We start from the raw sequence: 213,131 nt of genomic DNA, 5'->3' as shown, positions 1-213,131 counted from the left end.
AAATTTACGCAAATCAATCTTTCAGGGCCCATAAAGATAATCTTAGGAAGAACATAAAACAAAAACTGGAGGTGATAATAATAATGTAGAATTAGAGGATTTTTCATGTATTTTAATGTGCCAGACAAAAAAAAAAAAATCCATGTTTTTAACCAGATAAAGGATTGCTTCAAACAGTAAAAGCCAAGGTGGGTGAAGTTATCATTTGTGTATTACCCCAGACATTTATCAGCATTTCAGTAAGGAACTGTGCACCATGTGCAAAGTTAAACATGTACACAACTTTTATTAGATCAGGGTCTCAGGTTCCGACATCTTTTACACAGATGGAAAAGCGGGGACAAACAGTGATTCAATAAGTAGCCTACAGAACACAGACTCAGAGAAGAAAAGCTACCAGCTGTGGCTAATACGACATGTTTTAAGAGCTAGCATGAGTTCCTCCTTTTTATGTACTAAAGGTGGGTATTGTAAAGCAATACATAAATGTATATTATAAAGAAATATATAAATGGATTTATCTGTTTATTTTTGTACCAAAAGGAAACCATACTGACGTTAGAATAGTGCTGTCCATATGGGAGAGAAGGTCTATTTCACTGTGCAACATTGCATGTTATTCATTTTTTAATTTCCAAGCCGAGGAAATAAAGAAAAATGTTCTATGCCATTATGCTGCTATTATGGCAGAGAATTTAATTGAATTCAAATCAAGACAAAGTTATGATTCCCTTAGAAATTGTAACTTGGTCCAAAACACTGAGCTATTTTGGAATTATTGTTACTATGCACCTTTACAGAAAATATTAAGCTGATGGGAACTATTGATAGTTCCCTGATAAGGGAACTATTACTTTGAATTTCACAACTTATAAGGATATATGATTAATCACAGTTGTGTTTTGATTGTAATTTTTACATATTAGTTACGATACAGAGCTATAGTGTAGTATTTGTCTCCCTCATCTTAGGCATCTCAAAGTTAAATGTCCATGTTACAGCTAGTCATCCATGGCTCCTTTTATAGCCAGCGGAGAGAAATAGTAAGGGACAGAAATAAAGACCTCCAAAGGCTTGTTTGTCTGACTTTCTTGGGGGAGTATTCTAAGATGAAGTGCATGACCTTATGGAGGCTTGCATTGTGTTCAGGTACCTAGCTTGAGCACGGGCAACTAACTTGTGGTGTCTTACCTGAATGACGTGAATCCCATCCTCAGGGAGCAACTCTTATTAAGGCAATCATTCCATTGTCATTTTAGGCAGCTTTCTCTAAATAAACATGTAAACTGTTTTGCCGTTTTTGCTTGTCTGCTTTATTAGAGTTTGTTTTTCCTCCTCCAGAGGAGGAATATGTTCAACTCAGAAATACATGGAAATGCTACCCCCTCAGCAGTAATTACTAGAAAAAGTGCTTTCAGTTCCTTATCAAAACACACTTGTTTGCTCCCTAGGCTGCTCAAAAGTTTCTCTCCTGGAGAAAGAAGAAAAGCAGTCAGTAGTAAGAAGGATGTTCTTTCCAAAAAAAGACGGGGAGAGTGTTGCCAGCAGTCTTTTCTTAGTGATCTTTGTAGCTTCGAGGCAGGGAGAGGAATTGGAGCAGTGGGTTATTGCCAACTTTACATGGTATCTGTTGTGGAACAGAGAGGTATTAGCGTACTTCCTAACAGAACCAATTAATCATATAGCTTAGTAGAAATAACGCTTTGTGTATGTCATGTTTGCAGGGTTGTAAGAAGTGACATAAAGGACTTGGTTTATTCGTGGAGTCCCATTAATCAGCATGTTCTGTACCTAGTTCTGCTCTAATTGATTATGGTAGGAAAAGGAGGAATTAAAAAGCAGGTATCTGAGACTACACTTCAAAAAAATCTGCAACAAAGTCATAATAGAACATTGTGGTGATTAAAAATAGAAAATTGCTACAGAGTTCACTCCAGATAAGTTGAGTTTGGTTTGAGGCCAAATCAGAATTAGTGGTTCCATTGAACTGTGTTAAGATGTGACACACAGTTTGGCTGTTATTTACTCATGTTTAACCATAACAAAAAACTGGTCTCTCCATCATTTTGAGCTAATGTCCAAACAATGGGGACTGGATTGGATATAGAAATTCGGATTCAATGTTCAGCTAAAAAAATTGTACATCCCAGTGTAAGGCCACAAGAATGTCTGTCACTGATGGCCTTGGGGCTGGAAGGCAATCTGACCTGAGGGGGAAAAAAAAAGAGAGACATTTCTTCTACAAACAGACATTGGTGGATGTTGTTACAGTTTTGCAAAACTAGCTGAAGTTCACTAGCAGCTTCTGTAGATTGTGAAGCCACAGCAGAGGTAGAAGACAGGCACATTACTGTGTGAAATATGTGGTATTAATACCCACCCAGTTGATCAAGCTAATTATAGGTAGAGATAATGCAGCCTTTTCTGAGCAGGAGGCAAGAGATGAAGGTCTTACCCCCGTGATACAGGAAAAGAAGGGAAAGCTGCAGCCTTTCTACAACAGCTACCATCTCTGTAGCCTGCTGTTTGTAGGATGGGGTGATCCAGGCTTCCAAAAACATTTAGCAATCTCCCCTAAGGTGGGTTCTGCTCCCTGAAGAAACTATAAGCCAAACTAATTATTAACCTGCCTCCAAGCATCATAGCAGTGTAATTTTTTTTTTATGACATACTGTGCCTGACATGTTGCAAACGTCTGTTACTTGGTTTGCTTTTTGTTTTGTGTACGTGTCTGTGTGTATATGTGCTCTTCTGAGAAGGGTGAGGAGAGATAGAAGGGAATACCTGCCAGTCTCTGAAGTTCAATGCGACTCAGAGTTCCAGGTGCAAAGCTAAAGGAAAGTTTGATTTAGACAGATTTAAAGATAGATAGCTCTTTAAAGATACTTAAAGATAAGCAAGTGTCTGTTAGTATTCAGAAGTAGACCTCTCTTCACTTTGCACTGCAACCATAAAGAAATAGAAAGTGTTATTTCCTCCTCAGTTACAGTGGGATGTGTTCTCCTTCCCATGAGCTGCTATTGGTAGCTAAAAGGTATGGAGCAAACCCAAACCTCTGTGTTACCTGTGACTTCTACCATTGACCAAAAAGGGGGCTGTAGTTTTCATTATCAGATCAGCCAGGAAGTTTTACCCTGCTGAACTCAAGTGGATTAGCTGTAGATGTGATTTCCTCCTAATTGTCTACTGCTTGAAACTTGAAAGTGAGTGGTCTGATGTTTTAAAGGAATTTGTGTCTTGAAGAGAAGTGACTCTTTGTCTGCCTAGCAAAACATTTCAAAAATAAACAAAAATTGTGGCATCAGTTTTGTTCAGTACTTTTCATCTTGTCCCTGTACATCTCCGTAACTCTTTTCCCTAGATAATCTTTGAAAGGTCAGATTTAATCAGATTTTTCAGAAGCTTGACCATTGACTGAAAGCAATGTGTCTGAAGGTATACTTTAGTAGCAGGCCTTGTTCACCTCTCATTTGTGTTGCCGTGTGATCTGTATGGATGTCATCCCAGTTCCTTCTTTTTGTTGCTCTGTCTTCAAATATACATAATTACGTTGACCTGCTCCACAGCAGGCTTTGAGGAATCTGGATGAGCAGGACTAGATATTTTATTAGCTCATTTAATGTGACGAAGGTGGAGGAAAAAGACTGACCAATTTGTACTCTTCAGCGGACACCTCTATCTGGAGGTGGAACAATTAAGTGAACAAAAAACAGTAAACAAGAAACTGAGCAAATCCTAGTTATCAAGGAGAGGATCGTACTATAAAATGAATGTTTCTTCTGTTTCAGTGAGGACCAAGTCAGGCTCCTAAGTGTCTCAATGTACATCACAATATCTGGGGAACAGGAATATTCATCTTAGTTTCATAGCCACCACCTGTGTTCCTTCCAGAAAACAGCTACCTCCATTCATCTTACCCATTTTACTATATTAAGCGTTATCTATTCTTGTTATCTTGTGACCAGAAGGGAGACTGAATGCTGTACATAAGCCTGTTAGGTATTTGCCTGTACAGTTGAAGAAGTGCTGGAGGAGGTTCCCTCTCGGCCAAACTCCGTGGTGTTGGATGAAGAGCAATCTAGCCTGGTAACTGCGAGACTGAGTGGGAATACCCCCTCCCCTGCCAAGCACCAAGGTCCTAAGGCTCAAAAGAGGTTTCAGGCTTCTTTGATTGTGACTATTTGCAAAGAACAAGGAGCCTTCTCTTCGCTTGGCATGATCAGGACAGTTAGATGAGAATCAGCTTTGGGTGGAGAGCTGGGAACCCAGCCTGAGCTCTGCGCTGGGCTTGGTTGTGCATGGCATCAACTTCAGTGCCTCCGTTTCTCAGTTGTCATTGAAAGAGAAAGAATACTTCTTGGTTCCTCACCTGAGCAGTGCAAAGTTTTATTATGCTGTGTTTGAACAATACTTGAAGGTACAAATCCCTAGCATTACAATTTGTTTCAACATGCAGGTCCTGCTAGTAAATTGCAGTATAAAAGCCAAACTCTCATCTCAGTCACGATGGTATTAAGAATAATGCAAATGATTCAGAAATGTGAGTGGTCCAAAGCCCATAAAAGGTACCAGATGTAAGTGAAGTGAACAAAACCAAACAAACCAAACAAAAAAAACCCACTGTGTACTACAAAGCAGTATTACAAAGGACTCTCTTAACAATATATGCAGAATATTATTTCTGTTGTAGGAGAAGTGCTCTATATCCTCTCCAGCAGCAGGTAAATTACAAAATCTTTTCCAGGATGCTCTATAAATGTATAAACCTTCTGGGCTAAGAGATGAGTCGGAGACTGTTACCCAATCTGCCCTGGAGCAAGCCAGGAAAGTAGATCTGATGCTGAAAGAGACAGCTATTTCCCAAGATTTATAGACTACGAGTATTTTATTTACTATCCGAGGAAGGAGTCCACACTTGTTGCAAAGAATGAACATAAAATGGGCAGGGTTGGATTCTCCTTGGTTTTGTGTGACTGTGAAAATAAATTAAAGCATCCCTGGAAGCTGAGCGTTCAGGTGTCTTTTGGTCCTGTGAGGTTTCTCAGAAAAGGCTGTCCTGAGAGCTCTGCAGTATGCTCACATGCTTGTGATGTGTGGGGAGCTTGTTAGACCTTAACTCTGAGCTGAAAAAATACAGATGAAGCATGAATACAGAACATTTAGGTATCATTTTGAACTCACAAGCCAGTGTCCAGCATAGACTGCAAGCTGTTTCTGCTTTTAGCTTTCTTATCATTGAGTCTAATCTGTCTGAGCTGTAGTAGTACATCATCCCCAAACGCTTTGTACGATCTAAGCAGTATGTAGGGGTAATGAACGTTTTTATTTTGGTATGTGCATTCTCAAAGTCTCATTAGAGGTAGCACTAGTATTTACTTGTTTGCATTTCAAATGAAAGGGAGTCTATTTAACAACATCAGCAATTTGGTCAGTATTGGCACAGTTCCAGCGCCGAGTGGAAAGTTGGCTGATGTTTTCATTAGCCTCAGCACTGTATATACTGCTGCAGTTTTTCTTGGGAGAGTGTGTTTTCTGTCACTGTAGTGAGACCAGGGCTGCAGAGGAAAAGCACTCAGTAGGTCTGCCTGCTAAAACCTCAGGTTAATTCCTGAATTAGGTGCTGGAAGTGCCTCCAAGCTTTATGCTTCATCATGGTTGTCTCTGCCCCAGAAACCAGCTTGCCTGTCCTTTGTCCATTAAGTGTCTTCTCTTCCTCCTTCTTCTCCACCTTTAAATCTGCAGCTCCATGTGGGAAACCCCAGTTTTTGCCCCTTACCTTCCATACCAGCCCTGTCTATAGCACAGCTCCTATTTGGCAGCATCTGCTTGCTGTGACTACTATTTTCTGTTCCAAAGATGTGGTTAGCTGAAAAAAGAAGCACGTTTATTCATTCACTGATACTCCTGTGAAAGCACACCACGGGTCATACTGCTTACATAGTTTCTGTGGTAGTTATCACAGTATCTTGCTGATAGAAGAGGATTTTTTCTTAAAAGAGCTTTGAGGAAGGGAAGTGTACTGATTGCTGTGTTAGAGGTGGAAAAACTAAGGCAGGGAAGCAAGATGACTTGCTCAAAGAATTTGTGGAAGAAGAGTGGGAGGGGAAATCCCATATGCCAAAGAAGGAATTAATCCAGACTGCGGAAGACATGGAGGATGACTCAGTTGCAGATGATAAAAAAAAATAAAAAATAAATAAATCAGAAGGCAAGTGAAAGCTTCCCAGAACTCTGGATGAATGCAAGAGAGAGGAACTGTATTTGCTGAAATGACTCACAGGAAGTTATCAGCCCATATGCAGCCAGGAGGCTAACCAGTACCTGAGCTGGGCTGGGACATATCTGTGAGAAAAGAGACTGTGTTACAGGGTCATCTCTACTTGGCTTGAGTGCACTGCTGGGCAGCACACTTGGAGGAGAGCTGCATGCTTACAGGAATCTGAATTCAAACCTCGGAGCAAAACAACCTCTCCTGGATCAATAGTTCTGTTCACAGCAGGGGTTGCAAGACAGGGTCACTGGAAAGTGGTAGATGCTTTGCTACTGAAAAATCTCAATTTCTAGCTAGTAACCATTGCTATTTTCCACCATTGCTGTACTCGAAGTTACTACTCTGCTTAAACTATAGCTATTTCTTGTATTACTGTGCATTATTTAATATTTTTTATCTTTAAAAGTGATGGCAAAATAGTCCTCCCAGCATGCTCCTAAGAGTTCTTATTCAGTGTTCTGCATAGTGATGTTATAGCAGAGGTTTAGGTGCTCAGAACTACAAAGGAATTCGACTATTCCTATGAATTTAGTAAAGTTAATCTGTACTGGGTCAAGTCCATAATTCATCTAAGATAGTTTTTCACGTGTTGAGAGTAGCAAGTAAGTCCCAAGATGATGATTTAACTCCAAACCTTGTATTCAGTCACCAAAACACACATGTGCCTCTGCATCAGTTGATGCTTACTCTCAGTTTTTCAGGGGATACACGTGTTGGTGTTGCTAGTGGGAAAACTATGTGTAAAACCAAGAACATAGTGTGTCTTAGTGAAAGGAAGAAAATTCCCTGTTAGCAGCAATTTAACTGAGCAACTCTTATCTCACTGGGACTGGGGTTTCATGGTATACTTGGTAAAGAAATATTGCACCGTATGAGTAAAGCTCCAGGCATTTATCTTCCAGTATCCAAGGAAGTTACCCATGTCTTCCTTTCTGCCACTGGTTGAGCTACAGTACATTGGTGCAGATAAGTACCCAAAAGCACAATGGCTCAATAGCAATGAGTAAAGCCAAGTGAAATTTGAACCAGTATGTTTTTCCTTGGGACGTTTCAGATAGCTCCTATTTCTGTATGGGCTCCAGATTGTGAGAAGAGATATAGTTTCACAGCATCTTTTCTGCTCTTTGCCTGAGTCCCAGAGCAAAGACAAAGGGAAGTGTAATAATCATATGGAAAGGGAACTCAGTGATTCTGTTTGGAAAGTATTTCTTACTCATTTTCAGGTTGTGTTGTGCAGGGAAGGTTGCTTGACTTAAAGAACTTCCTTGTCAACCTTGCATTAAATCTAAACCAGGTTATTTTTGTGCATAAGGTAGGCATGTGTGGTTTTGGAACTTGTGCTTCTATGTGTTTTAGTCCATAGTACAGGTCTTGGTGCAGCAGTTTGCTGCTGTTCTTCCTTATCTTCTGCTAAAAGCGAAGAGGAGAGTTGCTTGCTTCCCTCATCTTCATGAAGCTGTACCTCTTCTGTGCAAGCCAGACCATTTCCTGAGCACTCTCAGTGCCCTTCTTGTGCCCTGGCATCTCTGATGACCACTGCCCAGAATGTGGATTGAAATGTGCTATCTAAATAAATACGTGTAACACACTATTTCTACTTGATGTGAAGCAACTGTCCTTTCTGGTATTCATAACTTTCTGACAGAGACATTTACTGATTTTATTAACAAAAATAACCCTCCTCTTTAAGAGTCAGTTAATTTACCTCAGCTCTGCCACAAAATTTCCTCTTGATGCCACTGGGAGGTGAAATAAACTTTTAGAAATAAAGACCCTTAATGTAGCTAGTCCAATAAAATGTAGGTTAAATGTAGTGTTAAAGGACATAACATTTTAAATGAAAGGCATCCTTCAAAGCAGTCTGATATACAGCAAACTTGATGCCTTTCAAGCTGGCAAATACCCAAGCTAGCTTCAGCTAGTTTCACGGAGAAACTGATGATCTGCATAGATTTTTTTAAAAAAAAAAAAAGCAAAGGAAGGAAGGACTGGCAGTCATAAATATTTTGAGAGCTGAAGAAAGAATCTCTTCAGAAAAATGCATGATGAATTAGCTTTATTGCTTCAGCATGCAAAAAGGTCTTGAATAATATTGTAAATGTCAGTGTATATTTGTTGCAGTTCCTCACTAAACTACATATTGGGTTAATTACAGGTCTGTCACCAAAATTAAATGTTTTAATACAGTTTAGATCCTCAGACAACATAAAGTAAAAGTCCATAATGTCATTTTTGTCCTAAGAAGTTGTTAGCAGTACTGTGATATTGGTTTTCAACAACCCAGCAGTTGTGTTCGTCTCGAGCATGATGAAGTTCTGTACTTTCCTACGTGGGGACGAGCTGTAATTCCCACATCATCACACTGAGGTTTGTATCAAAGCCAAATGGCAAACTTGGAATGAGTGCTGAACAGGTGATGGAAATTCATTAGAGTGACGGTGCAAACGGTCACTTCCCAATTTAAATGTGCAATTAGAAAGCTGACTTACCTTGGCTTTACTTACAGTCACTGGAGACTCGCTGAAGCCTGGTTCAGGCCATCTGAGTTGTGCTCTCCAGTGAAGACTCCTCCCTCTCCCTTTTTAATGTCTCCTTAGGCACCAAAGTTGGATGCGTGAAACCAGACAGCGTGACAAACCTCCCCAAGAAAGACAGGTGCTTTGCATCAAGAACAAAGCCATGACACCAGGCTCTCCTGAAAGGGATATCGGACTGGAGTTCTGCTTTTCAGGTGAGTACAGACTTGGGACAGTCCCACAGGAGTCAGACATGAGAATGGAGAAGTCAGTGAGCTCAGAGGAGGAGGAGGAGGTTTTAGAAGAAAGCAGTTATCCAGGAATGGGGTAAGGGCTGAAGGCAGCTGAAAAGGAGCTTGCTAACTGGGAATTAACTAGGTTTTAAAATAAAAAGTCCCGTGGATTTGATACTCAGCCCTTACTATGGGTACACTGTGCTTCTATGTGAGACCAAGAGTTTCTCTCACAACAGCCTGGAGTAGTCGTTGCAAATGTGGCGAGGCGGGTTGAAAACATACCTGTCAGCTATAGCTTTTTAACCAAATGCTGCGGCAATTTGCAAGAGTAAGTAGGTGAGTAAAAATGGCCCTTTTCTGTAATTTTACTTTCTGAAGCATGTTATAAATAGAAGAATCATCTGGGACTGGAAGAGAAAATGCAACTAGTAGCTTGACCTTTTATTGGATATAATGGAGAGGTGATACGGGAAGTGATATTTTAGAAGAGCAAAACAACACACTAGACATCAAAGGAGATAACACTGAAAGTACCTCTAATGCAGCTGAAAGGGTGAGTTCAGGCAGTGTACAAATAAGGACGAAGGGGTTGCAGTCTGCTCTGGGGACATGCAGCAAATACATAACAGGGACAGTTTGTATGAGGTTTCATAGATAACTGAAAACTGATCATGGAGAGAGCAGTACGATGACTAAATTTCCCACCATTTTGTAGGCAATCTGAGAAGTGATTGTGCTTTGGGCTCTCTCTGTGCCCAGGGGAAGTAAGGCTGGCTGGCTGGCTGGCTGAGAAGTGTGCAGTGGTGCCTGCACCTCCCGGTAACCACAGGTGGGATTTTTTGCTTTCTGAGAGCAAAAATACACATAAAGTTATGACCTAGTAGGAAGTCAAGTGAAAATAGATTAAACCATAAACAAGAAAATCAGTTCTGGGAAGAAAGTGTGGTGAAGGTCAAAGCAGAAGGATGTTAAATAAATTCATAATGCACATATTCAGTTCTTTCTGTTCTAAAGCTGTAAAAGAGTAAATTGCTTTGGGGCAAATGAAGTGACATTTATAAATCTTCTCTTGATACCCAGAAAAGAATTCTGGCTTGTGTGTATTCCATTGTTTCATTTTCAAACTTCCTATCTGACAATGTGTAAAGGAATAGATACTCTAGACAAATACCTTGTTAGAACACAAATTTGGTTCGTAGAAAGCCGGATGTTTTCAATGACATGTAAGAATGCAGTAGCTAAAAACCATTAAAATAGTTGCAGTTTGTGGTGCATGTTAACACAGAGGGAGCCTAAATGAATACACTGTGCAAATAGCTGCACTTCCTTCCAATGGGCTGAAAATGATTTCTTTATTTTCACTGTTAAATTAAAAATGTGCTATGTTAAAGGTAGGTCTTTGCATTTTTCCTAATTTTTGTTTTCTTGATTGGAAAACTGAAGACTAAACTCCACCATTTTCAATAACATTTCCACATTCTTTCTGAAATCTGAATCCTCCTTATTGCCATCCCACCATAGCTTTTTGGAGCATGGCTGGTGGGGTTTGGTGTGGGGAAGGGATTAATCAAAACTCCCTCACAATGTCATGAGTAATTGAAAAAAAATATTTTTTAATCTCATAAAATAATAGTGTTTTGGTTTTTTTTCTGATTTAATTCTAAAATTTTTAATATGTATTAATTTACAAACTTCTAGATGTCTCCTGCTGCAGGGCTACAGGTTCTCATGAGATGATAAGCAACAACTCTTTGACATCATAGAGCAACATTTCAGAAGTGTTTGGTTTTGTTAGTGGAGAAATCTTTCCAATTATGGATATCAATTTTCTGGTTAGTACTCTGTGGTTAGGTATGTATCAGTAAATGATGAAGAGAGAGAAAAGCTGAGGCATCCCCAGTATAAGGCAAACATACAAGTACCTTGCATTATATTGTATCATCCAAGGATATAAAAAAAAAACAATATTGTGGCAAAGAGCAGCTAGTCAAACGTATGTGACAGTCAGGAGCTTGTCAAAAGCCTCACAGAGACATGTTTAGTATTGTTAATTCTTATGATCACATCAAGTTGTTCATCTTTTATCAGTTCGAATGGCTCTCCTGGGGACAGCCCATCTCTCAGCTGACATTTCATGTGTAATGTATTAGCATTGCTGTATCTCAGACAGCGAAGGAAAGGTGCAGTAGATCAGATGAAGCATCAGAAAGATGTTGCTGCAGTGCTGCGTGTCAGCAGTGAGGGATAGCCTGGTGAATGCAACCGAAAAAATCAAAGAGATTTTTGCCAGGAGCATCAGGCTGAGCTGAGTCTCCCTTTCACATGCGGTTCTGCAGCACAGTGCTAGCTGTTGGCATGTTGCAGCAGCCAGAGTCCCAGTCCCATTAATAATGAGACATGCATCTCCAAATTAAAGATATGCAAAATATGAAATATGCCATCACATAAGGAGTATGCTCTGTTGTTCCTAGTTAGCAGGGGCATTAGCTGAACTCATTTCCTCCCTGCTTTCACAGGAGATCAGCAAAAGAGAAATAGCAGTGACTTCTTGGGGCCAGGAGGCAATGCATCTCTGGGAGGGCAGTGATCTTTGCAGTGTGCTGTGTTGTAGACCCTTAAAAAGACAACTCGGCTGATTGCAGCTGCTATTGCTGCAGCCATTTAAATCTTTAGTAATGAAACCAAAGAAGCTGTCTGGAAGTCTTCAGTAACTGTGTAATTTTCTGTAATTAATTTTTTAAGTATACTGGACTTCCATACAGTGACAGCAGGCCTTTGAGCAAGGCCATCAGGGAATTAAAATGAGATGTGGCCTTGGCAGCTTCTAGAACACAAATGCAGTATATAGACAATTGAGTAGATTGGTGAGAAATGTAATTTTATTTGCAGCTCAAAAATGCTAAGGAGGAAGGAAAAATTTTGAAAGCTGAAAAAACCATGCTGGAAACGTGTGTGCCTTCTTGAACCAGCTGGGACTGAATTTCTTTTCCTTTTGATTGTGTAAGACTTTCCGATAATTGCAATTCAATAGAAGAAAATAAATTTCTGCCATGATGGTGGAGAAACACTGTCATAGATTGCCCTAAGAGATGGACCAGCCTTCAGCAGGAGGTTGGAGTAGAGGACCTCTGGAGTTCCCTTCCAACCTGTGTGATTCTGTACCAGCAATCATGTTTGGGGTTTGTTTTTTTCATTTCTATATCAAATACTAGTAGAGGTTGTTCTGTACAATGTTTAGTGATGTTACCTATTAATATAATCATAGAAACATAGAATGGATCAGGTTGGAAAGGACCTTAAAGATCATCCAACTGCAAACCCCCTATTATAGATCCCACGCACCAGACCAGGTTGGCCAAGGCCCCATCCAGCATGGCCTTGAACACCTCCAGGGATGGGGCATCCACAACTTCTCTTGGCAACCTGTGCCAGTGCTTCACTACCCTTACAGTGAAGAATTTCCTCCTAATGTCTAGTCTAAATCTATCCTCTTTAAGACCATTCACCCTTGTTCTATCTGCCTTCTCTTTCACCCTTGTTCTATCTGCCTTCTCTTCTCCAGGCTGAACAGCCCCAGCTCTCTCAGCCTTTCTTCCCAAGAGAGCTGCTCCAGCCTCTGAGCATCGTTATGGCCTCCTCTCTACCCACTCTAACAGCCCCACGTCCTTCTGGTGCTGGGGGCCCCAGACCTGGATGCAGGACTCCAGGTGGGGCCTCACACAGGCAGAGCAGAGGGGCACAGTCACCTCCCTCGGCCTGCTGGTCACACCTCTGTTGGTGCAGCCCAGGATGCAGTTGCCCTTCTGGGCTGCAGGCACACACTGCTGGCTCATGTTGAGCTTTTCATCCACCAGAACCACCACATCCTTCCCTGTAGGGCTGCTCTCAGTGAGTTCTTCCCCCAGCCTGTGTTCATATCTGGGATTGCCTCGACCCAGGTGCAGCACCTCGCACTTGGACTTGTTGAACCTTATCAGGTTCACATGGGCCCACTTCTCAAGCTTGTCCAGGTCCTTTTGAATGGCATCTCTTCTTTCTTTGGTATCAACCGTACCACTTAGCTTGGTGTCATCTGCAAACTTGCTGAGGGTGCACCCAATCCCATTGTCCATGTCATTGATAAAGATATTGAGAAGCACTTGTTCCAAGACAGACCCCTGAGGGACACCACTCGTCACCAGCCTCCACCTGTACATAGAACCATTGACCACCACGCTCTGCGTGTGGCTGTCAAGTCCATTCCTTATTCACCGATAACACTTTAAAAGGTTTCAGCAAATCTCTTTCCATATTATTGTTATTATAGTCTTATAAAAAATTTAAAAAAAAAAAGAGAGAGAGAGAAAAAAAATACTGTTATACTGGCTCAATGTTAGCTAGGTAAGTGGTTACACAGACAGGTACATGCCCTAGCTGAAAACCTTGATCTTGGTAGTTGTGTGTACAACCATGGCACAGCACTAAAACAGTAACAGCAGCTCAGATTTCAGCCCCAAGTTAAATTCTGAAACATACTCCTGCCAGGAGATGACATTATTTTGTTAAATGAATGTCATTGTATCATGTACTTAGAGCAAACGTGAACTATGTTCATGAGAAAGCACTGTGTCAGAGGGACCCTGTAGGGCACCACAGATGTTGTGTACCTACAACACATGGATGGCTTCATGCTGAAGGAAGGGAAGGTGACAAGCTGCATTGCTACACAGCACAGAACAGGATGTTAAGAAGGATATGTTCCTCACTCAAAACAATGTGAGGCTCTTTTTTTTTATCTAGTCAAAATATAATTACAGATATTTGAGTTTGGCTGCGATGCTTGGGCTATCCTGCCTAAAAACATGAAGTGAGCCAAGCTGTTGAATCCTGGTCCTTGGAAATGTCTTTGGGTTTTTATGCCATAAGATTCTGAGGCTGGCTGGTCCTTGGTTTTTTGAAAGTTGACTTTACAATTTAGCTGAAAAGTTATGTGAATTTTTAAAAACTGTATCTACTTATGCTTACATTCTTGTTAAGCCCAAAGTCAAACTGCTTCTACAGAAGTGACAGCTCAGATGTGAGTGAAGGGCCAAATGAAAATTATGTGGAGATTTAATTTGACAAGGCCACTTCAGACAAAAGAAATGTTAAACAAATAGCCTTACACAATGGGAAATGGTGAACTTCTGCTGAACCTTGCCGTTGGCTCTCTGCCAAAGGAAAGTTTGAAGCTACTCCTATGTTCTGATTTGGAAATCTCTCTGGTTTTAATGTCCAGCTTTTGTATACCATTTTTAATGGAAAATGAAAAGTGCTTAATTATCTTTCCCAGGGTATGACAGCTGATAGAAATTAAAATGTCTGCCCAGAACAGAGTGATAATCCTGCATGCTGATAATAACTCAAACAATGTAAACCTGTGCCATATTAAACTGTAAATGGAAAAGTGGGTGAGAATAAATGATTTCACGAGGTAAGAATAGTATCAAAGAAAATGGAAACATTCAGATATATCACCCTGGGTGAGTGTTTCTTTCAGGCCACAAACTCCTGTCATGAACAGTAAAAGCAGTCATGGTCTGGATGGCTTTTCAGAATTATCTACTTGGCTACAGAATGGAAGACAAGGGCTCTGGGTAGAAGCAATGTCTTTATTAGGGTAGGTAGAGGGAGAAGAAGCTTTCATGCTTTCAGGCCTACAAGTTCTTCAAAGAAAACAGAATTTCAATTTCTCTACCTAATATAAATGAAGACCTGGCTAGGAATATGAATTCTGCCTGTCAGGAAAAGCCTCTAACACCCAGCCACCTTGACATAATCTTCTGATACTCCCTATATATATATATATATAATATTTTTTATTTTTTTGTTGCTGTTACAGAAAAGCTGCAGTCAAATATTTTAATATTAGATGACTTCTCTTCTGTGATGCCTACAAAATTATTGGCCATAACTAGAGCTAAAGAGCCCACGGCCATGGCTTAGTGCAGACAGATGACTATGCCTGCATGCTCCTGACTCCTCCCAGGCTTTAAGATGGTCACGTCTTCAAAGCAGGTTTTCTGGTTAGTTTCTGCTGCAAGCCCAGCTACAGGTAAATGTTTCTCTGGTGAACTTCTTGGGCTTGACCTCTTTTATTCAGAAAACTACTTCTGCACTCCTCACCTGACACAATTCCTGAAGCAAAGAACTCTTAACTGCTGTCTTGGTTGTACCAGTGGCTTTAGGGGATGCCATTATGGGACAATGCTTGCTCGTCAGGGTATTCAAGTGCCAGTCCTCCAGTTCTTTTGAAATCCCAAGTGGTTTTAATGTAAACCTAAAAGAAATATTGATTATACTAAATTGGCCTGACCAGTGAGTTTGTCTGCTGTGGAGATGCTGGTTCATCGTAAAATAGCTGGAGGAGCAAGACAGGTCTCTGTCAGTACTTGTCATTAAATCTTCCTTTACAGAGATGATTTGCCCCCAGCCATATGTAAAAATAAATTACAAAGCAGCTCAGCCTGTCACATGGGCCAGACTGAACCAAGTGGCGGGTATTTTAATACAAAATGTACCTGAATCTGCAGACTCCTTACAAGAGAGTTGCACACCTCCCATACTTCAGCTGGCACTGGCTGAACTCTTTCCTGTGCAATGACATGCTCAGGGCTGTTTTCAGGAGCAAATTGTAAACAGTTCTAGCTAAAGGCTAAATATGACTTGGTTTGCCAAGTGCAGCTGAATGTGAGAACATATTTATGCTGAAACAGGAAGACCAATGAACAGCTTGCTCAGCTCTCTGTCCCTTTTCTCTGCAAAAAACACTAATCTGTGGCACAAAAATTACTGCAGAAGCTGTTAAACACTATTTTTTCTGTGTGAGAGGCCATTATTTAAGTGCTGTCCTTCTCTGATTAATGAACATGGGCTCTTCCATTCTCTGGCCTCTATGCTGTACTAAACATGCTCAGCTAAAAGTAAAAAGCTTTGATACTGTTCTCTGGCCGCTAGCGTACAAAGTCAACTTACTGCTTCTCAGTCACCCTCTCCATTACAGAGATTGCATCTGCAAGATCAACTCTACCTGCTCCAGCCCATTAGCTTCAGTACCATTGAGAAAGTTCAGAGTAGGAGAAAATCCATTTTGAGGTCTGTTAGTAGCCAACCCTTGGTACTAAATGTGCTGGGACAACAAGAGAAAGCAGAGAAAGTCTTTACTCTCTTCTCTTCAGGCAGAAAACAACCATAACTTCATGTGAATCACATCTGCTTACTGAGAAGGTAGCCTTCAGCAGTGAATCCACACTTGCCAACACTGACAGCCAGGGACAGAAAATGGCCCCTCCACATGCTGCGGTCATGGCAATGCCATAGATGTACTGGATCATTACTGAGGCCAACGCACCTAGATAATCAGTTGTAGCTGAACTTGTGACACAGGTATGGGAAGAACGGTACTGGCTCTAAAGCTTTGGTAAAGTTGTATTTGCTACCGTAATCCAAAGATTTCAAGACCTTCTCTGAATGAATAGGGAAGCTGTACTCACTATGCAGAAGTGTTTGATACAAAGCTGTGTCCTTCCACACCTGTCCTGAGATAAAGTTTCTCAAAGTATGTACTATACTAGGAAGCAAACCTTCCATGATACACAATCACAGGGCTCCCAGATACGAAGTTCTGTGCAAAATAGATTGAACTCTCCTCTTGTCATATGCTGAACCTTTCCTTGTGCAGTTACTCTTTCATGTCACCTGTGGCCCCCACTGTAATCACGTCTCTTTTCTTTTAGCGTCACCCAGGCAGAAGACAGCACACACTGTTCCCTGGAGCTTCATACCTGCAGATTAGTTGGCGAGTACATCCATTGCCAGTGGCATCTGCTGAAGACAATAGCTGGGAGGTAAGTTCTTCCTGCCTTTTCTTCCGCAGGAGCATTCATAGTGCTAATTTTCTCTACGTGCTGCTCTATTTTTATGAAAATTAGAGAAGCTTCATTTTTTGAAGATCTTTATGCCAGCTTGCTAGCTAGCTTTGGTTAAAGCTATTAGGGGTGCTGGTCTTGCAGGAGAACTGGCACACAATGTGATCATACCAGCCTTGTTTCCCCAGGAAAACAGGTTAAAAGATTTCTCCTTGCCTGTAATTGGATGCTGCCAGTTTGAAAAGCTGCCAGAGTCTGTCTGACAAAAGAAGACCTCTCTGTGTTTCCCCTTGCAATTGCTTTCCCATGGAGCCTAAAGGCAAACTGTTAAGGCCATTGATCTCCCTGCAAACAACATATTTGCAGCAGTGGCAGGAAATCTCTGCGGGGATGAAGTGTACAGGAATGACACACATGGACTGCTTATTACACTGATCTGGTACTAACTGGTCCCTAAGTGGAGTCACCAAAACTTAACTACAGGCCATTTGACTTATTCTAATTAGTCACTCTGAAAAAGTCAGCCACTCAGAAGTCAGAAAAGGCTATTAGGATGGCACATCACAACTTCGTTCCAGCTCCCTTGCAAGTTCATCCATTTTTTAAACAGAACCTTTTCTTTAATCTTTAGATGAGCACTTAATGCCAAGTCAATGTGACAGCCTGCTTCTTTCTAACTATTTGGTGACTGATCCCATTCTCTGTTTTCAGCCCAAGATTGAAAGGCTGATCTGAGACAGAGCTATTCATTCCTTCATGTTCTGATGAATGGCATTGCTCAGTCTGCTGCCTTGTGCTGCACCAGCATTAATCCTCACTACCCCCCACAAAGCTGGGGACTGGCATTGTGATTGCCTTATGGATAAGGAACTATAGCTCCTAAAATTAAAGTCACAACTCTCTGTTGGTTTTGAATGTCCATCTGCCCAGGTTAGGGTGCCAGTCTAGGGTGCCAGCCAGTCTAGGGTGAGATGAGACCACAGCATTCATTTCAGTTTAGTTTAGACTGAGACCAGATTAGGGGTATATTAATTTTCGATGTTGCATAGGCAATCATAGCTCCTTTGGTACATCAAGACCTTCAATTTCACCAGGTACTGGTGCCTTCTTGTCCAAAAAACCTTGGTAAAATATTTGTCAAAGGTCTCTTCACACCACAGTGTAGATACTACTAGTCACCAAAGTCTGTCTGCACATGAATACTTGACAACTCACATCCTATTCTTTCCCGCTTTGCTAGTTTTTGAGCCTTCAGATTTGGTTTTGGAAAGACACATTACATGGTCAGAAGTTACACTCAGTGAGTTTTATGGCTTAGCCATAAAAGACTGTGCTCAAAACATGGCAATTAGTCCATGCAGCTGTCCTGGTAAGCAATAATCATAAGTATAAATATTGGGAGAGGATGAAAAGTACATAGGAGAATTACAATGAGCTGCCAAGGAAGGGCTGCACTCTGGGGGAAGCAGATGGCTTGTTTTTTATCCTGGTTTTCTAAATTATGTGTCTCACTCCTGTTTCTAAGTTTACCGTCCATAGAGGATGGCTGAAGTTTAACTGGCTTTTCCCTCTCTAACTCCTTTTGCCACAGAACTTTCCATAGGTGGAAAAAAAAAAAAAAATCCTTCCAGATTCCACTGAGCAGCCTCAAACTCGGCAACCTCTTCTGCAGCCCCATGGGGAACCATGGCCACACCGCACCCCACAGCAGGAGCTTTGGCTTCTGCCACTGCCTTGGCCACAGAGGCTGCGTCCCATCTGGGCAGCACAGCTCTCTCTGCTTTGGGTGGGAAAAGCTTTAGAAATAGTCTTGTGGCTACTGTTTTTGCTGTTTTTTTACTGGTTTGCTGACACATGTTACTGCATGGATTTGATGTGGTGCGAACCCTGGTTGTGAGTGCAATTAGCTGGGGATTTTGGCTTTGTATGGGCATAGCACTGGGAGATCATCAGCTCTGGAAACAAAAGAGTTTGTGGGCAGCCCAGTTTTGTTTTAGCCTAGTGGTACTCAGGGGTATTTATTTCCTCCGTGCCTCTGGGAGCTTCAGAGCCATGGCTTCTCTTTACCAGCTGATGAAGCTCAGCACCGTGTGTACGTGCTTCCTGCGTTTTTCCGCTTGCCCCGAGTGCACAAGTCATCGCAGTTATGTTGTATATCTGACCAGCATGGCAAGTTTTTCTTCACAAGAAAGAAGAAAGAGGGGGAAAAAAAAAGTGTCCTCAAATTTCATAGGCCTTGGGACAAATCCAAGCAGTGCGTCTGCATGACTGACTTTTGCAATTAAAATTATTCTGTGGGAGTTAGTCTGAGGATGATCAAAGACTATAGTTGATGGTTCTTGTTTGTTGGTACAAATATGGTCCTTTTTGCTGGTTGAAGACTGGAGGCAAAGGTGTTGTTTAGCAGGGGCACTTGCTGGACTTGCTGGAGGAGAAAGTACACAGGGTGGCTTCAGCCTCCTCAGCTCCCGCCTTGCACTGCAGGTGCTGAGCACAGCCAGGCGAGAACTGAGCGCTTGCTTGATGGGGAATTTGCAGCCTGCTCAGCATGGCTGCAGACATGAGCAGGGCGCTGGTGGGCTCTCAGGATGAATTAGTGAGGATGAATTAAGCAGAATTCTGAAAATCCAACCACACAGCTTCTAGAAAGGGGTGAAAGGGTTGTATTAAGGGTCCCTGTTTCTTAAGGATGAGATTTATCTGGTTTTCATATTTCCTTTCACTTGTACTTGTAACTGGTGTCAGACTTCTCAGGCCACATCTTTTCTGTTTCCTTCGACTGTTGCCCAATCACTTTGGGTTTTCATCTGATACTGTATTCAGTCAAGGTTTACAGGTAGAGGAGGATTATAGCACCAAAAGCAGCTATACCAAATGCTGTTCTTGCTTCAGAGTAACTATGCTCTTTTGCCTTGGCATTTAAGTGTAGTAGGCCTTTTGACTTGTTTTACTTTTTGGGATTATCTGTGCCTTTGGGATTATATTATGCCGGCGGAACATAAATCTCATCTTCATTAACTGTTTCAGGTGTTCATATGAGAAAATCATACTCCCTGTATCTTTGAGCTACAGAAATAATTTAACTGGACATTCAGATTACAAGAAAAGCAAAATTTGCTTTCTAATAATTTCATTGTCGGTTGTTCTAGCATTGAGGATGCTTGAACTGCCTAAACAGAGACTCCAGTTAGGGAGACAAAAGTAGCCTTTTGTCAAGTGCTGGCTCGGGGTGCCACATCTGAGTTGCTATTCTCTCTCCAGCTAAGTCCACTTTGATGGTGTAGCTGGTGCATGATCCCAGCACAGAAAAACAGGCCATGGGAGCAGCGAAAAGACAAACCCCAAAGTCGTCTGCAGGCACCACCCGCAGCCCTCTGAGAGATTTCAAAGTGCTCACCGAAAAAAAAGGCTGCTTTGTGGATGTGGGCTCCCGTGATGATTTCTGGTTAGTTTGCCAGACCCTTTGGAGTCTTTGGCTACATGGAAAAACGGTGAATGAGCTCATTGTTGCCTTTTCCACAAGCACTGGCCCTCCAGCACCAACCCAACTGTTGTTACAGCACGATGCTGCTGCCATGCACAGGAGAGCACCTGAAGGGAGGCTCACACGGGAGGACGGAGCACAGGGGAGGTTTTGTTTCAGTGGACATCGTACCAGTTTTCCTAGAGAAGTGGGCTAGCACCAGCCCTGCTAGAGGAGAGCATGCATACCAAATTAGCACAAGCATCTATTTTCCTTTCAGCGCAACACAGCTCCCATCATGGCTATTAATAGTAGTTATGCCTGCAAAGAGAGGTCAGGCCAAATCCCTTGGTAGGTAAATGGCTTAAATGATAGTTCACCTGTTTACTGGTAGCTGCTTCTAAGACCAGTGAAATATTTGGAAGTGTGACAAGTGCCATTCTCTAGGAGAGCCACTGAGTCATTCCCAGATTTCATGTCCTGGCTCCTCAGGGTTTCTGGAAACAAATGGTGAGTATTTTTCTCCTGATGTTTTTGATTTTCACGTGCCAGGAAGTGACAGAAAAGACTGAGCACACTTTAATAACTTTTTTTGAATCTCATCGAGACTTTGTCTACAACAGGGAGATGGCTCAGGACATGAGAGGAGTACTGTTTTCCATCCCACTCAGTGCAGCGTATCGGAGCCAAGGGCAGTGCCAATATTTTGATGGAGATTACTTGAGCTCTGAGGAGCTGCGGACACGGCCAGATCCCCCCCAGCCCTGCCAACACCACTTGTGATCCTGACCTTATGTTCTGGTTTGAGGGTGAAAGGGCCTATTTTTTCCTTTCTGTTAATTTTAAGGAGATAAATATAGCCAGTGAAGTGACCTCTTGGTCCCATGGAAATCTTTGAGTTTAAAGCCGAGAATGTGAATTTTAGCAGTAGCTCTTATTTTATTTATAGACTGGTCATTGTATTGCTTAGCATGAGGTGATGTTGTGTGACACATGCATAGTTAATTAACACTAGGTCAGCTACCTTTGAAGAACAAGGACAGAAACCTTAATTTCCCTAAAAACACTCTGTTCTTATAAAAAAAAAAAAGTATGTTAAAACATGACTGAATATAGACTTTAATAAGGTTTCCCAAATATGTATCTTTGTTTAAATGGATGCTAACTAATTCTGGTCCTATTGACCTTGCTGGACTTCAGTGTCAGCTTTTACTGTGACACTGATATAACTCCCAGTGGGTCAGAATCAGGCCTGAAATGTACAGAAATGCTTGCTCACATGTGGTTTGTGAAACAAAACAGTGCTCAGGGTTATGAAGGCTGGCCCAGTAAAGGGAGCATGAGGAAGCTGGGACCACAGAATTGAACTTGGGGATGGTGGGGAAAGGGAAAGCTGGTCTCCAGGGCTGCAGATCCAGAAAGGGGTTATGGAAGGAGGGTCCACAAGATAGCAGAAGGATCTTAATCTTACACAGTTCCTCCAATGGTGCTACAGCAACCCTTGTGAAGGGAGCATCCATGCCAAGGACTGCTGTCAGCTGTGTGTTTATCAGAGAGGAGGCAAACTGTGGGCAGAGAGCGGCTTTGCAGTGAACCAGGTGACCTTATTGTTTCAATTTCAACTGACTGGACGGAGCAGTTTTTTGTGCTTTCATGAAATCTATGAAATATATCTTGTGGAGAGGCCATGCAGGCAGCCAGGCTGTAATGATGGTTTCACAGAACCTGCTCCTTCGTAAGCTTTGACATTGGTAGAGGGATGGAAACAGCTAGACTGTGCAGGTCCCTGGTACAATATTTAATATTTTTCCTTTATGAGCATAATGAGTTTAGATTGTATTTTTAAATAATTGCACAACAGATATGGGTTCCGTTTCTCAGAGACACTTTCTTTAGCAGGTGAAAAACAAATGTCTGCTCCTTATTGATGTGTACAGCACCCAGCCTGACAGGGCTCTGATCAGGCCGTGCGGGTGCTGTTGTAGAGCAAATCAAGTGAAGGAAGACAGAGGCATGAGGCATTTATAACCCAAGATGTGAGCCACGGGCAACAACGATAGATGGTCATCTCTAAGAATTATTTTTCCCGTAACAGCAGCTCTGAGAAGGACCTGAATGAGACCAAAAATAGTCTGTGATATGATATAAAATTGGCTCGAAATTGAAACCCTTCCTAGCACTGTCCAAAGCTTTTTATTTTCCCTGGGGTGACTGCAGAACTAATAGGACACGTGTTCGTTAGTCTGCAGGAGGTTATTGTAATGAGTAATAATGGATGTGACAGCAACCCGAGGTAACTCAATGACTCTGAAGCTGCTTCCCAGCTCTCCCATGCTTGGCTTTTGTCCTCTTCAATTTCTGCCTTCTGCCACCCGTGCCATCAGCCTTACACACGGAAGAATGAAAACAAATATACTGGGACATCAATTTATGAAAACACACACACACACAAAAATGGAAAAATAAACTGCAAACTAGACTGCTGTTTAGGGAGGACTTTGCCTAAGGGTCAGAGAGTGGTGGAGCACACTTACAGTGGCTTCTTGGAGGGTCAAGCTTTTTCCTTAACCTCAGTCAAAAAAGATCTGAAAGCCAGTCCATGTGCTACTGAAAAGTTTGGTAACTCCTTTCAAGAAAGTTACAATGATGTTTTCAGGAGCAGAAGGATGAAATGAAACCAATAAAGATCACCAGGTCACAGAGTAGTTGAGGTTGGAGATACCTCCAGGAGGTTCTGGAGATCCACCCCTGCTGTTCAAATCACGATCAGCTGGAGCAGGTTGCCCAGACCATGTTCGGACAGTGCTTGAATACCTCCACGGATGGAGACTCCACAACCTCTGCTTGCCATCAGGTATTTTTTGGTAGGATAGGATTGATGTGGTGAAGTATGCAATTGAGTTTTACCCATGGTGTACTCTTGGTTTGGCACTTGAAAACCACTCATAGCCTCTGACAGTCTTTCCCATGGGGGCAAGTCCAAATTAACCTGCATTCCTGCTAGGCTGTCTTGTCGAGGAGGAGAGAACAGTAACCATGTTCACTGTACATCATGTCAGGTGTACTCTTTGTCTCCTTTTTATCACGTTTGTCTCTTACAATAGTTTTAGTACTTTTGTTTTATAAAATTGGAACTGTAACCTTTAGTTGCACTGAGGTGCATGGCTTTTGCTTTTAGCACGCGATTACTGCTAGTTCATATAAGCAAAAGGCAGCTTTGCTACTGAACGGCTGCTTGCTGACCCTCTGGGTAACTCCTGCTGATCACATGGTGGGAGACTTGTCAGGCTGCCTTGCCTGTAGCAGTACCTCAAAGCCACTGTTGTCAGAGAGCACTGTGATATCCTGGAGCTTTAGATTTAATTTATGACTCCACAAGAGCCCCGGTCATAATCTTTTATACAGAGGGAAGCACAAAGTGTATTTGCCAGATCATCTGAAATAATTTTACTCACAAGGCAAAATCTGCTTCTGTTTCCCCTGGAAAAAGCAAGAGTAGTTTTACCTGGCTTTGGATTCACCCCAAAGCTGCAGCAAAGAACTTGGCCCAGATGTACATGATCCTGGGCTGTAGCCGGACACAGGAGGCCCCTGGTCCACCTCCAAGGGCCGGTGCATCCTGTTTTGCTTTTCAGCAGGAATAAGGAGGTTTGGGGGAGCTGGGGCTCTCAGCAGTGCGTGGAGCTGCCAGCACAGCCTCAGCAGGTCAGGAAGGTGCAGAGATGTATGGGAACAGACGGTGGAAACCAGAACTGTTCAGGGACTCTTGTCAGAGAAAGCAATAGGAAATACTGATTTTTTCCCAGGCTGAGCCCACGAGGGGACTTTGCAGCTTATTAAATGCCTGCTGAGACACCATCAAGTGTGGGCAGTGACGTGGGAGGGGAACAAGAGTCTTCTTGAGGGTACCAGAAGGAAGACTGGTGCTAGACTGCACATATCTGGTCATGCACAGCCTGGAGCAAATGCTGCATGCATACAGTGTCCTTTTACCTTCAGAGAGGGACAGTGTCGCCATCCATCACCTTTTGAGGTGGCTGTGCAAAATGAGGGGATGTTCCAGGTGAAGGAGGTTGGACCAGCTGTGTACTGCTTACTTTGCTTTAATGCTTTCACACAAGGAACCTGGGTGAGAAAGAATGATTTCCTCTGACTGGGTAGGCCCTAAATGGATATGAGTTAATGCAGAACTTGAACTCAGGTATTTGCTTTCAAGTGCCTTGCTTTGAATTCTGTTTTCTTGGGGTCATCAGGTGCTTTGAGTATGAGCAAACTGATTATGGAGCCTAGGAATTAAATAGACTCAGATCATCAGTTTGATTTCCATGCAGGGAAAAATTTAGGTGCTGAGCCCAGTTTTAAGAAGTTTTTGGTCCTTACACGGAAAAAAAAATCAGCCGTGGAATTGGGCCTGCTCAGTCTTTTCATTAGAGTCAAATTCTGAGTCAATGGTACTCTTGAAAGGTACCCTACATTAAAGGCTGAATATACAAATTTCTAGAAGTACCTGATAGTTTCAAATAAATAGCCAAATTCTGCATTAACAGTCAAAAACTATTGAGCAGTGACCTTGTCTGGTACAACCACCCGCCCCCTGCAATTTAAGTCTGTTGACTCTAGATGGATACCGCAGGTCCTTTTTAAAAACACAGCTTCCTGTGATTCCCTAAAAGTTTAAATGGGCTTGAGATTGCTGTTCTTGTCTTCTGGAGACAGAAACAGCACAAAATGTACCAGCTTAAGATGTACCAAAGTAAGTTTGTATCAAAAAAATATGCTATTTGCTTCTATGACAACATTGGAGATGTACAAGAAATAACACACTATGCATCCCACACATTAAAGAGATGAAAGTGCCTGCTATCCTGAAGTGACCATAAAAAATTCTCTGGGACTTAAAGGCTTAATATTCCTTCTTCGTGTGTTTGCATGACTAAGGTTTCTTGGTGCAAAGCATAGACTGTTCAGGAACTGGCACATTGAGCTTGCTGTAACTTCTGTGGCAGACTAATGTCACCCTCCGTAGGGAGGTGACTGTAGCTGTGGTGCCTCCAATCTACATTTTAAGAGCCCTCAAATATAGGGAGGCTGGGAGAAGTGACCTGTCAGCTGAGGAGGGCTGGAGGCAGCCCTGTCTCTTGCTGTTCTAGTTGCATGGGGAAGACAATCTTCCATTCTGACGCAAATATTACTTATCAGTAGTCTGCTGCAACAGTTTTAATACTGTCTCTGCCCATATGGTCCTACAACTAAGGTCCAACTGCTTGACTTTATCACCTGGAATATAGAGTCAGATATTTCATGCTTTTTCTTTTTTTTTTTTTTCCCTACAAGGTAGCCTTGAAGATAAATAGCTTGCTTGAACTTTGCATACTTCAAAAATAGTGTAAGGGTGAGAGAGTGTAAGGAAAACGTGACATAGGAGTTCTGTGCCCACCAAAAGTTATGGTTTAAGTCTGGCTTTTTGCAAAACCTGTCCGTATTTTTCTAACTTCTTCAGGTGATCTTGACATGAGGCAGTAGTCACTTGTCCCTCAACAGCACATGCCACAGACCCCCAACATCCACCAACCCTCTTGGGGCTTTCCCACCTTGTGTGCCTTGTAGGAGATGGAGCTGGCTGAGATGGAAGGTACAGAGATGAGGTTCCCAGGCTGCCCGGACCAGGAAATCCTGCAGGGGTTCCCAAGGCAAGGCAGACTCAAGGTGCTGCAGGGCAGCTCTAGGCCAGCTCCAGCTGGACTCCATGCTCCCCCTGCCTGCAGGCCTAGGGGCTCCTCTGAAGCTCAGACCAGTCACGGAGGGCCCAGGCTTCACAGTGCCTGAGATGGCCTCAACTGCTCATCAGAGGGCAGCGTGAAGGGGCCCAGGGCAGGAGGTGAGGGCACCTATGCTGACCCATTGCACCTAGGCGAGGTGACAGGGCTGGGTGGCCACAGCAGCAGGTGCCTGACAGCCCCACCATCAGCCTGCAGGTGCAGGCTGAGATCAATGCAAGAGGGACAGTGTGTCAGGAGTAGCAGGAACCAGACACAACCATGGCATAGCTCAACCATGGCTTGGGAGCTCAAGCCTGAGCCAAACCAGGGCTCTCAGCAGGTGGTACATGACCCAAGTGAGACTCATCAGGGCAATCAAGGTTCGTTAATGCCCTCTGTGCCCTGCTAATTGCTCCCTCCCACCTGTGGAGAAGCGGAGGACAACTCCCAGGTGTAACTGGACTCCTAAGCTACACACACACCCACTCACACACACAAAATTGTTGGTAGAAAGTAAGGATGGAGTCCCACAAGTAAGAAAAAGTGTGTTTCCCTGTTAAGGAGCTGCCTTATTGGTTCAAAGGATGTTACATAGCAGATGTTACATAGGTAACATCTGCTGCCCTGAAGGTGACTGCAAGCAAGTGGCTTCATCGGGCTGGCTTCTCATTGTGCTCTGCTACAGCCTTCCAGGAGCTCTCAAAGCGGGGAGGTTTGAAGGTAATGTGCTTAATCAGTTTTCTGCTCAGTCTGTGTAGTAACATAGAGTGTTTGTTTGTCATTGCTTCTGTATCTTCATCTTAGTTTTCCTCCTCTGACTTCACTTGAGCCAACAGGAGCAGTGGAAGAAGCTTCCTTATTAATTACAGCTCGTAATTGTGAGCTTGGCAGCTGGTGGATTGGCAAAGATGAAATCATTTGTGTTCCTGTCTGCACAAGACTAAAAGCAATGCAGAGGAGGTAGCTTTAATTAAAACCAACTGCAATAGATCATAAAGCAGTCTTATCAACTCGCAGGCACAGCATGCCGTGCTCCAGAGAGCGCTGGACTGTGGGAAATGGAGATGGCCCACAGCACAAATGGTAATAACTAAGCGTAGGCAAGGAGCTTGGCATTTACTGTAGAGCAAATCTATTAGCCCTGCTTCTTGCTTTCTCTCATGAGAGAGGTCTTTCAGCTTGGCCTACTCCATGATGTTACTGTCAGTACCGTGTGACACAAGGCCATGCTTTTGGGATCATGCTGTGAGGCTCTTCTGTTAGGGCAAACAGACTGGCAGTGTGGCACAGAAAGCTATGACCATTATATGTGGTTAATGGTTCGTGTGAGTCCTGGAGGCTCAGCCACTCCCAGCCTAGTGTGTTTGAGCACGTGGGGTAGGTCTGAAACTCTTTCAAACTCTTGCTGCTTGTGCATTGACCTTGGATATTTGAAGTGGTACACAAATGCTAGTTATAGAGCACAAAGTTTACAGGGGTGCTCTGATTGAACTGAAAGATAGTATCCAATAGTGTAAGGCAGTCCACTGAAATCACTTTTTAAAAAGGTGAGGTATCACATTTTATGCAAAGCTTTAGTCTTTTTATGTGCTTCAGGCTAAGCCAGGTTGAAGGCCTACAGTGCTTCCGGACATGGATTTACATCACTTAGCTCTGACTGGTGCTCAGTGGAGCTCAGACTGGAAGTATGCCTTTGGTTTTCATTAGAGAACTGAATTTGCTGAAAACAGCTAGATATATTATTCATTAATATCTCCTGTAAAAGTCACAGACCAGCTTTTCCTGGACCACATTAAATGAAACAGATTTAAGTGTAGTATGGCTAAGGGGTTGAAAAGCTTGTGTGAAGCTTATGTTAGCTATGCGCAAAGAAACCCATGAAAGTCCCAACCCACAAGAGACTACAGAATTACTAACTTTGCTACCCCCAAGAATTCAAAAATCATGAGTCAGGCCTCAGTCATAACTTTTTTTTTTTTTTTTTTAAATACAGAGAAACCTCAGGGTCTTTATTTGCTTACTGGCTTCTGAACATTGAGTTCTTGTTCTCAAACAGTCAGGCCCTCATAGTTGTGGAAAGAAATCTATTTCTAAATGAAAAGCCAGATTCTCTTGCAATAGCAGCATAATAGAAGCCAATTTTTAACTGCAAGTTTATAACTTTCTTTTTTTTTTTGTGAACTGAACGTGTCTGCAGCCTAATGCTACCACCTAAAATGTTGCTTCTCTGTTTGGACTTGTGCATAATACAGGTCATCAGCACTGACGTTAGGCACTGATAGCGGTTTTTAAAATCTTCCCAAACTGACCTTTCCAAACCAAGGCAAGCACGTCCAAGGGAGGAGCTGCATGGATGTCTCTGAATAATATAATAGAAAAGAAATAACCTCTGAAAAATGTTATTTCTTTCCAGATCTTGCACAAAGCTGTGCCTTCAATAGGAGCAGAACAGCTGCCTCTGCACAGAGTTGTCCTCTGCTTTTTCCATGGGATGACACTAAGTGGTTATTTTAATCCTAGGGCTGAACTGCTGCCAAGCTTTATTTAAAAATATATATAAAGGAAGACAAGCATGCGAGTCATGGGAAACTTCCGGGTACATTTTAGCCATGTTAATAATGCTCCATGTGTTTCCGTTTACAATTCACTCCTCCATTCCCCAAACCTGATACTTCTGACTTTTCCCTATGTTCTGTCACAAGTGTGGTGGCGAACAGCATCTGCAAGCACACTGAATGCAGGAACACAGGGACTGTGCTTTACTAGTGTGTTGAGTGAGGCCTTGGATTAGCTGTAGCAGGGGAAAGCAGGTGCTAGCACACACAGGTTTCAAGACTTCAAATGCAGTGAAAGCTGCTTAACAGAAACCATCCAGGCTTCTGTTCTTCCCTTCACTCTGCAAGGCAACATCAAGAAAAGAAGTGTTTCAAAATTCATCTGTTTCTGTGAGATGCTGCCCTTAAATGTCCTTAATTATGGAAAATTTTGTGTTGCAAAGAGCCTTCTGGAGAAGGTATATTGCACTCATCTAGATGTTGGACCATGTTCATCAGCTGTCGCAGTTGCATTTAGCCATCAAACACTGCTTCAAAGCTGATGTCTTGGAACTTTATGTTGAGGAAACTGCGTGTCTCTAAACTGGCATGAGCTGTGCTTCTTCCTGCTCTCACCAGGGTTTGGTGTTCAGTACTGAGGTGCTGTCAAATACCAGGAGCTGCATTTACCTTCATCCAGAATTACCGCACCTCAACATTCAGCTTTAATGTTCCTTGGTGAGGAGATAGCTTTTGGAGAGTAAAGGGTGAGAGGATCAGGACAGCTGCCATTTTCAGAGCTGGTCTTGGTACTACAGCTCAGGGCTCATGAGAACTCATCAGGGCAGCAGGTTCCCTGCTCTCAAATATTTGTGCAGCTTTTAGGAAGGATTAAGTGAATGTGAGGTGTGACAACAGCAGCATCATTAGACTGTATGGTTGAGAGTAGCTGGGCTGAGAGAAGCATTATTAATGTCTGGAGAAAGCTTTCATTTGGAAAACCAAGAGCTGACTCAAGCAGCTGCAATGACTTTGTGCACTGACCTCCTCTTGTTGCTGACTGTGGGTGTTTGCCATGGCTGAGGATGCTGCCTCAGCTGGGAGATGTTCTCTTCCAGCTCAGGGTGAATGGGAGAAGAGATGGGGAAAGGAGAAGGAGAGGAAAAAACAATCAAACAAAAATGCTCTGTTAGTCTTTCCTGAAGTGCTAAAAAAAAAAAAAAAAAAAAAATTGGATGAAGTTCATGAGGATTCAGGAGATTTGGGCCAAGATACACATCTGGGTGAAAGCTATCCTGGCCTTCATCTGTTGGACTCTTGGATATCCAGAGCTTTTACGCTGCTGCTGTCTGACAGCAGGTTGAGTCATTGACTGTTGAGTCCTAAAAGCACTCTGCCTTCCCTTTCTCACCTCTGTTCCTGTGCCTGGCTGCTTCACAGGTGTTGTCAGGTATTGCCTCTCAAGATGAGCAGGGACGTTTGTGCTGCTTGGGTTCTCTCCAGAGTGTAGTTACAGTTGGTTTGTGACTCAAAGGTAAGGTGTGTTTTTGACTTCTTTCATTTGTGGTTGTTTTTCCTTTTCACCAGCAAAGGAGCCACACTTCTCTCTCTCTCTCTTTTAAGGCAACTTCTCAAACACAGTAGTAATCATTAAGATGGCTTTTAAGGGCTTAAGAAGGCATTAAGTGCTGAGTTTCCTCATTCACCTGTAGTGGATCATCCAGTCAATGTTTGACCTGTGGTGTAACACTTGTAAAGTTCCAGATGCTCCAGAGCTATCTGAAATGGCAATGATCTGTGTATGTGTTTCTCAAGACAAGATCACTCTGATCTCACCTGGGGAGAAACAAAGCATGTGTATCTGTTAACTCTTACAGGAATGAACACTGAAGTTCTGTGGTTTCACATTTGGAAAGAAAATGAAGAGCCAGTGGAAAGAATCTGCCAGAGACATAACCAGGTGCGATGGTACTGGAAGAATTGAAGACTGAGAAGCAGTAAGTGTTTGTGTTCACAAAGACGTTTGCTAGTACATCTTAACCCATTTTTTACCCAGGTTTTGACAATCTGTTAAATATTTCAGCACTGAATACCTCAATACTAGGGGTTAAATGTATAAATACTCGGAAACGTCTGTGCAGACAACTCTTGAGATATCTTGGACAAACCTGTCAGTGTTAGTACACATAATGAACATCAGGTTAAGAGCAAGTTGGAATCCAAAATCACATTGCAGTGGTAACTTCTGTTTCCTTCTGTTTCTCTAAATGAAAAATGTTTTATTATCCAGTGAGAAGGCAGTCGTTTTCCATATGTGCATATCAGTGAGAAACAAAGTTATTTGTTCCCTTGTGATATTACCCTTCTGACATTAAGAAAATGAGATTTGTATTCTTACCCTCTGGTAAAGATTTTATTTCAAAGACCACCTCATTTCAGTGCTGAAAGGCCTTAAATTCTTCCAGCTTCGAATAATAAATTGTGACATCTCTTTATTGGGCTGATGTAGCAAAACATTTCCTATCTCACCTCAACTAGTGAGAAAAATAGCTAATAGTTTTGTGTAATGCAAGGTGCGATCCCAATAAAGCTCTAAAGTTCCTAACTCTCAAGTTGCAAGGCAGATGGTAGAGGTGCCACACTAGTAGAGATCACAGTTAGAGGAGCATTCTGTTGGGGGGATGGAAATCTTGCTGGGATCATGGTCTGCTCCTCTTCTCATCAGGCTTGGTCAATAGTTAGTGTGGGATTCAGAGACAAGGGGTTTGGTGCTACTTTTCTGAGTGGAGTAACGTTTCATTTCTCAGGTTCTGGTAGTCAGCAAGTGATATTGCTTTTATTCGACCTTTTAAAGATACATGTATCTCTGGGTTTGGTGTGTGAAGTGTTCTGTGTACATATATTTTTATTTTCTCTTTGCAAACTCTTTGCGTCTTTGACCTTTGAATGACTGTAAAATGAGTCTATATTTATAAGAGTGCTGGGCCGATGCAAAGACACCTGGGTTTTACTGCCTTTTGTAGGGATCTTCCACAACTTGCTTATTTTGACCTTCCTTTCTCCCTTGGCTTAAACACTTGGTGAACTTTAAAAAAAAAAAAAATGCTGTGGGAGACTCAATAGTACTATAAATTGTGAATGAAAAATGGGAATTACTTAGTGATAATAGATTATTAGCATTGTGCAAATGTCGCCTGCAAACTTTATGTAGGCTATCAAACATACAGAGTACTTGAATCATACACAACCGTTTTTTTATTCCTGAAGAAACTTTAAACGGCTCCTACGATTAATAAACACTCGCTGGCTGCATATGGAGGGGCCATGGAGATTTGCCTGTTTCTTTTTTTTTTTTTTTTAATTTCCTTGGAGGTTATCATATGTGAGGCATGAAGTCCTGAATCAAATATTTCCAGTGATAAACAGCACATTTGTCTAGATGCATTCATGACCCATGTAATAGTGCTATTCTTCTGCTAAAGATAAATGCAGAGTAGGGCAAAGCAATGATATCACATTCCAATTAAGGGCTTTGATAGCACACTGAGAAGGGCAGAGGACAGCATGTTCTGCTGAGCAGGACTTGCTGCGTCCCTGCTCTTGGACTGGGCTGGCATAGCACAGTACAGTGACATGTATTATAAATGTACATAACAGGTCTGCTGGGCTTACTAGTTGTAAACAAGTCTACAAATTAATGTGACGCAAGCTTGTATATCCCTTAAGCAGTTCTTTCATATTGGAAAATATTATATTCCATGTGTGACAGTGTCTTGTGAACCACAGTACCTGACCTCTGCTTGCAGGAGGATGCTGAGCTGTCCTGGGGGCAAAGGCAGCTAGTCCTGATGCTGGCTGGCAATTAACTTTTCAGAAAAATTAGCAAGAGCTTTCGGATCCAGTTGCAAAAATAGATGTTACTTGCATTTGCTCTGAGTAGAGCTAGGAAGATGCCGACACATGCTGAGTATTCACATTATTAGAGCTTCACTTCGCTGGCACAGAAATTTAGAGATGCCTAAAGACAGTCTCAGCTTTATTTCTACCAGCTGGGCACAAGTTATTTCAGAAAGAGCTTGTTTGTATAATGAAACACCTTGCTGCCCTTGTTTGGTGTGAAAACCACGCTGGATGTTCCAGATGCATGGCCCCAGCAACTGTGCCATCCTGGAGGGACTGCCAAACACGTACCACTTCCTATCTCAGCCTCCAAAATTCAGACTGAAGAATTGGTTACAAGTGTTAAAGACACTGATTAGCCCTCCAAAAAAAAAAAAAAAAGTAATGGAGATGCTGAGCAGCACCACTAATTACTAACAGTGGCCTGTTGCAGAAAACCTTACGGATGTCAATACAGACTTTGAAGAACCACTTGAGGTAAATGCTTTATTCTTGATCGCATTCTGTGTCCCTTGTGCGCATTATAGGTAAGGGCTGAGCTTGTTCAGAAGCTCCCAGTGAGTTTTATAGTGTCAGTGTTGTTTAGTAACTCAACAGAAGGTGTATTTGGTGTATGCATGAAGGAGATGCTCTACTTGTAGTATCCTCTTATGAGGCAAATAAATATTTCTCACCCATAAGAAATAAAACGTTAGAGTAACACAGTACTAAAATCTTGATGACCCTAGTGCCTGATTACATTTTCTTCAAATGAACCTTAGCTTACAAAGACTTAGATGGTGAAAGCTACAAAGATGGTGAAGGGCCTAGGGGAGAAGCGGCTAAGGTCACTTGGCCTGTTCAGCCTGGAGAAGAGGAGGCTGAGGGGAGACCCGTGGCCTACAGCTTCCTCACGAGGGAGAGTGGAGGGGCAGGCACCGATCTCTTCTCTTTAGTGACCAGCGATAGGACCTGAGGTGTCAAGCTGTGACAGGGAAGGTTCAGGCTGGATATCAGGAAAAGGCTTTTCACCGAGAGAGTGGTAGCACACTGGAACAGGCTACCCAGGGACACAGTCACACAGCCAGATTGATCTACCCATTTTCCCATCTATGTCCCATGTCTGTACTCATTTACATGACTTCCCCTTGAGAACATTTCCTATGAATATTGTTCATAAATATTTCCAAGAAACCAGCAAACAATTGTTTGGTGCTTTTTTTTTTTTTTTTTTTTTTTTTTTTTTTTTTTTACATTTTCTTGAGAGAGAGTTTCTTCAGCAGGGAACAGTGCTGCTTTTGGCCTTTTCAGCAGGTTTGCGGGAGGGGGTTACTGCATCTGGGTTTGGGCAGTTTGTTTGGATGGCTGTTGATTTTGTTGTTGTTGTTCCCCTCCATTTTTGGCAGTCTGGGCAAGTGGGTGGTTCTCTGTTGTTTTTTTGGTTTGGTTTGTTTTTTTGACCACTTGTGAATTATTTGAACAGGCAGGCTTTTGTGGGAGTGAGATTTATTTACTTATTTATAGTGTGTTTCTTTGTAGGATTTGCTGTATCTGAGGGTACTTTTGTTTTTATTCAGCTTTTGTTATTCTTAATGTCAGGTTGTTCTTGGTAGCTTCCAAGCGTCTTCTGTGGCTGCTATCTTTTGTAGCTCGCTCTTGTCAGACATACAACCTAAAAAAGCCTTGGCCTTTGGTCCTAGTCTGCCCCCTGGTCAGGGAGTGTGGGGCTTCTGTGCGGATGTGTGCTGATCTCAGCTGGGGAGCATGGTTACCACCGACTTCCCTTCTCAGCAGGGCTAGGGTGTGAAAGAGACCAGAAACTGCTTGCACCACATGGTACAATGCAGCAAGAGTGGTGACAAAGCCACATGGATCAGTCCCTGCCCAGCTGGTGCTGGAGGGTTCATCCTCGAGGCTGAGGCTTATTGACTTCTTGAATCGTTTGCCTTTGTTGCTTCTCCACGTGGGCACTGGTGTCACCGCTGAGGGAGGCCTGCAGTGAAACAGGTGACTGCAGAGCCCCATGGCCAACAGTGAAGGATGAGGTTGCTGAAGTAGTATTTATTCTCCTTGATTCTATAAAACTTACAAATACGTATTCTTGTATATAACCTTAATAAATCCAAATAGCAGTCCAGCATGACTTGGAAGAGTCCCTAGAACTTGGGCCAAAGCAGGGTTTTAAAACAAATTTATGAAGGATTGAAAGCAAGAGTGATCATGGGCTCATATGGGTCAGGACCTTGAACTCCATTCCTTCCTTGCAAGCTGGGCTCCTTCTCTTATCCACACTAAGATCTCCCAGCTGGGAACAGACACAGGCTTACCAGGTCTCTGGTATTTATCAAGTCTTTTTTTTTTTCCTGGCAGCCCTAAAATACATTTTTTAAAAACAGTAAAAAATAAGCAGGCAGCTACTTCAACACCTTCACAAAAGGATGTGGAGATATTACAAGCTGATTTCACTTCTGTCTGCTTAAAAAGAGAAAAATAGTTTGCGGTATAAATATGCAATTAAAAATAGCAGCTATTAGAGAGTCTAAAGAAACAAAATAAGAGTGCACTGTGAGGTAGAGCTGATTTCAGAGAAAACCCTCATCGCTTTTGTCTGTGTTTCTAATTTGAAACTCTATGACGTCAGGATCTATTCTCAATAGTTGATGCTTCACTTCCATTTCTGTCACATACGTTAAATGTCATGGGCCAGACTCTGGTGTAAACTGCCCAGTTTTTAATGATTATCAGAAACGTAAGTAGTCTCTAGCCTCAGATCTGTTTCAGACCTTTACTGTGTGTTGATGGTGCAATCCGTATCTGTAAACCTCCATGTGTATGCAGCAGTAAATGCTTTTGCATGAATTGTCTCAGTTGTTCACAAATGAAGGAGAAAAATGTCTGTTACGTGTATAGGTGCCCACGTGCATGTAAAGAGACATCAGCAGATTAGGAAGGTGCTTTCAAGCTGCCCATTCAAGTTAGGCATTTTAGTATTCTAAGAAGTGGTGGAGAGTCTGACAGTCTGACTGCCCAAATATATCTCTGTTGTGACTCAGTGCAAGTAAGCAGATTTATGCCGTGATCTTGCTGCAGTGTTAGAAGATAAAGGCTGGAGGGAAAAGAACAAAGTGATGGAAGAGACCGGTGTACAGAGGCCACATGATTGAGGCTTGTAGAGAACCTTGTAGCAGAGAAACCTCTCTGTAGGAGGGTCTGGAACTGCACCCAGCACAGCTCTCTGAAGAGCAAATCGAAGATGTTCATGGGGACTACATCTTAAACACTAAACTCTGCTCTGCCCATCTGTGTGTCAGTATGGGGCTGTCAGGCTTGTTCAGAGGCACATGGTGCTTGCACAGACACCCTTCCAGGAATCCGAGGTAGCCTTTTTCCTAGTGCCATAACATGAAGTTGGGAAAACTGGAAAAGTTTACACAAAAGTGTAAAAATGAGCACTGCTTTATATAGCTGTGATGGTTCTTTTTGAAAGTGGAGCCAAGCCCTGGAAAGCGGTGATTTTTCTCGCTTTATCCACAAGATTTGTATTGACTGGAGCTGTTCTGTTAAAAAACAGGTATTAAGCTGTGTCTTGGCCAAGCTTGATATATGCAGTTGTGTGTCTACAAAAACTCATTCTCTAGACTTTGGGGGGGATCTGCAGTTTCTCTGGCCACACGTATGCTGATCAATGAGACAGGCTGGGGCTTGCTGGACAATCCTGAAGACAAGTGGTTTTGTGTAGGCCATGTCTGCCACATCAAACTTTCCTTCCTTGTTCTGTTTCCAGCCTTTTTTGCCCCAAACATGGAGACTTTATTCATACTGCCTTCTGGGGTTAGTCCAGGGCTTGTGTGCTCCCAGCAACCAAGTGTTGCTTGGAAGAGTGTTTGCTGGTGCCTGATGAAACCTTACCAAGGAACTCACTAGGACTAAACAGCCCCTGCTGTGACCATATTTCATTAGAACTATGTGGTTTGGTACAGGCTCGGAGCTTCTGGAGCTGCAGCTCCAGTTCTGAAATGTCCTGAAAGCTGTTTTGTATTTTAAGGCACTTTGGTGCATACAGACACTTTTTAAATGGCCTCCCCAGTCTGGTTGCCTTCAGTTGTACTCCAGTTTTCAACACCAGGGCAGTAGAGGTTGCCCTCGTGTTTATCCACCACCTCTGTGTCATGCTTGTCTAGCTGATGTTTCAGAGCACACAAATGCAGAGGTCACCACAACATATTTATTTCCATCAATACTTCCAATGCCACACTTTTGGAGCCAGCCTCTACTTAAGCACCAGTCTGAGTCCTGAGATGTGGCCATTTGGAATGGGCAACAGCAAAGAAAGATTTCAAGCCTTTGCAATCATAAACTAGGTTGGCAGACATCTAATTCCTTGTGCCCACAATCAGCTGCAGTCACAAAACTGGAGTGCTTTGAAAACAGAGTTCATTTCCTCCCTGCTCTCCATTATTTTTGACACATTCAAGTTATATTTCTGGTCTTTTTTTGACGTGTTCATAGTACAAACCAGAGGTTTGACGGCTGGCTAGAAAAGCAGCAGCAGCAGCAGTAAAGCTTTGTCTTGAGGAGTGCTTACCTCTCAGGGATCAAAGCTCAGTGCAAAGCATGAAGGTGCCCAGACTTCTTAATTGCAGTAAGCAATTATACTGGGCACAGATCAGGATCTTGTGCTCCTGACATGTTGCTTCGTCTCTGTGGCAGTCTTGAATTGCTGTTGTCAGACTTATGTCTAGACACTTTTTATTTTTTTTTGGCATTATTAGATGTGCACTCAGATGCTTTCTAACAATAATGTTCAATGTGTGCTTCAGGTACTTGGCTGTATAGCAATGACCCTGGCCATGTGTATAAATAACTTCACACACAAGTGGTTGTGTGGGAGTGGAAACAGACAGTCTGGGTCCCTCTTTAGCTGGGAAAATCCTGCGTGAATTTTCCTTAGCTCCAAGTTGCACAACTCATTGCTCTGAGAGAGGAGGAAAGCAAGCAAAAAATTATGTAGAGTTTAAAAGGGATTAGGCTTTGGAGTGCAGTTGGCTTCTCAAAGAGCTATTTCAGTGTACCCATCCCCTGTGCTGTGGGCAAATGAGTGCTGACTCAACCCTCAGAGCAGCCCATGTGTCTATGTCTGTTATCATCATGTCATCTTAACTTCTTCTGCTTGTCCATCGGTGATACGGCAATCTCCTTGGGGCAGGGAGCGCGCTTTGTCTGGAGTGCCCTGGATCAAACAATCCGATTTGTTTTGCTGGCATAGCTGTAACATAAGTGGATAAAATAAGTAATTCACCCAGAAGAGTTTAATTACCCTGAACACCCTCTTCATTGCTCTTGGAGGATTTTTGGCTTCCACAGCTCATGGCGGATGAAGCTGTGGCTCAGGAGAACAGCTCTACCAACAGATCGTGTGTCTGGGCTGAAGTAAGCACCTGCAGCAGTGCTGAGTTCCACTGCTGCTCCTCACCATCAGGAGGACTGCAGGTACCTTCCTGCATGCTCCTGGAAGGGAAAAAGAGCATAAGAAATGCTATTGTGGACAGAAAGGACAAACAAGCATCAAACTGCTCACTGCGATATTCCTGTCTGCCAACAGAGCCAGTGTGAACTGCCAGTGCTCACTGGCCTGCAGCTGCAAATCTTTGTGGGTACTGACAATGCAATGCTGGAGCTTCTTCGGTACATGCAGAGCAGACATGGGAACGAAGTATCCTGACATGCTCCTGTTTCCCTTCTGATTGTCCTTGTTTCTCCCTGTAGGGTGGTCAGTCTTTAAAAACAAATGTAGGAGGAAGGCCCTCCAGGCTGGGTCGTGCCGTGTGACCCCATGCATGGGTGATGACCCTGCGATCCTGCTGGGGAGCTGGGAACCAGCTAGTTCCCAGGGCTGCAGTCTGGGTGGGGGTGATGGAAGACAGTACAAGCCCTGTGCCCTGAGTAAGCCCTAAGGCAGCGCTCTGACTAAGCTTACTAACATGCTGGGATGGACCCAGTTAAACCAGGAAATCTGGGCAAGTCAGTGATTCCTCCCATCACACTGCACTTGAGCCTTGTCCTTTGCTGTGAGCTCCCGGGGACTTCACTCCTAGCCTTGGGGGATTTATTATCCTTCTTAGAAGAAGTGTATGTATCTCCTGTTATCCTCTCCTCTAGAGGCTTATGCTTTAATTGGCCATGAGATGGCCTTGGGAGGCTTTTCTTAACATAGTTCAGGAAGCAGTTGAGAGGAACTGAATTTTTATTCAGAGCAGTGCCCTGCCTTCTGCATGGCATCGGATCAGCAAGCATGAAGAGACAGTGCAGTCTGAGGAATGTCAGATGTCTGGAAAGGAGGGTCCAGTTCTTGGCACTGCTGCCCATTTGCATTTTGGTAGAGGCCTCCTGGGTCTCTGCTTCACAGTAAAATGCAGAAATACCCCATCTACAGATGGAGGGTACTTTAATGATGATGAAGACAGCAGTAAATATTTTGGGGATTTTTTCTGTATGTTTGCCTTTTTTAAGCAATAGTTAGCTGTGTCCCGCAGCTCTTTGTGAACTGGGAACCAGGCCATGCAGTCCTTGCTCTTTTGAGAGATGATCAAGGTAACTGGAATTTACGTACTTGAGTCAGAGTGAGTTAGGAGGTTGGAAGATTTCCTGTTGGAGTAAGAGAGGAGGAAGAATTTGGTTTCTCTCCCACTTCCAAAAAACGACAGGGAAAATGTACCTATTTTAGCACTTAGGGTTAAATTTCAGACTGAATGCTGAAAGGGCTGAGCTCCAGATAATGCTGCCCTGTGGGGAGCAATTGGTTTGCGGTGGAGTCCTTCTTTGAAAGACTTCAGTGTTGTGAAGTTGGTCAAATCCTGCTTCCTTGCCATGCAGCTGAGAGCTGTGAGGAGGGTGTTGCTCAGGTTCCCATACTCACACACTCCCTGATGCTACTTGCTCCAAGATCACTCAGAATTTTCCACTAATTATTCACAATTCCCATGCTCTGCATCTCCCAGGCCTTTAGCTGAAAGCACAGCAACATCTCCTGGAACCGGGTGGCTATTGCAAGTTCAGTTGTCAAAGTGCCGTCCTTAAACACTGAGCAGAGATAATCGCTCAGTTCCAGAGACTCCAGATTTGCTCCCGTTGTGCAGGCACCAGGGATGGCATGTGGCACAGGGGTAGCATGTCCAGCACATCTCCTCACCTTCATGAGGATGAGGAGGGAACCAGCTATCACAAACTGTTTATTATTCAGATGTCACTCAGAAATTTTATCGCATCTAGTGATGCAGGTCACCATGTTATACCAGTGCTCATTATTTAGAGGGAAACTGAGGAGAGAGAACTGGAGAACAGGACTGTTGATGCCATAATGAAGGAGGTAGGAGGGATTCACCCCAGAAACAAGTACAGGAGCTGCCAAATGTTTGAATTTTACTGCTAAGAAGCTGGTCTCCTGTGAAGGAAAGCTACCAGGACCATCAGTATCCTTTAAAATCTGAACAAAAAAAACTCCTACAAGAGGTTCTCTGCTCAGAAGTAAAGCTAACTCCTGTCCTTGTTGACCTCAATTGTAAGATCAGGTAGAACTGGAGAAAGAGACATGCAAAAGGGGAACAATTGTCTCCTTCAAGGCCTCTCATAAGAGAGCATCAGCAGCGAGGTTGGGTGGGACTGGTCTTGTAACTACATCTTCACTGATTCCAGAGGCTGCGCTCCATGGGACACCACGTAGGTGCATACGCTATCTTGGAGCAGAGCTGAGATGGATTGCAGCCTAAGCCCACATGCAGGCTTCCTCCCTTTTCCTTACAGAAAAATGTGGGAAATGTTGCTCACATGGCAGAGAGGAAACTGGAAGTCCAGCTTTGCTGTATGAGACCCGCATACTGCAGGGAGGGCACTGGCTGAGAATGGTGGGGCACTTTGAGGTGGGCTCTGGCTTAGGAAGAAGGATTTTTCCCTTTGCATGGTGTGTCTGTTCTTTTGCAACATCTGTTGACATGGCAAGCATCTGTTTCCCAGCATGGCTAGTCAGTGCCTGACACAAGTTCAAGCCTTTGTTTATTCTTTACATGGTATGGCTTCACCCATCATATGCTGCCCACTGGTGATTTTAGGTGCAGAAAATGGTTCAACTAATCCATTGACAATGCTCACTTTTTCCTCTACCCTGACCTCATTAGAGAAGCTGCATTGGGTGTGACAGCTCTTTTTGAAGATGTATATATAAAAGAACAACGACAAGAAAAACAAACCCTTACACGAAACTGGAAACTTCCCCCCATTGAATCAGACCAGCACTCCCCCTGCTCTAAAATCCTTTTGGCTGCAGTGACTGAGATGAAGTATCTCCAGATTAGAGGCGCACAGGAGTTCCCACCAACCCCAAGCACAAATAGGGGATAAGTGAATTTCTGAATATCTTTATAGGACTTTTTGCCATTTAGGTGCAGTTTTGTAGGACAATGCGGCCAGCCCATAGGAGAGAGGAATGACAGCCTTTTGTGAGACCGCAGGCTGAGGTGGTTCAAGTGGCTGATCCAATCTGGGGTTTTTTGGTGAACTTGTGGCAAAGTTGTTCAGGCTGTGCTGTTTGCATGATGGGATTCATCATGCTGTGAGTGAGCAAAGACTATTCCAATGTTGCATTTGAAGGATTGGGGAAAAAAAGTCACTTCCTATTGTTTTGTTTCTACCCTTCTTTTCTTCCTTAAATAGAGAAAAAGACAATACAAACAAAATGTTATTAGCAGAAATTTTTATTTTTTCTTCTGAAATTCCAGGAAACACATCAGAAAGGCAATGATGAGGCACAGGTAAGGCAGCTCAAAGCTTCAGGATTTCATAGTGCAAGTTTCTTGCTGCTTCTGTGCCTGCTGTGCCCTGGTAAAGGAAAAAGAAGGGCTATGTATTATTTAAATAAAGCTGTGCTTTTTGGGAGAGGATATATTTCCCCTTGTTCTAACAATTAGCCAACAGGATCACGTTGCAGAAAAATATAAGAACTGGGATGGGGAGAGAGCATGGATGTGAATGTAGATTTCTCGTCTGGTGCAATACAAAGACTGCTTGTACTACAGCAAGCCCAGCAGCATTAGCAGCCAGATTATTTGTTTAATTTTAACTGCTGTCCTTGTTACATCTTGACTTGCTAATTAGTATTTTAAGTACATGTGGAATAGTTTGGACGCATTCCTTCAGCTTTCACACACATCTCTATTGCTGTTCCTTCTTCCTGCCCTGTGTGATCATCTAAGTAACATCATTTCTGCTTCCAGATGGGTTGAATTCTTTAAAAAGGGAGGAAAGCCCAAACATCTCTGCTTATCCATCCATGGAGCACTCTTATTTACATGAGAATAGATCAGGCTGTGCAGCAGCACTCCCTAAAGGCGGGGGAGAAGGGTACCTATGCTCACAAAGAAGAATAAAGGAGGCACAAATGTAGATGAGCTGCGTTTTTCTCCTGCATCTACTCTGAGTTTTCACATCCTATTTGCAACATGCAAACTGCTCTGCACAGATGAGGTGTGGAAGTAGTGGGTCAGTAACACCACTGGCAACTTCAGGCAGCCAGATTTCACCGAACAATTGCTTTGGTGACATACACCACAATTAGTAAAACATCTGTAGAGAAGGGTGTCCTAAATGACTGGATTTTAAGAATAGGCATGGATTTCTAAATGGACACAGCATCACTTCCAGTGATGATGATGACCAGTGTGTTATAATGTGACACACCGCTAATCAGATGCAGCAGTAATGTTAGCAGGCATGGGTACAGTGATAAGAGCACCTGATTGACCTGAACATTAGTTGAGGAATTTGTTGAAATGCTCCTGCAAGCAGAGGAACTCCGTGTTACACTGTCAGGGAACCTTAAATTACACTTTTTATAGAAGTAATATCAAGCAGTTATGCAAATGACCAAAATAAACCAACTTAGTTTACAGATCTCCTTTTAGTTTCTTGAAATGTACCTTCCTGTAAGGATGCAGGTAGTAACTACTAAAAGCCATTTTCAGTAGTGACAGTTTTCAGAGCATGGAGTCACCCTGGTTGCTATTTATTGATAATGTTTGGAAGGTTCTGCACACTTAAGAATAAATACATTTCTGTACATGCGCAATTCTGGAGGCACTTCCCAAACGTTTTGTGAGAACAAAAAGCCCTTTTCCTGACTGTTTACAGATGACTTGCAAAGAATAAGCAAGAGGTTTGAGCATGGCTGAACAGAACAGCTGCCGAGAATTCAGATCACAAACCCTGCTTTTTCCACAAGCTCTGCTTTGAAAGATACGGAAATGAGGCATGTTCCAAGCTAATGCTGCCCATCAAAGCAGTGGTGAGAAGGAAACCTTGTCTAATTTCCATTCTCCTGACTTGCTCTTTGAAAGTTCATTCTTTAAGCGTTATCATTTCTGAAAGCTTTTTAGTGTTTAGGTTCCAGCCGTGATCTCATGGGCTTTGGTGAGGTTTTTTTGAGCTGAAAGGAGGTTGTAATTAAATGTAGATGCACACTTGCATCTGTATGCTGTGTGCACTGGGACATATCAATCCATATGATGAATAATACACATATCACCACCTTTGATTTTCACAGAATTGATTTTCATCTCTTGCATATCCTCAGTGGGGCACAATCTGACTTTACAAATTTTCTAGGCTCTCAAAATGTATAATCTGTATTTGTAAAGTACTGTGCTGAAGAACACAAATTTCCTTCAAAGCCAGCCTGGCCTCAAATCCTTGTGTTGCCACCATCTGCATTTGAAAGAGCTGAAAACAAAATCACCTGTAAGGTGTCATGTACATCCCCAGTCATCGCAGTTAATGAGATAATGCTCAATGCCATTGGGGAGCTTTCTTATCTGGCACCAGAAAAAGATATATTAAATCACAGAAACATTACACTTCAATATCAGAAGTGGGTTTTTGTAAGTTTATTTTACTTTTCCTTGATTCTCAACGAATTGGGAATCTCTGAAGTCCTATTCAGAAGCTGTTTGGGACGTTTCTTTCTTTGCAGGTGGTTTTACTGAACCCTTGTGAATACTTGGCTCAGACTTTACAGCATGCAAACTAAGTACTCAAATGCTATGTAAAACAAAACAAAACAAATTCAAAGTAAAAATGCACACTTCTTATGGAGGTGTTTCTCCACAGCTGGTGTAGCATATGTGAAAGCCCCAAGTGGTGCTACAAAGCTTTTGCAGGGCTCATTAGACTTGACCTACTTCTCTGTTGTGTTTTCAACTTGTGGATAGAAGCACCTTCAAACTCATGTTAACAACAGTGTGGTAGGGATGTCTTCCCACTTCTGAAACATAGTTTTGGCCTGTTCCAGCTTCATCTTTGCTATAGAGGCAAAGTCACCCTGAAGTAAGGGTGAATCAAAGGTGACTGCTTTCTCTAAAACATGTTTGTGCATCAATCTCTATCATAACATAAATATCATTTATTTTTTTCACTGTAGCTTGCTCAGAGTTCCCACTGGAATGTCTACTAGAGGAAAAAAATGGACAAGTGGCAGTTGTACCCTACTGCCATGATGTAACAGGGAAGCGGACTAATGAAAATCTTAAATTTGCATTCTTTTTTTTTCTTAAAATTTTATTTTTAAATAACAGTATTGGCATTTTATGTTAACTTCTAGCTCCATCCATGAACTTCTCAGGGTAGGAGAGCTGACTAAATTTGGTCCAAACTGATGTCACTTGCGAATGGGTGACACATTGAAAAGGGAGATCTGAGGGGCAGATCCAAGGGGTGTTGCTCTACCTTTTGAGGACAACTTTGGGAATGCATCTCTTTTTCTGGTCCTAGCGCAGTAAATAACCAAGAAGTAGGCTGTTATGAAGACCAAAAGAAGCAGAGGAATATGTCAGCTTGAGACAGATCCTTCTAGACTGACAGGTCAAGTAGTGTTGAAATGGGAACCATGGGAAAACCATGGGAACTCATCAGGCCAAACTCATGTTGTTTGTGGGTAGAATTAACTGGAATGCAGGTAGACAAAACTTTTGTCATTGATGTTGTTTCATCTGGGGACTTCTCTGTAATTCAGTACAAGAAAAGGGAGTATATCTGACCTGAAAAGCTGCCAGGGCTTCTATCTATTTTCTTGGAGTAAAACTGCTGTTTGTTCCGCTGCCTCCAGGGAGTCTGTGCTGTAATGCACACTGCTGTGTGTCTGCTGCCTACACATGGCCACCCTTTTAGATTTCTCCATGAAGGTATGCAGTATGCAGTGTGTGATTTTTGAGCTGACAGAGGATGGTTGCGCTAGACTGAACCAAACCTGTTCATGTGGTGTAAACTCATGTCATCCACTCTTTGGATCAAAGGACTGATTGCAAAAGTGCATAATAATGAATTAATGGAGACCTAAGGGGACTTGGAAGCCATCTGCTTGACAGCAGAGGTCTGCTAGCCTGTTTTTCTGTCAGACCTTATTACATGGTCACGTCTAAGTCTGAGGGATGACAAACTGGATTAGCATGTCCAAGTTAGACAACGATGAAACCAAACATATTTTATCAGCTAAGTATCCCCTTTTGGAGCCATTCCCATGCTGATGGCTGCAATCCAGTAATGGCATCCCAGAGTTGAGAAAGTTACTTGCCAGTTTGAGCTCTTATGCTGAGATTGTCGTCTCTCCTGGGCTTCTTCTCACCACCTTGCAGTTCACAAGCTATACAGCTGGAGATAAGCAGCTCAAAGTGCTTTAGGGCTCCTTTATTACCAAACATGAAGACAAATAATTCATAATACACCACATTGCATTAACCAGCAAAGGTTGTAAAGGCTACTGAAGATGCTTTATAGGCTTGAAATACTGTTGGGATGATTTTGAGTTCCCTGCTAAGTGCCTATTACATTCATGCTCCCTCTGAAGTCAATATGAGCTGACCTGTTATAGTATAAGATTTTTCTTATATTTGTCTCAGATTAACCTTAAGTGTGTGTGTATATATATATAACACCTATGCACAGAGTGTTGATTTTGACATATGAATACTTAGTCTTGGTAAACAGGCAGCACTGCAGATTTATAACAGGATCTGAACTGCCCTGCTGTGTGTGCTGGTGGTACCTCCCAGACCTGCTGGTTTTACAGGAAACCTTTTACAGGGAAAAGGATACATGAGGTGAAACCTTGCAAGCCACCACAGAGGCAGCCAGGTTTAATTAGGAGAGTATCGAGAGGTATTGGAAACTGCATATTCACTATTAATATGGAGGGATTCCCACCTCATGCAGTTGTGCAAGCCTGGTGGGCCACCCTGGCCTGTTTTGCCATGACCTTATCTCCATGCTGAACATATATTTCCTTCTCACCTTTGTGGGGCTTTGAGGGGATGTTGCAATACATAGAGGTCTTTCTAGCCATTGCCCCTTTCACAGTGCTGCCTGCAACGTTGTCAGTGCTCAGTAGCCTCTTTTGCTGGCCAGAACTATCATGTTCTTCTGGTCTTTTGTGTTTGTAAGTGCTTTTCAGCTGGGACTATCATTCCTCTGTTCAGATAGGTAAGACCATGTTTGAGCACCCCTAATAGGTGTGTGTCAATTGAAAGTGTAACCATGCAAGCATTCATGCAAGTACCTGCAAAACACAGCTTGGAAGTTCATGCTTGGTCTGTAGTGTCTTGGTGGGCAAAGTGGGTGGTGGCACACCTGACACGGAGCCCTTTGCTCTCAGTGAGACATGGCCTTTCCTAGCCCAGCCTTGCTTTGCCAACCAGTCTTCCCCAGGATTTATAGGAGTTGCAGACAAAGAACCAGGATCCTTGTCCTGATCCCTCTGTGCAGTTGGTGTTTTTGAAGTGATCCAGACCTAAACAAGGAAATCCCGTGCTGCCAGAGAGCATGCTCTCCCAAAGAATTGCATCAGCAGGACCAAGAAATGGCAGTGAGTGAGTGAGGGAAAGGACAGTATGACCTAGATCTGCTGGTAGTTCATAAAACAGATACGTTCCCACTCCAGGCTGGTGTATCACCTAGATGAGTTGTGTTGGAGCTTGAATTAGTTCATTGCCAATCAGCATCTGTTAATAAACACAATGGTAAATGCAGGTGAAGACCCCAAACTGACTAGTTTTTTTGAGTCCAAAAGTGAGCCACCATTCAAGAAGACAAGGTTGTGTAAAGAAAGATTGACTGTCAGTTAAGTTGATGTCTCTGTTTGCTGGCCATTCCCTGCTGATAACTGGACTGATTCAGCTCATTTGCAACCACCTACATCTGCGCTAACACCAGCAACATGCTCTCCATTCTCCACAAAGTGGCCCAAGCAGATGAGGTTTCAAACCTTGCCCTGAATAATTTGGTGTAGGTCAGTGAAAGGCCAGCATCTGCAGGTCTATGAATAGAGAGTGGAAGCATGAGGTCTCAAACACGTTTGCATTTGTTAATGTGATCTCTCCACCAACCGTCGCCAAGTCTTGTGTTTCTGCTGCAACCTGAAGTCTATTTGCAGGTATGTGAGCTATGACACAAGTAATTTGCTGCAGGCTGCCATGTCCGATTCTGATTCCCAGTCCTGTATATGTGATGCCAGCATATCCCTGTGTGCTGGCAGCCGCGGGGATGGAAACGCTGTGTGTATTACAAAGCTGAATTTGACTCTTGACTCAAGGACTCACATCGTCCCCCACCACTGGCACAGATATGCTGATACCATGCTGTGAAGAGAAAATCATCCAGGAGATGTCAGTCACTTGGTGTGATAGTGCTTCTTGGTACTGCTATCCATAGTGCCTCAGCTCAGATCAAACATCACAGAAGATGCATTTCCACACACTTGATCAATCAGACTTGTTCCAGCACTGCCAATAATAGGATTTTTTCTAGACAGAACTGACATTATAAATGAATTGTTGGTTAACTGGCTGCTTTCTGAACATCGATCCTATCGCTACATCCTTAAGCAGCTGTGTCCAAACGTAAGCTAAACAGGAGTAAAATTATGACCCAATTTGGATGCAGAGACAGACTTTCAATCCTGTCAAGAGTTTGAGGGTTTCATGAGTAATGAAAAAATAGCTTGCCTGCTTGAGTGAGTTTATGCGGGCTGTTCATCAGCACCGTAGGCAGAAGCATGAGCACTCATGTTTGCAGTGGCCAGGAACTCTGGAGCAGCTCAAGACAATCTCTCCTTTCAGAGCTGTATAAACCCATCTTACAGGGAACTTCTTGCTGAACTCAGAGAGATGAGAATGCGCCTGAGCATTTGCCCCATTTTCCACAGGCAATACTGGCTTGGTCAAGTCCTCACTCTGAATCTACGGCAGGTGTGGGGACCTGCTCCAGTGAGACGGAGCCAAAAAATGCCTAGACAACATGGCTCTCTAAGGGCACTGTGAATTTTGGCACATGTCAGTGGCTGCTCATCCTTCTCAGCTACCCAGTCCTTCATTCTGAACTTGCAGCAGCTCCAAAGGGTTTGTAGGTCCAGGGACTTGGTTAGACAAATGCTTTTCTCCAGCTGAAAAAGAAAAAAACAACTTACACAGCAAAATCTGTCGGCAAGCCACTGAGCAGCCTTAATGAAACAGGAGATATTCAGATGTACTTTTCTTTTGCGTATTAAAAGTCTGCTTTTGATATAAATAACCCCTCTCTCTCATCTCTACCTGCGTGTTTCTATGCGTACCCACACAGAGATATATACATGAATATAGGTCTATTTATTCCTAAAATTTAAAACTGTTTTAAAAGCACATGATAAGTAAGTACTCCTTCATGGGCTCATACCAATGGCTGGAAAAGCAGGTCTGCTCCCACTAGCATGGCTGTGAACTTCAAAATGTGTAATGTCGCTGGGGCTGGGGCTGTTGCATAGTCCCACTACATAGGTACTTTCATGCACCTGGGACCACCTGCTCTGGCCTAATTTTGACAGAGGGTGAGCTGCCTGTATGGGGGCGGACTGGTCCAACCCTGAAAACCAGCCTGCTTGTAGGGAATGGTGCTGGCGGGGAAAAGGGCTTGTGAGAGCCTGGTGCTGGTATTAGCAATGAGAAATGCATCTCCTGAGCTGTGGGAGCAATTGTGCAGGAAGACAGAAAAGTTTCAGATGCGACCTTGTTACCTTCTAGTTTATCATCTTCATTGTTTTTGTTTTGTTTTGTTAATTACATTTTAGAGATGCAATGCCATACTCAGGACCTATTCTGACACAAACTGGGTTATGAGCAGAGCCTGTAGGCATCCCTGGGGACAGCCAGAGACTTACTCATCTCTTGTAAATGGTCACAGTTTTCTTTTCCTGCAGAGCTGCATGTATTTAGCTGAGCAACTTCTCTTGCTGTTTTGTGCATCTTCCTACTTGATCTCTCAGATGGCAAGCAAGGGATGAGTAGTTCTTGGATCTATACATCTCTAAGCTACCCTACCCAAGTCACAGTTCCTTGGGAGCTGAGAAGTGGGAGAATAATATTCCTACTACAAGGGTACGTGCCCAGAGCACCAGCCCTTTAATTATGGAAGGAACTAGAGCCAGCTTCCTCCTGCCTTTTCAGATAACTGGTTTCACTGAGCTTATAGGAGATTACAGCAAAAAAAATTTGGCACCTGGCTCCTTTGGCATGAAGGGGCTTTTTTGCCCACGCAGAAAAATGGAAATTTGTGCGTATTCAAGGATCCACCCAAGTGGATCCAGTTGCTATGTCAGCAGATTAATGCCTACAAAAGAGCAGCAAATACTGGGCAGGAATTTAGCATCCCATCTCCCATGCCTGTGAGCTGAATCCTAAAGACATTTATTTGTCCTCTTCATCCCATGTGGGGAAAGTCTGCCTGAGCCCACTCCCCTGCAGGTCCTGCGGCTTTCAGAGCTGGGAAGGCAGCAAGCAAGCCTTCCCCGGAGCCGGGTGCTGCTGCAGGCTGTTCCTCTGAAGAACAAGCCAGCTGTATGTGTGAGGGAGCGATACCTGTGCCGTGACAAATTGCAGAAACCATACAAAATTCATTGCGCTCTATAGCACTGACTTGGCAGCCTCAGAATAGCTTTCACTGTCTGGTAATTAGGCAAAACACGACCTTGTTTTCCTCCGTTGCAGTCTTGTAGTGGCTGGTGCAGTCTAAGCGAGGGGATGCTGGAGGGGAAGCAGGGAGCTCTTGCGCCCAAATGGTTTCATATCCAGAGGGCTGAATTCAGCTGAGGAGAAATCAGATCTGTAAAAAGCGTCGTTCAAATTCCAGTGGATACTGTGAATCGTTGTGCTTATGGCTCTTGTGCAGAATTTGTCTTCAGAGGCTTTGGGAGAAGAAATGCCAATACCAGAAGCTTGGGTGGAGGCTTTGGAAGTTGTCTCAGTGTTGGCCTAATGCTGCTAATTGCAGTAAATGCTAAAACTAATGCAGACTTCAAGGGGAGCTGCTACCCCAAGGGTAAATTTTGGAGATAAGTAGGGTGCTTGCTCCAGATCTGTTTACATGGAGGGAAGACTTCATAGCTGTGTATTTACTGTGACTGCGCAGGAGGGAGAGTGACGTCTGAAGAAACATACGCAAGCTTTCTTCTCCGAAGATAAAATTGGATGAAGACAAAAATGACCTAAATAAATATTGGAAGATCATAGGAAACTATTCCTTGGAGGCAGAGAGGAGGAATATATACATGTAGATAAGGGTTGCCTGCAAAAGTTGAGTGTTGTTCTTTGGGGAATTTCAGTGCATCAAAGGAGCCTGGTACCAGTCCTGGAATAACATCAGAAGAAATGTTTTCTGAAGAAAAGAAGTAAGAGGGGGTGAAAGACATTTATTTGGGTGGAGAAGGTACTCCAGTATTATATTTTGAGGCTTCTCCATGTTTTACTCACCAAGCTCAAATAAAGCAGGGTTTCTTTCTGTTGGGTGTGGGAGAAGTGGCTCAGCAGCCTTCACGGTAGGGGCAGGAAATCTGAAAAAATGAATCGAGTCTGTATTGCCTCAATTTTCTATCTCAAGCATAGGCTGAAGTATCTACACTCATGTCTGCTCTGCGCTTGTATTATAATGGTCTGCTGCCATCAGCCTGCTGTGCTGGTTCTCCAGCGTGCTGATGGACCCCTGTGCACATAAAAAAAAAAAAAAAGAAAAAAAAAAAAGGGGGTGGGGGAAATAAGGCTATGGACGGGGTTCCTCCAGGCCAGCACAGCCTGATGATGCCCTGAGAAGTGGTCCCCAATGTGGCTGCAGCAGGCGCAGGACCTGGCTGTCTGCTGGGGTCATGGGGATGCTGGAAAGCACTGCACACCCAGGGTGTTCACCCTGTGGTCAGCCTGTGTCTGCCCTGGGCCCTGCAAGGAGCAGGGGGTGACAGCAATGGTCCTAGACCTGAGGGATAATTTAGGGAGGAGAAAGCCATTGAAGCAAAGAAGTGATGGAATTCAGGAATACTTAAAGAGGTTGTACCTCACAGAGGGCTGATCTCAGAGACTGAAAAAGATATTGTGACAGAATATAGTGTTTATTGCAAAAAAAAAAAAAAAAAAAAAAAAGAAGAAAAGTCTGTGCAGGGCAGAATTTGCTTGCTCCTCCTCATCTCCAATTTTTAGGCCAGGCTGCAGGTAAGCCAGATGGCAAGAGGGAAAGTGCAACAAGCCATCAGTGACCAGGTGGAAGTTGGAGTCCTGCTGGCAGCAGAAGTGCAGCAGGAGGAGGATGACCTCCTGAGTAAGCTGCTGGTACTCATGAGCAAGTAAAAACACTAAGAATTAAATAAAGCTTCCAAACGACACTGGGTTAAATGTATCATCTTCAGAGACATCCATGTGCTTTATATATCAATGAACTTACACTGCAAGCTACAAAAAGTGAATCAGCTTTTAAAAACAGACTGTGTGTCTGAACGCAGCTCTTCCACTTCAAGCCTTTGGTTTGGCTTGGGCAGGATGCTGGCAACATGGCAGGCATGTGCAAGGGCCTGGGGACAGTGCTAGGCTGCATTTTTAGATTCAGGTTTCTCTGGTTCTCATGCCCGAGCCTGATGGCACTGCACCACTTGTATGTGTCAGGTGAGTCACTGCACTGTCTGGTATGAATTGTGCTGCCATGCGCCTGGAGGTTGGCTTCAAAATAATGGAGGCAGCAAGCAAATTCTGCCCCACCTGGTATTTTCCTTCTTCATGGAGGAGAAAAAAAAAAACAAACAAAAAAAACCCAACACACTAAAATGTGTCTCCATACTGATATGCTCTGTTATCGCTGATATGCTCTGATATCCTGTTATTCCTCTGATAATCTGTTGAGAAGGACCATGTTGAACCCCAGAAGCATGCTGGTGTTTCAGATGTCACTTCTCTGCTTTTCCACTCTCAGCTTCACTTGCTGCAGGAGCCTTGCAGGGTGCGCCTTTTCCTCAATACTTCTCACAGCAAAGTCTTTGAAGGGCTTTGCATGAAAGATGTGGAAAAAAAAACAGGAGATTTAGATCCTTTTTGCAACCTGAAATTCTAGCCAAGTGTGCCACCATGCTTTCTGTTTCAGGGCTGCATTAGGTTAACACAGTTATGAAACAGCTCTTCACACTGAAGAAAATACAGGAAAATTCTGTTGTTGTAGTTAGTATCTGAGAAGAAATTGCCATGCCAAAGGCAAAAGTGCCTTTAATACGTGGTAGGGATGTGCCTGGAGGGGAGACCTCCATGCATCCCCAGGTGAAATTGTCCAGGTTGCTCTTGATCTCATGTTGATGGTCCCAGGGCCATGGTCACTAGCTGTCTTCTTCCCGAGGGAAATTGCTGTAAGTGGATAATATTTAAGGTGTGTAAAAAAACATCCTAAAACTCTTGGTCCAACAAGAGAAAACCTCAGATACCTGCGTAAATTATTCTTGTACTTACTCTGGGCTATTCCCAAGCCGGAGGTGCCTGGACACTGGCACACAGAGGCTGTGGGCTCTTGTCTTTGGAGATTTTCAAAAGCCCCCTGAACGTGGGGCTTCGCACCAGCTCTGGGTGGCCCTGCTGGGGCAGGGCTTGGGCCTGAGGGACCCAGGGGTGCCCCCAGCCTCAGACAGACTGCGATGCTGGCACCAGCCCCTGCCTGCAGGTGCCCAGGGTTTCTCTGGCTTCCTGTGGCACAAGCTGTAAGTCAGCTGTGACGGCCGTAAGAGCTCTGCCCTCTACTCCACAAGGTCCACACAAGGTGCTCACGCCACAAGAGAGAATTTGAGTCTGTGATTGGAAGTTTAAGGATTGCAAAGCCCAGCACTAGGAAATCCCATAGCTGAGGCCGTGTGCACATCCTAAGTTTGATCTTGCGGATAAGTGTTAAAACAGTCTTTTATTATAGGTTTCCACTTGGTGAATGGAGAGTCACTCAATCTTCCTTCATATCCTTCCCATCGGCGTGTCACTTTATGGATTATCCATCAAACAGTGTCAGGACGCAGCAGCACTGAATACAGAACTTTTGCCTTTGGGGTGTTTCACCAGAATATCAAAACAATGCACAAGCATTAGTGAGCTGCAAGCATTGTAATCCTATATAATTAGCCGAGGAAATTAGACAGGGGTGATACTGCTCCCTTCTGCAGCTAGAGATCTGAGGAACAGAGATTAAGTCTGTAAGTGTCTATTAATTTCCAGTGTTCAGTTTCAGATAATGAGAGCTTAACTTTTTAATTAATTTAATTGAATTTAATTGCTCGTGCCTAGCAATTAAACTGTACCTCACTTGTTCAACCTGCCATAGAAGCAATAGCTAAGCTGAAACTCTCTGTACCTTGAAGTAATCCTCATTTTAGGGAGCTGAACCAAGATACATAGGCAGGGGAACTGTTCATGGCTCATATGCACTCCCACTGCTTTGGGATGTAATGTGGTTCTTCTCCTGAAGACTCCAGCATCATTATGGCCACTTTGAAATAAGTGCAGCACACTGGTAAAGCCCCCTGTTATTATTTTTTTCATCTCCAAGACATACCGTGTGCATTAAGCAATGTTAAGTTAGCGACAGGTCATGGTCTCCTGCCTGGGCTTGGCACTCACTGTGTGTGGGCAGGGGCGTTGGGCTCCGGCAGAGCATTGCCTATCTCAGCACCAACCTGGCATAAACATCTGTTTTTTCATAAGGTTGTTGTTCTGTCAGTATGATCAAATCTTGGTGGGCTTCTCAAGACCTTTTCAGCTCTGCTGGTTTTGTCTTGGATTGTCTGTACCTGGCTCAGATGGTGGCTGCTCTGGGGTCTGCATGCAGTTTTGCTCAGGTCTGTTATTGCTTCTACACTGGAAAATCCCCCATGCACCTCAAATCACCCTATAGTGTTGCAGTGAGATAAATGCCACTTGTTTTCCCCTTTCCTTCCATAAGACCTGCCCAGCACTGATGGAGGGGAGGCAGAAGGCAAAGCCCGGTTTTGCCGCAGGTGTGTGTTGCAGCAAGCTGATCCAAATGAACGGTAGCTTCAGACATCTCCCATTGGATTCGACTTCTGAGCCTTGGCTTCATCTCTGCTGCCAGTGTGTAGAACTCTGATATGCATCTCCACATATATATGTAAACCCCGTTCTTTAATACCTCCTACAGCAGCAAGCTGTTCTCTTTTCCCAGCATCTCCAGATGGCGCTGAAATCTTCAGATCTTTAGGGGTTTATTTATTTGTTTATTTATAGGTAACTTCTAAAGGCTCTCATCAGGATGCCTCAGTCTTTCCATTTACCAAAAGTCTTGATTTTAGTTCAGGTTCTATCCTCTCTGACAGCCTCCTTCCCAGATAGATCTATGTTGAACTGTCATGTTTTATTATGCATGTTGGTGTCAACGTTCATTTTCTAATTCTCTGTTGTTCTCCAAAATTTGCAGTTTTGCCTTCTGTTTCTTCCTGTGTTGTGATCTCAGTTATTTGCTTACCTACATGCGGGATCCAGCCCCAGTCTTCACGTGGATTTTCATCAGCATGAGCAGGGCTCAGCCCCACGCACTGTCCCCGCTGCTGCAGGCACCTTGAGGCTTGGCTATTGAAAATCAAAATGAAAGGTTTTTGTTTGTTTGTTTTGTTTTGTTTTTGTTTTGTTCAAAGTGTAACCCCAAATTGCTGAGTCTCATTTGAGGTCTCTAGAACTAAGTGGATCCCACCTCTGCATTCAGGATGGGTTTTGGGATGGGGGAATGGGTTTCAATCCCAGGCCTAATCCCAGCTGCCTGCAGTTTCTCCAAGTGCAGCTGAGAAAAAGACTTTTCCTGGTTGCTTTCCTCAAAACTTCCTTTTGGATCAGCTGCCTTTCAGGTTTGCAGTGGACCTTCCTTTTTCTTGTTGAAGAAAAGTAAGTAATTCTTCTTAGTTGTTAAAAAGAGACAAGAAATCAGAACCCCTCTTTTTTTTTTTTTAACATTCTCTTTATTTTTTTGCATGCCCCATAAAAGCTTTTGTGATACTTTAGTTACATTACCTCCTTTGGGATATAGCAGTAATAATATACAACAATAAATACCTTTGTGGCATGTCATCCCCCAAATTTTCTTTAAGGTTGCCTCTGCAGAAGCAGTCTGATAACCAGTTCTTCCTGTTACCAAAGCACTAGCCTCACTTGCTCTTACATAATTTTCAATTTGTGAGCTGACCTTCAGATAATATTGCTCCTGTTTAAATTTTAATTTTATTGTTATTGATGCTGCTAACTGGGGGAGAAGCTAGCCATCTACAAGCAGTAAGCTGGTTTTTGCTTGCAGCTTTCAATGCTGATGGTTAACAGTCCAAATCACCACACCATGCTGACAAGATTGGTGTGGTGCTTTTACTTAGGTGGGTGGCCGAGCTCCACCACAACCACTCTCACACTCCCCCTCCTCAAAGGGAAAGGGGGAGAAAAGTGCAATGAACCTCTGTTCCAGGTCTTCTCCCCAGCCCTTTTCCCAGTGTGCCCAATTGTAACACCATTTTTTTTCTGTCTCCTCTCATATTCCTAAAACCCATGATTTCGTGGAACAGGAGAGAAGCCTTTCTCTGACACATGCCAACAAAATTCAGCTCCCTGAAGGCAGCAAGAGAAGCATGATTCTCCCCCTGCTCCTGCACTGTGCAATGCAAACACCCTTCTTCCCTCTGGGTTCTTCCTTCTAACAATCCATCAGAGCAACATTATTTAAGCAAATAAATGTTTAAAAGGCCAGTCCCTGCAGACTGACAGCAAAGATGAGAGAAAAGCTAGGCTAATTATTATTTTCCTTCCCTTACACAGGTCTCTCTGTGAGGCTCTAGCAATTAAAGATGATGCTGGGGAACAAGCTAGATGGGAATTATTTGACGGGGAGATTACCACCCAGAGGTTTTGGGGGGAGGGGGGGGGGGGGTTGTGCTGCTGTGTAAATTCCCTTTGCTCAGTGTAAGCTCTGTATTTTAACCAAATACATTGCTTTGACAACACATTTTAACAGCTGGTTTAAAACAAAAAAAAATCTAAAATGTTTGCAGCCAGCTCTGATCCTAGCCTGTGTTTCTCCCGGTGGTCTTGCAGTGCAGACACCCTCCAGAGCCTCTTCCCTAGCAAGCCCCCCTCACCAGGCCCATACAGCCCAACCGAGATGTGGGAGCCAAGAGGAGAAACCTCTCGCCTGCTTGTTCATGTACACCAGCCATTTCCTTTCCTGTGAAAACAAACCCGTAATCCCAACATAACACCCACACTGTGTGAAATGGTGTGCATGCAGGAGCTGTTTTCTCCGGCCTCTGCCACCATGACAAAGGTCTGTGTGTGTGTAATCCTCCAGGCACCTTCTCCTTCTCCAGCAGCAGAAGTAGCCAGCTGAATGTTGGCTGACGCGATGCCCTTGCTGCAGCTTCAGGTGGGCTCCTTCCTGGGCTCCTGTGCAAGGATGGGTCTGTCTCTCTGGACAGTAAATGTGTTGGAAGATGCCATGACCTGCAAGTGATTTGCAAGTTTGATTTTTTCCATCCGCAAGGGTCCTCACAGCAGCAGAAGACCTGGTCAGATGAAATGTTAAAGGCTTGGTGGAGAAAATAACATAAGCATGGAACTTAGCACAGAATCAAGTATTCCTGGTGGAGAAGAGTTCTGTGTGTTTCCATGAGAACTGGTTCTGATCAGATGGGAAAGAAGCCTTTGAGCACATTCAGCCTCCTGTCTAAGGACCCATTTTGCGCTCGCTGATCCCCATCGCAGCTCCTTCACACGTCTCTTCCAGGAGGGTTCCACAAGCACCCAGCTTGGCTGATGGGGCCTGGATGCCCAACAGTGCCTGCAGCTTCCCAGAGATAGGGCAGGTGTCTTGTTCAGTGGCCTTGGTGCTGGGAGCTACTGGGTTATATGTCGCTGCTGGAAATAATTTGCCTGAGAGCTACTAGAAAATGCATTTCTCTTTTCGTAGCCATGCTCTTTGGTGCCATTTCACTGAGACTGGTTAACACATTCAGATCCCGGTTTTCATCAGCCTGTTGGTAAACCAAAATATACAGCATAGGTTTGTACCTGGATGTGCGGTGCTGCCAGCTGGACAGAGGGATTTTCTTCTGTCTCTCAGTGTCATTTTCTCCTCCTCGCATGATGCTCTCCTTCCTCTTTTGTATCTTTTGCTGCCTTGTCACTTAATTGGCATTGTCCTTGGGTTTAGTCTAAGACCATCAATAAGAAGTGAACAATAGCAGATCCAAGGTCAGCCCTTGGACAAATCCGTGAGTAACTTCCTTCTACCGTGATACATGCGTGCAACTCATGATTTATTTCCTAAACAGTTTCTCTTCTACCTTTCTATCTCAGCTCCAAACTGAGATAGTAATTATGATTGCTCTCTGTTTTGTAATTTTACTTTTGCAATAGGCTAGTCAGAGTATCAGCTGAGCCCATCCCTTTTTAGGACACTGATGTTTATAACTAGGAGCAAGCTGGCTCTAAGGAAAATAAGCAACATGTTTTCAGTGCTGGAGTTCCTAATCTTTGATTTATTACTTTCTTTCTATTTTCAATTTTGTTGTTGTTGTTTTGTTTTGTTTTTCAGTAAATTAAATTTTATTGGGAGAATGACGACTTTTTCTTTTGCTCTGTGGTTTTTCTGCGAAACGTACCATATTTCTAAGAACAGCATGTTTCTATTCTCAGCCACTTTTTTTTATAAGGCAGTATATTATTTATGCTGCATTATAGTCTTTTACATTAAATATAATCGTTTGTGGCAGGATTCAAGCTGGATTTTCCCTCTGGATATCTATTCTGTGCTTTCAAAAATGCATGTACAAATGTAGAAGTGTTCCGATAGCTCTGCACAGGAGTTGGGCAGGTGGGAGTACTCTCATGCTAGCATCACCTTGCTGTCACAACTGATAACGCTTTATGTTGTGTCATTCTTGAGGATATTCACTTGTGGAGAGAAACTTTTAATCATGATGATCAATGTAGTGCTTACATTCTGAAAATTTGGTCCTGAATCTCTCCACAACCAGAGAGAAGGACAGAAGTAGCTTATATTTGCTGGAAGGGGGGATGAGATGGGAAAGAGTGAGGACTGGGGTAGGTTTTGAGAAGCTCACCATGCTGACTTTACTTAAAGGATATTACAGTATCTAACATAGGCAAACAGTGGAGACAAAGTGTGCTGCCTGGCTTAAAGACCCTTTTGTGGTGTTTTGCTGTAAAGCTTGATAAAGCTGCCCTTGCTTCGCACCCTGCCTCCCTTACTGAGGCACCAGGGTGGGGGGATCAGCTGCAGAGGATCCAGACACTAGGGAAGGGTCTGAACACCACAGGGATTTGTTCTTGTATTTTTCTAAGAGAGGACTGGGCAAAAGTCAGTGTCCTGAACCCTGTACCATTCAACATAACTAAGTTGTGTAATGCAATTAATAACTAGGGAGGCTTAGCTGAGCCTCCAGAGAGTACCAAAATCATGTTCTCTTTCGCTCCATTATGTAAAAGACGTGATAGAAAGCCGCACCCAGCAGCTGCCTGGTGGTACCACGAGAAGGTGATATCAGCCGGCATGGGGAGGGCCGGGCGGGGCACAGGCCATGAGCAGGTTGGGCGCGTGCTTCCTGTGCTGATGGGTGGCACAGGCAGGTACCTCGGGAAGCATTTGTTTTCCACAATTTTCAATGCATCTGTCTGGGAACACAACAATATTACAGGAATGCCTCTAAAGCCATGACAGTAACTGAGGTATTGTGGACTGCATAGCTCAGGGTGCAGAATTTCACCTTGCGAACAGGCACTGCGGTGGGGAAGGGACGAGAACCCATTCCCTGCCAAGGATGTGTGCTTACAGGGTGGTTTTGTTTCTTCCTTTTGTTTGCAGGAACCAAGCAGCAGCGCAAGGCCTTTTGCATAGCACCCAGAAGAGGAGGGCTCCAGCTCAGTAGTCTGTAAGCGCCCTCTGGTGCAAACACAGCTGGCTGGCTTCAACCCACTCCACCCCACAGATTCACCTGGCAGCTGGCCTGAAAGCCTCCAAATAGGGCATCTGTTTGGGTGTTCTGGAGAGCAGATGGGGGTCACAGCCACCCTGGACCATGGAGGCAACACTCTGCAAGAGAGAGAGCCTCTTCTGTAGGCTGGACATCGGCACGCTGCTGGTGAGAGCTGGCTTCCAATTGTGCTGAGGTTTTGGGTTTGGTGTGGTGGAATCAAGATGCCTGGTTGGTACCTGGATTAGGACAAGGAAGTGGTGGAGATGGCTTTCTAGAAAAAGTACAGGCACCCCAGCAGACGACAATGGAAGCAGAAAGGTTGGAAAGAAAGGGGAGTGTCTGAATAGGCAAATGGCATGAAAAAATAAATTTGAGGGTAACAAAAGGCAGAAGTGTTACTTATAAAACATGTGCCAGAAAAGGGGAAAAGCTGCAAAAAAATCTCAAAGAACCACTCAGGTTTGGCAAAGAAAGCTTGGTGGCCAGACAAGAAATGTGGGGAGAAGCTGGTAGATGGGTGTGGATGCAAAGGCTGATTAATGAGATAATAAAGCATCAGGGCAATAAATGATGTCAGTTAGGTGCAGAGAAGACAACAGACAGCACGTAGATAACAAGGAGTTGGCGCGTTCATTAGATCACACACGCAGATGGGCTGTCAGTCACGTTTGCTAATGGTAGTGGCCAAGTCCAGGTCTCCCCAGGCTCAATGGAAGTGGGAGCTTCTGAGAAATGTGGAAGGAAAATGAAAAAGAGATCACCTCCCTTGGATAATCTGAAAAATGAGGTGCAGTTGCAGCTATTATTGAGGAGTTAGGCAAACCTAATTGCTCATAATTAAAGTTCTGGATGAGGATTACCTGTTGGTGTGGCAATTTGCTGTCAGTTGGAGTGGTTGGAGATCTTCGGCAGTGCCTCGCAGGCTGGTACCTGCTGTAGCTGGGTCTGCTGAGGCAGGGTACAAACCAGGGGTGCACCAAAGTGCTCGGTGTCCTGTGAAATCAGGGAGTGCTGAGCTGTGACGGTGATATGAACGGTGGTAAGAAAGCTGTTTAGAAAGCAAAACAGGAGGGAGGTAAAGAAAGTAGACAACTCTTAACAGAAGGGATGGGAAGGACTGAAGAGTTTGGTGTAATTGCTTCAGGCCTGCAAAGTAGGATTTATTGATGGGATAATTAAAATGGAAGTAGAATAGGAATGAGAGAAGCAAGAGGTGAAAGGCTACTCAGTCTGAGAAATTTCAGTTAGTAGGGCTTGAATTCATCCCAGTTTATTTGCTTTGGATAATGACTTAAGGAGGTTTAAAACTATTGGACTGTAATGGAGGACGGGAACATCCCTGGGGACCAGAGGGGGTTAATAGTAGGCCCATTTATATCAACCAGGACTTACAGGATAGCTGGTGGAGTTTAGATTCCTGAAAACTACTGAGACAACTGGTTTGGAAGCAACACGCCTTTACCTGCTCACCGTGTGCTGAGCAGCACTGCCAGGCACTGTGCCGCTGCTGTGTAAGGGCGCTTCGAGCAGGGTTGGATTGCGAGCCGTCCTTTGCTCACCTGGCTGCTCCATGCTGAGGCTGCACACACCACACGCAGCCACGGGCACATAGGGAGGAGCCCACCACCCAAACACACGCACCTGCCTCTGCTTATTCAGCACGCAGACATGGAGAGTTGTGATAGCTACTGACTTCCAGCAGCCCTCTGCTGCACGGTGTGTTCCCGGCCGCTTCTTGCAGCCACAGGCCCTCCTTCTGCATCTGATGAGGCTTCCTGACCGGTGTTTTTTTGCACAAAATGCTATGTGTGCATTGCATGTGGTTAGGCTGAGTATGGGACAGCTGGGGTGATGATGCCAATAATGCCTCAAGGAAACGAAGCTTGCATAAACAAAAGCAGACACTTACTTATATAACCGGACATCAAGTCTCACCATCAAATGCATGCAAAAAAATCTCTGTGCTTTTCTATCTTTCTTTACTTGGTGAGGAAGTTTCAATGCAAATATCTCCCTTGAAGAGAAAAAATACTTGAAACAATAATCTACCAGAATGTGATACTCTCACTGTATGATTTTAAAACATACCTTCTGTTGGTCAAGGGGGATCAGTAAAACAAATCAAGCTGTGCTTAGCAAATAAAACATGAAAAAAAAAATGAAAGGATGGCAAGATGTACCCTGTAAAATCTTGTGGACTGAAAGGAGAGATTGAATTTGCAAAAGTTTTGAGGCCGGATGTCACAGGTCACAGAGTAACACTTGAATACTTTAGGCACAGCACCAAGATCCTTTGGATTTGGGGATTTTAATGTGCTACTGCTCTGAACTGATACACTACCAAGGGAAGTCTCTTCCTATCTTCATTCAGTGCCTGGGACAACAGAAGCTCTGCTTTGTGTGTTTCTGAGTTGACACAGAGAAATAATAGCAGACTTCAGTAAAGGAACAGTACAGATAGCTCTGAATTTAGTAAAAATCTCCATGTTCACATTGCAATACCTATGGGACAAACAATGCAATTATACTATCGCTTTTTTTTTTTCCCTCAGAAATAAAGAACCACTGCAATCTAAGGAGGCTGGAAAAAGGCCTGTATCATCATTCTTCTGTGGGACGCGTGGCAGAAATCAACGTCTTCAGACAGTTTCTCCAACATAGCTCCTGAAGACTGGGTAAGCAGTTTTCAGTATATAAAAAAGAAGGCTTAAATTATGCTCTTTTTTCTGTGACTAGAAATTATAAAATGAAGGGAGGAAAGCTAGCATCAGTCACACAGTAAGCTACAAAATGTCAATATTTTCTGGAAATGAAAGCACGTTGCTTTTGGAGTTAAGCATGTGTTGTTTAAAATTCTTCAACGTGTAGTTACAGCCTTCTTCACAAAAAAAACTACTCTTTTCCTGCATACACTCACGCTTGAAGTAAGGGGTTGAAGTATAACAACTTATAACAAGGATGATTTACCTGATGGTATATAGCCTAGCAAAGTGTTAAGATTTGCTTTATGGAATAAGCAGTAGAGTACATGAAATATAGATGGTAAGGTCAAACAGAGCATACACAGGTACCCTTTTAAGGCAGTGTGGCATTGGACCAAAATAAAATTACATTTATCCTCCGTGAGGGGAGAAAAACTGAGAAAAAGAGATTTTTTTCTTTGCATTTCTCAAAGGCCAAAGCCCACAGAGGTATGGTCTCCCCTTGCTCTCTGGAAAACAAAACAAAACAAAACAAAAAATCAACCACCATTTTGCTTCTGACTGCATTAGAACATACACAGCCTCATGTATGGTTTGTCCAGTTACCAGGTCAGGTACACATCTGCACCGTTGTATCCCATTCAAACTCAATTATGCAGGATCAGATTAATAGCTGAAAACAAAAACTGCGGGATGCAAACCCTTCTGAGCTGGTATTTGCTGCCAAAGCTCTTACCTCAGTGCACCATAGCCCAAATGTAAGGAGCTAATCATTATAACATAACTTACAACAGCAAGAATTATTACCAATAAAAGATCAAAAAAGCAAATTCCCCAAGTCAGCACTGCATCGTCACCCTGGATGTCAGTGCTGGTGGCAAAGCGGAGAAAAATGTTTTTCCTCTCCGTCCAAGGGCACTATGCAGGGTTCTGGATGCCAGCATACCCTTCTCCCCTCCTCTACTTTTGCTGGCAAAGCTGGAAGGGCTCAACATGTGCTGCAAACAGGGGAACACCCCAAGAGGGCTGAAGACGAAGCAAGTCAGAAGAGTTATGTCCCTGGCCCAGACTGGGTGGCTGCAAGACACCTGCAGAATCTACACCAAAATGCCACACGTGGTGTGAGGGCCTTCCTGTCCTGAGCTCTCCCTGCTCAACCGTTCTGCCTCCCAGCATATCTGGCCTAAATAGATTCAAGCTCCACAATTGTAAAAACATCCACTCTTGTTGTAAGGATACCAATGCTTTAATGACCTTTCACATCCAGCCTGATTTTTTTGGATTCTCTCCCATTCTTATAACCCATGGGGAGGAAAAAAAAAAAAACAAACAAAAAAAAGAGCTTCTGTGCTTCAAATTTTGAACGTGTGGTCCTTGGCCACATAAACGTCATATGGACATTTCTGTATTCAAGAAGCTGCTTCTGGGATGGCATTTGATTGCCAAGAAACGCTAAGTTTAAGCTGAAGAAGACTGTTATGTGGAAGACATGGAAAATTCCTGCAGAAGAAACTGAAAGCTATTTTTTCCCCTTAGCTTACTCCTAGCCGTATCATCTCAAGCAGCCCATTTAACTACCAGAAGCTATGTTAAAAAAAAAAAAAAGTTTTGAAACCTGCTTGCTACATTATGCAGATAACAGCTAGCATTCACTCATAACGTAGGTGATGACATGCTTTAGTGATGGCAAAAAAACGTGCCCTATTGTCATGCTCCTCTTCAGAGATTTTAAGCACTACCTTGAAGTAAAGCACTGAAAGTGTACTGAGGCTATTTCAGTCAGGAATCCCAAGGAGAGGGCAGGGCATCATTTAGCCAGCTTCATTGCCCTGGGATGCACACAAGGCACTTGCAGCTCTTGGACAGCTGTCCTACATTATATGGGGCATAAGAGCCTGCCTGTGCTTTGGGATCATGACCTTCACCTTCTGTGCATTCAGCTACATGGGTCAACGCTTTCAGGCGTGGTTGATCTAGTCACAACTTACCTCCACAGGAAGGACCAGCCTCTCTGCTCACAGGTTCTTGAGGCAGTCCTGGGGCCTTCTCTTTACTAGTCTACACTTTATTCTAGTAGCCTCTGGTACTGCACTAGTCAGTTTTCCCTCTACAGATAAAAATTTCAAATAAGGTATTTCTGGAGAAAAATCTCTTCTCCAAAAAGCAGGAGAGAGAAGGTTAAGAGTTCAAAAATATAATCCAGGAGGTAGCACAAGTATTTTCAACAGTGTTAAGGTGTAGGAACTCTGTAAATTACAAAGCCCTTAAATGAGTAACAGTATTTCTGCCAGAAGGCATTGATATTTACCTTTAATAAATATTTACAATATGAGTAAGGATGTGTTTATTCTGTTATGTACCCAAACAGCTATCAATCAGAGACTAGCATTGCAAACATCTCACAAGGATATTTATTAGTTAGAAGCAATCTGTCTCAAAAGCATGACCCATTTCATATTTCAAACAGTGTTTTATTACAGTGCAACTGCACAAAACTCAATTCCCCATGAACATACGCTTGATATGCAGAACACAGTTTTACACACTACTTATTTACATATGTAAGTTCCTGGATTTGTTTTGGTTTGAGGACAGTAGTTCAAGGAAAGTCTGTTTGCCTTGATTATTTGGACAGCTTCCTTCTTTTCTTCTTCCAATGTTTATTGCCCACATCTTCAGTGTTGTCAGGAGGCTCTGGTATTACAAAGCCATCAGTCATTTTATAGTAGACTACTGTAGAATCTGACTCAACTATGGCCAAGGTAACTGACAGTGGGGTGTCAGGATTGTCACATGGGAGAGAAGCTTTCTTCATGATTTCTCTTAACCTAGAAGAGAAAAACAGTTAGCAAGGACTGCATAAAAACCTACTGATGGCACAAAGGAACAAGTTCAGTATTGATGGGTTTTGTAGGTTTTAACACTGATGACATTCAAAGCAGGGAACAGTTTTCCGTACTGTCATGGAGGACAGTCAGGTTCTCTAACTTGAGAAATGTTTTTACATACTATTTAATTTTCTGATCTTTAATACCATGCCTATAATAAACGTGCTTGCCCCCAGAAAGCACAAGAAAATTCATACAAAGCTTGGAAGGATGGAGGAAAATTAGAAACTTGTATTTGAGCCTTTCAAGAGGGCTTTAACACAACTTCTTCTTGCAGCTTTTTAAATAGAAGAGATTAGTGAAGACAAAACCAGGCTTTTTATTGGATAAAGAAAGTGTAATATCTGTTCTAATAAAAATCCAAAGTCCTATAATCAAGCAGCAATCTCTTAAATAACAGTGAAGCTTATTTTTTCCTAAAAAATGCATTTGGATGCATACATCTCTGCTGCAAATAGCTCAACATGAACTTCTTATTTTTCCCTAGCTGTACTACTGTGCACATACCTCGACCATCCTTTCACCACCATAATCGGAGCATGGTAATCTCTAATGGCCATTGTTTTCATTGGAATAAAATAATCTAATTGAATACCATGTGTGAGGGGAAAAAAAAAAAGAGAGAGAGACATCTTCCATTTGTAGAGATAAGTCTTCCAGTCCGTGTGCTGCAGTTCTCTGTGAGTCTGTGGAATACTCGGGAACCAAAGCCAGGTTTCTCTACCTCCCCGTCTAGACTAGAAGCCACAAGACATAAGACTAACGATCTTCCTCAGGAAAGTCTGCATAAATAATGTCTTCCTTAAAAATTCACAACAAAGTTATGCAACTTTTCCTGTGCAGTTTATTTTAAGAATAACATGCTAGTTGCTTTTTAGTTCAGAGCTGAGAACAACATCGATTCCTGGCATATTACTGTTCTGATCAGGGCATGAGCACTGAAGGAGCATGATGTCCAGGGGCAGAAGGCTCCTTCTGGAGCTATGGGGAGTGCTTCCCCACAGCAAACATTACCACAGGGAGCATCCTCCTTCACCCGGAGTCCAGGTGCTGCAGGGTTTTCCTGGGATTGCCAGAGAGGGTATGCACTGGGGAGAGATCAGCTCTGCACTGCGAAAAAAAATCACCCCTCACATCATGTGCCCATGAGCTCTCTTCCCCAGAAATGCATTTCTCAAGCTGGGCGCTGCAGTTGAAAATAAGGCTCTTTCTAAATGCATCAGCTTTCAAACTTTAATCATCACCTTCCCTTCCAAACCACTTTGATCCCTTAATAAAAGCCAAATGGGAAGTGGCAGGGAAGCAGCAGCAGCTTGGAAAGCCTACGCTGTTAGGCCCATGGCCCTCTTATGTACCCATCTGTGTTCTAACTGGTCATAATTCAACTTGCTGAAGTCAGTAGTGCCTTTCCTTTTCCTCTCACTGCTGGCCCATGTATAATGCAAGGCAAGACATCCAGTGCAGTCAGTCAGTCCATGTAGCAGAGATACTAAGGCTGTGAAAAGCCATATTCTGGTGCCCCTACTGTCAGATTTTGTAACAAGAGAATAAGGAAAGATACTGCATTGGTCACTGTCAGAAGAGAGGCATCTGCAAAAGATTCCTGCTTCAAGCAGTGTGACCACTACCTTCCCTCCTGGTACATTTCTTTGGCTGGTGCCTCGGCCTGCAGCTGTGCTGTAGGCACACTAACTGCGCTGCGTGTAGCCAGGAGAGTGCAGATGCAAGCCTGCCTTCCAAAGCTGTAGGCAAGCTGTGGGTTGAGGTGCTCTGGAAGAGGAAGGAAAAGCACCCCCACATGAGCAATGCCTCAAATACACCAAGGCCTGCCAGTGGTGCGCTACCTGGTAAGAAGGGCATGCACCTGGGGTTGACAAGGGCCTGGGAAAGGACTGTGGGTATCCTTCCAGACACGCCACACACATATGGAGCAAGAACCCACCCATCACACCTCGCATCTTCTGTCTTTCTGAATAAGAGTCAGTGGTGGGGCCAGTCTCCTGGCAGAGACAACATTAAGAAAGAGCTAGTCATTGGTTTTGTGTAGCGATAGAGGTTAATCTCTCCCCCAGCCTGGGAATGAGAAACAGAACTATCATTAAAAAGTCAAATAACAAAGGGTACAGCTACCTGGGAGAGATTCTGGGACCCAAAGAAACCAAACCTGTGTTGAGTGTGGCCTGCGCTTACCTGTCAGCCAGGACAGAAGCTTCTTCACAATTTCCTTCGTTAACTGTCACTGTTTCTCTCCCTAGTCTGTTCAGGGGATGGAGGTACAGTGAGGCCTCAGATCTGTTTCCCATCACTTGTGAACTCCTCTTACAATGCCAAGCACAGCCACATGAACCTTTATTCCTCTTGCCATTTAGCACTTATGCTTAGAAGATGCACCATGATCACAAAAGCAATCAGGTCCTCGCAACGGATCAATGAGACTTCTTCAAGTCCCTGGCCTACTTTTCAGGGGACTGAGTTTCAGGCTTTAAGTAGAGAGCACAAGGACATTCCATTGCTTCAGGATGATCTGCTAACACTGCTGGCCATGGAGCACAGTGCTCTCCACTGCAAACAGAGGATCAGCCTCTATCAACTTACAGAATTAGAACTGCAAATGCAAGATTCTCCTCTACCCCCTTTTCTAGATACAAGCAGCACCAAAACAAGAGCTCCTATTCATACAGACCACAGTGAGCCATAATGCAACCAGCACATCTGCAGATTAGTGGAAGGTATCTTTTAAAAGAATAAGCTTTGGAATTCAGGAAGTCTGTATCAGATGCCTGCATTTCCTCTCCTCCCCTGAAGGCATCATTGTTAGCCTCTGCATCCAGTGTTCTCACAAAGCCTCTTTCCAGCATCAGACCTCTCAAAGGAGGAGTCAGGGAAGAACATCTGGGTTTGCCCTGATATCACTGCACTTACCACCTCCCAAAAATACAAAGATGAAATATTGCAGAAAAAAATATTTTTAAAATTATTTTTGATGTGTCTAATGCTCTATATAGAGAGGGGAAAAAAAAAGGCAAGAAGTGTTCTTGGCCTTGTGAAATTAAAAGCAATGCATGTGTTTGTTCATCAGCTCAGATTAGCTCACCCACAGGCTCAGCCTCGTTAGGAAGATCAGGGACAGACACTCTGTACATGTTGCCACCTTCTTGGGATTTACTGGTTCTGTATCTATCTGGTAAAAATTAAAAGGCATCTGGAGTCCCAAGAGAGCTCACAGATCAAGCACGTGTGCTGCTGCATACACAGTGGGAAGTCTAGAAGTTAAAATATTCTATAAACACTCCTTTCCCTCCTCTCCCTCTCCCCAGGAAGAAAAGCCACTGAATGTTAAAATGGGCAATACTGAAGCTTTACATTTCCCCCACAAAAAGGTAGATTTGAACAAAGGCCTTATGAAAGGAAAATAACGTATGTAAAGCTAGGCACCCCAAGAAGCACTGGAAAGCTTTATTCTAAGTCCCGTAAATAGAGTGAGGTTGAACATTTTTTTGAAAATATGAATTCTCAGTTGTAGATCACACAGTAAAAAATTCTCAGAATAGCTTGGAAACCCATCCCTAACACTGACGGTGTCTGCATGTCCAGTGGAAGCCAAGATCTGCTCCCACCAAGACAAATCCAAGTAGGATGAAGTCCTCAGTTTCCACTGAGGAAGCAAGCCCATATTCACCTCACATTGCAGAAAATGAAAGGGGTTTAATTTCAATCATACAAAAGAGGCACTATTACACAAAAGTAAGTTTTTAGCATTGCTGAAGTCTTTTGCTTCAGAAAACTTTAAAGGGGCTTTCCAGATACCTACAAGCTGCATTTAGCAATAATTGCTATTTTTCTACAAAAGAGTTAATTGAAAGAACAGACTTAACTTACTTAACATCATGCAAGGACCACTGCAGCTGAGGTAACATCACTACTAATGTCAGCCTGCATCTGCCCTTATTGTTGCCTTCAAACTAAATTGCAACAGGGAACTCAGCTGGTCTTCTATTACTGTTGTAACTAACACCTTAAAAAATAATAATAATAAAAAAAATAAAAACAACAACCCCTCACCCACAAAAACACACACACAAAAGAAGAGGGGATTTTTCTACTCTTCCCCCATCTTGTTCTGAACAGGAGGCTTTTGTATCAGGCCTTTGGACACATTAGAAATCCATAGTGTATTTCCTAGTGACTTGCTCCTAACAAAGTGATATTGCCCTTTTTGCTCCAGAGAAAGAAACTGGTATACAACTGGTGAACTTCGGGCAACTGTGGCTTGAATCTTTAACTGACTGACCAAAACCTAGAAGGGAACAGAATCATAAAGGAAAGAAAACGTGCAGGAAGTTTTGTGCTGAAAAAAGTATTTCAGTGATGTATCCCATGCAACTACTGCTGAGAAGCAGAGGAAATACTGGAAGCTCTGAGTAGTTTTATGGAGGTTGCATAGTGCTCCGTTTAGCTGAAATGGAACTGCTGCCTTCCTTACCATAAAAGCCAAAGGCTTTCAATCTGTCCTTTGTACCGGGATGAATAATTCATTGGAGGCTTGGCTGGCCTGAATAGCTCCCTCCCCTCCATGCAAGCCAGGGCTGAAGAGTCGATACAAGTTGGTCTCTGTACTCTGCATCGGGTGCACACCATTGTGCCAGACAAGCACAGAGGGGCCCCCCGACAAGAGAATCAAAGCAGAGGAAGCCTCCTATAAAGCACAATACCCTGAATTTTGCCAGCAGTATGCAAACAGAGCAGTACAGTCTCTTGCTCACCATCAGGAAAACACCACTCCAGACACTGTTGCCTGCCCTGAAGTTAGATGAACCTAGGGCCTTGAAATATAGGGTAAGAAATATATTGTTATATATGGAGTGGTAATTTGTGTCGAGAAAATGGTTGATATTGTTATAAATGAGGTCTCAACTCAATCTGAATTTTGTAATATTTATAAAACAAACATTTCTAAAAGGTATAAAAGCTATAAAAGCTATAAAAGGCAAGTAAACAGCGCTGGGTGAGCGGGGAGTCTACGCTCCACCAACACACACACACAAACATCAAACATTCTAAATATACAGAACATGGCTTTACGTACTAAACCCAACTATGTTGGTGGAGCGTAGACTCCCCGCACACCCAGCGTTGTTTACTTGCCTTTTATACCTTTTATAAATATTCTTTTATAAATATTACTAAATTCAGATTGAGTTGAGACATCATTTATAACAATGTGGTGTGGGGCAGGGGAGACGGTGTGTAAATGGACACCACTGTTTCTTGTGATTTGCTTTCTAACTACAGGAACGTGAGATGCTAGGAAAAAAAAATTGGGTTTTTGTAATGGGAAATAAAATAGAACCAAAGAAAACACCACGTGCCTCACTGGTCAGAAAAGGAAATTGAAACCCCAAGGAATATAAAGTCATTTTTTTTTCCACGGAAGTTGAAAAAGAAAACATGATGAATTATGCAAAACGGAGGAACTGGAGTTCAGCAAAATTCTACACGGCACACAAGCTATAGGAAGTTCAAAGGTAGTACTGCATGCCTAACTCAGTTCTGTAAGCCACATCAATCACTTTTAAACTATTGATAAAGAATTTGTACTTAAAAGCCATTTTATTTGTACAGTAAAGCACACATTAAAACTCAAATAATACTAACAGCAGAAGTACTGACAGAACTGTGAAAAGGCTGCAAGATGAAGAGCATGTCACACTTCCAGTGCATTTATAATAACAGTGCTGCTTGTAAGCAAAATCACTTCAGATTAGAGCAATATCTATTTTTCACAAACTACAGACTTAGAAGAGGACAAATCACTTCCAAGTGCCAGATTTCTTTCTAAGGATGTTTATTAGCTTTAAAATGAAACATTTTTTCCCCAGAATTAAGTTAGCATTTTAATGAAATAATCCTTTCCCTCTTAGCCTAAAACAAACTTCACAATCTTTATAACCAGATGTAACCAACTTCATTCTTCAGTTCCAACACTTGCACACAAAGAACAAACAGGACAGTGACGTATCATTTAATCTAATGGTGTATTAGTAACAGACATTTTGCTTGGACAATGTTATTTGTCCAGGATAGACAGCACCTAATTCTGTTAGATCCAGCATCTAATTCCTTGATCCTGAAAGGCTCAAGGCTTTTAACGCTATCTAGCAAATCTAGCTGTCAATGCTACAAACTCTCACACACTTTCTGAGCTTGGTTTATCTAAGTAATTTCTGCTGGCTTTGAAACAGGGCTGCCTGTATTTAACTACTTCAGCCCCTTTGGGGAGCCTCAATTCTGGAACGTACCAACAATTAGATACTCCCTGTGCACTACGATGTTGTCTCTGGTAGTGAACAGGAAACACCTCCCACACAGTGGACCTCTGGATTCCTCCTGCTAGTATGTGTCACTCAATTCAAGGGAATACCCACGCAGGGTACTCTGAACCTCATGTGTTGGGAGAGTGGTCCAAGAGAGGAAGAAGTTACATCTTATTCTCCATGTCTTTACTCACAGAAGATTCACCAATCTTCATTTTAAGAGCAGGTACACAAAGCACAAGACTATCATTTGCATTGGTGGTCACTTTGCTCCAGACCCCATAATTCTGTGATTCAGTGAACTACCATGCATGCCAGCAGCTCAGGATGATCAGCTTCTATTGAGTTTATGGAAGGCACTGAGCTTAGCAAGTACAACAGCTTCTGCCTTAAGCAGTTAACTGTAATGTGTAAGCTGGACACAATGAAATCTTACAACAGGCTAAAAAACATAGAGCAGATTGTTTTTTTTTTATGGCACTCTCATTTATCTTTTGCTCTGGTACCTTGCTGGTAATTTCCATATCAATTTTATTATGGCCGTTTAAGGACACTTTCCTGTGAGAGTTGGCCAAACATGAATCTTCACAAGACACCTGGAAAGGCAGAGCTTGGCAGGTCTTTGCTGAAGTGACTTTGAGAGAAAAACCACCCCTGCAGCTCCTACCCAGGCCTCACTGTTTAAGCAAGGAAATGCTGCCCATAAATGCTGCCAACTGCTGCACAACATTTCCAGGCCCAGCAATGAGGACAAAATATTTTCAGGTTCCTGACCACCTGCAATGGCTTACGTTTCAATGTTAATTGAGCTGTGTTTCTTTGTACTTCTACCTTAGAGCAAGTAACACAAAAACCCAGCACACTGCTTTTGAACAGAACAGTAAAGTAACCAAGTATGAATGCTCTCCTGTTTGTCTACAACTTGGTAAGTCAAATGAGAAAACACTGTTTAAGACATCAGATACCTAACAAAGCCTCCTGCTACCAACAATCTCAACAACAAAATATTCACAGCTGTCAGAACAAAGAAGTAGTAGCGCTGTAACACTGTGTTTCCTATTCCTTCTTTAGGATGCCTTTTAATTAACTCCCTTCTGCACTGCCTATGTCTGAGGCACATTTATCATCCCTACCCCCTCTATTGCCTCGTGTTCCAGCAAAGAAGCTGAGCTGATTCTGTCCTTTCTTGATAAAGATAGACCAGGCCTCTCTGATCAGCAGTGACCCACTAATGAAATTCCAAGCATGCATATGCACGTGCACATCCAACAACACAAATTCCCAAAGCTGCTGTGAGGCAGAAGGATAGTATACGCTTGTATCAAGCACATACAGGCTTTAACAGACTCATCTGGCATCACAGCACTGTATTCAGCTCATTTTAGTGTCAACATACTCTATGTACTTGCTCTATAGCAAAACCTAGTCACAGACTGTACTTTTAATCAATGTGATGCATTCAGTCTGTGCTTCTCTAACACACATCCTTCCAGTAATGGATTCCATCCACACCTGGTGCCAGAAACAGAGCAAACAGTATCACCACAGTACAAACAAGATCAGAGGCTCCAAATGAAAAGCCCCAATGAAACAGTGAAAGATAGGACATGCATGCAGCGCAGTATCTCTCTGTCATTAAAAACCAATTAGAACATAGTTGCTGGCACTGCAAGTCAAAGTTTCCAGCCTAAGTGGAAACCTACTACATTAAACAAGCACAATTCAGCATGTAGGAGTTATTTCTCAAAGGTCCCATATCCTAATTTGCTGCTTTCTTTTCCCATACAAAATCCAGTTTGAACTCTAACACTGTGAGCAGCAGTGTGTCCCTGTCACACACAAACAGCAATCAGCTGCTCACAGAGAACCTGAATGATGCTCAATATTTCATCCTGGAAGACCTGTCAGCAGATTTTCTCTATCACACTGTACTTCTACATAAAACTAAGCCCACTGGAATGACTGACCGCCAGTATTTGCAAATGGAAGATTTTTCAGCAACTAGATAGTAGGTGAATCCATCAATATCTAGTAAGTCATCTTCTTCTCCTGCACAAATGAATTGCTTCTGAATGTAAGCTCTTAGGAAAACACATAGCAGAATTAAGGTGGAAGTCTATTTGCAAGAGACTTGTCACTTCTAAAACTTAAGAAAAAGCAAAAAAAACACAACATAGCATGTCTAAAACGTGCTATGTCAAAATCACAGTTCAAAGGAGAGTTATATGTTGGATTTTGGAGAATTAAGAGGCATTTCCGTTTGAAAGCAGCCAAATCATACTTTCAAACCAAAAAGCTAAACAAATGAAGCACACTACCAGGCTTATCCCTGAGATTCAACAATTTAAAAAAAAAAAAATCATTCTTAGACAGGTCTGGGGGGATTTCTTTTCCTGTTTGGTACTTGAAAGCCCATTGACATAAAGAAGCATCGTTAGATTTCCCAGACTACAAATATGCAACACAAGAATGTTCAAAACGTAAGCTATAAAGGTCCTGGGTTCTAACCTTGTCTCTCAAACACATACTTGGATATCCATTGTTACCTGCTAGAGGAAATGCAGCTTCTAAACAATCTGAAGTGTTCATCAACAGAAGGAGTCGATTGCTGTGGATAGCTGAAATCAAAGGCTTACTATTTCCATAGAGGAAGAAGCAGAGACTGATGCAGCTTAGAAAAAAAAAAAATCTCAACTTTAAATATATGTTTGCAGTATCCAAAATAACTCTGCTTACAGGCTGAGATATTACTTTGCTTGTGGTATTCATTGTTTTCTCCCACTTCCCCCTTAAGCAAATTATCAGCAACCTGTTGAGTAGTAGTGGCATCCAAACACTGACCATAGCCTCACCTTTCATGGCTTAATGATATGTCCACAGGTACTGGCACCATCACTTGGAGACTGTCCAGCTCTTTCTCACGTGCATGTAAACATATGAGCTGCAGTTCTGCTACTCCGACATGCTTCACTTCATGCCAGTTTCTCCCTAGAAAGGTTTGTCATCAGTGAGATGGACCAGAACACAAAACATAAGTTCCGATCGTTCAAGTATCAAGTTTCAAATTTAATTTAACATCTTCCATTTTTATCCCTTCCTCTCCTTACAGGGGAGAGGACCACCCCATACAGCTGGCAAGATTTCTTTCTGAGAAACAAACCTGCTAAAGAAACCTGTGGGAGCACTACTACTGTGGTGAGTTCAGAGCTACGCTGATGGATGGTGTCTGGGGATCCGTTTGACGAGACTTTGTTTCAAAAAGGTAAAAAGAAGACAAAAACTTATCTTTAGTCACCTGCAGCATAAAACTGTAAACCAAACCTGAAATTTATCAGTACCCGAAACTGTGTGGAACAGGTGCTACAGGCATGGTTGTTGATGACACACAGTTCTTCCCTTCTGCTTGAAGAGATGAGGCTAAAAATTTTCATTGCGTAACTATAGGAGCAATCTCTCAGAGCTTATTAAGACATTTTCTATAAGGGGTTTAACAATAATTACAACAGATGTGTGCTTTCTGGCCTGTAATATTCCTCCATACCCTGACACTGAGAATCACCAGCCTCCAAGAGAAACTCATTATTGTTACTGGGCTGGCTGCCTGCCTATGTGCAGTCCCTTCTCAATGGAGCCCATCTAGGAGAATTGCAAGCAGAGGTTTATCATCACATAACACTATTCCACTCTTGTAAGGCATCAGAAGACTATGCTAAGTTTGGCGTAATTACTGTCACCAGATTTCTAAGCGGTCTTCTTTCCTACAGGAATGCTTGCCCCTTCCAGAAACCAGCATCCTAATCAGACTGGCACACTTCAGGCATTTTCTAAACTGTAATCTTAGGAAGATGCTATGATTTAGTAGCTTTGACATTAACCTACAAAAGAGGATTCTATTACCAGTACAACCACGGAACTTGTAACTTTGCCCTTCCATATCCCCTTTTCTTCCCCTACTCTTCTTCTTTTTTCCATGCCAAGTGTCTTTGCTCTGGAAGGTCTGCACCTGTAACTGTGACTGCTGGCCAAAATGGGCCTTAATCTTTGTAAAGGCTCTGGGTAGGCACACGATAGAAATCTTTGGTTCTAAAATACCATGTTTCTTAGGTAACCATCACTGCATGAAGTTTCAAAGCAAACGGCAAGGATTTCTGCAGGAAAGGCTCTGATAGTGCACAAACCTTAGTTAACGCCTAACATGTTAATACATTTTTGGTACATCTGTCCAGTCACTTCATTGAATTACCTTCTAAGAGGTCCAGGTATACCAGAAACGCAGCATAGATTTGACTACTGTCAGATATATCAAGGGACATCATTTCTGTAAACTGAAACCAAAAAGACAACATTGGTCAAAGGAAGATGAAGTTGCATTAAAAACATACAGACCAGACCCAGAATCTATACAGCTGTCTAACCTGTTGAGTCTGAAACCAGTTTTAAGGACTAACAGGGAATTAAAAGACAGGAACAGTTTTCTGACAATATCTTCAGAGTTTTTTTCCACATCCCCCCTATTTCGGCCATTAAGAAAGCAAGCCAAATAAATAAGCAACAGAGGAAATGCAACTATATCTGGAACAGAACTGGCTTTGTGGACATCTATGAATTTTACCTATTTTTGCTGCAGTACATCAACACAAGATGGCAGCCAGATTAAATACCTCTGTGTTTTCAGCATACTAAAAATTCAGATGGATTTAAAAGTTTACATTTGCATTTTCCAGCTACAGTTTCAGCATCTAAAACTTCACCCTCTGCTAAAGCCAGCATTCCCCCACAACCCCACTGGCTTTCATCACAGGCCAGGAGATGAGCTCCCCTGACAGACCCAAACCCCACAAAACACGTTGGATTAAAACCCCCTCCCTGAGCACCAATTCTTGGTGAGGGAAGGGTGACCTGGCACCTTCACTGGCCCCAGAGCCATGAAGATGTACCCAAGTTGCTCCTCAGAGCAACAGTGGCCCAAGGTAGCAGAAAATGCCATCAATAGGAACCTGGACAAGCTTGAGAAGTGGGCCCATGTGAATCTAATGAGATTCAACAAGTCCAAGTGCAAGGTGCTGCACCTGGGTTGGGACAATCCCAGACACGAGCTGGACATGAGCCAGCAGCGTGTGCCTGCAGCCCAGAAGGGCAACTGCATCCTGGGCTGCACCAACAGAGGTGTGACCAGCAGGCCGAGGGAGGTGACTGTGCCCCTCTGCTCTGCCTGTGTGAGGCCCCACCTGGAGTCCTGCATCCAGGTCTGGGGCCCCCAGCACCAGGAGGACGTGGGGCTGTTAGAGTGGGTAGAGAGGAGGCCATAAGGATGCTCAGAGGCTGGAGCAGCTCTCTTGGGAAGAAAGGCTGAGAGAGCTGGGGCTGTTTGGCCTGGAGAAAAGGCTCCAGGGTGATCTCATTGTAGCTTTTCAATACTTAAAGGGGGCTTATAAAAAGACGGAGCGACTTTTTGCTTGGGCAGATGACAGTAGGACAAGGGGTAGTGGCTTTAAACTATACGAGGGGAGATATAGATGAGGCGTTAGGAGGAAATCCTGCACACAGCGGGAGGTGAGGGGCTGGAACCCGCTGCCCGGAGAAGCCGTGGCTGCCCCATCCCGGAGGGGCTCCAGCCGGGCTGGATGGGGCTGGGAGCGGCCCGGCACGGCCGCAGGGCAGGGGCTGGAGCCCACCCCCACCCGGCCCCGGGCCCCCCCCGGCCGCGGGCCCTACCACGGGGTGCGCCGCCATCCAGTTGCCGCCGGCCCCTCCCGCCCAGCGCCGGCCGCCGGCAGAGGAGCCCCCCGGCGGGCCGCAGCCCCCCTCGGCCCGGCCGGGCTCGGGCTCGGGCTGCAGCTCCGGCTCCGGCTCCATGCTTCCCCCGGTGCAACACCACTCGGCTCCGGGCAGCGCCGCAGCTCCGCCCTCTCCCCGGCAGCCGCCGCAGTTCCGCCGCCGCCGCGTTCCGCCGGGGCCGGGGGAGGCCGTGGGGATGTGTGAGGGGAGCGAGACAGGGAGCAAGACAGAAACAAAAGCAAATATATTATCATTAATGTATGGCGTCCGAAGTTTTTACAGACTGGTTAAGACGTTTAGATTCAAGGTGTTGTTATTGAAAGCATCTCAGACCGCTTTATTAAGGAATGTCTCAGACTGCGGGTGGAAGTAACCTGCACGTGTACAGCTGCTGGTCAGGCTTATCAGCTCTGTCTTGGTGCCTCTTTTGATAAATTCAGACACTGGTTTAAATGAAGTCAGGCCTGTGTCTTACAGCATTGTGAATAGCTTCGAGCTGGTGTCCATGCATAAAAAAGCTATGCACTATTTAACAGATACCTAGAGCATATTGTTGTAACAGCAGATGAGCGACTGCAAAACCCTTCCTAGTGCACTGTGATTGTTCTTAATTGGGCTACACCAAGGAAGATCTGGCTGACATTGAAAACAGGCTGACAACTACACTGATGAGAGGAAACGTTGAGTATAATCTTGAGATGATCAAATTGATACAGGGCCTAGCACAAAATCAACAGTCTTCAACCCATCTTCACAGAATCACAGAATTGTCTAGGTTGGAAGAGACCTCAAGATCATTGAGTCCAACCCTGACCTAACACTAACAAGTCCTCCACTAAACTATATCACTAAGTTCAACATCTAAACGTCTTTTAAAGACCTCCAGGGATGGGGACTCCACCACTTCCCTGGGAAAGCCCATTCCAATGCCTCACAACCCTCTCAGTAAAGAAGTTCTTCCTAATATCCAACCTAAAACACCCCTGGCGCAACTTTAGCCTGTTCCCCCTCATCCTGTCACCAGGCATATGGGAGAATAGACCAACTGCTACCTTTCTACAGCCTCCTTTAACAAGCCGCATCTCTACAGCCTTCTTTAAAGAGCGATAAGGTCGTCCCTGAGCCTCCTTTTCTCCAGGATGAACAAGCCCAGCTCCCTTAGCTACTCCTCATAGGACTTGTTTTCCAGACCCCTCACCAGCTTTGTCACCCTTCTCTGGACTCTCTTGAGCACCTTGATATCCTTCTTGTAGTGAGGGGCCCAAAACTGAACACAGTACTCGAGGTGTGGCCTCACCAGAGCTGAGTACAGGGGGACAATCACTTCCCTAGACCTGCTGGCCACACTGCTTCTTATGCAGGCCAGGATGCTGTTGGCCTTCTTGGCCACCTGAGCACGCTGCTGGCTCATATTCAACCGACTATCCACCAATACTCCCAGGTCCTTCTACACCTGGCAGCTTTCCAACTGCTCATCTCCCAACCTGTAGCTCTGCTTGGGGTTATTGCGCTCCAGGTACAGGACCTGGCACTTGGCCTTGTTGAACTTCATACAGTTGACCTCAGCCCTTGGGTCCTGAGCCGGTGTGGAAGAAGAACGGCCTGGCTCAACAGAGAGTTGCAGCCTGAGCTTAGGAGAAAAGAGAGGGTTTACAATCTTTGGAAAAAAGGGCGGGACACTGAGGAGGACTATAAGGATGTTACAAGGCTGTGCAGGGACAAAATTAGAAAGGCCTAAGCTCATCTGGAGCTCAACTTGGCTGCTGCTGTTAAAGACAACAAAAAAATCTTTTTACAAATATATCAATGCAAAACGGAGGATTAAGGAGAATCTCCATCCTTTACTGGATGCGGGGGGAAACCTTGTTACAAAAGATGAGGAAAAGGCAGAGGTGCTTAATGCCTTCTTTGCCTCAGTCTTTAGCGGTAATACTGGTTGTTCTCCGGACAACAACGACAACCTGCAATGATTCAGAAGTGCCTTACACCATTCACCCTTGAGACAGAAAACTGGGATTCCCATATGATGTAAGGGGAGTGCAATCCCTCTCAAAATACGAGAGCCTGGGGGACGCTACTGAGTACTGAAAATGTTAAGGCTAGGCAGCACCGAACTCAACAGAGAAGGGAGGCCGAGTCTCCCTGGCTGTTCACATAACAGACAAGAGCCTCAGCTTTTAGCCCTAAGCAATGACTCGTAGTGCCAGGCGGGGAACTAGTTCTTCTCAAGCCAGGGACCATTTCAGCATCTTTAAAGCTACAGAAAGGCTTGAAGGCTCTGTGGAATCATGTTCCTGGCACAAAAATCTGGGGACCAGGACTGGGCAAGTGGGGCACAAGTGTGCTGGGGAGCAAGCTCTCTGGGCTGATTACCAGGGCTTTAAACTAGGTTTGATGGGGGAAGGGAGGGGAGCTAAAGGTGACAGAGAAGGGCTGGGCGAAGTCCTCACTACTCTTATAAATGGCTCAGTCTTCAAAATAGGACTATAATCAAAGTTTACAATTTATTAAAGGAATAGAGGTAGGCAAACAGCGCTGGGTGCGCCGGGAATCTCTGCTCCACCAAGACGCACACCAGTTATTACATCAAGCAGCTGATTTTTACGCTCCTAGGCTAACACATGTTCATTACTGCTTCTAAAAAAAACAGGGTTATTATAATTAGTTTCCGGAATCCAAACCCTCCTACTGGAGCATGCGTAACAGTCTCCGGTGGTCCCTCTGGGGGTCTCTCATGCGGAAGGCTCCTAGTCTTCCTCCCTCTGGTCCTTCTCCTTTGTCCAGCTTGGCTGTAAGAGACTTGTGCAGCATCCCCTGCAAACTTTGTCTTTTAGTCGTTCTTCAGCTTGCCCCGTCTCCTTAGTCTCCTGGCCAGATACCAGAGACTTGCATAGCGTCCCATGCAATAGTCATAATAGTTAGCAGCTATTCTGAACCCCCCCAGATATCAGAGACTTCAAGTAAAAGCCTACAAATACATTTCCCTTCAAGCTCTCTATTGACACGAATTGCTAAAACATTCCTTTGCAAGGTACAAGAACTACATACATGTACATTAACCCCTCTGTTTTTCTTAGACTTGTGCTTATAGAAGGGTCTGTAGGAGAGAAGGTCACATTCCTCATACCATGCAGCCCTAGCATTGTTCCATACTGCCACGGATCAGATGAACACATTTCACACCACTGTCACTGTTGAAGACAGGAAAAACTTCTGAGCTCTCCCATAGGATTGTCTGAGGGCTCCTCAGAGAAGGTAGCGTTCCCAATCCCCCGTCCCGTATCTTCTTCTTGCATCCCCCCGGGGTAACTGTACCTGCTGCTTCCCTAAAGCGCTTGTGCACGGAGCGTGGGAAATAAACAGGATGAGCTCAAGGTCTGCGTTCGGACGCGGGGCCACGATCTCGCTGCGATCACTGAGACGTGGTGGGACAGCTCACATGACTGGAACACAATCACGGAGAGCTACATCCTCTTTAGGAGAGGCAGGCTGGGGAAGCGAGGGGGTGGGGTTGCCCTTATGTGAGAGAGCAATTAGAGTGTACCCAGCTCCAGCTGGGGGAGGGTGATGGACAGGTGGAGAGCTTGTGGGGACCGGGACTGGGGACCAGGACTGGGGACCAGGACTGGGGCTGCGTGGCGGGCGTCCATGCGCTCCGGGGCAGGGCACACCTTCACCCTCCCCACTGCAGCCCGGGCAGCCGCGCTCCTGCCCCTCCTGCAGCTGGTGGGTGCCGGCCAGAGCCCCGGGCAGCTCAGGGACGGCGGGGTGAGACCCGGCCGGGCGCTGCTTTCGCGTTTCTTTCAGCTCCAGCCCAGGCTCCCCGCCGAGCTCCCGCTGCCCGATACCGGCGCCTTTCGCCGCTCCGCCCGGCGGCCGGCTGGGGGCGTGCCGAGCCGTGCCGAGCCGCTCGGAGCCGTGCCGAGCCGTGCTGCCCACAAAGGCCGGCTCTGAGGGCGCCGGGCCGGCAGCGCTCCTCCCCGCGGCTCTGCTCTGGCACCCATCATGGCTCCGTGCGACCCCCGTCCTCTCCTCCTCGTCCTCCTGCTGCTGCCGGGCGGCTGCGGGGCCGGCCTGCCCCCGGAGCCGCCGCCGCCGCCGAGCCCGCAGCTGCAGCCCCAGCCCCTGCCCGAGTCGGCTCCGCAGAAGCCCACCGTGCTGCTGGCCATCATCGCCCGCAACGCGGCGCACGCGCTGCCCCACTTCCTCGGCTGCATCGAGAGGCTGCGCTACCCCAAGAGCAGGATCGCCCTCTGGTAAGGGGCGAGAGGGGCTCGGGGGGTTGGCGGCGGGGCCGTGCCTGGGAAAGGGCAGGGGACTCGGCTCAGCCCCCCGTCCCACCCCCCCCGGCCGCCCTGCCGAGCCCCCGGGGCTTGGGGACGAAGCTGGCCTGAAGCCGGGGAGCTTTCAGGTTGCCTTAAGTTATGCCAGGGGAGGTTTAGGTTGGAAATGAGGAGACGTTTCTTCTCAGAAAGAGTGGAACGGGTTGCCCGGGGAAGTAGTGGAGTCACTGTCCCTGAGGGTGTTCAAGGAAAGGTTTGACCTGACGCTTAGGGACACGGTTTAGCGGGTGACATTGGTGGTAGGGTGCTGGTTGGACTGGATGATCTTGGAGGTCTTTTCCAACCGTAATGATCCTGTGTTTCTTTCAGTGCTTAGCTTTTGTCCAAACCTGCAGACACCAAGTACTCGCGGCTTAGTACGGAGAGCTGGCTGCTGTTCTGCTTGCTGGCTGCTAAATGCCAGGCTATCTGGGAAGGCTGCTGGGGTCTGCCAGGGCTGCGGGGTGGATGTGTGGAGTAGGTGCTGGGGGGCATTGAAAAGGAGCATTGTTGCAAGGCTGTCCTCTGAAAGACGCATTCAAAGATGTATTCAGAAATCACAGCATGGGGGCAGCTGTGGCAATGAAGCGTGTGTTGGGATGGAGGAATTGGACCAATTTAGAAATTGGTCAGTCATTCATTATCTGTAGGGATTAGAGGTTCTTTCCCTCTTGACTTGGCATAAATGAGGGGAGCAACAGGACCTGCCTGGATGGGTCTAAAATAGTCTCATTATTTTAGGCATGGAAAGCGTGGAAATTGTGTAAAAATAAGAAATGCTGGTGTAGGGCTTGATCACAAATCACTGAAGTCAGTGGGGAGACTCCTGTTAACTTAGAGTAGATAAAGTGTACCTTTGCATAAAGGGGTATAGGGAGCATACATACCCTCCATACACCCCCTGGTCATTCACTGACTCTGAAGTAGCATTAAGTCCGCAGGACTAGATGTTTCTGCCTGTATTCCAGGAACATGCTTGTTACTTGTCCTCAGGTCCTCTATGGGTCTTTACAGAGAATTAGCGGCAGCTTTATTTATTTAAGTTTAGTGTGCACAAAAAAATGTCATGATAGTGGCACAAACATGGTGTGCTGCACAGACAAGATGGCTGTGAGTTATGAGTGGATGATTAGTAGTGGGTGAATGCAAGACTCACCTGTGTGTAGGTATGTGACCTGCTTTCATTTCTATCAGTAGGAGTTTTGCTGGTTTGGATTTCATCGTATCAGATGAGGGGCAATGGAGCTGGTGAAGGGTCTAGAGGACAAGTCTTATGGGGAACTTGGGTTGTTTATCCCAGAGAGAAGGAGGTTTGGGGAGGTCTCATCATGCTTCACAACTACCTTAAAGGAGCTGATGGTGAGATGTGGGTTGGTTTCTTCTCCCAAGCACTAAGTGCTAAGACAAGAGGAGATGGCCTTAAGTTGCGCCAGGGGAGGTTTAGGTTGAGTATTAGGAAAAATTTCTTCACTCAAAGGGTTGTGAGGCATTGATGCAGGCTGCCCAGGGAAGTGGTTGAGTCACCATTCCGGGAGGTCATCAAAAAATGTGTAGATGTGGTGCTTAGGGATATGGTCTAGTGGTGAACATGAAAATCTTGAACTAAAGGTTGGACTGGATGATCTTGGAAGTCTTTTCCAACCTAAATGATTTCTGTGCTTCTGTAAAATATATATGAGTAGGTATTTTCAGACCCTACATATATAGCCTGTGATTGAGCAAAGTGTGCTTGCCTGATGTCTGTAAGCATAGACCTGTTCACTAAAGCAAGGCAGATCCTGGAATGCTTCTCACTGTAGAAGTGCAGAAGTGTTTGGTTTTTGTTGTTTTCTTTGTTTTATTTTTGAAGTCTGGAAAAGCATTAGCTGCCTCTACAGCTTTTAAAAGGGAGTCGTATGCCTAGGAGGATTGTGTGCAAACACAAGGAGTGGATAAACTAGAAAAACTGCTGTTGAACATGGCAGGCTTTTGAAAATCAGAATGGCTAAAATGTCATGGCACCTGAAAAGGGACTTCTGTAGGCCCTGTGAGTTGCATCAGAGGGAGAGGGAGCAGCACATGCCAGGTGGCACCAGTTCCTGGGTGAACTTTAGTCATGGTCACTTCAGCTCCCCAGTGACAGGCTTTTTCAGACCTGTTGACATTTGGGACCCACCAAGAGATAAGGCTTACAGATAATATCTGTCAAATCTCTTGAGAACAAAGGAAACAATGAAATCAACTTCTGGAAGCATATTGTGTTTCAGCCTCCATACCTGACAGTGCTTTCAATAGCTGAATTCCAGATTTACCTGTGTCCACATGCCACAGCTTGTGGGGCTACTTTGGTTGGAGTAGCAGTGAAGTGGTGGCTGTCAAAGAGCTGCATTCCTTCACCACCACTTGTATTCCACTTAACAGTTTCTTGAGTAAGTCGGCATTTAAAAATGCCCAAATGCAGGTCTTGAGAATGAAAATTAAAAACATATATAATCTCTTTAAATTCCATATGGTCTCTGTATTGCTTGAGGGCTTAAATTCTACAGTGGATTTCTCAGACAGATCTCTTGGAGGAAGTTTTATTACTGACAGCAAAGATGGGTCAAGAGACAGTGAATGAGTTTGAAGCAGACACTGAATTTTCTGTAAGCATCCTGTGTCAGTAAGTCTCAATCCTTGTTAGCCTGATACCAAATGAGGGGTGCATGCTGGACAGTCCTGTACTCCCTTCTTCCCTTCGGTCTTAATTCTGACTTGTTCAGCGTCTGCAGTTGTGAGGAAGAACTTGCTGGCCACATGCATCCTAATGCATCGAGCAGGCCATTTGGTCTGGGGCCAACTGGCATGTTGTGTCACTGGTCCGTTCAGTTAAATGCTTCCTTCCTTCCCCCTCCCAGAGTCAGAAGGTCTATTGTGAATGGTCCCTAGTCTGCCTTAACCCCAGCAGACCCTGTCTTGTGGACCCTGGTTGGCACCAGCCAGGGCTGTCTTAGTGTCGCAGTGGTGGGGACCTTTGTGAAGTGCTCAGGTCTTTGACCAGGCCTTACTTGGTCTGCACTGCCTGCAGCCTGTCTGGAGCCCTGGTGCTGACCACCCGGGCTGGGACCTGCCCAGTCCCCGCCTTGGCAGCAGCAGCCCGCTCCTAAGACAGGCCAAATCCCGGAGGCTGCCTCAGGCTCACCCGGGGGGTGGCAGCGGGGGCCTCCTGCAGCCCTCCCGTCAGGTGCCTGCCAAAAGCCCAGGCGGTGCTGGGCTCCCCAGTGCGTGGCACCACAAGAAGCAGGCCAGAGACCTGTGGCACTGGAGAGTGCTCAGGAAAACAAGGCTCTTGGATCCAAATCAGTCTGTTTTTTTGGCTGGGGGGTGTTCTAATATGCTCCTGGTGTGCGTGCAGTTGGCATGTTTACTGGGGTGGGCCAAGTCAGTGACGTTGTGCTCAATCCAGCCTAGCCACGTAGGAGACTGGGGCACGTTCTGGAGACTTGCTGCAATCTTGCACTAGGATCAGAGGAGAGCTGCAGAGGGAGGGAAGAGTGCTCCTCTGTCTTGGACAAGAATGACCAAGAAGCTACACAGTGGGCATGCCCCAACCCCTCTTTTAGGTGGTTTGGGGTGTTTTTCCTGTTTTGAACAGTAGCAGTGCAGATTTGTTTAATTATTGAGCTCCACTCAGTTAAGGAGCACCCTGGCTGTAGTAAGCAAATTAAAAGTGTGTGTATTCAGCAGTTTATCATGTCAGTTTACACTTTTCCTTACCCCCAGATTAGGTGACAGTGTAGCAAAGAAAGTTGTCTGTAATTCCATCTTTAAATACTTGTTCATTTTGGGCCTTCTGCCGTCTCATCTTTCACTAACCTGGGGATTAAGTACCTACCTAAATGAGTTAGTACTTAGAAGCAATAATTAGGTTCTTTTGTGCTTGAAAATCTGTGCCTGCCTTGCTGATTAGAACATGCTTACACTTCAGAAATGAAAACAAGAGCCACAGTTCAGATGGTGGGAGCTGGGAGAGAGCCTGGATGATAGAGTGATGGATGTTCTGTAACTGTTCCCAGTGAGCGAATGGTTTAGACTTAAAGGAGCTAGTTGTAGCCAAATATAGAAACTGATGAGATCACTACAGTAATGATAACTTTCATAATTATACATCATTAGTCTACAACTAGCTCATGATACTATAGCTAAGTATTTTCTTGTTCTTCAACAATTTACTTTTAACTGTGAGAAGTTCTATGTGAAGCCACTTTCTGGTGAGAGGCAGAGATCATTGGAGACCTTAATGGTGTTATTACTCACTGGGAAGCATTGGCTTTCAAATGTGCTGTGTTTTCTGTGCTTGTGTCTGTTTGTGCAACAAGGCCACACTTACCTTTATGGCCAGTATCAATCCCTCAGGAATGCTGAAGTTTTGGTCCCCGGCTCTGTGTGCATTTCTTCTGTCCACCCATGTCTGGTACCTGGTTACAAATAGCTCACCTGTGCTGTGACTTGCACATCACAATATTAAAACTGAAGTTTTAGAAATCAAATTGACTTTTCACTTGGTTTGCAATTTAAACCTACTGGATTTAGTTTCCCATTCATGTTTGTAGATTTTTGTTTTTTTTTTTTTTAAATAGATAGCTTTAATAGCATAGTCATAGGGGGTGATTATCGTGTTGTGCAGGATGTCATGTCAAGTTTTTCCCCCAAAAAGCTTGCACTTAAGTTGCAACATCAAAAGAAAAACTGGGAGTAAAATGCTTTTAATTCCTAGCTGGGGAAACGAGGGAAGAAAGGTTAGGTAACCTGTACAAGATTCTTGGATCTGTGAGGACCAGAGACAGTATTCAAAGTTGACATTTCTTGAAACTTCTTTCTTAGTGAGGTCATTTTTATACTTCAGTCCTGTAAATTTATGTAAGAAATGGAAAATCAGGGAAGACTGAAGAAATGATCCTATCCCAATATCCACAGAAAGTTTTTTTGTCCTTTGGGTCTGCCTCCCTCGTATAAGTCTTGGCAAGCTTACACAAATGACATCATAAAATCCTTCAATGGAAGCATGTGAAGGGAAGCTGAAAATGACTGCTGTGCCTAACCGAGGTCTGCACAGCACGACTTTGCTACTCTTCAGCAAAATACTTTGCAGCGCTGCAGAGAAATGTTACAATAAGCATCAGCTGTGTGATGGCAAACATTTGCTGGATAGCAGCAGTTTCTGTATTATTTTTTCCCCACTGTGCTCTTAAATTGCCAGATTATGATGCCTCAGATTGTGTTAAAGAACATTGTGAACCACATTTGTGAACCACATTCACAAATTGGGGTCTACTAGACATGAATTTGAATACTGGGATCTTACATAAAATTAATAATGAGCCCTCTTTGGAAAGAGGGAGGGAATTGTAACACAAAAATGACATCTTGAAATGCATAAACATTCTGTGAAACTAGTTAATACAATACAGTGTGTTTGTATTTATTTTTGGTTTTGGTCTAAATTCTGCATACTTTGTGTCTTTGAAAATGAGAGTTTGTTATCAGCTGTTGCTTTTTATTATAAGCTTTTCTGTGCTTTCAAAGGTCAGGGATTTATTTATTTATTTATTTTAAACGTACAAAGTAGGAATGAAAAGACCTCGAGGAGTCATCTAGTTGATTGCTGCCCAGGGCAGGATGTCACATTATGCCTTGTCTGTCAAGCTGGCTCTGAAGTTCCCTGTAGTGGGGATTTTTTGTCTAGGAAGGCTGCAGACTGTCAGGGTTTTGTACCGTCATGTCTTCTGAAGTCTGTGCAGTGTGGGAGAAGTGGGAGGCAGCTGTAGGAGTGTCAGTGAACCTGCTGCAACCAATGTTGGCTGTAAAGTGCTGGAGTTAATTCTTTCTTTAGAAAAAAAGAAAAAATTCATTTGTGCACTTCTGGCATACAAGCTATTTCACCTCCTTAACTTCTGGTGAATCTGAAAGTATGGATCAGTTAGGAATGATCTGGATGAAGTCTGCCCAGTTCCTGCTGTCCTCCTCCAACTACGAGGACAAACACCTCTTCCCTTCTGCATTGCTCCATCAGCTGGAGCCTGGTCCCTAGGCTGATGTGCAGTTAAGGTTGGAAGGTGCCTGTGGAGGTCATCTAGTCCCAACTCCTGCTCAAAGCAGGCTCACCTGGAGCAGGCTGCCTAGTAGCATTTCATTTCAAGTGCTGAGTATCTCCAGGGATGGAGACTCCACAGTCTCTGGGCAACCTATTCCAGGGAGCTAAGCACTAGCAAGAAGTGTCTTGGAAATTTTTATCAGGTGAGAGTGGGTCTAGGAGGGTAGCAGACCTTGGGAGGAAAGACAAACTTGCATGTAGACCGTTGCTCCAGTAGATTTTTTTCCCCCTTTTGCTTGTTCTTTCTGTTCCATTAAGCATGGCTACTTTTCAAAATGGTGCCAGATCTCTTCTTCAGAAGTGTGAAAGAGGGCAGCAGGGCAGCTACCCTGTTCCTCATCAGGATGAATCCTTGAGGCATATTTAAGGCATTTTTTAACTTTTATGTAAAGTACCACAGCACCTGCAGTTATTTATCTGAATCCCCTGAGACTGAAAGCCTTCATGTACTGGGTCAGGATTTTCTAAAAATAGATCAGAGATACACATGGTGTGCAGAGCACTGGGAGCTGCACTCGCTGTCATTCCTCAGTTGCTTGGGACACCCAGAAAGACCATCTGGGCTATGGGAGCAAGGCAGGACCAAGATGGGTGAGTGCAGGGTACTGTGTCTGTCAGAACCTGGTATTTCCTTCCTGTGGGACTATGTCTCAGACTTAGTGTTATTTCAACCTATTTGTGTGCATTTCATTTCCTTTATTTTAATGATGCATAGCTCATGCTGCTGATGTTTTTAGCTTCATCTTCAAAGGTGGATTAGGGCTAATGGGGCCCACATGCATCAAAATTTCAGGCTGAAGAAAAAAGAAAAAAATTGTTAGTATTTTCCACATCTGCCAAAATGCCCAGCTTCTCCAGACAATCATGTGGCACTGCTAACAGGCCCATCAGTAAAGAAAAAGGACATTTTTTAAAATGGAAATGCACTATTTGCTTCATATAGCACATTAATCCAGTTTCTAAACACGGAAATAATTGCTTTTGGAGTTTGTGTGTTTGTTTATGTATATAAATAAAATAAAAGTTCCCAAGCTTGAAGTAATGGGACCAGAGTACCACTGTTACTGTAGAATGACTCTAGTTTTCTTCTTGGGAAGTTAGCAGGGGCCCTAGCAAGTAAGTGGCAATTTGAACTTCTGCTGGCTGACTAGAATTGATATGTGCTTTCATATGGGGTTTAGTTGCCCCTGTTTTCTGAGTACCACTTTGGTTGTGATAATGTTTGATAATGTAATGTAACATGTTGATCTCAATCTAGGCAGATGTGGCACTGCTAAGTAAATGGCTTAATGAGACTGCAGTAGGAGTTTCATTGCAGAGGGCCTGACTTGTGCTCAGGCACTTTCTTTGAGAGGGGATTCAGGAATGAAAGCTGGCATGTTACCAGTTATTTACATGATCAGTACATCTTCCCCACTTAACTAATACGTTACTCTGCCATCAGGTAAAATGGCATAAAAAATGAGAATGTTATTTTGGGATTGGAATATGTTTTTGCCAAAATCTGTCCATGCTCTTTTGCAGGGACTTTTCAAATGCTGGAAGTGCTGAAGGTGTCTGCTTCAGTGTTGTTCCTATTGCCCATGTGGATGTGGTACATGAAATCAAACAGGTTTCTAACTTAATTTTTTGTTTTGCCTGTATGTGCTGGTAGGAATAATATATCCATCATAAGCATAAGCAGATCCTGAACTGGACCAGAAAATACATTAAACTTGGAACTGTCCTACATGGTCCCTAGGACTTACAAGGATCTAAACTCATGCTTAAGCAGAAGACAGGGAGTCCATGGAAACCGAAATGCCCTGGCAGGGCTCACAAGAACTCTTTCACGTTGAAAGACTTTAGTTCCAAAAGAAATTGATTTTCCAATCTCCCTTCATTCTTAAAGGATTGTTTACTTATTTTTGCTCTTTGATCCCTCTGCAGGGAGAGAGTTATGCATGGCTGCAGAACGGTTTGAATTTTTCCCACTGGCAAACTAGGTTGCATGAACTGTGATGTGTTGGTTTGCCTTGAAGCTGATAGCAGGTGGCTCTCTTTTGTTAGCAGATCAGAATCTTCTTGTGGCCGCTGGCTCAACAGCTGCTCCTGAGAGAGAGAACTGCACTGAGCCTTTGGGAGTAGCCTAGGAATTTAAAGCTGTCGTTTGCGTTATTTCCTCAGTGTTTTCAATCATTCCTGTCCTTAAAAGGTACTTAACAAAATTGGAGGAAAAGGCTGGTTTCCAGCACTTATACTTTGAACTGCTAATAATGACATGGATGTTAAACTCAGCCAAATGCAAGCACTATTTTTTTTCCCGTTTATTAGTTTGAAGCCATGAATTATTCCCCACCAGACTTCAGCCAAACAACCTTAAGTTCCTGTAGTCAGACAAGTAAGTGTTGTTAGTCAAAACAAAAACAAAATCGTGTTGTTAGTCAAAAGCCACTTTGTAGCAGTCCTAGAAAGAGATTAACTCAGAAGCTTGAGTTTTAGGCAACCAGAAGGGGTAGTGAGAAATTTTTTGTTCCTCTAGTTGCTCTGAGAAACATGAAATAGGAAGTCTTGCTAAGGTTAACGATAGCAGCAGGGCTCTTCTCTCTCTAATTATCGGCACTTAACCAGTTTATGGAAGGATGTAGGGATATTAAGTCAGCCTTGCATCTAAAATAAATCAACGTGTTTAAGTGAGATTAAAAACTCTTTGGAGAGGAGCCAATGTGGGTTTTTTGGTTCTTTTTCTTTTTTTAATGTTTGCTGCAAAGAGGAGCACAGGTGCAGAGTGTTGACCTCAGCTGCACTGAGTTGGGCTGCTGTAGCTAGTTAGCTGTTTTCCCTGATGAGTGCTGGAGTGTGGTCCTTGGCTGCCTCATCTCACGTCCTGCCAGCAGGGAAGTGACTGTTTGGGGGAGTTATGCCTCCCAGCTGCAGCTCTGTGTGAGAAGATAAATAAATTCTTCAGCAACAACACAGCCCCCGGAGAGGCATGGTGGAGGAACAGGCAGGTGTACTGATACAGTAATACACTGGGGTGCCTGCTTTCAGAGCTGTTTCAGGTGTGAAATCCCACCATCCTGACATTTAGCTGCAGATTAGCTACTCAGGGGAGTTTCAGCATTGGGATGCATATTAATGCTTTTAACTCCCCAAGAGGTTTAATGAGGAATGTGTGTTTGCTCTCAAAAATTCTTCTGAAATTATTAGTGTCCATTCCTGTAGTCTAACAAGAATTTGTAACTGATGCTATAATCCGTAAAGGCAGTGACAAAAAATGATCTGAAGAGAAGTGAGAAGCACAGCAGTTATGTGTACAAGTCACCGCAGGGATCCTAACAAAAGGGGAATAGTGAAGGATGAAGAGTCAGGGTAGGAACTATGTATCTAGGGCAAAGGCTTACATTTGTGGTTTGGAAAACAGAAGCTGTACTATTGCTCTTTTCTGCACACTGGGAGGTTAAAAAGAGTACTGGTGTCTTCAGGAACTGATGGCCCATGTTTTATTTTCCATTAATTCTTGTCTAGGATTGTCTGGAAAGATGACATTAAAGGCTGTGGTTGTTCGATCATTTTAGATCAACCACAGTGATCAGAAGGGGTTAGAGCTGAGGCTGCAGTTAGTACTTGGGAGAAAAAGTTCCAAGCACTCACTGTTTTAGAAAACTGCTGCTGTTAAGGACCAAAGTATTTGCCTTATGTTAATATGGTATTGATTCCCTATGCAGAACTGGAAAAGTCACAAAAACAGAGGGGGGGGCGGGGTAAAGTTCAGATTTTATGCAGAAATCTCTGCTGCTAATGAGCAGTGGGGTGAGGAGCTTGAATTCTCTTACTGTGAGATGGAATGGGACCTGTGTTTAGACTTTTTTTTTTTTTTTTTTTACTTCAGAAGCATGTTTATTGCTAATTGTGTAGGGCCCACAGTTTTCAGGAGGAGGCAGTTTCCTTGTGGGCATGGTACCTTACTCTCTATTTTACTTGAGAGATTGGTCTCCTCTGTACGAGTAGGACTGGGAGTAGGTCTGGGGATTAGATTTACGACTGAGGAGTGTAGAGTTTTAAGGTTGTTCCAGGCCTTGTCTGTGGTCAGCAAGAGGGTACCTTATTCTCTTTTGTGATGTAGTTCATAGTATGGCTGAGAAATTTGGAAGTTTAGACACTCAGGTCACTGCTGGATTCTCCTGCAATTTTCTGCAAAATTGAGAGCTTTGTTGTCTAGGAAAACCAAAGCTGTATGCTGTTCTTTTATAGTTTGGTGGGGTTTTCTATTTCTACAATATTTCTACTACAAGCTCCAAACAAATCCTAGTTGAAAAGCCTTGTCTTGCTGCCGGATTTCTACTTATTTTAGCTCCTTCTTTGTCAGTGCCATGTGTTCTTTTTGTTTCAAATGGATCTACTAATTATAATTAAGGCTAGTGTTTGATATGAGCACAGATCCTGCAAAACCCATCAGCAAGAAATGGGAAGAGAGTTGGTGTCAGTGGGCAGCAGTGTTTTATGGTTTGATATATATAAGGGACCTCTGTGTGCCACAGCTGGAATAGACTGGAGGTTAGCTTTCAGGTTTTGAAATCTGAATATTCAAGGGCCTGCTTGATGGGTTGCACAGGCTTAAACAGTCAAGGAGTTGTCAGTGAGGGGCCAATGTCTGATAGATAATCTTTTTTGTTGTTGTTGTAGATATCATCCCTTACTTGGTTAGGGTTAGAGCTGAGTTTGTCTTGGGACTTTGAACTCCAGTGCAGAACCTGTGCAGAATCTATAGATGTAGAGAAGGAGCTGGTATTGGTGGAGCACTTGCGTTATGATCTTATGTTCCTGAGTGAACTGGGATTTGGGGAGGGGCAGTATGGTTAGGGATAAGACTTGGAAATTGTAATTTACTGCTGGATTTTTGTGTGGCCAGTAGAGTTAGGGAGAAGGTTGGCATTGGCTGTGTACATGCCTGGAACTCTGTAGCTTCTATGATTTGTCTTGGTTGCGTTACTCGGTGCTGTCAGGTGGGATGTTGAAAGAGGTGAGTTCCTTCTATTTTCATTTGCTACATGGAACAGCTTAGGTCAGGATTGGGTTCTGGGAGTTCCAGGCTGCTGCAGGCTGAGCTACCTGCAGATATTCACGTCCCAAAGGTTCAGAAAGAGGCCTGTTGCTGATAGCACAGACAAGCATGATGCACTCAGCTCCTGATGTGTATGTATCCTGTTTGTTATCTGCTTTCAGAGCAAGGCTGGGGAGCCCATAGCTTCCAGGCCCCAGAATGTTGTAGAGCTGACAAAATTAGGAAGAGGCTGGTGTGGGCTGAGGGCTGATGTTCTATTGACAAAGCAAAAGAAATTTCTTTGGACCTGAAATGAAACAGGCAGTTCTAACGACTGCTGGGAAGAGGTACCAGCATAGCCAGTTCTTGTAAATAAGTAAGGAACAGCAAGGTGGTAGACCAGAACCATACTTCTTTTTCCCAGTAATGTGCAATTAGATTTACTTGACTCGCTAACATAAATCAGTTTCTGGATACTGCTGGTGTGCTCCAAATGATGCATGAGTCGTCAGTAGAAAGTTCTGGATGAAGTTTCCACTTAGTTGTCATCTGTGACTGGCCTCAGTGCTCTGGAGGAGCCTACCCAGACTCTTCTAAATAGGTTAGCAGAGAATAATAATTGCTTTTGGGTCTTTTGCCTCTTCAAATATTTTTTTCCTCCAGCTCTGGCTGTTGGAGACGTTGGTTGCACTATTTTTCAAAACACTAATCTGAAATGAGTTCAGTGTGTGCAAATGGAATTTGAAAATGTCACTGCTGCTAAATATCTTAATTTATTATTTTCTGAATGTAAAGCAGGATTTAAATACAAATTATCGTCGTAAAACCATGGAGCAGGTTTATGTTACACATTTAATCCCTCCTAGCACCAATGCACTCACCCCTTCGCTGCCCTCCATCCTTATGTCTCTCACAAACAAGTGAGTTGTGTCCACAAAAAGTCTTGTCAATGAGTTATTTCAGACTAGTGAGCTCATAGCTGTCTGCTGGCAGAACGCTGCTCTGACTTCTTCATACAAGCTACAGCTGTTGCCAGGATTTTTTGTTGAATACCTGGGCCTTGAAGGAAGCTCTGTTTTACAGAACAAGAATCAAACTGCTATTGGTGGGATTTCCTCATGTTGTGACTACAAACATCACACCTGTCTTTTTGGACCAGACAGTCTTCATAAATATAGATACAGGTTTAAAGGAAAAGAAGGTGTGTTCAGAGCTAGGCTAGAGCTAAGTAAAGCAGCCACTTCTTTTCTACACTCAGCCAGTTGCAAACCTGGTGCAACCACACTGGTAGCAAAGATCACATACTCAATGTGCAGATAGCTTCACTCACCTTCGGGTTTGCTGTATTGTCTGTTGCAAGATGGGTGCTGCGCGGACTGTCATCTGTTGCTGCACTCACTCGGGCTGCAGACTGCATCTTTGCTTGAATGCAGACTGCCCACCCCCTGCAGAGCAGGCGGATCTAAATCTCAAATGCTAGCAAGCATAAATTCAATGTACCGTGGAGGAGAATTGCTGAGGGGAAACCTGGTTCAAGTCTTTCTCAGTTATTTTTTTATGTCTCCAGTTGACTGAGAACTCTGAGGGAAAGCAATTACATATTACAGCAGTTATCGCCCGCCTGACAAATCTGACCAGCTCCTGTTGCTGCTGCGGAGTGCGTGGCCAAGTTGGTTACTACACATATGCTTTGGGACAGCCTGCAGATAAAGAAAAACATCTGGTTATAACAGCTTGGGCACGTAGCTGTTCAACCACACAGCACAGGGACCAAAACTCCAGCATTTTCTGCTCTGGGAGATTCCTTCCAGATATACTCGACCAACAAAGATATGTTTCCTGCAGATCTTCTGAAGGGACAGCACAGATGGAGCAATAAAGCAGCGCTAACTCTGGCATGGAAGTTATGAATACACTTGGAAGAAACCAACTAAGGAGCCAATGAAACTGAGTTTTCAGCTTGTTAGATCTTATATCAGGTTACTCGATCTGAATGGGCTAATGAAACACTTTAGCACAAACGGTCTACTTAATCGTGACAGGGCAGAAACAGTTTATGCTGAAATGGTCTTGCAAGGTTTGAAGCATGAGGAAAAAGCTACAGACTGGAGACATCCTCAGCAGACTGATAGCTCGGAAACCTGTTATCTGTACTTTGGGTTCTCCCAGACAGAGACTGAGTGAGAAACTTGGCAGATGTTTAGGAGAGACCAAATGATTTTTCAACTGAGACAGAACTTGTCTCAGTTTTTCCATGAAGAAATTAACTGATTACTTCTGTTTCATTTATTGAAGAAATCCCTCTAGTGGCCGCTTACTTACATGACATAGGCCGTTTGCAGATCATGGGATATACATGTATCAGTTGCTGCTGTTGCATGGATTTCAAGTGAAACTCTTGATGGCTTATATGAAAGCCTTCAGAAAAAGAGCCTGAACCGGTTTCAGATGCAAACCTTTTTTTTCTTTTTTTTTTTTTTGAGTGGCAAGCAGGTGGTGCTAAAATTTTTGAATTACTTAGGTGACACTAAGTGGTGCTTTACCTGTGGTATATAGCAGGTTAAATGTTCTGTGGGAACAGAACATTTAAGAATTTTTAAGGAACTTGGTAAAGAAAAGCTAAATAAGGAATTAGATTTCAGTTTGTGTGTCTCCTTATATATTACATTGCTATTTTAAACCCAAAGCCTTCAAAAGCACCCTGTGTTATTTTAAGTGGATACTTGATTTATTTGTTTTTACTGTTCTATTGTTTTATGCTATCTGCCATTCTGATTGTACTACTGGAATCACGGTGTGGATGGTGCTTTTCACTAAAAGGGCAAGCTTGGGATTGGCTTCCTACACACTCAGCTGACGCTTCTCCTTGTTTTCATCCCAACCACAGCAGTGCCTTGTGATCAGCTTGTCAGATGTTCCAAAAATTAAGATTTCTAGCCTTTGAAATTGCTTCAGAGCCCTAGGGAACTCAAATGTCCAGGCATAAGGATGCTGCTGAACAAGTACTGTGATAGAAGCAAGGGCTATTTGGGTCAGTGGATGTCCCTGTTGGATCTAATGCCTGCAGATGTGCGTGGGAATCTCTCCACTGATGGTAGAAAGCTCTGTCTTTGACCTTATCTTGTACAGTTCATTCCCTGGCTACAGCTATTTTAATGCTGTGAATGTCTCACACTGGTGGCAGCACAGATGGAAAGCACACTCGGCAAAATAAAGGTAAATTTATATTTTATGGAGCTTCCAATTATCCAATAAATTCAGTAATAAGTGGCTGCTGAGATTAAGTGCTCATTTCCTTTCTTTATTTACAACCCCACAATGAAGGGAAAAAAATTTATTCTCAGACTGTGTCTTTGTGGTCCGGATTAAGCTGTAAGCCAAACTAAATGGGGCATGCATATCCTTCTACTCTCAAACCCGCACAGAGAGGGCAGACCAGCAGAGTGAGAATGTCCGCATGGCGTAAGGTCCTGTAGTATAATGGGAACAATCCCACGTTTTGTTTAAATGCCACTTAATTTAAACAATCCCATTTCCTTATTGGGAATGAGAAATACACAGCTTTTCTCATATTACTCTGCATTCCTTTTTATGTATGAGATTAGAGAAATGCCATGAACTTTTTTGTGTTTCTTTCACTCTTTAGAGTTAAGTTAGCCATCAGTGTAGCATCGCTTCCCATCAGTTTGAGTGCAGAATTGGACCTTTCATATGAGATGACAAATAAAAGAGATTCAGACTCAGTTTTAGCTACCCTAAAGTATTTGGAATTTAAAAGTAGAAATGCTTTTCTTGCACACTGTTCTGTTTCATGATGAGGTTGTGGATTATATAGCCGTAGTTCGGAGGACCTGCTCTCGGAGCATTCTCTATGCTGTGGTGTATGTCTAAGGTGACGAACATTCCTGCCCAGCTGGGCACTCAAGTGGCAAAACTAAAAACAGGTTTTGCTGCCCACTTGGACAGCTTGCTTAGAGATGAGACCTTCAAAGTACAAAAAGATGTGAGGCAGTTAATGAACCACCTCACAGTTGCAGCACACTGCACCTTTTCAGCCTGTGGGGATGGAACCAGGGCCAGATCACAAGGTCGGCAAAGGGAGCTGTCTTGTGACCAAGGAACTCAGCAGATATGGGTGTCCTGCTGAGATGCTAAAAGAGTAGTAAGTCATGTGGAGTAATGCCACTGCGGAGGCTGGACTCCTCCAAGTGCGAGTGCTTCACTGCGTTAAAAAATAAATCTAGAAGTACATCTTCAAAAACCTAGAGCTTTTTTCAGTGATGAAGGCAAAATACTTGAGCAGGAAGGGAGGCTTTGCCTTAGAGCTTTTGTGAGATTTTTGAAAGCTACATGGAGGAAAATTTGCTCTTAAGATCGCCATGGCTGCAAATTTACCACTAGAATGACAAATACTCTGTGAATGTGTTAAGTAAACAGCCCTACAAAAGCTGAATGTTTGTAATTTATTTGTGTATATACCAGAAGGGAGGGTAGGCTCGGTTTATCATTCCCATCCCTGATACCCACTCATCTTTTGTGACTTATAAAAATCCATTAATCTCTTTGCTTTTGTTTCCCTCTCTGCAAAATGGAGCTCTAATGCTGCCTCAGTGCAGTGCGCATGGAGGCTATGACCTTTGCTGGAGGTTTCAGGGGCCTCTGGGCACGCCCTCTAACCCACCTGATTCATGTTACCTAATTCCCAGAGGCACCTAGAAGATGAGTACACCCAACCATCAAAGTGAGAAACTGTAAAAATCTGTCTCTGGTAGAAATTCAGAAAATTTTGAATTGATACATTGGCTATTTCTTGCTCACAGAGTGCTGTGCCTTCTTTTATATTCATAACCCTCTCAGTATAGAAGGTGCCACCTTTCCAGCTGTTTCTTCATCTAAAATGTGGTGGACAAAATTACAGATGACATCCACCAAAACTCTTTCATATACAAGCATTGAATATTTTTTTCCAGCTTGGCAGAAGTGGTTGTTTTTCTAATCTCTTAATTATATATAAATAATTTTCAGCCACTTGCCAGCAAATATGACATAATCCATTCTTTTTGAAGCCCTGTATCATTCCATGTAGTTCAGAAAAATTCTGTTTTCCAGTCTAACTGGCTACTTAAAGGTTAGGCCAAAATTAAGAAGTCCCAAGTTCTATGCTGGCTTCTGCAAAGTGCAACTCTAAAGTAATTTAGTCATGACTGCTTAATGTTGGTGAAACCAAAATTTGGAGTAAAGTACTTTTTACCAAATGAAACCTGTGCCAGTGAGAGGATAACGAAGCCCACTATGATCCAGGAAGCCCTGTGATCCAGGAAGAGACAGTTAGAGACCTGCTTCTCCATCTGGAATGTCACAAGTCCATGGGACCAGACGAGCTCTACCCTAGGCTGCTGAGGGAGCTGGCGGAGGTAGTTACCAGGCTGCTTTCCACCATCTGTCAGCGTTCATGATTGCCTGGAGAGGTCCCAGAGGATTAGAAGCTTGCTGATGTGATTCCCATCTACAAGAAAGGCCGTTAAGGAGGACCAGGGGAACTACAGGCCTGCCAGCCTGACCTTGATTCCAGGGAAAGTTATGGAGCAAATCATCTTGCGTGAGATCACACGGCACTTGCGTGGCATCCAGGCGATTAGGCGTAGCCAGCATGGGTTCACGAAAGGCAGGTCATGCTTGTCCAGCCTCATCTCCTTCTGTGATCAGACTGGTAGATGTGGGCTGTTAATGTAGTCTACTTAGACTTCAGCAAAGCCTTTGACACGGTGTCCCACAGTGTTCTCCTGGGGAAACTGGACAGGTACACTCTTCTCTGGGTAAAGAACTGGCTGGAGGGCCGTGCCCAGCGGGTATTGGTTAATGGAGTTAAGTCCAGCTGGTGTGCTGTTGCAAGTGGTGTCCCCCAGGGACCGAGTCAGGCCCAGATTGCCGGTCTTACTGTGTTGATAGCACATGAAGCTGTTGTACAGCAGAGACTGAGCTTCCTGGAGCCAGTGGAATGCCTCGAAGCAGAGTAAAGCCCATGAAGGGGAGTGTGAATGGGGAGTGCAATATAACATACGGTGCAGGCTTATCCACGGCTGGGTACTGAGCAATAGCTAAAGAGCAAACCTGCCCTTCTGGGGCTGCTCTGCTGACCGGGAGAACCTCTTCCCTGTTGCAGAGAGGGCAGCTCTGTAGCCATTCTCTGTCTTACCCTTTGGAGACAGTAACTAATGAGTTGGAGTTCTGCTGAATGCTTGCATTATTTTTAATTTTCTTGTACTACCTTCAATGTATGGCCCTTTATAATGTTCATACAAGCAGTAAAGGCAGTGCACATGCCTTGCTTTAAAGACAGATTGCCTTGGCCTGCACATGTTGGGCCCTTTTCATTTCCTCACCACGTGGCAGGCAGCGACATCTTAGGAGTAGCAGCCTAGGAGCAGCCTCGTGCTATGGCTGACCTCCTAGTTGTGTTTTCTGCCTTTTCCAGCAGCAGCAGCTGTCATTGACACCTTGGATGTCTTTGGAAGTAGCTGGAGATGGTGGTGGGTGGATTTCATGCTTCAGTCTTCACTTCCTACTGTGAAGGGGCATCCAGTACACCACTAATAGTTTTCTGTTTTGTTTTGAATGTCATTTTTGATGTTGTGAGTCAGATTCAGACCTGTTGTAAAAAGCAGAAACTCTTTTTCCTTTGGTGGGGTGAGGTGTTAGCTCTGTGATTTTACAGCTGGCTGTGGTGTTTCCCACTAGCCAGGTACCTGAATGGCTAAGAATGCGCCTCAGCACTCAGCAATGCCTCATGTTCACACATGATGGATAAACAACACAAATCCTGTATCAGCTCTGATGCATGGGGCCTCCAAAGCTCTTGGCTGAGCTGTGAAGCAGTGCTGTGTCCAGTGTTAAGCTGGCACCAGGAGCTTCTAGACCCCTGTGGCAAGTTCCCTGGCAGTTCTGCTCTGTGGGAGGGCAATAAGGCCAGTTGCTGATGGTTCTGCCTCTGGTTCTCTGTGGATGGGGCACTGTGCAGGTGAGAGCCTTCTACAGCTGTGTCTGGGCCTCATGTGAAGGGAAGACAAAGCTGTGGCAACTTTCCTTCCTGCCAGGAGTTTGTTAGAGCCCCCTGCTTGACTTTTACTTGCTGTACCTCCATTTTAAAAGCATATTCTCTGACAACACTTACCATCCCACAGGATGCTGACTTGTTAGTACAGGGGAAACAGCCAAGAAATTTATTTCTGTCTTTATTCCTGTGTACTAAATGTTATAAGCACCTGGGGTTTTATCTTCCTTCTGCTTGCCTAGATTGCCTGTAGGCAGACAGTAATTCCCTGACCTCCCAGGAAAGCAGGAGTGTTTACTACGTGCCCATGCCAGCATTAATCCAGTTATCTGGCACTGTAAGAATAAACTTGCATTTCTGGTAGTGACAGAAGTTATGTGAGTTTCTAGGTACACTGATTAATTTTGCTGCCTGTTTAGGTTACACTGTGGATCACATAATGAAGATTAAATAAAGGCATTGATTCTGATGGGGGTCTTGATCCTGATTCTTGTAGAGCAAGTGAAAGAGGAATGGTAGTTTGTGGGCTGATTGCAAACCCAATGCATTTTTCCTGTGGGATTGCAGACCCCAACAGAGCAAGCTTTGACTTATGTACCCTAGACATGCTTTTCTCTTAAGTTACCTTTCACAAACACATAAGAAATAATTTCCAGGTGTCTGCTGATCACAGTCTGAAAACTGCTGCTCTGGAGCAATAATGAAGATGTATTCCTTTGAAAAAAAATCTTCCAGACTTTGGCTGTTTCTGTAAGTCTAATGCCTGGTATAGTACAGCCAGGTACCTCCTACTGATCTGCTCTAAGAATCAGGAAGGAATTACCCTTCCTGACTGGGTTCAAGTTCGTATTTTTATTCCACTCCTGGTCCATTGCAGATCATCGGAGTGGAAAGAGACTCCTGTGTATAAATAATGAGAGGAAATTAATGTTAATTTAATTGTTGGGTGTGCTTTTGCCTGTGCAAAGCAAATCAGGAGCTCTACATCAAGGTCTAAACTTGTAAACTTGGCAAAATTATCCATGGGAGAGCATTGCAAAAAGAGAGCTTTGCCTTTGACAACAATACTTTGCGCTCTGACAGCAGGGCTAAAATTTCTCTGTGACTCTAGCAATCGATTCAACTGGTGCATGCTCCTACCACAGCCCGCTCCCTCCCCAAACAGTGCGTCCTTTCACGAAGGAGAAATGCAGAGTCATATTTCTGAGCGTAAATTGGCCAGGGGGTGTATTTGTAGTGCAGGCTCTGCCAAGCTCCTTCCTTTCAACAGCTACAGAGTGAGAGAGCTGTGTGGAGCTGGAAGGGGGAGAGCCGGTGAGCAGCTGTGTGTGCGTGGCTGGTGGGCAGAGCAGCCCAGGGCTGCTCCTCATCTCCTGGAGCCTGTCCTTCTTCAGCCAAAAGCTTTGTCTTCTGCTTTGTCTCGGCATCTGTCTTGATCAGATGCTACACAGTACGGTGCAACTGAATTCAAATACTTTTCTTCATCAGCCTGCATACCCCAGGAACAGGATGTTCCATAAGGAACATCCCACTCCTCAGAAGGGATACTTCTCTGGTGGCTGTATTGCTGCTGAGCGACTGCTTGCTCAGGGTGCTGCTCTTGGCCAGTCCTGGACTTGGTGTGGTGACCAGGTCCAGACTTCCTGCCTGCCTGTCTCTGCCCTATTCCAAGCCTCTGTAGGCAAAGCTGGATGGCTGTGCCTGGCAGAATGTATGTGCCCCCATGGGGCATGTGTCTCTCAGCTTCTTCCAGCTCTGCGCGGCTGCTGACCAAGGAAGCCTTCTCAGCATGTGGGGCTGCTTGCAGAACAGGTCCTCCAGTCAGCTGTGCAGGTTTACTACAGAGCAACATGACTGCTGTCCAAAAGACTAAAGAGGTGGTATTTTGCAGGCTGTAGCACAGCAAGTGTGTACGTGAATCCACGAAGTTCTCCAAACCTGCTGTACTGGAAGATTTCTCTTAGTACTTGTGCCACATTTTCCAGAAATCACTGTGCAGACACAAAAGGCTTACTGTTGAGATTTTCTTTGTCATGTCTCTGCACCTGAGTATGTAGGCAGGTAGGAGCTTGCTGGAGATAAGGCCCGGAGGGCTTGGTGCTGTTTTCCTATTGACAGTACTATTCTGTCTGCAGCAACAGCGAAGGATTTCCTGGGTCTGCCAGAGAGGTGCAGGGTCTGGCTGGTGTTCTAGCTTCAGGCACATATGTTGGGGTGATGGTTACTGTTGCTTCATCTGCATTAGGACTGTTGAAAGACAGCTAAGACCAAGTAGCTGCCTTGCTGCAAAGCAGGCCTTATTTATTTAAACAAGGCTAGAAGATGACCAAGTGACATGTCCCTCCAGTTCAGGAGCATCAAGGATTCTCATCATCCTGTTTGCCTGGTGTCTCTTTCAGTTGTTATTGCTGGGATATGTTCCTTGCCCTCCAACTGACTGTAGTCTGTGTGGAAGGAAGCCTGCATGTTGCTCACAGAGTCTGCAGGGTGCTGAGCATGCCAAGAACATGTTATGCGCAGCACAGATCAGCTTTGTCCCAGCAGCTGGGTTGCACCGTGTTTATGCTTGTGCTTTCAATAGGAAGAAGTCTGATATGGAAATGAATGTAGGCAGACTTTTTGACGTGTAGAAGTGACTTGCCTTTATTACTTTTGCACCACGCTTGGAGGGAAAGATGACAACTTTGGAAAGACAAATGAAAAACGTAAACTACTGAATGACCTCCCTGAAGCATCAGAAGGCCAAGCAAGCTGTAATCTGAAGCTCACTGGAGGTGAAAGAAATCTCCTGCGTATTTCAGCAATGCTTGCATCAGGCTGTGCGTAGAGGTTGGAAGTTGCAGGGAGTCTCCTACTGATGTGAAAATACGAAATGTCATTGATGTTCAATGACTGAGTAACTCTGAGCATCTCCTCAGCTTTTTTTTTCCTCTTTCCAGGGAATCTTTCTTGATAGTCAAGCCTTCTTTGCTACTTTGCTTGTAGAAAGAACAGTTTATGGCCTGTTCTTACATTTCTCCTACAGTTCTTTCATACTTTGAAGCAGATCTCCCTTCCAAATGCTGAATCTGTGTTTCATCTTGGAGAACACTCTTACTAGCACTCATCAAATTCTTTCACTGTCTTGTTCTGGCTTGAGATGCGAATCATTGTACTCCTATTTTGTTTCCCACGGCCTAGAAGAAAATTTCGCTGAAAACCTTTGAGAACCGTGCCTTTATTGATGTGTATCTAAAAAGTTGTCACATGAAAGGGTCAATTATTGCGTAAGACACTTCTAATGTCCCAAAACATCCCGCCAGTTTCCAGATCACAGAGCAGATTCTCAATCAGTAAAAACTGGATTTGCCTCTGCTCCAGAATTAGCTTGGTGTGTTTCTTTTTACTGTTATAATTCCTCCTAATTAGTAGACTGATACAGAATATTTAGTTTGTTTCCCATTGTTTTACATTGTTCAGTGCAGGCTGACAGGAACGAATGACTAAAATAATTTTTATTTGCAGCCACATAATCTTCCAGTATTTGGATTGTGAGAAAAACTATTTCTGTGTGTGTTAAAATGACCCTAATGGATGATTAAGTCTTGTAGGATATAAACAGAATGAAAATCAATTCATAATGGAAAGAAATGCATACCAAATGTTTTAAGTCAAGAGTTCCTTAATGTCTTGTCTAAAAAGGTGTATTCTTGAAAACACTTCAGTGGAAGAATGGAGCACACCTGTCTCAACCACATAACAGTTTTGTTCAGCTAACCCTGTTCTCTTCAGACTGCCTATACAATAAATATTGTATTATCTTCCTTCGAAACAGGCAAAGGATAAGTCAGTCGAGGCATGCCATTACAGCATGGACAATGGCTTCATCCTCAAGTGAGCAAAAGAAAAGATACTGGTTTGCAGTAGTAACAGCACGCTTGTGATCTTTAATGTAAAGTTCTCTTGCATGAGAGGTGAGGTTCAGAGAAAGGCAGGAAGGTAAAGGTAGATCATAGAATCAAGGAATCATAGAATGGTTTGGGTTGGAAGGGACCTTAAAGACCAACTCCAACCTTGAGGTTTGCACAGGCCCACCTCTCAAGCCTGCCCAGGTCCCTCTGGATGGCATCCATTCCCTCCAGCGTCGACCACACCACACACCTTGGTGGAGAGGGATGCTTTGTTTTCTTTCCTGGCACACTGCAAAACCCACTTTTACATTTTTTAAGTCTGAATATTGTATATGTAGGATTATAAAGAATGTAAAACGTACCTCCAGATGAAAGCTCTAATGGGGTTGTACAGGAGCTGGGGGCAGGCACTGCATGATTTCTCCTATATGTAGGACCAGCTTATAACTTGTGGATGGTAAGGGGGAAAAATATGAAAGTAAATTGCTGAGTGCAATGACTTGGGTCTGCCTCTCCCTCCTGTTCTAGGCACCTGGTGGTGCCTGATCTGAGGCTTTTTGCTGGAGTCAGGGCAGGCAGTGGGAGCCTAGCAGTCGTTCTTAAGCAAGCTTGGTACAGGGACTGAGGACTTTTCAGATGTTCGTGTTTTGGGGAACCCTTGATAAGGGGGTATGGGCTCAACATGCTTATTGAAAAATCAGTACTGGGCATCTAAATTTGAGCAGATTCTGGCCTTCAAAATCTATCTTGTTGTTACCAGAACCAAAATATTTCTAAATATCAGCATTCCTTCCCAGGTGTTCACACGCTTTCATTAATCTTGGGTTACCTGGGGCCTCAACTAGCATTGGTGGGAACAAGTTATCCCTTCAGAAGTTACGGAACTGTTGCAATTAGTTCCTTATTTGAGCAAATTGATTTCAGAGGCCAGTTACAGCCTTGATCCTGTGCATATGGGATTTCCTGGGCTTTCTTCATGGGAATTGTTCCTTTGAAGCCAGGTCTCCTTGGTTTAAATGCTTGCAAGGCCAGATGCAGATATTCTTTTTTGTATGCTTGAAAGATCTGTCCATGCTGGAGCTATCATGGGGAGAAGTAAAGCAAGACAAAGAAGGGACTTGGGAATGAAGTGGCAGGAACTTCTGTTGCACTGCAGAAGAATCCCTTGTGTATGGATTTCAGAGAAGCCATTACACATGAATTTCTGACTATGTTTGAGGCAGCTGTGAGCAGCCCTAGTCTGATGTCTTTTCTATGGAGATGTTGATTCCCCTCATGTGCTTTCTAGAGGCTCTTGTCTGTGTCCTCTGGGCTTAAGCATGTATCTGTCATGGCACTGTGCTATTAGCAGCAACCCCAGAATCTGGGGGAGTGAGACACTACTTCTATCTCCTACAGTGTGTCTACAGCAGTGTGACTGGGAAACTGCACTTCAGAGGTCAGTCTCCACGTACTCAATCTCTTCTTTATATGCTAAATCCAGCCATAGAGCTGTGTCATGCCTCTCTGCGGTTGTATTGCTCTGGGTTGAGAGCCGAGAATGTCTGGGAGATTTATTGAGGTAGTGTGAAAAGAGCAAAGACCCTGGTGCATTTTCATATGCATACATTTACACACATCTGCGAATCATTCTCTCACTTAGGCTTGGAACATCACTGAAGGAATCACTGCTGCTGCCAGCAAAATCTGTTATCCACAAGCTGCTGAGGGGCAAGGAGAATGAGTTAGAGGGGAGACACATTTGTTGCATTCTTGCACTGTGAGGTCCTGTTCTTGTACAGCTGCCCAGCCTGGAGAGCCTCACTGCTCTTGTGATTGGCTTTATGCTCCTACCATTCCCTGCCACTTCTCCAGGCCCCAGCTGCCTCTCCACTGGGAACTCACATCTGAGGACCCAGTTTGAATGAGAGGAAAACAAAACAAAACAAAAAAAACACAAACAAAAAAAAAAAAAAACAACAAACAAAACAAAAAAACAACAAGGCAAACAAGAAGAATATAAACCATAAACAAAACAACAAAAAATCCAAGATCAAAAAACAAGGTATGCCAAAAAGCCTGCCTTTAATTAAGGAAAACCGTAGAACATATGGTGATTCCCTGTAGAGCCAAAGTCTTACGGACACAGTTGAATTTTTAGCAACCTGATTAAATGCTTAAACAGTTCTTTGAATGTGAGCCTGAATGCTGAGTCCTTATTAATGAAGTGTTGTGAGCATAATTGTTCAAAATTAAGCAGTGGCAAGAAAAGTTTACATCTGTTCAGTCTCTGAACTGCATTGTTGTGAGCTGGCTTGGCTGGGTCCCAGGCTGTGTTATCTGATCCCATTGGTGTCAGAGGGACTTGAGGTATCGTTTGCAGATTAATGGCTACAAGGTAGAGCTGGCAGTCCACTGAGCAGCACCAATGTCTACAAAGCAACAGAGCATTTCTAATGAAACAAAAACTAGCCGAGTCCCCTCGATGCTGAGTGAATGAGAGCCATACTTTTCTGTTAATGGGGCAGTATCTGAAAGGTGTAGTGAGTCCTGTTTGGCTTGCTGTGCTGTTGAGAAGATCCTGTACAAGAGGCCATCAAAGTAGTTGATAGTAACAACTCCACTTTCTTCTCTTTGGTAGATAAAGATGTTTTCACAGTTGAAATGAAGTGTTAGAGTTGCCTAACTGGATGTTGAACAGCTCTTTCCCTACACATGGAGTTTTACGAGAGGCAGTGGAAGTCACCTGCACTGGGGTGGGAGGGAGACTGCTTTTTCACTGGGTTTCCAAAGTGTTTTGCCTCAGTCTTGTTTTGAATGTTTTTTTCCTCCCCTTTAGGATCCATACCTTCTCTTCTGGTCTCTCTCAGCTGTACTGCCTCCTAGTCAAGGTAATTCTGGTTCACAGTGGAAATTGCCAGTTCAGTGGTTTTTGTGTTTTTGAATTAATTTTCTAAGTCTGGCAGTGTTCAAAAAGACAGGGAGAAATGGCTCTTCTGTTACTTTATTTACCATTTGTTTTGGGAAATCTGTGTTCGTATTTGACTCGCATTAGGACTCTACTGCTGGATTTTATTTCTTCAGTTACTTTTGGCAGGGCTGATTTCCCACCCAAAATAAGCTCTGTTGTCAGTCAGGGTAGCCTCTTTGATGCTGAGCTCCGTTCTCTGCTCAGACCAGGGAGATCTTTCTGAGCTGCCAAAGGTGACTGGAAGCTGCAGTGGGCTTTTGCTGCAAGATCCAAACAAGTCAGAGACTTAGCAAGTCTTACAAACTCAAGGACCTTGCTGTCTTCCCTAGCTCTGCTTTGCTTTTAGTTCAGCTTAAGCTGTTAAATTCATGCCCCCTGCTCCGTTCTTCTTGTGTGAACCATTGTAGCACCTCATTAGCAATGGCTAGGGCTGGGTGAGGTTGCATGGCCTTTCTAATTCTGCAGGGTTTGAATTACAGGGTTATTTCCCTGGGCAGAAACTGTCATGAGCATGCAGAACCCTGCTTCAAGGGCTGTGCATTAAGGCCCTCTCAGAGCATCTCCTAGGCCGCTTTGGCCACAGCCTTCGGGCCTGCTGGCACATGGCTCTGCTAGCTTGGAGCAAGCCATTCACCAATGGCACTTCGGTGTCTCAGGCTTCTTCAGAGACTAGCCAGATTCCTGATGAGGGTTTGTGCTGGTGGGAGGTGGCTTCATTACGGATGACCATAGAATTCCACATTTCTTAATATGCTGGAAGGTGGCAGGCTAAGTGGCCATGCTAGTCTTTAATCTAAGCAGAAGGAGAGTCATGCCTGAGCTGCCACATTCCTCGCGGGTGTGTAATTGCCTGCAATGAAAAAGAAGTAGGGGACCATGCTTCAAGACTTCCTCCAACAAGAAGGAAAGAAGAGTAATGGTCATAGGAGACTCATTTCTGGAGGGAACAGAGGGCCCCGTATGGAAGTCTGCTGCCTACCTGGGGCCCGGGTCAAGGATGTTACCAGGAAACTTTCTGACCTTGTTGGCTGAACATGGCACTTTTGCTGTGTATTTGGGAGAAAACTAGAGTTTATGATAGGTGGAAGAAGGGGCAGGAAACTCAAGGAGGATACAGGGAAGTTGCCCACATATGCAGAGAAAAACTCAGGAAGGCCAAAGCCCAGCACAAGCTCAACCTGGCCACTATGATCAAGGATAACAGAAAATGTTTTTATGAATATAATAATGGCAAGAGGAGGGCCAAAGAGAATCTCTGTTCTTTACTGGATGCAGAGGAGAATATGATCGCTAATGATAAGGAAAAGGCTGAGGTTCTTAATGCCTTCTTTGCATCTGCCTTTACTAGCTACTATCCAGACCACTTACTCTTGGGGTACTAAGCCTCCCAACCTGGAAGTCTGGGATGAGGAGCAGGAGACACCCCCCACACAGTTCAGGTGGAAACAGTCAGAGACCTGCTGCTCTACCTGGACTGCCACAAGTGCATAGGGGCAGATGGGATCCAGCCGAGGGTACTAAGGGAATTGGTGGATGTGATTGCTGGGCCACTTTACATCATCTATCAGTAGTCTTTATCATCTGGAGAGGTCTCAGATGACTGGAGACCAGCTAACGTGAAGCCCATCTATAAGACGGGTTGTAAGGAAGACCTGGGGAACTACAGACCTGTCAGCCTGACCTCAGTGCCAGGAAAGGTGATGAAACAGGTCATCTTGAATGTAATCATGCAATGCATGTGGGACTACTGGGGGATCAGGCCCAGTCGGCACGGGTTCATGAAAGGCAAGTCCTGCCTGACCAACCTCATCTCCTTCTATGACTAGGTGACCCGTCTTTTGGATGAGGGAAAGCCTGTTCATGTAGTTTACCTAGACTTCAGCAAGGTCTTTGACAGGTCTCCCACAGTATCCTCCTGGAGTAGCCGGCATCCCATGGCTTGGACAAGTACGCTCTTTGAGTTAAAAACTGGCTGGACAGCCGGACCTAGAGAGTGGTAGCGAATGGAGTGATATCCAGCTGGAGACCTGTATCAGGAATAGTGCAGCCAGGAGGACCACTGAGGCAATAGTCCCCCTGTACTCATCTCTGGTTGGGCTGCACCTCGAGTTGTGTTCAGCTTTGGTCCCTTCACTACAAGAAGGACATCGAGGCCCTGGAACGTGTCCAGAGAAGGGCCTGGAGCACAAGTCCTGTGAGGAGCGGCTGAGGGAACTGGGGTTGTTCAGTCTCGGGAAGAGGACACTCGGGGGAGACCTCATTGCTCTCTACAAGTACCTGAAAGGAAGGTGTGGGGAGCTGGGGGTCGGCCTCTTCTCACAGTTATCTAGTGATCGGACTAGCGAGAATGGCCTCAAGTTGTGCCAGGGGAGGTTCAGGTTGGCAATGAGGAGACATTTCTTCTCAGAAGGAGCAGTCAGGCATTGGGATGGGTTGCCTGGGGAAGTAGTGGAGTTACCATCCTTGGGGGTGTTTAAGGAAAGGTTGGATGTAGTGCTTAGGGACATGGTTTAGTGGGTGACACTGGTAGTAGGGTGATGGTTGCACCAGATGATCTTGGAGGTCTTCCAACCCCTATGATTCTATGACCACAGTGAACCTGCTTCCCATCATGTTTCACTGCTTCAGATGTGAGAGGGGAGCGGCTTTGCAGCTGACAGAAGGGAACTTCCATCGCTGTTTGTTCTGCTGTGTAACCTCTCTCTGAATTCTTGATTGCTTCTCTCTTCTGTATTACTTCACACTGGGATGGGTGGAGAACCCCATACCCTCAAGTCCTGCAGTCCTCAAAGCACTGAGGGGAAGGAGGGGAATCCTCATAGCTTCCATGTTTGCAAACCAGCTGCCTCCAGCCTTAACTTTCTGGTGTGCAGATTTTGAACATATACTTAACAATGTTCAAAGTGCTTCTCCCCTAGCTGTTTGCCAAAGGGGAGAGTTGTTAAACTCAGTAGGAAAATTACTGCAAGCCTCTGGCTATGGAATTTCCCAAAACTTGTGTCACAATGTGACCCGTACTCTTGAGCCAGGGGCACAGAGTTGTTTTTGTCCTGTAGTACTTTTCCTCTAGTGATGGTGAAAGTTAAAAATTTCTGACCCATTGCCTGTGGTGTAAATAAACTGTAAATAGCTTGGGAGGGCACACTGGGATGTGAAGAAGTGAAAAAATGATCATTTTTTTTTCTTTTGGGGATGAAAGGAGGAGAACCATCAGAGCCTAAATTAACTCCCTCTTGCAAACATACAGTTTGAGGAGACATATCAGGCTAAAAATGATCTGTAAAAGTGATCTGTAAAAGGCACATTTTTCCTCATATGCTGCTACTCACATTTTACTTAATTAAAACAGTAGGTGCTTAATGCTGCGTTTACTTTTCCACTCTTTATGGTACTTGAGTTTTTTTGGGAGGGGCTACTTTGCTGCGTGTGGACAATGAGGGCTTGTGTCCATGGTAAGACTACTTTTAAAAGCCAAAATAAATATTGAAGTGGTTATAGTTATGCCAACATATCCCCGTATATGAAAATTCTTCCTCAAACTTTTTTTTTAAAATTTAACTTTTTATTGGAAATGGGTTTAAATCTGAGTGGAAAAGCTGCCATGTTACTTGAATAGAAGTGTTCATCTGGAGGTCTACTCTACTTTTACTACTCTTTTCTTGTTCTGAAAAGTGTGGCAGGAGATTTTTTTTTTTTTCTTGTTATTCTGCCAGATTTTCCTGTTTACATCACACAGGCTTTAGGTTGTAAATCCTACAGGAGGCTTTTTTTAAATCAAATGTGACTTATTTTTAATCAGTTCTTGAACATGAAGTTGCCTCTCTGTTAGTGCAAAGGTCACTGATGTAACCTGTCCATCTTTACTGAAATTCACTTTTTAAATGTTTAATTAATAGTTGCAGGTAGAGTACATTGACTTTCAATTGAGTAGCCTGCAGGGAATCTTGAAAGTCATCAAGTCCTGTTCCTGGGATGAAAGAACCCTTTGCAATGATGAGAGCTGGCGACTAGCTCTGCTGGGAGGCCTTGGGCTCTGTGGGCTATGGTGTACCCCTGAACGTGTTCCAGTTCTGTGCCCTGGAGGCAAAGACCAGCTGCAGCTTGGGTGGGCTGAACAGAAGCACAGCCAGGAGGTCAAGGGGAAGGACTGCTCCCCTTTTGCTAGATGTAATTGTTTGACCACATGACACTGTGTCTGGCTTCAAGCCCCCCTTGATGCAAAAAAGGTGTTGACGGGTGTGAACAAGTCCAGCAGAGAGCCATGAAGATGATGAGGGATTGGAGGATGATTGGTAAGGATCATACTCCTCCTTCCTTGCCAGCCAGCTCTGTATCTTCTCTTCCTCTAACTCTTGTAGCTCCTGCTTGGTCTCAACTGCACAGATGTTTCGAACACTTGAGCACAGCTGTGCGATGCTTTCTTACCATTGATTTTTCACAAGAACAGACCCATCTTGTGGCCCTGTCTTGCTGTACTAGACACAGCAAAGTGTTGGCTGCTTTCTCTATATCTCAGTCCTTCCTGACTGTCATCACCCATGGAAAGGGCAGCCAGTTTTCCAGAACTGGGGAGGTATGCACCATGGACAATAGGCCACTGGTGCTAGTGATACCTACACAGTTTAAGAATGAACAGGATCCAACTGGTCCATCCAACTAAGCCAGAGCGCTGCAGCTTTAACTGCGATACTCAGCCACTTCAAGTCCTACGGATCATCCATTACAGAAGTGTTTATTGACAGAATATCCTGTCAGATTGAGAAGCTGTTGCTGCCAGTGGGAAGTCCTGCTCATATTTTTATTTGCCTGTTTTCCTCATGTGGAGGTTGTCATTAAAAAATAAATAAAAATATATATATGCTTGTTTTTCCCCATGCGGTGGTATTGCAAGCACCATAGTAGCTACTTTTTCTGGGGGAGTAGGTGGACTATAGTGGCTCACGTATTCCAATAGCAGCAAGTGCTGATTTCTTTAAGTTAAATGTGAATAGTCCTGAAACTAATAGTAATAATTGCCTTTTTGAATGTGGGTGGGTTTTCTTTTCTTCTTCTTTTCTTCCTTAAAGCTGGAAAAACAAACATTTGCCAAATTGCTAGTCATAGGGCATGTTTTATCTAGGGTGTGACAAACTTTATTGCCTTTGAGAACTCAGGGTTTAGAAATGCTACTGGGTGGATAGCCCTGAAGGCAACAGTCCTTTATTTGTGTCAGAGCTTTTTTCTCATCTGTTTCTACGTAAAAATCCGCTGGGCTGGGAATTTACCTTCTAGTTAACACTACCATTATGGCCTGGGCAGTGAAATGCCATATTCCTTCTAGCAGTTCCCTTGTGGGCAGCTCTAGAGATTCCTCTGGGTTGCTATTTGCATGTCTCACTTCGTGCTGGAGGCTAAGCATGCTGCCCCACCAGGGGCAGGATGGAGAGTCCCAGCTGCATGTACAGCACTGAACAGAGACAAATCTCCAGGTCAAGACAGAGAAGCAGCCAGCACAATGCCAGGACTAACATGACTCACCCATCCACCCGCCTTCTCCTTTTCCTCTCCAGGCTTTAGCAAACCTCTCCACATCTCCCACCTCATCTTCTGTGAGCTAGAGAGACTGGGATGAAGCTTGCTGAGGGAAATGTGCACATGCTGAGCTGTGTGATTATTTTAAGGGACTAGCCTGGACATGGCAAAAAGCCTGGAGTGAGCATCATTCTTCAGGATGGCCCCGTCATCTTCACTTGATTTGCATGATGCCTGGTTGCCGTGTGGTCCCACTGCATAGCAGGAGCTTCTTGATGTACTGCAGCTCCCATTATAGCCATGAACAAAAAACCCTTTTCTCAGTTTGATGGCATCTGAGGAGTTTTGGAGCTGTTATTCAGTGCCTGTGCAGCTGGAGTGTAGAAGGAAAGCAGAATAAGACGAATGAAGTGCGCAGTGGCTGGGACACCCAAGCAAGTGTCCTCAGCCAGAGGTCTGAGTCAGTGATCTGAAATCCGTCCAATACATGGGACAAGTTTGGGTAGTCTGTTCTACCCAGTCAGCAGTGACTGGCAGTTTTCACCTGGTTAAACATCCGTGAAAACTAGATTTGCAGTGGGGTCTAAAGATTTTGGTCAAAAGCAAATCCCACAGTTATAACTGAACCCAGCTTCAGGTGAGAACAGTTGATAGGAGCAAGAAACCAGGTCCATTCGCTTGCTGAACTTTCCTTATTTATTGTTTTAATAAACAGGAATCAATGTTCAGTAAATAAGCTTCCTGTCCTTAAGTTATTGTGTTCTTCTGACTATAAATAAGCTTTAAATCTGAGTTCTTGGCTGTGTTTTTGAATTTAAACCAGTGTTTGTACTCCCAAAGGAATATAATGGGACTGTGAATTCCCCATGGAGTTTGCAGAGCTGAGGCTGCACTGGCTGTATCCTGCCATGGAGCTGTGCTTTCCTGCCTCCCGGCCAGGAAAAATGAGCAGCCCTTCAGCTAAAGGGAGTTTGCTGTGGGAGTGGCTGTGCCCGTGGGAGCAGCTGGATGTCCTGTGGCAGAGGTCCCAGTCCCCGGGAAGTGCATACTGGGAGGGGGCAGCTGGGAAGTGACTAGGCGTGCCCCCCCCTGCCCCCCCCTGTAAACTTGAGGCTCACAGGCAGAGATGAGCCTGTGGCTTCCAGGGCTCCTTTCCATGCAGTGGCCCTCAGGGATGCGTCTCTGAGCATCCTGTTTGGTTTGTGAAGCTGTACTACCCAACCCCTCAGGAAAAACATCCTTTGGATGCTGATTTCTGGGAGGATGCAGAGGCTGGAGGGTAAGCAGGCAGGTTTCTCCTGTCCCATAGTTTGAGGTGGAGTGCTGTTACTGGCTTTTAACATGGTGTCTGCGCAAAGCTCCTCTGGGTGTTTTGTACAAATTCATGACCTCTGTGTCTCAGTAAGAAAGCGAGATATCTCTCTGTGCCTCAGTGTTTCTGCTTGCTGGCTATAGCTGGGGGTGAAGGTCCTGATCCTGCTGTACATCAGATCAGGCATTCCTGCCTTTCCCCACCACCTCTGTGTCAGCCTGACCATCCAGGGGACAGCTGTGAGGGGCTGGGCAGGTTGCAGACTGGAGGCAAGTGGCTTTCTAGGCCATCATTCCCTGTGCTGCTGAGCAGCAGGCAAGGCGTTCCTTCTCCTTGCTTGCTGTGTGTCTTAGCAGGGGCTCCTCCTGGTGTTTCAGCAGAGCCTCCACATTGACGAGAGTGATCCCTGGAGTGGGAGGCAGCGGAGCATGCCGTGCAGCTTAAGTGGTGTACTTGCGGGGCAGTACAGCATGCAGAGTAAAATCCTGGGGCTTCCAAAGTTGGGACTCACCATGGCTCACCATGGGCCATCCATTCATCATGTGATGCCATCCTGTCTATTCCAGAGGATGAACTGAATGCAGTTGAAGGGATGTGATCCTGACAGTCAACAAGGGGAGTTCAGCACGTGGGCGTTACCAGCAGAGTTCAGACCTGTGCCAGCTTAATGACAAAGCTTCTGGGTTCCAGGGAGGCAGGGGACCAGTGAAAGCGGAGTGGTGTGCAAGGTTGCCTTCATCAAGGGAGTGTTTTTGCGGGAGTGGGGCTCTGCTGTGTGCCTTAACATCTGTGGAGCTGCAGTGAGTTTTACCAGGAGCTGGATGTGCTTGTAAGAAATTGGTTCTTACTCATTTACTCATTGGTTCAACTCATTTACCGCCTGGGAAAAGGTTGTGAGCATAACCTTTCTCATACCATCCTAGCCCACTGCAAACAGGCAGACTCAGGGATTTAACTACTCTTCGTGCCTAAATCTTGTATGAACAGCGGTATTTGTGTTTTTTATTTTTCTAGGGCAGCCACTGATCACAATGCTGATAACACCACAGCAATCCTTAGAGAGTGGCTGAAGAACGTGCAGAACCTCTACCATGATGTGGAATGGAGGCCAATGGAAGACCCGCAGTGAGTACTGCACGGAGGGGCTGGCTGAAGCTGTTCAAACTATATATCAAATTTTGTATTTTTTTTTTTCTTTTTTTCCTTTTTTCTTTTTGGTGGGGTCTGTTCTATTGAAACTGTGTTCTGGTGGAACACATAAAAAGGTCTTTGATTTCAGTGAAGCAATTCATGCAGAACTTTGGAGAAGAAAGCATTTTCCATTCAGTTATACAGCATCTGCAGTTGCTCTCTTTGCATGGTAAAGAAATCACATCAAAAGCTACAGGGATTAAAAACTGCTATTCTTTATCTGCAAGGGAGCAGAGAAATCATACCCTGTTCCCATAGTTTCTGTGAAAGTTCTGTCCCTGGCATCAAATACTCAATAAATTCTGAGCCAGGGAACTACGTTTAATTCAGCATATTATGCCTCTGCATATGATTTGCAGGATTATTCGTTTGAAATATACTGTTAGGTTTAAAGACAATCCTTTTTCAGGGAATTAAGGACTACACCTACTGAAATACATGATTTTGAAGTAGAAGAAACATGTTTAGGTTTTTATTATTAAGATCAGCTGTTCCTTGATCTTGTTCTATTTTCTATTTCTTCTATTTATAATATTATTTATTATACTTTCACTTTGGTTTAAGCTTGCTTATACTTTTGAGGTCTTTAGTGTGGTGGTGTGACATTCGTTGTGCAAACCTACCAGGACTGGTTGTTTTATTGATTTTTTTTTTTTTTAATCCTTGCATTGCAATTGATGTTTCCTAATCTTGTCAAACTTTTTTTTTTTTCCTTTTAAGTTCTGTAATAAAAATTCTGAAATTCTTAGCTCCTTCAGTGGCTTATGCTGGCACTATTTCACAGCCATGAATTATATCTCACATAAGGATCTGTCCCAAAGTTTCCTTCCATCTCTGTTGCAAAGGTCTGATCCTGAAAACAGAGACATGCACATAACTTTGTTCCCATGACTGGGCCCCTGAGCTTGGGTGTTGGGTGTTTGTTGGTTTAAGAGGTGTTACCAGAATGTGTTAACAGTTACTAATAATACACAGAGCCTGGGGGAATCTAAAATGCTCTTCATATTCACATCCTCAGCTGTGTTGATTCTGCTGTCTTTATAGACTTAAAGCCTAGCAGAGGACTTTCTACCAAAGGGTCAGATGAGGTAAATTAGCTTCAGTTCATTTTAGGAGGGTAACCTCTGCTTTCCTCAGGTGAGGGCCTGCCTGCTGCAGAAGAAACTGTTGGTTTTGACAGTGCAATTTTGCTTGTGGCCACTTGGTCAGCAGGAAATGCTGTAATGCTGCCTGTTTTCTGCTGTCTTGCGTGCACATGCCAGCGTGAAACGTGGAGTCCTTTTCCCTCAGAACCACTTTTTTTTGTTTGTTTTTGTTTTTACCTCTCCTGAGTTACCTGAGGTGACTCTGATGCTGCTTTCCTTTTTCACAGAAGGCAGCAAGGGAACGAGACTTTTTTGATTGCTTTCCTTGCTAGGTCTTACCCAGAAGAAATTGGGCCAAAGCATTGGCCAAGCTCCCGGTTCACCCATGTGATGAAACTCCGACAGGCTGCCCTGCGTGCGGCGCGAGAGAAGTGGTCAGACTACATCCTGGTAAATACAGTGCTTGATTTATTAACTGTCCTCAGGCAAAAGCTTTTCAGGTAGTCAGTCACTCTGATACTTGAGGCTGTCCGAAGGTTTCCTCTCCACATAAATTAACAGCTCTGTGCAGTGAGATGCCTTGTATCATTTCATGTTCTGATGAGCAAGACTTTGCAGTTAGGGGGACTAGTCCCTGGGTAAGCCAAAGGCTTTGTCCGCAGGGTTAGGGGTTCTGGCTAAGCTGTTTTTGTCAGGATTGAATATAGTCTGGGTGGTGGGTAAGTACCTGCAAAGAGTCCCACAGACTGAAACGTTGCCTGCTTCTGGTGAAATGTAAGGGGAATAGATGAGCAGGACAGTTGTGGAAAGATGTGTGCCTTTTGGTCACTGCAGCAGCAGTTAATAGTGGTGTTTCTGCAGCCTCTGAAGAAGGTGAGGGTGTGGGGCCTGTTTTTTCAAGAGTTCTTCCTGATCCTCTTCACAGAATAGACCAACGTGACTTTTCGTCATTGTTATTTGGCCTTGCATCTCCCTTGCCCTCCGCTGGAGTAGTTCTGTGGAGTCCTCTGAAAGCTCCACATCTTTCCCCAGCCCATATTTCTGTCACAGGGGCAGCTACTCCTGTGTTCACCTATACCAGACATGTACTGTGGTATCAAAACCACCAGCTCAGCGGTTTTTGCTAATACCTCATGCCTCTGGTCACCTAATTCCCAAGATAATGTCATGGGAAGCATATTGTTTCATCTAATAACAATTTTCTTTTTCTCTTCCCCTCTTCTTTAGTTTGTTGATACGGATAATTTACTGACCAACCCACAAACCCTGAACCTGATGATAGCAGAGAACAAGACATTGGTGGCACCAATGCTCGAGTCTCGCTCTCTCTATTCTAACTTCTGGTGTGGCATCACCCCCCAGGCAAGTGACCTCATGAATGGTGACAAGTGACGGTGTAAGCTGTGCTTTCAGAGGCTCCTGTGCTGTGTCTGTGAAGCAGTGGGCGTAGTTTCTGTTTTGTAGACTTTACCACCTGTGTTTGTAATACAGATTGCTCCCTCTTCTGAAAAGTAGCTGCTGTTGTTATGAGGCAAGTCATGAGGATAGTGGTGTCACACAGTCATCTAAGCTTGCACCTCTCACTGGTGGGATCTAAACCCTGGGTGTGCGTATCTTTGGGAAAGGACTGTATGTTTATGGGGAGTCTGGGAATACAGGTAGAGGGGACACTGCAGTCTATAACTGTTTTTCACGCTTTGTTTTCTAACTGAGCTGTATGTATGAGCAAAGCAATGCATGTTTTGCATTGGGTGTGCAGACAAGTTTGCCTTCTTGTCTGAGATTCCTCACTTTTAAAAAGCTGTATCTGGAGGAAGCTGAGCTTGATTTGAGTGATGTTATTCCTAACCAAAAGTCTGGGGATGTGATACAATCACACTAATGATGTTAAAAAAAAAAAAAAAAAAAGCCACGATACCCACAATCACACCAGTATTTATTTGAGGTGGTTCCATATGTTTGTGTAATAGCCTTAAAACTCATGGTCTTAAAACTCTTGGTACATAATTTTAGACCAGCTTTCCTGTATATTGATGCTAATCTGAGAGGAATATGCTTTTCTTACTACAGCTCTCTGTTTTATATAGGCTATTTTTCTCACATGTGAACAAGATTTATGTGGTAGACAAACACCCTTTGCCTTGAATGGAGTGTGTATGTGCTGAAGTGCATATGTAAAGGACAGAAGTGTGCTGCTTAGAGTTTTGTGTTACCTTTTCAAATCACATGTACTACATTACATGAAGAATAAGGTAAAAAATGTGTTAGTAGAAATAGCATTCTTTCTTTAAAGACAGAATGAGGTGAAGCTGTCACCTGTAACTTGCTTGTGCAGCGTTGTGGTGGGCTGACTCCAGCTGGCAGGAAAGTCCCCCTCCAGTCACTCCCCCTCAAGGCAGGATGGAGGAGAGAACTGGAAGGGCAAAAGTGAGGGGAATAAAACATGGGCTGAGATACAGACAGTTTTATAAGTGGCAAAGGAAATAAAACAAACAATGCACAAACATTAACTCACCACCAGCAAAACAGTGCCCAGGCAGTCCCTGAGCAATTTTGGATAAACTCTGGAAAATCTCCATGGAAGATTTTTTCCAAAGCACACGTCGGTGCACTGTCAGCATTGGTTTGGTCACCAGTCTAAAACATAGCAGAATAAGGGCTTCTGTGGAGAAAATAATCTGCATCCCAGTCAAACCCGGTACAGTCACCTTGTTTATAAAAGGATTTTAGTAAGAGAATCAGTTATACAGAGGGGCAGATCTATCACCACAGTAATTTTAACTTTTTTTTTTCCTACTGTTTTCATTTGCAATGTTTTTGACTAAGCTCTAGATGGGCTTTCCAAGACATTGAAGCTGAGATAAGGAATGTAGTTAGTGCTTTTTTTTTTCTCCCAGCCCACAGGTAAACCTCAGTAACGAGATGATTTCTTTGATCTGTTCTCCAGTCAGCCGCCATAATATATTTTGTTACGTTTTGGGGAGATGGGATCTGTGTATCTCCTAACCTAGCGAGAATTTTTTCTGCTCATGTTTGCCCTGGAAAGTTTCAGGATTTGCATTTTCCTTCCATCCCCAGATTTTGTCTTTTCTTCATTGTAAGTACAATAGACAAATGTGCTTAAGCCTGAGCTGCAGATATGTCTTTCAACATCCCTGGGGTATGTGAATATGAGTACTTCAGAGGGGCTCCACAGTCCTAACCTTCCCTTCCCTCTTGCTTTATTCTGGAGAGCTAACTGGATACTAATTGTCATTATTGATGGAATGAAGCACACTCTCCTCTTGCACTTACCTGATGTAAAACATAATTGTTTCTGGTGTTACAAGCAAAGTGAAAACAGAGCAACTGTTCTGTAAATCAGAAAATGGGTTGCTTGTGTTGTTTGTGCAATACGTAAATCAGCTTTGCTTCACAGACTGAAGTGGATCCCTGCCTGTGTACGCCAGCCTCAGCCCTGGCCCCTAGCGTTACCTGTTCGGTAGTAATTTTCCATCAATTAGCATTAGCTAATTGAATTAGCTGCAAAGAGAAGAAAAAAGTAGCAGCAAAAGCATCTTGCAGAATTTGAGGAGAAAAAAGCTGCTCAAATGAAAAGGAAAGTTCCCACTTTTATTCTTATTCTTTTAGTTGCTGCTGGCTTGTTTCTGTGCTTGTAGTCCCACATCTTTGCTCTTCTCTCTCAGCCTTGCTCTCCCTGGGGAGCTGGGGAGGGAATAACAGCTGGAACACGCCCTGCAACATGGCCCGCAGCACTGAGCAACAACAAGCCAAACCCAGCTCCAGACAGCTTGATGTTTCGTTGTCATGAAGCTAAGCTTAAGAAAGCACAGCAACAGTGCTGACAAGTTGGAGTCTTTCTTGATTACACATGATTTACAATCAGTAAAAAGCCCTAAAACCCTGTAGAGAGTGATTGGAGGAAGAAAGGTCAGTTTCCAGCATCTTTTACTAGTGGACAGTCTCCAATGTCTGTTAAAGGTTAAGTGTCTTAACCCTTCCTTTGGTGAGAATGCTAGTAAGGTCTGTACCTGATCAGTTTTCAAATCAAGCTGGTTGTGTTTGAGACATCTGATCCTCACAATGTAGTCAGAAGGCATTTGAAGGGGATATGGGGGACCACAGAGGCATAAACAAACAGATGCACCTCTTCTACACAATACTAGGGTAAAGTGGTTTTGCAGTGATCTGCTTGGCTGCTGTTTCTAGAATCCTCATGGAAAATGTAACTTAGAAATAACATCAACTTACTTTAGTGACTCATCATTTCTGTAAAGACCAGTGTCTACTCTGGATTCAACAGTCAGATGTGTTCAGATGTCTAATTGGTGCCTTAGGACTTTCTTTCTGAAGGAATTCTGTGTATTTATTTCCAAAACTGATAGCTTTAGAGGTATTGCACCTGCAAAACCAGCTGTGAGCTGCACACTATGGGTGATGCACCCACAGGGCTGGAAGGCTAGCAGAGCTTGTGGGTACAGAGAAAGGAGCTGACTGAAGTGCCTCCCCCAGAATGACTCTATGGGGAGAGCTCAGGAGTTGGTATTAAACCTGTTTGCCTTGGGATGGAGCAAGCAGGGATTGTTGCACAGCTGATGGAGACACAGGTGTTGTCTTCCCAGAAGTCAAGTAAATATTTTTTGAAGTCATGGTCAGAAATAATTTGTAGGTCCTATTTTGAGAGGCTATGAATGCCCTTTGTGTGTGTTGAACATGGGGGATGCCAGACATGCTCAGCAGCCTCCAGGATCAGACCTGAGAGTCTGAGTGCAAAAAAAGGTTTTTGGAGAGCTGGGATAGAATAGTCCCGGGTTTGAAGCTCTGTTGCAAGATGATTTTGCAGTGGAAAGGCTCGGATTTCCATTAACTTCTAAAAGACAGGGTCAAGCTTTACCTTCTGAGATGGGAATTGTTTATAAATACTTGACTGAGCCCTTTTCAAATGGGGTATACTTCAAAATCTGAGAATTTGGCACTGATTCATCCCTGCTGGGAGGGCATAGGGCGAGAGCTTTTCCTAGGGAGCATCTATGAAACAAATCTCTTGTAACAAGCAGCTTGCTCATTGTGTTTGCAGGGCTATTACAAAAGGACCCTGGATTATCCCCTGATTCGGGAATGGAAGAGGACAGGCTGTTTTGCTGTCCCAATGATTCATTCCACATTCCTCATTGACTTGAGGAAAGAGGCCTCTACCAAGCTGATGTTCTACCCGCCCCACCAGGACTACACCTGGAGCTTTGATGATATCATGGTCTTTGCCTTCTCCAGTCGCCAAGCAGGTATGTCTGGAACCTTTGCTGGGGAGGGTTCACTAGTAGACATGCAGATCTCTGCTTGGAGTTTAGAGGCTAAAAGCCATGTGTTGACTTCAGTGGTGAGTTTGTACCCTGTTCCTTTGCTCTTTTGAATCTACACAAGGATAACCAACAAGAGATTGGCAATGCAGTGTCAAGCCACAGCTAGTTTCAGAGGCCATAGGAGCAACTCTCGGGATGGGGACAATGTTTCAGAGTCTAAATATGTGTCATCTGTCCTTGATTTGTGTTGCAGCAAGGCAGTAGTGAACACAGGTGAATGCTGTGAAAGTGGAAGTCTGTTCATAGAGTATCTAAAGTCACCGCTTCAGGAGACTCCTGGACTCTCTTTAGATGTAGCAGTCAGTTAGTAGTACTAACAAATAAACCTAGTTGCTTACCCACAGTGCTCGTGAGGCCTTGGTTCATGGCAGCTCAGCAGTTGTACATGAGTTGTTGGATTTTTTGTCTTAAAGCAAAGCCGGTGCAACTTTCAGACTGTGTTGAGAGAAAATCCTAGCCAGGCAAGGGTGGGTTAGAGCTGATTTGTGAGTAGTAAAGTCTTTGCATAGTTGGCACTGTTCCATTGGTATATGAGGAGAACCAGTCAAGTGCTGAGCAGTCTTGAAACCCTTGGATCACAGTGGAGAGAGAATGTGCACCACTCTGGCTGATACTGGGGTCTCTGATGGTGGGAGGATGTCAGCTGGACCTGAAATACAGAAGTCCTTTTATGCTAAGCCACAGCCTTGGTGTCCTCATCCCTGTTCAGGAATAGCTGTTGGGGTTAGCAAAGAGCTCCAGGTGTCTCAGAGGAAATGTTGTGTCTCTAAAATGCAAGATGCTACTGCTGCTTGTACTTGTGGTGAGAATGTTAAGTCCCATTTATTCTCGGAGAATGGATCTGATGAGTATTCTGCCTCCAGCAATGTCCTGGGTAGCAGCAGGCCTATACGAAGCAGTGTCAGAGCTGAGGGTTGCTTCTGGAAAGCCTATGTCTTTAAAGGCTATTTGTATTTTTCTTTGCCCTGTTGTGTTGGACGGAGAAAGTTTAAGGCTTTATAAGATAAAAGGGGATGAAGAATCTTCAGCAGCACCAGTGAAATGCACTTTGATCCAGAGCTTCATGACTAGTTTTGCTGGCTTGATGAGGTGAAATAGCAAGCAGCCCTCTCCCTCATCACAGCATGGGGCTTTAAAAAAGAGAAAAGTTGTTTGAGAGTCAGGACTTCAGTACCTTGGCTTCAGAGAAGTCTGAATAGCAAAGCGGGCTCTTTCATATCTACCTGCCCTACTTGTTCCCTCTGACAGGTTTCCCAGAGATGCACCATCCAATGAGAGTGGTAACTGCATTGCAGTAGCTCCAGCTGTTTAAGAAATATTTCAGGGATTCAAACCCATCATTTTTTCCTTTGATTCTAGAACATTTTAATTTTTTCCAGTACTGACCCATGACATGAAAGCCAGTGCTTTGGCATTCTGGCCCGTCAGTCTGTTGGCTTTTGTCCTGGGCTGAGTTTTGCACCCTGGATAAAAGGATAACATCCAAGTTCAGAAATGTGCAAAATGTATGGACTTTGAGGCAAATTTCTCTTTGGAGGAATTTCACTTACTTGACTAAAGTCACAGGGATGTTGGGTTTTGTCCAGCCCAGCTACTACACTTAACACCACATATCAAAACAGCAGTTTTCAGCAGTGAGTCTATTGCTTGACACAGCTGTTCCGTGATGCTCCAGAGAGACTGTCCCACTTTTGCTGAGAGGACGTGGCTCTTAATGGGACTACTGACTTGCAACAAAGCTCAGTGCAGGTGTTTTGTTGAGTGACGGGCCTGCATACTGAGAATAAGAGATAATAAGAGATCTTTCTCTTCTTCCTTTCTTCTTCCTGCAAAGGTGTGAGGGGCACAGCTGAGAACAGAGGGAGTTGGCACTGTAGAGCTGCTTGCACTTGCAAGATAGCATTTTGTCAGCCATATCTCCTGAGCTTCCTTTCAGCCTCAGGCTCTGAAGACCTAAAGCCAGCCAGCAGGAAGGTCCAGTTACAGGGGTGGGGGTGGGGGAAATGTAGGTTGCCTGACTATGGCTGTGGGTTTGGTCACTGCCTCACAAAGGATAATACAAGTATCTGTAGCTTTTCTGTCCCTTGTAGCAGTAGTTATTTTTATTAGAAAAACAGAGCTGGAGAGTGAGTCCTGCTCCCTGTTTTAAGGCAGTTTTACTATTTTGAAGTAGCCTTTATCCCAGAAGGAACAGAAATATTGGTATGAGTCTACACAGATTAACTGTGTTTAAGCCAGCGGAAGATAAGAACAGAGATCAGTGAGCCAGATAAGATTAGTTGATTAGATCAGTGCCAAATCCATTAATGTCAGCAGGTCATACTTTTTTATTCTGCCATTTACCTAAACTACAGCTGACAGCTGAATGTGTTTTGGCAAGTAGTGCAGCCAATGATTTACTTGCAGAACTTAAAATGGTGTAAACATTGGAGTTGTAATGCAGACAGTTCTGCTCTGCTAAAAATACCAGGGATTAAGGGAACCAATACATGAAAGCATCAACACTCCAGGTAGTGTCTGCTTTTCATTTATTTTCTAGAGAGAGGGGAGTTGTTGTGCTTGCTTCATTAAATAGGGAAAAAAACGCAGAAAAGCTTCCAGGTTTGAATGTATTTATTTTAAATCTGTTTGTCCAGTTGAATGGGCTTTAGCAGCTTTAAGATGGTGGTTAATTAATAAAGGACCTTGCCAGAGCTCAATTCTGATCATGCATTGCTGGGGCATTTCCAATGAAGAAGCTCAGCAGTGAGTGGGTCTCTCCCTTGCAAAGGGCTCTGCTCTAAGAATTATAGAATCGCTAAGGTTAGAAAAGACCTCCAAGATCATCAGCACCACGTCCAACCTTTCCTTAAACACCCCCAGGGACGGTGACTCCACCACCTCCCTGGGCAACCCGTTCCAATGCCTGACTGCTCCTTCTGAGAAGAAATGTCTCCTCATTGCCAACCTGAACCTCCCCTGGCACAACTTGAGGCCATTCTCGCTAGTCCGATCACTAGATAACTGTGAGAAGAGGCTGACCCCCAGCTCCCCACACCTTCCTTTCAGGTACTTGTAGAGAGCAATGAGGTCTCCCCCGAGTGTCCTCTTCCCGAGACTGAACAACCCCAGTTCCCTCAGCCGCTCCTCACAGGACTTGTGCTCCAGGCCCTTCTCTGGACACGTTCCAGGGCCTCGATGTCCTTCTTGTAGTGAGGGGTCCAAAGCTGAACACAGCACTCGAGGTGCAGCCTCACCAGAGCTGAGTACAGGGGGACGATCACCTCCCTGCTCCTGCTGGCTGCACTATTCCTGATACAAGCCAGGATACCGCTGGCCTTCTTGGCCACCTGGGCACACTGCTGGGCTGTGTTCAGGTGAACATCGAGTTGGAAGGGATGCATAAGGGTTGTTGAGTCCAACTCCTGGCTCCATGCAGGACCACCCAAAAAACAGACCATGTGTCTGAAAGCATTGTCCAAACACTCTTTGAACTCCAGCAGGCTCAGTGCCATGACCACTGCCCTGGGGAGCCTGTCCCAGTGCCCAACCACCCTCTGGGTGCAGAACCTTTCCCTAACCCCCTGTCTGACCCTCCCCTGCCCCAGCTCCATGCCATTCCCTAGGGTCCTGTCGCTGTCCCCAGAGAGCAGAGCTCAGCGCCTGCCCCTCCACTCCCCTCGTGAGGGAGCTGCAGGCCACCATGAGGCCTCCCCTCAGCCTGCTCTGCTCGGGGCTGAACAAACCAAGGGGCCTCAGCCGCTCCTCACATGTCTTCCCCTCTAGACCCTTCACCATCATCATAGCCCTCCTTTGGACACTAACAGCTCTATGTCCTTGTTATGTTGTGGTGCCCAAAGCTGCACCCAGTGCTTGAGGTGAGGCTGCCCCAGGCAGAGCAGAGCAGAGCACCCCTCCCTCAGCCAGACGGCAGGGCCGTGCCTGAGGCACTCCAGGGCACGGTCGGCCCTTTGGCTGCCAAGGCCCACTGCTGGCTCATGATCAGCTCGACATCGACCAGAAACCCCAGATCCCTTTCTGTAGTGCTGCTCTCCTGCCTGCATCCCCCATCTGTACGTACAGCCGGGGCTGCCCCATCCCAGGTGCAGAATATTTTTGAATTGTTTGCTGATGAAGCAGAACCTCTTGAGATTGAAGTCCAGGTATAAGTTTGATTATGGCTGTATATCAACAGAGCAGTGAAATCTGCTGACAAAAGACCTGACTTTATTTTCTGTTTTTCTGTGACCCTCAGGAATTCAGATGTACATCTGCAACCGTGAGCACTATGGTTTCCTTCCCATGCCCCTGAAATCACATCAGATGCTGCAAGAAGAAGCTGAGAACTTTGTGCACACGTTAATTGAAGCTATGAGTAAGTTACTGTGCTCTGCTGTGATGGAGCTCCCCAGTTAATGATGGTAGAGCTCTGCTGCCAGTTCCCAGGTCTTCCCCTTGGGAGTCTGGGAGAATTTGCATCTTTACTGTTCTCACACAGTTTTGATATACACGTTTTCCAATTTCCACAGCTTTTCTACATAGAGGTGTAATCATGGCTGAGTCAACTCTGTTCACAAAACCCCTCAACTTCCCCATCAATTGCAAAATTGCATCTTTAATGGAGAAAGGATGCTGCAGAACCTCATCTTTATCATGAGGTCTGTTTGGCACATAATTGCTCCCTTCTGCTGTGCAGTGTGGATGCTTTTTGCTGCACCCACTGCTGCCCTGACTGCACATCCCAGCTCCCGGGGCTTTAGGCCCAGTGATGAAGACATATGCAGATACATTATATCAACTAAGCGCATACATCAAGGTGATGGTTGGGATTTCTCCTCTCTTACAGTTGATCGTCCTCCCATTGAACCTTCTCAGTATGTCTCTGTTCCTCCAAAGCACCCTGACAAGATGGGATTTGATGAAGTAAGAATCTTAATTTGCTGTCCTTGTCTTCCCATTCATTACTCAGAGGGCTTGGGTTTTCCAGGTAGATGAGCTTCCAGATGTTTCTCTTGGAATATATTATCTCTTCACACAATTAGTTCTTTCCCAATTATTCATTTCTTGTCCTGTTTCTTCTAAATCTGACTCTACAGAGCAGCTTGGCAGTCCCTTCATTCTGTGATAAAAAATGGTCCTTTAGGAAAGCTCTCCTGCTCTGAAGTGACAGAGGAGAATGATTTCTGTAACCTGAGAAACACATTATAGAGCCCAGAGCAGCTGAGGGAGACAGGCCTTGAGCAAGGCTCTAGCCCAAGCTGGGTATGTCCTTGAGAGATGAAGATCACACATGTGGCCACCTTACTGTGGCAGCTGTCCCCCTGTCCTGTTTGATTGCCACATTTTTCTGCTACAGCCTTAAGTAAAAAATATCTAGAAAGATCATTGCTGATGCTGGTAGCACCCCAAGACCTTGCAGAAATTCCTCTCACATCTCTTTCTCACAATGTGGAGAGAGTAGGCATTGAGGGGAGAGGGCTGGAGAGGGATCTGCTGTGCTAGTGATTAGCTAGTGTCCATATTTTTCACAGAGCCATAACCCCTTGTGTATACAGCTGCCAGGGTTGCAGTGGCACCGTGACTGAGGGAGCTGTGGTGATCAGGGGAGCCTTTGTTTTCATGCTTGTTTTGCTACATCTGTTTATATGACTTGTATAGTAAAGTCTGAACTTGATTTGGCTATGTGTGTTTGAGTGTCTGTGTTTAGAACACAGCTGGCATAGGTTTTTTCCATGTTGTCCTTTGTGGCTGCACTTTATTTATCCAATTTATTATTTTTGCATTTGTACTGGGCTGGAATTTGATCTGCTTCTTACTGGGATGAGGTTTTGCTCCACAACCTACAAGGCTTCGATTGTACTTGTCTGTCTGTGACTGAAAAATATCCCTGACCCTCTGCAGTTTACCTGCAAGTGAGGCTTCAGTCTTCAGCCCTCCACCAAGGAGTCTGTTTCTTCCAGGCTTGGACTGAGCTCTACCCAGACATCTCTGTTCCAGGTCTTGGCTTTTTGCTAGGCTTTCTACTCTGGCAAGGATAACAGCATTTTCAATGCCTGAAGTAATTACAAAAATGTTCTTTGTACTGTGTCTTTGTACTTCTATAGTCACCCCACTGATAATCCTAAATATGGGCAATTGCATCTTCGTGGAGAGACACGTGGGTCAACATTCTTCTTGAATTGGAGCTGGCAAACAATTTTTTTTTTTTGTATTTAATAAAAATCAAAACATCCTTTATCTGTGGAAAATACAGGCTTGGCTCTAGCTGTCCTTCTCTCATCTTTATTCATCATTGAAGACCAACTTTCACTTGTTTCATAAAAGGAAGTTGTCGGACAAAGAACAAGCCTCTAACCTTTCAGCTCAAAACCAAACCTATTTTTTGACAAATTCTAAACAATCTCAAATGAAAACACACCTGTATTTTAATAACACCCACTTTTATTATGGGGCTGCTAGAAAAGAGTGGATCAGGACTTCCTGTTCTTACTCCCTCCCGCACCCGGATGCTGATGTCTTTCTCTTCAACCTAGATTTTCATGATCAATCTGAAACGTCGGAAAGACAGGCGGGATCGGATGCTGCGGACTCTCTATGAACAGGAGATTGCAGTCAAGATAGTGGAGGCTGTGGATGGAAAGTGAGTTTCAGCTGGGGTTGCTAAAGTTTGCAAAACATGGATTGTGCTTAAGTGCTTTGCACCATCTCCTCGGATACCCTGACCTTCCTTCTGGTGAGGAAGGGTGGGCTGAGGGGAGAGGTGAATGTCACTTTTTATTCATGGGTCTACTGGTCTAAGTGGGGCAGTTCTGCTATTTCTTCCTTCTCTTGACCTCAGTCATTCTACATGAGAGAACCAGAACAGTGTGGTTCAGGTGCAGTTAGGAACCGACATACCATCTACTGGCCTTGAGTCTTGGGTACCCATCTAGACCTCTTAGAAAAATATTCTAAGCCAAGCAACTAACAAGTAAATGGTCCCACAAGAAGTTACTGGCAACATTAAGGGTATGACTTGTCTGTCCTCAGGACATGCTCTGCCTTGTGGATTTCTCTAACACAGTGTATTAGGGAAACAGTCTGTAAGCAAAAGTGGTTGTGACTTGTCTGATTCCAGCTTCAGCACTGGTAGTCTCAAAGCAGTCAGGTCACAGAAAGTGAGGGTGGCTGGGGTGAAGGTATTCATGGTGGTAGGCATGCTTGAAGGGGAATGCTGCTGGAAGGCTGCAGCTTTCTGTAGACATTTGTCTTCAGACGTTTCCAGTGTTCAGTTAGATTTAGAAATGTAAATTAAGATTTTTTTTCTTCAGGTTTTTGAGCAAAACAAATACAAGAATTCCTCGACAAACCGCTTTTCCCTGAACATCAGCAGCATTTCCTGTGCTGCTTCTGTGTCTGACTTGTAATTGACTTTTTTTTTTTTTTTTAAATGGTGATAGATACTTTCTTTCCCAGAGCACTGAACACGAGTCAGCTCAAAGCTCTCAGCATTGATATGCTTCCGGGTTACCGTGACCCATATTCCTCCAGGCCACTAACCAGGGGAGAGATCGGCTGCTTCCTTAGTCACTATTACATCTGGAAGGAGGTAAGAAGTTTTTGGGTGCTCAGGGTTGCTGCAGGACAGCACTGTGGGCAGACGTAATAGGAAAGTACACAGCTAGTCGTAAGGCAGAGCATCAAATACGGTATAGGTTTCTGGAAGCATAGCATGGAAATGTTTTCCTCAATTTATAGAGGATCATACACAAAGTTTTTCTTGAATGCAGTGCTCAGCTTTCCCTTCTCTGTATTCTATTTGCCAACAGCTTTGAAGAATTTTATCAAAATACAGACCAAAATGTAAATTGCAGACCATCCAATAGCATGCTTGAAGCAAATTTGTTTAGGAGAAAGGCTGGAAGGTTTTGAAGAACAAATGATACTAAAAAACTCCTCTCTTTTTGTTGCTGTTGTTGTTGTCTTTGGTTCTATATCTGTGCTGAAGCAAGTTCAGGCCTATTTTCAGGCCTATTTTCAGGCCTGTTCTCATTGGCTCTTGCAGTCTCTCCTGGCTGAGCTATGAATTTGTGAGTGGTCCTCGTGCCTCCCTGCCGGCATGGTCTAGAAGGTACCGCCAGGTCAAGATGGCCCCAGCAATTTCAGGGTGCAAGGAGTGGCCCAAATGGGTTGCTGTGATCATTTCAGTACCCTCTTGTTTCAGGTGGTGAACAGAGAACTGGAGAAGACGCTTGTTATCGAGGACGATGTGCGCTTTGAGCACCAGTTTAAAAGGAAGCTCATGAAGCTGATGGATGACATTGAAGAAGCACAGCTAGATTGGGAGCTTATGTAAGTAACTGGCCCTCAGCCACCTGGGAACTCCTGGGCGCACATACTGTGTCGTGGTAGAGATGAGGGTTAGTGTCAGCCAGAGTTGCTTCTCAGTGGGCTCTTCCCATTAGGAGAGGTTTGCATCCTGGGGCAGGCTGGAGTGACCGAACTGCAATGGGTAGCGTCACTGCCCTCTGTGGGCAGTTTGGAGTTGCTGCTGGAACAGAGGAGCTGCCACAGCCCTGTCCTGGGGTTTGGGCAGTGGCAGCCTAACTCTCCGAGTCTTTTACAGCTGTGCCACCGACTTGGTTAAGGCGCAGCTGTGAAAGACTCAGAGGGTCTTTCAAAATCACTCTCAAATTCACAGCTCAGCTGGGAGAGACTGCAAGAGCCAGTGAGAACAGGCCTGAAAATATCCTTCAGGCTGAGCACCAGTAACATAGTGCCCCTGGAGAAACCCTCCATCTGATGTTGCACTGCAAGCTACCAACTAGCACAACCACAGCAACCCAGTCTGACAGTGATGCAGGACAGAAATCTGTGAGCAGGGATTACTTCTTGGATTGACTCTTTGCCCTGTCCTGGTCAAAATAAACAGTTGTCGTATTTGCTTCAGATTCACTTCAGCTCAAAATTCTGTTTTCTTTTCACCCTTTCAGATACATTGGACGGAAAAGGATGCAGGTGCAGCAGCCTGAGAAAGCAGTTCCCAATGTCATGAACCTCGTGGAAGCTGATTACTCTTATTGGACCCTGGGGTATGCAATCTCTTTCCAAGGTGCTCAGAAACTAATTGGAGCTGAGCCTTTCAGCAAGATGCTGCCAGTAGATGAGTTTCTGCCGGTCATGTACAACAAGCACCCTGTGTAAGTAGGATGCCTTTGTTGCTCAGGTTGACATGAGCTGGGTCTTGCTGGGTGATCTCAAACCAGTTGGTGATGTGTCTCGCTTCTGTAGCCTGGGTGGTCAGGAACAGGGCTAAGCCTTGTACTTTTTGGTTGTTTGCAGCAGAGCTGACACAGGTCAAAAGAGGTAACAGACCTGCTGCAGAGGGGTTATTTTGCCCACCCAGTGCAGGGCTTGCAGGCTGGTTCTGAGACATGTGCCTGTCTGCAAGAGAGGCTTTGTGTAGGTTGTTTGTGGTTGTAAGGTTGTAGAGTGTCAGACCTGCTTTAGACCCACCCCAGCAACTACCTCCCTGCCCCGGGACCTGTTTGCTCAGTGGATTGACTTGCATTTCAAAGTTATAACCAGTGGCACTGATGAACATTCACTCTGTTTCTGATGATTTTTCTTCCCCATTTAGAGCAAAGTACATGGAATACTATGAGTCCAGAGACTTGAAAGCCTTTTCAGCAGAACCACTGCTTGTTTACCCCACTCACTACACAGGGCAGCCAGGCTACCTCAGCGACACAGAGACCTCTACGATCTGGGACAATGAGACCGTGTCAACTGACTGGGACCGAACACACTCCTGGAAGTCCCGGCAGCAGGGCAAGATCCATAGTGACGCCCAGAACAAGGATGCCCTGCCTCCTCAGTCATCTCTCAACACGCCATCCTCCAGGGATGAGCTATGACTGCCTGCTTCCCCTGGGTTCTGTTGACAGCTGAACCTGCCTCACACCTGCTTTGCACCCGTGAAAGTTGTAGAGCAGCTGTTCATGTGGTCTCCTTCCTGCTACCTGGAATGGCAAAGCAGGGTGGTTGGACCTGGTTGTGTTACAGCTTACCAGGCTGCTTTTCCAGGACTGCGGGGAGAGGAAGGAGGAAAAAGTGTTCCAAACTGGCTGAAAAAAGGCAGAGATCTGAACAAAAGCCTTTGCAAGCTTTTGTAAACAAACAAACAAAACAAAAACCTTGAACGACGTCTTTCTACAGTACATTGTGTAGAATACTGTATTTATGAAGATTAATATATAGAGGTGTACAAGTGTTAATACCTTTCTGGATAGCTGTAACTGGGCTGCTGTGTAACTGTTACTTCTTGTAGGTTTGTAGGCTTTTGTAACCCTGTTTGCTGAGAGAAACTGCAGGCAAGTGTTCAGGTTATTTGGTTTTGTTTTTCAAAGGGATCCCTGTCAAAGGGTTTCCAAAAATGCTTGATGCACTGGAGCGGTGCTCCAGTGTAGTGTCTTCTCCTTCATCACTCTTCTGCAGAATAACATTTCTGGCTCCCCTCTAAATTTAAAGACTTCCTAGATCCCATCCCAGTAGGTCTGCCAGTCTGGAACTGATATCTTGGCATGTCTAGAATCTTGGAAACTAGCAGATAAAGCAGTGGTTGCCCCATCTGTTTTTCTCTGCACTGTCTGAAGGGAACATGCCTTGCTTTCTCCCTGCCCAATTTATTCCTTCAGGAAAAGAAAGCCTGACAACCTTTTTGCAGGCCTGTTTAAGTAGGCCACAAAAACAAACATAGGAAATTTGATTTTTACAGTTCTGGTTACAAACTTCTTATGCTATCCTAATAGAACAACTGACCAAAATGTCAGTGCTGTCAACTGTACCGTTCTCAACAGCCTTGATAGAATTGTGTTACAGGACGGAAAGGCAACTTGTCTTGATATTTTTTCAAGTGAGGAGCAAACTGACTTGCCGTTGGCTAGCATGTCAGCAGAGTGTGATGTTGTTTTTTGTTGTTTTTTTTTAAAGGTTTCTTAGAGGCCAGGTGATTGTGGACTACACTGCTTAGGTTTAGCTGGCACAGGTCTCAACCTGCAGGCTCTTGTTGCAGGGGGTAATGTTCTCCTGCACTAGCAACCTGGAGACTCGCCTGCTGGCTAATCTGTACAGTTGAGTATGTGTGGTTGTGTGTTTTTTTATTGTTGTTTGTTTTAATAATTACTGATCAAAATTGTGCTTTCGGCTAAAGAAGACATGTTATTATTACCTGTCAGCGGGTCTGATAATACATAGAACCTGGTGCAAGACAAGCAGCTGTGTGTACTCTTCATTGGGTGGGAGCAGGCCCCAGCTGGGGAGGCCAGTTCTCCGCCTCTGGGCTGGCTCACGCGCAGCTGTGTTGAAGTGAAGTATTTTCCAACAAGCCTACTCTGGCTTTGGGAAGACATTGAAGCCCAAGCTAGTGGAGTCAAGAGTGTTTTCAGCTATGTTACTGTACCACAGAGTTGTTGGCCATTTGTTTGTACTGCAGCTATTGCCTTGAAGCCATGTTCCTGCTGCTGTTCAGGATGGAGCAGGTGGCCCTGCGACATGGTGAGTACGGAGGGTAGATCTGCCATGTGCCACCGTGCACAGCCTGGACTATTCCTCTTTGACAAGCCCTCCTGCCTCTTCCTTGCTTTACCAGCAGCAATGCTGACCTGTTTCAAGCGTTGTTGACCATGGCGATCCCAGAGACTTTGGTAAGAAGCTTAATGTGGCCTTCAGAAGTAGATCTCTGCGCTGGTGAGCATCCAGCGTATTGTCACGTGCTGCGATGTGTAAGAGTACGGTGTTGTGAAGCTTTTCAGTTATGTTGTGCTTCCCTGGGAACTGGGGCTGATTCCTTCAGGCTTTGGTGGTGCTGTTTGAGAGCTGGGTAGCTGCTGGAGCCATGTTGGGAAGGGTGCATGAGAGGAGCAGGGCCCCAGCTTGGTGTCACTCCCTGTGGGCCTGCAGCCTTGCTAACCAACGTGCGTGCATACCTGAGACTGGCAGAACAGTGGGGGTGAGCCAGTATGGGATGGGTGAGTGGCATCAAGACCAAGGCGTTTCCCTAATCTAACAGTGTGGCTGCCTCAGAGGTTTGTTAGAGTTATGCTGCGTGTCTCCTCCAGCCTCGTGTGCTTTTCTGGTCAGTGTTGGACCCATCTGTGTCTGAGCGAGGCCTGACTTCCTCTAGCCATGGGAATGACGTACCCTTGTGAGTACTGCTTTGGCCAGCCCTTCTTCTCCTGCCCTTTCATGATTATATTGAAGCAGTTCCTCCACGAACATCTTGGCTGAAAACATAGCTTGTGCTGCTCACGGTACTCTCTGCTTCATGGTGGGGGCTGGAGAGGACTGACTATGGGGGCACGTGCAGCATCCCAGCTCCCAGACCCACTTGCTGGGCTGGGATGCTGCTGGGCCTGAGGGTGGGTGGACAGCAGGGCCTGGCAGCACGCTTTCCTTCTGCCCCTTCCCTGGGTGCCAGGCTCAGGGCCACGCAGCAGGAGCATCACTGTGTGTTGGGGGAGAGAATGGTTTCTTGCCTCTGTGGGGGCTTGATCCTGTAGCTCATAGTGAGGAGGAGTTTTGTCTGAGGGAGGCCTGCACAAGCAGGCAGCTAGTGAAGCCACTGCTGCACTGGCCAGGCAGGAAATGGAGGTTGGGTCCCGCTGCTTTCTTTAACCTTATTGTAGCTCATTCAAATGATAAATAATAATAATAATAAATCTCTCTGCATCACCAATACAGCCTTTTGTGTTGGAGCACCGGGTGCTCCACAGCGAGCCCCGCTGATGTGCAGAGGTTGAGGCCGTGCGACTGGGTGAGGCTGCCTCTGCTCAGCGGTGGGTGCTGCACGGCCGCCAGGGCATGGCTGCCTCTCAGCGACCAAGCTGGAAGCATGGCGTGTGCTGTCTGGAAGTGGTGCTGCTAGCAGAGGTGCTTTGGAAGCTCAGGTAAGCTTAGTTTTATTTAGTTTTGATTTCCTGGGGCCGAGTGGTAGCAGTTTATTGAAAAACGACAGCTGGGTTGGGTTTGTTTTTGTATTTCTTGTGTGTATTTTCTTTGAGTCGACTCTGGAAGTGCGTGTACAGGAGTTTGGTGTTTTTGAGGGGGAGTGAAACAAATTAAGAATGAAAATTATAATGAATGAATGAAGTGAATGCATACATTTTAGAGCAGACCTGGCCTCAGTCTCGCTCATTATTATTTCACATATAGACCCCTGCCTGTGTGTGTACACACACAATTTTTTATTTCTACATGTACATGCCAGATGTGGTAGATGGCAGTGGTTCTGCCTGCTATGACAAGTGCTGTTTTTTCTTGCCTCAGTTCCTTGGCAGGTGGTGCTCAGGCTTTGCCCTACTCAGAATGAGCTGTGGTTTGGAGACACAGGAGCCACTTGAAACGCTTCTGCTGTTTTTCCACTTTTCACGTACTTATTTTTTTGCCTAATGTCATGAGCTTCAAAATGAGTGGAAGCAGGAGCCAGCTTGAAGCAGCCTTCTGTCTGGCTGAGACCCTAGTTTGCTGTGGGCAGTGCAGGACACTGGGGCGCAGTGCAAGCATGAAAGGAGTGTCCCTGCTGCGTCTTGCATGGGCAAGGGGGTACCTTGTGCTGCAGCCCTGCGCTTGGGAGGCCTGGCTCAGAGCAGGCAGGCAGATGTGGTCAGGCTTGGGATTCAGCACATGAAGTTGCAGGGTGAGGAGGGCACAGCCCCTGTTGTCTGTATGCCCGTTATGCAGCTTGCAACTGGGTTTCTGTTAGCAGAACTTAAGTGGCAGGAATTTGCCAGGCAGCTTGGGGAAGGAAGGAAGGATTTTTTTTTTCCTTCTCTCCCTTCCTCACATCAGGTTTTTGCTCTGGTGTGGAACATCTGTGCTAAGCCCCAGGAGGCACCAGCTGATGAAAATCACCCAGCAAGTACCTACTGTGCTGAGGCTGGTGACAGACCAGAGGAAGCTAGAAACAAATTTGACAAAGAACAAGTAGCATGACAGCTGAAAAAAGCAGCTTGTTTGCAAGAAAGGTTACAATGACAGGCCCTAAAATTGATTATCTGCAGTAAGACTGCTTATAACCTAACAACTCTGTCTTTGCTTTTGTTTAAGAAGTGCTGTTTATAGTGAAAAATAGGGCGATACGAAATTCATAGTTCACAAATATATTGTGTTTATCCTGAAGGAAGCCAAATAGGCTTTGCTGTTGGTTCCTAACCCTGCATCCATCTCCCCTTTCTCCCCACCCCTAGGTAGTTTAACGAGAAAAAGAAAGAAGTGCAGCATAAATGAGGAGTATTCCTTCTTTTGCCTTTGCTTTGCAACATGTGTGTGGCTCTTCAGTGACAAAGGACTTCCCCACCTCATAGCCTGTGGCAGATGGCTGCCGGTAGTTTTACGCATCCTGCCCGATGAGAATGGCAGGTCAGCTGCAGGAGAGCCAGGAGGGTAAGAGGCAAAGCAGCTGTGATACAAACGCCCCTTTTTGTACTGTTGTGCAGGTGGCAACAGCAAAGGGTTCTGAGGCCAGGAGAAAACATGGCATGGTGGTGAAAAAGGGGCCAGGATGGACCACTCAAAACATTCTTTTTTTTTTCTTTTTTTTTTTGTAGTAGCTTGCTGCAGAAATCATTCAGTGACCCAAAAGAGAATGTGGTTATGAAAAAGTAAAATTTGTGTGTAGTCAATGTTCCCCAGTTAGTTGCAACAGAAACATTAAACAGAAAGCTTAGGAAACAGTATAAAATATTCCATAGAAAGCAACAGATCGGTGTGTTTGTGGTGGATGTGCTGGGAAGGCTTTTGCTTTGCTAACATTTACCTCTAGCCCTCAGCAAGTTCCTTGCATTCCTGCAGTGTGACCATGGAGGGTTCACGTGCAGCTGCTGCCACTCAGTGGGCAATGTGGGTGAGAGAGAAGTGACTCAGAAGCTGTCATTGTAAGATTATTTGTTTTTTTAAAGCACTACTATGATCCTGGTGGTGGTCTCAAACAATACAGAACTGCTGCTTAGGGGGATGTCGAAAAGTGGAACAACGCTGCATGAAGATTGTAGCTAAAAAGTTACAGCTAAAGGTAAGAACAAGCTGAAACGCTCTCTTTCCAGGTAGTGAATGGCAGATGGGTTGTGGGAGCTGGAGGAAGCTGAGAACAGTTAAAACAATAAATGTGATTATGTTAAAGATGGGACAGTGATGGAAGGTGGTGTGAAACGTAAAAAAAAAAAAAAAAAAAAAAGTTTTAAATGCAGGAGTCAAAATAGAAGAAAGTAGATTAACTTCAGACAACTATTAGTGAAAAAATGTTTATATACTTACTGTATAAAGATTACAGATAAGCAGTTAATTTTTTTAAAATATATAACCTTTTTTTTGGGCAGGGGGGCTGTCATTTAAAAATCACTTTCAGCATAATATGGGCATGCACCCTCAGAGTTAGCAACGCTGTAGTTTACAAAGGATACAGTACAGACATCAATGCACACTTACACAATAATGTGAAGAAAAACAATTTCTGTTGTAAAATTGTGCTAACTCTGAGCAAATGTTAAGGCTCAGTTATAAATTCACTCTCTCACCAGAAATAGTTTGAGTTTTTGAACTACTCAGGCTATGCCTGTATGGTGCTACTTGTGCCTAGAGGTCAGAATCACGTAGTCACATCTTTGTGTAGTGGAGAACATAGCACAACCCACTGCTGCTTGTATCGTGAGTTTATCACTGATTGTTAAAGTAATCTGAGCCCAGTTTTGAAAATGGCAGCTACAGAACTGGTGGAAAAAAAGCCTTAGGTATGTGTAAAATTCAGTATTTGAGTTTATTTTAACTAATGCTAATGTATCTCAAAGACAGTCTGTTCTGTGAGGGCTGTTTACAATCCAATGTCTCAATTATGGCTTTTTAAAATCAAACCTCTGTCCTTTCAAGGAAGCCTGTGTTCTGGGAAGAGAGTCTAGAAAGATGTTACTTAAAGTTTCACAGAGAGTAGATGCTTAAATTCTTTATTCCAGCTGAAAGAATGTACCATGTCAGGAAATCCATTTAATAGATGTATATAAAGAGCAAGAGAGGTGGCTGGAGATTATGCATAATAATGCTACAACTATATAAAATCTCTGTTTGGTTGGGGTAATGCTAAAAACCTGGCTATTTCCTCTCAATATCCACTTTTAAAATAAAAGGGTTGTAGTTGCCTCTCGTGGAATGACACTTGGATTAATGCAGGCAAAATTTTGCTCCTGAAGAGTGATTGCACATTACAAAGAGGTACATCAGTCAGTTCAGAGTACATGCAAAAGGCATCAGGTTCTGTTGGAGGGGTTAGCAAAGCAAAAGGAAAACCGCACTGTAGTGGCATTACGACAAGCCCCAGATCCATACATGTAGTGTTTGTTGCCTTGGTCATTAACAAATCATGACATTCATCTGCAAGCAAGTGTGGTCCATTCTCTTAATGTTCTTTGGGGGAAAAAAATAAAAAGGGGTAATTTTCTGGCTTTGAACAAGTGCAAAAAAGAAGGGTGCCAGCAGTGTGACAGCAATATGTGCACTTGCAGTTACTTCTTCCTTCTCCAGAGATGAGTGTTTTGGGGACATACCCACGTTGCTTTTTCATGAATGCAAATGCCTCCGGAGGCAGCAGTGGCTGGTGGCACCCAGTTCACCCACACATTCCGCAAACCAGGGCTCCCCTCAGGCAGCTGGAGGCTGGCCGGGATCTCCTGCTTGGTTCTGGCAGAACTGCATTGTGGCTTTTCTTCTCCAGTTTTATAAAAATAAATTTAGGCATTCTTGTTCTTTGTAATACTGGCAAAACAAAAATGTTTTTTCACAAGAAAAGTTAGGCGTATGTGGTATTCTGAAGACAAATGTTGCAGTCCTGTTTTCCCCTCTAAATGGGGCTCTCACCTTCCTAGACTAATGTGCAAAACAAAACGAAACTCTTAGTCTGGGCTGTCTCGTAAATCCAAGTCTGTCCAGCTCCAGGGGAGGCACATTTCTGGCTGTAGGTCTACCAAATGCTCACTTTGCATTTGTCTCAAACATTTTCAAAGTTGAATACTGACACATTCATCTGCTGCAATTCTGTAATACTGGATGGTAGCAAAGGTACAGTCCTCATTCAGTTCGCCTTGGTGTGGCCTTGCTCCCCCTCAGAGCGTAATTTTGCTGTTCCTGTTACTCCAGCACCCCCGTTTGGCAGTTCTGGGGAGGGTCAGGCTTGACCGACTCCTCATTTTCACCTGTTCATCGACTGAAGCTTTTTTCCGCAGGATGAAATCGAAGTTCACCTGGCTGTTCATGGCGTAGAACACGTTGGCGCTGTCTGGTATCACCAGCTCTGCAAAAAAGGGACAAGAGCGCGTGTGAAGGTGTGGTATTGCAAACTGCAGGAGGAAAGGCAGGGAAGCAAGGGAAGCACGGTGAGTAGATGTGCACACTGACAGCTGGGGCAGTGCTGCCCCCTTCTCCTTATTCTGCTGCCCCTCTTCAGCTGTCCCACAAAAAAAGCAGGTGAAGGTTGTGGAGGACAAGAGACAGAGGCCAGGCCCAGACCAAGTCCAGCTGGGCAGAGGCCCTGGCAGCCACTCCCGGAGGAGGCTGTGCCAAAAACTACCTGCTTGCAGGGCCAGCAGTGCCACAGGGCCCTGGGCTGCCCTGACTCTGCCAGCAGCCCCCTGGGCCAGACTGTGCTCAAGGAGTGCGAGCAGCTGCGCTTCCGTAGGGCGCACTGCCATTGCGGCACACACACACAGGGCTGCCTGTAGCAAGTGGTGTGCTGACACGGGCTGTGCTAAACCACCCCCACACATCAGTTATCTGGGGTTTATTCTCACTGGCAGCTATAATAACATGTCTGTGGCATTTCCACAGTTGCTTCACATTTCACCCTTTCCTTCAAAATGAAGCATAATTTTTCAAGCAGCACCAGAGTTCTGCTTCCCTACCTTTATCCTCAGAGATGACCTGTACGAGCTCATACTCCTCAGCTGTATCAGATTCCAGGTTGTGCTTCAACATAGCTCTCTGGATGACAGCAGGAGTTTTGTCTTGGCTAGTTAGCTGGAAAAATAGATTTGTAATGAGAAATTCTGCTTACTTGCTTATTAGAGAATGATTTAATGATTACTAAAGGCCTGTCCTTTTGTAGCCCACTTGGTCTTGCAAAAGATTTTAGGGAACTGATAAATTACACTGGATCAGTAGTGAAGGAGTAGATACTAAGACATGATATGTGTGACGTTTGGTGGTGGTGTTTTTTTTCTAATTCAAGGAGACAGATAATGTACTGGCAGACACAGCACTAAATCGGTGGCTGCTCCTCTGAGCAACCGCTCTGAGATGTTTTTTTTTCTTACTAGCCATAAATTCCACATAAATAACTGTCCCATCTGTTGTTTGCAGACATCAGTTAATCTGGAGTGTCATGTGCTAAATACCTTCTCTGACATTCTGCAGAGAATTTTGGCCTTGTAACTTAGTGTACTGTCTGCTGTGGAGGTGCATTGTGTCCAGAGCAGACACAAGGCTTGCTCCAGAAAGGTAAGATTTGTCTCTTGGTGGCAGAATGTGTCAGGCCCCCAGGGAACTGCTCTTTGCCATTTGGAGAGGTCAAGCCACTAAAATTGTGAAATAGCTGAATGTGGAAAAAAAAAGTTTTTTGTTTGCTTGTTTGTTTTTCCAAAGGCCTGAGGGACCCAAGAGAATTTGCTTGGCAGCTGATCTGCCTGGAGAGATCAGCAGTGGGCAAGTCACATCACCCCAGGCCCTGCACTCTCTCTGCTCTTGGCCTGGCCCTGCCGGTGCCAATCTGTGGAACTGCATCAAGGGAAAGGTGGGAACTGGTGCTTTTGTGCCCACAGCTGCAGCCTTTCAGCCACGCCTTACAGCTGCATGCAGCACTGCCTCCCTCTTGCAGCAGGGAGTAGTGAAGGTGTTAGTCAATAGGGGCAGAGGGGCATCCTGGGCCAGAAAGAGCCCTAATTTAAAAATTGGAAAGTGCCACAATACTATATATTCAAACCTCTTGCTTATACCATGCTCAACATACTTTGATTTTTAACATTTGTCATTTTTACTTTCAAGACAGTTCTGATTAGCTGGCTCAGCAAACAGGTGTTTTCAAAACTAAAAAAAAAACACTTTGTGTTTTAGCAATCACCCAGAATGAAAAACTTCACTAATGATAAGAGTAGTTTGCTGTTCCACACTGCTCACCATGATGCTCTTGTACATATTGCCGTTGTTGTCTTCCACACTGATTCGGATGATGCACGTATCTTCATTCTGCTGGTTGTAAACAGGAGGCAGTACTGTTGAGGTAATGGATGTCACAGAGATAGAGCGCTTGTGGATCTTGGGGTTGGAGGACAAGAAGGGAGGGGATGAAATTACGTTGGCTAAAGATGACACCCCTGAGGAAGACGTGTCCATGGAGTGGATGGAGGAACAGGAAGAGGAGGATTCTGAGAGCTGTACAACAGAAAGAAAGAAAAAACACAGAAACTTTACATTTTGAATGTGTGCAAGGTGTCATTCTAGAGGAAGAAGCTGAGAAAGCAGGAGGTGCGTACAGAACCTCAGTGATCTGCACTTTTTCCAGCCTGGCAGGGGTATTCAACACCTCTAAAAAATTAACTTGATTAATTTTACTGTTTTAATGCAAACCTGCTTCCAGGTTTATGTACTGGACACTGTGTGCTGCTTGCTCTCCCACCGCTCTCAGGAAGAGCAGGCCAGGAGGTGGCAGCAGAAACAACGAATGAAATGAAGTTTTGGGCTCCCAGCTGGGGACAGATGTGGGAAGAGCAGAGTGCCGTGCCACCGCTGCTTTGCAGCAGGTCCCAGCCTTTACATGGGGAACTGGACTCAAAATTGGTATGAAACACTGTCCCACCTCCCTGTCCCCTCTCCCCACCACCACTTTTTTTTGAATATTCTTTCTGACTCCTTTTTCCCTTACTGCTCAGGGTTTCACCTTTCCCTTCATCTGCCTTGCTCAAAACCTGCTGACAGGACCTGCTGCCTCTCCAACTTGTTCATCAAATCCACTGTAACAACTAATCAGCTAAACTATTTGAATAGTTCAGGTGTATGCCAATGTCTGGAACCTCAACTTCCATTTGGTTTAAGAACATTAAGTGCAATTTAATTTAAAATATCCATCAGCTAAAACCCAATATACCAATATACAACATCCGTACCAAAATATCCCTAAAACGGTCTTCAAAGCATTTTTGTATGAAAAAGTTAGTGTCTGCTGATAGGAAAGACCTTGTTGTGGATCACCTCCATCAGATCCTGTCTGCTGTTTTCCTGCCTTTATAATTTGCTCCAAGTTAGAAATGCTGCTAGTCTGCCCCCATCCCTCTCAAACAGTGTGGTGGGGGACTAAGAGAAAAATTAACCTCATGCTCTTCCAGGGCCTCATCTAAAACAAAAAAAAAAACATCATCAGGCACCATAAGAAAATATGGTTTTAGGGAAGGAAAATTGTAATCTGCCCTGTATCCTGGCAACACAAAAGGGATTATACAAAAACTGACTGGACTGCTTCCATTTTTACACATTTATTTTTAGACTCTCTCTTCTCACTGAAAGCAGCACGCTAGTCAGGACTAACAGGCCTGGGAAAACATCTAGTTCCTCCCCGCAGTATGGACAGTCTGTCTTGGTGTAATTTATGCCAGCAATGAGTCCCGGACTGTACCTTTTTCTGAGGCTCATCAGGAGTGTCTATGGGTGTGATGCAAGCTTCCTCAGACTCGGAGTGATTAGACTCACACGATGAAACACTGACCGAGTCCATGCTTTCACCAGAGCTCCCACTTGGAGTAGACTTGGGTTGCTCTTTGGTGGGTGTACTATTGGTGATCACCTCGGAACCTAAGAACAGTCTAGTATAGAAGACAAAGCATAACAGTCAGTGAGTAGAAGTGGAACAGAGCTGGGTTGAACACAGCTGTCCTTTGGTTCACAATCTTTTGTACCATTCTGTTTTTCTGTCTTGAGTGGCCTATTGTTTTCATTTCCTCTACATTGTTTATATGATTTGTCAAGAGAGTTTGTTTAACACAATACTTTCTTGGCCATAAGTTCCAGCTGCAGGACCAAAAGCAGAGCTAATTCCGTAATATCGTAAGTGAGGCTTCTTTTCAGTCTTTTTAAATTTTGGACTGCCAGAAAATGATTGATTGTAAATCGTACATTTACAAACCTAGTTAAGAGGCTTGGCAGCTTGCTCTGCCTTACTGATTTGTGCATGCTGCTGTCACAGCCCTGTTCCTCTGACACAGGTCAGCTCCAGACATACTCAGTCGCTGCAAGTAAGTGAAAATGCGTGTGACAGGTAATGTAAGCCATACACTGGGGAAAGGTCTTCAAAAGGCAGGTTCATCTCTGCTGCAAATTTTTTTCACTCAATTAAGGTGCCACAGATACCAGTTTCTCTCTAAGAGTCTAAACAGACATGTACACAACGAGGAGATCACAGGAAAGTGTAAATTACAGGCTCTCCCTCTCCGAAACTCATTTCTAAATGCGGGTCAAGTAATTTTAAAGGAGTGTCAAAGGAAACAAGTTTGTATAATATACAAGGCAGAGACACAAGGTGACTTGGATATTATGTCAGCAAGCAGTTAATTATTTAAAACAATTTAGAGTAGTGTCACTTGGTCGTTCCAGGATAAATTATGGCAGTCTTTTCTGCAGTATTTATTTGCAAAATACATTCAGACTGCAGATGAAACAGTTCTTTACACAAAGACTGCACAGTGCAAACAAAGTTGATAGTACGGTAAATTAAAATACTAGAGCCCTGACACACAGAAATGAGAGCCTAATCAACAGTGATGATTGTTACGCACAATTTAGGCATGCACCAAAAGAGAGACTTGTGCAAGGCTACTGAGAGTTGAGGCACTGCTTTCAAAACTTACAACAACCAACTTGCATGGACTAAACAAAACACTTTCCAAACAGCTGCCATGTTTCATTTTTATTGTTTTGCAGATCAGAACACAAAACTCTTGACTGAAAGATCTTTTTTCTTTCAGAGCCTAACCTGCAGTAGTGCTACTCTGAAATGAATGGCTGCTCGTTCTAATGAGGAAGCCAAGTACAAGAACCAAGTGCTCTTAAATTCATTTTCTCCCTCATTTTGATGATGCCACTGATACATGGGAGTCTCTTCATATCTCCTGTCACATCAGGTTCAAAATGCTCTCTTTTAAGGTATTTTTCCTTTGGCTCTTGATCTCTGCTTTCCTTGCCTGTAGCTTTCCCTGAATTCCTGCTAGTCTCTTGTTTCCTGTGTCTGCTTAGCTGCCTGCCCCTGTTCTTTACCCACCTCCTGTCTGAATCTTTAAGGTATTAGACTAAATTGGACCATGGCCCTATGATTATTTCCTTCTGTAACCTGAAGGCAGTTAGGCTGATTGTTTCTATTATCAATGCCTTTTTGCCAACTTTAATTATCACATTAAAATCCTGCAAGAAGTTTTTGCATGTGTGTAGTAAATTAGACTAATGATAGGCCAAACTTTATCCTCATTTACTCTGTTTTGCTTCTGCATTCAGGGAATTTTTTACACAACAGATACTGAATTTATAATCCACCACCAAAACTGTTCCTTCTTTTGACACTTTAAAAAAAGTCTTATTTGTTTCTAATCTCTTTCATCATTAATAAGCCTTATGATTAGTTATAACAATAGAAAAGCACAACTTCAGACAGAACTATAAGTTTATAGCTGATGGTGTCTCCTTAAAGTGATGCAGTGACCGGGTTTTTCAGCTGGTGAAATGAGTAATGCTTGTTTAATTTATTCTGGTTTGTACTAACACACCAAAGGCCACTAGCTCAGTCATACTCACAGGCTGAGCCTCTTCACCATGCTTTTCCGAGGTTTTGGTGATGTGGTGCTGGTGTCAACAGCTGCTTCAATCTCACATGAAAGGCTGTAACTGCAGAACAGAGGCCACTGGGTTAATTTTTAAAGCTAATACCATTAGTTATGTATGTCAAAGTAGCAATATTCAAGAAATTTGAGAAGTCTTCAGTTATTTCCACTTCACAGAAGGTTGCAACCCCACAAAGAAGAACATAGCTCTGTCCACATTTTACCACAGTAAAGGGGTTATTTCAATCCTTTAAAATAGTTTTAAAGACTAAAAAACTATTTTTTTTGAGTGACTTTCACCATTTTATTAAAAACAAAAAACAAAAAACAACACAAAACACAAAAAGCTTACAAACAAGCAAACAAATATTTAACATGAATCTAGGACAAGCTGACCTGGTTTTTGACCATAACTCTTAGTACAATACAGTATGCATAAGACTGTGCTTATTCTCTAAGACAGTACAGCAGCATGGTATTCAAATATCTAATGGAGATATTAAAATGCTGTAAATAAGTTGTATTAGGTTCATCTAGCAGTGTGTGCAATAGCACAGAACCCTGCAGGACTGCAAAAGCAAGCCCAAACACCCAGGATCCATTATCCATTTCTCTGGTGAGTGCCCAGTGAGGTCTGTGTTGCTGTGGCTACCTACTATCTATCTGCATCCACCAGCCCAGCGCTTGGGGACTGCATCTCAACATCCCTTGGGATCATCTTCTGAGTGTGCATCTGGGTGGACAGACAGGCCAGACACAACAGACTCTCATATTTCAAAGTCAGAAACCACATTTCCAATCTCAAAACTAAACCCTGCTAAATGTTGGACAGGTTTTCTACAACTGTTTAGCAGCCAGCAGATGTATTTTCCATATTTCCACTATCTGAGAGCAGCAGTATATTTAAGTTCCTGTAAGAGGATATCTAAAAGCTGACGTAACTCATCCGGGTGGCCATGGGGTAAGAAAAGCCTGCTTCACCAGCTGGAGTGGAAACCTTACCTCTCCTCCTCAGTTAAAAGCTGCTGTCTCCTGAACCACTGTATGAATTTTTGGTCTGGTGTCATGCAATAACTGTTACACGCAGATTGCAAGAGCTTAATTTGGGCAATTACTTCAAATTCCTACGAAATAAACAAACGAGAATGCTATTTAGAAAACAAGATAAAAACAGACTCATTCATATACTAAACACATGCAACAACAGATCCAGGAGAAACTTAGTATGACCTCAGCTTCAGTTTCAGCTAAGTAACTATTTCAACAATCAGTTTACAAACAATGAAATCTGCCTTCCCCCCCCCCCCCCCCCAGCATCCTTAGCATGCATTGAAATATGAACGTTTTATCAAAGACACAAATTAGAAGACAAACACAAGGAATCATACTTCAACACTGAGCTTTTCCCAAGTACTAACCCAAGTGCAGCATCAGTGCAAACAGGCCAAACAGCAGCACTGCAATTTGTCCTCCAGGAGCAAGGGTAGCACACAGGTCACAAGTTCTTCAAACTACCCCACCTGCTCGTATCAGGCCTACACTGGCTGGACCAGGGCTGAGAAGAGCTCTGTACTTGGGTGGTTCTCAGCCAGGGAGCAGGGATAAGAGTTAGGGTGCCTGTGATGAAAGTCAAGTCTGACTCTCCTTGGCTTTGAACTTGAGAACACACACTTGCACCAGGTAAAGACAAAATGCTACCCTTGATGTGTGCAAATGGAACATCACTTGTGTAACTCCATTTGTACACACACTTGGCCAAAATAATTCTGAAAAACTTCTCATGTCAGAGTGGATTATAGGATTGGGATACAGCAATGGAGCTGAGCACTCAGCATGGTTCAGAGGGCAGCTTTGCTGCTGGTTTGTACGAAGCTGAACTGATGACCAAAGAGAAGCTCATGTATCTCATCATTGATATCCTGAGCTGTGCAGTCATACATAAAAGACAAGTCCAAGAAGTGGTCTCTAGATCTGGGAATCCTTTAAGGAAGGAAATAACTCCATCATAACCAAATCCAAGTCTGCTTTCAGGCCCCAGAACGGAGATTTGGCACAACTTTATTCAGACAGATGTGACCCTAGTACCTCTACTCCTACATAGCGTTACTTATATCTGACCAACAGGGATCAGGCTGAAAGAAAAGACTAATACCATGTATTTCCCAGTCCCATGCATCTAGTTCACTCTCTGCAGCCTTTTACCTACAAAACAGTTTATTGCAGTTTATTACAGAAGATTTTTACAAACTGTATTGTCTGAAAAGCAAAGGTCTCATGCTACCAGGGGTCTGATTCATTCTCGACACATAGGGCGTAGGCATACACATAGAACATAATCCCATGAACATTAAACTGAGGGAATGTGTATGCCTCAGATGTAAAACCATGGAAGTGGCCTGCAGCTCTTCCCTTTACTGTGCACATCTGAAAACAAGGTTCTCTTTCTGCACCACCTGTCACAGCCTGGTGTGGGCTCACAGCATTTCAGGGATCTATTCTTTCCTCACATACAATAACTTACATTAAAATTGGTAGCTGTTGTATATACCTGAGCAAAGACAACAGGCCTCACCAGAAGAATTCTCTAGATGAGGGCATCAGTAAACTAAAAATCACAGAACATTCAACTTACCCTTCGTCTCTTCTCAAAATTAATCAGGCCACCCTGTTGGAAGCAAAGAGAAAGGATCAGAGTAGAAGAGCAGGTACTCAGCTGAATTTAATCACAAACAGGATGAAGTAGCTACACTAACATAAAGTACAGACCTGCCCTGAGGAAGGACCTTCTAAAAATACCTGTTTTCCAATCAGGTAGAAACCACAGCACTCATATATATATGAGTCTCCAAACAATATCTGTTCTCATGGCCTAAAATGCATGCAAAAAACAAACTGGGCTTTTGCCTATACTGTAAGTTTAGCAGTGTTCCAGCAGGCTTGAGGAACACCAGCTCAACACAAAGCACAGACAAATGGGAAAGTGCCAGAAAGAAAATGGATATATAGCAGCTCTACTCAGGCCTGCCTTACTGCAGTTTGCAAAACAAACTACAAACAAATCATCAACAGTTACCAGCTCAGACTGAAGTGTATTTGCTCATTCCTATCATAACTATCAGCACCAGCAAAATGAAGGCTGAGTGCCTGCAACATGGCTCCTCAAGTATCTGCGTTAATTGGGGCCCAGTTTTCAAAGGTGTCTAAAAACCTTTGAAACAAACACTTGAAAATTGGGCCCATCCTCAGTTAAATCCTCTGTTAAATGACCAGGCTCCCTTGCAATCCTTTTTTCCTTCCTGTGCTCAGTTGGTGTCCCTCTGCTTGTTCAGCTAAAGAGAAATTAGAAGTCTTTAACCACTTTAGGGCTCAAATACCTCTGAGTAAATACTGAAACACTTCAGCAATCCCTCTGAAGTACCAAAGTTGTTATTCTGTATGCTTTACCAATTCTTCACAAACATTTTTATACCTAAAACCTTGTTTTAGAAAAATAAAATACAATAATGGAATGCCACCTTCTTTCTTTCTTCAAATTTTCTTTCTAAGTTGATAAGACAAAATGCAATGCTGAGCTTGTCTGTTGAAATAAATGGCATTCTTAAATTCACGCATGGTTCCCAGTGCTAATAAAAATGCATATTCCCTCCTCTTTTTGGAACCAGATTCTTCCAGTTTTGAGAAACACACAAGAACACAGTGAAAGATACAGGAACACATGCAGACAGCACTGTAGAAGATACACAAATGCATGCAGTAAAAATTGCCCAAAAATACCTCAATATAGTCCTGAAGGGCTGTGTCCAGCATGGTGAGATCAGTGAGAAAGGTACCCAGGTAAGGCACTGTGCCTTGCATTACTCCCTGGAAATGATCAGAGCAATGTTGGATTGACTGAGAAATGGTAACAATTAGAATGCTAGAATATTACTGTATTTAAAAAAAAGAAATAAAGTAGTTTGCTTAACAAAACAGTGGTCTTATAAATGAAGTTTTCTTTCATTGTAATTCCCTTGGTATCAAACCTAGAATTTAAATGAAATCCTTATGAGAAGCAGGATGCTCTCATTAGTGCCTTTCTATTGCAACATTGTCACCATACATTGATTTTTAATGATCACGAGGAAACCCAACTTGTGGAAGGAGCACTGAGCACTGGCGGAAGCGTTCCTCAGTTACCTGCTACAAGAGAGAGGGACAGGGAATGGTCCTGGCTAGCTTGTATATAGGGTTTCTCTTTTTGCTTCATCCAATGGGTTTTTAATGATGTTGCTTTAGCATATGACAGTCCAGTCACATGGAGAGACAGATTCTTTTTGTCCAAGAAAAATGAACTTCTTTCCCTGCCATTCCCTGCATTTTATTTACTTAGCATTCACATTTTAACTTTCTAGTCTACTACCAGTTGTAGCATTCAGGCTCTTTCTACAGTTGTGAAGGGAATGTTTATTCCTACCATCCAAAAGAATCTATTTTTTCCAGTCAAACTAAAAGACAAATAAAAAATCATATTCAGCAGTTTTGCCTCCCTATCCCAGATTTCTCATCCCTGTCCTTTAAAATCTTTGCCAACTTTGAGACAAAAGCCATTTTCACCAGCAGACTGGAAACCAGATTTTACAAAGCAATCTCTGTAATACAAAGTCCATATAATTTTCAAGCTATCATGTCAGAAGCTTCATGAGTCTGTTTAAAAGTAAACAAGATTTCTGCTCTAGCCAGAGCTGATTCTCTTTATCGCAAGGATCCCATTATTTACAGTACATCTTTTACTAAATGAAATCTGTAGCTTTCCCCCTTGTTACTATCTAAAGGATAACAGGAGTAGTTGAAAGGCTTGTAGGAAGACAGTTGAAAGTGATGAGAACATGTTTATATTCATCAATCATTTGTTACTCTTTTTTATGACAAGGTTAGTAAATCTCAGGGAGACCTGAAACTAAGCCAACCCTTGGCTCAGCATCCATCCTGAACAGCTGGTTTGGATGTGAAACAAATGCAAGCAGGACAGGAGTAGCACCCATTTATCCCCTGTCAGGGAACAGGAGAAGCTTAGTGCCAGGGAACATTCTGTGGCACCCACATACATCCAACAAATCCTGAAATTTTGGAGTTTAGGAAGTTGAAGTCCCCCATCAGGACAAGAGCTGACGATTTCACAATTTTTGCCAGCTGCCTGTAGAATTCCTCATCCGTCTCCTCATCCTGGTTTGGTGGTCTGTAACAGACCCTCACCAGGATGCTTGCCTTGTTGGCCTTCCTGCCAATCCTAACCCATAGGGACTCAACCTTATCATTCCCAGACTCAGTCTCCAGTTCCACAACATCAAAACTCTCTCTGATATAGAGAGAGCACCACTTCTGTGCTGCCTGTCCCTTCTGAAGAGCCTATAGTCAGACATTGCAGCACTGCAGTGGTCCCACCTCATCCTCACCCACCCATCTCTCAAGCTCCAGGGCCTCAAACCTGTTGCATAAGGGCACCTGGGGAGGCAGGGCCAGTAGAGATGGGGGTTGCCTGCGATGTCGAGCAGGGACCTGTTTCCATTCCTCCTCCTCTCCTAGGTCCCCTGCCTCTGCCCGACAGGTCAGGGGGTCCACCCCCATTTGAGGTGTCTCACTCTGGTGCCTTTCCTTCAAGCCTTGCAGGGAGTTGCTCCGACAGTCTATCTCCCACTCTCACTCCCTGATGGCCCTCAACCTCTCCACCTCCTCCTCGAGCTCTGCCACCAGGCTGAGCAGGTCGTCCACCTGCTCACACCTCACACACACAACATAGTATGTATTACTTGCTTACTATTATCCATGGCATAAGGGAAATAAAGCTTTGGGCATGTATCTACAGGGACAAACATTTTGACTGCGTTTTCAGTCTAAACTTTTCAGTTCACTTGCTTAGTCTCAGTTAGTCAATAGTACTGATGTTTTAGTAATTGTTTTGCACAACAGAAGGCATATTCAAAAACATTACCTACTGCCCACTCGTTTTCTTAAATTTTCTAGATTTTCTTTCTCGATTTTGCTTTTCATATATTTAGATTTTTGCTTCTCTCATATCTATCTAGATTTTGCTTCTCTCATATCACCTAATAATCACATTACCAGTTCAGAAAGGGGAGGAAAAGGACACCAGACGCACCATATCTTTTTGGAGTTGAAGTCGCCTCTGAGTTCTTTTCTGATTTTCTTTCACACTGCTGTCCAGATTTGCAAATTTGGATGTTCCTTCCTGTAAGGGAAGTAAAAGATGATTAATGGAGGAGCAAAGTGGTAAGCTGGCAACTACATTCATGCAAAATAATTGGAAATACATTTAACCAGGCAAGCTAGATTAGCAAAACTATTTGCTATGCAAGTAAATATGTGTATATGTACATATGATGATTTTCTGGGTCTCAAGCACTGCTTGGGAATCTTGGAAAAATCCCACAGGATGACCATAGGGGAACTTTTCTGCAAAATACTTCTACTCTGATCAAATCTAAATGCTATTGCAAACCTCCTAAGAATTTAAATCAGAGAAGCTTAGGTATACTTCACTTGTCCAGATGCTTCTCTGAACTCCGTCCTGACACTCAAGCTCAAGATTTCTGTTTAATTTCCTAATCAGGACTGCTACAAGTAAACATCTCTGTCTTATGTAATGCTTTGTTGTTTTTCTTATGCTGCAACACAGAGATCCAGCAACTAACCTCTGTTGCTTATTGACTAATCCAAAAACATGCCGGAAATGGAAGTAATAGGTTTTGATCTCCACAATTCCTATGAATGGATGAGCTATTTATTTCACAATAGATCTGCACCCTGTATTTCCCTGGATCCATATGAGATGCTGCAAGTTACTGTTATTTTTTTCCAGTGGCCAGATAGATGTGGCATGAATCATCAAAGTCTTTTTAAGCTTGCAAAAAAACAACAGCCTGCACTTGTAAAGAGCCTCTCATTATGCTTACTTCTCTCAGTCACAGTTAATGAACAGATCAATTAAACTCTGCCTTTCCTTCCTTGGCTGATAAAAAGAAGCAAATGAAGAAGGAATATCAATGTCCTGAAGATACTGACAGGTAAATGAGATTCTCTAGCAGCAGCAAATGGCAGGCAGGTCCAGAAGCAGCTGCAGCTCGCAGCAGAGATGTTGTCTGGGGAGAAGAGAACAGAGCTCTCCCTCTGTGTCGGACAACCCATTTCATATGGTGCTTTGTCTGCTCTGCACTTTAATTTGCAGGTTGGATAGGCAAGATCAAATACAGCTTCCCTGCAGAGACTATTTATAGTGAAACAAAACAAAGACTTTAAGGATACAGTGGACGTTAATCCTCCAATCATTATAAATTGATCCAAGATGAGAACTAGGAGAGGGGTGCGAGCTAATTCCTTGGAATTTTCCCCCTCTGCTTTCAAAATGTTTGGCAAATCTACTTACAGCAGCTGAAAAGAGTGACTTGGTGGGAGTCAGAAGGTCTGGGCTTGGATTGGGCTGTTATTCTCTCTTTTTAATATTTAGTTCTATAAGCTGTTCCAAATGCACATTTTTTAAATTGAGCTACAGGTCGATCATAAGTGGATGATAAACAACAGACTGACAGGTTTGAATACGCTCACTCACCATTCCTGAGCAAAATACAGTGTTTCAGATATCAAGGCAATGGGGTAAGATACAAATGCCAAATAGACTGGATAGAACTGCCAAAAAGTAAACTAGTTAACTGGTTTATAGAAAATTTTTATGTAAAAAGAAAACTTTGCCACTGACGCATTCCCTAGTTTCCAGATAATGTAACCTTTCCTTGCTATTATTTCTCACTCTTTCCAAGCTCCTGAGCTTGTTGGGGTTTGCCCAGGATAGCATACAAGTCACACTGTTTCAGACAGAGCCTGCTTTGTTGGCCATCTGGCCACACACAGAGCAGGAAGCCTGTTCCTTCGAGATTCCCAGCCCTCTTTTCTAGTTCCAAGAAAGGTATGGGATAGTTGGATAAACATCTTAGCATAACTACTCAGTGGCATTGTTCCAGTGAAGTAAAAGGCACTACAGTGGTGCAACCCAGTTGAGTTGTTTGGAGCTGCTTTCTACTCATCAGTGCAAATTTGAGCTTTTCCAGAACTGCTCAGAGGGTGCATAAGCTAGCAGCTTGTCTCTCTGTACAGAGCACTACAGAGCCAACATGCTAATTTGTAGCTCATCTCAATAAAATTACACTGTGCAGCACCTGTTACCTCTGGTTCTGGCTCCAGTGCTATCCACAGGTACAATGTGGCACTCACAGGTGTCCTTGAGCTAGACATTGCTGTGCCCAAGGGAGCATGACCCACCACTGAACCACAGCAGCCTGACATTCAGTCTGGGGGGGCTCCAAGAGTGATGACAGTCCTGACCCACTTTATTGTGAACAAATCAATACAGGATCTGTGCAGCTGCAGCCTGCTGTTTGTGGGTATCCAAGTTCAACAGGCTAATGCTGGTATAACATTATTTCAGAGACAATGAAATCACTTCTCACCCGAGCAGAAAACCCCAAACTTACAAGCTACAGACCAATCTTCCCTGAAGCACTGCATACAGTAGCTCAGGAAGAGATGAGCTTTGGCAGCTGGCTGGAAAAGTGGCTAACTTCAGCTTTGAGATTACAAACCTTGCAACTCAAGCTAATTCTCACCTTCATTAGCAGCTCCCTACTTGTCAAATAATTGTCATGATCTGAGAAGATATCAGACAGCTCTTCGAACATCAGCATTCTGTCCCTGTACAGGAAAAGAGTTGAATCATTCAGATTATTAGTATTTTAAATCAGATCACATTACTGTGCAGCTCTTTTTCTTCATGAACTGGTAACAGCAAAGCATGTAAAAATACCAACACCATGATGCATTCAAGGAGATGCTCACATCTCCTAGGAACCCTTCTGAGACCTGGTGCTCTCAGTAAAGCCTGAACTCTATTTGACAGTGTCGTAAAACCTATAGGTACTCAAACTCTGAGCAGGGTTTTCAATCATGCTAGGATACAAAATTCTTGCAAGAAAGTGGATAAATGGATACACAAAGGAACAGAATGCTAGCTGAGATCTGTATTCCAAGTATTTCATTTTTGCCTTGTTTCATGCCCTCAGTAAAGCTGTAAGAAATTAATATATAAGTCCCTTTCCATTGCCCAACACTGCAAACTCACAAACAGCACTATTTTGAACATTTCAGTGGAGCATTTTGAACATCAAGTGGAAGGAAAAAACAGCTCTTTTTCCGGGAAATGCAGAAGCACACTTCATGGCAGGGTGACAGTTTTCTTTGTTTATTGAAGAAAAAGGAGAGAAATCTATTCTTCCCAACAGAACAAGCAGAACAACATCTTTCCTACACAGGGATTTCTGGTAGCATGCAGTAAATACTCCAATTGCACCAAAAGGTATTCCACTGTAAGAAATATTATTTTAAATACAAATCTGAATTTTGTAGCTTGGGGATATATTTTAAGGAAATCTCAGGATAAGGAGAGAGTTTGTAGGAACCTGGACCTCCTCCAACTTCATGGGAGAGAAAACAACAGGCAGCTATCATGGTGCCGTTCTGCTGACCTGAGAGCAGTGTGCATGAGCTGGGAAAGCAGCTAGTCCCATATTTTTCAAAATAGGCTGTGGAAGATCCAGTATGCTATAAAGTGGCTATATGCCACTGTCCCTGAAGGCAGGGTGCTCTCAATACCGAAGAGAAGCTCACAGCATTCAGACCCAAAAAAGGGTTCTGTGCCTCACAGGTTCTTCTGAAAGAGAACAGATGTTCATGAAGGAGAATGGGAAGACTGAGAAGAACATGATGAAAAGAAAGAGCCCTGAACTTTTTGTCTTTGTCTGGGGCTAGCCACAGGAGCAGACAGCAAGGGGAAAGGGGGAGGCTTACTTTGGAACAGACGCCCAGGTCTTCTTTAGCCGATAGATGGAGTTGGACTGCAGTGCTGAAACGATGGCCCTCAAGGAGGAAAAATTCTTCAGGATCCTACATTCCTGTGAAAGGAGTGGTTAGAAGTACAGGAGCATTAAATATCAGCATTATGTCTAGGTTAGTGCTCTTCTGCTTGACTGGTGTCATGCTTGCTACATATTCTTACTCCAAAGCAGGCAGCTGCACAAATACTGAGCATCAAAAATATCACCCCCCTTCCATTCACTGAACACTTTATGGGCTTTGACACTTTTTTCTTGTTTTCCTCACTTTCATGTATTTGTGATGATGTTGCAGTGTTACGGGTTCCAGTTCTATAAAAAAATAAAAGTTGAAATGAGCCCATGAAGCCAGGCTAAAGAGCACAAATGTTATACTTCTCAAAAAGCCTTTTATAATTACTGATCCCTTTTACCCTTTAGGGGGAAAAAAACAAGCTTTGCCTCTTTGTTTGTTGCATTTAAAATCTAAACCTTCAATCATCTAAATGTCAATTAAAAAAAAAAAAAAAGACATGCAAAGGAATAACCTGTTATTCAAGTATGTGCACCTTGTTAAAGAGAAAACCTTCCAAGTTTTTCCAGAGTTTCAAATCCTGACAGAGATTGGTTCATAGACATTTCTTATAGAGCTTCTCTATGGCAAAAGTTCCTGTGGAAAAAGACACAGAAAAACCTCGTCCTCCAAAAGAAGAGCACATTAAAACAGATGGAAGCAAGGATAGGGGAAGTCTGGCCTGTGACTCTTCAAGGGACTCCTGTAAATCCATCGGTGGTTCACAAACCACAGCATGGGTGCCACAGATGTAAGACAACTCTTGCAAATATAAGCTCTCACAAACAGGTGTCTGTACATGCAAATTAAGCAGACAAAACACATGCCAACTTGCCTGCTGCACATAAATGACTGTATTCAAACTACAGTTCTGATTTAGCAAATTTTTATGGGCCTGATTATTTGCACTAATAAGACTAATTATGTCAAGTGTCCTTACAGTGAAAATAGACATAATTTATTCTCTTTAGAGCAATTTCTGCACAGGACTGAAAAAATGTAGAGCAAACTTTATATAAACTGAAGTCAGATCTTAATGTACAGTAACTGCTCATGAGTTGCACTAAAATTGACAGAACTAAGGGAAGTATTTTTACTCTCATATATTTACTTAATACGTATATATATTTAAGACTCAGCAACTTAGGAGGTTACATTTAACAAAATAATGCTTAGAAGATGACTGACTGGGCAGACTTGACTTGAAGCAGGTTGGCAGTTAGGCTAGATAAAGACCAGCCTAAAGAGCATGTGGCAGGACACCCAAGACCTGAAAGCTGCTCTTGCATGGTCCAGAGCCAAAAAAGCCACATAACAGTTCTTGCTGGGTGACAGACACATTTGAGAAGGAGACCCTTCTTTCTTCATGTTCAACTTGTAATTCAGGCTGGGGAGAATAATGGATTCTGAGACAAATTCTTTTTTTTTTTTTTTTTTTTTTTTTAAGTATGACAGGAGTTTGGACTAAAAGCTCCAAGTTGGATCCACTGACTTAAAATGCATGTAAAATTAAAACCTCATTAGGAATTCAATATTGGACTTCATGTTCTCAATGTTTTAACTGACTGCTAAACTTCACCACACTTCCACTCATATATGTTTTTTTTAAACTGCCTTGAACAACTTTGTTTCATGCTGCGTCTTTCACAAGGGGAAAACCAGAAAGAATCCTACACAGTGCTCAAAAAGAACTTTGATTTTAAAAGTTAAGCATAACAGGATATTAATGATTTTTACTTTTTATTTTTAAAGAAAATATCGTGTGCATAAAATTGGCTGCTTCTGCTCAGGAACCTTAGAGGTAGGTGGAACAGGGAGAGCTAGCAGTTTATTCAGTTTTCCTTGTAATCTAAGAAACTCAATCCAGAAGTCACAGATAAGTAATATAGAACTCCATGCTGCTAAGTTACAGTCAGTTGTCAGTGAATAACTGCACTTTAACGAGTGGATAATTTTCTAATTTGGGCATCTAACCAAAACACTCATTTGCATGCACAAAGCAAGCAACTTTATTCAGAAGTGGGCGGCTAAGTCTATTTGCAAGTAGCTGTTCTACATATGTAATTACTTTGTATAGCATGCACATGCATTTTTCACGTGCTTTGCTAAGATGGAGAATTTAATTATGTGTGTGAATTAAGTAAAGGGAGAAGTGTTGTCTTAACAGAGGTGGAGAACAAGGTTCTCCATTCACAGAACAAGGATCACGAGCATGATGCCTGGCCTGGCTTCCCTGGGCCTTCCTAATGTCCCATGATGAGCAAGAAGCTGCTCCATGCTTGCTCACCCAGATTGCAGCCCAGTGTGCCGCCAAAAGCCCGCTGTACCTGGTACCTATGCAAGCCAGAGATCTGCACACAGAAAGTAGGAACCAAACTCCCTAATCCATTCACGTGGGCTATAAAGCAGGCATCAGATGATAACAAAAACGAGCCAACTTGAGTGTCAAAACAGAGGTGAAAGACTACTTCCCCATACCAGTTTCCTGAACCATGCAGTTGCCAGAGCTTAGGTGCCAGTACTAACAATGCTGCCTCTGGAAGGATAGAAGCGCATTGTCAAGGTTGGAAGGCCTCTGTCTGGCTTGAGCTTTTTATGACTGCTTATTTTGTATAGCTTTGAAAGAATCCATGTGATTCTTAAAACGAAGTCAACACATACCCATATTGAAGTGCTTTGATGTTCTTTTCATAAAGGAGACCTAGTTTAATGCCAGCTGCCCAGTGATTTGAAGGGGAGTTAAAAAGGTTACAGGGAAATATAAGAGAGAAAATCTAAGAAATTAGCAAACTGGAGTTATGTAAAGGTGTGCTAAACTGTTGTGCAAAGATTACGAAACACAGAATCTCTTATAAAACAAAGGAACTGAAGCAAAAAGTAATAGCTTGTTAAAGAGAAATACAAGACAATGACAAAGCAGAAAAGCAAGAAGATGAGACTGGTGCCATAGTATACCTCTGCTTGTTCCTTCCGGTCACTGTTTCCAACTCTTTCTGCGCCCTCCCTTCCTCCCCCCCCCCCCCCCCCCATTCATTTGTATATACAATGTAAACAGTGAGTAAGTCAGTAAGCAAATGACTTTTTGAACTTTTTTGTTCTGGAAACTTCTTCAGGCCAAACAATATTTCATTTTTCCCCTGTTAAAAAGGTTACTATTTTTTTGAAGTTAGTTTTGTCTGCACTTACTTCTAATCTAGTATTTATTTTACTTTCACATGAACATACACACATATATAAAGGTGTGTGTATGAAAACACAAACAGTTGTGCTATCTCCCACCATTCCGATTCAGCTCCAACAGGGCTCACAGATGCAGGGGAGGGAGCATGACGCTCACTCACTAAATATTAATGGCCAAAGGCTGAAAAAAATGCAAAGCTCATTCTGACTGCCTGCTGCCTGCACCACTGCCAGTTCTTCATTCTTGTCCAACCTTCCTCCAACATCTGGGTAATATCATAAAATCACAGACTGGTTTGGGTTAGAAGGGACTTTAAAGACCATCTGGTTCCAACCCCCTGCCATGGGCAAGGACACATCCCACCAGCCCAGGCTGCACAAAGCCCCATCCAGCCTGGCCTTATACACTTCCAGGGATGGGGCATCCACAGCTTCTCTAGGCAATCTGTGCCAGTGCCTCATTTCCCTCACAGTAAAGAATGTCTTCCTAATATCTAATCTAAATCTACTCTCTTTCAATTTAATGCCATCACTGCTCATCCTATCACTTCACTCCCTGACAAAGGGTCCCTCCTCAGGTCTCCCTTTAGGCACTGGAAGGCCACTAAAGGTCTCCCTGGAGCCGTCTCTTCTCCAGGCTGAACAATCCTGTTTAAACAATGGTTTAAAACCATCACCTCTTGTCCTGTCACTACACTGTCTGATAAAGTGAGTGTAACAGGGATCAAACACCACGTCACTTCATTCACTAATACACGCAGTATTTTCTTCCTAGGGAATTGAACTGATTGAATTTATACCCATCTCACCATCAATGTTATATTATCAAGTATATGGCACTCTCCATCTCCAGGGCACAGTATCTGTCTCACCAGTTAATTAGCACTCACAACCCTGCAGAGACCAGCATCAATGCCATTTCCACAGAGGGGGAGGAACTAGGGAAAGGGGTGGCAATGTTTCATCTCCTATTACCAAGAAAGCTGGTCCAAACCAGAAAGAATTGGAGCTAAGATGTTCACTGGCCTGGTACCAATGCATACAACCCCTTCCTCCCCTCCCAACATATTCCCTCACTCCAAAGCACTTGCACAAGGAACATCAACAATCTAGAATAAATGCTTTACGTGCGCAATATGAATCCACTTCTCAATGATCTTGGCTCTCTGCTGTGTTTTGAGTTCCTTGCTCTTCAGGATAGTGCTGACAACGCATTTGGTAACTGCATTGAACTGAGCAATGGTGGCTCTGATGGTAGGTGCCAGGTGCTTGTTTTCTTTCTTATCCCTTCGAGACCAGATGCATCCCAAACAGTGGTGGGGCACAACTTTCTTGAAGAGCTTCTAGAGTGAAATAGAGGTGTCTAAGTCAGCAGGATTCTCCTAGATCTCTATTGTCCACAAGAAACACATGTTTACAGTACAAATTAGATCTAATGCTGTATTACAATGTAAGTATTTGCTTTCTCTTAGATTAAAATATACACTTTGGCATGCTCTTCATAAGCTTGATGCCCTAGAAGAATTGCCAGCTAAGTAGTCTTAGGAAAATAAGAGACATCTTTATACAAGTTGCATGACAAAGGGGCAAACAAATTATATAGTGATATTTTGAAGCAAAATGATACAGACAAACCAAATCAGAGTACTACAATTAGAGTACCTCTACATCGTCAGGCCAGGCAGCGATATAGGCAAAAGGTGGTATTTTTCAGTGTCAAATGTTGAACTTTGAAAAAAAAACTACATAGTATACATTCAAAACTTTTTTTTTTTTTTTAACCTGCAGAATGACTGAAGGAAAAAGCCCTGTGAATAAAGCAAGTTTGGATAACCAAGCAGAGCTGTGTTCTCTGGCCCAAAAACAGACCTGTTCTGGACCACTGTACTTATATTGAGATTATTTAGAAAAAATTTAGAAGCCCAGCAGTATTTCCCCTAGCATTTCAAGTAGTACATATACTCTACATACTGCATCCATGTATGTAAGCTGCTCTGCCACAAGGTCTTCTCGGAAAAAAGAGAATTCTTCTGGACTGCTAATCTCCATTTCCTCTTCATCATAGAGGTTACAGGGGGAAGTGCTATGGATCCCATCTGTTCAGGATGGAAAATATGGTTTAGTAAATTTACAAAGCAAACAGTAAATCAAAGCAACTGTTAACTTATTTCAAAGTTATTTTGTTATTCTTTTTCAGTATTTATGCAGATTTTTAATAAAATGAAAAAAAATCAATTGGCAAAGGGACTAGAACTTGATTATATACTCAAAACATTACATTAGGAATGTTCTTATATCTGGATTACTTCTCCCATTCACAGAAGGAAAGGGAGATACCAGATTTTACTGGCACCATTTACACTTTCACAGGACTACACAGACAATATTAAGGAGAGGCTGTTCCAGCTTTGCATATCGTCCCTCTCTGCGAATTTTTCCCACCAAAGGGAATACACCGAGCATCTACAGCATTTAGCTGAATGTTTCTTTCAGTTTTCACTGAGCAGCAGCAAAAAGTGCAAGAGGGCAACTCTCCTCACTAAGGGACCAGATCCTGTGTCGAAGGGAAGGGATTTCACAGATGTTCCCATGTTACCTTTTGACTCCCACATGGAACAAAGCTACATTAAAAAATAAATAAGTAAGCTCTTATTTCCCATGGTACAGGAGGAAGTCAAACAGAAAATCCTTAAAATAAATCCTCTTCTTAATCCCTTTTGCTGGAAAGCAACAGTAAGCACCACAGAACTAAAAAAATGGGACTTTCCCTCTTGTTGAAGATGAACAACAAAAGTACTGAGTTTACTACCAGTGAAATTTCATTAGGGAAAACAAGCAGTGCATGTCAGAGTATGCTATGCAATACTTTGTATCCAATTAAAGCAGAACAAACATTAAAGCAATAAAAGTAGATAGTGGTACTTCATCATTGTTTTCCAAAATACTTGTTTTTCCTTTCTTCATTCATTTGCAAAACCTGAGCATCAAAACCTGCTACAGTTCTGATATAGCAAGTTATAACTACTGGCTGTGTCCAGATTTCCATTCCAACTGTACAATTTATTGACAGAGGTAAATATGATAAACAGAGACCTCTGTTCCAGTCTGATTTTTCTGTGGGTGTTTCGTAACAATATGAATAGTTAAATGGACTTCTCCGCAGCTGTTACAAGAGTTACATATTTTGGCCATGTAAATCCTCATTCTCCTCTCAGCTCATGCAATTCATCTGAAAATCCTCACCACTGAGTTGCAATCCTATTCAGAAACTCACTGCTGTCTTTACATTAGGTCCTTGAGTGCAACCCAAGATTTTCCTTTTTTTTTCATGCCTATTTCTCCTTTCACCTTCATGTTCACAAATATGTAACCAGTCTTCTCCCTACTTCCTAGAAAGCTGGGACCCCTCTTGTACCAGAGTATCTCCACTTCTTCAGATGTCTTTGATCCAGTCAATCCTCTCAAAGGCCCACTGCACTCTTGACTTCACAGAGAGGGATGATGCACCCTGTCAGAACTGCAGACTCTGGCTCACCTTGCTTTGTATTGCTCAGGCTGGAAGCACCAAGGCTGGAAATAGCTTTTATCGATGCATCTGGGACTGCAATCTAATCTACTGGGATGGACAATGGCAGCAATGAATGGGGGTTTGATTATTTGATTATACAAACCAAACTGTAGGATTAGGACCACATCTGTAAGTTTACAGTACAATATGAGTGCTTTAGAACAACAATCATCAGCTAATCTTCAAATCTGACTGCAGGCAACACATAAAGAGTTTTGCAAGAAATCTCTAAAATGAACAAAGATGGAGCATCAATAAAATCAGTGACTACTCTAAAACTCTTCTCTGTAGAACCCTCAGGTTAATTGCATTCCCCTACTCTTCTTTTATTCTAAATAACAGACTCTGTTCTGCCACAAATTGGAAAATGTTATCATTCAAATTGACCTGTCCATAACTCAGAAAAGAGCCTTTTCAACTGTTACTTCTGGAAACAAGTGCAGAAGCAGGGCTGCTGGGAACTTGTGCTCGCTTTGAACAACAGACGAATCTAAATATAGCTCTTTTAGGCTCTCTTTGTTTGACCTGTGGGAACCAAACCCAGGAAATAACATCAGTAGACATACATCATCAACCCTGTCCACTTACCTGTGTTCAGTAAGGAGATCACTTGAGCTCTGTGCAGTACTCCTTTTTATGTTCTTTTTGATGGCAGTGTTAATTTGGCAATTCACCATAATTATGCATTGACACGGTATTTCTGGAACATCCGGCAGACGAGATTTTATGCCGGGGATGAAATGTTTCTTTTCTGTCATTTCCTTTATCCTTTATTTCATGAATTACTCCCTCTTGCCCCTCTGCCAAACCTCGAAGTTGTTTTTAGTTCTCATTCATACACTGTATGAGTTCCTAGGACTTTTCAGCTTATGCCACAGGAAACTTTCTGACCAGGATAAGGGTATGTGTCAGGCTTGACACTGCACACAGCGTATTTGTGTTACTACAGTTCACTATTGTTTCAGTAGATTGTGACCCCCCATAACGTAAGCTTTTCCTCTGTCCTTGGATACCAGCAGCCAGCCACTCAAATAGGAAAAAACAGCCACAGACACTTCCTTTGACATGATGGTAACTAGGAAGAAAAGCTTCATAGCAACACAGCTTGTGACTCAAGATTTATTTTGTTGCAGCCCAGTAAGATGACCTTTTTTTTTTTTAATTGATTTGCTTGTTTATTTTGGGGATGGGTTTTAAGTGAGAAAACCTGAGGAGCAGCTGTGTGTTTTAAGTCAATGACACAGGGCGTATGTTGACAGTTAACTACTTGACTGCTGTAACAATCTTGAGACTTTGGCTGAATATTAGAAGCACTGGAACTCCCAGTCCTCCTTTGAATGAGCAGGAAAAGGCACCTACACTGCACTGTTCACACAGAACCTGCAGTCTCATTCAGAGATTAAATAAATAATAATTGGTGAGCCTCATAATATTGCTTACAATTAGGATGAGTATTAACGAAATGCACTCCAGATAAATCCCTGTGGTACCACACAGCCTGGGAAAACAGAAAGAAAGAAGGAAAGGAAGCTTACTATTGTTTTCGACTTCTTGCTTCTGGAACTGCTCCAAAAGGTTCTGCGCCCTTCTCTCTGGGTCAGAGCCAGGCATGCTCCTCTTCAGGTAATCCAGCAACTTCAGCAAGCACAGGTAGTTGGGCGGCTCTCTGAAATCCTCAGAGCACTGGTCGAGCCACGCTCGTAAGATTGATGCTATCGCACTGAAAACAAATACAGAGAGAACACGCTGGTTGCATACCATTTGTATCAATGCAACTGCACGTATCCTTAAAATAAAAACACAGAGACCTTCGCACTCCTCATCAAGGCAGTATGAAGAAGCTTATGAGCATGGAATTGCATTTGTTCTTTTTTTTTTATGCATGCAATCTTATTAAGATACCACTCAGATTTTGCCAGTGACCTCAGTGAAGTTGCTGCTGATTCACGCTACTACAAGTGGATCCATTTACAGCCTCAAAATGCATAGCAATGAAGAATCAAATCCACTTAAGCTATATGGAGTCCCTTCTATTAAACTCAGGATATCAAGTAATGATAGATAAAGCAATTATGATAACTAATAGAAATAACTCTCTACCAAGCATATAAAGTCAGTACCTCGAATAAAACAAAATCATTTTCCATCACTGGCATTCATTATTTGCCTTTGTCAAGCAAGCAAGACTTGCAAATTATCTTGGAGTTATGCTTTTTTTTAAATAGCAGAAGTATCTTCGCTTAGCTGTACTATGTCCGTGTTTGACTAATACTAGACATTATGCACACAATCAAAAGCAGAACATAATTTCTTAATTCACTGTTGTGCCAGTGGGAAAAGCTGTGGCCTGGTGCGGCTGCAATGTTTGCTCAGTTACTGCTCCCTGGGATGCTGTGGAAAAATATAAGGGAGGAAGCAAGGTATTTGTGGTTCCTTCAGGGCAGCAGCTTCCTAGTGGAAGTGCTAAATCAAACACTTCCTCCAGTGCCCTTCCTCTCATCTATCACCACCGCTCAGCCTGGGGTCTCGATCCTAAGCTATGTAGTCCCACAGCCCGTATTACTCAGACGTGTCTGCTCTCTTAGTAGAGAGACTGCCCACTGATCGAGTCTTGGGGTTTATGTATGCAAAAAAGCAGCCTAAGCCTGATCCTAAGCCCCAAGAGCACAGACTGTTAGCGAGGTTACCATGTCTGTGAAGATAAAACCCTAGTCGTGGCATGCGTAGCCTGGGCAGTGCTACATTGCCAGTGCTCCGTGCCAGGCTTGAAGAACAGAGAGAGCTGAACCCAGAAGACGGATTGTTTTTGTATGAACTGTCTGAACTGCAAAGCAAAAACACATCACCAGAATTTGGATTTTACCCTTAGCCCAAAGAGAAGGAGGTGCTGTCAGATTACAGCACACAAAACTGTTTATCTCTCTTGTGCAAGGAAAGAATGCTTGAAAGTGATAGGAGTGGTTTAAGAGAGACGAGACTATGAGATCTTGGATTCTGCATAGCACTGTGTCAATAGATCAGTTATCAGGATATTTTGTGGCACCAATTAGACTGACCAGAGCACAAATCACAAGCTGGGGAGTCACAGATGGCATATGAAAATACTTCTTAAAGAGAATTTAGTTTAGCTGAACTGACAGAGGGATTAAGAGACCATAACCATTGGGTGCAGTCACATAACGCGACGCACCAGCCAAGGCCACTGTTTTATGATCGCCTACTGCAGTATTGAGAACAGGACATAACATGAGAGAAGAATACCATGGTCCAGGCACTTGGCTTCTGAAGTTCAAATTCTCAAACACAGAACACCAAAGCAGTGGCTCAGGGTCTATCATGTTAACAGCTGCAAAATACCCAGGGACAAGCCTGCCAGGAGGACCAATCTCTCCTCAATTTATGAGCCTGTAAGAAGAGCTCAGTAGGAAAATGGATTACACATTCAGACTCCTGTGCAACGAAGAACCCAAAAGCCAGCCAAGAAAGCTGTCGCAGCAGAGCCGCAGACAGATGCTGGTACATTTGTTCTGCAGACAGGGAACTACAACAACATCTGGTTAAGTCAGCTGCTCAGTGACACTCAGAATAAGCTAATAGTTAAGAAAGAGTAAAGATCACCTCTCTCGGTCTCATCTCAAGCATATCGTTCCTTCCTCAAAACTCAGTTTAACTTTTAATCCCGTAGAGATGTCATTTTCCAAGTCCCATCCAGTTTAGTCTGTTGTTTTTTCTATTTCCTTCTCTGGTATTGTGGCAACTTCAAACTTCTAGTTATTGAGAGTATTTGGAAAGCTGTCAGTAATACTGTTTGGTTAGGCTAGCTGACAGGAGAAACTCTGCAATTACAATTTTAGAGCTACAAAGAGTACTTACAACCAAAAATTAACATGCAAACACAGCCTGGGTTTCAGGTTTCACTGCAAACATGGAACAGATGGTGCAGCTCTGAAGACTCATCACATTTGAAAGCCATTTCGGACTGGGTTTTCACGACTCCACTCAGCCAAGCTTCCACTGCGCATGCAACCAGTCAGGGCTTTGCTATTCAGGCCAGTGGGTGCAAAACTTTCTACCTGGGGCTCCAGGTCCGCTCCTCTCAGCTGGGACAGGTGTCACGCTCCAGTTCTCAAGGTGGGAGCACAGCCACGACAGAGACATCCGCAAGCACTTGCTCTACTCTCCTGCCTGCCCATGCTTTTCCATTGTCCCCTCCCACCCTGCACAAGCCCATGACAAACACCACTGCCCTATGCCTGCAGTAACTTCATTTCTTTTCTGCTGCAGGCAGGGAAACACTCTACCTCATTGCAGGCCCTATCTGTGTGCTTTCTCCTGCTGCATACCGCTTTTCCCCACGTCACAAACTCACTCTCACCCCTACTGGCTCCACTGCCAAAAATACGTTGGGAATTCTTTTCTTATGAGCATTTACCAGTTCAGCAACGATTTCTTAGGAGGAGCCTCTCCACAGGACACTTTCTCGTACTGATATCGTTCACATACTAAGCTCAATTTCCAGAGGCTTGGTTGCTGGCCACTTTCATAAGCCAAAGAATAAACAGAGTTTAACACAGATCCAGTCTCCCAGAGCAGGGTGAAGAGTTCACAGCCGTTACAGATGCTGATTTTTGGCAGCAAAATAATTTCAGGCAAGAGGGGAAATAGAAAAGAGTAAAAAGGTACACTATGGCCTACTGACCTCCTATTGCCCGACTTCCTACTTGGTGTGTCAGGGGGAGGAAGCTTCCTGAAAACAGGCTGGAAAATGGCCCCTATCTTGCAGTAGCTTTACATTTGCTGCCCTTGAGAAGAAACGCCCTGTACTCAATAGCCCCAGAGACAGATAACAATGGGAGCCTTCCGAGATCTCAGACAGAAAAGAAACATCACAGACTACATTTTTCATGGTTCGATTATGAGATACACGTTTTTCCTTTCTGATATTTGCAGCACAAAAAAAAAAAAAGAAAAAAAAAATTAACTCCTCTCCTGCCAACCATGGGCTCTGGGCTCTGTTCAGTGATACCTTCAAATTTTGCACCTGTCAGAAAATCTTCCAGTTTCCATGTCAGTTTTGCTTAGAATCCATCTCAGAACATTTCAGCCTTTAAAACCTATCTACTCAGGTTGGGAGATGTGTATGTGATTCTGTCGCTTTATGAACTGGAAACACAGAACTACTCACCCACTGACATTTGCCCACAAGCTGCCATGAAATGGGATGAGATTGTAGCAGCTCCAGGTCTAATATCTCTTAAACTGAGCGAGGAGGGCATGGAGGAGGTGGAGAACAAGCCCTTCTTATCACACAGCCACAAGGGATTCAATAGGTTACATGGAAAGTGGGCATAGCCCTTTCTCAGTTGGGAAGACAGCTGTATCCCTGGGCCTGAAGAGGTCTGCATCAGAATTAAACAGAACACTTTTTGGCAAGAAGGGAACACCAGTGCTTTCTTTTCCACCACAATTATTTCTAGAGAATGAGTACAAGGGAATCTCAATGACTAAGGAGAACACAGAGAACCTCAGCTGCAGAAGAGATTAAATGAGTGCCTTATGAAGTTAGACAGGAACACGGACAACGCTTCCCCTGATCTGCCAAATACACAGCGAAGCCCAGCAGTGGAATCATCCTCACAGAGGGTGATTTCCTCCCCTTGCCGCACAATGGCTTTCAGGCTTGCTCATAGAAATTAAATTAAGCCAGGTGTATTTTCTCAGTTTTGCTTGTTAAACAATAACACAAGGAATTAAGTTTCAGCTCTGAATAAGGGGTCAAATGTACGTAAACTCCGTGCAAAGGCTGCTGTAATGGTAGCTTCTCACCCCCAGCCTGTTTACAAATAACTTGCTAGTGGCTTGTAGCAAATGCTCTGCTCTTCTCTTGACTTGAGAATGTCTGGCTGCACAGCATGCCGGGGTCTGTCTGTGGGACACATGAAGTCACTAAGGGAACAGCTCTGTAGTTAGTCTGTTTTAACTGAGATACCAATCAGCATTTTTCTTTGCTCTTTTAATTATTCTTTTTGCTTGGTTCTGGTTGTTTTCATAACTCTTCCCCTCTTCCACTGCTTATACTGCCCTGTGTTTGACTGCTTCTCATGTAACCGCATTGGTTTCTGCTGTTGTTTTAGCTTAATTGGCTTTACTGGAATGAATGCTGATTGGTGCTCTCACAAATGAATCTTAACTGCTTCCCACCCTGGATTTCCCAAGGCATCAGAAACTTCCAGCAATTTTTATTCCATTTGTCTCACATTCCTTTGGTGTCTGTTCTCCTGGAGCACAAAGTTTCAGGCCCATTTTTATTCCTGCAGGATTGTAACTGCGCGTTCTGCCTTCCAACAGGGCTGCTAACCTCAGTAGGAAGCACCAGATGAGCTTTCTGCCAGAGCAGTCTAAATGCACAAGAAGCCCTGGGACAGTGTTTGTTTATCCCTCTGACAAACTCCAAATACTGCAGTATAACATTATAAGTTTTGGTATTCGCTACATTAATGAAGAAGCAGAAGGGTAGACATGCAAGGCATGCCATGTGGTAACTGAGTAGTTCCTTAATTTTTTTTTATTTGAACTGTTTTGTCCAATTGCTGTGGAATAAAACAAGGAGATTTCAGTTCAGCTTCGAGTTGCTTTGTCTGTAGTTTCCAATCACATGCCACATTCCAAGTTTTAATAACAAATAAATCCCACATTTTGATAATAAAGCAGATGCAACTAGGAGATGACATTCAAGACAAAAAAGCCCCAAGTATTCTGATTCATTTCTGTGGCCTGTCATTCACAACCAGTGCACTCCAGATAAGCCAAGTGAAGCCAGTAGCAAACGGAAACCACAACCTTCAAGAGGAGGAGGCTTGAAAGGACTTGAAAGGACTGTTACTTGAGCTCATTCAGGATTTAAAAGCCTCAGGACCCAGCCACCTCAGTGCCTGGGACTGTAGAAGAAAGAGAGGTTGAGGGCTTAAATCTCTTTTACTGTTCCTGCTTCCCAGTCAGCTGTTCTGAGTTCTTTAGGAATCCTCCCCTTTAAATTGTATAATGTTACACAGGCAAGTCCCCAGAGGTACAGGCTGCTACAGTATATTATACTTCAAAGGCTTTAGGGTTCTTTCTCTGCCTTCCTCCAGCTCCAGCCAGGTCTTAGTACCTATCTTATGGGAAAGAAGTGTTCTGCTCCTGTAGTACATCAGCTCTTTGAATTGTTATTGTCTGCCAGCGCTGATTGCCCAGAAATCAAATTTAACACCATCTTTTAGTATGGGGATGGAAACAAGGCACAACTTTTTCATAGAACACTTTGCATATAAAACTCAACCATTTGGCAGTGAGTTAAAAGTTAACTGAGGAGCTCCCCTACTACGGGGAATAGAGATTACAGTGATCACATGCAACACACACAACAATTTCATGAAGACTGAGGTCCTCAAACAGCCTTAATTGCTTGCCTAGCTGACTCCCTTCCCAGAGTACGTCAAGGGGCTTGAAATCTTTCAGACTAGATTATCTCATTTAAATTTCCCATCAGTATGATACTGATAAATTTTCATTTATACTTAGCACATGTATGATTTTATTCTGAATGTGTTATATCTAGGTATTAGATCTGTGTTGTGATTTGTTAAACCTATTTATTTTTGAAAGTTGGCAGGAGTCCTCAGCTAAAAAGCAAGCAATGAAGACAGAGAACTCCGAAGACAGGGACCACCCAACAAAGATGAGGAAGCCACTCCGTCCTACCTTGACACAAAGGTACCCTGATCTGAGAATCAGCCCCAGGAGGTTTTGTTTACATGACACAAGGAAGAGTAACAACAAGGATTGCTAATAACAGGAGACAGAGGGTCAAGTAAGTTACTCCTCCCAACTACCTTATCAGACAATTAAGAGAGGCATAGCATCGGATTTCTGGGAACACGGGCTGAAGTCCATCTAACTCAGACACTGCACTGGAGTATGTGACCTTCCTGAACTGTATTCTTTCATACTGAGATCACAAACTTTCAGGCTGACTAAGAGCAGTGAGAACTGCGGAAAGCAAGCTCTGGAACATGAAATCTACACTGGGACTCGATCCTAAAAAAAAAAAAAAATACATGCAAGGCAGTTTTATTAAGGTCACAAAATATTTCACTGGTCAAAGCTTGATCATCATCCTAACATTGTTTAGATCTTTTTAAAGTTACAGAATTACTGTACCTTTGTTTTAACTGCAAACTACTGAATACAGTTTTAAAGAAAATGGCAATAATAATAAAAATCCCCAAAGACATTTTGTGTTAAACATAATTAAGTCAGATCTCCATTGAACAAAAAAATAAATCTTTGAGCACTCCTGTGGCCCAAAAATGATAGGAATGATGCTTATGTGTGCAGGAGAAAATTTGCGTGGCAGAAAGGATCCTTAGAAGGCAGGTTTCAAGCCTAACGGAAGTCATCTCAGGTCAGTAACAACTCTGTGTCACTGAAACAAGTGTGAGAATTAACTGCTGGCTCAGACCCAGAATTTGGAAATGCAAGAGTAGGTTTATAGCTCCCACAAGCCTCTCAAACGGTACTGTGCCACAAGTGTGCTCAAGCTCTAGTGTAGGGCTTGCATGTTTTTAGCTATATTAGCACTGGATGGAATAATAAAATGGTAAAAGGAATTCACGTACATCAGACACTTTTCTTCTCAAAATATGTCATAACTCTATGCCACAAGTACAAAATGAACAGGGAGTTTCAACACAGAAAGTAGTAAACAGTGGGCTTGCAGTATACCAAATATGACAAAAATCCTCTCATACATACCTAAGATTTTGCAGAAACCTCTATAGTTTTTTAAAGCTCCATGAGATATTTAGTCATGAATTCTCTTCCCAGTGTTGTTTTTTCATTTCTGTAGCTTTTGTGTGTGTGTGTGTGTGTGGAAACTTTCAGGTCAGGAAAGGGAATTCACATTTATTCAGGATCTGTTAAAATGTGCACATGACATGTAAATTACTTTGTTGATAACTTCAGTGAGCTTTCTATAAACAAGTAGTTGGGTAACGGATATCAAAATTAGACATAAAAGATATGGATTTTTCATGAGGGCCAAAGGATTCATCAGCTGTGCTGAATATATTAATGAAAATTGGGTCAGATAAACTCATCAGAAGTTGTGCTACTGTGAGAACTGGAAGACATACCCCATGCTTTTGTCAGTTGCTGACTGCATGAAGATGGTGCATGACAAAGGGAAGGCACCAGGGATGCAGCAGGAAGCAGCTAGGCCCAGGGTGAACAACAGACTACGTGCATATCAGTAAAAAAACAATTTTGCTTTAAAAATATAAAAGCACAAAAAAACAAACAAACACAGACAATATGTTCTTACTAAATGGTATTTCAGTTGCACCCTCACCTTCAGACACAACATTGAATTGATGTGTTTTGCCCACAGGCTGAGCGACACTAGAATCAAGACTACTTCCACCTATTTTCTCTCCATCTCATAATCAAGCTCCTTCACGTCTGTGGAAAGGTGGGGGGATTAATCCTGGCATGGTTTATATTGGCAAAAGCATCTTCCACATCTTCAGTATAAATCCTTCATCTATTTTGCAAGAAAGGTACTGCTTTAGCTCATATATAATGGTTGGACTGGCTGAAATATGGGGAAGTCAAATGGCCTGCCCGAAGTAGGAAGAGTCCTTAAGAGTTTATTTTGGATGACAGTGTAGGAACCTGCTGGCTGGCTATTATTTCCTTCACCTACAGCACTATTCTGCCTTCTTGGTGCTTGTGACCAAGATTCAACTATCAGCCGTTCTTTGATGGGTTCTTCAATGCAAAATGGGAAGAAAGCATTAACAGCTCTCTCTTATGCCAACCAGGAAACAATCAGGGAACTGGGCTCTGGTGTTGAGTCTCATGGGGCAAGAGGAACAGCCCAAACCATTAGAGCTTGTAGCTTTGTGTCTGCAGTGTTAAAAATACTAAATAAATAAATATAAATAAAGTAACAAGCATTAATATTTTGCATTAGACTAACTAAAGCCTTTTTTGAGATTCGTTTATTGTTTATAAACATTAATTAAGCTCTATATTTCTTCTGCAGTCAAGCAAGCATAATTACTTGTGTTTCCAGAGAAAGTTATTGAAACACTCACAGACAAGGGGGCTTTCACCAATTTATTCATGGTGGTTAAACAAAACAATTTCTACATGGGTGACAGAAGGCAAAGCAACCTTACTATCTGACCACTGCATTCAGACAGTGAAGGACAGGAAGGTGTTGGGTATGTTTAAGGAAAATTTCTGGACTGGGGACGCTGGAACCATTTTACAACAGACTCAAAACTCCCTGTCCAAAATGCATATGCCATCAGAAATGCAGAGAGGTAAGCAGTGTGAAGGGCAGGCTCAGTATTTTAGGAAAGGATGTGATTTGAATCAACAATCTGCCTGAATTGTAGAAATGAAAATACTACACTGTATTTCTCAGTCTCTCTCAGGACTGTGTATTTCACATGATTAAAAAAAAAAAAAAAAAAAAAAAACACATTTTCTTCTATCTCAGAACAAACAGAAACTAAACTTGAGGCCTCTTCTTCAATTACTCCTTGCCAAGACAGTGCACTGAGAAAACACTAAGTTTTTTTAAACCGATAGAAGATGAGACAGAATTATAGAAAAACAGTCATGAGCAATGCTGACAAGAAGCTTCTCCACATACTGTAATCAAACATAACCACTTAGATACTTTTTATTGCCATAGCGCATGCAAACCACACATCATACAGATGTCAAAGTACAAATTTAACACCCAATGTCTAAAGATAAAATGCAGTTTTATATGATGCTAGGAGGATAATAACCAAACCACCTTTTTCCATTTAAACTACATTTCAAAAGAGCTTTGGTATTTTTATTGCAACATAGGGTGACATCAGAATTTAAATTTCACTCAAAAAGCAACCCTATAAATCATAGGGGAGCTAATGAAGAAGACGCATGCATACACATGTTGCCTGAAACAACCTCAGCTTTGGTCTGCAGATGCAGACTATTGCGATGTAATGCACAATAAAATCAGTCACAAGTGATAGCCATTTACTGCTATAGATAAGGCAGGGAAAACAAATACGCCTTGTTTGTTTAATCAACAAAATGTTGGCCTGGATGCGTTCCTCTCTTGTTCAAATACAAGACAATTTCCCTGACTGACAAATCTCTGGGTTATACCATTGGATATGTCTCAATATGACTCTGGATATTTGGCTTTTAAACAAGCTTATTTAAGCAAGCAAACAGTGCTGTGAATTTTCAAATGAGACAACAGCTATGCTGCCCACATCCTCCTCCAATACTGACTTTTGGCTGAGGCTCGCTGTACAGTGCAAAACCACACTTACTTCCTGACTACTGTTTTGGATCCGGAGGAATTCTGGCTCCCAACTTCTTCACAGCTTAAGGTCTCCAGGTTTCCATACCTGAAAAAAATGACACAGGTGTTTAGAGGAACTTCTACTGAATAAAAACAAAGCCCAAGTAATATAGTTCTAGACAATTATCACAAACAACTAGAAAGTGTTTCTAGCTTGAACTACAAACATGCGATATAACAGTTGGCAAAATCATGGAGCTTGTTTCATTAAGGAGCAGAAATGTCCTAAAGAGACAACCAATATCTTCAAACCTAACTTATTAATTCATATGAAGTAGCCTGCACATGGGAGGAAGCAACCGAAACAATTTGCTCAAAGCTCCCAGACCTTCTCTGTCAGTTTCCATGCCATCCTTTTCCAGAGTGACATGCCAGTGTGCAATAAGGCTGTACAAACCACTTTTTCTGACTCAATTTCTGTTTCTCTAGTATTTGCCATTCCTTCCAACTCCAGGTGGGATTTCACGCAAGTTTTTCTAGGTGGCAATTACCTACTTGTGCCAAAAATCTTGACACAGTTGCCATGAGGGGGAATGGTCCACAGCTCTGTGAAAATGCCACTGGAAAAGAAAAAAACAGAGGCGCAGCTCCAATAACATAAAGCAAAATCTCCTCTTCTGTACATAAGTAATGCATGTGCCTTGTGGGCAGGATTATGCACTACATTTTCAATGGGAGTACCGATTACTTCAGATATACAGCACCATAAAGAATTTAATGACTCCTTACAGCCAGCTTTAGCGGAGGCACAACTACTCACAGTTCAGAATAAGACAAGCTGATTTTACATATCCTGTGCTTGAATAACTGTGTTAGTCAGGCACCTACAATTAATCTGAATAGTTCAGAGAACAAGTGCACCTTTAACTGTGCTACAATGTTCTAGGAGCTTCAGACAAATAAAAAATAGGGGACTGTTAGTTTGTATAGGGAAGGTTCATGGCAGAACTGCAATGAATTCATCCAAGGTGTTTTGTCTTGAAGGATAGAAATAAGAGATGGTAGTTTTATGCTCTCTGAAGTATCAGTCTAAGGCTTCACATGTAAGAGCTGCAGCTCAGTACAGGAAGATTGTAAAGAACATATTTTTGCATCCCCATCCCTCACCCTCACTGATATTCTGCCCTGTCATGGCTCTCAATCTCAAAACTTAACAATACTTTAAAATAATTAGTAAAGTTTCAACAATCTTCTGACAAAGGTTTAATGCTGGAGTATTCCACTATGGCTGGGAAGCTGAGGCAGAGATCACTGGTCTGAATACACTGCTCATTCCAGCGTCCATGTCCAGCTACACTGCAGGTAGCCATAACAGAAAAGGATTTGCTCAAGTTGTTACCATGCATGTTACCATGCAAAGCTGAGACCATGGCTGCTTGTCCCCAGTAGCTTCCTCTGACCACTACACCATCCCTCATGAAGTGCAAGATCCTACACCAGAGGTGAAGACTTCAGTTATCACAGCATTTTTCTGCCCAGGTAAAAAAGCATACTACACACATAAAAACTTGCAAATCTTAGGTTCTGAAGGGCATAAATTCCCAGTATAAAGAAACAATCCTGCTGATCCTACAGGACTGCAGCAACATGAGAAAAGGCTTTAAGAACTTCAAAAATGGAAAGGGTCCTTGGCCATGGAGGTACGCACAGGACAAGCCATTTCACCATTGTGATTTCACACATCTAATCCAAACATCCGAAGAAAAATACGCTTCGCCAAACTGACAATGGAGTAAGAATCCACTTCTAAACTAACTATGTTGACTAACCCCTTGATCTCCTCAGGATCGTAGTGAATCCTAGCAGGAGCATTCACAGAGGAATCACGACTTAGTGGAAGAACAAATGTCAATTTTGTTCTGAATTTTTTTGGTGCATCAATGTCCTCTCTGCTTTCTTCCATGTTTCCCAAGCATTATCATACCCTATCCATGTTCTTTCTATTGAGATCAGCACTCTTGAAGAGGTAAAATTGAATAGACCCCTTCTTTCTGACTCTACTGTGCCCAAATTCACCACTAAACCATACCTGGCCTCTCCCAGGTCCCAGTCACACCTTTTTCCAATTCAAAGTGAATGCAATTCACTGCTTGAGGTACCACTGCTTTACTGCAAGGACAAAACAAATCAGAGAAGCCTTGGAACAGTACTGCTAAACACCTCCGTGAAGTTCATTAATTCACTACGCTGAAGTGTAAAGTTCAGCCTATATTTATTTGATTTAACTCTATTGACTTCAATATTTGCACTTGTAGGCCTGTAGATTGCCCTGCATTTCCAAGTATTTTAACACTGGGTGACCTATCTTAACAAAAAGGTACAAAAAGATGGGGGCTAAGGGCAGGGGACATTTAGAGAACTCTGCTGACACCTTCTCAGTGATGACTGCCTGGACAGAACCGAGACTTGCTGCTGATACCACATGCATCACACGCTGCAGCAGCTGCTCTTGTCCTGTTGCTCAGTGGAGAGCATTTCTCTCCCCACTACCGTCTGCTAGGTAAAATGACCAAAATAGATCTTAGCCAATACAAAAGACATTTTTCTCCCCTACTGAGCAAGGAAAGCTCCAATTCTCGAATAACAATTACATTTTTATATTCTCTTTTCAAAACTTGTCATTAGTTCTTTGAGCAAACTTTATTGAGATGACTCAGAGTATCACCGTCCTAACATTGTGTCAAATATAAAGTATGTATCTGCAGAACATGAGGCATTTGCATTTAAATCCCACTAGAGATACCCATGCTGATTTTTGCAACATAAATTTATACCACTGTAAGAGAAAGCATGCAATTTTCTGTGCAAAATCTGAGAAGTGTATAACACTTTGTCACTTTGCCAAATGCAAACCTCTGCTTATCTATGGGCAAAAGGGCTTTGCATGAACAACAGGCCATTAAATATGGCTCAGGAGGAGTTAATGATACATCTGATGCAAAGAACAGTATTTCTGCAGACTTCCACTGCTGCGTTCTCACCAGCTCCTGGACAAAGAGCTATTCACTACCCAGTCTTGTATGAATGCTTTGCATACAAAAAGAGACATGAGAAACAAAAGGATCCTGTAGCCTACAGAACTTTTCAGCCTTGCTTGGTGTTCGGGAAGTTATAGTCTCCACTCAAAAGAACTGACTAAGCAAATGAGACCAGAATGTAATGGGCAGTACTGAATATTTAAGTACTGGAAAATAAAGTAGAAAACACACCCCTGTATCTCTGCTAAGAAGAAAAGGGAACAAGAGGGAGGAAAATGCTCTTTGAGCGACTAGGAAATAAGAAGAAAAGGTGATTCTCTGCAGAAGTGCCCAACAAAGCCCTAAATAATGCTTGTAAGCATCAAAGCAAGCAGCAAATAACCAGAAGCATAGATATTCAGCAAGAGTTGTAAAGTGTTTTGAATTATACATGCAGAATCATGGAAATGAGGTCACTTCTTTAGCTAGTACAAACCACCTGGTATACAGGAAAACAATAGGGGAAAGAATAAAAGCTACAACAACAGCAGTGAGTCTAATGCCATATGAAACTACTGTCCTAAAATATCTGGACCTGCTACTGAAGGACCTGTTCCCGCATGCCTCCTCACCCATGGTGGACGTGAGGTGACTGTGAGGAGGGAAGCAGCTCTGGATGTAGCCAGAGACCGCTGTGCTGGAGGAAGGAATGGAAAGGCGAGCTGCTCAGACCGTTCCTCCTTGGGAGAGTCGTGCAGGAGACATGGCACAGACACCCCAGGAAAAGCTGGGCACAGTGGATCAGTTCACCGTACCTGTGACCAGGGGCTGGGGGGTACAAACTGGAAAGTAACCACCCAGAGACGTCAGAGCCTGGAAAAACAAACAGCAAAAGCAGGTGCTTTGGGAGAGTTCTCTTTTTCATACTTTCTTGACTGACCATTTCTGCCCTCCTTGTGCAGTGGCTTAAGGACTCTACCCAGCCTGTGCAGTGCCCTCAGTTTACACTTGCCTCCTTATTCCGTCCTAGCCAACCAGGTCCTCCTCAAGCCCATCTCCTCCATGTCCACTCTCCACCTTCACCTTCTTTTTTTACCCTCTTATTAAGCCATCCTCCAGCAAAAGAAATGAACTGAAAACGTAAAACTAACTTCTTATTGCCATTGCACTGCTGGGCTTACCCAGCTCCAGCTCCCCACCGAACAAACTCGATTCCCTTCTCTGCCAACCCCTCGAGACAGGGACCGATGGCTACTTTATATGCTACTGTGCAAGCACAGTGCAGCCCTGCTTCTAAGCACCGCTGCAAAGGAACACGATTACCATGACAAAATTAAATACGCAAGGGAGGAACTTGGCTTGCATCTGCTCTCATCTGGACAGCAAAATCCCTTTGGCGTTCACCACATTTGTGAGCACTGGGTTCCACAGTCCAGCCAGTAGCAGGGGGGAGACTGAAGGCTGGGGCAAGGGCACCCGGCCGTATTCCTACACCCGGTACCTGGAGGAGCTCATCTTCTCCTGGCTCAGCCTCCCCAGTCCCTTTGTCTCTTTCCAGGAACTTCCATCCTGCATTTCCACATCCAAATGCTGACAAGATGTATTTATTTTTCTTTAAACTTTACTGCCAACTCCTACCAAAGAGACCATATCAGAATGCATAGTGTTAAGCACTTGGCAGGTTTTCAAAGCTGTCTAGTGTGTTTAGATGCCAAACCTCCATGCATACTAAAGGGATGGGGATGTCCAATTACTCCTAAATAGGTCTGAAAATACATTCAACACTTTTCAACATTCCAGCCAATGACCAAGATTTTGTTTAGTTTGACCTCTATTCTATGGTAAAAAACCACACCTTTATAGACTGAATACAGCCAAAATAATGAAGAGAGCTCCAGTTTCTAATAAAAAGCAAAAATTTAATTTGAAGCCATCTGGAGGGGAAAAAAAAAAAAAAGAACAGATTTATTCAAATTGCACATCTCTGGTTATATTAAAGAACAGAAATTACTGAAGAGCACAACCTAAAGGCCACTACCACAAGCTCTGAGAATCCAGTAAGTCCCTTCTGAGCGATACAGAGGGAACTGTATCTGTCTTAAAAACACTGCGAACTTTCTCTTAACAATTTTAAACCATATGCCTTGCTTGACATTTTCTGTGACTCCACTCACTGCACTGGATGCGTTGCCTTTAGAAACGTTTCTCTCTGCCCAGGCGGTTTGTGCATTTCTGTGATGACGAGAGCAGCACAGGATGTGAGAGCCCAAGACACTGCAAGCAGGAGCACCATGCAACTGTGTGACCCCTGCCGCACACTAACTGAACCCATGTGTTTTTGGCTTTGGGAGTGCTTCCTGCTGGCCCCCTGTGTCATGTGAAGAGGACTTAAGGCAGTGGAAGCAATATGCGTGTCCCTTTACCTCACCCTGCTGTGCTGGGAGGGAGATAACCGCCAGGTCCTTCACAGCCAGGCCAGCAATGAAGCCAGCAGTGCACAGCCCAGAAAGGCTCCTCCTGAGCACGAATGGCTGCGGAGCCTCACATACTTACAAGCTGACCACTGCTTACTTTAGCACAGAAAGGCCCAAGCTGGATAAAAGGTTTTGCCGCACATCATTCTGAATTATTCACTCCTCTAAGGAACTTTTTTTTTTTTTCTGTCCTAATACTTAAGTTTCTCTAAAATATAGCATGGTTTCTTATTCACCTCTATCACTCAGACAAGAGAATTTCAGCTCTATGGGACAGAATAATGTTTCATGCCCCAAATTCAGTTAACGCTTGCACTGCTTGGACAGGACACTCTGTAGACTGCGTCAAAAGGTTAACGAGTATTTTTCCCCACACTTAGGGTATAAAACATCCAGCCTTCCCAGGACACCTGTCCAAGAGCCCCAGGACTCTGTTTAATCAGAATTTGTGCAGACACCCCTGCAGCACATCCAAAGGGAGCTGACTGCGCTGAGAGCTACCCAGCTTCCACAGCGATTTCTGGGCAAGTCTGTCAATGCAAATATTCATATGGACGGTACACCCTCAGCTGGGAGATGCGGGTGCTGCTCCCTCCCACGCTGTGGCACAGAGCTGCTCCCCTGTAGAAAGCTGGCTGGGCCTTTTTGGAGTTGGCCACATTGCTGTTCTTCCTAATGCCAACAAAAAATAAGGGCTCAGCACTGCCATCCACAGTTGTTCCCTTACACCACAAGCCTGCTCTACCACCAGGAATAAGAAATGGGGCTCAAACTCTCCACATGAAGCCCGAATTGACAACTAATGCCAAAAATATTACTTGCTTTTGCTGAGAGCCTTTGTTATCCCTTTTGACTTCACTGGAAAAGAAAATACAAATATTTATAGAACAAAGATTATGCACTGACACCCAACTTTGTCTCTGTACTGTTGTTAAGAGTATTACTAACAAGAAAGTTGCAAAACTGTAAACCCTTTGATATTTATTCTACACTAATATAGAGATGAAAACTGAGCTGGTTAAATTCAGTGACTATCCATTTCTCTTTTTATTTTTCCTTTTAACATCTGTTTTTCTTCACAGGTTCATATTCCACAGCTGCATATAAATCATTCTAACTTTCATAGTTTAAATTGCATCTATCTTTTGTCCCAGCCCATAAAAGTCTGGATTATCCATGATATTCGAAAAACCAAGGGAAACATCCATGGACTCTTAGACATTATACCCCTGAGATTTGTGAGAGGGGAAGGAAGTGGTGACCTCCTAGGATTTCCTGAGAATTCTTTCATTTATTACAAAAAGCTGGGGATAACATTGACAAGGTCAAGCAGGCTACGTGCCCTTCCTCTGATGGCTACATTATGATTTGCTCTGAGAGGTATATAAGCCAGAGAGAGATCAGAATTGGGCTCAGAAAAGTAAGTTCTGTGGATAATTTTTTCCCTGTTTTCTTTCCCTCTTATGACATTTTCACCTCTTTAAAGCCACATTGGAAGAGGAGGGCAGACACCTATCCTCCTGACTTGCTGCTGCTCTAAACAACCTGACTGCCCAAACAACCTGAACTTACCCTATTCTCCCTTCATACCCTCAAAGCCAACCCCACAGGGTTGTTCTTCTCTTAAAGCAGAGCTGCTGCCACAGCAGTGCGTTACCAAAAGCTCTAAAGGGACAGGAGCTCAATCTCTTCAAATCCAGAAGATCGTGAGGACACAGAAGTGCACAGCATCGAGTCAGGATCTTTCCTTTCAATCAACAGCCAAGAAGGCTATGAATAGTGAAGCCTTGTATTTAGAAGCAGTCTATTTTCCTGTTTCTCTGCTTGAACACCCAAATTACATCCAATACAGAATAGCCATGCACAGACTTCAAAGCTAAGAATTCTGTCGAAGAAGTTAGTCCTGTCTGCTCAACTTCTTTCCTAACCAATGCTGGTTTTCTTGCTCCTCTGATGCCTGCCTGAGAACATGAAAGAAAGGCTCTTAAGTTAGACATGCCACTTCTTTTGTGCTGCAATCTAACTGTAACGTTACAGATGTAATGCCCAGATATGAAAATATTAAGAACTTAATTGCAGAGTTAACTGAGCTAAATTGCACCAACTACACAATTTACAACTACCTTCACTACATTTCACAGGAGCCCAAAGAGTTTAGGTGTCTCATGACCAGTGATTCTCAGAGAATGAGTAAGTACTTTCTTCAGGCTGCTTTTAAAACCCTATCATTAATGACTACATTTAAAAACAAAAACAAAAAAACTACATAGAAGTAGAAACTAAAGCACATGATGCATGAACTTCATAACGATCTTGACTCCTTTTCTTGCTCAAATTCCTGATATTTGAGTATCTGATTTTATGGCTTCGGTGTTTTACTAATTTAGTACATTCCTATTTTTAGTTTGCTACGATCCTTTTCTCTAGGGGAAAAAATAGAAAGAAAACAGAGCCATTTATCTAGAGGACTTACTAATGTCAGTACAAAAGCAGGATTCCCAAAAGACTTTTTCATCATCCTTACAGCAGTGCAGCCTAGCAGATTTTGAACATTTCAATGGCTAGTGATGAAATACCACAAAACAACCAAAAGCATAACAAGGCTAACTGACTGTAGGATGGACTGTTGTTTCAGTGCCCCCCCCCCTTTTGTCCCCAGTCCCAAATTTAAAATTCTTTAATCCTCAATTACAGAGAGATTATTTAATTATTTTAGTATTCTTTGAAGGGCTGAATCAACAGTTCTGGAGAGTGATGCTTCCTATTAAACATCAAAGGCAGAGAAGCTCGAGGAGAGGCACCACAGCCGATAGCCACTTCCCGTGCCTTGGAATCACAAAATTGTTAAGGTTGGAAAAGACCTCCAAGATCATCTGGTCCAGTCATCCTCCTACCACTATCACCCACCCTTCCTTAAACACCCCCAGGGATGGTGACTCCACCACCTCCCTGGGCAAACCGTCCAAGAGCCTGACTGCTCTTTCTGAGAAGAAATGTCTCCTCATCTTCAACCTGAACCTCCCCTGGCACAACTTGAGGCCATTCCCTCTAGTCCTATCACTAGATAACTGCGAGAAGAGGCTGATCCCCAGCTCTCCACAGCTTCCTTTCAGGTACTTGTTGAGAGCAATGAGGTCTCCCCTGAGCCTCCTCTTCCCCGGACTAAACAATCCCAGTTCCCTCGGCCGCTCCTCACAGGACTTGTGCTCCAGGTCCTCCTCTGGACACGTTCCAGGGCCTCGATTTCCTTGTAGTGAGGGGCCCAAAGCTGAACACAGCACTCAAGGTGCGGCCTCACCAGAGCTGAGCAGAAGGAGACGATCACCTCCCTGCTCCTGCTGGCCGCACTATTCCCAATACAAGCCAGGTCCCTCTGCAGGGCCTTCCTACCCTCTGCCAGATTGATACTTCCCCACAACTTGGTGTCGTCTGCAAACTTACTGACGGTGCACTCAATTCCCTCATCCAAGTCATCAATAAGGATATTACAGAGGATGGACCCAACACCGACCCCTAAGCCCAGCCCTGCAGCAGCTTGGCCTTTGGCAGAGCTGCCCAGAATGCCCACCAACCCCAACAGGGTCAGGCCTCCAGCAGAGAAACAACACTTGTGCATGAAACAACCACCTGTCCCGTAGATCTACCCACACCAAGTCCTCTGCCAAGCAGCACACTGAGCAGGGCCAGCACCCGTGAGACCCCTTTCCTAGTCGTGTGCAAGGGCTCCGCAGACCAAGAACGTTGCCCTGAATCCATCACTTCGGTGGTCATCCAGCTTAACTGACTTGATGAAAGATTCTGAATTTGCTTGTCTGATACTTGGGGCCTTTTATAATTTATGCCAAGTAAATAAGAACCATACTTGTACTGCTCTCTGTGTAACAGGCTGCTGCCTCCAGAACAGAGTGAAAAATATCCAGAATAACCAAGCTCAAACTCCAAAACTGTCATGTGGGGTACAACCCTTCTTCCCTCTTTGCCTCAGTATGCTCCTAAACATCTGCCTGACAGTCTACTCCTCTCCCTCTTTGTCTCTATAATCTTTCGACAGCAGAGGGGATTCAGGGCAGGGCTGTTGCAAACACTTTTAGGTGTGTTTGTAGAGTGATTTGGAAAATGAAGTCACAGTCTCAGGTGGGATATTTATTTGCCTCACCAAAATACCTCACAGAGAAGTAAGAAAATCACTAAAAAAAATCCACACCTCTGTTGAACTGGATGGCAAACACATACAAAGATGCTTTCTGAGCACTTGAACATGATATATGAACACACTTCTAAGACAAAATAAGTTACTTGAGTTTTACACAAGAGACTTTAATTGAAAAGATAAGTGTTCATCTTCGGGTTTAAAGCCACCTTTGCTGACTAATTCACAGTATATAAGCTGCCTGCAAATTCTCATTGATTACAGAAAGAAAATTTCCCCAGATGTGTATCAATCAATATGTAAGAACCCCAAAAGAGCTGTATGACAATCCACCAACACAGAGAAAAAAAAAGCATCGTTAGGGGAATGGTATTTAAAATAGCCATTTTGGGCAATGCATAATTGCAAAGGCTATTATTTTATTTATTCAAAATTTTAAAAAGTATCTTCTGTCAAAAACATATCTTTAAAAAATAATTCACTTAAATTATATAGGAAATATTACTGGTTGAAAGTGACAACGTAGATGCATACAGCTATTGGTTTCTCTGACAAATCTGAGACTCCTTGGTAATTAACATTTTTATGGAGTAAGATTCTCATGACACATTGTCATTCAGCTGTCCAGCTCTGCTTTAATCTTACTGGAATTGCACAACCTCAGTGCCTTTCACACGCTATTCTTCAAAAGATGCGTATATCCAAAACATAAAATCCAAAACTGAGGGCATAGAAAGAATTACACATTCAAAAGAAGGAATCCCTCAGCATCTCTTTATTTCTGCATATATTCATAATCAATTTTTGTTGCTTTTTATGTTCTACAACACAATTTATATGGACTGAGAAGTAAAGCTGACTGTAGTGAATCTAACTGTACAGTTAGCCTTCCATGGATGGCTTCTCTTTCCCCATCTGACTTCTCACCTGGCTGTGAAGTTGCTGCATTTGAGCAAACACAGTTATTATTACAATCGCAGCAGGCCTGGCAGTTAGGCACTTCAATAACATTATTAATTGAGCTATATAACATTCCCACAAAACAAGCGGTATTATGCTCCTTTTCAGACATAAAGGAAAAGCATAACTTATCCATGCTTTGTTCCTTATCTGCCTAGTGGGAGAGAGAAAATTAAAACCTAGGAGCTCTAATGCCAGTCCTCCAACTGCTATATGTCAAAATAACTGTTTCTGTACATCATTCAGTTTTGAAAATGAAATAAATATGATACTTCCAAAAAATAAAAATAAAAAAAATCACCTCTGACCTAGCCACATCTCAATTACAATTTCAGGTGAGAAGAATAATATTAAATATTCTAAGCTTTTATACACATGTAGCAGACGCGATTTAACAGCCTTGTCATAATAGCTATCGAGGCATCAAGGAGTTCCTTTTTGGAACAAGGAGTTCCAAAACATTATGACTGCATGTTCATCTAAAGTAGCAGAAGTGAATGGTGCATTCTTGCCTACGTTTGTACAATCCCTGTTTCAAATCAGTAGCCCTCAAAAAAATGAGAGTTATTTATGAAAACGCTAGTGTTCAACAAAACATAGCAATCTATGCTAGGTATGACTTTGCAGCCCACTTTTTTTTTTTTTTAGGGGGGGGTGGGGGGTGGTAAATCTAGGTTAATTTTCTGGTGCTGGTCCCAGTTTGGTTCCCTAGCAGCCAGACATGGCACATTTTTCTGACATGGGAATAATTTTCCTACCAGGCTTTGATAAGAATTAGAATATAAGCAGCATACATTTACACATTTTATATCTACAGTGGAATTCTGAATCTTGCAGTATTCTTGACATCTGTGCATTGGGTTATTCAGTTCATGTCCAATGAAAATAATGGAAGAAATTTCTGACAATGCCTCCCTGTCACATAAATGACAGCTCAGATTCCACCATCCACTGGCTCTTACCTGTCAAGGAGAAGCTCTAGTACTTCCTTAGTAGAAGCAAAGCCCCTGTATGTTGAGAGAAAGATACTGATGTAGGTAAAATCATTATCCCCAAAAGCTGTCAGAAGGTTCTCCACAAGTTTCTCCAAAGTTCCAGCTTTTATTGTCCTGATCTTACATGTTTCGTACTGGCTGACAGTATGTCCTGGAGGTAACTGGTCCCCTTCAACCTACAAAGTTAAAGCGAAGACAAAACACAAAAATCAGACAGAAGCCAAATCCCTCACGTAGTCTTCACACTAAAACAGATTAAGTTTCATCTTTTCACAGGAAGTTATTTGGTAGCCCATCTTAGTTACTATTTTTTGTAGATTTAGTTACTGTATTTTGTAGATTTGGGCTCACCAAACGCTGTATCAAATAACAGAGGTTATTTAGTAAGTTGATTTCTCTGACATGTTCCACAGCATATTTAATATTTTGACAGGTATCAAGTTATCTTGTGATCCCACCATATATATTATGTAAAAGGAAGTTCATTATCCCACAAAGAGATTAATATTGCTAGAGGAAACAATAGTGGTGATTCACAGTCTCACTTAACTTCTGAATAAGCACTAAAACTGACCACAGTTAAACCAGCGTCAGAACTTGTGATTCCATTGCTGCAAATACCATATAGGCTTATACAAAACCTAAGGTCACGAGCACATTCAGACACAAAGCCTTTCATGACAGCAAAGAAAGTATCAAAGACATCTTGCAAACATGCCATTATAACACTTCAGTTATCTCCTACAGTTCTTGTTTGTCACAGTACTTGTCAACTAATCACATGTTTGGGCTTTTTGGTTTGGTTGCTTGTTGCAGGGGGTGAGTGGATTTATTTATTTATTTATTTATTTTAAGTCAGCATTTACTTTTACTGCTTACAGCCTGCTTCATGTGTGAAAGAACAAGAAACACACCCTTAAAATTCCTACTTAGAGAACAATTCAAAAAATTATGTTTGTGACTAGTTTAAATACTTATCTGTGATGAAAAGTCTTAAAAGCAGGATTATAAATTATACAAGCAAACAAAACAAACAAAAAACCAAGAGCAATCTAATGTGAAATTTCTCTTTACTGGTTGAATAGGCTACCTGTGGGAAGGAATGTGCAACAAGACCACTGATCTGTAAGACCTGAGCCTTACAGAGGCAGCATCAGGAACAGTACAGCTTCCCTTCTACTTCTGTTATTTAACAGGAACCAAACTGTCCTCAGCTTGAGAGCATGCTGTGACGCACCTGCTCTGCTACCTTGATCGCAATTACATGCATAATGACTGCTTAATCACTGTAATCACACAGCACCAACACTGGAACAAAAAAAGCTGTTTCTCTTGAGAGAAAGATGGCCTCATCCTACCTGAGGGTTTGCAATCACAAACAAAAAGAAAAACCCTGTCAAAGATCCCCAGACATCACCAAGATTTTTGTATATGAACTTGTTCACATTCACTGAGCTCAGAAAACATTGTGTTCAAAGCAAATACGTATGTATCTAGGATTAACAGGAATATAAAAAAGGAAAAATCATATAATCATGAAATATTTTAAGACTGTGAAAACCTATTCTTATATCTGTTTAGGTTAGTTTTATTACGTCAGTTGAAAAATACTACAACACAACCTTTTACTTGGCAAGAACAGACAAGAGCCAAGCTTAGTCTTTGTGTCATCAGTTCTCCTTCAGTCTCAGAACAAAAACCAAGGAGTTCAACCCGCTTTCAGCATAGCATGATGGCTCTGCAGATTTCCTTCTCATACTTGCTGTGAGTGCATGCTTTCAGCTAGGACTGCTGCGATGATACTTTTCTGAATCACAGCCTTCCTTACCTAGGTAACAGCTCCTTCTGCATCCTGACATGGCATATCACCATGCCAGATTTCCCAGAGAAGCTTTACAGTAACATTTTGCAATTTAACAGCTCTTCTGGGTTCTGAATATTGAGTCCGTGTTCAAATGGGAGCAGACTGATCAATGTCAAACATTCCCCCAAGTAACAATTTAAGCCATATTTTGGGTTTCTATGTGACTCCTTGACAACACGTCTCAAATTCACCCTGAAGAATTGCCTCCCAGATTAACTATGAGATCCAGGCACAAGGCCATTTTGACCAGAGATTGTGCTTCAGAAATTATCTAATAAGGGATGAGTTAGAAATGAGGCTAACTGTTAGAACACCACCTTGGTACTAGACTAAAGACTTGAGGATACCACATTAATGACGTACAGGTGCTAAAGACTCTGGATTGGCATACTGGCAAAACAAAAGGGAGTAATTAGGTATGGATAGCCTGTCTATTTCACATTAATAGCACTAACTTCCATTGTTTTTCAATTGTTTATCATAGATAACCCTTCTTCTCTTTGGCAATAGACATCCTTAATGAGGCTAAAGCTCTGCTGCTCCTGCACTAGGACATCTCATTGCCCAGCTTAGAAGGTCCAGCAACTTCTTGGTATAACATGAAAACACAACCTACTAAAACAGAGTAGAAAATGGAATCAAAAATGGGAATAATAGCTTCAGCATCTCGAAACACTATGGAAAATTATTTATTTCTAGCAGTACCCCACAATTTCCCAGACCTTCTAGCAAGGAATGGTTCCAGGCACTAGGTTTTAGTAAAGAGTGCCTGTGTGTGTGTAGGAAGCAGTGGACAATACAGGAGCATCTTGTAGGACCAAGCCAGCAGGACCTCTCAGCAGAGCGTAAAGGCCATTGGTTCAGCTGGCAAGCTGAGGCCCCAGGAAAGGCAACCGTATCCCAGCAGTAAGGCGGCACCACTTCACAGAGGGTCTGTGCCACCAAACAAAGCTGTGCCAGGACCCCTCTTCTGCCCACCTGCTGCCATGCTTTTGAGCTGGTTTTCATGCAGCCACGCAATGAACTGGGCTACAAAAGTGTTCCAGCTAAAGCTGAGCCCTTCATGGCACTTGGTGGGGTCAAGTGTAACCCAGCCCAGTTGCCCAAGCTTTTTCACCCATGGCCGCAGGATCACATAGGCCAGCAGAGTGACAAGGAGCTTGGGTTCAAGGAGTAAGACAATTCCTGGAAGCACTGCAGTTTTACCTCTGTAACAACGGACTGCGAAATCACAGACTGTAACAGTCTTGCGTCATGAACTGATTCCTGCGTTTTATAACTAGACAGGGCAATGTACAGGCCTGCTGCACCAAAACCCACAGCCATGTCAACGCAGCCCCACAGGGAACGACCAAAACTACACCAGAGTAACTTGCAAAATTCTGTTCCACAGGTTCTGTGGCTGTTTTAAAGGTATAACACCTTACATATCTCATTTAAAGGTGTGTATATTATTATATCTAACCCCACCGTTACAGAAACACCTCAGAGGATATATTGTTACTATCACTATACACTTCCATGCAAATTTCCACTAAGCAAAAATTGCTTAGAAAAAAATATATTGCTGACATTTCATTTTATGATTAAAGCATACTTTTGAAAGTAACTAGTTACACAACATAACCTCTTTCAAACAAAGAAGAAAGCCTGCACCACAGCACTTAGGCATTAGTCTTTCACCCAGCAGATTTCTCCAGTCCATGACAGGCTGAACCAAGGCAGTCATCTCCTCCCCTCTCATTCACTGATGCGAAGGACAAGCAAGGACAGAATCTGCTTCCAAGATTGATACATGCTCCTTTAAATTCTCCTTTAACTGCAACACTGCAACTTTCCCAAGACATCATGTTAGGAGAAGCTTGTTATTTCTTTTACATACATACATATATACACACACAAAACAACAAAACACCCTCCAAATTCTAAAAATCTAAAACTAAGTTTGTCAGCAAGACACAAAACTGCTAGAAATCATTTTCAGACGCTTTTAGGGATTGTTTGTATTTGTATTACTTTAGTAAGCTTGCCTGTAAGTTTAAAAGGAAAAAGGACTTGGCAGACTTTCAGAATAAGACATTGTGGGCTGAGCTAGCATGCTAACAGGAAACTGCTCAGTCTGGATTTAATCAAGAGGCCATCTCTTCACTGACATAAGCAGGCTACCCGAAGGCAAGAGTTTTTGTGTTTGCTTTTGCACTGACTGCCTGCTCAGAGGCATACTGTAACTATTGCTATTAAAAGATTTTCCTAAAGCCCTTTGCAAGTTTTGACAGTGGCAAACAGTGATCACTGTGATGTGGTACCACTTGAAGCCACCAGAAGGTTTGCTCTGTTTCCCTCTCCTTCCTTTTGTCTCCATCAACAACGCATCCAGCAGCCTAACACAGGTCCTAGACCCCAACATCTCACAGATTCAGCAAGTTTTCTTGGCTGAAAATCAACAAGAAAATATAAAATGCCACATATATATTTAAATAGTCTCACTTTGACTTTTCAAGCGAAGAATTACAGCCTCAATAATCTGCAAGAGTAGCTGATGAGCAGATAACTTCCCACCACATAGAGGACATCTTTCAAGAGCAAGCACAGAGAGGTTGAACTAAGGTATGTCCTTTCACCTCCTTATTCTTCAGACTGTGCAGGTACTGACCTAGCATCACTGCAATACCTCCACTGACCCTCTGCAACACTGTGCCTTCAGAAGGCTTTGAAGCTCTCTGCTAAGGGCACTGTCCTACAGCTGTAGGGCAGGAAACATTACGCGTGCTTACAGTTCCTGCTCAAACAGGAGAGCTCAGTGCAAACTGAAAGCCACTTCAGGCTAAAAAGGTCCTCCAAAGGCAGCTGCAGATGCCTGGTGCTGAAGGAGCTGCCTCTTGGTTCCAAGCTGGCCACAGTTCCAGCCCTGCCCTTGCCCCTTCAGGCTGGCTCCTGAACCCACCCTCAGTCCTACTCACCAAGGCTTTGTGAAGGTGCAGGGCAGCTGCCCACAGAGTTGCAGGATGAGGAAGAGATGCACAGCATCTTAACAGCCAACAGATGTGGTCTCTCTGTCACAGGCCCCAATACAGGGCTTGAGTAAGCAGGTCAGAGGTTGTGACATCCTGTAATCAACATGGCTAACAACCAGGTGTGTACAAACAAGGGCCCTTCCTGAACACAGTGACACACTGGGAGCAGCCTTTCCAACTGTCTCACTTTCCCGTCAGGCCTCCTTTGCAAGGACTGACTGTGATACACCAATTCCTTGCCATTTTGTCTACTGAGGGCAGAAAAATAAAGCAACACCTCCCCATGCCCCAAAGTCACCAGGTATTTCATTCAGCTTAACAGACAAAATGCAGCCCTTGGTGCCGCAGTCTCGTGTGTCAGAGGTACAGATGCTGTTAATCTCCAGTGGAATTATAAATTAAATTCCTCCAACTCCTCAATTAATAACATTTCCTGTCAATGGGAACAACAAGGTAAAGAACAGTTAAAAATCTGAACAGTGCAAAAATAAGCTGCAGCCCAAATAGACAGACTGCTAGTTATGATTTCAGAAGTGTCATTGGAAACAATCTCTTTTACCCCAAACCCACAATCTGCAGGTTTTTTCAACTCAAATGTTGTCTGCTACTATTCTGAAAGTGAGAATCATGGAATGAAATCAATGTAATCATTAAGCAGACTAAAAAAAAATACTGAAGAAAACAAATGGCATGAACAGTAAGTACATCAGATACCAAATGCTAGAGGTTTAGTCATTTAAAACATTACCACTTTACTAAAGACTTGCTTTATTTAAAAATTCTGCAAAAAAATCTGCAAAAATGATTTTCAAGAGCACATAACTAACTACTGCCTCCTAAATTCCATTTTTATTGATTTTGACAGATTTTTAAATGCCTTTGACTTCATATGAAGCATACAGCTTTTCCAGATGGGTAGTTTTCCATCCTAGTTAGTATTATTAACTTACTGGATAGACACCCTACACTGGACAAATAACTGCAGTTATTTGTATGTTAGGCAAAAATATGTCTCTAATCTAAAGAATGACTGTTTCATTTCAGTGTTTGCCTAAATATAAATCTTCTGAAACCTTCTGAAAGGAGGAAAAAAATGCTTTTTGTAATTTGAAACTTAATTTTTTTGATAATGCTTCTTACACACAGCCTAAGCCTACAATATCCATACTCATCCTTAATTTTTTTTTTTTTTTTAATCATGGAATGATTAAGCTTCAGAAGTTCCAGAACTACAATCATCCACACCACCAGTTTGACAGCAGAAAATACTGAGGCATCCTTCATTTAACAGGCAATCACACATTACTTAGCTAGAACAGATTTGTTTGAAGAACAACCATATTCCTTGGCCAAAAAGTCCCACAGAACTTAAGCAGCAATAAGGCTTCAAGATGCTATGCAGAACTTCTGTTCACTTTGGCCAAGTATTTTCATAAAAGACAACTTCAAAGATATTACTAACTTATTTGAACTTATTTGGTGCTAATGAACTTTAATGGAAGCTGCTCCCCTGAAAAGGAAGGAAGCCAGACTCTCCCACGTGTGCATTGAGATAAAATCCACAGCAGCTGACAATCATGCTGAACTGACTCAAACCTGCGCACATTATGCTTACTGCCCCTGTCCAGACCACATGATCATTAACAAAAAACTATGAAAAATGGTATTTTTGCACTAACAATACCATGTAGCAGTGTGCATTACAAAGATCAGTGACCGGACTACAGTTATCAAATGAGGCCTGAGGCTTCACGCACTGTCAGGATAGGCCCCTGGGTGTAACATCTGTGCTTCCTCCTGCAACCAGTTCTGTGGGTCGGGCAGTACGTAGGAGCCTTGCATCCCACCACTGTCCTCTTTGCCCTTGGCCTCTGCACTGCAGAACCATCAGCCTGGAAAATAGCTCACATGAGATAAGACTCTGAATTTGAAGCTGAATTTCCACTCTAGGATACCACGGCTGGGAATGCAGGAGTGGGGAGGCCAGAGGTAGGATCTCCTGCAGCCTGCAGGCTCCAGGCAGCACGGTGCTTTCCTTTGCAAGAGTGGCTGCTTTTACCATGCCGCACAGTTGGAAATAAAATGAATGCAGAGCTCCCTCCCTTTGCTAACTCCCATTTCCTCATTCTAGATGCCACTGAAAATCAGAATTGTGTGTGTTGACTGCACCAAACTCAGAAGCCAAAATAACTTCGAGCTCTTTCCGATGATCTGACAGCTAGGGGTATTCCTGGATTTCCAAAGCTCCACCCTTTTCCCTTCCTTTCTTACCACATAAATAACCTTTCTTGGCAGCAACCCCAAGTTTCCAGGACCAATTAATTCCATGATCATTGTTCAAAAGGCATTCTCATTTTCTCATATCCTTAAAGCTCAGAGTCTGGCACGTATCTGTCTGAAGATCTGGCAAACAGTAACAAAAGCTGTGGGTCATATTCAGAGGTTAAAAAAAAAAAAGCCTTACACAAATGCTGTTGCTCAGTTAGAACCCTTTCACTCAAGCACCTTGCGGCTACTTAAAGCCACTCAGGGGAAAATAATAAATGACGTGCATACCAAGGCACTGAGCAGTGCTTCTCACACCTTCTGAAGTTATGCAAATTTAGACTAATTTGGTTATCAAGAATGATGCAGAACTAGCTCTAAATAAATCAAAGCAAAAGTACAGAAACCTAATTTACATATCACCTCTTGCTGCATGCATATAAAGGAATTTAAGCGAGCCCATAAAGCAGTTGAATCTTCAAAGAGATCTGTATTAAAATGGTATTGTCCAACAACAGCATAAAAAATATCTCTGCCAAGGGAAGATAAGAATTCCTCCTCTCGATTTGGTCCACTTCTTAGAGGTGCTTACACAAAGGAATGTGGCTTCATTATTCAGTGAGAATCAAGTCCTCTGACAGGTTCACTACATAGTACACATGCTTTTTAAAGAGTTTAAAAATTGGCCCAATAGCGTAGAATCCCAGTCCTCATCTCCAGCTATCTTGTATGCTTTACACACTCACCTTCTCACTGCTTCCTACACTCACAAAACTCCTTCTCATTCTGGCTCTCAGCCACCTTGCCAAGCCTTTTAACAAAATCAAGACAAGCCCTCCCACCCTCGTATCTGTCTTCATTGAGTTAAATGAACCTGACATATCAGACTAGTTCAAACTCTTTATTTTTATTTATTTTTCCTTCTTTTGACACATTTCACAGACCTGCAGTTCGCCACAGTCAGGTTCTCTCAAAATATGTTAGAATGCACAAGTATTCCTTGTGATGGTTTTGATTGGACATAGAAGTTGAGCAAGTTCCTACTTTAAAATAGGAAACCAAGAAAAAGAAACCAGTAAGTCAGGTAAGCACTCTTAGTCACGTGCGTTTCATACTGTTTGAGATGTAGCTGTCATCAAGTGACATTTGCTAGAAATATTTTTCTAACCCAACAAACAAATCTCTCCCATATTATGAGGAGCATTTCTTCTATATAACCTGGCATCCTCCTCTCCTCAGTGCATAGGAACACCAAAATGTCCAGTCACCAAATTGAGCAATAAATACTAGAAATAATGGATGGCTAAGTGAATAGGGCACCAGAACAAAGGCGAGGAAATAGGATTTATTCCTCATTTTGGCAGTAAACTTGGGCCATTCTGTAAAATATTTTTACTTCTGTAGATGAAGGAAATGCTACATAGTGTATCCACAAAGGAAAAACTCTGCACAGTCTTTGGACTTGTGTAAAACTGTCAGAACTAATAAAAGTTTTCACAGGCATGGGTTATAGGGAGTCCATGAGAGAGGGAAACAGGCAGCTGGGGCAGTTCCTCTGTGCCCCAGGAGCAGTAAGTATTTTTTCTGCTAACATCCTGTCTTCATCCTCTTCCTCCCCTTCCCTCTCCACACACACTGCTCCCAATCTGTCCTGGAAGTCTATAGGTGCAAAGCCTGCTTACAGATGCCAGGCTGAGTTGCTTACCAGTGTGCATAAAAGAGAAAGGAAGGGATGTTGAGCAGGGAAAAAAAAAGTACAAGAGGTGGCAGCCAACTCAGATACTTCACCTGGCTCTGACTCGGAAATGGCTACCAGTAATCCTGACTACAGATTGCAGTGCCAGGGACACCGTGCCTTCCACCTCAGGGGTGCTGGTACCTGCCAGACACTGCAGTGCTTCCAGCCACAGATGGGCACATCAACACTGACCTGCTCTGGGACGTATTTTGAAGCCCGCGGGTGGCACACTCTGCGGAGCTAAGCAGTATCAGTTCTATGCAGAGGCCACACAACCGGTGTAGAAGACCACCAATCCCACCTCACGCTGTTGCAGTGAGTAGATGGCAGAAGCTAGAAACAACAACTGGAAATGTGACAGACCATACGCTCAGCTCAGCTCAACTCAATTCCAGCTCACTTCTTCGTAAGGTTTCCTTGAGAGCAAACTGACTCCTACTGTAAGGAAAACTACTCCCCAGTAGCTCCTCAGCTATTTTCCTGGCTTTGGAGGAATCTCCTGCCAGTGCCATGCAATGCCAGTCGGTCTGGATCTTAATGTAGGGCTGAGACACCCAAGTGCTCAATCAAAGAGACCTTTGTAAGGCTGTAACTTTTGCACTGTTACAGAGGGATTGCAGAATACCATCCCAAGCCGGCAACTAAGGGCACAGCAAGCAGACCAGTACAAACCCAGGTATGGACAAACACTTTGAAAAAAGAACACTGTAAAAAAAATTGCAATGCTTCTATCAAACTACATGACACACCGATACGCATTATAAGCTGTCAGGTCAGACACATGTTGCGGTGTGTGGCAAGGACAGTCATTTCTTAGTGGGTAAATCTCCTACAGAGGAGCTAAATAAACTCTGAAATGTCGTTTCAAAGCTCATCTAGTCCAACTGCAAAAGTGTTGCATAAATGGCTACGAACCACTATGTCAACTTCCCCACTCTAAGAGCATTTCTAACAACCATGTACAGATGATAACCCACCTTTAATTTAACAAGTCTAGCAGCTTAGGCTGAATTTCCGAGCTAAAAGCTAAAGTCCCTTGTGGTTCTTCCAGGACTTCTTTCGTATGCAAATATTAAGAATTTCGTATGTGGCAGGCTGCATAAACTAGAAGTCAGGTCGCATTATTCAGTGACATGCCACAACAACATGGCCTCTACACAAAATACTTTCTGCTAGTTTAAACTAATCTAGATTTAAAAGGCCTACACCATTGGATCTTTTTCCCCATACCACCCACACCAACACCCTTCCTTTTATATATAGAAATAAAAGGTACTGCTGCTAACATCATCTTCCAAGCCCGTAACTAGCTGATAGCCTGCCTCAAGATTGAGAGCTTTGTGTGCCCTTCCAGTCTGTGCACATAACTCTGTCTCCACAAACTTGGCTCCTGGTCTTGTCCAGCTCAGTGCCTGTGCTCTACTGTGTAAGCGCACTGTCAAAGCCGTGTCCCCTCCCAGGTCCCCACTTCCCTATTTTAATGTTTTATGACCCCTGACTACTTTGGCACAAGGCTAGGCAGCACAGTATTATTTCCAGTACAACTGCATTTTGACGCCACTTAATGTTGCTACAGTCAGCCCAAGTACATCACCACCAACATCAACTGAAAATTCTCAATTATCCCCTTATTTATACACTGCCTGGATGTTAAAGATGACAACAACTTTAAATTTACCCTAAGAAAATCTATTATACAAATTCTGTTTGTGAAATACTTGTCAGTGAAGTAATTTGCCGCAATTCTTTCATGCTGTGATTTTTTTTAATAAACACCAAATATAGCAAAGGGAAGTAATGTTTCACGTTGCTGCTTACACAGTCAGACATTTAATATGGCAAAAGTCACGTCATTTGATGAAAACTACAGGTCAACATGAAAAAAACTGAATTTTGACTACTCAGAAATGTAAAGCTCATTTTTCATCAGTGCCTACATTGTTGGTAGTCAGACTGTGATGCTTTTCCTGTGAAAAGTCGCACCATTTTTTTCTCATCCAGGAATGTAATTTAATTTAATTGTGGAGCTCATCATTGCTTTCTGCTGACTCAGTAGAAACAAAGAAAGTCTTGTATGAGACAGCAGGCAACACTACTGAACTCAAAATGGATTTAAGGATGCCAGAAGTAATAATTCTGTTGCATAATAACATGAATACACATTACATAACCCCAAATGGTTTTATTCATCCTGATTGTATCATTGGCTTTCCTTTCACACTATAAAGCTTGCTCAAACAGTATGCAGAAATTAAAATTATACTGACTCGGGAAATAAATGTGAACTGCTACTGCACTCAGTGTAAAAAATAAGGCTAGAGTGATAGATTTTAACAGTATGATGGAAAATAAAACTCTAGGTGTGGGGAGATTAAGTGCATTCTGACAGAGGAGAAAGCATTTAGCAGAAGAGTGATTCAGATTTTAAAATAAATTGAACTGGAAGCAGACAGTATTTTTGTGGAAGAAAAAAAAAATCAAGGAAATGTTGTTACATGTTTCAGAATAATTACTATGTGCAATCTCGATTACTAAGCTTTTTTAATATTTTAAAACAGGAATAGGTAAGTAGTAAACCATTTTTTATGGCCACAGCATGAATACATACCTAAACTGTATTACAAATTTCATTTCAATGGCTGTGCTTTTTACTACCCTTTGTTTTGAAACTAAGGGATCTCTTCAGGGTGGGGCCTGAGTAGAAAAAGCAGTAATAGTAAGATAACATTACCTAATACTGAAAGTTACTAGCTTCAACTTTTATTGAAGTACTAACAGAGCCCAAAAATATTAGTTCAATCAGTAGTTCAGGCCAAACTGCATTTTTACTACATTATCTAGATATCCCAGGGGATGTGATTATGGAGTCTGTTAAGCTTCTTCTTTTGCACGCACACATTTATGAGTACTCATATGTATTTGTACCACACCTGTGACAGCAACATCCTTGTGCCACTTCTATAGCTCTATTCTCTATGACAAATTGTGCACTTTGTAGGTAAACAGCATAAGCTTACGGTGAAGAAGCATATTATGCATAAATGACTGCATTCTTGTAGCTACAACATCTGCCTCTTAACCCACCTCATCTGACATAGCAGGAGGCAGCACCGGTTGCGTGAGCTGGCGCAGAACCTGCTGCAGCCGTTTGTACTTTGTTTGTAGAATGCTGCTGCAACGGACACAAACCAACACACGCACATAATTATGTGGAAGTATTGAGTCAGAACCAAATAAGCATAGCTTACAAGTAAAGGAGAAAGAGCAAGCAAAAACAGCAGGCTGTAAGATAAAACAGAAGTCCCCCACATTATTGTCTGTCTTTTGTGTGTGTGTGTTGTTCAATTACGCATCAGGAGTTAATAGCACCTCTCTCTTCTTCTCTGTCCTATTCTAACTCTACGACCACCTCAAGTTTTCTGAACAAGACTATTTTTCCATGAAGAAGAATGCAAGCTTCGTGGTTCAAGTAAGTGTGCAAGAGTTCAATTATGTTTCATCTGCTACATGGAGCAGCCAGCAGGCTGATCGCGCAGCCAGAATCAATCTGTGGCACTCAACAGGAGAAATGCAGAAGTGTTAGAGCTGACCTCCAAATGAAATACATTGATGTTACTTATGAAACATTTCCAGCAGCACAACAGTGGCTGCCATGTCAAAATGTAAGTCACCATTCCTGCCCTAAAGGGACTCAACTGTAAAAAATACAAAGTGCACTGCAGGCAAAGCCAGAGATTACTACAAACCAACCAAACGGAAAAAAAATAAGGATGTGTACATATATCTTCCTAATCATTTTCTTGTTCTGTTTGCTTGTAATGTATGAGCTGGCTTCCAAACACACCTCAGGAGCATTTGGTTAAGTAATCTCTTTTGCACTGAAGACTATGGTTAATCCCGAAGGGTGCAGTGCCTTGCTACTTGCATCCAACACCACTGAAGCTTTGAAATGTTACCAACCTCATCTAGTGAATTCAATCCACATGAGTACTGTAAACAGCTGAAGGACATTCTGCACTTAAAGATTTGAGTCAAAACAGTAACTCAGTGTGATTCAATGCACACAAGCCAAGATGTGGGGCATAAACTGTTTTCCCCTGTGTCTAGGGGTAAATAACCCCTTCCACCACTCTTTAATATGGGATGGTCTATTTCTACTTTGGGATATATAGATACTTGGAAGTTTAACCCAATGACTTCTTAAGCATCAGAAGAAGAAGCCTGAGCTAATACATAACATATACAACAGGTCTCCAGTTTGAAGCTATGACAATTTGACCATGTCACAACACATTCAGCCCTTCCTATTGTTTAACCATTCCAAGGCCTTTGAATAGAAAATGCCACTTTATAATAAAAATTATGTTGTTCTACTTGCACAAAGACTCCGTGGACTCCCCAAAAAAAGAAGGAAACAGCTATTAACTGGGATAAAGCTCGAACCTCTGCAAGGAACAAGGCAACTATAAAAAGCAGCTGAAGGGGTGGGAGGGGAAAGGAAAATAATCCTTTAAATTGCTTTCAGAACAAAAAAGGGGGGAAGAACATAAGAGGAAAACAAATGAAAGAACAGAATATAATAACAGGATCACTCAGACAAAGCAGTTTAAGTGCCTACACCTTATTAGCGTTATTGCCGCCCGTGGCAGCGTTGCCAGCTGCAGCCCATGGGCACAAGCTGGGGACCCGTGCAGCACGGAAAGCTTCTGCAAACAGCAACAAGCTGCCCACCCCTTCACGTGCCGCGCTGCTGGGGTCCTGCGGGAAGGCTTCAGGGAGAAGGAGAAGCACTGGGGGCTCAGCCACCGCCCCTTGTCTGCACAGGAAGGTCCGAGAAGTCAGGCCTCCGATCTGTAGGCAGCAGAGTACATGTACAGCTCTCCAAATTTCAAGGGAAAAGCAGCACAGCAGGGTCAGAGCGCACATCAGGAGGACCATGCAGGGCTACGGACTCTGGACCTGCAGGATCTTTTTAAATCCACTATCACACTTGTATTAGGTATGGTGCAGATAACTTACTAATAATTAATGTGCTCAATATAATAGGCAGCAGTAAGTTCATTCTGTAACGATTTCTTGTTACTCTTAAGTAATGGGAGCCAAGTGAAGCAACAGCAGCACCGGGAACACCACGAATTTCACTGGTGTTTGAAGAACACAACAATTTCTGCACTAATGCAGGGCTCAGCTACACAAAGAAGGTTGCAAAAATCCAGACACAAGCTGGTATTTGGACATAAGCTGGTGGCAAACAGGAACAAGTCAAAACTCCATCAGGCTGCAACCCAGTAGTGTGACAGAGGAAAAGGCTGGAAACTGCTACCATACAGAGGGGCAGAAAGCTTCACACCTAAGGTGGAGGCTGCCAGGTTTTGTTTTGGTTGCCAGAGCTGTCTAAGGGCAGCTACACTCCGATGGGCAACAGATGGCTTGTGCAACTAAACAGAGAGAGAAACGTAAGAAGCCAGCAAAAAAAGTCTGTTGAAAGTACTACCCTCAAAGGTCACGCTGTGACACCCAGATCAGAGAATAGATCTGAAGCACTGGAGTAGGCAGAACATTAAATCTTTCAGCACAACACTTGGAAGCAGCAACAAAAAGCAAACAATTCTGCAAAGTATAAATAAAGGGTACTGAACTAAGTGAGGGACATTATTCTTCCACTGCATAAAAGGTCTGATGAGACCACATGTAAAGTACTATGCTCTGTTCTGGCTGCCTTATTTTTAATAGCTTAATACCTTATTTTTAAGGCAGCTATTATGAAGTTGAATGGGGTAAAGCAAAGGGCAACCCACATGATTCCTACCTTCACAGAGTTTAAAACGCTGAGGATGCGGACATTTGTTTTATGCACACAAAAAAAGGCAGGATCTGAGCACCCAAAGTTCTTGTTGACCAGAACGAAATTGTAGGAGTGCTGGAAAACAGGCACAGATTATGTTGCAATATGGCCCTGACATCTTCTCTTCTGGACATTAAAGTTCTCATGATTCTTTTTATGAGTGCCTGTGTTCAATTTTATTCTGCCTTGTTAAATATTTGCTGCAAACAAATTGAAAACAGAACTTTATAAAAAGCAACACATAATAATTATCATTTTAAACTAGAGTATATTTCTTCTGACAACGGCCAATGCTACAGAGAAAGGTAAAGAAATAACACCTACAACATAAAGAACAACCAATCTAAAAGGAAACACTCTGCTCAACTGCTGGAAGTGTTTGTTTTAAACCTAAAACACAACAAATTACTTGTCTTCTATTTTAAATTTCATGCAGTATTCATGTATTTGTTCTCATTATTTACGTAAATGTCAAACCTTTCTGAATGGCCTTTCCAGGCCACTGGACTCGGTTACTACCAGCAGTGTCCTTCAGGTTAATTACATACAATTAAAAGGAAGTTTCTTCTTCCCCCTCGTTTTCAGCACACTGCTTTTCTATCCCACCAAACACTCCTTGGAGATGAAGCATTCCTACTCCACTCACTATTTGAAATGTCTTTGCTATATCCTCCTATTCATTTCCAGTATCAAGTCCCAAGCCTGTAAACATTTAACAAACACACTTACTGTTAAACCTGCATGTCAGCCTGAGTTGCACCAAGACTCAAATTTAACAGCCCTCACCTTCCCAGTGTCTCCAAATGCCTCCAGTCGTGTCCCATCTGTGGATCCCTTTTCTATTTCCCACAGCTTAGAGATAAGGGAACAAGAATAAAGGACAGCAGAGATACTACTGTAATCTCTCCAGCAGTAATTTCTAAGCTCCACTCCATTCCCTCCTTGCCTGCTACAGCCAAAGATCTGAGGTTGCTTTCACAGCTGGTGGTGGGCGAACGCTTCCACAGATCTCTGGACTCTCAAAGGGCCAGGTCTTCTGCCCAAGTGGTTCTAATTAATTCCCTTCTGGGCATGAATTGTTTCAGTGTGCTGCTGTGCGTCGTTAGCCAGCTGCTCCTTGCTGCATATATGCCACATGTGGAGAAGACATCCAACTGATAAAGCTACGAAGCCACTAAATAAATATTACCATGCAACTTTGACAGTTAATGCTTCAAACTCTTCAACCTTTAAAAAAAACTTTTAAAAGTTTTAAGTCAGATCATCCCAGCAATGCTTTTTTTCTCCTCTTTTCCCCGCCTCCCAAAATAAAGGAGAACCATACCACATCCAAACAACAGCACTGCTGCTGAGTTGTACGCCCCACCCAGACGCATAGTTCTGTACTGTGTTACGCTGCAACATACTTCACATTGCCTGTCTGGTGAAAATCTGTGGCTGTGCTTTGAAAGTCATTTGGGTGAAAGATGCTGTAAGAATGCAGCATTATCATTTCATGAGGATACGTTTTTACTTTCCTTCTGGTGAATTATCAGTGGCATGGTACTGAACTCCAAAGCAGCTGTGTTCAGGTACTAGCATGAATTCATTTTGGTCTAAAACAGAATGATTTCCATAAAAAGAAATCCACTCACACTTCAAGAAAATTCTTATTCCAGGTGTAAAAACCTGGAAAAAAGATAACAGACTTTATATTTCAGCCCTAAATGTAGTGCTACCTGTTGGCGCAGCACTTATGGAAAACTACAGGTCACATCTCAAGAGCTCATATGGCCACTTGAGCGTGAAAAAAAAATGAATTTTGGTGAGAATCAAGGCAGAAGTTGTGGTAGAATGCAGGTGAGAATACTGACAGCTCCCTGGAGATAACTGCCGTTCAACCACTGGATCCTTTACGGATGAGGTCTAGACGCATCCATGATTAGTGTACAGAAAAACTTGTAAGTGGCACGTATGGAAGTACTGTTCCATCATACAAAGAACAGCCTGGCCAACATCCACTGGGCAAGAGCAGCTTTACTGCTGGCTGAGCAACTCACAAAGGATGTACGTCTTGCACTGAATGGTATATTCTATTTTTCTGGTGTAAACAAACCACAACACCAAAATTTATGCATAAAGATGTTTTACAAGCTCCGATACTATCTTGCTGGGGTAATAAACAACACTAAGAAATCACACTTATTTTGCCTCTGGTCTGCAAGATAGCATACACCAGCTGCACAAAGCCCAGCAAGAATACAAATCCCACCACATCAGCATTCAGTTACCCATTTCCCCCCAGGTGAGCCCATTTTTCTTTTAGGAGCTAGGCCATGATTTGATTGCTTTGTGATCATTTCTGTACACAGCTGCACCCCCTTACAACACTGGCTACAGGAAGCAATATATTCAGAAAACAGATTCCTACAGCAGTAGTAAAAGATGCAAGTTCAAAGCATGCATACACACACTGTCACTTAACATATTTTTAATTAGCTTTACCACGGCTAAATTTAAATCCAAGCGTGACTAACATGCTTGCAATGCTTCAGCCTGTTTCTTAAATGAAAACATCAAAACCCAAACTGTAAAACTAATGGTTTCTCCAGGGCTATTCTCTTTACAGCATCTCAGTCCAGCTCATATGCTACTTCTCCCAGGCTTTCCAATGACACATAGCCACGTTCGTTGCCAACACTTCTTTAACTCAACAAGTGACCTAGATCTTCCAACATTCAGAAACAAAATGCCAATTTCTTTTCAGAGCAAGCCGATTTTTTGTTATTCCTTTCACTTATTTCTTCTTGGAGAAGCAAGGAAAGTAAAATTCAACGAAGTCAACAGCAGGACAGTTAAGATCCTATATTTAAGGGAGAATCTTTACCATCCAAGAAGCACAGTTTAAAAAGACATGGATCCTGGCTATCAAAGGAATTCCCAGTGGAGAGAAATAATAGTATGGGGCGTTGTTACATTCTACATGTCACAGTAAACTGAAACATGCCAAAAGCAAATTTTCATACATAAGCAGACTGGCTGAAAGATTTCCAAAATGCAGTCACACACAATCAGTGCAAAAGAGCCAGAACAGTGCAGTCTACAGCAACATCTGCTCTTCTGAGACCTCCCTTACCTCTCATTATTCCACTTAATAGAACAATCATTAGCAGGAGATGCACTCTGCACAGCCCTGTAGGAAGAGAGGCTTCTTGTGTGCCCCTCCCTAGTTCTCTGTGGCCAAGCAAGTGTCCCGTAGCCTCACTCAGTGTTAATAACATGCAAGATTAAAGCACTGCAAGCCTGTCACCCTTTGACAGTTTGGAATGTGAGGTTTTAAACTCAACCGAGAGCATGACATCATGCTGTAAAGCTAGTTACCCTTCTAATTCATGCATCTTGTATTTGGGACTGGGAAACTAAAAGATGGTAATTTTTGAGACTTCAATTTTAAAACTCATAAACAGCTCAAGTTTCATTTTCAATTGTCTGTTCCAAAGACAGCACCTATTACCCAGCTGATGACTGCATCTAAGAATGCTACCTGGAATATCCCTACAGCACAGAAGTGTGACCAAACCAGGAATTAAAGAATGAAAAATCTGTAAGCAGTCATTAATAAGGGCCATGATGCTATGGTATGATTATGCCCACAACAGAAGGAAAGGGCAGGAGGAAAGAGCCTACTCAGAACCAAAAAGCAAGCTGAAGAAGATTCCAGGGTTTTCTTTTGAAAACTATGTAGCTGTCTACAGGTAAAATCACTTGATTCTGAAGTCTACTATATGTCTTCCCCATGGGTCTCCAGCAGTTGGCAGGTATCTTACACCACAAAATCACCATGAGTAGTGCCCATTTTTCTTCATTCACCATCTCCAAGATAGTTCCTCAGAATACAGCATTTGGAGTGGGACAATAGAGCAATCTGGTTTCTGCAGGGTGCCTGTCAGCTCCTTGGGAACTGCTCTTCTGCCTCCACGAAGCATGTGGCCAGAACTGAACCTTGGCCTTGGTCTGGGTAGTCAGGACAGGCTGCAGAAACCTGGTTCCAAAGAGTCAGATTTAGCCAAAAGGGACCAACATATGCTATAAATCAAGAGACAAAACACCAAGCTGCAGCAAGGACAAAGATCGGTAAGTCCTTGCCTACTGGCTGCGCAGGAAACTACACATGACAAGAACATCTGGGACCTGAGGGTCCAGATAAAAAGAATAAAAAGAGATTAAAAAAAAAATATATATATAAAAAGAAATCACTGAGCTGGCTCAGAAGGGCATACAGGATGGCAGGAGCGGGCTTAGAGAAAATGTTAGGCTTTGCATGTTCCTAAAACGTTGATGGTTCAAGGCACCATTTAAATTGCAACCTGTATTTAGGAGGTCAGTGTTGGAAAGAAAAGAAATCCAAGCTAAAAGTTCTGACATAGCCTTCTCTTTGACTTGAAAAATATGCCCTAGGTCCTAACTGGGAAACATATTACTTAGAAGTTCTTGAACTAACTTTTTGACTGAACTCTCCAAAAGCAGCTTCCTGCCAATATATGTGACTGCAGAGGTGTTTAGAAGCCAAACATGTGGTCATATGCAGTGTGCTACATGAGACAATTATGCAAAAGTCAGTTTTGAAACAACATGCAGTTCTCAGAAAAGGTTATTATCCAATACTGTCAGTGCAAAAAAAAAAAAACATTAAAATATTTAGTGATAGAATCGGTACTTCTCACCTCTTCCCTGTCTCAGAATTGTGAAAGCATTTAAAGCATCCTTTCACAGAAGTTCATTTGTAGTTTTTGAAGAACATGTTCAGCTGTACACCCAATGCTATAGCATTAAAGACACCTTGAGATGTAATCTTTTGAATCAATCTCTGACTGAATAAACCCCAGAGCCAGAACTCCAGCTGTGGCCAAAAAAAAGTAAGCAGAAAAATAAATAAATAAATATATAAATAAATGCATATCTAAAGTCTGCTCTAGAAATATAACGAAGGGCTACCTAAATCAGGTGGCACTGGTATGAGGAAGCTTCTTATTTCACCATTATCCGGATATTTAAGACACAAAAGAAGAGCAGTCTGCGGCATCCATTAGCACAGCAAGTAACTTAAGACTTGAGGACTGGCTCACAAAGCTCGGCAGCCATTTAAGATGTGGAGATACAGGCTCTGTATGGCTCCTCCAGCACAGGAGGCTCAAGGGAACTCCAGTTCCTGGCTGCATTTCCTGTGACCTGCCCCAGTAAAAACTCCAGAGGCAGAGTGCAGGTCTCCTCCTCTCTCCTTCCCCGGTAACACACTCCGGCAGGAAAAACACTTGCAAGCATTGGGGAGCCCCTCCTATCCCAAACTCATTCCTCTCTGCTCCCCTCAGATTCCTTGAGTGCTGGCACAGTTCGCCCACCCCTCCCTAACCTCTGGAAGGGTGAGATAAAGCACTCCAGCTGCCTGACAGGGAGGTCTACAAAAGTGAGTTCCCAGGACTTCAAAAACTGGTTGTTTTCATTTTGTAATCTTGTCCATCTGCCCATGCCGCACCCACGCCTTTCACCGCTCATTTTCTGCAGCAGTGCATCCACTCTATGCTTCTTATGCCATCAATCCCACTCCTGCAGTTCCACACCAGTATTTTCCAACATTTTCTATCATCCCTCTCATACTTTTCTGCCTCTGCTTCTTCATATTCTGCTTGCCAAAGTACATTCAGACATCTGCACCAACAAGGCACTCTCCATCCATTCCACTGCTGTCCCCTCCTGCCTTCCCCACCAGTACTCCTCTCACACTGCTTCCAGAACAACCTCAAAAGTAAAATTGTGTTGGTGTTTTGTAAACGTAAAACCGCCTCTTCTCATCTCAGTCTCTCCAGCACCAGGACAGCCTAGCACCACTGCCTGCTGTGAATTAAGAAAGGCTTTACAACCCTGGCTTTTCTTCACCAGCCTGAATAAGACAACGGGGGACTTCTACCACAAGGCAGATGTACCAGTTTTTCTCCTCTGCAGTCTCTCTTCTCTGGACTCTCCTCTAGCCTTCATCTTCTACACATAACCTGGATCTCCTTTCTTCCCTTTTCTTGAACTCCCACACTTTTGCCCCCAAAATTTCCATAGCAATGATCTACCATAATCTTCCCCTTAGCTGCACACCTTCTTGTTCTTACATTTCCCCTTGGAAACATACAATTGGAGGATGTCGTGTTCTTCTGCTACCAAAGGAAATTACCTTATAATCCTTTTCACCAACTAATCCAAATCCAATGTCAATGCTGCTGGGTTCTTTACTTCCTTCACTCTTCCTGGAGTGCCACTCCACTATCTCATTGCTATGATGAATTGAAACTTTCTTCTAATTTCTAGCAAGGTCTATGCCAGTGTAAATTTATACCTGGTGTGAATGGTTCTTTTCCCTCCCTTGTGCTTATTTCATGATTTTTTATAGGTATTAATCACTGTCTTCATTTTGTTAATCTAACAATGCTGTACTGCTCAGATAATAATCAGACACATTTATCATTTTCTTGATGATCTCAAAAGTTCTCTACTGTCTCCCAGTTTAAATCAACTTTTCTTGAAAACAACCTGAATTATACAGTGACCCATAACACCATACAAAGGGGCTTACATTTCCCATCTCTACTGGCAATAATCTAAACCATTTAAGCATCTCATTTGCCTTTTCTGTTTCACATTATGCTGGCGGGTCATATGTCCTTTGATTAAAACACCCCAAGTTGGAAGGGATAAAAAACAAGAAAAGAATCAGCCTATAACAGAAGTTCTTTGAATTCTTTCACAAATATGCCTTTGCATTCTGTGCTGCTTAATCTCAACCCACTTCTGTTGCACTAATCCCAAATGTCAGCCTTGTAGGATATTTCCATCCTCCAGGTGTTTTCTTCCTCTGCCAGACCACCAGATTTCATCAGCATGCTTCTGCTTTCATGTCACTGACCTTAATGAACACACACCAGCTCGGTCACAGGACTGACTCGCAGAACTCCCGTAGGCACCTGTCTCCAGACCAACAGTTCCTCTTTCAGCTTGAGCTGCAACACCTCCTCTTCAACAGCTCCTTTACTGACCTTATAATTCCTTAGTCTCTCCTGAGACTTTTTTTTGAGCCATTTCAATACTAGATTTTCAAACAAAAAACAGATTAAACCCAGAACCTTTTCTGAATCCAGAAGATCAGTTATGTTTGTGAGACAAATATCTTCTGCCTACCCATCACATCTCCCCCATCCCACCCCAAATACAGCTACCACATTTCCTATTCTCCAATCGTACAATGTTATTATATTGACTTGACAAATGAATTCAAACTCCTGACTGCTCAGCTATTATTTTGTGTGTCAGTTCCTTTCTAGTTCTGGGCTGGAAACCAGAAGCTGCCCAGTGCAGGCATATCAAGCTCTTAGGCAAAGAGAAAACTTAAAGACATGTGAAAGGCTCGTGTGCCATCATTACCATCAACCTTTGGGTTCACCTTTGGCATACTTGCAAAAAAAAAAAAAAAAAAATAGTTTTTTGAGTTATATGTAGATTAAGTGTAATTCCTATCTCATTCTCTCTGTGAAGATGACTTTTGTTATTGCTCCTGGTTTTATATGCCTGACAAACCCTTGACTGTTTGTTTTCATTTGCCTTGCAAGGCTTGACTTTGGCAACTCTGATTTTAACCCTTAGATAACACTTTCTCAGCTTATGAGCTTTTCTCAGTTTGTCCAAACCTAATTCCTTAAAAAAAAAAAATTAAAAAAACTTTTGGATGATTATTTTTACATATTTCTCTGAAAGGCTTCCCCCTGCCATTGAAACTCGAAGTCAGCGTAGCATTTGCAATTTTGCCTGTCAAACTTCCAAGCTCACACATTCAGTTCCCTGAACTTCCTACCTGATTTCTCTGAATACTTCCCCTACTTTCTAAGCATGCCACTGCAAAACCAAGCATCTCATAGACCTACCTCCTCTACTTACCTTCCTATTGAATCTAAGAATTACCTGAAAACTGATGTAAGGTAAGCCCTTTGACACAGCATCATCTCTTACTGGATCACTCATATTTCATGAAGGAATCAGGTAGCAATAATATGTACTGCTTTGGTTCAATTCTTGTCAGGTTCATCCACTGAGGTAGCCTTAAATCACCCTGTCTTTGTTATTTACATAGTCATTCATTTTCTTCCTGCCTTACTGTCCTACATCATTAATTCCTTTCTCTTTCCATCACTGTAGGTCCATCCTGCTCTCATTTAGCCCTGGTGCATCTTCAGTGTGTGCATCCCCTGGCCTCTGGCACTAACAAAACCATCAGGCCTATTATCTTCACTAGAAAAGCCTTTTTTCCTCTCCCTTTTCTTCAATTTTGTCCAATCCATAGTTGAGCAACTTCAATATTTCAATCTCATCTGCAGTGCCTGCAGTCCTGGCCCCTCAAATTCTCCAGCCCTTGTTACTCTTTGCAAAGGACCACTTGAACAACTCCCATGTCTGCCGTGTGAAAAGCATGGAAGTTTCTTGCCTGTGCTCCTCCTCTGATCCTGTCACTTTTCTGACAGATCCCATCCCACTCCCTTGTACCTCTCTCTCTCATAACTTTTGCCTCCTGTATTCCCTCCCCCTCCTCTTCCAGTCCAAATCTCTTACAGACTCTCACCTCTTAAAAATTCCCTCACTCTCTTCACTTACTTCTTTCCCTGCTGCTTTTTCCTTTCTTTTCAACTCCCTGTTTACATTTCTGTTTGTGATTTACAGGAACTCGTTGACTGGAGTTCACCTCTTCCAACACCATTCATAGTCAGCATACTGCACTTGGCAACAGAAATTCAGGTGTTCAGCAGCTGATCTACTTTTAGACCACTATAGAGCCAGGGCTCTGATCAGTAGAGCCACTGCTCTACTCCTCTTATCTGCTTCTGGCTACGGTATGACTCACCTGGTCTCTGAGACTTGTTTCACAGGTACATCGCTGCCAGTTCAAGATCAAATAGCCCCACACAATCTGAAACTTTTCACCTGTCTTTTCTGCTTTGTTGCCTTTTCTTCACGGACAAGAGCACCATTCTGTTTGACACGCACAGTGCCAGCCTCCCTGTGAGCTGTCTTCACAACCTCAGACATAAGCCGGATCTCATGCTTTGGGTTCTTTCTGTGTCATGGTTTTAAAATACAACCTTCTCTTTCTAGCCATATCATTAAGATTCTTTACTGCACTCTCAAACCTTCTAATCCAGTTACTGATACTCCTTATTCTCTAGTCTGATGTAATCCCATTCAAAACAATGCTGAATGTCAACTCAAAAGGCTGCTGCAGAAAGCATTCGCATCCTGCCCTGACCATGCCGTCCACCTATGTAACTCTCTACTTCCCCTTCTCTTCCCTTTCCTCTTCTACTTCCTTCTCTTGCACACACACACACAAAAAATCAATCTGATTGCACAGCCTTCATGCACTGCTCCCAAGCTCCACGCCATCTTGCTGAAGACCCTGCCTCCTACCACAGGTCTATTCTGGAGACACCTACACCCACTTCATTTTCAAAAAACTGTCCTTGTCCTTTCTCTTGTTGAACTTTTCATGCTTGGGAGGGATTCTCTTTAAACATATCCACATTTGGCTTTGGAAATTTTCTTATGGCTCTGTGTTGCCTTGATGTTTACAAATAACTTGAAAAACCATCAGACTGCTGGGAAATTCATAGCTCTGCCTTGGATACCAACCAGCAGATGACATAACATATGTGTACAGACAAGCCTCATTTGATACTTACTAAGTAAGTTCTTTTGGGTCAGGTTAGCACTTTTGGGCAGCATCTATCACAGCCCTGAGCTATTACTAGGGCTTCCAATCTCTTTTAATACTGTAGTGCCTAAAATCCTAACCTTCACTAACTGTTTAGTGACTCGGTATTTAGTGACAGAAATAGTAGTTATTGGCATCCTTTGATGTCTAATATTAAATTTAAAGCTAAGAAATGTGGTGTTTATACAAAAGCTTCACAGTGTTAAAAGTCATGGAACTGCTGATGACTGTGTAAATTGCAAGCTGTTCATTTCCTCTATTTATTGATTATAGAAGTTTGAATAGACATTTTTGCATTTAAATATGCAAGTGTTCACAGCACTTAAACTGTAACCTTATGCTTGGCTTTTAAGCGGACTGTTCCCTCGAAATAGGGCCTGTCTTTCAAGAACCCTGGATGGTTTGTTAGGATGGAAAATTTTAGAAGTTTATTAGACCTCTTGAAACATAAGAAATTTAGGGTCACTCACTTACCGGAACCTCTACAAGAATGTATTTATGGAAGATTTCAAGACTTTATGCGATTAAAGATTGGAAATAAGCACCAACACGCTTGGAACAAATCAAGCCTTTTATATTCCCTATATTCCCAATTCTATATTCCCAACACTTGTATGAAATTTTCAGACATGTAAGGTAATTTACCATCTAATGCTTTTCAGCTGAAAACTCTCCCAAGCACTTTACAAATGCAGCACCACTAAGATCAATCCACTCTGGAATCACTAGATCAAACCCCTGCTCTGATACCACACAATATTTAATATCTGCACGCAACACTGACGTTTCTGAAGAACTTCAGCTTTTCAAGTCACAGGACACTTGACCTGCTACGGTAAACCACCAGAACCTCAGTGACTTAAGAAGGTCAAACTAAGTAGGCCTTTGCAGGATACAAACTGACACTAAGTCACTGTTTTTTAAAATTAATCCACCTATACACATAATCAGTAACAGAGTTACTATATTCACTACCATTAAGGCTCCATACTTGATGATCTACAAATACACTATTCCCATATTCTTCAGCTGACCTTGAATCTTCAACCTTAGCTTGACTTACAGCAACATCAAAAAGGACCAGCATTGATACATACAACAGCTTTTTAATTTAGTGCTATGAATTCCAAACCATTGAAAAAAATTAACATCATAAAACCCTGTAAGCTCCAGATTAAAAAAATAAATAAAAAAAATCACCTGATGACAATTATAAGAGAGACAATTATGCTTTTCAAGGGAAAACTGCTGGAGGCAGGAAAGCCTATTCATAAATAACGTTCTGGGTTATAGGCTATTTATTGACCTCAGGATCACAGTAAAGCCATTAATAAAACAAGATCACAAAAATAGCTTAAAATATTTTATGTTCTGAAGAGCTTAGGAGAAACAAAAAGCCCATATGTTTAAAAATATTTTTAAATAATGAGCATGAGATTATTGCTCATGAAAGACGCCAGCTTAGAAGCTGAAGTCACCCATTTATGCCCAGAACAGGTGCAGACTTCTGGCACACTGCCCATTTCCCACAAAGGGGGCTCAATTCTGACCTGAAGAACCTAGCATTACACACAGAAAGTCAAAAGTCATCTCTGTGACCTTGCAGTCCCTTGTCCACTTAGTAAGATAAGTATCATCAGCTGTGTTGGTCTGAGGAACACATACACACTCTCACTTTGTGACTATGACCAAGACTTCACAACCTCCTGCCACACAGAAGGAACACCATCTCTGAAACAGGAAAAAATACTATTTTTCTAAAGTATGCTTACGAGACACAAGTTTACTCACAATGTCTCCGATTCTTTCAAAACCACTAGCTGGAAAATTTACAGGACTTAAAAAATACTTTCTAATATTTTCCCCCACCTCCTGGTAAAAACAGAAGGCAGAGATGGGGAATCTGCCACTCAAAGGAAGCAGATTTGAAATTATCTGTTCTGATTAGAACTCTGTGTACTCCTTGCAAACATGGAAAAGGGAAATTCTAAGCACTATCTGTATGCGGGACAAAATCTGCTTATCTTTCTTGACCATGGTTTCAGCATTTCTGTATCACTTTATGTCATGGAACTTCACAGGGAAACTATTTGATATAAATCTCTGGGTAGTTTTAAAAGTCTTTACAATACCAACCTGGATGCTAGCACAAATCAAGCTCTTACGTTACTGCCTTTGACCCTGATGAAAATCTATTAACATAAAAGAGCACCAAAGTTACAGCCACCTCTTGATGATCTGGCTCGAACTGCCACAGCCGCACTGATTCCAATGAAGTGAGGCCAGGAACTTGGCCTGACAAGGGGAAGGCACTCAGCAGCGTGCCATGTTAATTGCATGTAAGTTTATTTCGCTCTCTACAAAACCTTTGTGCTTTAAAATATACCTTTGAAAACCAGCACATATCTGTACTTCTTGCAGAAATGCTGACCAGTAAAAGGAAATACAAACATCTCATCTGCCTGAAGAGGCAACACTGAAATAAGACCAAAACACACATTCACTTAAGTTTTGAAGAAGTTTCTGCTAATTTTTGAGAGACTCTCATTATTTAAAATACCATGACTGTTTGGGGTACTCAAACCGGATTCCTAGCAGCAGAAATAAGCTACAGCCCACTATGAAATAACTGTTAAGACCAAGCCATAAGCTAATATCCTTGTTTCTGCATTAAGTATCATCTGATTCACGGTCACAACTGGTCAAATCGTTTTTATACACATTAGTAAAAAAGGAAAAGCCAACACGAGAGAGTTTCTTCAGATAACCCCGACGGACAACTTCATCAGTGTTGTTTTTCATTTTAAATGCTGAGAACAGTCAGTGCAAAAAGTTAAAATCACAGCAATTCATGTGGAATTCAGCTCCCTGGAGCAGGCTCCAAAGTCCACGACGCCAAAATGCCACTGCGCCAGCATTACTTACCCCTAGCCATCTTGCTCCTTTGTTGGCAGCCTGCTGAATCTGCACTCTTTTCAGGGTGACATGGTAAACAGCTCCCTCTTCTACTTCTTCACCCCAGTCCTGAATTGAGCTCTGCCAGAAAAAGAAAAAAGGGAGTGAGAGAGAGAAAGGAAGGTTTTCTCCTCTTCTGCTAACCACAATCTATACCAGGTGCTCCGTTGCTTCACACAGAGCTCAGAGCAGAAGACAGGCTGCACAAAGTACGTACAACAATCGAAGCAGCACAGGATACTTTTAGACTGAGGGAACGCTGGAGATATTCTTGGCAGGCTGTCCTTTCCTGTGGTATCAAGATACCCTGACTTTCCATTTAGCTATTTTTCCTAGACTAGCACATATTTTAAATAGTTGTACAAAGTCTTTTCTAAGGAAATAGTTTGGTTTTGATTAGCAGTCTCTCTTCCCTCTCCCTCCCACCCCCTCTTTTCTAAAGCAATTAATCTCTTTGGCCTCTCATTTATGGCAGAAATTGCGCTTTTTAAAACTGTTGAATTACTTACGCAGACAGCCTTTAAACTTTGAAGCTAACAAGCACCTAAAATACAGCAACCCTTTATTCCTTCTGACAGGAGAGATCCAAAGCGCCCGCGGTTTCCTTTCCCAAAACCTATTATTTCAAGCTACAAAAACTTTACGGAGTCGAGGCTTTAAAACTTGCAATAAATAAATAAATAAATATTAAAAAAAAAAAAAGCCCAACGTCTTCCAAAGTTTACCATGCGCTGGGCTGACGGCTCGCCTCCCGGGCTCCCAGCCGTACAAAGGGGCCGCGCAGCGGCCGCTCCCTCCCGGCCCCGCTCCCCCGAGCCCCGCCGCCCCCGCCTGACAGCGGCGCCCCGCGGGGGGTGAAGGACTCCCGGTTACCATTTTAGCTCTCCACAGAAATCTCATTCTCAGTTTCTCGCCGGGCGCCTCGACGGGGCATGCTGCTGCTGCTGCTGCTGCTGCTACCGCCGCTGCCGCCGGGCGCCAACCCCGCTCCGCCCTGTCAGCGGCCGCCGCCGCCGCGGGCCGGGCCGAGCCGTGCGGCCCCTCGGCTCCGCGGCGCGGGAGGGAGGGAGGCAGGGAGGCGGCAGCGCCAGGCCCCGCCTCAGCCCAGCCCGGCCCGGCCCCGCCGAGGGGCTTCCTGTTTATGGCGGGCAGCCACGGCCCGAAAGTTGAGGCCGCTTCGCGTTCCCGGGCCGGGAGCCGCGTCCGAAGCGAGCGGGGCGGCCGCTGCCCGCCCGTCGCCGCCTGACAGGAACGGCCCGGGGCGGGGGGCACGGGGCGGCAGCCGGGGGACCAAGAGGGCTGAGGTCCGGCCCTGCCCATGCCTCAGTCCCCCGGGGGGATGTTGGAGCTGCTCGAGTGTTGCCCTCCACAGCCCTCAAGCCTGCAGCCGCTCCCCGCGACAGGGAGGCCGGGGGCCATGCAGGAGGGGTGTAACAGAAGCGCAATAAACTGCGGGGTCATGAGGAACACGGAGCAGATGAGGGCAGCGTGGTCAGCGATGTAGGGGAGCAGGGCTGAGCTCCTGTCTGGGGAGATGAGGTTGAGGGTGATGGAAAACAAGAAGGGGGAAAGAATTCCTACCCATTGGACCTGTACGTCAGGAAGCAAATCCTGACTCTTTGCACCTGTCTCACCTTAAAAAAAAAATAAAAACAAACCAAAATCAAACAAAAACCTTTTCCTACTGCTGCAAAGTAATAACACAGTAGCAGCCTCTCCTCGTTGCTCAGCCATGAGGCCTGCTATCACAGCAAGCCACGGCCCTCTGAGAGGCTGCTGGCTGGACCTTCTCCAGGTCTGCTGGACACCAGCATGAATATGCACAAAGACACTGACTGGGGTGCTGCCCCATGAGACCCAGGCCTTGGTGCTTCTATCACCTCCTAGAGCAAGGAAGAGACAGCCACCTAAAACAGTTCTTTCAATTCAGCCTCCCTCCAAGGTACCTGGCAGCTACTTAAGAAGAAAACTTTTGATCTTGATTCTGTAATTACAGACTACTGTCTATTTATTTTCCATCTTGACAAAGACTAAAACCAAAACATCCTTATTTTTCTAATAGGGCATCCCTCGTTCACAAACCAGCCTGCATATACCATGTCTGTCTTCCCTGTACAAGCAATAGCCGCAGACATCAGCATGGTAACACAAGGATCTCAAAACACCTTAAAAACACTAATTTAAAATGCCTCTTGAGCTGGCATCATTGTTTTGTTGTTTGTTTGTTTGTTTGTTTTGTTGTTGTTGTTTGTTTGTTTGTTTTTTGGACTTACAAATGAAAGCAAAGTTAAGTATACAAATTATTGTACAAGTCAGTGAAAGAGGTAAGAATTGAACCAGAGAGTTCAGATTTCCTCAACCTTAGCTACAACAAGCAGCAGATTAACATTTATACACAAGTGTTACTACCAGTTATCTCAGGAACTATGCTGGTTCAGAGACACTTGCAGCTGCTAACATGAGGAAGCATATGAAAGTGAGAAATAGTATTTTAAGCTATGAAACTAAGCTTGAGCTGCGTTGTTACAGGTGAACAGATCTGATTATTCTACAGGCTGTGCATTTAGTTTATTTGCCTAATACTGAAGTGATCCAGAATGTGCTGAGGCAGATACAAACTTAATAATCTAAAATTTACTGTAGCACACAAATTGAAGTCTAGATTTTCCAAAGTCCTTTGCCTTTTGTAAAACTGCACACAGCCTTTAGAATGCTTTAGATTTTGCAAATGGTTTTCCACATCATAATTTTTAGGTGCAAAAAAGGAGTC

The 213,131-nt window shown here is 43.4% G+C and overlaps 3 protein-coding genes and 1 long non-coding RNA gene across 8 annotated transcripts; 1 reads left to right on the top strand and 3 right to left on the bottom strand.

Moving 5' to 3' along the window:
• Positions 1-16,784: 16,784 nt before the first annotated feature.
• COLGALT2 (collagen beta(1-O)galactosyltransferase 2) lies at positions 16,785-131,596 on the top strand. 4 transcript variants are annotated; one of them, XM_068691111.1, is made up of 16 exons: positions 16,785-16,888; positions 30,543-30,662; positions 58,765-59,041; positions 61,429-61,551; positions 73,890-74,042; positions 113,744-113,854; positions 115,338-115,455; positions 116,233-116,367; positions 120,083-120,287; positions 124,600-124,719; positions 125,191-125,267; positions 126,878-126,984; positions 127,800-127,932; positions 128,548-128,675; positions 129,317-129,523; positions 129,964-131,596. In XM_068691111.1, exons 6-16 carry the CDS (start codon positions 113,841-113,843, stop codon positions 130,238-130,240), a joined length of 1,521 nt encoding a protein of 506 aa, XP_068547212.1. In that variant the 5' UTR covers positions 16,785-16,888; positions 30,543-30,662; positions 58,765-59,041; positions 61,429-61,551; positions 73,890-74,042; positions 113,744-113,840; the 3' UTR covers positions 130,241-131,596. The 4 variants fall into 4 exon arrangements, with proteins under 4 accessions (XP_068547212.1, XP_068547211.1, XP_068547210.1 ...); XM_068691110.1 differs by lacking the exon at positions 16,785-16,888 and adding an exon at positions 26,622-26,851; XM_068691109.1 differs by lacking the exons at positions 16,785-16,888; positions 30,543-30,662; positions 58,765-59,041; positions 61,429-61,551; positions 73,890-74,042 and adding an exon at positions 80,375-80,814.
• On the bottom strand, positions 64,025-76,681 carry TSEN15 (tRNA splicing endonuclease subunit 15). The gene is made up of 4 exons (XM_068691113.1): positions 76,496-76,681; positions 75,024-75,105; positions 73,633-73,768; positions 64,025-64,406 (listed from the first exon to the last, which is right to left on the bottom strand). Exons 1-4 carry the CDS (start codon positions 76,634-76,636, stop codon positions 64,202-64,204), a joined length of 564 nt encoding a protein of 187 aa, XP_068547214.1. The 5' UTR covers positions 76,637-76,681; the 3' UTR covers positions 64,025-64,201.
• LOC137860632 (uncharacterized) lies at positions 78,823-80,387 on the bottom strand. Its single transcript, XR_011099110.1, has 2 exons — positions 79,874-80,387; positions 78,823-79,749 (listed from the first exon to the last, which is right to left on the bottom strand). It is a non-coding gene; the product is annotated as an uncharacterized lncRNA (long non-coding RNA).
• A 4,705-nt stretch (positions 131,597-136,301) lies between the features above and the next one.
• RGL1 (ral guanine nucleotide dissociation stimulator like 1) lies at positions 136,302-211,439 on the bottom strand. 2 transcript variants are annotated; one of them, XM_068691107.1, is made up of 18 exons: positions 211,235-211,439; positions 210,332-210,442; positions 182,870-183,078; positions 171,335-171,412; positions 161,489-161,673; positions 158,357-158,481; positions 157,513-157,728; positions 153,110-153,213; positions 151,873-151,957; positions 149,355-149,444; positions 146,993-147,079; positions 145,851-145,883; positions 144,221-144,342; positions 143,193-143,282; positions 141,028-141,214; positions 139,536-139,790; positions 138,266-138,380; positions 136,302-137,658 (listed from the first exon to the last, which is right to left on the bottom strand). In XM_068691107.1, the coding sequence occupies exons 1-18, from the start codon at positions 211,259-211,261 to the stop codon at positions 137,471-137,473; spliced, it is 2,307 nt and encodes a 768-aa protein (XP_068547208.1). In that variant the 5' UTR covers positions 211,262-211,439; the 3' UTR covers positions 136,302-137,470. The 2 variants fall into 2 exon arrangements, with proteins under 2 accessions (XP_068547208.1, XP_068547209.1); XM_068691108.1 differs by lacking the exon at positions 211,235-211,439 and having other exon boundaries at positions 182,870-182,914; positions 183,027-183,078; positions 210,332-210,382.
• Positions 211,440-213,131: the final 1,692 nt, after the last annotated feature.

The sequence above is a fragment of the Anas acuta genome, chromosome 8, assembly GCF_963932015.1.
Source record: "Anas acuta chromosome 8, bAnaAcu1.1, whole genome shotgun sequence".
In the NCBI taxonomy this organism is placed as follows: domain Eukaryota; kingdom Metazoa; phylum Chordata; class Aves; order Anseriformes; family Anatidae; genus Anas; species Anas acuta.
This window is presented reverse-complemented; position numbering and strand designations above follow the sequence as displayed.

Bases quoted from the DNA above. Each gene is read 5' to 3' on its own strand.
- TSEN15 (XM_068691113.1), bottom strand. From the start codon at position 76,636: ATGGAGCCGGAGCCGGAGCTGCAGCCCGAGCCCGAGCCCGGCCGGGCC. The intron at 75,106-76,495 runs GTAGGGCCCGCG...TTTTGGTTTCAG, and splicing joins GGATGGCGGCGCACCCCGTG to TTTACAGAAATGATGTCCCT. The intron at 73,769-75,023 runs GTAATTCAATGA...AAACCTTTCTAG, and splicing joins ATACCTGGACCTCTTAGAAG to GGAGAAACTGGCATGAAGTG.
- COLGALT2 (XM_068691109.1), top strand. From the start codon at position 80,564: ATGGCTCCGTGCGACCCCCGTCCTCTCCTCCTCGTCCTCCTGCTGCTG. The intron at 126,985-127,799 runs GTGAGTTTCAGC...TTTCTTTCCCAG, and splicing joins GTGGAGGCTGTGGATGGAAA to AGCACTGAACACGAGTCAGC. The intron at 128,676-129,316 runs GTAAGTAACTGG...TCACCCTTTCAG, and splicing joins CAGCTAGATTGGGAGCTTAT to ATACATTGGACGGAAAAGGA.
- RGL1 (XM_068691107.1), bottom strand. From the start codon at position 211,261: ATGAGATTTCTGTGGAGAGCTAAAATG. The intron at 157,729-158,356 runs GTATGTAGAGTA...ATTTCACTCTAG, and splicing joins AGCTTACATACATGGATGCA to AAGCTCTTCAAGAAAGTTGT. The intron at 147,080-149,354 runs GTGCGTCTGGTG...GATCATTTCCAG, and splicing joins TTCAACTCCAAAAAGATATG to GGAGTAATGCAAGGCACAGT.